At 36.2% G+C, this 288,358-nt stretch overlaps 1 long non-coding RNA gene, 1 other non-coding gene and 1 pseudogene across 2 annotated transcripts; 2 read left to right on the forward strand and 1 right to left on the reverse strand.

Moving 5' to 3' along the window:
• Window positions 1-6,535: 6,535 nt before the first annotated feature.
• Window positions 6,536-6,699, reverse strand: LOC139036387 (U1 spliceosomal RNA). The gene has a single exon (XR_011489183.1). It is a non-coding gene; the product is annotated as a U1 spliceosomal RNA (small nuclear RNA).
• Window positions 6,700-33,007: 26,308 nt separating this feature from the next.
• LOC139036247 (uncharacterized) lies at window positions 33,008-188,415 on the forward strand. The gene is made up of 3 exons (XR_011488951.1): window positions 33,008-33,061; window positions 114,546-114,645; window positions 188,311-188,415. It is a non-coding gene; the product is annotated as an uncharacterized lncRNA (long non-coding RNA).
• On the forward strand, window positions 110,689-113,283 carry LOC139036333 (antizyme inhibitor 1 pseudogene; annotated as a pseudogene).
• Window positions 188,416-288,358: the final 99,943 nt, after the last annotated feature.

Here is a 288,358-nt window from a genome sequence, read left to right on the forward strand (position 1 = left end):
AACACTGGTCTGACTGTTAGCTGTCCTCACACATCTAACACTTTATCTTAGACCTACCCATCATAACAATTAGTATAAAAACTTACTCTCCTTAGAGGAAAATTCCATTCCCTTTCAGATAGTAGTTACTGAGACTACAAACACAGAGTATGAAAGGAAGAAATGTGTGAGCATAGCAGAAACTAGGCCAAGTGTTAGATCTTCGACTGATTTACTTGAGATAAGAGTGTTAAAATATGTAATGCTTACTAGTAATGAATAGCAGTAACAGGGCTGTCTTAAGGCTTAACCTGTCCTTCAGTCTTTGATGCCAGCTTTGATCCATTTGGAGATGATAGTAGTTCTATAAATTGTTTGGGATGGGCTCTGCTTGCTACAATGGAGCTTTAGTCCTCTTGAAGTGATTTCCTTTATGTTAAGTTCACAGTAGATAACTTAGAAGAGGCATTGACTGGTTTGAGGACACTAACTGCTCTGAAAGAAATTATATTAATGAAGGTCAACCATCAGAGACTGAGTAAATAACCTAAAGAAAGCTAGCTAAGTTTTTGTAGTCAGTCACCTCTTAAAATCAGTCTGATCTCTTGTTTTTAAATATGGTGTAACATTTTTAGGAAATGTAATCTTGATAATGGAATATTGGATAACCCATATTAAAGTGTGTGCATGTGCATGCTATGTCGCCTCAATCATGTCCGACTCTTTGTGACCCTGTGGACTGTAGTCTGCCAGGCTCCTCTATCCATGGGATTCTCCAGGCAAGAATACTTGGGTGCCTTGCTGTGCCCTCCTCCAGGGAAACTTCCCGACTCAGGCATTGAACCTGCATCTCTTTTTTTCTGACCTTCATTGGCATGTGGATTCTTTACCACTAGTGCTACCTGGGAAGCCACTTAAAGTGCACTTCTCAACAAAGATTGAGCCAGTCCCACATCAGTCAGAGAGCTCAGATCTGGTCTCAGCTAGGAAGTAGTGGCTAAGAACCTGCTGAGTTAAAACAGTCCCCAAGCCTTGACTAGACTGACCTCAATTCATGATATAGAACATTAAAATCTTAGAAGACAGTCTAGTTTATCTGTGAGCTTCTGCTACACAACAAAAATTGAATATATAACCAAAACCTTTAATGGCATGGAGAAATTCTCTTCCTTCATGCCTCCTGACTCCTTCCTCCCTCTCTGCCTATATAACCTCTAGTCATTTTTGTCCTCATTTTCTGCTTCTTGAATATTCCATTGGAGAACTAGCTCTTCTTCAATTGATGCTAAATGCAGTAAATTCAGTTTCCCTGAATTTGGTTCATGAACATGGGATTCAAAATTAATCCCTCAGCCACTGCCTTTTGGTGTTTGCCTCATGAGAAATAATGCAAGAATAAGTTGTTACACTACTTATCCTGAAAGTTGTCCAAGGACATTACCTTTAATTCTTGCTAATTAGATCTCATCGTAGATTTCATGGCCTTGTTCCCATTCTGAGATTTGAATATTCAGCATTACTTTGAAATTTCTAGTTTTCTCTTGGTCTTTTCTGTGCTTCTGAAATTACCCAGAGCTAGTGTCTTTGTTTGTAATCAGAGCTAGTTGAAAAAACATCATTTTTTTTTCACTTGTTTAGTAACATAAACTAAAGTACAATGGTATGCTAATATAAAATTATCTAATTATTCATAATTACTCATTCTATATGTCGTATTCATGAAAATATCAATTTGCCAAATTATAGTCTGAATAAAATTCTGTTCATTATGCTCATTTTTGTCCTTTTCTACATGAATATATTATATCATCATGAAACTTAAATTCTTTGTAAAGATAATTCATTCAATATTTACCCTTTGAGGAAAGCATTAAAATTAACTTTGAAATAGCAGTGTTACAATTATGTCATATCACAGTGGTACAAAGGGGATACACAATGTAGTTTCTGAATTAGAAAGCTGTGAGTTTGACTAATAACTCACCCATTTGCTTACTATGTAACATTAGTCATTGAAATTAAGGTCTCAAATTCCTCAGCTACTAAAAAGGGTGATTATAAGACTTACCCTGTTAGAATTCTCATGAATTTTGTGAAAATTAAGCAAAATTATGTATTTAAAGAGTACTTGCCTTGATGCCTAGGCAATCACAAATAGACTCTATGAGTTGACTACTTTTATTAAGTAGATAGGGTATTCCCCTTTATAGCTCCATATCATATGGACAGTGTAATTGGTATCAACTTTATTATAATAAAATATATACATGGAAAATGCAAACACCATGAGGTTGAGGCTACAAAATGAAACAACAGAAAATTGCTGACCAATTTATCTTTGCTTCATGGTCTACTTAATTTATACCACTCTTAATATTGAAATTAATTATAGATCATCTTAATGTTTCTGGGATGACTTCCCTGGTAATGTTTCTCACCTTTTATTAACCCTGGGAATATGTGATATGATTAAATTCCATCCCTCACAAATGTTTCCTCTTGTTCCAAAGATAGTATGATCACTAAAAGCAGTCATTAGTTACTTTGGATATATATATGATGAAATATTGATTATGAAAATCATATGACCCGTAGTATGTCACTTGGTTTCTATATTCATATGTGGAAACACTTCTGAAAGAACAAATATTTAGGCTCTATTTAAAGCAGAAAAATTGTTTTTGTTCTTATTTTGATTTACTTTTGTTATTTTTTTGAATATTTATAACCATAAAAGAAAGTCAAATTTTTCATTAATACAATATCATACATTAATTCAGTTGATTCAGAGACTGATTGCATTGCTTGTATTATAAGATAGTCATATCAAAAGTGCTAAAATTTTAAGGACTATAGTTTTTATTTTGAAAAAAGTTGTTTTAGTATGAACATTTAAATTTGTTTACAATTAATGACTCATAATTGAACATGTATTTTATGAAACCTAGTTTATTTTGTTTACTTCTTAGAAATACTTTTAAACATATTACAAAATATTTCATGATAAATTCCATATGTTTGATATGCCAGTTTATTCTGTTTTATATGAAGCATTTATATTTAATATAATAATACCTTATTATCTTCATTCTACAGACAACAAATACTAACAGAACATTTAGTTCCACCCTGTATTCCTGCTTTACTTGTCTTGATGTTTATCACTATGTGAAATAACTGGTGTGTTTATTTCCATGTTGGTCCCTGTGCCCTCCATTCACACAGCAGGGCCAGAAATCAGAAATCACATCTGTAGTCTCTACCTGCACATGTCTCTAATATGTAGTTGAGAGTGTGAGAAGCAGAACCATCCAAAAAACATTTTGATGAAAGTATAGACATAATCTGAGAAATGCTTAGAAAATACATACTTTAATCTATGGAAAAGTGTTTTGTATTATGAGTACTAATCTTACATTTATGTCTTTTATACCATCCTTGAGGATCTACCTTTTTAAAAAATATAATGTTTTACTAGAGAAACTAAGGAGACAAAAAATAAGTTGATGTCACAAGGAAAAATACATTGGCATATACATTTACTCTCATTTTTCAAGTTAAATATCAAATCTGATAATCAAGCATATTTACTGAAAAAGATAATTTGTCTTCTACAACTCTGGTGAACACATTGATATTCTTAATCCTACTTTTAAACTGATCTCATAGAAATAGTTTCATAAATAAAGTATGAAGAAAGCTAGATGTCATATAAATTGGGGAAAGACTAATACAACACCAGGTCAGTCAGTGAGTCAGTTCAGTCCCTCAGTTGTGTCCGACTCTGCAACCCCATGAATTGCAGCATGCCAGGCCTCCCTGTCCATCACCAACTCCCGGAGTTTACTCAAATTCATGCTCATCGAGCTGGTGATGCCATCCAGCCATCTCATCTTCTGTTGTCCCTTTCTCCTCCCCTCCTAATCCCTCACAGCCTCAGGGTTTTTTCCAATGAGTCAACTCTTCGCTTGAGGTGGCCAAAGTACTGGAGTTTCAGCTTCAGCACCAGGGTATGGTCACAAAAAATGGTGGCTATAAGCTTCTTTAGAACTAAATTCTTACACAAGGCTATGTGTTGTATAAAGTCTGATTCATGTCAATGTATGACACAAAACACCACAATATTGTAATTATCCTCCAATTAAAACATAAATAAATTAATTTTAAGAAAGGGAAATACGTATTTGTAGAGCAAAATGCTTTATAATTCCCCCCAGATCTTGTGCTTTCTTTGGAAGGAAACTGATGTACTGAAAACATTGAAGATATAAATTGACATTTGGTTATTATGTGTATTTAATCAAATATTTGTTATTCTGAGACGTCTAGCTAATATTTTTATTAAGTAAAAGTAGTATACTATGATGTAATATGGGAAATATATAATGTTTTCTACCCCAAAATTCAATACCAAAATAATCACACTATTCAGCTATATAACAGCATATTAGTAATAAATTGTTTAGAACAAAGAAAATTTTCCTAGACTATAGAATCATGTTTCCATAAGGAAAAATAAAAAAAGATTCCCAACATTCTTCTTTCAATTCCACCTATATAACTGAGATATCAGTTTGTTTCTTATTCTTATTTTAGAAGAGGTTTATTTAAATTTCAATAATAAACATTTTAGAGAGTAATTTTGAAATATCACAACACAGAGAGTCTAAAATTTATTTTTGCCTCAGAAAATATAAATGTAGTATAAAGTTTCTACATAGGTCACCTCAAAATTGTCTTGATTCATCATTACCAAAAGAATATTTAAAATCCACAGGGGATTTTGAAATAAAACATTATTTTAGCAACATTACAGTTCCTTCTAAATGTTTTCTTTCACTTTGCTCATTTCTTTCAAAAATATTTTTAAGTTAAATCATCTTTCTGGACATCTAAATATCTGTTTATGTTTCCATTTACACATCAAGTAGATTCAGCATAGAGACTGTTATTAACTTGAGAAATTAAATTTCTGCAAAGTTGATATTATTTGTCTTTTCAGTCACAAAAGTAACTGATTCTTTGGGGGAAAACAAAGAACAACCAACAAAGGAAGCCTTAATTGTACACTATGTCTTCAATGTATTATTCTAATCCCTGTGAACTTGAAATTGTATTACACATTACAGGTGATAAAATTATGTTTTAGATGTCAGTGATTTGTCCCAGGCTGAAATTTAAACTCATATTATTCTAACTTCACAGCTTCTGTTTTCACTCAGAGAGCTACTGGCTGTTCCTCATTAACAAACCAAAAAGAAGACATTTATGAAATTCCCAGTAAGAGAATTGCAGGGTAATACAGTGAGCTTTTAGTAACTAGTTAAAAGAGATTACTTCCTCATTTCAGGAAAATGGGTAGCAAAATCTCTCCCATGTCCAAAAATGAGTCCTGTCTAGATCACTGCCAGTTCTGGAAAGTTTGAGATCCTATAAAAAGATTGTCAAGATTAATGTTAGAAATGCATTGACTGGGTAAATAAATTTTTAAATGATAAACTGATCTTCAAACTATTTTTATCCTTTGCTTCTTATTTAATTGTAAACTTTTTCATTTTTCCCATTTCTTCTCTAGTTTCCATTTTCATACAATTTTTAGAAGGAACTTGTCAGATTCTACCAAAAAACCTGCTAGCATATTTTTGCGCTTATTAACCTGTTGCATTTATTAACCAATTTGGGAAAGATTAAGGTCAAAATAATATTAAAACTTCCAGTTTCTGAATAAGGTGTATCTCTTCAATTATTTTAGGTGTTCTTGAATTTTTCTTACCTATTTCTATGCTTTCTAGTTTTTAATATGAAAGTCTTGGCACTTTGCACATACTCGTTTTCCTATATTTATTTTTGGCTTTTGACACTGATATAAAATGAATTTTTGAGCTTGTATTTCAATTTTTCTTTTTTATAAAAATAATTAATGTAAAAAATTATATTCTATACCCTACTACTGCAGTTTTTAATTCTAGAAGATTATTTTTTACAGGTTCCTTAGGATTCCCCATGTAAGCAATCATATCATCTGAAAATAGAGGCAGTTGTACTACTTTCTGAGGTATAAGTGGGTTCCTTATATCCTTATTTAATATTTAGGAATCCACTATAGTATTGAATAAAAAAATGACAATGCATGTCCTTGCCTTGTGCTAATATTAAGGAAAAAGTGGTCTACTTTTAACCATAAGGTATACTGCTGAAAATAGAGACAGTTGTACTACTTTCTGAGGTATAAGTGGGTTCCTTATATCCTTATTTAATATTTAGGAATCCACTATAGTATTGAATAAAAAAATGACAATGCATGTCCTTGCCTTGTGCTAATATTAAGGAAAAAGTGGTCTACTTTTAACCATAAGGTACACTGCTAAAGGAGACCACAGGCAAACACGGATTTTCCTTAGCAGAAAGCAAAAATAATTAGGTAAATAATAAAGATCTGTAGATATCAAAATAATTTATTTAAATGTAACACATAATCCTAATTGTGTAATATAAATATACACTGATACTTATTTCTTTTTTTTTTTAATTTTTATTTATTTATTTATTTTTTTTCTAGGGGAAAGTGCGAACGCAGTCCCCCACTACCACAAATTATGCAGTCGAGTTTCCCACATTTGGGGAAATTGCAGGGGTCAGCACATCCGGAGTGCAATGGATAAGCCTCGCCCTGGGAAAACCACCTTCGTGATCATGGTATCTCCCCTGCCAGGTAAGTATGATACTTATTTCAAACATAACACACACGCGCCTGCACACGCACAAGTTACAGGAATATAAAGAAATATATAAAATTTTCAGCAAGTTATCTGTAAATGATTTATCTATGTTAACTTTTGTTCACTTTTAATTGATAGTCTATATTCCTGTGTTTTACTCCAATAAGTAAGTAAAAATAGAAATGGTAAAGAATCCACCTGCAATGCAGGAGGCCTATTTTTGCCTGGACCTCCCGCATTGGCAGGTGGGTCATTCTTTGCCGTCTGAATCACCAGGGAAGCCCACTGTACTTACGTGCACTTACTGAGTACTTGTTTATGAGTTTAAGACTCATCTGCCTATCACTATGTAAGTCTGAACTGTATCTCTTCAGAGAATTATTTAAAGAAAAAATCAAATAACACATTTTCTACAATGCAAAGCCTTCTTTGAGTTCCTGTGGTAGAACTATCCTTTTCTGCATTGCTATTGAATGTTTTCGTTTATTCCTAGTCACCAGACTAAGAAAAAGGGGCTTTTTCATCAAATAAATAAAAGTCTATGCTATGAAAAGTAATAGAATTTGGTGTATTGACTCTTTAGAGCAAATTCAATGTCCTTTTTAGATCAGAGTAAATATTGTGTCAAATTTAACCCATACCACAAGATTGTGAAGCAAAGTCTCTATAGCAATATATACCTTACCTGATATTGTTTATCAAACTACTAATAAAAGTAAAAACTCATACTTTATTTTTTTAAAACCAGTATATTAAGGGAGTAAGTCTATACCCTTCTCAAATAGTTAGACGCTGGAGTAAGGAATGAATAGTTGCAGAGTGATAGAAATGAGTTATTAGCTACCACTTCTAGATAAACCTCTGAAAAATACTTGTAGTATTGTCTTTCTTTTAAAAATAGCTACATTATGATGTTAGCTCATTTATGATAAAGAATAGTGTAATTTTATAAATTTTATCATATAGTTTCAAATAAAAATATATTTACTAATTAGAAATTTTTTCTCCCTACTGTCAGAAGAAAGCAAGTATTTGTCAAAATGCAAAAGCATCCTGTTTCATAAAAACCTCAGTTAAAATTTGAAAGCATACCTCTATTGACTGTCTTCACATATTTGTAATTAAATTTTATATAGGCGAAGTCATTGCTGCTTTCCACATCATGCTAAATATTCATCCTTGTAAGGATGAATATAGATAGGGCTTCCCAGGTGGCTCAGTGGTAAAGAACTTGCCTGCCAATTCAGGAGACACAGGTTTGAATCCAAGTTGGGAAGATCCCCTGAAGGAGGAAATGGCAACCCACTCTAGTATTCTTGCCTGAAATGCCATGGATGAGGAGCCTCGCAGGCTGTAGTTCACAAAGTCACAAAAGAGTTGGATATGACTTAGTGACTGAGCATGCATGCCTCAGCTCAAGGGCTGAATATATTTCATTGACCTCTGCGACAGTGTCTCTAAAATAGTATAGAACATCCAGGAAAATACTCTGTAAGGTTAAAATGTACTACTTTAGAAATATTTGCAAATGACTGGGATAGTTCAAAAGCTTATATATATTTTTAGAGAATCCAAAGATGTGGATTATGATACAGGAGGAATAAAGAAGTTTTATCTGACTTTTTAATGTTCAATACCTTATGCTCACTGGGAGGTACTTTGTTATACATTAGAGTTTTTAAAAACTACCTATGTGCTATCAGTTCTCATTCGTCATATTTGTATTTATTGTACAAAAGCAAATAGGGATTTCAAATTATTTTTGTCTAAAAACATCTATGATATACCAGTTAGTTACATCCCAATAGTAGTGAAGGAGCTTAGAATTTTCATATAAATAGACACAGCTGGAATGATGTATTTACAAGACATTAATACCTTATAATGTAAACTAATGATTCTTGTTCAGTGAGTATCTCTCATGAGTCTCTTATATTATTAATCCATGATGAGTTATGAAGTTGTAAATTCCTAAATTTTGACATAATTCAGAATCCTAAATCTGTATCCAGGTTCAGGGACTGTGTGCCATGCTGGTATAAGAAGCTTATTTGCTGAGTGTGTCTTAAATTTTTATCATCCTTACATCTTTGATCTCCAGAGGTATTGGCCAAGTTTTATCTAAGATGATATCATAGTAAAGAATTGCCCACTGGTGAATCCTCTAGGGAAGAGATTAATAATTCCACAGCTCACATTGTAACTTTTATGTAGTTATGTTAATGTATGGATGTTGCTTGATTATTTTAATGTCTGTTTTGCCCCACTAAACTATCAGATTTTAAAGGCTTAACTTTATATCTAATCTTCTTTGTAGTACTGGCTTATAAAAATGGTTGGCAGATTATTCTTTTTCTGAATGAGGATATGTACTGAATACATATTAATCGAATAATATAATCAGCTTGGAAGAAGCCCCTCTGTTGAAAATTAAATTCAAACTCTATTTACTCCTCATACTATCTAAACACATGCATTTACTGACAATTTCCATAAAGATAATATTATTTAATATGGTAATATACGTCTAAAGCAAGATAAGGTATAGTAAAAGTAATAAAGGTTGCCTTTTCTCTTCCTATTTGAGAAACTTAATTCTTTAAATTTTTCAATCAGACAATGTATCTCGTAAGATCCTCTCTCTATATATATATTTTATTAGCTAAAAGCTCCAGTATATGACTTTCAGCTTTTTCTTTTTGTTGTAAATTGTAAGCTGACCTGAAAAAATATTGCCCTGTCTTTAGGCTAAATCTCATTTTCTCTTTCATAGGAATTTAAACTAGGAATATTGACATTAATAAAACAATTTTAAAATTACAATTTTCAGTAGTGAATAAAGTCTACAACTACCCTAATAAGGTTTTAATTATATCAAATGGAAAAATTACAAAATTTTTGGTGTTGCAAAATTGTGAAATTTTGCAAATACACTATTCATAGAAATAAAATTTTCTATGAATAGGGTTGTCAGTGATTAATATGTTAATGCATTGAAAATACGTTTAAAATTCATGCTAAAATCTTAGGAAAATTCAAGAATTAAATTGTAACTTTTTTAATTTCAAATTTTATTACAAAACCATGCAGGATATCAGTTACATGTAATACATAGTATACATAAAATTTAGAATAAATAGATAATTTAATTATTAGAAAACAAATACACACTTATGAGAGTTCTAACCAAGTACATGCATGGGTAGTATATTTGTATACAGCAGTAGTAAATTAACTAGAAATTATGATTATCAAGATATTTATGTAATAAAGATGAAAACACAAGACTATAATTCATCCTTTACCCCTCAGTAAGATATGGATTGTAGGTCTTCATAGAACTGTTCAACTTCAGCTTCTTCAGCATTACTGGTGGGGCATAGGCTTGGATTACCGTGATATTGAATGGTTTGCCTTGGAAACGAACAGAGATCATTCTGTTATTTTTGAGATTCCATCCAAGTACTGCATTTTGGACTCGTTTGTTAACCATGATGGCTACTCCATTTCTTCTAAAGGATTGCTGCCCACAGTAGTAGATATAATGGTCATCTCAGTTAAATTCACCCATTCCAGTCCATTTTAGTTCTTTGATTCATAGAATGTCGACATTCACTCTTGCCATATCTTGTTTGACCACTTCCAATTTGCCTTGATTCATGGATCAGGTTCCTATACAATATTGCTGTTTACAGCATCCGACCTTGCTTCTATCACCAGTCACATCGACAATTGGGTATTGTTTTTTCTTTGGTTCCATCCCTTCGTTCTTTCTGGAGTTATTTCTCCTCTGATCTCCAGTAGCATATTGGGCACCTATCAACCTGAGGAGTTCCTCTTTCAGTATCCTATCATTTTGCCTTTTCCTACTGCTCATGGGGTTCTCAAGGCAAGAATACTGAAGTGGTTTGCCATTCCCTTCTCCAGTGGACCACATTCTGTCAGACCTCTCCACCATGACCCACTGTCTTGGGTGGTCCCACACGGCATGGCTTAGTTTCATTGAGTTAGACAAGGCTGTGGTCCTGTGATCAGATTGGCTAGTTTTCTGTGATTATGGTTTCAGTGTGTCTGCCCTCTAATGCCCTCTCGCAACACCTACTGTCTTACTTGGGTTTCTCTTACCTTGGATGTGGGGTATCTCCTCATGTCCTCCCTTTCTGACCTTGAACATGGAGTAGCTCCTTTCGACCCTCCTGCTCCTGTGTGTCTGAAATTCCAATACTTTGGCCACCTGATGCAAAGAGTTGACTCATTGGAAAAAACCTTGATGCTGGGAGGGATTGGTGGTAGGAGGAGAAGGGGACAACAGAGGATGAGACGGTTGGATGGCATCACTGACTCAATGGACATGAGTTTGAGTAAACTCCAGGAGTTGGTGATGGACAGGGAGGCCTGGTGGGCTGCGATTCATGGGGTCGCAGAGTCGGACATGACTGAGCGACTGGAACTGAACTGAACTGAAGATATGGATTTATTGTGCTGACTTTGGAATTTATATTACTTAGAATATGTCACTTCTAGACTATTCCAAAGGCAGTGATGCTTATCTATTAATTATTTTCTTTACTATTTTCTTATCTAATTCAATTTGATATTTAAGTGTAAAATGGTATCCTGTAAGAAAAGTAAAGTGTAAAAAGTTATGCCTTTTGTATTTATTTAGTCAATTAGTCATTAAGCATGTAACACATACCAGTTGCAAGACTAAATAAGATAATGAAATTATCTTTTTTGTTTATATAAAATGGAAGAAAAAAGGAAACATTTACTTTCATTGGAATCTCTAGTATTTATCAGAATATTTACTGTAAATACAAAGTTGGATACAGATAGACAATGGAATGAGTACAGTTCTATGAGTTTCATTAATGTGACGCAGAGAAATATCACATTTTCACTGGTTAAATGCTTGGATGTAAACTAGAGCTAAAAGGTATACATTTTTTTTCAGTTATTTTGGATGAGAAATTATAGATATTGCACGATAAAATCAGGCACATCATACTTTTCTTTTTAATTTATATGGGGCTTCCCAGGTGGCTCAGTGGTAAAGAATTTGCCCACAATGTGGAAGACCCAGATCAGTTCCTGGGACAGGAAGAACCCCTGGAAAAGGGAATGGCAACCCACTCCAGTATTCTTGCCTGAAGAATCCCGTGGATAGAGGAACCTGGCAAGTTACAGTCCATGGGGTTGCAAAGAGTTGGACATGATTAAGTATACACACACACAAGAGATAAATAAGAATTGATAAAAAGGACTAATTAAAATATAATTAAGACTTATAGTGAAGGAAAAACACAATTATTAAAAGAGTACTATGCAGATTCAATGGAGAGAAATATAAAGTACTTTTAAGTAATTTAAATGCCCTCAAGAAGACAATAAACTTTGAAGTTAAGGAATGACAAATGAATTAAGTTCTTAAAAAAGGACAAAATTATGAGATATGGGTATGATTCTAAACAAGTGATTATATATGTCACTTAGAAATATTTTTCCATCTGTTCATTCATTTACCAAATATTTGTTGCGAACTAAAATGGATCTGAACTAGTGATATGTGTGGGGCTTCCCTGATGGCTCAGATGGTAAGGAATCTGCAGTGTGGGAGACGTGGTTTTGATCCCTGAGTTGAGAAGATCCCTTGGAGAAGGGAATGGAAACCACTCCAGTATTCTTGCCTGGAGAATTACATGGACAGAGGAGCTCAGTGTATAAGACTGTAAAGAAGTCAGACACGACTGAGCGACTAACACACACACAGTGATATATGTTGGGGGCATGATAAAGAAAAAAGCAAACATGGTTTCTGACTTCATATTAGTATATTCTGGTGGAGAAATTAAGTAATAACAAACAAAAATGTAAGGATCAGAGATTTTATATAGGTTAGAAAGAAAACATTGACATTATGATAGAAAATGAGGTAGATGTTGGGAGGTAACAAGTAATCCAGTGTGTTAGGGAGGCCCTATCTGAGGAGGAAGGATTTTAATTGAAATACACCTTAGGAAAAGATGCCAGCTAAATAAAGTCAGAAGAAAAACAGTTTCATCAGAGGGAGTTACAGATTCATAACTTAGACTATTAAATGATTGGTGGATTGTGGGAGCAAGCTTTCTCATGGTTGGAATGGTAATTTGCCAGTAAGTGAGACTAGAATTATCCATGTGGCAGTGAATTATGAGTTTGAGTTCACATTTAGCTTAATATGGATGCAAGAGTTACATACAGATGTATTTATACATCTGTGCAGGTCAACAAGTAACTTGATATATCTCTTTGCTGTGTGAGCTGGGTAGTCTTAAACAAAGCAATATCCCTTTAGCAATGAGCATGCCTATCATCCAGATCTTGATTTCTAATTACCTGATGAAAGCAACCAAGACTCTTTTAAAAGTGATTGATTTTGATAGTGGAGCAAGAAATACCCAAGAGAGCCTGGAGCATCTAGTGATGTTGGAAATTATCCTTAAAAAAGAAAAAGAAAAAATCTATAATGATGTTAATATGTTAAAGGAAGAGACTCAGAACCAATGAGTTCCCAAAACCAAAACCTGGAACAGTTTGAGCAGCATGATAAATTAGTATTGCTTTATAACTCAAAATGTAAAATAAATAGCTTTGGTGATTGCTAGTTATAAATGAATAAATAGTAAGTTGAAGAGAAAAAAACTAAATAATTATTATGGGAAAATTCTAAATTTGTGTAGATATTTCACCCTCAAGGATGGGGCTTTCTTCTAATGAGTACAACACGTATATGCGGGAAAAATAGAATACATGTACAGTGGAGAAAGCTGACAGACACCACCTAAATCTGGTGATCAAGGTCAATATCACCAACTATAAAATCAAACTGACAGTATATATTCATGATATGATTGATGAAGATCACACTTTATATCTTTGTCCTGAAAAATAATAGAGCCACTTTAAATGTGGGGGGGGGGGGAATAGACAAATTTCATTAGAAAGGCATTCTTCAGAATCCTTGACCTATATACTCTCCAGAATTTTCAAGGTTACTGAAAAACAAGAATTCTGAGAAATTTTCACAGCTAAGGGAAGCATAAAGAGACATGATGATCAAATTTAAAACAGTGTCCTGGAATAGAAAAAGATATTAAGCAGAACTGAATGATTTGATTTAATATTTGTTTCAGTTTCTAATAAATATTGGATTTAATAGTGATTCATTAATAGTAATAGATGGAGAAGGAAATGGCAATCCACTCCAGTATTCTTGCCTGGAGAATCCCATGGACAGAGGAGCCTGGTAGGCTACAGTCCATGGGGTCGCAAAGAGTCTGACACAACTGTGTAATTACTATTACACAATAGTAAAAGGGCTTCCCAGGTGGCACTAGTGGTAAAGAATCTGCCTGCCAATGCAGGAGATGCAATAGTTGTGGGTTCTATCCTTTAGGTTGGCATTTAGGTTAGATTCCCTGGGGTAGGAAATGGCAACCTGCTCCAGTATTCTTGCCTTGAACATTCCATAGACAGAAGAAACTAACAGGATACAGTCCATGGGGCTGCAAAGAGTCAGACACGACCGAGGGACTAGAGAGCTCCATACTAATGTAAGGTATTATATATAAGGGGAAACTAGGTGAGTGGGTATATGAAAATTCACTGTACAATTTTCTAAATTATTCTGTAAATCGAAACCTTTTCTAAAATATAAAGACAAAGTAAATTTACATGCTCTCCAGCATTCCTTCCATTCCCATTCTTCACTCTGCCAGGAATGAGGCTACAATGCCTGGAAGAGCAGTGGCTACATCACATAATGAACATAAGGTGACATGCTTGAAGACAAGATAATATGCTGAGCATGGCAATTTAGGATGAATAAAAAGAAAATATGTTTTAAACTACCATGGAATCACTGTATTCCTAGACTGCCACTGCAGACATTCTTTCGCATTGAATTCTTAGCTATATTAATAAAAAAGAATCTTGAGAAATGATTGCCTTGACTAAAAATTTCTATTTTAATGAGGGGTGTATCTCAACATATATTGATTGGTATATATTTTATTATGATTCATATATTTACATTACAAAATATGCCATAATGCTGATATTTTATAACACCACATTTTCACTAAAGCAGTTTGCTATAGATTATATTAATTAGTGTACCAACACACAGTTTGGCCAACAGATCATAGTGTTTGCAAAACACACATTTTCATACTAATGACTTCAATTATTAAAGCAGAGAATCATCAGCAAATAAACAAGATTGGTCATGTAACTACAGACTCAAATACCCTAATATGCAATTGGATTATGAAAACAAACAGCTGTACCAACAAGATAGGCAATCAAATTGACAAAGTGTGTCTCTGAATTAATGGAGTACATACCATTTGACAAATTTAAGTAAGTGCTGAAATGGTGAAACAAGTTTGTATGGATTATCACATTTGTTCAGAGTAGACCCAAGTTAAATAAGATAATTGTGCATCTGCATTAGGGAAATACATAGCTTTATAATAACAGCACATAAAAATTGATCTAGAAATGTATTAAAAGCCAAGTATATTGATATTTAAAGTAATGCAAGAGCTTCCCTGGTGTCTCAGATGGTAAAGAATCTGCCTGCAATGCATGAGACCTGGGTTCAATCCCTGGATTGGGAAGATCCCCTGGAGAAGGGAATGACTACCTACTCCAGTATTCTTCCCTGGATAATTCCAGGAGCCTGGCAGGCTACAGTCCATGGAGTAGCAAAGAGATGGACACGGCTGAGTGACTTTCACTTTCACTAGACAACAAGTTAGCTGATATTGACATTTCAGACTCAACTGTTGGAATGAATTAAAAATACATAATTCTCAGTAAAGACATAGTCCTGTTCACTTCAACTTTATAATCAAGTCTAGGTGAAAGTCAATAAACTATAAGCAATTATCAATAAGTAAAAATAGTTAAGTATGTGACCTTATTTGATTGTTTGGCTTGATATGTTACAAAATGCACGATAGTAATTTTAACATAATGATCATGAAAGAAGTAGAGTGACTCCAAATAAAATATTTGATTTTTAATAGTCAATAAGTTTCATATAGATTAGGAAGAGCAATATAAATGAGCTTTTCTTTATCATGGTATCTAGTATTGCTCAAATGGAGTATGTAGGAATGCATGTGTACTAGTTACTAGTCAATTAAGGGCCCATAACTATTCAGTGTTAACAGAATAGTCACCTATATTTGTTATGTTTCACTTCAGTTCAGTTCAGTCGCTCAGTCGTGCCTGCCTATTTGCAACCCCTTGGATTGCAGCACACCAGGCCTTCCTGTCCATCACCAACTTCTGGAGCTTGCCCAAACTCATGTCCACCAAGTGAGTGATGCCATCCAACCATTTTTCACCTACTTAAAAGAACTTGAAATAATTTTAAAATCACATATACTGAGAATGAAACATAAAAATTACATTTACCCTGAGTAGTTTGAGAAGCACTGCCATCTCTTACCTGTTCTATGAACAGATTTCAAATCCATCTTTTGGTCTCCATATTTTTCTTCTCACCTGTAAATATTACCAAAATTGTTACCTAAAATGTAACATATATTATTCTCTTGAAATACTTTTAAATGTTTCCCTACTGTGAAGTTACTCTTTTTCATCATTTTCATGGTATAATCTTTGAAAGAAAATCACTATGCACAGCTCAGGTAAGAGTGTGGAGTGAGTGAGGAAGGAGAAAGGGGCTATTGAATCACTTAAATTCTTCAGCACAGATCTGTAATCCTCCCTGATTTATTTATTTATTCAACCATTTATTTATACAAATATAGACTTACAGATATTGTGTTCATAGTAAGGGTTAAAATCCAATAGTATTTTGTTTATTTTGTTGCTTATAATTATTTTCAGGTTTGGTCACTGACCAGTATTTCTCTTTGCTCCTAACTCCGTTTGACATACCCCATTTAAGAGATGGCTTTGTTTCTTTGCTTTCTTGTTTTTGAGTACTTTACTTTTTATCAATACAAGATGCTTCATGTTTGTCTTGTATAATTCTTCTAGTCTCAGATTAAGCCATTTTTCCAAGTAGCTCTGATTCCTTTTTACTGAATAATGGTATTAGAAACCAAGATCTGAGCTCTATGTGTGCTCATTACTATTGAGGTGTCTTTGCTTCTAGGCACTCTCAGTTGACAGAGCAACACAATATATGGAGTATACAAATCTGTGCATATATACCTATTTATAAATATTTAAATATTCATCTATATGTACATTAAGGTAACATAAATCCATTCTTATAACCCAACTCTAAAATACTACTGTTTGTAATTTTAGAAGGCAGTAATTACTGCCTTCTCCACTTGCTTATCTGTCTCATACTGAGTAAGAAATCGTATTCCAATCATGAGACATCCATTTACTATTTTTTTTAGTTACTATATATATAGTGAGTTCTGAATTATTAACCTGTACATAAAAAAAGGAAATATATTCCCATTTGAATGCAGAGTTCCAAAGAATAGCAAGGAGAGATAAGAAAGCCTTCCTCAGAGATCAGTGCAAAGAAATAGAGGAAAAGACTAGAATGGGAAAGACTATAGATCTCTTCAAGAAAATTAGAGATACCAAGGGAACATTTCATGCAAGGATGGGCATGATAAAGGACAGAAGTGGTATGGACTTAACAGAAGCAGAAGATATTAAGAAGAGGTGGCAAGAATACACAGAAGAACTGTACAAAAGAGATCTTCTTGACCCAGATAATCACGAAGGTGTGATCACTCACCTAGAGCCAGACATCCTGGAATGTGAAGTCCAGTGGGCCTGAGAAAGCATCACTACGAACAAAGCTAGTGTAGGTGATGGAATTCCAGTTGAGCTATTTCAAATCCTGAAAGATGATGCTGTGAAAGTGCTGCACTCAACATGCCAGCAAATTTGGAAAACTCAGCAGTGGCCACAGGACTGGAAAAGGTCAGTTTTCATTCCAATTCCAAAGAAAGGCAATAGCAAAAAATGCTCAAACTACTGCACAATTGCACTCATCTCACACGCTAGTAAAGTAATGCTCAAAATTCTCCAAGCAAGTCTTCAGCAATACATGAACCGTGAACTTCCAGATGTTCAAGCTGGGTTTAGGAAAGGCAGAGGAACCAGAGATCAAATTGCCAACATCTGCTGGATCATTGAAAAAGCAAGAGAGTTCCAGAAAAACATTGATTTCTGCTTTATTGACTATGCCAAAGCCTTTGACTGTATGGATCACAATAAACTGTGGAACATTCTGAAAGAGATGGAAATACCAGACCACTTGACCTGCCTCTTGCAAAACCTATATCGGGTCAGGAAGCAACAGTTAGAACTGGACATGGAACAACAGACTGGTTCCAAATAGGAAAAGGAGTACATCAAGGCTATATATTGTCACCCTGCTTATTTAACTCATATGCAGAATACATCATGAGAAACGCTGGGCTGAAAGAAGCACAAGCTGGAATCAAGATTGCTGGGAGAAATATCAATAAGCTCAAATATGCAGATGGCACCACTCTTATGGCAGAAAGTGAAGAGGAACTAAAACCCTCTTGAAAGAGGAGAGTGAAAAAGTTGGCTTAAAGCTCAACATTCAGCAAACTAAGATCATGGCATCTGGTCCCATCACTTCATGGCAAATAGATAGGGAAACAGTGGAAGCAGTGTCAGACTTCATTTATTTGGGCTCCAAAATCACTGCGGATGGTGATTGCAGCCATGAAATTAAAAGACGCTTACTCCTTAGAAGGAAAGTTATGACCAACCTAGATAGCATATTAAAAAGCAGAGACATTACTTTTCCAACAAAGGTCCGTCTAGTCAAGGGTATGGTTTCTCCAGTGGTCATGCATGGATGTGAGAGTTGGACTATGAGGAAAAGCTGAGCACCGAAGAATTGATGCTTTTGAACTGTGGTGTTGGAGAAGGCTCTTGAGAGTCCCTTGGGCTGCAAGGAGATCCAACCAGTCCATCCTAAAGGAGATCAGTCCTGGGTGTTCATTGGAAGGACTGACACTGAAGCTGAAACTCCAATAGTTTGGCACCTCATGGGAAGAGTTGACTCATTGGAGTCCTGATGCTGGGAGGGATTGGGTGCAGGAGGAGAAAGGGATAACAGAGGATGAGATGGCTGGATGGCATCACCGACTCGATGGACATGAGTTTGAGTAAACTCCGGGAGTTGGTGATGGACAGGGAGGCCTGGCATGCTGTGATTCATGGCGTCTCAAGGAGTCGGACATGACTAAGCAACTGAACTGAACTGAACTATATCTTTATTTTCAAAGTCCCTTTCTTTAAGGCATTATATAGTTGAGTCTTTTTTAAAAGTCCATTTTAAAAACTTCAGTTTTCTAATCAGATGTTTATATTATTTATATATGATTGATGTAGTTATGTTTGCTTCTGTCAAGGTCCTATTCATTTTTCTATTTTTCTATCATTTTCTGCTTATCGTTTTTCTTTTGCTGACTTCTTTTACTTACTAAGTATGTTTTATTATTTCATTTGCTGGTATTTTTATTACTACAACTATTTGCTATGTGAACTCAGGTTTAAATAATACATACATTTTTGACTTAAAATATAGTGTGACATTATACAATGTTACATAATGTATAAAAACTATGATAGGGTACTTTCATTTTTCCCCCTTCTGGGCCTTTATCTTACAGTTACCTTTACATATTTTAATTGACAAAAGTATATTTTTTGCTTAAAGTTTAATATTTCACAATGAAATTTAATAAAGAGAAAGCATTATTATATGAGCATCTGTATAGCTGACAGTTCCAGCGTTCTTTGTTTATTCATATAGATCCATAATTTCTTCTACATGAAGGACTGCCACAATAATTGTATCTTAAATCTGCTAAAGATAAATTCTTTCAGTTTTATATAACTTAATAGTCTTATTTTTTTAATTTTTAAAGATATATTCTGTACATATAGAATTCTGGGTTGGCAGATTTTTTATACTTTATAAAGCAGTTCCACTGTCTTTTCACATAAATTATTACTAACAATAAATCTATAAACTGTATCTTTGTCCCACCATATATAACATGTCATTGTCCATGAATTCTGCTTTCTCTGTATCACTGGTTTTGGATAATTTGATTAGAATGTGCCTTTTTGTAGTTTTCTTTTTGAGTTGTTGCACCCTTGGATCTGTGTATTTATGTGCTCTGCTAAGTCACTTCAGTCATGTCCAACTCTGCGAACCTATGGACTGAAGCCTGCCAGTCTCCTCTGTCCATGGGATTTTCCCAGCAAGAGCACCGGAATGGGTTGCTGTGCCCTCCTCCAAGAGATCTTCCCGACCCATGGATTGAACCCATGTCTCCTGTGTCTCCTGCATTGACAGATGGTTCTTTGCCACTACCAGTACCTGGGAAGCCCCTGTGTACTTAAACCTATCTCAAATAAGTTTTCAGGTTCAATTTTTTCATTGTATTTCTGCTCTACTGTCTTCTTTAGAAACTATACATCCTTTGTTTTCCTGAAGTTTGGCCCACATCTCAATATATTCTTTTAAATTTTCTATTTTCTTGCATTGAAAAAAATAGTAATGTTACACTGTTTTCAAGTTCACTAACCTTTTCTTCCAAAATATCTCTTCTTGATCCTATATGGTATGCTTTCATGTTATTTAATTTGCTTCTCATCTTTGCTGAAATAAATTTCTAGGCGCAAGATGGAGCCACTTCTGCCTAGGGTACTATTTGAGCAAAGCAAAACTTAGATAATATTTATGTCCCTCTAAAGGTTCTACTTTACCAGAAATACATTATATGCAGTCAACACAATCCCAAACACCAAGACCACTCTGGACCTTCTCACCCCAAGCAAGGTGGCTATGTGGCCCCAGCCAGGTATTTTCTTTGTTTCTCCTTTGTTCTTTACTCTTTACTGTAAAAGCTTCTTGCCTCCTGCCTCATTTTTCAGTTATCTGAATGGAGACTATCCATTTAATGACTGTTAAATAAAGTTTGTTTGTATCACCAAAATTATCTTCTCTATTTTTTATCATTTTTCAAAATTTGGGTCCTCCTTTTATGACATACATTTATCTACTAACAAACAAATAGCATATACTTGTAAAAATTGTTTTCATATCCTTGGCTGCTCATTCTAACACCTCTGTTACCAGTATATCAATTTTGATGATTGATGTCTCTCATGCTTGTGTTGTAAAATTATGTTTTTGCATTCCTGGTACTTTTTAATAAGATGCAAGATATTGTGAATTTTACATTTTGGGGAGCTGCCTATTTTTATTTACATAAACATTTCTGAACTTTGTTCTGGTTTTAGGCTAGTTACTTGTAGACAGTAACATCACTTTGGAGTCTTGATATTAGTATTTGTTGAGGGATAGCCAAAGCTGTGTTTAGTATAGTGTCGATTATTCTCCTTCAGAGATTCTTCTGAGGACTCTATTCGATTACTTATAAAATTTTTTCAGTGTGACTGATTGAAACATGAATTATTTCCCATACTGTGTATAGGGGAGCAGTGGAAACAGTGAGAGACCTTATTTTGGGGGCTCCAAAATCACTGCAGATGGTGACTGCAGCCATGAAGTTAAAAGACACTTGCTCCTTGGAAGAAAAGTTATGACCAACCTAGGCAGCATATTAAAAAGCAGAGACATTACTTTGTTGACAAAGGTCTGTCTAGTCAAGGCTATGGGGTCAAGGTATGATGTGTCATACCACTATGCCTAAAATTCACTGGACTAGGAAAAAGGATATAATAATAATGTGGCAGCCATGAGTAAAACATAGAATAGCAGTCCATGAAGATACAAGAGTACACAGTAGCTGGATGAATGAATGTTAAAGCAGCCTATAAGGATGGAGGGGCATTAAGATTAGCTTAGCAAACAAGTCAATTTCACTCTAAAACTCTCTTTGGGTGTTTCAATTCTGAACAAGTTGTTTAACCTATGTAAGTGTTAGTTTCCTCAAGTGTAAAATTGGGATGAAATAATGTTCAACTCATAGAGTCGTTCAGAAGAATTATGTAAGTTAACATGCAAAATGCTTGGAATATTGCATTTGCTCAGACATTGAAGTTCCCATTTATCTGCCATAAAGATATTGCAGCATGTGGGAAGAAATATCATTTAAGCCATTTTTGCTGAAGGGAGAGCTTAAACTGAACATACTTTCACCCTTGAGTGTAAATTCTCAACAGAAAATTGCAAAAGTATATTTAGGGAGTGGATAAAAAATAAGGAAAAGAAAACTACATTTCAAGTTTTATCTTGTAGAAACAAGGGAACCCTGGCTCTCAACATGTAAACTTTTTATGACTGCTTAAGGGATTTGGAACTCCATAGTGACAGCTCAACAATTTATTTTGCTGCCAATTTCAGTTGAATATTTCAAAGTAATGCTATTTTCTCCCTTAAAGTGTTCCAGTATAACCAGCTAGTTACCTTCACTTTCCTTACATTTCTCATTTCCATTGTGTCACTTAGTTTGCTAACTTTTCCCCTTGAATAGACTACCATTCTACAATTAGGGTAGATAATCAATTACAGAATCTTATCTTTGAAGTTCTCTCCAGTCAGCCCATATAAAAAGTATTACATTCTTTAAGTTTTAGTGCTATTTTGCAAGGGGTGCAGTCATCCACACTGTAAATAAAGCACAATGGTGATCATTAGACTGGGATGTCTAAGTGAAGTAACACCAGAGGACATAGAATTCTTTTAGACCCCATAATCATTCAATAGAGTAGTTTGCTGTGGAAGTTGAGATAGTTGTACTATGAAGAGATTCCTACAGGAAAAAAAAAAAAGAGAGAGACCATTAATCCCAGGGAATGACCTTGAGGAGACATTGGAATTTAGGGAAAGTTTTTGATGTTATTGATATCAGCTGGAAGATTTGAAATTCTCAAGTAAGATGGTGTGGTGGGTAGGGAAACCTCATGGCCATGACTCTAAATGAAATCTTTAGCAATTGTTCATAGTCTTAGAAGCCAAATTACCCTGGGAGATAAGAGGAGAAAATTAGTCTTACTCTGCCATAGAAGACAGAGTTTGATACAGTTTATATGACTGTCAGGAAGAGCACCAAGAAAGGCAACAGGATCTTCTTTTAATTTCAGAAAGAGAGGATTCTTAAAGCCTTATCTGGAGGTTTAACTTCTCAAAGAATATATTTTGTGAGTCATATTATGCTAATAATATTTCAAGAAAATCACATTGCAATTTGACTGCAGTGACTTGTAAATAATAACATTTCAAGATAATCATGTTGCAATTTGACTGCAGAGGCTGTTCAAGAATGTCTGCCTATTCATGTAATATGACATAAGAAAAATAGAATTATTCAATGTAAACACCCTTTTCCCTAGTGGACTTCATTATTTCTTCTGTGACTAAGACCTGTCCATTCCTGGCCACCAGAATTTTACCATCCCTGCTGGGGATTAGCATACCTGTATCCTTGGAGCAACAAAGAATGTTCCTGAAAATGAATAAGGGTGACTTCATGGCACATGAACTCTACCGAAAAGGAATAAGAAATAGGGCAATAATTTCTTCTTTCAGAGTGGAAATTCAACAAAATGTAGAGATACTCCAGTTATAACTAATGTTCAACTTGTACCTACAGTACGAGAGTCTTGAAGGTACCATTCTGAAAAATGAAGAAGGTTAATTAAAGTTTGCACTCATCATATTGTAAACAATGTGAACCTCCAGGGCCATTTCTACTCATTTGGGAGTAGAAAGTAGAGATGAGTACCCAGAGATAAGATATGGAAATTTTAGGTCTCTGGGGTTGTATCTATGGAAATACATCAGCTAGAATTATTCCCATTGGTTCTCCCTACTACACTAGGAAAAAAAAAAGTGACCAACTCATAGGGATCTTTGCAGATTATATTAATGTTCAGAGTGTAAACATCAGAAGTGGAGTGGATCAACTAGTCTGTAAAGGTTATTGTTAGGAAGCTGTTAGTTGTTCCATGTTGCCATTGGGTAATGGGAGACATGAAATAACTGATTAATTCTATGCCATGGAGTCCATTCTTGGCTAGCTACAGCTGCAAAAAAAATATGATTGCCTAATTATAATATGCACTCATCTCACATGCTGGCAAAGTAATGTTCAAAATTCTCCAAGCAAGGCTTCAAAGTTACATGAATTGTGAACTCCCAGATGTTCAAGATGGATTTAGAAAAGGCAGAGGAACCAGAGACCGAATTGCCAACATCTGTTGGGTCATCTAAAAAGCAAGAGAATAACAGAAAAACATCTACTGCTTTATTGATTACACCAGAGCCTTTAACTGCATAGATCACAACAAACTGGAAAATTCTTCAAGAGACGGGAATACCAGACCACCTTACCTGCCTCCTGAGAAATATGTATGCAGGTCAAGAAGCAACAGTTGGAACTGGACATGGAACAACAGATTGGTTTCAAAATGGGAAAGGAATACATCAAGGCTATATATTGTCACACTGCTTATTTAAATTATATGCAGAGTACATCATGCAAAATGCTGGGCTGGATGAAGCACAAGCTGGAATCAAGATTTTACAGGGAGAAATATCAATAATCTCATATGCAGATGACACCATCCTTATGGCAGAACGTGAAGAGGAACTGAAGAACCTCTTGATGAAAGTGAGAGAGGAGAGTGAAAAAGTTGGCTTAAACTCAACATTCAGAAAACTAAGATTATGGCATCTGGTCCCATCACTTCATGACAGATAAATGGGGAAACAATGGAAACAGTGGCTGACTTTATTTTGGGGGGCTCCAACATTGCTGCAGATTGTGACTGCAGCCATGAAATGAAAAGACGCTTGCTCCTTGAAAGAAAAGTTGTGACCAACCTAGATAACATATTAAAAAGCAGAGACATTACTTTGCCGACAAACGTCCATCTAGTCAAAGCTACGGTTTTTCCAGTAGTCATGTATGCATGTGAGTGTTGGACTATAAAGCAAGCAGAACACTGAAGAATTGATGTTTTTGAACTGTGGTGTTGGAGAAGAATCTTGAAAGTCCCTTGGACAGCAAGGAGATCCAACCAGTCCATCCTGAAGGAAATCAGCCCTGAATATTCATTGGCAGGTCTGATGCTGAAGCTGAAACTTCAATACGTTGGCCACCTGATGTAAAGAACTGACTTGTAGGAAAAGATCCTGATGCTGGGAAAGATTGAAGACAGGAGGAGAAGGGGACAACAGAAGATGAGGTGGCTGGATGGCATCACTGGCTTGATGGACGTGAGTTTGAACAAGTTCTGTGAATTAGTGATGTACAGGGAAGCATGGCGTGCTGCAGTCCATGGGGTCACCAAGAGTCGGACACAACTGTACGACCAAACTGAATTGAACTGAATTATAAGGAATCTTAGTATTTAGGAAAAAATATATGGTCATTTATGGCTTTAATTGAGGAGGGCATGGCAACCTACTCCAGTATTCTTCTCTGGAGAATTCCATGGACAGAGGAGCCTGGTGGCTATTATCCTTGGGGTTACAAAGAGTTGGACATGACTGAAGGCACTTAGCAGGATCAGTAGCAGGGCTTTAATTGTATGTGGATTTTGCCTGCTCCTGCAAGAAGTGTAATAATTCCACCTCCTGGCAAAACACGTATGACAAAATACATCATAGATTCTTGTTGAAAGCTATGTATTTTATCAAAGCTATCTGAGAAATGCAAACTGTCCTTGTCCACAAATTATATGCTAATATATTTCAATACCTGTGTCCATGGAGAGGCTCAAAAATAGCTTCTGTTTTGTGAGCATTGATCAATTAAGCATGAATCCCTTATTTAGTACTAAATTTCTTCATTGTGTTTTTGTTTTCCTTGTGAATTCAGATGTTGACCCAGAGAGCTAATGTAAATACTAATTAGTATTAGTAAGTTAGTAAACAATTACTGATTTATCAGTAATTATTTTTCAAGTTGCTTTCTTCCATTTACTCCCTCTTCTTGAGGGCTCATAACCGTTGTGTTTCCTCCTATTGGAATTGGCTCTTCATGTGGATATACTTTGGCATTATTGGTTGGAGTATAGACTTGAATTTTACTGTGATACTGAATGATTTGCCTTGGAAATGAACAGAGATCATTCTGTCATTTTTGAAACTACACCCAAGTACTGCATTTTGGACTCTTTTGTTGTCTATGAGGGCTACTCATTTTTTCTAAGGGATTTTTGCCCTTAGTAGATATCATGGTCATCTAAGTCAAATTTGCCCATTCCAGTCCATTTTAGTTCACTGATTCCTAAAATGTCAATGTTCACTCTTGACATCTTCTGCTTGAACACTTTCAATTTATCTTGATTCATGGACCTAACATTCCAGGTTCCTATGCAATATTGTTCTTTACAGCATTGGACTTTACTTCCACCACCAGTCACATCCACAACTGGGTGTTGTTTTCACTTTGGCTAAGCCTATTCATTCTTTTTGGAGCTATTTCTCCACTCTTCTGCAGTAGCATATTGGGCACCTACCAACCTGGGGATTTCATCTGTCAGTGTCATATCTTTTTGTCTTCTCACACCATTCATGGGGTAAGAATACTGAAGTGGTTTGCATTCCCTTCTCCAGTGGACCATGTTTTGTTGGAACTCTCCACCATGACTTGTTCATCATGGGTGGCCCCACAAGGCATGGCCCATAGTTTTATTGAGTTAGACAAGGCTGTGATCCAAGACCACTGTTGACCCACACCTCTACCAGAGACTCCTGGGGAAGCCTGGCCCAGTCTCTTGTGGGGTCACTGCTTCTTTCTCCTGGATCCTGGTGCACACAAGATTTTGTTTGTGCCCGCCAAGAGTCTGTTTCCCCAGTCCTGAGGAAATTCTGTAATCCCATCCCACTGACCTTCAAAGTCAAATTCCCTGGGGGTTCTCAGCCTCTTTGCCAGATCCCCAGGTTGAGAAATCAGTGCAAGAAACTTTCACAACAGTGCAAGAAATCCTTTTGTATAATTGTTCTCCAGTTTGTGGATTGTTTGCTCAGTGGTTCTGTGGTGGGATTCACAGGTCACACCTCCCAGGTCTGCTGCAACCAGAGCCCCTGTCCCTATGGCAGATTACTGATGAACCATGCCTCTGCAGGAGACATTCAAATACAGAAAGGCAGGTCTAGCTCAGTCTCTTGTGGGATCCCTGAGTCCTGGTGCACACAAGGTTTTGTTGGAGCCCTCTGAGTGTCTCTGGCAGTCATGGGGCTTGATTCTAAACACAATTTCACCCCTCCTACCACATTCTTGGGGCTTCTCCTTTGCCCTTGGACATGGGTTATCTTTTTTTGGTGGGATCCAATATTCTACTGTTGATAGTTACTCAGTGAATAGTTGCAATTACCTCCTATCACTAACACCAAAAACAAACAAACAAAAAACCAGTATTCTTTGCATCATAGGGTACTGGAGTGCAAAAGTAGGACATCAAGAGATACTTGGAGTAACAGGCAAGTTTGGTCTTGGAGTACAAAATGAAGCAGGCAAAGGTTAACAGAGATTTGCCAAGAGAACGCACTGGTCATAGCAAGTTCAGTTCAGTTCAGTCACTCAGTCATGTCCGACTCTTTGCGACCCCATGAATTGCAGCACACCAGGCCTCCCTGTCCATCACCAGCTCCCAGAGTTTACTCAAACTCAAAGCAAACACCACTTCAAAAAACACAAGGGACGACTCTACACATGGACATCACCAAAGGTCAATATTGACATCAAATTGATTATATCCTTTGCAGCCAAAGATGGGAGAAGCTCTATATAATATGTGAAAGCAAGACCAGGAGCTGACTATGGCTCAGATCATGAGCTCCTTATTGCCAAATTCAGACTTAAATTGTAGAAAGTAGGGAAAACCATTAGACCATTCAGGTATGACCTAATCAAATTGCTTACGATTAAACAGTGCATGTGACAAATAGATTCAAGGGACTAGATCTGGTAGACAGAGTGCCTGAAGAACGATGGACAGAGGTTCATGACATTGTACAGGAGGCAGAGATCAAGATCATCCTCAAGGGAAAAAAAAAATGCAGAAAGGCAAAATGGTTGTCTGAGGAGGCCTTACAAATAACCAAGAAAAGAAGAGAAGCTAAAGGCAAAGGAGAAAAGGAAAGATATGCCTGCAATGCAGGAGACCTGGGTTCAGTCCCTGGGTTGGGAAGATCCCCTGGAGGAGGGCATGCAACCCACTCCAGTATTCTTGCTTGGAGAATGCCCATGGGCAGAGGAGCCTGGCAGGCTACAGTCCATGGGGTCGCAAAGAGTCGGACACAACTGAGTGACTAAGCACATACCCATTTGTATATAGAGTTCTAAAGAATAACAAGGAGACATAAGAAAGCCTTCCTAAAAAAGAAAGAAAGAAAGCCTTCCTAAGTGATCAATTCAAAGAAATAGAGGAAAACAATAGAATGGGTAAGACTAGAGATCCTCTACAAGAATATTAGAAATACCAAGGGAACATTGCATACAAACATGGGCACAATAAAGGACAGAAATTGTATGGACCTAACAGAAGCAGAAGATATTAAGAGGTGGGAAGAATACACAGAAGAACTATACAAAAGAGATCTTAATGACCAGATAATCACAGTGGTGTTATCACTCACCTAGAGCCAGGCATCCTGGACTGTGAAGTCAAGGGGGCATCACTATGAACAAAGCTAGTGGAGGTGATGGAATTCCAGCTGAGTTATTTCAAATCCTAAAAAACGATGCTGTTAAAATGCTGCATTCAATATGCCAGCAAGTTTGGAAAACTCAGCAGTGGAAAACCAGGACTGGAAAGGGTCAGTTTTCATTCCAGTTCCAAAGAAAGGCAACACCAAAGAATGTTCAAATGCCACATAATTGCATGCATCTCACACACTAGCAAACTCAAAATTTTCCAAACAAGGTTTCAACAGTTCATGAACTGAGAAATTCCAGATGTCCAAGCTGGATTTAGAAAAGGAAGAGGAACCAGAGATCAAATTGTTAACATCTGTTGGATCATAGAAAAGGCAAAGCAAAATTCCATAAATCATCTACTTCTGCTTCATTGACTACACTAAACCTTTTGACTGTGTGTACAACAACAAATTGTGAAAATTCTTAAGGAGATGGGAATACCAGACTACCTTATATGGCTCCTAAAAAATCTGTATGCAGGTCAAGAAACAACAGTTAGAACTGGATAAGGAACAATGGACTGATTCCAAGTTGGAAAAGGAGTAATTCAAGGCTGTATATTGTCACCCTGCTTATTTAACTTTTATACAGCATAAATCATGCAAAATACTCGACTGGATGAAGCACAGCCTGGAATCAAGATTGCAGGGAGACATATCAATAACCTCAGATATGCAAGTGACACCACTCTTACGGCAAAAAACAAAGAGAAACTAAAGAACCTCTTAAGTTCAGTCATTCAGTCATGTCCTACTCTTTGTGACCCCATGGACTATGGCACACTAGTCTTCCGTGTCCATCTCCAACTCCCGGAGCTTGCTCAAATTCATGTACATCCAGTCGGTGATGCCATCCAACCATCTCATCCTCTGTAGTCCCGTTCTCCTTCTGCCTTCAATTTTTTGTAGCATCAAGAGCTTTTCCAATGAGTCAGTTCTTCCCAACAGGTGGTCAAAGTATTGGAGCTTCAGCATCAGTTATTTCAGTGAATATTCAGAACTGATTTCCTTTAGGATTAACCTAAAGAGTCTCTTGATGAAAGCAAAAGAGAAAAGTGAAAAAACCGGCTTAAAACTCAACATTCAAAAACTAAGATCATGGTATCCAGTCCCATCACTTCATAGCAGATAGATAGGGAAATGATGGAAACAGTGTGAGTGAAAGTTGCTGAGTCATGTCTGATTCACTATCCAGTCCATGGAATTCTCCAGTTAAGAATACTGGAGTGGGTAGCCTTTCCCTTCTCCAGCCAACCCAGGGATCAAACCCTGGTCTCCTGCATTGCAAGTTACCAGCTGAGCCATAAGGGAAGTCCAAGAATACTGGAGTGTTTAGCCTATCCTTTCTCCAGGGGATCTTCTGGACCCAGGAATAGGACTGGGTCTCCTGCATCGCAGGTGGATTTTTTACCAACTGTTCTAACAGGGAAGCCTGGAAACAGTGAGAGACTCTAGTTTTAGGGGCTCCAGAATCATTGCAGCCACAAAATTAAAAGATACTTGCTCCTTGGAAGAAAAGCTATGACAAACATAGACAGCATATTAAAAAGCAGAGATGTCACTTTGCCGAGAAAAGTCTGTCTAGTCAAAGTTATGGTTTATCCAGTAGTCATGTATGGGTGTGAAAGTTGGACCATAAAGAAAGCTGAGCACTAAAGAATTGATGCTTTTTAACTCTTGTGTTGGAGAAGACTCCTGAGAGTCCTTTGGACTGCAAGGAGATTGAACCAGTCAATCCTAAAGTAAATCAGTCCTGAATATTCATTGGAAGGACTGATGCTGAAGCTGAAGCTCCAATACTTTGGCCACCTGATGGGAAGAACTGACTCACTGGATAAGTCTCTGATGTGACAGAATGAAGGCAGGAGGCAAAGGGGACAACAGAGAATTAGATGGCTGGTTGGCATCACTGACTTGATAGACATGAGTTTGAGCAAGCTGTGGGTATTAGTGATGGACAGGGAAGCCTGGCATACTGCAGTCCATGAAGTCGCAAAGAGTCGGACATGAATGAGCAATTGAACTGAACTGATGGATATCCTTTGAATAATCCAGTCCTTGAGGAGTCAAGGGACCTATCTATATAAGCTATTAACATTAGCACTCAGATCAAAAGAAAGGTATATTTCAGTGGATCTCAGAATGACATATTCTCTGGCAAAGAACCTGAGCTTTATCAGTTACATTGAATATACAATATGATGTGCTGCCAACAGTTTGCTGTAATCATAGTGAATTGCTGCTACAGGCTTTTCAATTTGCCCATCTTTTACATTCCATCACAGAATCATGCTCTTTTATGTGTAAAATCAAACTTGTAGATAACATTCCCCATTGGAACACTGTTTTTGTAAAACATCCAGTGGAATCAAATTCCATACGCAGTAGTTGAATTGCTGCTCAGGTTTTCAGCGTGTTGCTTTTTTTTCCCCTCAGAAGTTAAATTTGTCCATTGATTGGATGTGACATTTCCCTTTCATGAATAACTATTCTCATAGTTTTATTATGAACTTCTAGTCCAGAAGCAACTAATTGCAGTGTGGGAATGTCCTACTAGAAGACTACAGTTTACCCCTTCAGTGAGGTGAAATGTTTGCAAAGCCAATAGCCAGGATTATTTCCCACTCAAAGTAGAGCAGAAGAAAGTCCTTGAGTCACAAATTCTGGGACCAGAAATTACAAATAACTTTCGCCACCTAAGGGCGACTTTAAACAGTCTAACTCCATAGAGGTTACAACTTCATAACTTGAGCAGAAAGGGTACTTGAAGACAGAGAGTATTTTGCCAACATCCAGACTCCAGTTTTCCAGACTATAATTACAAGACTTCCATTAAACTTTGCCACTTACCTATTTTTTTTAAGTGCAAGCTATCTTCCAAGATATGGAATATGTTGCCTCTGTGTCAGTTCTACCTTACACATCTGTCTGGAGTGCATATCCTTGACAAAACAAATTAAATCCAAAACAGCTCCAGTGGAGTCTTGTGAGAACAAAACAAAACAGATTTTAGCCTTCAGTTCTCCGCAAGTCAAGTATTAAAAGAGATAGAAATAAAAGCTGAGCACTAAAGCACAATAGCCACAAGAATATTTAATTACAGAGTTGCTCATTTACCTTTAGTCTAAGGGAAAAACAATATGGTGTTGCAGAGATTCTGGCACTCTCCTCGGTGTCATGGAACAGTGTCTGAGGTAAAAGTCAGAGGTTGGTGAATGGCTCAACATGGATAAATACACATGATAAATACATTATTCTTTTTTGTTGTTGTTCTGAGTTTTTTAAAAAATTCTTTAAAAATAATAAATTCCTTCTTTACCTAATACTTATAAATCCCTAGCATCTCAAATTCATTTATTGTGGAAGAGCTTTGAGATTTCTTGTTTCAGATCTTCAAATGAATAAATGAGAAAAACCTCTCCTGATGGCAAGAGCAAACATGTTAAACTGTAAACTCTAACAAGTATACTCATGTTGTTCTATTCACTTGATATAAAATTCTAGCTTCCATGTCTTAACACCATCAGAATCCATTTTATTATTAATATTTATTTATTCAATTATTGTTATTTTTAACATGCAGCATTCAAAACATGTTTTGTAAATGTTTTAGAATATTTAGCATCATATATAGGATAAATATACACATATATTATTTTTAATATATATATATATTTTATATATATATATATATATATATATATATGGCTTTCCTGGTGGCTCTGATGGTAAAACATCTGCCCGCAATGCAGGAGATCCAGGTTCGAACCCTGGGTCAGTAAGATCCCCTGTAAGATACCCACTCCAGCATTCTTGAATGGAGAATTCCATGGACAGAGGAGTCTTGGCAGGTTACTGTCCATGGTGTTGCAAAGAGTCAGACACAACTGAGCAACTAACACACATACATATACTACACACACACACATGTATATATATATATTCTTTTCCATTATGGTTTATCACAGGATATTGAATATAGTTCTCTGCTATACAGTAGGACCTTGTTCTTTATCCATTCGATATATAAAAGCGACATATGCTAACCCTAACCTCTCCCTCCATCCCTAGACCAACTCCCTCCCTCTTAGCATCCGTAAGACTGCTCTCTATGTACATGATTCTGTTACTGTTTCATAGATATGTTCATCTGTGTTGTATTTTAGATTATACATATAAGTGATATCATGTAGTATTTGTCTTTCTTTCTGACTTACTTCACTTAGAAAATCTTTAGTTATATCCATGCTGTTTAATATGGTATTATTTCACTCTTTATTTGGCTAAGTATTATAATATTCCATTATGTATTTGTACTATAATCTGCTACAGAGTATACTGAGATATGAGTTTAATTATGGGCTCAGAGTGCTGCAAGACAGAAAAGTTTGAGAGTTCAGCCTAATATATGCTTTCTTTTGTGAAGTCTGCCCCATGGTCATTAAGCAAAGCTAATACTGCCTCAATCTTCTGGTGGGGAAGAAGCTGTCTCTGCAGGGGAGTGGGAATTACGGAGAACTGGGACATTCATTTGATTCCTCTAACTCCCACATTTGCTCCTTTTTCAATTCACAGGTCACTGATGTTTTCCTAAGAAATGCCTTAGCTTCATTATGAAGAGTTGACAAATCTCCACAACTTTTCTGTAAGTCTGAAATAATTTCAAAATAAAAAGTAAAGAAAAAAATTAAAATTTGACAACTCTAAGTATTCAAATGATATAATTTGACAATTGAAACTTGACAATTCGGGTGCTTAAATTTTGAATTCTGGATAAACTCAGCCCTTTGGAAGTTATGATAGAGCTTCTATATCAAGTCAGAGAAAGTTACTGGTTATCAAACTATACTTCTAATGAACTTATTTATTTAAACTCCGTAGTTTAGTTAGAAGACCTGACACATACCGTATCTTGGTATTATCTATGTCCCGCACACTGTTCTTTGGTAGAACCTACTGATTTCTCCTAAGACCTTATATTCGATAGGCAAACACAAACGGGCTTTGTTCTAAAACATGCATTTGCCCCTTTCATGCCAAAGCCTACCTGATTATCATCTTTTCCTGGCTGAATTTAAAGCCCTTCAGGCTCACAAAAACGTAAGAAATATCAGAATCTCATTCCGTAAGAATCCATTACCTACAGTAATCTATCTCAGGTGCCAAAATCTATATCCATCAGAGTTGGTAGTTAACCAACTATAGTTTCAGTCAGTTCAGTTCAGTTCAGTTCAGTCACTCAGTCATGTCCAACTCTGTGTGACCCCATGGACTGCAGGACCTCAGGCCTCCCTGTCCATCACCAACTCCAGGAGTTTATTCAAACTCATGTCAGTGATGTCATCCAACCATCTCATCCTCTGTCATCCCCTTCTCCTCCCACCTTCAATCTTTCCCAGAATCAAAGTCTTTTCAAATGGATCAGTTCTTCACATCAGGTGGCCAAAGTATTGGAGTTTCAGCTTCAGCATCAGTCCTTCCAATGAATATTCAGGACTGATTTCCTTTAGGATGGACTGGTTGCATCTTCTTGCAATCCAAGGACTCTTAAGTCTTCTCCAACACCACTGTTCAAAGCGTCAATTCTTTAGCACTCATCTTTCTTTATAGTCCAACTCTCACATCCATACAAGACTACTGGAAATACCATAGCTTTGACTAGACCTTTGTTGGCAAAGTAATTCCTCTGCTTTTTAATATGCTGTCCAGGTTGGTCATAACTTTTTTCCCAAGGAGCAAGTGTCTTTTAATTTCATGGCCCAGTCACCATCTATAGGGATTTTGGAGCCCCCCAAAATAAAGTCTGACACTGTTTCCACTGTCTCCCCATCTATTTCCCATGAGGTGATGGGACCAGATGCCATGATCTTAGTTTTCTGAATGTTGAGCTTTAAGCCAACTTTTTCACTCTCCTCTTTCACTTTAATCAAGAGGCTCTTTAGTTCTTCGCTTTCTGCCATAAGGGTGGTGTCATCTGCATATCTGAGCTTATTGATATCTCTCCCAGCAATCTTGATCCTAGCCTGTGCTTCATCCAACCCAGCATTTCTCATGATGTACTCTGCATAAAAGTTAAATAAGCACAGTGACAACATACAGCCTTGACATACTCCTTTCCCTATTTGGAACCAGTCTGTTGTTCCATGTCCAGTTCTAACTTTTGCTTCCTGACTTGCATACAGATTTTTCAAAAACCAGGTAAGGTGGTCTGGTATTTCCATCTCTTGAAGAATTTTCCACAGTTTATTGTGATACACACAGTCAAAGGCTTTGGCATAGTCAATAAAGCAGAAATAGATGTTTTTCTGGAGCTCTCTTGCTTTTTTGATAATCAACAGATGTTGGCAATTTGATCTCTGGTTCCTCTGCCTTTTCTAATCTGAATCAACATTAGTTACATGATATAATTTAGTAGAATTGTTCAAAGGATAAAAGTTTGGAGTTCTAATAACACTAATGTTACTATCAACCATGACCCACAGATGCTGTCCCAGGACACACAGTTCTTCTAACTGATGCTATCCATTATACACTGCCATGTTCATTAGACTGGGCCCTTTCCTTAAAATAGATTATGAGGAGTATCTGCTTCTTCAGGTTTTTTTTTTAAGCTTGATTATGTCATGTGACTATACTCTCATTGTCACAGAGCTTGGGGATGTAAATATTTATCTTCTGTTTAAAAGATTCAGTGATAAAAATGTGGGAAACCTTTTCCCAACTCTAAATTAAAGTTACATTCTAGAACAGGTATTTTGTTGAGAGAATTGTTTAGTATTCAAAAAAAATGGCCAGATCCAAGTGGTCTTAGAAATTAAAGAAAATAATTGAAATTTGTAATAAATAAAATGTTTCTGCAAATAAAGAGTAAAATGGTCAACAACACTATAACTAGAGACGAGGAAAGAATGTCAATAGAAAAAGAAAATTCACTTCAAATTTCTCTTTCATGTATGAAAAACTGTCAGTTTGATCAAAGTAAGAGAAATGAAAGCTAAAACTACACTAACAATATGACTTATTTAGCAAATTATCAAAATTTTTCTACTTTGGGTGCAGCTGCATGAAAACAAACACTCATATGTTGTAGGTGTGGACTGCAAAAATAATGCAACATCTCCATAAGATTTATAACTCTGGAACTAAAAGCCTATCCTAAAGATACAATAGTAAAATTATGAAAAGTGATACTTTTCATGACTGTTATTTTCAGCATTATTTCTAACATCATGATTCTGTGACCAGTACAGTTGTTCATCTTTAGGGTATGGGTTGAATGCATTATACTGAATTTTTAATAGGTTACTCTTTGAAATCATAATAATTTCATAATTGTAAAAATTGACCATCATAGGTCAACTTTAAAAAAAAGAGAAATATACAAATAGGAAATGACCTCTGGAATTTCGTATCAAGTAAAAAGTAGAGTGTTTGAATTTTTTGTTCCTCATAGCTCAGTTGGTAAAGAATCTGCCTGCAATGCAGGAGACCAGGGTTTAATTCCTGGATCAGGAAGATCCTCTAGAGAAGGAAATGGCAATCCACTCCAGTATTCTCGCCTGGAGAATCCCATGGGCAGAGGAACCTGGCAGGCTACAGTCCATGGGATTGCAAGAGTCAGACACAACTTCACAACTAAACCAACGCCATGCTTCCATTAAATAAAATCTTCAGTCTTTATTGCAAGACTGTAGCACAAAACAAAGATTGGAAAGGAACTGCTTTATTCCATTTTGGGATGCTAGGAATTATATATGATATTAATATATATGGTTATGATTGATCAAAGCATAGTTGTATGAAGTTTCACATGTTTAGGAGGTCAGTGAATTTGTGTCATTATTTAATGTTAATTGTTAATATCCAAATATGGGCAACAACAAAAAAGATAATTCTGATATTAGATAGAAGCAGGATATAGGGCTACAGAGAATAAGCTTTCAGTTGAGTGAATGGAAAATCACTGGGGAAGAAGATTAGGACCTTGACAATTAATATATATGTATGTGTTACAGTTTTAATATATAATATATAAATATATGTGTGCATACTAAGTCACTGCAGTCATGTCCAACTCTTTGCAAACCTGTGGATTGTAGCCCACCAGGCTCTTCTGTCCAAAGGGCTCTCCAGATAAGAATACTAGAGTGAGTTGCCATGCCCTCCTCATATAAATATATACTGATAAATATGTATAAACTCACACTTCTAGCCATATTCAAATATCTACACACATTAAAGAAAAAATGGAAGAAAAAAGTGTAAATTAGAAAAACTAATTATAAAAGTAAATAAATAAATTTGAGAGGATAAGAATAAAGTAGAATACAGATTTCTGGGAACATACTGTTGTTGAATTTATAACATGAATCATATTGCATAATTGTAATAAAATTTTAATTTTAAAAAGAATCATGAAAATTAAATAAAAATAAAGTAGAAAATATCTGCCTTTAGAATGCTGTAAAACAATTTTTTGACTGTGCTGTTATAGAACTTAAGTATTGAGCAACTAAAACATTTCTCAGCAGATTTTTCTCTGTAGCAATATCTTTTGTGTTAGCTCTTGATTTTTCTTGGAGTGTTATCAATTTGTCAATGTACTATAAGATAAAACAGGACTTCCCAGGTGGTACTAGTAGTAAAGAACCCACCTGCCAATGCAGGTAGACGTAAGAGATGTAGGTTTGATCCCTGAGTCAGAGGAATCCCCATGAGAAGGGCACAGAAACACACACTAGTACTTTTTCCCGGAGGATCCAATGGACAGAGGAGCCTGGTGAGCTATGGTACATAGGATCGCAAAGAGTCAGACACAACTGAAGGAACTTAGCATGCACATACATTAGATAAAACAGATGAATAATTGTGAGAGTTCATCAAGATCAAAGACCTTTTTTTTTTTTTCCTGGTGTAGCACAAATATGTAGAAGATTTTTGAAGTTATATAAAAACTCTGGCCTTGAATTGAAAAAGTTTCAAGGTTTCAGGTATCTTATCCTTAAAATACATATTTCCTAGTTCCACCCATTGAAAATTGCTTGAAACCTGAAACAAACCAGGACACCAAGCATCCCTAGTACACAAATGGGGATCAGTATTTACTATTTCTCACTATAAGTAGCTAGCGCATCTTAGAGAAATTGCTGATCCTGAATATAGGGTACATGGTGATTCCAGAATATCTTGACATTAAAGAAAATAAATTGATTTTCAAAGACTACTGATCATGGATACTTGTCATGGATATGGGTCATGACTACATGTCAAGAAACCTCTCAGAGCTTAAGAAACCACTCACTGGCCAAACTGGAACATTTTAAACATCAACAAGAATAATCACTGCTATAGATTAAATATATATTAAATGTTTTTAAATCCACAAGTTCTGGGCTTCCCTGGTGGCTAATAGAGTCCTCCTGCCAGTGCAGGAGATACAGTTTTGATCCCTGATCTGGGAGGATCTCAAGTGACTTTGAGCAACTGGGCCCATGCAGCACAACAATTGAGCTTGTGGTTTAGAGCCTGGGAGCCATGACTACTGAGCCTGCGTGCCCTCAAGGCCGTTCTGCACAACAAGAGAAGCCACAGCAATGAGAAGACTGGGGACAGCAACTAGAGAGGAGCCCCCACTTGCCTGCAGCAGTGAAGACCCAGCACAGCCAGAAATAAATAAATAAATTTTTTTAAAAAAAAATCCACAAGTTCTTAATGCATGTGAAAGGATCCTATTTTGCTTTCATCATCTTTGGAAAATTATAACAAAAAAAATTCAGAACATGCTACAAGATAAAAAAAAAATAATAAAGCAATCATTTACCTTGCCTTTTATTAAATATCTTAATATCTTAATTGTCTTTATTAAATACCTTAATCCTTTAGCCAAATAGTTAATAAGTGTTGTGTTAGTCGCTCAGTTGTGTCTGACTCTTTGTGACCCATGAACTGTGGCTCGCCAGATTCCTCTGTCCATGGGATTCTCCAGGCAAGAATACTGGAGTGGGCTGCCATTCCCTTCTCCAGGGGATCTTCCTGACCCAGGGATGCCACCCTGGTCTCCCTCATTGCAGGCATATTCTTTATTGTCTGAGTCACCAGGGATGAACCGAAATAGTTAATAAATTGAAGTTAATTTAGAGACATATTATTGATAATGTAAGAAAATAAAGGAAATAATTAGAATATACATATTTTTTCAACTCTTCATGAGTTAATGGATCCAGACAATGATCCTCACTGGTTGGTACACCAAAAAGAGTGATATTCAAACTTGCACTCCTAATGGAAATATACAATCTCATCCCTCTTATATGACATTGAAATGGAATCTGATTAAGCCTCTTGATCAAACTTCTAATTTATTTTCAGGTACAAAAAGGGACAGAAAAATATGTGAAAAAGTATCAAAAGATTATGATCAGCAAAATTCAGACCATGGCAAACTAAACATGATAAAAAAATCTAATTTCTTCAACAGCAACAATAACAAACATTACAAAAAAAAGAAAAAGAAAAAACAGAGAAAGATAGAACCCAAAGGTTGAAAGACTTAAGATGCTTATTAAAAGATTGTATATCTGGGCCTTATTTGGATTCTAGTTCAAGCAAATGGCAAAATCAACCAACCAAATTAAAAAATATTTATGAGACAACTGGATAAATGCAAATATTGGCTGGGTATTTTATAAGATAAAGGGTTAATTCACTTTGATATGATAATGGTATTCATGCTTTTGAAAAGCCCTTATCTTTTAGAAATGCATAATAAAATATTTACAAAAGGAATATGTTGTCTTGGGTTGATTTTAAATAATGCAATAGTAAGGGAGTATACTGAAACACCATTAGCCATGTGATGAAGATCGTTAAAGCTGAGTGATAGGTCACTCTTCCTTCTAGTTTTGTACACAGATCTTCTTTGACTTACAGTGGGATTATGTCCTGATAAACCCACTGAAAGTTGAAAATAGTATATGTCGAAAATGCACTTAATTCATGTAACTTCTAGAACATCATAGCTTAGCCTCGCCTACCTTAAACATGCTCAGAATACTTACATGTTTACATTAGCCTATACTTTGGCAAAAGCATCTAACACAAAACCTATTTTCTAACAAAGTGCTGAATATCTCATGTAATTTATTGAATACAGTATGAAAGTGAAAAACAGAATGGCTGCCTGGGTACAGTATGGTTGTAAGTGTATTGTTTGTTTACCCTTGTGATCACGTGGTTACTGGAGTTGCAGCTCCTTGCTGCTGCTCAACGTGATGAGAGTGTATCTTACCACATATCATTAGTCCAGGAAAAAAGTCAAAACTCAAAATCTGAAGTATAGTTTCTAATGAAGGTGGATCACTCCTGCACCATCATATAGTTGAATCATCATAAGTTGGGACCATCTGTACATTGAAATACTTCTGTAATATTAATTTTCAATACACAAAATGTTATACAATTAAATGTGTTTTTTTTTTTTAATGAAGCACCTGAATTTGAAGACTTGATGTTGGAGTGGGAGAAAAGAAATAAGAAACTTCTGACACTTGTGCACATCTTTGGTGACTGAATATTTATGATTATTTATTCAGTGGCCACAGGATAAAGTGAGATGAGTTTCTTCTTCTCTTTTCTTTCCTTATCCCATACCAACAACGTGGAGTTGCCTAGTACAGTTGAAGTGTTTTCCTTTTCTTCCTTTCCTCTTCTCTCATGTCTTCTCCTTTCCTTTCCTCTTTCTTTCTTTCCCCTTCCCTCCCTCCCTTCCTTCTTCCCTCCCCCTCCCCCCTTCCTTCTTCTATCCCCTCCCTCCCTTCCATCCTCTCTCCTTCTTTCTTTCTTATTTTACAGTAAGTCAGTAGCTACACATCTTTGTCATGCACACAGTGCTAGCTCTAGAATATTCTTTATAAAGGGAAGTTACAAATGGTTATCTGCTTAGAAGTGTGATTAAGTGTCTTGAGGTTGTTTGGAGACTTATGGTGAAACTATGTTTTGCAAGCTTACTGTTTGAAAGGATTTGCAAAAGTGGTGATAAAGCTTATAATTGTCCAAGGCCTGTCCACCAACTGCATTTGCCATCCCTTGCCCCAACTATTGCACTTGTATTTGTTATATAAATACCAAATTTAAGAGTATCTTTGCCAAAGGGAAACAGACTCTGCTTTATTTTCCTCCACATTATTTACTCATATAAATATGTTTTTCCTTAAGCACTGGGGTTCTATGACTGGTTTGGCTTACCTACATTATATAGGTTATAAAATGTCAGAAAATCATTAATACTTCATTCTAGTGCTTCTGGCTTATAAAAGGAAAGAAGTAGAGGTGAACTAGATCCCAGTGGCCTACCTTCATAAAACTAGTTCCCCTCACTAGCTCTGTGACTATAAAAAATTTAGTTAACTTTCTTTATGTTCTTCAATTGCATCATTGCAAAAATGAATATAGTAGTATTTTCCATTTTGGAGTTTGTGGCAAGAATAAAATGAGTTAATTAGCAAAATAGTAGTCATTGTTATTGTAAGTTGGATCTCAAAGCTGTGAGCACAAGAGACTTTGAGGTGGGATGGGGTGGGGGGCGGGGGCGGGGGGTGAGGACTAAAGAGAAACCTGAGATCTTGCAGAGAAGCCAGAGAAGGGCATAAGCCTTGGTGACCTGAGAAGGGTCTTGGAAAGGGCAGCCTGCACAGAAAAAGTTGTCTTTCTCTGGTCTCTCCCCAGGTGACTCATGCAGTTCAGACTTTGCCTAGATCTTGCATCTTTAAATCAGAAAATTTCTTTCTTTTCCCTTCTATTATTTCAAATCCACCAGGGGCCTATCAAGAACAATAAAAAAAAATTGAACAGTTTTATCTTTTAAGAAAGAACATTTAGGAAATGTAGGTTTTAATATAGAAAAGTAGTTATTTTGTATTATAAAATGCAATATCACCTAGACATAAATTTATAGGTTTCTTATAAAATGGAAATATTTCCATATACTTATATAGTAATCATTTATTCATGATAGAAAACTTCAAATGTTTATCTAATTCTAAATGTGTCTTAACTGGCATATGCTTGTATCTAAAATGTGTCCATGTCTCTGAATCATGTGATTGAAAACAGAATATTTTACAATATTCCCCTATACTAAATGTTATAAAAAGAATGGTTGGAGGCAATTGCAGTTATTTGAATTAACATCTACAAATCACTTTGCTTAATGTTAGTCTCTCAGTCATGTTTGACTCTTTGCAACCCCAAGGACTATAACCTCCCAGGCTCCTCTGTCCATGGGATTCTCCAGCAAGAATGAGTAGCCATTCCATTCTCCAGGGTATCTCCCCAGTCCAGGGATCAAACCCTGTGTCTCCTGCACTGTACATTGCAGGTGGATTCTTTACTATCTGAGTCACCAGGGAAGTCCCCTAAATAACTTTGCAATATAATAAATCCTACAAAGTTCAGCTTATAGCACCATAAGATATGTATGTATTTTTTTATTATTTGAATCCTAAGTTACCTCATTTTCCTGCTACTTATATCTTGACCAAAGCTAATTAACCTCTTAATGATTAGCAAAGAAAGACACTTTCTGATGTCAAATAAATGAAAATAATAACTTCCATGAATTTTGTGAAAACCAATTTATTAGATTGGTCCTTAACATCTTGGATAATTTCCAGCAGTATAAATGAATGGAATACAGCAATGAAGGTTTTCCTTTGAAGGCAGGATTTATACATGAGAATGTTCTAGAAAGAAACCTATCATTTTCACAGCAGGAATGATTAGAAAATTAAATGTATGGCATGGTTTAAAATGGAATTTTGAAGAATGAGGTTAAAATAAGACTTAAAAAAGGTGAAGGGCATATTTGATAACTTGAGATCACTTTCAAACAGGGTTTAACTCCCAGAAACCATTTTAAGAGTAACAGTTAACAGTCCTTAAAATACACTTTTACATACACTTTTACAATACACAGAAGAGCTATACAAAAAAGATCTTAATGACCCAGATACTACAATGGTGTGATTGCTTACCCAGAGCCAGACTTCCTAGAATGCAAAGTCAAATGGACTTTAGGAAGCATCACTACGAACAAAGCTAGTGGAGGTGATGGAATTCCAGCTGAGCTGTTTCAAGCCCTGTAAGATAATGCTGTGAAAGTGCTGTACTCAATATTCCAGCTAATCTAGAAAACTCAGCAGTGGTCACCAAACAGAAAAAAAATCAGTTTTCATTCCAATCCCACAGAAAGGCAAAGCCAAAGAATGTTCAAACTACAACACAGTTGCTCTCATCTCACATGCTAGCAAAGTAATGCTCAAAATTCTCCAGCAAGGCTTCAACAGTACATAAACAGAGAACTTCCAGATGTTCAAGCTGGATTTAGAAAAGGCAGAGGGACCAGAGATTGAGTTGCCAACATCCATTAGATCACAGAAAGCAAGAGAGTTCCAGAAAAACACCTACTTCTGCTTTACTGGCTATGACAAAACCTTTGACTGTGTGGATCACAACAAACTGTGGAATACCTGCCTCCTAAGAAATCTGTATGCAGCTCAAGAAACAGGAGTTAGAACTGGACATAGAAAAACAGGCTGGTTCCAAATTGGGAAAGGAGTATGTCAAGACTATATACTGTCACTCTACTTATTTAACTTATATGCAGAGTACATCATGTGAAATGCTGGGCTGGATAAAGCATAAGCTGGAATCAAGATTGGCAGGAGAAATATCAATAACCTCAGATATGCAGATGACACCACCCTTATGGCAGAAAGTGAAGAGGAACTGAAGACCTTCTTGATGAAATTGAAAGAGGAGAGTGAAAAAGCTGGCTTAAAACTCAACATTCAGAAAACTAAAATCATGGCATGTGGTCCTATCACTTCATGGCAAATAGATGGGGAAAAAATGGAAACAGCGAGAGACTATTTTGGGGGGGCTCCAAAATCACTACAGATGGTGACTGCAGCCATGAAATTAAAAGATGCTTGCTCCTTGAAAGAAAAGCTATGACCAACCTAGACAACATATTAAAAATCAGAGATATTACTTTGCTGACAAAGGTCCATCTAGTCAAAGCTATGGGTTTTTCAGTAGTCATGTATGGATGTGAGAGTTGGACCATAAAGAAAGCTGACTGCCAAAGAAGTACTGCTTTTAAACTATGGTGTTGGAGAAGACTCTTGAGAGTCCCTTGGGCAGCAAGGAGATCAAATCAGTCTTGAATATTCATTGGAAGGACTGATGCTGAAGCTGAAGTTCCAATACTTTGACCACCTGATGCAAAAAACTGTCTCATTGGAAAAGACCATGATGCTGGGATAGATTGAAGGCAGGGAGAGAAGTTGACAGCAAAGGATGAAATGTTTGGATGGAGTCACTGAATGGATGTACATGAGTTTGAGCAAGATCCGGGAGATGGGAATCCTGGCATGTTGCAGTCCATGGGGTTGCAAAGAGTAGGACATGACTGAAAGACTGAACTGACTGATATTACACATTTTATTAATATCTTTTTTCTCTCTTAATATATAACAGATGATAGAAATGTTATATGGTGCTTTTACACAAAGTAGTTAAAGAAATATACAGAGTAACATCAAAAGATAGAATTTTATTGTATAAACTACTATTCACTATAATATCATGCATGTTCCTGCAAGAGTAACTGTGGTGTTTTCAGTGATTATTTATTAATAACTAACATGGGCCATAGAGATATCCAAAGCTCTCCATGGATACATTTTTGTCTCATTCTCCAGCTTCCGCTTGCTCATGCATGGCACACACACTTTGAATTGCCATACTCAAATATTTCCAATTTTCCATGCTTGTCATTCTTTATGTACCCTTGGACTTTGTTTATGTTTCTTCCTTATCCCTGAATGCACTTCTTCTCTCCTTCCCTGTTGCACAAAACAGAAGTAGCAAATAGCTGCTCCATTTTTCAGACTCTACTCAAGACAACATTATATGTCATCTTCTCCCCACCAGGAAAGTATTAATCATATCCTCCTTTGGGCTATGACATTTGTAATGCATTATCAAGCTGATACTTAACAAATCTGTCTCTTCATTCCAAATATGATCATTTTTTCCTATGCTGCCAGTATTGAGGATTTTAACTGGTTGTTTTAATGCATCCTGTGGTTTGTCTAAAATTGCCCATTCGCCTATTCCATGATGATTAATGGGTTATTTCTTTATTTTTTAAGATTCAAATGCCAAGACCCCTGAATTCGATCAGTCTTAGGGTAGTTTACAGATAATTTAAGATGGCTCTAACGGTAAAGAACCTGCCTGACAATGCAGGAGACATGAGAAATGCAGGTTCAATCTCTGGGTTGGGAAGGTCCACTGGAGGAATGCGTGTCAACCCGCTCCAGTATTCTTGCCTAGAAAATCGCATGGACAGAGGGGCCTGACAGGCTACAGTCCATAGAGTCTCACAAGTCAGACATGACTGATAGAGTTAACATGTACACAATACACTGTGAAAATTATGGATTTCAGCTCTGTCAATCTATTCTTGAGAACACATATACAGATATATAACCAAGAAAGCTGAGCACTGAAGAACTGATGCTTTTGAACTGAAATGTTGAGAATACTCTTTAGAATCCTTCGGAGAGCAAGGAGATCAAACCAGTCAATCCTAAAGAAAATCAACCCTGAATGTTTATTGAAAGAACTGATGCTGAAGCTCCAATACTTTGGCCAACTGATGGGAAAAGCCGATTCATTGGAAAAGACCCTGATGCTGGGAAAGATTGAGGGCAGGAGGACAAAGGGGCGACTGAGGATGAGATAGTTGGTTGGCATCATTGACTCAATGGACATGAGTTTAAGCAAACTCCAGGAAACAGTGAAGGAAAGAGAAGCCAGGTGTGCTGCAGTCCATGAGGTCACAAAGAGTCAGACACTACTGAGTGACTGCACAACAATATAACAGATAATGTTGAAATATCATCCTCTTGAGAAGCAGTAACCAGTAAGACATTGTGCAGTGATGGAAATACTCTGTATCTGAAGTATCTGATAATATGATAACCACTAGTTATATGTTGCTATTGAGCATTTGAAATGACCAACATAACTGAGAAAATAAATATATGGTTTCATTACACTTCAGTTCAGTTCAGTCGCTCAGTTGTATCCAACTCTGTGACCCCACGAACCTCAGTACGCCAGGCCTCCCTGTCCATCACCAACTCCCAGAGTCCACCCAAACCCATTTCCATTGTGTTGGTGATGCCATCCATCCATTTTATCCTCTGTCATCCCCTTCTTCTCCTGCCCTCAATCTTTCCCAGCATTAGGGTCTTTTCAGATGAATCAGCTTTCCACATCAGGTGGCCAAAGTATTGGAGTTTCAGTTTCAACATCAATCCTCCAATGAATAGCCAGGGCTGATCTCCTCGCAGTCCAAGGGACTCTCAAGAGTCTTCTCCAACACCACAGTTCATTACACTTAATTGATCAATATTTAAATTTCAGTAGCCACATATAACCAGTTTCTATCTTTTATACAGCACCACTTTTGAGTTAGAAGGTAGTTAAAATTCAAACACATTCTGTGCCATGGTGTATACCAAGCAAGCATCCTATAGACTGCCATTTAGTTAAATAACTAATAACTTCATTAATGGATGAAGCTCCATTGCTGTGCACTGGGAATTCAAATATAGTAGAGAGTCTCAGAAGTAAAGACATTTTGACTTTTGCAAAAAGAAGTTCTGATAAATTCTATGGCAAACTTCACACATATTTGCATAACAAATGTTTGCCCTCACCTATATTCCCTCACCAAAACACTATAGTTTACAGAAAAGGATAGAAGAATGAGAAAAACAGAGTAGGCTTAATAGAGCAGGGAGACAACTATGAAAGAGAGAGTAAGGATATAGATTATAGAGTAAAAGATTCAAAATGAATTTGATCAGCGATCCAGAAGAAAAAAAATCCTGGATAATACTAGAATAATGAACATTCATTCAGAGAAATAATCTTTTAAAGTTTTCTAAATTTAATAGAGATACTTAAGATTTCAGATTTTATGTCTTTTGATATACTGGTTTATTCAATATTATCTCTCTAGACTATGTTCATGGTGAGAATCTAGGATAGTTTGCTTGTTTAGAAAGCTTTTTCTCCTAGAATAGCACTTGGCCAATAGGAAGTCCTCAGTAAATATTAAATGAAAAAATGAATTACTTACTGTGTCCTGAAACATATCACACAAAAAAGATAAATCCACATCAGAATATGGATGAATCTAAACATAAAAGACAATAAATATTGGAAGCAACTTGGACATTTCAAATTATTTGAAGGGAAAGACAGAGGATGAGATGGTTAAATCACTTCACTGACTCAATGGACATGAGTTTGAGCAAACTCCAGAAGAATAGTGAAGGACAGGGAAGCCAGGAGTATTGCAGTACATAGGGTCACAAAGAGTTGGACATGACTTAGTGACTGAACAGCACAACAACAATAGTAACATAATTCTCATTAGCAACAGGATGTAAGAGTAGAAAAACAAATCTTTCAAGTGACATGATACACTAATGATGACAAATTACAATTATAATGGAGTAATAAGAGTTTTGTGCACAACAATGGAGTCTGACGGCTGTTGAGGATCTAGTCTCAGACAAGTCACTGCACCACTGAGAATTTGTAGTAGCCTCAAGGACACCACCAATTGTATTCAGAATAATACCTGCCAGCTGTAACCTTATGTCCCCAAGGTTTCCCCTTATAACTATGTGACCATTTTTTACCCCAGCTAATACTTACTTAACAAACACCCTACTGTCCCGCTCAGTTACTGAGTCCTGTCTGATTCTTTGTGACCCCATGGTCACAAAAACCATAACTCCTCAGTCCATGGGATTTCACAGGCAAGAGTATTGAAGTGGATTGATATTCCCTCCTCCAGGGGATCTTCCCAACCCAGGGATCTATCCCATGTCTCCTACATTGGCAGGTGGATTCTTCACCACTGAGCCACTGGGAATGCCAACAAATACCCTTATTTCTTGCCAGTTTGTTATGTTTCTTGATAAGCAACATGTATAATTGACTGTAACCTTGAGACTTTTGCCTTTATGTAGTAAGACTTTTGCCTTATTTTGTAGTAAGGCAGAAAACAGTTTAAGTGCTTCTTAGATCTGTGTCACCCAGACTGCAGTTTTTAAAAAATCCTCAAATAAATAACTTTTCATTTCAATCATGTCTAAAATTTTTGTTAAGCTAAAAGTGGCCATAGGTTGTTTTGTTGATGTCAGAAAGTTAGCATTCAGCTATCTCATTTCCTTTTCCTTTCTCAAAGGCTATTTTCCCTTTTGAGATGCATGTGTTGTGTGGTTTTTTTGTTTGTTTTCCATTTATTTTTCCATTTATTTTTATTCATTGGAAGCTAATTACTTTACAATATTTTAGTGGTTTTTGCCATACATTGACATGAATCAGCCATGGATTTACATGTGTTCCCCATCCCGATCCCCCCTCCCACCTCCCTCTCCATCCCATCCCTCTGGGTCTTCCCAGTGCACCAGCCCTGAGCACTCATCTCATGCTTCCAACCTGGGCTGGTGATGTTTCACCCTTGATAGGATAGTTGTTTCAATGCTGTTCTCTATGAACATCCCACCCTTGCCTCTCCCACAGAGTCTAAAAGTCTGTTCTGTACATCTGTGTCTCTTTTTCTGTTTTGCATATAGGGTTATCGTTACCATCTTTCTAAATTCCATATATATGCGTTAGTATACTGTATTGGTCTTTATCTTTCTGGCTTACTTCACTCTGTATAATGGGCTCCAGTTTCATCCATCTCATTTGAACAGATTCAAATGAATTCTTTTTAATGGCTGAGTAATATTCCATAGTATATATGTACCACAGCTTCCTTATCCATTCATCTGCTAATGGGCATCTAGGTTGCTTCCATGTCCTGGCTATTATACAGTGCTGTGATGAACATTGGGGTACACATGTCTCTTTCAGATTTGGTTTCCTTGGTGTGTATGCCCAGAAGTGGGATTGCTGGATCATATGGCAGTTCTATTTCCAATTTTTTAAGGAATCTCCACACTGTTCTGCATAGCAGCTGTACTAGTTTGCATTCCCACCAACAGTGTAAGAGGGTTCCGTTTTCTACATACCCTCTCCAGCATTTATTGCTTGTAGACTTTTGGATATCAGCCATTCTGTCTGGCATGTAATGGTACCTCATTGTGGTTTTGATTTGCATTTCTCTGACGATTGATGTTGAGCATCTTTTCATGTGTTTGTTAGCCATCTGTATGAATAAAAGAGAAATTAAGGAAACAATACCATTCACCATTGCAACAAAAAGAATAAAATACTTAGGAGTATATCTACCTAAAGAAACAAAAGACCTATACATTGAAAACTATAAAACATTGATGAAAGAAATCAAGAGGACACAAATAGATGGAGAAATATACAGCGTTCACGGTTTGGAAGAATCAATATTTTGAAAATGAGTATACTACCCAAAGCAATCTGTAGATTCAATGCAATCAGTATCAAGCTACCAGTCGTATTCTTCACAGAACTAGAACAAATAATTTCACAATTTTTATGGAAATACAAAAAACCTTGAATAGCCAAAGCAATCTTGAGAAAGAATAATGGAACAGGAAGAATCAACCTGCCTGACTTCAGGCTCTACTACAAAGCCACAGTCATCAAGACAGTATGGTACTGGCACAAAGACAGAAATATAGATCAATGGAACAGAATAGAAAGCCCAGAGATAAATCCACATACCTACAGACACCTTATCTTCAACAAAGGAGGCAAGAGTATACAATGGAAAAAAGACAACCTCTTTAACAAGTGGTGCTGGGAAAACTGGTCAACCACCTGTAAAAGAATGAAACTAGAACACTTTCTAACACCACACACAAAAATAAACTCAAAATGGATTAAAGATCTAAACGTAAGACCAGAAACTATAAAACTCCTAGAGGAGAACATAGGCAAAACACTCTCCAACATAAATCACAGCAGGATCCTCTATGACCCACCTCCCAGAATATTGGAAATAAAAGCAAAAATAAACAAATGGGACCTAATGAAACTTAAAAGCTTTTGCACAACAAAGGAAACTATAAGCAAGGTGAAAAGACAGCCTTCAGAATGGGAGAAATAATAGCAAATGAAGAAACAGACAAAGGATTAATCTCAAAAATATACAAGCAACTCCTGCAGCTCAACTCCAGAAAAATAAATGACCCAATCAAAAAATGGGCCAAAGATGCATGTGTTTTATTTTTTCCAGTGTTTTAATATATACAATATTGCTTGCATATGTGTGTGTACATACACACATACATATGGGTGCTTTCCCAAATTTTATTTTGGACAAAAACTCAGAGCAAATCCAGAAACACAGTGTTCTCAGTGGAAAGAAAGAAGGGCAAGCTGCTTAAAACTGTCTTAATATTTTATTTCATTAAAAACATCTTAAGTAAATTATGGCAATACATAACTGAGATCATGAGCCTCCCTATTTGCTCAAATGGTAAAGCATCCACCTGCAATGGAGGAGACTTGGATTTGATCCCTGGGTCAGGATGATCCCCTGGAGAAGAAAATGGCAACCCACTCCAGTATTCTTGCCTGGAGAATTCCAGGAACAGAGGAGCCTGGCAGGCCACAGTCCATGAGGTTGCAGAGTTGGACACAACTGAATGACTAACACACATACAATTGAAATCTGAATGGAAGGACTTGCTTCTTTGTATGTCATTAGTCTTCACATTAATTTTTTAGAATATGTCATAATTAAAAATTCAAACAAAATATATGTATGATGTAAATCTGAACTTGTGGCACTGTTATCTATTCCTAAAACATGAAAAAAGTATTGCATAAATCAATTATGTACAGATTAACATGAATCCACAACTTTTATTTCATGCCAACCATGATTAATCCTTGAAAGTATGCAAGTTATTTAAAATTATTCCTTATTATTAGCTCCATTGTCACATACTTATTGTGACACTATTCTTATTTAAGTAAATAATAGTTTACAGTTTAAAAACTAACCTTAGAAGTATCTAAAGTGGTATTTTTAATAACTTTCATTAGCAACTGCATTTTAGATAAATGAATCTACATTTCTTTGAGTTTAGGGACATATTAACTTACATCTTAATTTATATTAGAGCAAAACATAGAAAATGATTAATTATAATTTTACTCCATGTTCATAAAATGTATACACTTTTATTCCTGATGGTTGTTTTCACCTACTTCACAGATTTAATTTTTTTTTTACGCTTTCAAGAGAGATCTTGATAATATTTTCCATAAAAGATTTTATTCTAGTTTTGAGTCATATTAAAATATGAAAAAGTTAAAGTTGGCTGGAAACACATGAAATCAGCAAAGTTAAGAAGAACAAAGTAATACTGGGGGATTTGAGAAAACACTGCATATCCAGCATCACCGTGCTGGCTGCCTAGAGGCTAGTTTAATTAGGCTACAATTCATATGGCAGAAAGCAGTTTTGTAATTACCTTCAAATGACCAAACGATATAAAACTCTAAGGAGAGTTTCTTATTCCCAGTAATGAACCAATTTGCTATTGGCTGGACTTTTTATCTAAGGCATTTATTGGAAAAATAATACTTAAATATATGTCACTTAAATTTCATATCCTTGTAAATATTTGAATTTTAAGACCTTATTTCAGAATGTATAACATGATGTTAAAATCAATCCTATCAATTTTTAAAGACCTGCTTTGCTTAAAGTAAAAATACTGAATCAAATCCAGAAATACTTACATCAATTAACTAAACTTCAGCTTATACCAAAAAATGTTCAATCAGTTAATTATGAAAAGTAGTTAATTAAGAATTTAATTAAAATCAGTATTCCCTAATGGTGGGTGATGTAAATATCTCATTTTCTGTGCCAATTTCTAGTCAGTTCTTCTTTGCTATCATATTGACTCAAATATCTTAGCTTCTTCATAACATTTTTTATCTGTATTTATGTCTTTTCCAAGGGATAAATCACTAGCATGCAGGTATACCTCAGAATGCTAAAAGTTCAGTTCCAGACCACAGCAATAAAGCAAATAGCACAATAAAGAGTGTTACACAATATTTTTGGTCTCCCAATGTATATTAAAGTCATGTTTACACTAAAAAGTGGTCTATTAAGTTTGCAAAAACAGTACATCTAAAATAAAACAGTGTTCATGTCTTAATTAAAAATACTTCATTGCTAAAATAAACTAATCATTATCTATGGCTTCAGTGAGTCACTGTCTTTGGCTGGTGGAGGGTCTTGCATTGATATTGATGGCTGCTGACTGATCTAGTGGTTGTTGAAGATTGTGGTGCCTTCAGCACTCTCTTAAATTAATAACAATGAAGTTTGCCATGTCAACTGACCCTTTTATGAAAAATTTCTTTGTAGCATGTGATGCTATTGATAGCAATTTACCCACAGTCGAATTCCTTTCAAAAATGAAGTGAGTCCTATCAGATCTGGCCGTAGCTTTAACAACTATGTTAATGTAATATTCTAAATCCTTAGTTGTCAATTCTATAATCTTCACAACATCTCCAGCAGAAATAGATTCTGTTTCAAGAAATCACTCTATGTGTCCATCCATAAGAAGCAGTTCCTCATCTGTAACAGTTGTGCCATGAGATTGGGGCAATTCAGTCACATCTTCAGGCTTTACTTCTAAGTCTAGGTCTTTTGCTATTTTTACCATACTTGCAGTCACTTCCTCCACTGAAGTCTTAAATCTCCCAAGTCATCCAAAAGGACTGGAATTAACTCCTTCCAAACTCCTGTTAATGTTGATATTTTGACTTCTTTCCATGAATCAGAATGCTCTTAATGGCATCTAGAATGACAAATCCTTTCCAGAGGTTTTCAATTTATTTTGCCCAGATCCATCAGAAGACTTACTATGCATGGCAGGTATAACCTTGTGAATTATATTTCTTAAATATACAAAGATTTGAAAATTGAAGTAATTCTTTATTCAGGTGCTGAAGACCAGATAGTGTGCTAATAAGCATGAAAACAACATATAATTTCATTGTACATCTCCATCAGAACTCTTGAGTGACTGGGCACAAGTAATTTGAAAAAATTCTTTTCTTCTGAGCGGCGGTCTCAACAATGAGCTAAATATAGTTAGGAAACCATGTTTTAAACAGATGTGCTGTCATCCAGACCTTGTTTTGTTCACTGATAGGACACAGGCAGAGTAGACTGAACAAAATTTTTAAAGGTCCTAGGAATTTTTAGAGTTGTAAAAGAGCATTAGCTTCAACTTATATGTCCCCAACTGCATTAACCCCTAACAAGAGAGTCAACCTGTCCTTTGAAGCTTGAAGCCAGGCACTGACTTCCCTCCTCCAGCTATACTGGTTTTAGATGACATTTTCTTCCAAGATAAATCTATTTAGTCTACATTGAAAATCTGTTTCTTAGGATCACCACCTTCATTAGTAGTCTTAGCAAAATCCTTTGAATATCTTGCTGTAGCTTCTATATCAGCACTGGCTGCTTTATCTTGCTCTTGATTGTATGGAGATGGCTTCTGTCCCTAAACTTCATGAACCAGCCTCTGATAGCTTCAAGCCTTTCTTCTGCCACTTCCTCACCTCTGTCAGCCTTCATAGAATTGAAGGGAGTTAGGGCTTTGCTCTGTATTAGATTTTAACTTAATTAGGAAGAACTGATGCTGAAGCTGAAATACCAGTATTTTGGTCATCTGATGTAAACAGTTGACTCTTTGAAAAAGTTCCTGATGCTGGGAAAGATTGAATGCAGAAGAAGAAGAGGGCATCAGAGGATGAGACGGCTGGATGGCATCACTGATTGAATGGACTTGAACTCAGGCAGACTCCAGAAATGGTGAGGGACAGGGAAACCTGGCATGCTACAGTCCATGAAGTCACAAAGCGTCAGACATGACTGGATGACTAAATAACATCAACAAGGCTTTGACTTAAGGGAATGTTGTGTCTGGCTTGATCTATCTGAACTACTAAAACTTTCTTCATCAGCAGTAAGGCTATTTCACTTTATTTTCATACATGGTTTCACTGCAGTAGTAGTTAAAAAAAAATCTATTTATTTGGCTGACTGGGTCTTAGCTGTGTCATTCAGGATCTTTAGTTGTCACATGTGAGATCTAGTTCTCTGACCAGGGCCCAAGCCTGGGGCCCCTTCATTGGGAGCTCAAAGTCCAAACCACTGGACCACCAGGACATCCCTGGAAGAGCACTTTTAGTTTCCTTCAATAATTTTTCCTTTGTATCCACAACTTGGCTAACTTTGTTGCCAGAGGCCTAGCTTTTGCCCTCCCTTGACTTTCTACATACCTTCCTCACTAAGCTCAATCTTTTCTAGTTTTGATTTAAAGTGAGAGATGTGCAACATGTTCTTTCACTTGAATGCTTTGAAGCCATTGTACAATTATTAGCTAGCCTAATTTCAATACTGTTATGTCTCAGGGGGTGGGTAGGCATGCGGTGCAGGACAGAGATGGTAGAACAGTAGGTCAGTTGAGCACTCAGAACACACATCAGTGTTTATTAAGTTTGCCATCTTGTATGGGCTCAGTTCATGGCACCTCTAAACACTTAAAATAGTAACTACAAAGATCACTGTTCACAGGTCACCATAGCAAACACAAAGAAAGCATTAGTCGCTAAGTCATGTCCAACTCATTGTGACCCCATAGACTGTGGCCCACCAGGCTCCTCTGTCCATGGGATTCTCCAGACAAGAATACTGGAGTGGGTTGCCATTTCCTTCTCCAGGGAATCTTCCCCACCCAAGTATCGAACCTGGGTCTCCTGTATTACAGGCAAATTCCTTACCGTCTGAGCCACCAGGGAAACCCAAAAACAGGAATAATGAAAAAATGTGACATTCTGAAGAATTACTAAAATGTGGCACAAAACCATGAAGTAAGGAAGTGCTGTTGAAAAAATGATGTCAATAGGCTTGTTCCATTCAGGGTTGCCACAAACCCACAATTTGTAAATATTACTACCTGCCAATTACAATAAAGTGACATGCATTAGAACAAGGTATGCCTGAAATAAAATATAATCCCATCCTTGGATATATTCTCTTTCTCTACTGCATAGTAATGAAATATATATATATATATATATATATATATATATATATATATATATATTTAACATTATATATACTTCTCAGATTATTTTATATTATAGTTTATTGTGGGATTATTTTCATGAATACAAAATACTTGCTTTTCTAGAGATTATCAAGAGAAAACGTGGCTCTAAATACAGAAAATTTTTGAAGCATTATAAGGAATTGTGAAGTGAAAGTCACTCAGTTGTATCTTACTCTTTGCTACCCCATGTACTGTAGGCTGTCAGGCTCCTCTGTCAGGCTTCTCTGTCCATGCAATTCTCCAGGCAAGAATAGTAGAGTGGGTAGTTATTCCCTTCTGCAGTGGATCTTCTCAACCCGGGGATCGAACCCAGGTCTCCCACATTGCAGGCAGATCCTTTACCATCTGAGTCACCAGGGAAGCCCTATAAGGAGTTAAGGATATATAAATTAGTATGTTTTCATACTTTGAGGACAGAATTATGAGGAAAAATCAGCAATTTATTATAAATGCACAATATTACAAAAATAAAAGTTAGGGATGAAAACATGTAGATATGTTTCATTAGACTGAAAAATTGTAGATAAGTAATTTTTACAGCTCCTGTAAAATTTTATTTTAATTAAAGCACAAAATGCCTAAACAATAACAGTTTTTATTATATTTTCTATTAAGTACTTTTAATATTTGTTTATAGACTTTATAAGTATTAATTAATTTAATTCTCATAGCTGAGTTAACTCTTATTATGTACTTCATTTAACAGACCAAAATAGTTGAGATAAAGATGTTTCTTGACTTGCCAAGGCACATATTGTTAGAGACAAAATTTAACTCTAAGCAAACAATTAACTTGAAATCCATTTTAAAATATGACAAACCCAGTCATTATACAAGATTAATAAAATTAAATTAGGAAAAGTGTATGAGTGAAGAAAAATTATATTCTCATATATTACTTTATCCTGAATAGTTTTGGGTATGAACTTACCATGTGTGTATTAGTGACAGAAAATGTATAAATTTCAGAGAAAGAAATAATGGTAACAAAACTATATAAACACTAAACTTTAAAAGTTAAAACTTCAAGCCCAAGTATGAAAAGGATTGTTAGCTAGAACTATCACCCCAGAAGGTGGAATAATGTATTGAATGGTGAATTAATCTATTGAAGGGCTCCATGAAAAAGGTCAATTTAAACAAGTTTTCTGTCTAAGGTGTTTGTTATAGTCTATAGCTATCCATACACAATAAAAAGCATTATATGGGGGACCTTAACGTGAGCCTAAGGGTGAGAAGAACTGAAATGGCTATTTTAATAATGTTTAACCTATCAATTGAAACTGCATAAATAGAAAATAAATCTGGATAGAGTGAAAAGGAGGAAGAAAAAACAGATAGGGAAGAACAGAAGGGGAGAAAAAAAGAGAAGAGGAAATACAGGAAGAGAAGGGAGAGGAGGAAGGGAAGTGGGAAGAAAAGGGAAAAAATGAGGGGAAAGAGGAGGATGAGGAGGCTCAAAAGCAGGAAGGGGACAAGAAAAGAAATAGATTTTTAAGTAACTATGCAAGAAACCCTTCTTTTCTTTGAAACACTTTCTCAATCCTTCAAATAAAGGAAGTCTTCAGCTTCCTTGTGTATTTGTAGCACCAATATAAAGAAAAACATGACTAGCAGAAAGAATATCTTTCTCACTCACCTACTTCTCTTTTAATTCAGTCTCAATACTCACAAAAGGAAATCATCTAGTGAAACTTTGTGGCATTTGTATGTACCGCATAATTGCACTCATCTCCCATGCTAGCAAAGTAATGCTCAAAATTCTCCGAGTCAGGCTTCTACAGTACATGAACTGTGAACTTCCAGGTACTCAAGCTGGATTTAGAAAAGGCAGAGGAACCAGAGATCACACTGCCAACATCTGTTGAATCATCGAAAAAGCAAGATTTCCAGAAAAATATCTACTTCTGCATTATTGACTATGCCAAAGCCTTTGACTGTATGGATCACAACAAACTGTGGAAAATTCTTCAAGAGATGGGACTACCATACCACCGGTTTGCCTTCTGAGAAATCTGTATTCAGGTCAAGAAGCAACAGTTGGAACCAGACATGGAACGACAGACTGGTTCCAAACTGGGAAAGGAGTACGTCAAAGCTGTATATTGTCACCCTCCTTATTTAACTTATATGCAGAGTACATCATGTGAAATGTCTAGCTGGTTGAAGCACAAGCTGAAATCAGGATTGCCATAAGAAATATTTATAACCTCAAATATGCAGATGACACCACCCGTATGGCAGAAAGAACTAAAGAGCCTCTTGATGAAAGTGAAAGAGGAGAGTGAAAAAAATGGCTTACAATTCAGCATTCAGAAAACTAAGATCATGGCATGTGGTCCATTCACTTCATGGCAAATAGATGGAGAAACAGTGGAAGCAGTGACAGGCTTTATTTTGGGGGGCTCCAAAATCACTTCAGATGGTGACTGCAGCCATGAAATTAAAAGACACTTACTCCTTGGAAGGAAAGTTACGACCAACCTGGACAGCATATTAAAAAGCAGTGGCATTACTTTGCCAACAAAGGTCTAGTCAAAGCTATGGTCTTTCCAGTAGTCATGTATGGATGTGAGATTTGGACCATAAAGAAAGCTGAGCACCAAAGAAGTGCTGCTATTGTGATGTGGTGTTGGAGAAGACTCTTGAGAGTCTCTTGGATTGCAAGGAGATCAAAATAGTCAATCCAAAAGGAAATCAGTCCTGAATATTCATTGAAAGGACTGATGCTAAAGCTGAAACTCCAATACTTTGGCCACCTAATGTGAAAAACTGACTCATTGGAAAAGACCCTGATGCTAGAAAAGATTGAGGCAGAAGGAGAAATGAACAACAAAGGATGAGATGGCTGGATGGCATCATGGACTCAATGGACATGAGTTTGAGCAAGTTCCGGGAGTTGGTGATGGACAGGGAGTCCCGGTGTGCTGCAGTCCATGGGGTCGGAAAGTGTCGGACAAAAATGAGCAATTGAACTGAACAATCATCAGTCTAGTCCATATTGATTGTTGATACTAGCATTGATACTAGATCTGAATCTACCAACCAACCAACAAACAAAAACTTGAAAAATATATTTTAACAATTGAAGTAGAAAAATAAATAGGATTGTATATATTTTTTTGATTTGTCTCAGAAAGGAGTTAAAACTATAATTAGAAGGTATTAAAAAATGATGGCATTGACCTTTATATAGTAAAAATTATGTAGATAGGACAGGTTTGGAAATGTAGATATACATATAAAAATGAATAAAAATAATAAAAGTAACTATTAACCCAAGGGCTGAAGAAAGGTGGCTAACAAGATGCAGAGACAGACCTAAGGAATTATAACTGATGAACTAGAAATTTTTTTTGAAGGCAAAAATTTAAGTAACTATTGGAAAATCTGATAAAAAAAATCAATGTCAGGAAAAAGTCACATTTATAATATCAGAAGTTGATAGTTGAATATAAGACTGAAAAATAAACAATCTCAATAATGATAAAAGAAATATTCCTATATTATTCTCTCGTAAATGTGAAAATCTGGAGGAAATAGGTACTCTGTCAAGGAAATACGAACTTGTGTAGGAAAGAGAACACCTACGTTAAAAACACATAGTGTGAAGGGTATTAAAAAGTTTAATAGCAAGTATAAATTTAAAGCATTCATGGAAAGATAAACAATTGATAGGTTAACCTAAATTTGGCATTGTGATTAATTATCAGATAGTATACAAAAGAATTAGAAAAAAAATATGTGTGTAATTCCCTCCTGAAATCAATTCCAGTAATTGTCTCATTAACTTTTCTACCTCACTGGTTTGTTGTTGTTGTTTTGTTTTTCTGTTTGTTTGCTGTTCATTTGTTTATGGGTTGTAGGTGGTGATGTGAATATTTTTAAACCCAGGCAAATATACTTGATCCCACTTACTCAAATGTGAATTATCAGTGCTTGATTTACATTGTCTTAATTCTTTTAGAATAAAGCCATGAGAAAATTACCTTCAAAATAATAGAGCGGATAGTTTAACTTATTTAGTCTTCAAAAAGTAACCTAAAGATGGAAATAAAATTCATTTTCTCTTAGATTCATGTCTTTTATTTTTCAGGTCCAGTTTTATAATCAATCTCAAGGCCAGCAATATTGAGTTCAGATTAAGTTCAGTGAGAATGAAACTCATTTCTGGGTTGTTTAAGATATCAATATTAAAATAAAGTTAACTTAAAAAAAAAATTATCCTTAGCAATTATTACATGAGTGTTCTCTGATATTATATCATTAACAATATTCACAGAGAAAAAAAAATTCTAGTCGATGTTTTTGTGAATGAAAGTTAGTCAATTATTACATAGCCTAACATAATGCATCTGCTTCCTAGACATAATATTTAAAATATGTACTTATTTTAATGAGTCACAAAATAAAGCATTAAAACACATCAAATATTCATCTTGGAGGGTGTGATCTGATCTGTTTGAAGAAATAAACTTGAGGAGTTCTCTAAAGAAATAAATTGAAATAGGAAAAGTTTATATATGTGTGTGTATATATATATATAAAATACACACATGCACACACACACATATATACATACATCAGTTCAGTTCAGTTGCTCAGTTGTGTCCGACTCTTTGTGACCCCATGGATCACAGTCCACCAGACTTCCCTGTCCATCACCAACTCTCAAAGATTACTCAAACTCATGTCCATTGAGTCAGTGATGCCAGCCAACCATCTCATCCTCTGTCGTCCCCTTCTCCTCCCACCTTCAATCTTTATCAGCATCAGGTTCTTTTCCAATGAATGAGTTCATCAGGTGGCCAGAATATTGAATCTTCAGCTTCAGCATCAGTCCTTCCAATATTCAGGACTGATTTCCTTTAGGATTGACTGATTTGATATCCTTGCTGTTCAAGGGAATCTCATGAGTGTTCTCCAACAAAACAGTTCAAAAGCATCAATTCTTCAGTGATCAGCTTTTTTTTATGGTTCAACTTTAACATCCGTATAGTTCAGTTCATTTCAGTTCAGTCACTCAGTCATGTCCAACTCTTTGCAACGGCATGGACTGCAGCACCCAGGCCTCCCTGTCCATCAGCAACTCACAGAGTTTACCCAAAATCATGCCCATTGAGTCGGTGATGCTATCCAATCATCTCATCTTTTGTCGTCCCTTTCTCCTCCTGCCTTCAATCTTTCCCAACATCGGGGTCTTTTCAAATGAGTCAGTACTTCGCATCAGGTGGCCGATGTATAGGAGTTTCAGCTACAACATCAGTCCTTCCAATGAACACCCAGGACTGATCTCCTTTAGGGTGGACTGGTTGGATCTCCTTGCAGTCGAAGGACTCTCAAGAGTCTTATCCAACACCACAGTTCAAAAGCATCAATTCTTCAGTGCTCAGCATTCTTTATAGTCCAAATCTCACATCCATACATGACCACTGGAAAAACCGTAGCCTTGACTAGATGGACCTTTGTTGGAAAAGAATTGTCTCTTCTTTTTAACATGCTATCTAGGTTGGTCATAGTTTTTCTTCCAAGGAACAAATGTCTTTTAATTTCATAGCTGCATTCACCATCTGCAGTGATTTGGTAGCCCCAAAATTAAAGTCAGCCACTGTTTCCCCATCTATTTGCCATGAAGTGATGGGACGGGATGCCATGATCTTAGCTTTCTGAATGTTGAGTTTAAAGCCAACATTTTCACTCTCATCTTTCACTTTCATCAAGAGACTTTTTAGTTCTTTGCTTTCTGCCAAAAGGGTGGTGTCATCTGCATATCTGAGGTTATTGACATTTCTCCCAGCAATCTTGGTTCCAGCTTGTGCTTCATCCAGCCCGGCATTTCACATGGTGTACTCTCCATATAAGTTCAATAAGCAGAGTGACAATATATAGCCTTGAAGTACTCCTTTCCCAATTTGGAACCAGTCTGTTGTTCCATGTCCAGTTCTAACTGTTGCTTCTTGACCTGCATACAAATGGAATTCTCCAGGCCAGAATACTGGAGTGTGTAGCCTTTCCTTTTCCAGGGGATCTTCCCAACTCTGGGATTGAACTCAGGTCTTCCACATTACAGGCAGATTCTTTACTAGCTGAGCTACAATGGAAGCCCAAGAATACTGGAATAGGTAGCCTATCTCTTCTCCAGTGGCTCTTCCAGACCCAGGAATCGAACCAGGGTCTCCTGCATTGCTGGCAGATAGGCAACTAGGTGAACTATAAGGGAAGCCCATATATATGTTTATATATTTAATGTACTTTATGTCTCTGTATATTTCTGAACTTCTTAAATGACTATTAGTTAGCATATATCAAGTCAGGATATTGTATATTAGGATAACAAGTATAAGAATGCTACTCCCTGTACCTGAGAAATTGTTTTCTGATCTAAATCATCTGATTAAAATAAATGGTGACAAGTCAAGAAATAAAAAATGTGAATGATAATATATGACCAGTAGAAAATAAGAATAGAGATGAATTTGTGACAAGCTCAAAGTAGTGTCTCAGTATATATTTCCATGTTTCAAATAATAGTTTTCTGAGGAAAGATGTACAAATGTTCAAAAAATATTTCATCTTCTATATCAAATTTATAAACTTACCTAAATCCATTCCAGACCTTTTGAGGGAAAAGAAAAAGAATCACTGTACTTATCAAAAGTCAATCTGCCTAAGGAAGTTGAATGTCAAAATTTTCTGTGTACTTAATGTAGTATTCCAGAAACCTACTGTTTTTTCCCCCAATAAGCATAGATTCATCATTTACTAACTCCCATGTATTAAGAGTAAAAAAGAAGGAGAGAGAGAGAAAATGAAAGAGAAAGGAGGATGAAGGAAAAAGGAAAATAAGTCTAATCTTGAGATTATCTTTGTTTCTTAAACTTTATCTTTCTCCCTGCAATTTATCAGTTAATTCTGTTTGCTATATTATTAAAATATATACCAAATCTCATAAATATAAAAATTAACTCAGCCATCATCCATAACCAGCCACCATTTCCTTTTGACTGGGCAATTGCAGTAGTATCCTAACCTTTCTCTCACTCTATATGTCTGTTTTATAATCCATTCTTCAGACAGAAACGACAGGGAGCATTATTTTATCTTTCAAATATTCCAAGCATTTATTTTCTCTGTTTTAAAAATGTGCATTTCCTGTTCTCTCTGATGATTGGATATTTTTCTTCCTATTGTTTTAGTCTAGTTCAAATGCTCTCTAATTCAAACATTTTTATTTTATTTTATTTTTCCTGGCTACTCAAAATTATGATTTCTTCATTTGCTTTTGGAAACAATGCTTTAGGCTCTTGAGAGCACTTCTAACTACTGGAAAATATTTTATTCTACTTCATTTCTCAAAATATAAGCTTATTTTGAGTGAGTACTTTTATGTCTTTTTCAATGGATTACTTATACACCCCATAATGAATATTGTTTAATATCTGAGTAAATGGATAAATGCATTTATTTTCCCAATAATATTTATAAAATATAAGCAAATAAAAAATTAATCACATTAAAACATTGAAGATTAATTTTGTAAACTATTTGGCTTTATTCTTAAACATATAATAAGGAATTCTTTATAAATTTATAAAGTTATACAACAGATTCAGAAATCTTAAGATGCATGTGTCATACATGAATGCTTGAATTGTTCCAGATTAGACTATATCAATAAGAAAATGAACACTTCAAAGGTAATTTGCTTTTTATTTCTACAGTAATATTGATAGACCAATAAAATAATGCATTTAGCCTTCAAGCATTACATTTACATTTATTCATCCATCCATTTATTTAATAAACATTTACCAAGTGTTGTCATGTTCTAAGGCGTGTATTATAAAGAAGGAACCACTTTGAGAAGCAGCAATGTAACACAGAGCTTCCCTTGTGGCTTCACTGGTAAAGAATCCACCTGCAGGTCTGATCCCTGGGTTGGGAAGATCCCTTGGAGAAGGGAAAGGCTAGCCACATGGGTTGTATAGTCCATAGGGTCACAAAGAGTCAGACATGACTGAGCAACTTTCACTTTTCAATATAATACATCTCTTGAAATTTAGCAATAATTCTAATGGATGTATAATTCAATAGTAATTTTCTTACAAGAATAATGTGATAATCATAAAAATACTAAAATCATAGCCTACTGTGAACTAAGCTTTAATGTTTTGTTGTTAATACTTTATCACAACATCAATAGCATCAGTACTCGAAGATAGCATCATTATGAGAATGACTGCACAAGGAATATTCATAGGGACTGCCTGATTAAACAGTGTTTAAAAGGCAACTCAAATGTCAAAGACATAACCTAAATGCATTCTAGGTGCTTTAAAAATAGAATAAATATTATAGAAAAGTAAACAATGATTGAAAAGTAACTCAGAAACTCTCCTACACTGTGGATAAGAACTACATAGGAGAATCTTGTTTAGATGATAGTCTTCTTATCTAAGCAAAGTCATGTTTCACAAAAGTGATATTTAAATGCATATTCTAAAGTTGTCTGTGTTATTATATGTTATATGTTAATGATCTTCCTGAAATAACATCAAAATTTGAAGATTTTTAAAATGCCTCATCACATTCATCTCCCATAGTTATTATTGTAGTCCTACTCATAAATGGTAAAAGTTAACAGATATTTTTTAAAAGTCAGCAATTCAGAATAAACTTTTTAATGAAGTGAATATGCAATGTTCATTAAAATCTGTTTCCTTTATTTGAGGTCATTGCTGCTGAAAGTGCTTATTACAAAAGAAAAGTGTTATGAATCAATGGAAAAACACAGTTGCTGAATAAAAAGTGTTTAATTTATATCATACACTTATAGGTGAAGTTGATACTAGCACAATAATAGCAGGGGACTTTAACACCCCACTTATATCAATGGACAGAATATCCAGGCAGAAAATCAATAAGGAAACACCAGCCTTAAAGGACATATTTTACCATATGAAATTAGTAGTTTTCTATAGAACATTCCATCCAAAAGCAGCAGAATACACAGGAATAAATGAGTAATCATAGAAGTACTAAAATACAGCACAGGATATAGCACATACTGGGATACAAAAGAAGTCTCAATAAACAGAAGAAGATTAAAATTGCATCAAGCATCTTTTCTAGCTACAGTGGTATGAGGCAAGAAATCAACTACAAGAAGAAACTGGGAAAAACACAAGCACGGGAAGTTAAATGACATGTTACCAAATTACGAGTAGGTCACTGAGGAAATCAAATAATTTTTTTTAATCTAGAGACAAATGAAATTGGACCCAAAATCTATGGGATGCAGCAAAAGCAGGTCTAAGAGGGACATTTACAAGCCTATTTTTGGAATAAGAAAAATCTCAAATAAACAATTTAACCTTACCCCTAAATAAACCAGAACAGGCAAAACCCAAAGTTAATAGAAGAAATTAAACAATAAAGATCAGAGCAGAAATGAATGAAATAGAGGCTAAAAAGACATAGGGAAAAAAATGAAACTAAGAACTGATTCTTTCAGAAGATAAATAAAATTGATAGACCTTTAGTCAGACTCATCAATAAAACAGAGAAAGCCCAAATAAATCAGAAATGAAAGAGAAAAAATTCAAAGAGTACACCACAGAAATACAAAGGATCATAAGAGATTACTAAGAGTAATTATGTGCTAAAGCCTGGAAGAAATTAATAAAATTCTAGAAAGGTACAGTCTCTGATGACTGAATCAGGAAGAAATAGAAAATATGAACAGACCAATTACCAGTAATGAAACTGGATTGTAATTGAAACAACAACAACAAAAGTCTAGCACCAGGGAGTTTCACAGGTTAATTCTACCTAAGATCGAAAGATATGTTAATATCTGTTTAAAGAAGTTTCAGCACCCATCCTTCTTAAATTTCAATCAATTGAAAAGATAAGGATCCTTCTGAACTCACTCTGTGAGGCCTGCATCAACCTCATATCAAAACCTGATAAAAACACCACATCAAGAGAATAAAACAAACAGAAAAAACACCCTCAAAAGACCCTGAATAGCAAAATAAATTTTCAGAAGGAGCAAAGTTGGAGATAGCACACTCCCTGAACTGAGACTCAAAATATCGGGACTGGCACACAAAAACAAGACCAGAGATTAAAGGAATAAAATAGACAGCCCATAAATGAACCCCTATATATGGGAAATAAATTGATGACAAAAGAGGCAAGAATATACAATGGAGAAACACAGTCTCTTCAATAAATAATGCTGGGAAAACTGGACTACCTTCTCATACTATGCCAAAATAAATTCAAAATTGATGAAAGACTTAAATGTAAGATCTAAAATTGCAAAACTCATTAAAAAAATAGTATGCTCTTTGACATTGGTCTGACAATATGATTTTGGATCTGTCTCCTCAAGCAAGGGAAACAAGAACAAATAAACAAATGGGACTGCATTAAACTACATCAAACTAAAAAGCTTTTGTACAGTAAAGAAGTCTTTCAGCAAAATGAAAAAGCCAGCTACTGAATAGAAGACTTTTTCACAAATGATATATTCAATAAAGGTTTAATAAAATATACAAAGAACTGATGTAACTCACTATCAGAAACAACCAGTTGTGCTAAAAATGGACAGATGACCTGAGCAGACATTTATACACAGAAAGAGATGGCTAAGCAACACATGAAAAAATGCTCAACATCACTAATCATCAAGGAAATACATGTCAAAATGACAATGAGATACTCCCTTACACCTGGCTATCAGAATGGTTATCATCAAAACAAAACAACAAAAACAACAAAACCCACAAATAATAAATTTTGGCAAGAATGTGGACATCAAGGAAACCCCCCTTTGTACTATTAATGGGATTAAAAATTGTAGCCAGCATTAAAAACAGCATGGCATTTCCTCAAAAAACTAAAAGTAGAGCTTGCATATGATCCAGCAATTTCACTTCTGGATATATACCTAAAGAAAGCAAAACTCCAGTGTTTACTGCAGCTTTATTTACAATGGCCAAGTTATGGAAGCATTCAAAGTGTCCATCGATATTTGAATGTATAAAGACGATAAGGCATAGACACACACACACATGTGCAATTATTATTCAGCTATTAAAAAGGAAAGAAAAATAAGTTTGCCATTTGTGATAACACGGATGAATCAAGAGGGTGTTAAAAAATGTCACAGGATCTCACTTATATGAAGAATATAAAAATTAAAACAAACAAAACAAAAGAAAAACAGAAATACACAGAAAAAACAACTGGTTTCTGAAAGGAAGTGGTGAGAGAGTGGGTGAAACAGTTGAAGAGATTAAGAGATACCAACTTCTAGTTACAAAATAAGTCATAGGGATGTAATATTCAGCATAGGGAATGTGGTCAGTAATATAGTAATAACTGTATGAGGACAGATGGTTACTAGATTTTTTTGTGTTAATCATTTCACAATGTATAGAAATATCAAATCATTATATAATCCACCTGAAACTAATTATGTGTGTCAACCATATTTCAATTAAAAAAAATGCAGTTGGTGAAGGGATGAGTTCTGTTTCTTCTCTTTCCAAGTGACTTTACCACATCACAGATAGATTCTTCACCATTAGAGCCATGAGCGAAGCCCAATTTACTTTTATCAGAGAACAATCTAATACACAGTTTTTGAAAGTGAGATTCTAGTTTCTTTACATCATAAAGTGGTATGAAAAAGATAAGCTAGCTAGTGGTACGGTTCTTTCATATTTAAATTATTAACTATGAGTGAAATGTATTCACTACTTACTATCACAAGATACCAAATTAGACATTGATAGAACCTAGAAAAACAAATTGGAGGTCTAATATATTAAAATGCTTTGTTTTTAAATTATTGTTCATAATACAGCTTATCAAAAAAAGAAAGCACTAACAGAAATGCTGGATTAGAAGTGATATTAGGGAAATATGAAAGCTAAGAAATACAGGCACACCAGGAATAAGTAATGTTGAAGAAGTAATGGCTAAGGATGTTTCTACCATATCCAAGAGGGCAAATATTACTAAATCCACATATTATTGTTGGTTTCTTCAGTTGTTAAGTCATGTCCAACTTTTGCGACATCATGGACTATAACACACAAGGCTCCACTGTCCTCCACTATCTCCCAGTTGTTGTTGGTGTTTAGTCACTAAATCATGTCCAATCATTTTGCTACTCCATGGACTGTAGCCCACCAGGCTCCTCTGTCCATAGGATTTCCCAGGCAAGAATACTGGAGTGGGTTGCCATTTCCTTTTCCAGGGGATCTACTATGGCCAGGAAATGAACCTGTGTACCCTGCATTGGCAGGCAGATTCATTACCACCAAGTCAACAGGGAAGCCCACAAAAGAAGGGGGTGGTAGAGGATGAGATAGTTAGATTGCATCACCAACTCAGTGGACATGAATTTGAGCAACCCCTGGGGGATAGTTTGCTCAAATTCATGTTCATTGAGTTGGTGATGTCATCCAACCATATCATATTCTGTCCGCCTCCTTCTGTTGTCCTCAAACTTTCCCAGCTTCTGGGTCTTTTCCAATGACTCAACTCTTCACATCAGGTGGCGAAAGAACCGGAAATTTAGCATCAGTCTTTCCAATGAATATTCAGGATTGATTTCCTGTTGAATACTTACCTTGTTCTTCTATTTTTTCCATCCTTCTTACAATTTCTAGCTTCCATTGTCAAGGCAGATATTCCCCAAGACAAAGTTAAATCGGCAAGGCTTTAGTCAAGTCTCTTGCAATAGACAGAGAATCCTAAAGTCAGTCTTAGCTCACCTCTACTGAAAAGGGGGCTGGAGAGATTTTAAAGGCTAGGGCAAAGGGATTTTAGGCCAACTGTGTTTGCTAATTAGCTTGATTCAAAGAAAGGTAAACATCCTCTTACTGTACCAAGAGGCAATTTTATAAGTTGGAGCAAGTCTGTTTCCTAAGTCGTCTTTTGCTTCTTTGCTGTTCCCTTTTCCCAGCCCTCAGGTAGACTGAGAGGTTGAAACGGAATCCCAGTTATTGTTTGCAGAGTCAAAGAATGAACTTAACAAACCCGCAAACACTTATGGTAGCAAACAAATAGGATTTATTAAAGAGAAAGAAACTGCAAAGCCCTCAGCATTGGCACTGAGAGGGGCTAAAGTGTACCCCCAAATTCTTACAGCAGTTTATATCCTTATCAGTATTAATTTGTACATTTTTGGTTGGCTCCTGCCTCTAAAATATGCCCTTTTTAACCGATCAGTTTAAAGGTCAAAATGTTTAATATAACATCTTTAGGGCTTCTCTTGATCCTCGGATTAAGTCGCTGCCTTTTTCATGCCCCCTGGCCATTTCACAATGGACCAGCTGTATGGGCTAAAGATTATTGATCACCAGTTGTTTTTCCCTCAGGTATATGGAACAGAAGTTAATTACAGCTCTTGCCTGGATCTAAGTGCTGATAAATTTATCAGACCAAGGGCATGCATGAGTGCCAAATCACTTCAGTCCTGTCTGACTCTCTGTGATCCTATCCATAGGATTCTCCAGGCAAGACCTCTGGAGTGGGTTGCCATGTCCTTCTCCAGAGGATCTTCCCAACCAAGGGATCAAACCCAGATCTCCTGCATTGTAGGCAGATTCTTTACCATCTGAGCCACGAGGGAAGCCCAAGGACACATGCCAGGAATTTGGAACAAAGGGTATAGCTCTAGGTTAATAGAGCAGGATGCTGATTGAAAGCAAATATAGGTCTTCAAGTCCTTCACTGACTACCTAGCAATTTCTACCTCAAGGTAGGGTCAGTATTGTCTTTGAGGATCAGATTTCAAAGGAATGGCTCCCAGCTCCTGGAGAAAGACAGTCCTGGGTTAGATGTGCCTTTAAAAAGCTTTACATTTCAAAAAGGCAGAGTGAAAGTTTACAACTATAAGTATTCTGAAATAAATGCTTTCTTTTGGAGAGGTCCAGGACTTAGAACCAGGCTTCCCTGGTGGCTCAGATTGTAAAGAGTCCGTGTGCATTGCAGGAGCTCTCGTTTCAGTCCCTGTCTTTGGAAGATCCCCTGGAGGAGGGCATGGCAACCCACTCCAGTATTCTTGCCTGGAGAATCCCCATAGACAGAGGAGCCTGACAGTCCATGGGGTTGCAAAGAGTCAGACATGACTGAGTGACTAATCACAGCACACAGCACAGTGCTTACAGGAAGGAAGAAACCAGTCTAAATTTTTGTCTGAGGAGAATGGTAAGGTTGTCTTTGACACTATCTAGCAAGTAGTGACCAATAAAGCTAGGAAAAGTCATTTTATGACATTCTGGGTCTCTCTTCAACACTTTCCTAGTCACTTTTAGAAGTGACATGGTGATATTACAACTTGGAACCTCATACAACATTGTACTTTGAGTAACTGGCTAGAACACAGCTCAACCACTGACCTGAGTTGGACATGGAGACTAAGCAAACTGTGTGTTTTTTAAACCACTAGTGCTTTGGATTTCTTTGATATTGCATCGTGATCTGACACTGCCTGACTAATGCAGGTAATAGTTTGGGGAGTAGAGTGCCATTTCAACAAATCTAAATGTGTGACAGGCTTATAAGTTGGAAGTGGAGGAAACAACTAGCAGAGGCTGGATAGATGTCACCTTTAAATAGTAGAAGGATATTTGATGACATCACATCTCTGAAAAAGCTTGCAAGGCTGATTGCATGTCCAATTATTTTACAGTTCTAGGGGAAGTGGTTTAAAAAAAAACAAAAGGTATTAGTGTTTTTGGTTGTTACTGACTGAATTTTTTCAAGTATTACCAGAAAGAGATAAGATAAGGAAAGAATTTGCTGAAAAGCAGAAATGAAAGGAAGTAAAAATATTCTGGAACTTTGGACCTTGATGCTATGAGGCTCAAACCATAGGAGATAATTGATAAAGATTTTGAGAGGCAACACCGTATCAAAACTCAGCACTTTGGCAAAGATAAAAGAGTGTAGCCTTCCCATTTATTTTTAAAAAATTCTCAGGATTCAAGTGCCTCAGGGGCAAAGATCAGATTAAGGATATGGAAGACAGTTAAACCTCAGAATCAAATTAACAGATTTTGAGAAAATTGGACTATAACTTTTGCACAGAAGCCCAAGGTTTCAACATGAGAATATATACACAGCACATTTATATACATACATATATGTGTGTATGTTTGTATGTATATATATATATTCATTCAGATATAAAATATGTGAAATAATATTTATCAATATGAAATTATACTTTGAGAACTGTAAGTTTGAATATTTGCTAACATATACATTGGGCTAACAGCAAATAGATAAAAATTTTACTCTGTTTTGAGAGTAATATTGCTAAAGCAAGTACAAATCTGAGATAATAGTAGTCAAAACAAAACTGCTGTTACTATTTGAAACTTTTGCTCCTTCCCTCAAATTCTTTAATTGGTCATGAGTTTAAACATTTGACCAAGTCCAGGATAGGCTCACACCCTCATCAGAAGCCAAAAAGAAAAAGAAGTATCTTCACGATTGCAGGGTGGCGTCATAGAAAACAATTCACCATGATATAGATCCTATATAGCAGAATCAAGATATAATCAATAAATATTCACCAACATTGTTTATTTTAGAACCTGTTCATAATGTCTGTTCAGCAGGATTTCACAAGTACTACAATCCTATAACTGATCAGAGTCTTTTACTCCTTCCTTTCTGATAAGGAGAAGCTAGTGCAGATAGATGACCAGAGCTTATTTCACCACTGACTATTAGGAGTGTGTATGTCCTTTAGTTCGTTGTTGTTGTTGTTGTTTTTCACATTAAGAGCCACTGCAACTAGACCTATTGTTGAAATTACCTCACAGCACGCAGACGTTTTGGAGTTTGAGCTGGATACTGTGACTGAATGGATTGTTGGGGTGCTCCCTGTGGGGATGGTTGATGTCTTAAAAACTAAAATGTGCAAAAGCAGAAACAAAGTGGTATTTGGTAACACAAACATTAATAAAAATTAATGTTTGACAAAAAATCTGTTTGACACCTTACATTAACCAGTTCTTTTGCATTTGAGCTCAGAATTGACATGTGATAAGTCTGACCAATGAAATACAAGGCAGAGTGATTGTATGCTACTCTAAAGTTTTATTTTCCCCCTGACACAGTGTATTCTGAGGTCACTTATTGAGATGCTGTTACCATAATGAATCTGAGTCTCTAGATGACTTGATATAATAAAGAACCCTCTCAACTATGGCCCACATTTCCTACATGGGACTTGCAGTGTGGAATAGAGATGAATACTCAATCCACTGAGAGTTTATGAAGAGTTTTTCCTTAGCATAACCTAGATTATCTGTAATAAAACACACTTGATTGATGGAAAAGAAACATACTAAAAAGATCAGTGATCCTTGCTCATGTTCTATTATGTTCTGAAATCAATGCCTTCTTATGAAACATGTACATGGATAGTCACTCTGTGGGTACTAGTATTGAAATATGAAAAAATAATACAGAATTTCACAGAAATTGTAAACTAATTAGAAGTAGAGATTAATTTAAAAATATGAGCTGTCAGGTTGAGGTACAAATCTGATAAATGATAGTTGCTATCTGTTAGCTTTAAAAACCATCAATTCTATGTAATATTTATGTTTTACTGGAAATAATAGAAATATAAAATACTGCTCTAAAAATTTTGAGAAATATTAAAAAGTCATCTGAAAAATGTTACCCTAACACAAGTAAAAATATTCTACATTTCCCTGTAATATGTTCATATTTGTTCTATATGTTTTTCATACTAACAGGTTAATAAAAAATATTTATATTGGTAATTCTGATAGGTATTTAATAATCCATAAACAAGAGGTATGATAATTTACATAAATAATATAATTTTACAGAGATAAAGAGTTGACATAAATTGTTCAGCTACATATATATATATAAATATATATATATATCAATATATATATAAATGTATATATATAAATATATATATATCAATCTGCTAAAAATTGAGTCTGTGTGTGTGTCTGTGTGTAAAGAGAGACAATACAGACAAAAAGAGCCAGAAAAGTGGTGACAAATGACATTCAATTTCAGATTATGAGTTGTTGAAATGTGTGGTCAACAAGCATACCAATATACTGTCAAAATAAGAATATAACTGAAAAAAGTGTACCTCATAAATAGCTATATCATAGTTTCTTCAGAAACCAGTTTATCAGTTAATTGTTTTATTATATAATGACTTTACACACAGACACAGACTCATTTTTTGGAGTCAGAATATATTCTTTTCATTAAAGGTAGCATTGGAAGATACATCACACAAACAAGATATGACTTGACTTACTCTAGTTACGGGCAAGAATAAAAGGTTGATGCCTATTATTACTGATATGATTTAATTATTTCCTGGAAGTTTCACTAATTTGTATTGAAAGAGATGAAAATTTCCATTATCAGTAGTTGACATAATAGTCTACCTTTAAACCTTAGAGGAATCAATTGAAAAGCTATTACACCTACAAATAAGATTCATTAAAGCGCCCACTTACAAAGTGAAAATACAAAAATCAATATTCATGTGTTAATCATCCTTTAAGTATCAGTTTAAATATTATCCTTCAGATTAAATTTTAAATAAGCTCTTACATCACTGTCATACCTTCTAATTTTCCTTCATAGTTTTACCACCTTGGTAATATTGTAATTATTTATGTTATAAAATTATAAATTTAATATTGCAAACAAAAAACAAAATACTAAAGAAATGTTTAAAATGTGACCATTTCTAAAGTTCACTTGGAAGAATAAATCAGTGCAAATAATTAAAATGTTTCTATGAAGGAAAATGATAAGTGAATAACTATACAACAATCAATAACTATACAACAAATGCATTACCACTTTACAAGCTTAAAATTGTGTGATTTGGTACAGGAACAGAAAAATATTTCACATAGCAAAACAATTGCATATGTGATCAAGTAAGTAAGAAGAGAACACTGGCTTTGAATTTTAATGTCTTAATTTGATTTTTTTCCTTAATAACATGACATGTATGATTTTTTCCAAGATTATTAATGAAAACAAATAATTTAAAAGGTGTTGAATTTAAAACATGACATATTTACCCACTGATTTGAAAATCCAGATTGTTATTAAACCCATCCTGGTCAGTCTTTACCTGTTTTTCTCACCTGCTCACCATTTTATGTCTTCTGTCTAATATCAGTGAAATACCTGCAACAGTGGTGTATCATCAGTGGTATGTGAGCAAATAGTGATTAAACAAATACAGTGGCAGGTGAAAAGTCAGGGCAGAGAGCCAGTATTTCTCTCCATATTTTATTTTATTTTATTTTTTCAAATTATGATTCTTTTTTTATTGGAGTATAGTTGATTAACAATTGTGAGTTTCAAGGGTACAACATAGTTGATTCAGTTATACACACAAGTATCTGTTCTTTTTCAAATTCTTTTCCCACTTAGAATTATTATGGAATATTTTTTCCCATTTATTTTTATTGGTTGGAGGCTAATTACTTTACAATATTGTAGTGGTTTTTGCCATACATTGACATAAATCAGCCATGGATTTACATGTGTTCCCCATCCTGAACTCCCCTCCCACCTCCCTCCCCACCCCATCCCTCTGGGTCATCCCAGTGCACCAGCCCCGAGCACTCGTCTCATGCATCCAACCTGGACTGGTGATCTGTTTCACACTTGATAATATACATGTTTTGATGCTGTTCTCTCAGAACATCCCACCCTGCCTTCTCCCTTAGAGTCCAAAAGTCTGTTCTATACATCTGTGTCTCTTTTTCTGTCTTGCATGTAGGGTTATTGTTACCATCTTTCTAAATTCCATAAATATGCGTTAGTATACTGTATTGGTCTTTATCTTTCTGGCTTACTTCACTCTGTATAATGGGCTGTTTCATCCATCTCATTAGAACTGATTCAAATGAATTCTTTTTAATAGCTGAGTAATATTCTATTGTGTATATGTACCACAGCTTTCTTATCTATTCGTCTGCTGATGGGCATCTAGGTTGCTTCCATGTCCTGGCTATTATAAACAGTGCTGCAATGAACATTGGGGTGCACGTGTCTCTTTCAGATCTGGTTTCCTCAGTGTGTATGCCCAGGAGTGGGATTTCTGGGACATACAGCAGTTCTATTTCCAGTTTTTTAAGGAATCTCCACACTGTTCTCCATAGTGGCTGTACTAGTTTGCATTACCACCAACAGTGTAAGAGGGTTCCCTTTCCTCCACACCCTCTCCAACATTTATTGCTTGTAGACTTTTGGATACCAGCCATTCTGACTGGCGTGTAATGGTACCTCACTGAGGTTTTGATTTGCATTTCTCTGATAATGAGTGATGTTGAGCATCTTTTCATGTATTTGTTAGCCATCTGTATGTCTTCTTTGGAGAAATGTCTGTTTAGATCTTTGGCCCATTTTTTGATTGGGTCATTTATTTTTCTGGAATTGACCTCAGGAGTTTCTTGTATATTTTTGAGATTAATCCTTTGTCTGTTTTCTTCATTTGCTATTATTTTCTCCCATTCTGAAGGCTGACTTTTCACCTTACTTATAGTTTCCTTTGTTGTGCAAGAACTTTTAAGTTTCATTAGATCCCATTTGTTTATTTTTGCTTTTATTTCCAATATTCTGGGAGGTGGGTCATAGAGGATCTTGCTGTGATTTATGTCAGAGAGTGTTTTGCCTGTGTTTTCCTCTAGGAGTTTTATAGTTTCTGGTCTTACATTTAGATCTTTAATCCTCTACATAGAAAATCCTAAAGACTCTACTGGAAAATTACTAGACCTAATCAATGAACATAGTAAAGTTGCAAGATAAAAAATTAACATACAGTAATCCCTTGCATTCCTATACACTAACAATGAGAAAACAGAAGGAGAAATTAAGGAAACAATACCATTCACCATTGCAACAAAAAGAATAAAATACTTAGGAGTATATCTACCTAAAGAAACAAAAGACCTATACATAGAAAACTATAAAACACTGATGAAAGAAATCAAAGAGGACACAAATAGATGGAGAAATATACCGTGTTCATGGATTGGAAGAATTAATATTGTGAAAATGAGTATACTACCCTGTTGGGGTCCTTTAATGGACCGGAACCTGGTGGTATAGAGTAGACGATAAGAAAGTAAAAGAGAGAAAGAGAGAGAGAGACAAAAAAAGACCCGGGAACCTAAGCTCTAATGGAGCAAAGTGCTTTAATGATTTTCTATGAGTATATACAGGCTGCAGTACAAGAAACTCCTATCGAGAATGATAGAGTTCAGCAAACCAAACGTACTGCAACGGTTACCAAGGGAACAAGGAGTAATGTTAGTCACAAGGTCAGGAGACAATCCATATCTCAAGAAAGAGGAAGGAGAATAAGCAGTTTTATCCTAAAGAGAATGTTTACTAAAGGAGACCCAAGCCTGCCTCACACAATGACCTCAGTCCCTGGGAGCAGCGTGCTCTTCCACTTGAAGAGGGACAAAGGACTCATGAGAGACGGCACGTAGGAATCCTCCTGTCAAGCATTCCCTGACACTACCCAAAGCAATCTATAGATTCAGTGCAATCCATATCAAGCTACCAATCGTATTCTTCACAGAACTAGAATAAATAATTTCACAATTTTTATGGAAATACAAAAAACCTCGAATAGCCAAAGCAATCTTGAGAAAGAAGAATGGAACTGGAGGAATCAACCTGCCTGACTTCAAGCTCTGCTACAAAGCCACAGTCATCAAGACAGTATGGTACTGGCACAAAGACAGAAATATAGATCAATGGAACAAAATAGAAAGCCCAGAGATAAATCCACGAACCTATGGACACCTTATCTTCAACAAAGGAGGTAAGAATTTACAATGGAAAAAAGACAACCTCTTTAACAAGTGGTGCTGGGAAAACTGGTCATCCACCTGTGAAAGAATGAAACTAGAACACTTTCTCTCCATATTTTAAACACTCACACACCCCAATTAAAAAATTCTTCCCCCTCAGGATTTCTGATCATTTTCTCCACATTTTTGTTTCTTTCCCTTCAATATTCAAAATATCCATATGTTAATCTTGGGAGTGAAAAAAGCATACTTGGTACATATTCAGAATTTTGGCAAGGCAAGTTTTTTGGTCATATCTGAAGTGGGTGGTACTGGACAATATGCTTTCCTTGAGGAGCATGTAGTTTTTCAACTTATTTCTTTCTAATTATTAAGTGTGGCCCCAAAGGTCATTTTAAGTCTCAGTTACAGAATTTTTTTTACAGCTGTGAAGCTGTCTTTAAAAAAAACCAGTACTCTGTGACAACCTAGAGGAGTGGGATGGGGTGGAGTGTGAGAAAGAGGTTCAAGAGAGAGAGAGCATATGTATACTAATGGCTGATTCACACTGTTGTATGGCAGAAACCAACATGATATCATAAACCAATTATCCCTCCAATTAAAAATAAAAGATTCTGTAAAACAATTATCCTTCATAAAAAATAAATTAATAAATAAAATAAAAAACTCTTAAAAATTAATATGCTCCCATAGAAGCCCTTGATTGAACTCAACCATCATATGTCATTGATAGGACATTCTGTCTACCTTTTAATCTTATTTCCTAATATTCAAGTTTTATATAATTTTTCTGACACATATTTGTACAATCTCTGTGTAGTAAGAAAAAATATGGTGAATCACATAATGGCTCTCAAAATCTTTGCCTAAAATTGACAAATACTGTTTCTACCCACATTTAATTGATTTAAAAAAAAAAGAAAAAGTAACATGGCCATACCTAACAACAAACATTGTAGGACATTGCATTTCCATCATGTGCCTGGAAACTAGATAGACAGAACCAGTAATGATAACAACACAGAGTTGGGGAGAGTATAAAATGGAGTTTTCAAAGACAAAATAATTGGAATTGGTTCCATCATTTAGCAAACTCAGTGTAAGTTTTATTTTTTGCAGTATTCTGTATTTCCTGGATTTCATCTACCTTATTAGTCTTTTTAAAAGTGTTAGTTGCTCAGCTATATCCAACTCTTTGCCACCCCCATGGACTGTAGCCTGCCAGGCTCCTCTGTCCATGGAATTCTCCAGTCAAGAATACTGGAGTGGGTTGCCATTCCCTTCTCCATGGGATCTTCCCAACTGAGGGATCAAACCTAGGTTTCCTGCACTGCAGGAAGAGTCTTTACCAGTCTTTTTAAGGAACCATCTTTTCTTGGTCTTAATCTTTTATATTTTAGCTTTCTTACTCTTCCCACCCCAGCTTTATTGAAGCATAATTAATGAATAAAACTTGTACAGATTTAAGATGTACAGTACATTGTGGAATAACCCATATTCAAACTAATTAATAATAGCCTTCATTTAACATAGAACCTGTGTGTGTGTGTGCGTGTGTGTGTGTGATGAGAACACTTACAATGGATATTTAGCCAGGAGTGGGTTTTCTGGACCACAATATAGGTCTATTTTTGATTTTTTGAGAAACTGCATAGTTTTCCATTATAATTACATCAATTTAGAGTCTCACCAACAGTGTATTAGCATTTCTGTTTCTCCACGTCCTTGCCAGTGCTTATCATTTGTCTTTTTTATATTAGCCATTCCAACAGATGTGAAGTAGTATCTCATTGTGGTTTTGATTTGCATTCCCTGATGACCAGTGAAATTGAGCATTTTTTCAAGTCAGTTGTTTCTTTGTTGATGTTATGTCTGGGTGAGCTATTTAGTAATATTTGCTTAATAATTTAGGTGCTTTTATGTTAGAAGCATATATATTTATAGCTGTTACAACTTTCTATTGAATTGACCCATTTATCATATAATTACCTTCTTTGGCTTTAGAGACAGTGTTAAAGTCTATTTTCCTTCATGTGATTAAAGTGATAGTTTTTTATTGATTAACAGAATTGATAAAGGAATTTTCATGCTAATGTCAATGATTTATGCTCAGGGAACTCTAAGAAGTGGGAGTTATTTGGAGTAGTTTGAAATATTACCTATTATATAAAACTATAAAGATAGATGGAACCCAGTTGGTGGTTCCTTGTATCAACATCAAATTACATACTACATAAATTTGATGGGAATTAGTTTGATAGTCTCCTAATCTTTACCAGTTCTGATTCTTCTAAGCTTTCTATAAGAAGATTAAGTGAAGAATAGAGTGCTTTTAAAACTTACTATTATTAATTGGGTCCATAAATGGATAAATGGCTTTGCTTTCACTTTAAAGTTATATGTGAGTTGAGAATGCTCAGAGAGCTTGAGTTTGTGTTTGAAGATAATTTCAGACAATGACTATAAGATCTCTTTGCCACCAAGTTGTTCTGAATTGATGGTATCAACTTCAGAGGTGTTTTGCAATATAACTAATTGTGTAGACTAGTAGATACTGGTTCTGTTTCACAGGTGATAACATCAAACATCTGGAGTCAATATTTCTTAGTGAGAAAATTTTAAAATGGCATCATTAGTATTATTTACACTAATAGAAACTAATAGAAGTTTAAGGTATAATATAGATATAAATTGGGATTCCCTGGTGACTCAGATGGTAAACCATCTGCCTGCAATGTGGGAAACCTGGGTTCAACCCCCAAGTTGGGAAGATTCCCTGGAGAAGGAAATGGCAACCCACTCCAGTACTCTTGCCTAGAAAATTCCATGGGTGGAGGAGCCTGGTGGGCTATAGTTCATGGGGTCGCAAAGAGTTGGACATGACTGAGCAACTTCACTTCACTTTAGATATAAATTGAAAATATGTGTTCTTTTTCCTCTTCATTTATCAACTTTTATGTATTTTTGTCTCAAAACATATATTAATTAATATTCTTATCTTTCTGTTTTACCATTATAATTTTAAAATTGCCATAGTGCTTTCTTTCACAAACCTCAAATAGTACCTGAATAAATAAACCTTATCTTTTCAAATGCTTTTGGCTTCTACTGAGGCTTTTAAATTAGAGACTTGCAAAATCATGCTGTCTAACATTTTATTTGCAAGTGCTGAAATAGCTAGATAGATAGATAGACAGACAGAGATATAGAGAGATAACCCCCCTGAACAACTAATAGCTAAAAATGCATGGATTTTATGCATTTTTTAAAATAAAGTATATTTAGGGCTTATAAATTTTGTTTTTTTATATATTATTTTTAACTTGAGTACTTTCCTAAATATTAGCATTTTTTTCTTTATCATATATAATTTATGAGAGATAATTTATTATATCTTTAATAATGCTGATTTTCAGATTTTACATATTATTCACAAATGGTATGCCCATCTTACTGTTGTCCAGTCATTACAAAATGCAGGTAAAGTGGGCCAAATCAAAGATGAGTGTTTTTGTTGTTTTTTTTCCTGTGGACCAAAAGTGGATTTCAAACCCTAAATCTACTGTAAAAATGATCATTCAATACATATCATTGGGGTATTTGCTTAATGATCTGGAAAATATAAAAACTCATAGCTTCCACTCTATACCATGTCATGTACCTGTAGCATATTAAGCATGTATTAAACTATAAATTTTAAAAAATTAGATAAAATACAATCTGAACCTAAATTCAATTAAATCAATAATAAAAATGCTTTTAGTAATACATTTTGTATTTAGTTTTACATTTATATAGCATTATTATATCTATCCATGTCATTTATGATAAATAGAAAAAAATAATTAGCAAACTAGATTGATCTCAACAAACTATTGTTTTCAGACCAGTCCCAATCTATCTCACATTTATGTACTATATATGAAATAAAAATGAATTTTAAATCTTTAAATATTATTTGAAAACAAAAGAAGGGATCATAACTTCCTATTTCTAAATGTGAGCTGTGTATACTGACTTACCTCTAAAGAGTATAGAGAAATGAGGGAAACAAGCAACTTTGCAATGGAGAAATTTTACAAAACTACCTCATCTAGGTGTTCAAGGCCAATATTAGCAACCATAAATCATATTGATAGTGTGTACCCTTGAAACAATATGAGAAAATGACATTTTACCTCTGTGATCTTCCATCTCCAAACCCATATCTCTAGTCTAATAATGAGAAAAATATTGGACAAATTCCATTAGAGAGGCATATTTCCTAACACCTGAAGACTTTCAAAATCATGGAAAACAAGGAAAGTCTGAGAAACTGCCACAGTCAAGAGGAGCTAAATAAGATGTGACAAGTAAATATGATGTCAAATCTTGGATAGGATCATGGGACATAAAAAGGATGATAGTAAAAGACTAAGAATATGTGAACAAATTATGAACTTATGTTTATAATAGTGATAATATCTGTTCATTATAACAAATGCACATGTTAATATAAATTGTTAATAATTGGTACAGTTGTACAAAGAGCATTGGAACTCTATATTATATGCTCAGTTTTTCTGAAAATCTAGAACAATTCTAAAAAAGCCTATTAATAAAAATAATAAAAAGAACATGTGACAGGAAACATATTTGCTCCGCAAAGCCTAAAATGTTGGCCATTTGGCAATTTACAGAAATGTTTTCTGATATCTGAATTGCATTTTAAAATATATTTAATCTCACCAGGCTAATTCAGTTGATAGAGGATGAGACTTTTAAAAATTTATATTCTATTAATATTAGGTTATGGTGAAATAATAACCCCAAATCTCAGCAGTTTATTTCAGTTTAGGTAGCAAAAACATCCTAGTTTTTCCTTTTAATAATCCTAATTTCAATAACATTTCTTTTCTTATTGATTTTACTATATTGAAGTTATATTTTGAGTGTATGTCTTGCCTACCAGTCAAATATTAGGAGAAAGGAAGTATGCCTGCTTATATTTCCACTATACAGTATATGACTTGGAACATAGAATGAGTGAAAACAATATATATTCAACAGAACTAAAGTCTTTAAATATAACTCCAGGTAAATATGACTTCTCATAGAGATGGGATGGGGAGGGAGGTGGGAGGGAGGTTCAGGATGGGAAACACATAGACACCCATGGTTGATTCATGTCAATGCATGGCAAAAACCACTATAATATTGTAAAGTAATTAGCCTCCCACTAAAATAAAGAAATTAAAAATAAAAATTAAAAAGATATATATGACTTCTCAGTAGCAGGATGTAATATATTATCAAGAATTATCATACTGAAGGGATTCCATGGTGGCTCAGATGATAAAGAATCCAACTGCAATTAAGGAGGCCTGAGTTCCACCCCTAGGGTTGAGAAGATTCCTAGGAGAAGAGAATGGCTACCCACTCCAATATTCTTGCCTAGAGAATTCCATGAACAGAGGAGCCTGGTGGGCTACAGTCCATGGAGTTGCAAAGAGTAAGACATGACTGAGCAACTAGCACTATCATACTAAAATCTGTCTCACTTATAGTGGAAAAGAGGCTTCAGAAAATGAAACAGAAATAAGTACTGTAGAGGAGAAATTAATAGGGTCAGTTTTGCAGAGTTCAGGTTTTAATGTGTAGTAAATTAGGTTTCAAACTGCTGAAAGGATAGCTTACTAACTCTGTGAGTTTTAAGATGTACTCTTTTTTTTTTTTTTTTTTATTGGCTGCAGTATCTAACCTGTGCCCCTTGCAGTGGAAGCATAGAGTCTTAACCACAGTACTACCAGGGAAGTCTCAATGTACTCTTTTCATATACTTCATTTTCATTATATTTTTGAGCATAGTAAAAATATTTACTGCTTAAAACACCAATACAGTATACTAACGCATATATGTGGAATTTAGAAGGATGGTAACGATAACCCTATATGCGAGACAGCAAAAGAGGCACAGATATATAGAACAGTTTTTTGAATTCTGTGGGAGAGGGCAAGGGTGGGATGATTTGGGAGAATGGCATTGAAACATATGTATTATCACATGTGAAATGAATCGCCAGTCCAGGTTCAATGCATGAGACAGGGTGTTTGGGGCTGGTGCATTGGGATGACCCAGAGGGATGGGATGGGGAGGGAGGTGGGAGGGGGGTTCAGGATGGGGAACACATGTACATCCATGGCAGATGTACATTTATGTCAATGTATGGCAAAACCACTACAATATTGTAAAGTAATTAGCCTCTGATTAAAATAAATAAATTTGTATTAAAAAATGTTGTGAAGAATAAATGAATCTGTGCATGCAGCTTCCTCAGGCAACTCTGAGACAAGAAGTCATATGTTAATTTTACTACATTGTAAGGCTAAGATAATTACTCATATTTTTATAAAACCTTGGAGTGCTATACTATATTAATTCTATATTAAGGTATATGTTCAAGCAAATGTAAATTGTAGATATATTTTTAAACATAGAATAATTTATTCACATGTCACTTGATTTACTGACATTTATTTTCAAAAGAGTAATTGTATTTGTCTTTCTCATTCTTAGGTTTTATGAAATAGCTTTGGAACTGTAGAAAGAAAGCTTTGTAATTGTCATTCAAACCATCATAATTAATTTAGGAATCATGGTGTGCCTGAGAAATTATTTTCTATAATGCATTTGCCTATATATTTCAAATAAAAGTATTTTGACATACCATCAAATCACATTGTTACAGATATGCTTCTTAACTGTAACAATAGTAGTAGATAACATTTTTGTGAAAAAGTCACTGTTGTTTTAGGTTGTGTTTAAGTTACATCTTTTAATTATTTTGCAGCATCACAATTTAGTAATTAGTTTCCTTTATTAAGCTGAAGTTATAAGACCTAAATTAGAAGTAGTTTCAAAAACTAACTAAATAAAATTATATATTACCACTATTTAACTAGCATTAATAATCATTACATTTATATCTCTGAAGTTACTTTCTGAATATGCTAAATTAAAACATTAAAAAAAATTTTTTTTATTTAATCATGTTTGGAAACTGATATTCCTGAAGTGATTCATTTTAAAATGGAGTACTGGAAGCTTTCTCTAGCACATCATTTTCTATTCCCCATGAGCATTTTACAGTGATAAAAACTTTTTTCATTTACAGTAATGGATGATTCTGTGCAAATAAAATAAACTCCAACCAGTGTAATATTTCTAAAATACATGAAATATCACTTTACTGAGTCATGTTTGGGCCTTTATTGAGAAGTAAAATCACTATATCTTATCAAGAAGAGTGGAAACATAAGGAAACATATCAAGGAAACATAAGGAAATATTAAACATTTAAAATATTTTCTTCTAAATATACAGACAGGATCTGTAGTGTGTATGTGTGTGTATTTGTGCATGCACATGCATGCATGACTAATTTTTATTTATAAATTAAAGAAAAAATTAGATATGATTATCATGAAATATTGATTTTTAAAATGTTTTATGTGGACCATTTTTAATTCAATTCAAAATATTGAATTAAAATATTGAATTTGAATTTGAATTGAAAATACTGAATTTGTTACAGTATTGCTTCTGTTTTATGTTTTGATTTTTTGACCACGAGGCATGTAGGACTTTAGCTCCCTGACCAGGGATTGAACCCATGCTCCATGTGCTGGAAGGTGAAGTCCAAACTACTAGACCATTAGGGAAATTGCAAGAGATACTATTGTTTTTTTTTTTTTTTTTACTTTTATTTTTACATTTTAATTGGAGGCTAATTACTTTACAATATTTTGATGGCTTTTGCCATACACTGGCATGAATCAGCCATGGGTGTACATGTGTCCCCTGTCCCAAGCCCCCCTCCCACCTCCCTCTGCATCCTAGCCTTATGGGTTGACCCAGTGCACCAGCTTTGAGTGCCCTGTTTCATGAATCAAACTTAAACTGGTTATCTATTTCACATATGGTAATATATGGTAATATGGTAATATGCAGGTTTCAATGCTATTCTCTCAAATCATTCAATTCTCAGCTTCTCCCACAGAGTCCAAAAGTCTGTTCTTTATATCTGTGTCTCTTTTGCTGTCTTGTGCATAGGCTCATCATTACCATGTTTCTAAATTCCATACATATGGGTTAATATCCTGTGTTAGTGTTTTCTCTCTGACTTACTTCACTCTGTATCTGTACAGTTCAGTCACTCAGTCATGTCTGACTCCTTGAGACCCCATGAATCACAGCACGTCAGGCCTCCCTGTCCATCACCAACTCCCAGCACTTACTCAAACTCATGTCCATCGAGTCAGTGATGGCATCGAGACATCTCATCCTCTGTCGCCCCCTACTCCTCCTGCCCCAATCCCTCCCAGCATCAGGGTCTTTTCCAATGAGTCAACTCTTCGCATGAGGTGGCCAAAGTACTGGAGCTAGAGCTTCAGCATCAGTCCTTCCAATGAATACCCAGGACTGATCTCCTTTAGGATGGACTGGTTGGATCTCCTTGCAGTCCAAGGGACTCTCAAGAGTCTTCTCCAACACCACAGTTCAAAAGCGTCAATTTTTTCGGCACTCAGCTTTCTTCACAATCCAACTCTCACATCCATACATGACCACTGGAAAAACCATAGCCTTGACTAGACGGACCTTTGTTGGCAAAGTAATGTCTTTGCTTTTTAATATGCTATCTAGGTTGGTCATAACTTCCCTTCCAAGGAGTAAGCGTCCTTTAATTTCAAGGCTGCAATCACCATCTGCAGTGATTTTGGAGCCCCCCCCCAAAATAAAGTCTGACACTGTTTCCACTGTTTTCCTATTTCCCATGAAGTGATGGGACCAGATGCCATGATCTTAGTTTTCTGAATGTTGAGCTTTAAGCCAACTTTTTCACTCTCCTCTTTCACTTTTATCAAGAGGCTTTTTAGTTCTTCACTTTCTGCCATTAAGGGTGGTGTCACTCTGTATAATAGGCTCCAGTTTCATCCACCTCATTAGAATTGGTTCACATGTGTTCTTTTTAAAAGCTGTGTAATATTCCATTGTGTAGATGTACCACAGCTTTCTTATCCATCATCTGTTGATGGACATCTAGGTGGCTTCCATGTCATAGCTATTGTAAACAATGTTGTGGTGAACATTGGGGTACCCATGTCTCTTTCAATTCTATTTTCCTCAGTGTATGTGTCTAACAGTGGTATTGCTGGGTCATATGGCAGTTCTACTTCCAGTTTTTTAAGGAATCTTCACACTGTTCTCCATAATGGCTGTACTAGTTTGCATTCTCTCCAACCATGTAAGAGGGTTCCCTTTACTCCACACCCACTCCAACATTTATTATTTGTAGACTTTTTGATGGCAGCCATTCTGAATAGCATGAGATGGTACCTCATTGTGGTTTTGGTTTGCATTTCTCTGATAATAAGTGATGTTGAGCATCTTTCCATGTGTTTGTTAGCCATCTGCATGTCTTTGGAGAAATGTCTGTTTAGTTCTTTGATCCATTTTGTGATTGGGCTGTTTATTTTTCTAGTATTGAGCTTCATGAGCTGCTTGTATATTTTGGAAATTAAGTCTTTGTCAGCTTTTTCATTTGCTATTATTTTCTCCCATTCTGAAGACTATCTTTTCACCTTGCTTATAGTTTCCTTCATTGTGCAAATGCTTTTAAGTTTAGTCAGGTCCCATTTGCTCACTTTTGCTTTTATTTCTGTTACTCTGGGAGGTGGGTCATAGAGAATCTTGCAAGACTTATGTTGGTGAGTGTTCTCCCTGTGTTTTCCTGTAGGTATTTTATAGTTTCTGGTCTTACGTTTAGATCTTTAATCCATTTTGAGTTTATTTTTGTGTATGGTGTTATTAAGTGTTCTAGTTTCCTTCTTTTTCAGGTGGTTGACCAGTCTTCCCCACACCACTTGTTAAAGAGATTGTCTTTTCTCCATAGTGTATTTTTTCCTTTGTCAAAGATAGTGTCCATAGGTATGTGGATTCATCTCTGGGCTTTCTATTTTGTTCCATTGATCTATATTTCTGTCTTTGTGCCAGTACCATACTGTCTTGATGACTGTAGCTTTGTAGTGTAGTTGTAGTCAGGTAGGTTGATTCCTCCAGTTCCATTCTTCTTTCTCAAGATGGCTTTGGCTATTTGAGGTTTTTGTATTTCCATACAAATTGTGGAATTACTTGTTCTAGTTCTGTGAAAAAAATACCATTGATAGCTTGATAGGGGGTTGCATTGAATCTATAAATTGCTTTGGGTAGTATACTCATTTTCACAATATTGATTCTTCTGCTCCATGACCATTGTATATTTCTCCATCTATATGTGTCATCTTTGATTTCTTTAATCAGTGTTTGCTAGGTTTCTATATGTAGATCTTTTGTTTCTTCAGGTAAATTTATTCCTAAGTATTTTACTCTTCATTGAAATGGTGAATGGGATTGTTTCCTTAATTTCTCTTTCTGTTTTCTCATTGATAGTGTATAGGAATACAAGGGGTTTCTGTGTGTTAATTTTATATCCTGCAACTTTACTATATTCGTTGATTAGCTCTAGTAATTTTCTGTTGGTGTCTTTAAGATTTTCTATGTAGAGGATCATGTCATCTGCAAATAGTGAGAGTTTTACTTCTTTTCCAATCTCTATTCCTCTTATTTCTTTTTTTTCTCTGATTGCTGTGGCTAAAACTTCCAAAGCTATGTTGAATAGTACTGGTGAGAATGGGCACCTTTATCTTGTTCCTGACGTTAGAGGAAATGCTTTCAATTTTTCAGCAGTGTGGATAATGTTTGCTATGAATTTACTGTAAATGGCCCTTTTTTTTTTTTTTTTGTCGAGGTATGTTCCTTCTATGCCTGCTTTCTGGAGAATTTTTATCACAAATAGGTGTTCAATTTTATCAAAGTCTTTCTCTGCATCTACTGAGGTAATCATATGGTATTTCTTTCTCAATTTGTTAATGTGGTGTATCACATTGATTGATTTGTGAATACTGAAGAATCCTTGCATCCCTGGGATAAAACCCACTTGGTCACAATGAATGATCTTTCTAATATGTTGTTGGATTCTCTTTGCTAGAATTTTGTTGAGGATTTTTGCTTATTCACAAGTGATATTGGCCTGTTGATTTCTTTTTTTGTGGCATCTTTGTCTGGTTTTGGTATTAGGGTGATGGTGACCTCATAGAATGAGTTAGGGAGTTTACCTTCCTCTGCAATTTCCTCAAAGATTCTGAGTATGATTGTTGTTAGCTCTTCTCTAAATTTTTGGTAGAATTCACCTGTGAAGTCATCTGGTCCTGAGCTTTTGTTTGTTGGAAGATTTTTGATTACAGTTTCAATTTTTTGTACTTGTGATGGGCCTGTTAAGATTTTCTATTTCTACCTGGCTTGGTTTTAAAAGGTTATGCTTTTCTAAGAATTTGTCCATTTCTTCCAAGTTGCCCATTTTATTTCCATAGAGTTACTGATAATAGTCTCTTATGATACTTTGTATTTCTGTGTTGTCTTAGTGATTTCTTTTTTCTTTTTTTTTTTCAGTTTTTTTTTCCCCATTTATTTTTATTAGTTGGAGGCTAATTACTTTACATCATTGCAGTGGTTTTTGTCATACATTGAAATGAATTAGCCTTGGATTTACATGTATTCCCCATCCCGGCCCCCCCTCCCACCTCCCTCTCCACCTGATCCCTCTGGGTCTTCCCAGTGCACCAGGCCCGAGCACTTGTCTCATGCACCCAACCTGGGCTGGTGATCTGTTTCACCCTAGATAATGTACATGTTTTGATGCTGTTCTCTTGGAACATCCCACCCTCGCCTTCTCCAAGAGTCCACAAATCTGTTCTATACATCTGAGTCTCTTTTCCTGTTTTGCATATAGGGTTATCGTTACCATCTTTCTAAATTCCATATATATGTGTTAGTATACTGTAATGGTCTTTATCTTTCTTGCTTACTTCGCTCTGTATAATGGGCTCCAGTTTCATCCATCTCATTAGAACTGATTCAAATGAATTCTTTTTAATGGCTGAGTAATATTCCATGGTGTATATGTACCACAGCTTCCTCATCCATTCGTCTGCTGATGGGCATCTGGGTTGCTTCCATGTCCTGGCTATTATAAACAGTGCTGCGATGAACATTGGGGTGCACGTGTCTCTTTCAGATCTGGTTTCCTCGGTGTGTATGCCCAGAAGTGGGATTGCTGGGTCATATGGCAGTTCTATTTCCAGCTTTTTAAGAAATCTCCACACTGTTTTCCATAGTGGCTGTACTAATTTGCATTCTCACCAGCAGTGTAAGAGGGTTCCCTTTTCTCCACACCCTCTCCAGCATTTATTGCTTGTAGACTTTTGGATAGCAGCCATCCTGACTGGCGTGTAATGCTACCTCATTGTGGTTTTGATTTGCATTTCTCTGATAATGAGTGATGTTGAGCATCTTTTCATGTATTTGTTAGCCATCTGTATGTCTTCTTTGGAGAAATGTCTGTTTAGTTCTTTGGCCCACTTTTTGATTGGGTCATTTATTTTTCTGGAGCTGAGCTGGAGGAGTTGCTTGTATATTTTTGAGATTAATCCTTTGTCTGTTGCTTCATTTGCTATTAGTTTCTCCCAATCTGAGGGCTGTCTTTTCACCTTGCTTATAGTTGCTTCCTTTGTTGTGCAGAAGCTTTTAAGTTTCATTAGGTCCCATTTGTTTATTTTTGCTTTTGTTTCTAAAATTCTGGGATGTGGGTCATAGAGGATCCTGCTGTGATTTATGTCGGAGAGTGTTTTGCCTATGTTCTCCTCTAGGAGTTTTATAGTTTCTGGTCTTACGTTTAGATCTTTAATCCATTTTGAGTTTATTTTTGTGTATGGTGTTAGAAAGTGTTCTAGTTTCATTCTTTTACAGGTGGTTGACCAGTTTTCCCAGCACCACTTGTTAAAGAGGTTGTCTTTTTTCCATTGTATATCCTTGCCTCCTTTGTCGAAGATAAGGTGACCATAGGTTCGTGGATTTATCTCTGGGCTTTCTATTCTGTTCCATTGATCTATATTTCTGTCTTTGTACCAGTACCATACTGTCTTGATGACTGTGGCTTTGTAGTATAGTCTGAAGTCAGGCAGGTTGATTCATCCAGTTCCATTCTTCTTTTTCAAGCTTACATTGGCTATTCGAGGTTTTTTGTATTTCCATACAAATTGTGAAATGATTTGTTCTGTGAAAAATACCGTTGGTAGCTTGATAGGGATTGCATTGAATCTATAGATTGCTTTGGGTAGTATAGCCATTTTGACAATATTGATTCTTCCAATCCATGAACACAGTATATTTCTCCATCTGTTTGTGTCCTCTTTGATTTCTTTCATCAGTGTTTTATAGTTTTCTATGTATAGGTCTTTTGTTTCTTTAGGTAGATATCCTCCTAAGTATTTTATTCTTTTTGTTGCAATGGTGAATAGTACTGTTTCCTTAATTTCTCTTTCTGTTTTCTGATTGTTAATGTATAGGAATGCAAGAGATTTCTGTGTGTTAATTTTATATCCTACAACTTTACTGTACTCGTTGATTAGCTCTAGTAATTTTCTGGTAGAGTCTTTAGGGTTTTCTATGTAGAGGATCATGTCATCTGCAAACAGAGAGAGTTTCACTTCTTCCTTTCCTATCTGGATTCCTTTTACTTCTTTTTCTGCCCTGATTGTTGTGGCCAACACTTCCAAAACTATGTTGAATAGTAGTGGTGAGAGTGGACACCCTTGTCTTTTTCTTGATTTCAGGGGAAATGCTTTCAATTTTTCACCATTTAGGATGATGCTTGCTGTGGGTTTGTCATATATAGCTTTTATTATGTTGAGGTATGTTCCTTCTATTCCTGCTTTCTGGAGAGTTTTAATCATAAATGGATGTTGAATTTTGTCAAAGGCTTTTTCTGCATCTATTGAGATAATCATATGGTTTTTATCTTTCAATTTGTTAATGTGGTGTATCACATTGATTGATTTTTGGATATTAAAGAATCCTTGCATTCCTGGGATAAAGCCCACTTGGTCATGGTGTGTGATTTTTTTAATATGTTGTTGGATTCTGTTTGCTAGAATTTTGTTAAGGAATTTTGCATCTATGTTCATCAGTGATATTGGGCTGTAGTTTTCTTTTTTTGTGGCATCTTTGTCTGGTTTTGGAATTAGGGTGATGGTGGCCTCATAGAATGAGTTTGGAAGTTTACCTTCTTCTGCAATTTTCTGGAAGAGTTTGAGTAAGATAGGTGTTAGCTCTTCTCTAAATTTTTGGTAGAATTCAGCTGTGAAGCCATCTGGTCCTGGGCTTTTGTTTGCTGGAAGATTTCTGATTACCGTTTCGATTTCCTTGCTTGTGATGGGTTTGTTAAGATCTTCTATTTCTCCCTGGTTCAGTTTTGGAAAGTTATACTTCTCCAAGAACTTGTCCATTTCTTCCAAGTTGTCCATTTTATTGGCATAGAGCTGCTGGTAGTAGTCTCTTATGATCCTTTGTATTTCAGTGTTGTCTGTTGTGATCTCTCCATTTTCATTTCTAATTTTGTTAATTTGGTTCTTCTCCCTTTGTTTCTTAATGAGTCTTGCTAATGGTTTGTCAATTTTGTTTATTTTTTCAAAAAAACCAGCTTTTTAGCTTTGCTGATTTTTGCTATGGTCTCTTTAGTTTTTTTGCATTTATTTCTGCCCTAATTTTTAAGATTTCTTTCCTTCTACTAACCCTGGGGTTCTTCATTTCTTCCTTCTCTAGTTGCTTTAGGTGTAGAGTTAGGTTATTTATTTGACCTTTTTCTTGTTTCTTGAGGTAGACCTGTAATGCTATGAATCTTCCCCTTAGCACTGCTTTTACAGTGTCCCATAGGTTTTGGGTTGTTGTGTTTTCATTTTCATTCATTTCTATGCATATTTTTATTTCTTTTTTTATTTCTTCTATGATTTGTTGGTTATTCAGAAGAGTGTTGTTTAGCCTCCATATGTTTGAATTTTTAATGATTTTTTTCCTATAATTGAGAGCTAATCTTACTGCACTGTGGTCAGAAAAGATGACTGGAATGATTTCAGTTTTTTTTTAAATTTACCAAGACTATATTTATGGCCCAGGATGTGATCTATTCTGGAGAAGGTTCCGTGTGCACTTGAGAAAAAGGTGAAGTTGATTGTTTTGGGGTGAAACATCCTATAGATGTCAATTAGGTCTAGCTGGTCCATTGTGTCCTTTAAAGTTTGTGTTTCCTTGTTAATTTTCTGTTTAGTTGATCTGTCCATAGTTGTGAGTGGGGTATTAAAGTCTCCTACTATTATTGTGTTACTATTAATTTCCTCTTTCATACTCGTTAGCGTTTGCCTTATATATTGCGGTGCTCCTATGTTGGGTGCATATATATTTATAATTGTTATATCTTCTTCTTGGATTGATCCTTTGATCATTATGTAGTGTCCATCTTTGTCTCTTTTCACAGCCTTTATTTGAAAGTCTATTTTATCTGATATGAGTATTGCGACTCCTGCTTTCTTTTGGTCTCTGTTTTCATGGAATATTTTTTTCCAGCCCTTCACTTTTAGTCTGTATGTGTCCCTTGTTTTGAGGTGGGTCTCTTGTAGACAGCATATATAGGGGTCTTGCTTTTGTATCCATTCAGCCAGACTTTGTCTTTTGGTTGGGGCATTCAACCCATTTACATTTAAGGTAATTATTGATAGGTATGGTCCCGGTGCCATTTATTTTGTTTTTTTGGGTTCACATTTATACCACCTTTCTGTGTTTCCTGTCTAGAGAAGATCCTTTAGTATTTGTTGAAGAGCTGGTTTGGTGGTGCTGAATTCTCTCAGCTTTTGCTTGTCTGTAAAACTTTTGAGTTCTCCTTCATATCTGAATGAGATCCTTGCTGGGTAGAGTAATCTAGGTTGTATGTTTTTCTTTTTCATCACTTTAAGTATGTCCTGCCATTCCCTTCTGGCCTGAAGAGTTTCTATTGGAAAATCAGCTGTTATCCTTATGGGAATACCCTTGTGTATTACCTGCTGCTTTTACCTTGCTGCTTTAATATTTGCTCTTTGTGTTTGATCTTTGTTAGTTTGATTAATATGTGTCTTGAGGTGTTTTGCCTTGGGTTTATCCTGTTTGGAACTCTCTGTATTTCTTGAACTTGGGTGGTTATTTCCTTCCCAATTTTAGAGAAGTTTTCAACTATTATCTCATCAAGTATTTTCTCATACCCTTTCCTTTTGTCTTCTTCTGGACACCTATGATTCAAATCTTTGGGAGTTTACCATTGTCCCAGAATTCTCTGAGGTTGTCCTCATTTCTTTTAATTCTTTTTTCTTTTTTCCTCCATGCTTCAATTATTTCCACCATTCTGTCTTTCCCGTCACTTATCCTATCTTCTGTCTCAGTTATTCTACTGTTGGTTCCCTCCAGAGTGCTTTTGATCTCAGTTATTGCATTATTCATTATTGATTTACTCTTTTTTAGTTTCTTCTTGGTCCTTGTTAAACATTTCTTGCATCTTCTCAATCCTTGTCTCTAGTCTATTTATCTGTAACTCCATTTTGATTTCAAGATTTTGGATCATCTTGACTATCATTATTCTGAATACTTTTTCAGCTTGACTCCCTATCTCCTCTCTCTCTCTCTCTCTTTTTTTTTTTTTTTTTTTTGGTTTGGTGAATATTTATGCTCCTTTATATGCTGAATATTTCCCTGCCTTTTCATTTTGTTTAGATTGCTGTGTTTGGGGTGCCCTTTCTCTAGGCTGGATGTTCATGGTTCCTCTTTATCATGAAGTCTTCTCCCTGTGAGTGGGTTTGGACTCGTGGTTTGTCAAGGTTTCCTGATTGTGGGAGCTTGCATCTGTGTTCTGGTGGGTGGAGCTGGATCTCTTTTCTCTGGGGTGCAATGAAGTGTCCAGTGGTGGGTTTTGGGGTATCCATGGGTTTGGCATGGATTTGGGGAGGCTGGGCTTTCCAACTGGGCACACAATATTCCAGGCTGTATTCCTGCTTTGCTGGAGAATTAGTGTGGTATGCCTTTCACTGGGACTTGCTGGCTCTTGGGTGGAGCTTGGTTTCAGTGTTGGTATGGAGATTTTTTGGTGAACCCTTGTCTATTAATGTTCCCTGGCATCAGGAGTTCTCTGATATTCTCAAGTTTTGGAGGTGAGCCTCCTGTTTCTGGCTTTCAGTCCTTCTCTTACAGTAGCTTCAAGACTTCTCCATCCATACAGCACAGATGATAAAACATCTAGGTTGATGGTGAAACAATTCTCCACAGTGAAGGACACCCAGATAGATTCACAGAGTTACATAGAGAAGAGAAGAGGGAGGAGGGAGATGGAGGAGACCACAAGGAGAAAAGGGAGAGTCTAAAGCGGAGAGAGCAATCTAGCCAGTAATCAGTTTCCTCAGTGTTCTCTACAGCCTGGAACACCCAGAGAGATTCACAGAGTTAAGTAGAGAAGAAAAGGTGGAGAAAGGATATAGAGGTGACCTTAGGGAGACAAGGGAGAGACAAAAGGGGAGAGAGCAATCAAGCCAGTAATCAAATCCCTAAGTGAAAATGGATACTGAATATTAGATTCTTAAAGGAATGAAATTGATAACAAATACCTAAAAGCAAAGATTAAAAATCTAGAACAGAGGTTAGACTCTCAAAAATATAATATAAAAAATAAAAAACAAAACCAGTCACAAAAATTACAAAACACATATCTATGAAATTTACTGTAAAAATAGGGTCTTTTTTTTTTTTTTTTTTTGGCAAGGTAATAGTAGGTTATAAAAGTGAAAATTCAGTTCAGTTCAGTTCAGTCAGTCACTCAGGACTAATAAAGAGCTTAATTAAAAAAAAAATTAAAAAGTGATAATAGTAAAAATATGTTTAGGAATTTCTCTGGAGCTGTTGTGAGCAGTGTGGGGTCAGTTCAGTTTCAGATAGTTCCTTGTTCCAGCTTATACTTGTTCTCAATGTCTATAGGCCTCCTCCAATGCATAGTCAATATCAACTGCAGGGTTTTAGTCTGTTGCACCTATTGCTTCCAGAGTGGTTTCCTCTTCTTTGCTTATTTTGGCTTCCTCTGTTTGCAAGTCTCTTCAGTATCTAATTTCCACCCTGACACAATGGGGCAAAGGTGGTCACTTATTTAGGTTAACTTCTTCAGTTGTGTTGTGGAGACGGAGGGACACTGAAAATAAATGTTGCTGGCGCGTGTGGGGAGTGCTTACAGTGTATGGACCACACTAGGTTTGCCACAGCTCAAGGCGTTGTGTGCTTCCTGGGTCTACAATGCTCAGGCTCCAAGGTGCTCTGCAAGGGTACTGTCCCATGTGGGCCCTATGTTTCATACCCTTCCCAGGTCTAAGCTGCTCAGGTTCTCAGGTACTCCACAATAGCTCAGACCCAATTGGGGTGTGTGTTTTCTGCCCTTCCCAGGTCCAAGCAGCTCAGGCAACTGGTTGCTTGGGGAGCACTCTGTCCCAAGTGGGCTGTAAGTCTTAATTACCTCCTGGTCCTGGCTGCTTGGTTTCTTGGGTGTGCCATGAGAGCACCGTCTCAGATGTGCCATGTGTCTCCTCTAGGGAGCTGATCTCAGGCTATGACACTCCTGGCTCATGTCGACCGTCTAGGATCCCAGGAAGACGTGGTTGGGAACTAGGAGCCTGCTCACAGTTTGGTGGAAGATGCTGTCTCTGGGGCCAAGATTGCAGCAGCCATGTGCCTTCTGGCTCTGGCTGTTGCTTGCCTGTCTCTCTGCCTCTGGACAGGGGAGAGGCCTATATGCAGCCTGCTAGCTCTCCTCTGGTATTTGCTCAATCCTTTGTTCTGTGAGTGTGCCAGGCTGCACATTAGAGCCTTCTGTGGGAAAGAGTTTTTTATTCTCTCTGGTGATCCCATGGTTTTGGATGCTATGTCACCTTAGCTCCCTCAGATTGTCTTCAGGGCATTCAGGCCCAGTCCTTACCCTAAGGACCAATGATGTAGCATGCGCCTCCCACCCAGCCCTGCTTGCTGGTGGTGAATGCGAGAGTCTGGGCTACTTCTCTGCTGGCAATTGTGGTTATGCATGTATTCTGTGGATTTTTTTTTTCTCCTCATTATGTTGCCCTCTGAGATTCCAAAACTCCCCACAGACCTACCTGTGGGAGGGTTTCCTACTGGGTGGAAACTTCTCCTCCTTCACGACTTGCTCCCCAGGACAGGTCTCAGTCCCTAAGTCTTCTGTCTCGCTCTCTCTCTCTTTTTTTTTTTTTTTGTCTTTTATATTTTGTCCTACCTCCTTTCCAAGAGAATCAGCTGCCTTTCTGGGTGCCTGATATCCTACACCAGCAGTTTAACATTGTCTTGTGGAAGTTGTTTAACATTCAAATGAACTTTTGGTGAATTTCTGGGGAAGAAAGTGGTCTCCCAGTCCTATTCCTCTACCATCTTGGGACTGCCTCCAAGATGCTACTTTTTAAAAATTAGTGAACAAGAAACTTAAGACTGGAAATATATATGTACATGACCACAATAGTTATTTGTTTTTGTTGTAAAATATATAATAAATAAATGTATTTTAAAAATAAACTTTATCATAAAATTTATTTTATTTTATTTTATCTTTTTTACTTTTTTATTTTATCTTTTTATCTTTAATCATGTGATTTTATCTACTAATCATATTTTGAGTATTTACCAAAAACAGGTCAATGAAAGATGGCAAAGCAGTAAAAATGTTGCATTGTCAAAAGAATTGAGACCTGAGAGAGAGAGAAAAACATTTATCCCTTATTATTTTATATTCAACCCATAAGGTTTAAAGTTGTATGAAATGTCAGTCGGCATTCAAAACCATTTTAAAGCCTTTTTTTCTTATCAGTTACACAAGTTATGCCACTAATTCATAACAGAAAGCAAGTAGAAATCCAGAAATTGCAACCAGGATGCCCTTCAGTAGGTGAATGTATAAATAAACTATGTATGACCCAGTAACGGAATTCACACTAAAACAACAACAAAAAAAAATGAGTTATCAAGGCATGTAAAGGCATGGAGGAAACTTAGATGCATATTACTAATGAAAGATTCCAATATATTCTGTATGATGTCATTTGATGGACACATGTCACTATACATTTGTCCAAACTCAGAATGGAAACACAAAGAGTGAACTGTAATGTAAACTATGGACTTTGGATGAAAATGATGTGTCAATGTAGGATTCATTAATTATAATGAATGTACCACTCTTGTGGCAGTGTGAATAATAGATAGGGAGGCTATGAACCTGTAGGAGGAGAGGTATATGGGAAATATCTATACCTTCCCCTCAATTTTACTGTGAATTCAAACCTTCTACAAAAAATAGTTATTTCATATTTCAGAATTATGGGTATATGAATTATGTTAATCATCACCTAAAACTGTAAAATTAAATATATATATTTACAAAGGACATTGGCCAATTACTTTTTAGAAAATATTTTATGAAATTGATACAGAATACTCTAATAATATAAAGTGTTTTCTGATATTCAATTTATAACCATAAGGTTTATGATTATTACCTGATTAAGTTTGCTTTCTTTTTATAACTGGCAGCTCCATTTCTAAGCTTCAATTTGCTCCTCAAGTCACACTAATAAAGCATCTACCTCTATATGCTTCTAGAGTAATTGTTCTTAAGCAGAATCCAATATTCATCACTTTGAGAATTCCAATAGACCACATCTGTGTTCTCATTTTTTAGTCTCTTACCAGTTTTTGTCCAACTGGCAAATAGTTTTATTTTCAAGTTTCTTTTATTTGATGGAGCTGTAGGGGTGTTGATGTAAATTGTTCTCACAGAGTTTTTAGACAATGTCCTCAAGATCGTTTAACTCACTATAGGCTTAGGTAATGTTTAAGAAGTAAAGGAACTTGGAACATAAAATGGGCACAAAGTTTCAGAATTGAGAGAAACTGAGGATGCTAAGCAGCACACTTTAAGAATAGCCAACAGAGCTGGATTCAAAGTCAATAGAATCCTCAGAACATACACATATAGATTAAAAATCCACTCTATAAAATCATTCATAAGAAAATTTTTCAAGATATATGCCACATAAAAGAAAATAATGACAAGTAAATTAGATTCTTTTGCCTAGTAATCATCCATTCCAAATTAATTGAGATCCTATAGTATAACTGATAATATTTTAGATGCTAGGTAAACAATAGAAAATAAGGCAGAGTTTTAACCTCAGTTATTTCAAAATATGCAGAGAAATACACATTCAAAAGTCAAGATGTATAGGAAATCTAATGAAAGAAGGTAGATAGGTTATGAAAGTGAAAGTGATAAAGTCTCTCAGTCGTGTCCGACTCTTTGTGACCCATGGGCTATACAGTCCATGGAATTTTCCAGGCCAGAATACTGGAGTGGATAGCCTTTCCCTTCTCCAGGGGATCTTCCCAACTCAGGGATTGAACCGAGGTCTCCCACATTGTGGGAGTATTCTTTACCAGCTGAGCCACAAGGGATGATAGGTTATAAAGTTGAAAAATAATAGAGATGATTCTTTGAATGTTTTAATGAAGCAGTAAGAATTTTCTAGTTTATAATGGGGGAGGAGAATTCCAATGACAGTGATGACTTTTGCAGATGGCTGATTGAGTGTCTGGAGATTTAGAAAAAATCCTGGATAGTCTCTGACATTTTCACTTAAGTCCCCTTGCCTAGAGAATAGCTACCCACTCCAGTATTCTTCCCTGGAGAATTCCATGGACAGAGGAACCTGGCTGGCTACAGTCCATGGGGCTGCAAAGAGTTGGGCATGACTGAGTGACTAACATTTTTCTTTTGCCTAAAGAGTATTCATAAATCTTTGCCAAAGTGAATGTTTTTGTAGTCTGTTACAAGGCATGCAGATTTTAGAATGGTGGCTGAAAATAAGTATTTTTGATACATTAAAAAAAAAACAAAACTGGATGTAATAAGTTACATGACAAAAAAGTCTTTGAATACTTAAAAACTGAATAAGTGGTTGAATTATTAAAATATAAAACATTTTAGAAAAGCTTTCCTATGAGTCTGTCAGTCCTTTTCTCATGGTGTTTTCAATTCAAGGCAGTGCCATTCTCCAACATCACATCTTTCTGTCAGCTTCATTGTCTAGTCATTTTCTGCCCTGATCATGGGTTGTATGTGCATGCATGCTGTCACTCAGTCATGTCTGACTCTTTGCAACCCATAGGCCGTAGCCTGCAGACTTCTTTGTCCATGGAATTTTTTAGGCAAGAATACAGGAGTGGGTTGGCATTTCCTATTCCAGGGGATCTTCCCGACCCAGGGATCAAACACATGTGTCTTGCATTTCCTACATTGGCAGGAGGGTTCTTTACCATTGTGCCACCTGGGAAGCTCAATCATGGGCTGTTTGTATGCAATTTGTTTTCATTGGTCAAATTGTTAAACAGATTGTTGCCAGATAGCCATGTCAAGTACTCTGCTAGAAGCCAGTAGCAGTGATTATCCCAGATGTCACTTTCTAGTGCCAAGTATTATATTTTTTTTGCATGTTTTTGTTTTTGCATTGCAATTATCATTGTATAAAGCCTGCTAAAATATATCTATATTTTGTACTAGAGATAGAAATTGGTGAGATCTGTTAATGTCCCATATGGCTATGTCTGCAATACAAGTAAGGCATTATTCACATAATGAAATAATAGAATAAATGTTCTTATCACTTATGGATCTCCTATTTTCTCTTTGTTTCTTGATTATCTGTGAACTTTCTTCCATTATGTAAAGTAAAATACTTGCATTTGAGAATTTTCACTCTTCATTATTCCCTTTTCCAAAAGGAGAGGATGATCTTACTTTGCATTCCTACTTTTATCTCTTCAAGTTCAAAACAGGAGACTGTCTCTAAATAAGGAGGCTTATTATATTAATTATCATGTATGTCAAAATGGAAACATTGTCAAATGTGTCAGGCCAAGCCTTATCTACTCTATATTCCATTCTCTCAGGTCACTAAACAATGAATACAAATTATTAGATTTAATTGCAACATTTTAATTGATATAGTTCAGTTACTTAGTAATCATGAAGTATCTATTTGTATGGTGCTATTTCAAATTTATATAAATTTGCAGATTACAGAAAATATTTTATAGAAGTTTATCAGTTTTAAATGTAAGGCAGTAGCTTATTATATATGGGAGTTATCATGCTCTTTAGTTTGTTACTAACAAATACTAGATAAAAAATATGATGTTTTCAAATAGATAGAGCCATTTTCCAAAGTGATAAAGCCTCATTGGCACAAACATATCTTTCACATTTAAAATAAAAGTATTATAATTGAGTTAATTTGACTATGTGAAAAGATATACTTTATTAGTGTATTGCATCTTTACATGTAATTAAAACAAATCCAAAAGCTGGGGTTTTGACTGACAGTTATTTTCTTTCCACAATGATTATAAAACTTTAGCATAGTACAGCTCCTGAACATCTTCTTTAAATCTGGAAGGAAGATGTTCAAATCTCCTGATCAAAACACTGCATCATACTACAGATTGATAAAGTTTGAAGGTCAAAAGCATAGATTATTCATAGAGATGGCCTAGGTTCAAGTCTTTCTTTGTTCAATTTCTCCTTTTCGACAAATGGCAAGTCACGTAAAAAGTCTAACCCACAAGGCTACTTATTTTACAGTTATCTCTGTGTAATTTAAGAGTTCATCAAGGTAAAGAATAGTGTTCTGCAAACGGTAGGAATACAAAAAAATGTTGATGTTTACTTAAAATATATAAAATACACAACCAAAATAAATGCAAACACTAAGTTCCTTAATATTGTTTCTCTTTTTTATTTTTATTTTTTAATTTTTATTATTTTTTTTATTTTTATTTGTTGGAGGCTAATTACTTTACATCATTGCAGTGGTTTTTGTCATACATTGAAATGAATTATCCATGGATTTACATGTATTCCCCATCCCGGTCCCCCCTCCCACCCCCCTCTCCACCCCATCCCTCTGGGTCTTCCCAGTGCACCAGGCCTGAGCACTTGTCTCATGCATCCAACCTGGGCTGGTGATCTGTTTCACCCTAGATATACATGTTTCGGTGCTGTTCTCTTGAAACATCCCGCCCTCGCCTTCTCCCACAGAGTCTACACGTCTGTTCTATACATCTGAGTCTCTTTTTTCTTTTTTTGCATATAAGGTTATCGTTACCATCTTTCTAAATTCCATATATATGTGTTAGTATACTGTAATGGTCTTTATCTTTCTGGCTTACTTTGCTCTGTATAATGGGTTCCAGTTTCACCCATCTCATTAGAACTGATTCAAATGAATTCTTTTTAATGGCTGAGTAATATTCCATGGTGTATATGTACCACAGCTTCCTCATCCATTCGTCTGCTGATGGGCATCTAGGTTGCTTCCATGACCTGGCTATTATAAACAGTGCTGCGATGAACATTGGGGTGCACATGTCTCTTTCGGATCTGGTTTCCTCAGTGTGTATGCCTAGAAGTGGTATTGCTGGGTCATATGGCAGATCTATTTCCAGCTTTTTAAGGAATCTCCACACTGTTTTCCATAGTGGCTGTACTAATTTGCATTCCCACCAACAGTGTAAGAGGGTTCCCTTTTCTCCACACCCTCTCCAGCATTTATTGCTTGTAGACTTTTGGATAGCAGCCATCCTGACTGGTGTATAATGGTACCTCATTGTGGTTTTGATTTGCATTTCTCTGATAATGAGAGATGTTGAGCATCTTTTCATGTGTTTTTTTGCCATCCGTATGTCTTCCTTGGAGAAATGTCTGTTTAGTTCTTTGGCCCATTTTTTGATTGGGTCATTTATTTTTCTGGAGTTGAGCTGGAGGAGTTGCTTGTATATATTTGAGATTAATCCTTTGTCTGTTGCTTCATTTGCTATTATTTTCTCCCAATCTGAGGGCTGTCTTTTCACCTTACTTATAGTATCCTTTGTTGTGCAAAAGCTTTTAAGTTTCATTAGGTCCCATTTGTTTATTTTTGCTTTTGTTTCTAAAATTCTGGGGTGTGGGTCATAGAGGATCCTGCTGTGATTTATGTCGGAGAGTGTTTTGCCTATGTTCTCCTCTAGGAGTTTTATAGTTTCTGGTCTTACATTTAGATCTTTAATCCATTTTGAGTTTATTTTTGTGTATGGTGTTAGAAAGTGTTCTAGTTTCAGTCTTTTACAGGTGGTTGACCAGTTTTCCCAGCACCACTTGTTAAAGAGGTTGTCTTTTTTCCATTGTATATCCTTGCCTCCTTTGCCGAAGATAAGGTGACCATAGGTTCGTGGATTTATCTCTGGGCTTTCTATTCTGTTCCACTGATCTATATTTCTGTCTTTGTGCCAGTACCATACTGTCTTGATGACTGTGGCTTTGTAGTAGAGTCTGAAGTCAGGCAGGTTGATTCCTCCAGTTCCATTCTTCTTTCTCAAGCTTACATTGGCAATTCGAGGTTTTTTGTATTTCCATACAAACTGTGAAATTATTTGTTCTAGTTCTGTGAAAAATACCGTTGGTAGTTTGATAGGGATTGCATTAAATCTATAGATTGCTTTGGGTAGAATAGCCATTTTGACAATATTGATTCTTCCAATCCATGAACACGGTATATTTCTCCATCTGTTTGTGTCCTCTTTGATTTCTTTCATCAGTGTTTTATAGTTTTCTATGTATAGGTCTTTTGTTTCTTTAGGTAGATATACTCCTAAGTATTTTATTCTTTTTGTTGCAATGGTGAATGGTATCGATTCCTTAATTTCTCTTTCTGTTTTCTCATTGTTAGTGTATAGGAATGCAAGAGATTTCTGTGTGTTAATTTTATATCCTGCAACTTTACTGTATTCATTGATTAGCTCTAGTAATTTTCTGGTGGAGTCTTTAGGGTTTTCTATGTAGAGGATCATGTCATCTGCAAACAGCGAGAGTTTCACTTCTTCTTTTCCTATCTGGATTCCTTTTACTTCTTCTTCTGCCCTGATTGCTGTGGCCAGCACTTCCAAAACTATGTTGAATAGTAGTGGTGAGAGTGGGCACCCTTGTCTTGTTCCTGATTTCAGGGGAAATGGTTTCAATTTTTCACCATTGAGGGTGATGCTTGCTGTGGGTTTGTCATATATAGCTTTTATTATGTTGAGGTATGTTCCTTCTATTCCTGCTTTCTGGAGAGTTTTAATCATAAATGGATGTTGAATTTTGTCAAAGGCTTTTTCTGCATCTATTAAGATAATCATATGGTTTTTGTCTTTCAATTTGTTAATGTGGTGTATTACATTGATTGATTTGCGGATATTAAAGAATCCATGCATTCCTGGGATAAAGCCCACTTGGTCATGATGTATGATTTTTTTAATATGTTGTTGGATTCTGTTTGCTAGAATTTTGTTAAGGATTTTTGCATCTATGTTCATCAGTGATATTGGCCTGTAGTTCTCTTTTTTGGTGGCATCTTTGTCTGGTTTTGGAATTAGGGTGATGGTGGCCTCATAGAATGAGTTTGGAAGTTTACCTTCTTCTGCAATTTTCTGGAAGAGTTTGAGTAAGATAGGTGTTAGCTCTTACCTGAATTTTTGGTAGAATTCAGCTGTGAAGCCATCTGGTCCTGGGCTTTTGTTTGCTGGAAGATTTCTGATTACAGTTTCGATTTCCTTGCTTGTGATGGGTTTGTTAAGGTCTTCTAATTCTTCCTGATTCAGTTTTGGAGAGTTATACTTCTCTAAGAACTTGTCCATTTCTTCCAAGTTGTCCATTTTATTGGCATAGAGCTGCTGGTAGTAGTCTCTTATGATCCTTTGTATTTCAGTGTTGTCTGTTGTGATCTCTCCATTTTCGTTTCTAATTTTGTTAATTTGGTTCTTCTCCCTTTGTTTCTTAATGAGTCTTGCTAATGGTTTGTCAATTTTCTTTATTTTTTCAAAAAACCAGCTTTTAGCTTTGTTGATTTTTGCTATGGTCTCTTTAGTTTCTTTTGCATTTATTTCTGCCCTAATTTTTAAGATTTCTTTCCTTCTACTAACCCTGGGGTTCTTCATTTCTTCCTTCTCTAGTTGCTTTAGGTGTAGAGTTAGGTTATTTATTTGACTTTTTTCTTGTTTCTTGAGGTAGGCCTGTAATGCTATGAGTCTTCCCCTTAGCACTGCTTTTACAGTGTCCCATAGGTTTTGGGTTGTTGTGTTTTCATTTTCATTCACTTCTATGCATATTTTGATTTCTTTTTTGATTTCTTCTATGATTTGTTGGTTATTCAGAAGCGTGTTGTTTAGCCTCCATATGTTTGAATTTTTAATAATTTTTTTCCTGTAATTGAGATCTAATCTTACTGCACTGTGGTCAGAAAAGATGACTGGAATGATTTCAATTTTTTTGAATTTACCAAGACTAGATTTATGGCCCAGTATATGATCTATTCTGGAGAAGGTTCCGTGTGCACTTGAGAAAAAGTTGAAGTTGATTGTTTTGGGGTGAAACGTCCTATAGATGTCAATAAGGTCTAGCTGGTCCATTGTGTCCTTTAAAGTTTGTGTTTCCTTGTTCATTTTCTGTTTAGTTGATCTATCCATAGTTGTGAGTGGGGTATTAAAGTCTCCCACTATTATTGTGTTGCTATTAATTTCCTCTTTCATACTTGTTAGCGTTTGCCTTACATATTGCGGTGCTCCTGTGTTGGGTGCATATATATTTATAATTGTTATATCTTCTTCTTGGATTGATCCTTTGATCATTATGTAGTGTCCATCTTTGTCTCTTTTCACAGCCTTTATTTGAAAGTCTATTTTATCTGATATGAGTATTGCGACTCCTGCTTTCTTTTGGTCTCCGTTTGCGTGGAATATTTTTTTCCAGCCCTTCACTTTTAGTCTGTATGTGTCCCTTGTTTTGAGGTGGGTCTCTTGTAGACAGCATATATAGGGGTCTTGCTTTTGTATCCATTCAGCCAGCCTTTGTCTTTTGGTTGGGGCGTTCAACCCATTTACATTTAAGGTAATTATTGATAGGTATGGTCCCGTTGCCATTTATTTTGTTGTTTTGGGTTCACGTTTACACCACCTTTCTGTGTTTCCTGTCTAGAGAAGATCCTTTAGTATTTGTTGAAGAGCTGGTTTGGTGGTGCTGAATTCTCTCAGCTTTTGCTTGTCTGTAAAGCTTTATATTGTTTCTCTAGTTCTATTTATTTTGTTCCTTCATTCATGTATCTGTGAAATTATTCATTTTTTCAAGTCATTCTAAAGTTATGAATGTATGAATATCAATTAATCAATTTGAAATGGGCTTGTTCTCACTAATTGACTGTTATTCAGAGTGTTTACTATTCTAGTCATCTTTTTGATAGTCTAACTATGGGATTGTCAATTAAAAAATAATAAAATATTTTAAGCCAGAGTTATAAGAACATCAGAGAATTCCAAGTGGGATAATTAAATACATATTATCATTATTTATTGTTAATTTCAATTATTAGTAATAATAATACCAGACACTCCACTAGAAAACACATCATATCCAAACTTCAGAAAATGCAATTGTAATAGACAGAGATTAAAAAAAAAACAACACTGATGGCAGAAAACAAAACAAAGATAAAAACAGAAGCAGATTTTCTAACAGAAAACAGCAAACTAAAAGTTGTACAGAAAGGAAAAAATAATCCTACCTACCAAGTATTCCATCATAAACAAAAATATATTGCAAAAAAATAAGTTAAAAAAAAAAAACATTGTCAGAAAAGTAAAATGTGAAAGAATACAATGCCAGCATATTAGTGACATAGGAAATTTTTCAGACAGGCATTTGACATCACATAGTTGTATCTGTCAAATATGAGGAATGCTGGAGAGAATTAATAAAGGAGGTAAGTGAAATAATTTTCACTTTAATTGCTAAAAGATAATTGACTGTATAAAGTGAAAGTAATAAACCTGCACTGTGGTATTTATGTGCTGTCCATGTGCTGCTGGCTATAAAGATTCTGCCTGCCAATGCAGGAGATATGATATACGGGTTTGATCCCCGGATTGGGAAGACCCCTTGGAGGAGGACAAGGCAGCCCACTCCAGTACTCTTGCCTGGAGAATCCCATGGATAAAGGAGCCTGGTGGGCTACTGCAAAGAGTCAGACATGACTGAATTGACTTAGAACACACACACATGGTGTTTATAATGCATAAAAAATAAAATGACTGACTATCTTCCTTCAGAAACTGAACATAGTGGGGCACCAGCCTTCATGATTATATTTCAAAGGCTTGTTTCCCAGAGCTCTTGAGAAAGACAGTCTTGGGAAAGACTAGCAAGAAGCTTTAAAATATTTACATCCCAAAGGGTCAGAGAAAGGTTTTACAATGAGAACTTTTCTAAAATAAATGCTTCAATGAAAGAGAAATCAGATATAAAGAGTCAGGAAAAGCCTGTTAAAGTTTGTCAGACTGCAAGGAACATTAGAGATGTCTTGGTCATATTATTTTTTTTTCAGCTTTGAAAATAAAAACAAATATATTGCCTGAGTACTTCATATTTATCTGGAAATGTGTGCATCATATACTTGATTCAAAATTTATAATCTCTTGATCACATTGTTTAATGAAAATATTAAATTTAACATATATGCATGTTTTAAATTTTAAATTTGACATATATACATGTGTGTCTATGCACATTAAGTCCCTTCAGTCATGTCCGACTGTTTGAGACCCTAGGGACTGTAGCCCACCAGGCTCCTCTGTTCATAGGATTCTCCAGGTGAGAATAACCCCGCACGGGTTGCCTTGCCCTCCTCCAGGTGATCTTCAGACCCAGGGATTGAACCCGCATCTTTTATGTCTCCTGCATTGTCAGGTGGGTTCTTTACCGCTAGCGCCACCTGGGAAGCCATATATAAATATTCACACACACATATAACTCCCTATATTAAGCTAAACTAACTTTATACTGATGTTTCCAACTCAGCTTACCATTTGGGTGTTTTAGCCTTCTCTCCTTTCTTTCCTGTAAGCTCCCCTTCTAATAATGAGAAACATGGTTCCCACTAGAGGCCTTCAGTTTACTTAACTGTTCAGTTTCAGCACTCATGAACAATGTTATCATAGTTTTTCACCTATAATCTTGTGGGAAATAAATATTTATCAACCAGAATCGAGTGTTAATGTGTAATTATTTTCTCTCTAATCTAACAAACACCAATCATTTCCAAAGTCAGCAACTTTTCCTCTCCATCCATTTATAGACTTTGCTTTCGTGCATTTTAATTATCATTAGACTGTTAGGTCAGAGTCTGCATTCCATTTTAGGATCCTTTGATGGTTTTAAAGTTTTATTTATTTATTTTTAATATTTGTGCACATAAAACTTCCTTTTGTGCTATGAATATCTACGGGTTTGACAAGACACAATACCATGTACTCACCATTGCAGTGTCATACAAAATAGCTTCACCACTCTAAAATATTCTTTCACCTCAAAAATTCAATGTTTTTCTACTTCCCCTGAACTAGTTTGCTAAGGCTGTGAGAAACACACACACACTAACACACACACAAACACACACACACACATGATAGCTATAAAAATGGAAATTTATATTCTCATAGCTCTGGAGGTTGAAACTCTAAGATCAAGGTGAAGGCATAAAAAGATACTATACACTGGTTGGCTTAAAAAATGGAAATTTATTTTCTTAGAACTGTGGAGGTTGAAAGTCTAAGATCAAGGTTGCTTCCACTGAGGCCTCGCTCCCTGGCTTGCAGTTGGTGATCTTCTTGCTACGTCTTTACATGGTTGTCTTTCTGAGCTTGCACACTTCTGGTCTCTCAGCATGTCCTCATTTCTTCTGCTCATGAGGACACCAAGTGTAGGGTTTAGGACCCACTCTGAATGCCTGGTTTTAACTTTCTTACCATTTTAAGACCCTATCTCCAAATGCTGTTATAATCTGAGGGACTGTCGATTTAGGGTTTCAGTATATGAATTTTGAGGGGTAAACTTTAGCCTGTAACAATCCCCAAATCCATGATAATCAGTGACCTTTTAATCTTTGCCACAGCTTTGCTTTTTATAGAATGTCCTATAATTGGAATCATACACATTTAGCTTTCACAGACTGGATCCTTTCACTTGCAGTATGAGTTTAAGATTCATGCACATCTTTTAATGGCTTTAGAAGTAATTTGTATTTCTTGTTTAATGATATTTAATTGCATCAATATGCCTTAGCTTGTTTATCTGTTCACCTATTCAAGGACACCTTGATTGCTTCTAGATTTTTATAAGTATGAATGAAACTGATCTAAACAGTTGTGTGAAGTTTTTTTCATGCACTTGTTTTAAATCAGTTCAGTAAATACCTCGAAGTGTGATTACTTGGTGTTACCTTCCTTTCCAATCTGTATACCTTAATGAAATTTTTCATGCTCAATGCACAGGAAGAACAACTGATTAATTTTGTAGGCATGGTATTTGTATAGAGTCCATGATGTTGTAACATACACTTTGAAAGTGATAATTACTTGGGTAACTAGTAAATGATATTTTATTTTTCTCTTAATACTGAAGAGAACCATCTATTCACAGTGATTCATTTTGTTAAGCATTATTTTATGATTCAAAACTATTTTGAAGTAAATTTATGATTTCTTTCTGTATATTTATATTGAATGCAGTTTCTTTAATATTTTTTTTCTTTTGGTATTGCAAAAACAATGCTTTTAGAAAATTCTAATATAATGTTCCTAGAAGTACATTACTATACTCCTCTATCCTGGGTTCTTTGGTTTCATTCTGGAGCTCTATTGTTATACCAGGGCTACCCTTCGTTACTTTACTAGATTAATTCTTTATTTCCTACATTCCATGCATTAACCTTTCAAGGGTAACTCCCACATTCTAATCAAGCATCTCTTCACGTGACATTCCCAAAGGGAACAACAGTTCAGCTCAATTCAGTCGCTCAGTTATGTCCTATTCTTTGTGACCCCATGACAACAGCACGCCAGGCCTCCCTGTCCATCACCAACTCCCGGAGTCCACCCAAATCCATGTCCATTGAGTCGGTGATACCATGCAACCATCTCATCCTCTGTTTAACCTTTCTTCTCCTACCCACAATTTTTCCCAGGATCAGGGTCTTTTCAAATGAGTGAGCTCTTTGCATCAGGTGGCCAAAGTATTGGAGTTTCATCTTCAGCATCAGTCCTTCCAATGAACACCCAGGACTGATCTTTAGGATGGACTGGTTGGATCTCCTTGCAGTCCAAGGAACTCTCAAGAGTCTTCTCCAAAACCACAGTTCAAAAGCATCAATTCTTTGGCGCTCAGCTTTCTTCACAGTCCAACTCTCACATCCATACATGACCACTGGAAAAACCATAGCCTTGATTAGATGAAACTTTGTTGGCAAAATAACATCTCTGCTTTCTAATATGCTGTCTAGGTTGGTCATAACTTTCCTTCCAAGGAGTAAGCATCTTTTCATTTCATGGCTGCAGTCACCATCTGCAGTGATTTTGGAGCCCCCCAAAATAAAGTCTGACACTGTTTCCACTGTTTCCCCATCTATTTGCCATGAAGTGACGGGACCGGATACCATGATCTTAGTTTTCTGAATGTTGAGCTTTAAGCCAACTTTTTCACTCCTCTCTCACTTTCATCAAGAGGCTTTTTAGTTCCTCTTCACTTTCTGCCATAAGGGTGGTGTCATCTGCATATCTGAGGTTATTGATATTGCTCCTGGAAATCTTGATTCCAGCTTGTGCTTCTTCCAGACCAGCGTTTCTCATGATGTACCTGCATATAAGTCAAATAAGCAGGGTGGCAATATACAGCCTTGACGTATTCCTTTCCCAGTTTGGAACCAGTCTGTTGTTCCATGTCCATTTCTAATTGTTGCTTCCTGATCTGCATATAGGTTTCTCAAGAGGCAAGTCAGGTGGTCTGGTATTTCCATCTCTTTAAGAATTTTCCATAGTTTATTATGATCCATAGAGTCAAAGGTTTTGGCATAGTCAATAAAGCAGAAGTAGATGTTTTTCTGGAATTATCTTGTTTTTTTGATGATGCAGCAATTGTTGGCATTTTGATCTCTGGTTCCTCTGCCTTTTCTAAAACCAGCTTGAACATCTGGAAGTTCACGGTTGACGTATTGTTGAGGCCTGGCTTGGAGAGTTTTGAGCATTACTTTACTAGTGTGTGAGATGAGTGCAATTGTGCAGTAGTTTGAGCATTTTTTTGGGATTGCCTTTCTTTGAGATTGGAATGAAAACTGGCCTTTTCCAGTCTTGTGGCCACTGCTGAGTTTTCCAAATTTGCTGGTATATTGAGTGCAGCACTTTCACAACATCATCTTGTAGGATTTTAAATAGCTCAACTGGAATTCCATCTCTCCACTAGCTTTGTTCAGTGTGATGCTTCCTAAGGAACATTTGACTGCATTCCAGGATGTCTGGTTCTAGGTGACTGATCACACCATCATGATTATCTGGGTCATGAATATCTTTTTTGTATATTTCTGTGTATTCCTGCCATGTTTCCTTAATATGTTCTGCTTCTGTTAGGTCCCTACCATTTCTGTCCTTTATTGAGCCCATCTTTGCATAAAATGTTCCCTTGGTATCTCTAATTTTCTTGAAGACATCTCTAGTCTTTCCCATTCTATTGTTTTCCTCTATTTCTTTGCATTGATCACTGAGGAAGGCTTTCTTATCTCTCCTTGCTGTTCTTTGGAACTCTGCATTCAAATGGGTATATCTTTCCTTTTCTCCTTTGCTTTTCACTTCTCTGCTTTTCACAGCTATTTGTAAGGCCTCCTCAGACAGCCATTTTCCTTTTTTGCATTTCTTTTTTCTTGGGGATGGTCTTGATTCCTGTCTCATGTACAATGTCATGAACCTCCGTCCATAGTGCATCAGGCACTTTGTCTATCAGATCTAGTCCCTTAAATCCATTTCTCACTTCAACTGTATAATCATAAGGGATTTGATTTAGGTCATACCTGGATGGTCTATTGGTTTTCCCCACTTTCCTTAAGTCTGAATTTGATAATAAAGAGAAAAAATTTGGCAATAAGGAGAACAAAAAGGGATCATAAGTACTGTCAAAAAATGTCTTTGTTTAGATTTCACATATGATTGATAGTTTGACTGAACACAGGACTCTGAATTTAAAACAATTGTCTATCTTAATTTTAAAGTATTACTTTATTGCTCTCTAGGGCTCTTCTTTTATTACAAAAATCCCAAGACTACTATCATGTTTAGTATTGCTTAATATACTTCTTTTTCTCCCTTGAGCACCTTTTTATTTTTAATTATATGAAATTTCATAAAGATTTGTAGTGGTTTGAATGTGTGACCTTGCTTCTTCTAAACTGTTGAATTTAACAAAATTATTTTGTGGAGAATTTGAGCTATTTAAACTGAGAAAGACATCATCTCAAAACAATATAGAAGTAGGAATTGTTTTTTGCTTTATTATTATTATTATTTTTTTAAGATTTTCCAGGTAGATTTGATTCTCTTACTCAACCATGCTTGTTGTATAAACAGATCTTTGTTCCTTATAGCAAAGGATATATATTCTATTTCTGTTAGGTCTTTCATAAATTCCTAAAGGCCATGAGTGACACACTTCTTTCAAATATTCACATTTAAAATCAGCCTTTGCAACAAAATATCCCAAAGAAATTTCCATCTGTAATCATCCATTGCTTTCATTAAACATAATAATGTTTAAAACTGTGTTTGAGCAAAACTTACTGCTCAATTTTTTATCTTTTTTTTTTCATTTTTGGATGTTAGCATAGATATATTATTCATGAATGATTAAATATGTTAAGAACTGTAAAATATGTGCTATTTTCTATCTAAGTATCCAGATATACTATTTACATTATCATTTATGTCCCACTTTATGGCTAGCACTGGCTTTGTATTTTTACAAAATTATTATCATTATTTAATACAGTCTTCCTAGGGTACAACATTTAGTATAATATCTTTGTACAGTTTTATTTGTGAATGGATATTAAGACTTGAGGTGATGCGAATGTAAACTATTCGTGAAATTGCACTCATTTATGATTAAATTGCAAGAATCACATATATCATGACAATGTATAAATGTATGTCTATTAATAATATAGGGCTTCCCGACACTCGCTGGCTCTTCGCTGGGTTGTCGTGTGTTTCGTTCTTTTCTTTTTTTTTCTTCGCCTTCTCTGCCTCTTCTCATCCTTTCTCGCTCTCTAGCTCTGCGGTGTGACGAGGCCGAACCCTCTCCGCACCCAGCCCTCTCGTCTTTCTTCTTCCTCTGCCCGCGCCGTTGTTCCATTTCTCTCCCTCGGCCGCCGCCGCCGCTGTTGCACAGCTGGTGTCGGTGCCGCGCTTTCCCCCCCACGTCGTCCCTGCAGCCTATGGCCCAGGCCGCCTTGGGTATTTCTGCTCAAGGTAACCACATCCCTCTTTAAAAATTCCGCCGAAAAAGAGAAGACGCTTTACCCGACTCTTTGGGCCGTTATCTCACGGCGAACTTTCTGACCAAGTATACAACTACCCAGAGGGCCTAGGAGAAGTGCTGTATAGAGAACAGTTCGACTTCAACGCTGAGCCACCTTGGGAACCTAGCTGATGATAGGGGGGTTCCATCTCCTAACTTGTCCATGGAGGTCTTCACTTCAGAAATCCGAGACTCATATTCATCCAGCTTGGTGTCAAGTGGGCTGTTGCTGCCAGAATTATCTTGTGATTATTTGAGAGATGTATCAGTTTCTTCTGAAGTACAATCAACTGTAGAAGCCTTTGTAGCAGTTTGTTGCATATTCTAAGGACCCAGACGTAAGGCTTGGTGGCCCGTCTCTTGTTTTTCCTGGTTTATGACTTTCGGCTTTGTGGAATACGGCTGAGATGAAAGGATTTATTGACGATGCAAACTACTCCGTTGGCCTGTTGGGTGAAGGAACAAACCTTGGAAATGTTATTGATAACTATGTTTATGAACATACCCTGACAGGGAAAAATGCCTTTTTTGTGGGAGATCTTGGAAAGATTGTGAAGAAGCACAGTCAGTGGCAGAACATAGTGGCTCAGATAAAGCCATTCTACACGGTGAAGTGCAACTCCACTCCCGCTGTGCTTGAGATTTTGGCAGCTCTTGGAACTGGATTTGCTTGTTCTAGTAAAACTGAAATGGCTTTAGTGCAAGAATTGGGTGTATCTCCAGAAAACATTATTTACATAAGTCCTTGCAAGCAAGTGTCTCAGATAAAGTATGCAGCAAAAGTTGGAGTTAATATCATGACATGTGACAATGAAGTTGAATTGAAGAAAATTGCACGTAACCACCCAAATGCCAAGGTCTTACTACATATTGCAACAGAAGATAGTATTGGAGGTGGAGAGGGTAACATGAAGTTTGGCACTACCTTGAAGAACTGTAGGCATCTTTTGGAATGTGCTAAGGAACTTGATGTCCAAATTATTGGAGTTAAATTTCATGTTTCAAGTGCTTGCAAAGAATCTCAAGTATATGTACATGCTCTATCTGATGCGCGATGTGTGTTTGACATGGCTGGAGAATTTGGCTTCACAATGAACATGTTAGACATTGGTGGAGGCTTCACAGGAACTGAATTTCAATTGGAAGAGGTTAATCATGTTATCAGCCCTTTGTTGGATGTCTACTATCCTGAAGGATCTGGCATCAAGATAATTTCTGAACCTGGAAGCTACTTTGTGTCTTCTGCATTTACACTTGCAGTTAATATCGTTGCAAAGAAAGTTGTTGAAAATGATAAGTTTTCCTCTGGAGTAGGAAAGACCGGAAGTGATGAACCAGCCTTCATGTATTATATGAATGATGGTGTTTATGGTTCTTTTGCAAGTAAACTGTCTGAGGACTTGAATACCATTCCAGAGGTTCACAAGAAATACAAGGCAGATGAGCCTCTGTTTACAAGCAGCCTTTGGGGTCCATCCTGTGATGAGCTTGATCAAATTGTGGAAAACTGTCTTCTTCCTGAGCTGAATGTGGGAGATTGGCTTATCTTTGATAACATGGGAGCAGATTCTGTCCATGAACCATCTGCTTTCAATGATTTTCAGAGGCCAGCTATTTATTACATGATGTCATACAGTGATTGGTATGAGATGCAAGATGCTGGAATTACTTCAGACACAATGATGAAGAACTTCTTCTTTGTGCCTTCTTGCATTCAGCTGAGCCAAGAAGACAACTTTTCCACTGAAGCTTAAGCAGGCATTAACGCTTCTGTAGATCTGAAGTTGCAGGTTAATAAGCTTGTCTGGTCTACATTCCAGTGTGGAAAAAATTTGAACAATCTTACTCTGTTAATTCTCTTGGAAACAAAAACTACTAGTAATAGCTATTTGGGACCAGACAAAATCAGCTCTATAATTCACTGGGGGTAATTGGGAGATTAGGATAATGTATCCAGATTTAAACCTATCAGTTTGCCCTACCCCTTAAGCGTTTAAAATAAAATATGCAACAAAATGGATGACTTAGTGGAGATGGAAGCCCATTAATTGGGTTCCCCATTAAACCGTTTACATACAAGTACACAGTTTTTATACTAAGGATTCGTGTTTAAGTCTTGTAAAGTTAATGTCTTTCACCCAGATATATCAAATGTCAGTGGAAGACCAGTGTGACTTCATTAGATACGTTTAGTGTATTTAGAATGTGTAAATTTGTGCTTTGAACTGTAGTTTAATAAATGTAAAATTGCATCATAGTATTTGTTGTATTTGACCTAATGTAACCCTTGTATGATTGCAATAAAATTTTGTGTAGATTTAAAAAAAAAAAAATAATAATATAGGGCTTCCCTGGTGGCTTAGTGGTAAGCCAGTGCAAAAGATGCAGCCTCAGTCCCTGGGTCAGGATAATTCCTGGAGAAGGAAATGGCAACCCACTCCAGTATTCTTGCCTGAGAAACCCTTCAAGAACAGAAGGAGCCTGGCACACTACAGTCCATGGGGTCACTAAAGAGTCAGATACAACTTAGCAACTAAACAACAATATTAATAATATAAATATGTTGGCATATATCATATATAATTTAGAATCAGACAGGTATAATATACAAATTACAAAGACCTGAGGATGTTTGCAACATATTTTGTAATAATTATTAAATATTGTTAAGTGCATTTAGTAGAATTTTTACTGTATGTATTAAAACATACTGATTCTGTTGTTTCATTTTGAGATAGTGTATTTATTTTCTTTTCTTCTTCCATTTGACCATTTCCCTACCCAGCCCCCGTCATCATTTTCCATTCACCCAGCACTATTGGTCTTTGTTTTCCCTTGTGTCAGGGAGGGTATGTGGTGGAAAGGTGAGAAGCAGAAATTGTCTCTATGAATCCTAACTAATATTTCAAGATTCCACCTGAGATAGAAGAGAGATGTAAGAATGCAGAAATCGTAAATTAGCTTTCAAAAATTGGAAAAGAAAGGGTTAACTTAAAAGAGAGTTGTGTTGGTTGAGAAAAAGACCCAGAGCAGTGGCTACTACTTGCATTGCAGGGCAGCAACCAAGTGGAGATGACACAGCTCTAAGAAGACAAAGGTAATATGATTCAGCTAGGCAGTTATTAATAGCATCCTAGATTTCAGTCTTTTCAAGACTGAGAAGAAATTTCAGTGTTTCAAATTTGTCATAATAACAGTTGGAAATTTGCCAATCCTGAAGGGGACGGATGTAATGACTGCAGATAAAGGAACAATTTTGGTCCACCAACCCCACCCATTCCTTAACACTTTGTAAGCCTTAGAGCCTCACTGTTGTGATGAGGAAAAAAGCTATTTTGAGTTGCTGCCTAGGCATGACAATGCTGCTGACACACAGAGTCTGGACATTTAGATAAGGACCTGAATTTAGGATTTCAGCATCAAGTTCCCGCTTTTATATTCCTGGGGCATCTTTTAAAATAACTAGTTAATCCTCAAAAGTTAGTGATGTTGGTCTTAACCATTTTATTATTGTTATAGGTGCTTCTACCCTGCTTTCTAATCTCTTGTTTGCTGGTGACCTGGGATAGAGGACAGCCCTTCTTCCATCTCATTGTGACAGTGCCCCATTCTGGGATCTGTAAGTAATGAATCTTGTTACTTTACTTCTTTTGTTGAGTGTATTGAAACAGCTTTCAATCAAAATGACCCCAGCGTTTGCATTTCCCAAAAATGGGAACTTGGATGCTGAGGGAGCTGCTTGTCAACCGACCCTGTGTGGGTAGCTTGTATTTCCTCATTCAGAAGACCATAATTTGCATATTTTTATCTTAATACACCAGGTATTGCCCTCCCCCAACATAACTGCTTTCTCAAAAGTTATGTCTTTGAATATTAATTGCAAAGCATGAGAGATAGATTGCATGTTTCACGTTTTCCATGCAGTTCCTTTATGTATAATTTATTTTATATAGGCTAACTCTAGCAGCATTTTATGACAGAAATGCACACTCAGCTACTTCTGATCATGTAAATTTAGTGAAAAGAGCATACATAGGATTTGGAGTTAGAAAACATCTCAAACCTTGATTCTGTTGCTATTAACATCAGTGCCTTACACAAATCATTGATCAACTCAGACCAATTTCTCTATTCATAAAAATTATGATAATGTTTCCAAAGTTTCTTACTTGTTTTAAGAATCAAATGATTTAGTGAATAATTTATAAATTTCAATAGATTATCATAGTGAGGAAGCTATATAAAATCATTGAAATTTTGACTAATTAAAAACCTGTGGTTTTTAGTGAAAATTTCCCTTAAAGTCATTAGGGAAAAGAACTCTCACATATATAAATGATATGTGATATATAAGTGATGTAATTATATAAAAAAGTACTTAATTGCTAACATAGTACATGCTATGTAAGTTAAATTATTTGTAAATATATTTAAATACATTATAATTCCAAAATTAATTTATCATTTTGAGTTTTATTGATAGGAATCACATAGTACTTTAAAGTGAAAGCCTGATAGAGTGAAACTGCAAAAAATTCTGTTCTCTTTTCATGAAAAATTTAAGCCCAGCTAACTGAACCACAATGATACAATGTAATACAAAAAGCATTTTACACCAGCTGGTAAATTTGCTAGAATTATGATATTATGTATACAGTTGACCCTTGAACAATGAGATTTTGAATTGTGTAGATCCATTTATATGTGGATATTTTTTGATAGTACATATGATGGTTCTAGACTTCCCTGGTGGCTCAGATGGTAAAGCATCTGCTTACAATGCAGGAGACCTGGGTTCGATCCCTGGGTTTGGAAGATCCTCTGGAGAAGGAAATGGCACCCCACTCCAGTACTCTGGCCTGGAAAATCCCATGGATGGAGGAGCCTGGTAGGCTATAGTCCATGGGGTTGCAAAGAGTCGGACACGACTGAATGACTTCAATTCAATTCAAATTCAAATTATGGTTCTATACAATCCCTGGTTGGTTGAATCCATGGATGCAGAGAAAACAAATGGTTGTCTATATGTTATACTAAATTAATCCAAACTTTGTTTAAGGGTCAACTGTATTAACTTTGAAACCTCAACATTTTTAACAAATCATAAAATCTTAAGGAATGTTGTTAAGAAATTGCATCCTGACATATATTTGGCAGATGATTGTAACTTAAGATATTGCATGAAATTACACTGATTGTAATTATGAATGAATTTGGTGTAATAATTTAATCTGATAAAATTTTATAAATGACTAGTTATTTGAGCAGTAATTTTAAAAGTTAATATATGGTTTATGCTACCCTGTTTAGTAAAATATCAGAAGTAGATCTAGAATAAAACAGTTTTTTGAGTCATTAATGCTATTTGTCTCTGAAACAGAACTTTTTCCTCTTCATTCAGCACTCAGCAGTGCTGTGAACATATTGATCTGTAATCAACTGCTGACACAGTTGTTTGGTTTAAGCCATATATTTACTAAACTGCAAACACAGCATCATGACAGGCATATATAAAACAGTTTTCTAGTACACACAAAAACTCGTTGCAAACACTTTATCTAAATGACAATTTTATCTACAGTTTTCTTTCTTTAATTTGTTCATTAAAGAGGGTGTATGTTAGTCCCCATAAAACTAGAATATTGCTATAAATCTTCTCCTAAAACAAAATTAATTTTGAATTTTCCCATTTATAATAAAGATCTTAATATATTTTAAAAGTCTATGAATAGCACATATTCAATATAGCTTGATTGCAGAGTATTAGCATTTTGACTATTAATTTATCAGTAGTATTTAAAAATGGTGGGTCAACTTTTCACTTAGAGATTTATTAATTTAATTAATATTACAAAAATGGTTCTAGTCTTTCTACTTTATAACACATTTTATATATGAGGCCAACTATGTTTCAATATTTATCACTAAGCAAATATAATGAAAAATCATTGATATGTATGACTGTGATAATTTTAAGGATTTATACTTTTCTTATTTAATACCTATTTCATAATGTATTTTCTGAGGTTTACAACTAGAAAGCATATGCATGCCATGTGTCAAGCACTGCGCTTGGTGCTTAAGAGTTTAAAAATGGGAAAAAAAAGAATTTTTATATATCAAGTTTATGAAAACTTCTATGTGTGTAAGACTCATATATATGTGTGTGTGTGTGTGTGTAAAGAAGACACAATTGGTTTCAATTTTCTCTTGATGGTCTTGGAAGGCCTTTCAAAAGAAAAATTGTAAATTTTGGGTTTCACTTTGACTTTCATATGTAGGATGCCGAGAAGTATATGCCATAAAGCAGGAAATGAATCTGAAATTACTAAATAAATGACATATTGTTTTCAGAGTTTTCTGGTCATATCTGACCACGTTTTTGACTATCTGAGTGTGTTTGTAACTCAAGCAAGTATATTATTATAAAATGCCCCACAATTTAATTGTGGATAAGGTGGTTGTATGGCATCGCTGACTCAATGAATGTGAGTTTGTGTAAACTCCAGGACATAGTGAATGACAGGCAAGCCTGGTGTGCTGAACTCCGTGGGGTCGGAAAGTGTCAGACACAACTTAGTAAATGAACAACAACAATTTAATCGCACATAACTTTAAATGACATTTGCTAAACAGTGTTCTGAAGAGTGCTCCTTTCAGGAATGATATTAAGTGCCACAATCTTTACTTTGTGATGCATGAAAAGTATCATGAAAATATTCCTAAAGAAAATACCAGATAATTGCATATTTTAAAAATCCCAGTTCAATGGCAGAAAAATATGGGAATTTCTTGAAATCAGAAACAAAATGAATTGCAAGTTCAGGTATGTCAGTGGTCACCGGATCTGGGGTATCTGCAAATTTCTACTGCCCTTGAAACTGCACTTAAAGGATTGCACAAACCAGTGTCAGAGCTGTCACACAGGACACCAGACAAAGCCTAGCACTCAAACACTTCCATGTTTTAATCTGGAGTCTAGAAGAAGGAGAATTTTAATGTCTAATCAGATTGACAGAAAATTAAACAGAGAAGTGGGATTAGGTTGTATTTTTGTTTTTTTAAACAATAGGATTCATATGTTCCAGAGCTGTTCAAAAAGCACAAATCAGGAAGCCCAAAGAATTCCAAACAGGTTTAAACTAAAAACTACACCTAAACCTGCTTTGTTGTGTTGTGCTTAGTCTCTCAGTCATGTCCGACTCTTTGCGACACCATGGACTGTAGCCCGCCAGGCTCCTCTGTCCATGGAGGTTCTGCAGGCAAGAATACTCGAGTGGGTTGCCATGCCTTCCTTCAGGTGATCTTCTCAACCTAGGAATTGAACCTAGGTCTCTCCTGCATTGCAGGTGGATTCTTTACCATCTGAGCCATCCTATCTGCTACCCCACCCTACAAAACCTGCTAATGATATTAAAAGGCAGCATAATTAAAGTAGGTTAAATTAAGTCAAGTTAAATTAAATAGGAGATTGATTTAAATAGGAAGATGAAGTAGTACAACTATAGATAATTTAAAGGTGAAACTATATCTCAAAGGGGGAATTTTTTTTAGGGAAAGTCATACAATTGTTACCTGACCCTCATTAAAATGCATCATTGAAATACATGGCATGTCTGAATGAGAACATCTTCCTTTAACCAAACAGTTGGCAAAGGGAAATAGTGCAGATCTGCTCTTCATCCTGTTTAATATAGCACGCAAAATGGTGAAATTTTAGAATTACCTAAACCCAGTCAAGTAGCTAATTTAAAACATTTGGCCTGAGGCCAGGGGTGAGGAGGGCAATTAGAAAATTTCAACTAACTAATTAGCCACTACTAATTAGAAGAAATGTCTGTAATGTCCATCTCACTGACTGGATCCTCTATAAAGGCCTGTGGCAGCCAGTCACCATCTACTGTTGAAATTTGATGCAGTTTCAAGGTAAATGCCATTTGAAAGAGATTGGTTGACTTGTCACTGAGTTTTCACTGAAAAATTCCTAATGCCAGGAAAATGTAACACATGTGTGCTATGTGCTAAGTTGCTTCAGTTGTATCTGATTCTTTGTGACCCTGTGGACCATGGCCTGCCAGACTCCTCTGTCCATGGGAATCTTCAGGCAAGAATACTGAAGCAGGTTGCCATGCCCTCCTCCAGGGGATTTTCCTGACCTGAAATTGAAGCCCTGTCTCTTATTTCTCCTGCATTGTCAGGCAGGTTCTTTATCAGTAGCACCACTTGGGAAGCCCAAACATAACATAGTGTAAGCTAAAATAACCCTCTTTCTTGGGTATGACAAATTCTATCCCCAAAGAGATGAGAATGCCCAGATTTTCCACATTAAATGGAAATGCATTAAAGCATACATGACATTGGTACCCATTGGAGTTTCAGGGACTATATTAGCTGGTGGCTGCCATGCTTTTTGGCTGGGCCAACATAGATCCACCCCCAGGAGTTACCTAATCCCATAGCCAAATAGTTTTCATCTCATGATCAGTTATTGGAAGATGTCAAACTGTATGGTTTACAGAAGGTAAATCAGAGGTAGATAAGTGGTACTTGGTCTAAAAAGCAGCTGCATTGCAAATAATTGATGGCTGTACTTTGAAAAGAAAGGGAAAACAGGGAGTCACACAATTGGCATAATTAAGATTGATGTTTCCTGAGAGATAGGAGGAAATGCATAATAACAACTACATAGTGATATGGTCATTCTTGAACAGTAGGCACTAGATTTGTGAAAATGCAAGTTGCTTTGTTATAGTAAGCTTTATGGAATTGGAAAGAGAAAATCAAATGAGCATGTTGATAGCCATTAAAACTTAGAAAGAGATAAAGGTCAACAAATTGTTGCCTTCATTGGAAGTTGTACCATGGGGACATAGATAAGTGACCATACAAACATTTAAGAAATGCATCAATGGATAGAAAAATATATCTCACAGTTTTAAGTTAGAATCTCACAATGTAATGAACAATCATTCAGTTTACCAACAATATCCCTGAAAACAGCTATAGACTGTCTAGTAGAGGATCTTGGTCAGACCATATCTAGCAGGAGGCCCTTAGAGAAATCTATTGCAGTACAACCACAATATAAACAGTACATGTGGCTACACCCACAAGAGACTTGATATTCCAATTTAATTCAGTTAAACCCTCTGCTCTGTTCCCCAATTCAGGAAAATATCTGAATGGATAAATGTTACTCTTGTTTGGAAGACCAAGAAAATGCTAATATGAATCAAACTAATGTACTTTGCAATGATTTTACTCTAGTTCATTAATGTAACTGCTATTTGGTATATATTTCTGTATAATTGATATGATTCATTTGATTGATTTAACCTAGTATATAATACGGTGGTGAACAAATGTATTGAGGCTTCTCAGGTGGTGCTAATAGTAAAGAACCCACCTGCCAATGCAGGAGATGTAAGAAATGTCAGTTTGATCCCTGGGTCGGGAAGACCCTCCTGGAGGAGAGCATGGCAACCCACTCCAGTATTCTTGCCTGGAGAATCCCATGGATAGAAGGGCCTGATGAGGTATGGTCCACAGGGTGCCCCAAAGAGTCAGACATGACTGAAGGAACTTAACACGCACAAATGTATTGGGAGTTTGAATTAAAATACCTACAGAATACTCTTCTAATGAAAGGTGACTGGCAAAACCATGAAGTAAAGCTAGTTAACAATCACCTAATTATTTTTAAAGAATATTTATTCATTTTCACTGCGCTGGTCTCCGTTGCCACATGGCTTTCTCTAGTTGTTCAGGGAGGCTGCTCTTTGTTGCCGTTTGTGGGCTTCTCACTGCACTGGGTTCTCCTGTTAGCTTCTCTGGTGGCTCAGATGGTCGAGAATTTGCCTGTAATGGGGGAGACCTGAGTTTGATCCCTGGGTCAGGAAGATCCCCTGGAGGAGACCACGGCAACCCACTCCGTTATTCTTGTCTGGAGAATTCCCTGGACAGCAGAACCTGGAAGGCTAGAGTCCATAGGGCCGCAAGGAGCTGGACACGACTGAGCGACTAACACTTTCATTTTCACCCCTATTGTGGCACACGGGTTTAGTTGATTTGCAGCTTGTGTGATCCTCCTGGACCAGGGATCAAGCCCTTTTCCTATGCTTTAGCAGTCAGACTCTCAACTACTGGACCACTGTCAAAGTCCCAATTACTTAATTCTTACATAGAATCAACTTTTCATTAAGTTCAATTTTCTATAGTTGAAGGAAGTAAAAGTGTGATTTGGGGTGTAATTAGCAGAACACTTGAGTTTGGATATTTATATGGTAAATGTAAATGTATCTTTAATAAATAGCTGCACCTTATTGGAATATAAAAAGAGTGTGTTCTTTGTTTTGTTCTATAATGAATACAAAGTATGCAGAAAAAAATAACTAACAATTTAGAAACAAAATTTGCAGGATGAATTATGTAAAGCCCAAGTAATTTGCAGGTGGACTGGGACAATGTCCTGCTTATCTCCAATGGTTCTTCAAATATTAGTACTGAGTCTTGATGGAGATGAGGACCAGCTGGCTAAATAATGGTATGTAGTGAGCCATTTAAATTAAAAACTCTGCCAGCAACACCCATGGTAAGCTTGTTTATCATCTGTTACATTTGGTATCACTGAGTAGTGAAATTATGCTATAAAATAAGAAGAGCTTCCCTGGTGGCTCACGTGGTAAAGAATCTGCCTGTAATTCAGGAGACCTGGGTTCAATCCCTGGGTCAGGAAGATCCCCAAAAGAAGTCATTGGTTAATAGGTAAATAAAAATGCATGGCCACTATATTTCTGGTTTTCTATAACTTGTAAGCCCAAGATACTATTCTGTATATTTTTTTCCAATAATCATGTCATGTTCCACCTGCCCATCTCAGCCTGCTAGTAGAGTAACACTCCTTCCTTATTGTTGGCTCAGCATCCATTAGGATTTGACTAAGTGTTGGTATGTTTTCATTAATCTTGAAAATAATGTGTAAACCAGTTTCCTTTAACACAAACTGCTTTTGTTTTATTCTTTGCTTACTGTTTCTAGTAATTTTTTTTTATTTGTATTATTCATCAATTACTGGTATATGAGGCCACCATTCTCTTCTGTGGGGATACATTCTTTCATTTCATCAATTTAACCATTTTTCCTTTTACCCTGTATTCCTTACTATTATTTCTTTATAGATTGCCTATGAAACTGCCTTATGTTTTGTGTATGTTCAGATCTTCTCTGTAGGTTAAGAGGCTTTGATTTTATTTACATTTTTCACTCAATTATTTTTTTCAGACTGCCTCCTAATCATCCTTTATTTTATTTCAGGCCATTATGTTATATAATTCCAAATATTTAATCATATCACTACTTTAAACATTATTTTCCCAAATATTATAATAAATGTTTCTATATTTCACATTTCTTACAAAAATTATTTTTCTAAAAATACTATAGATATAATTTAGATTAAATAACTTATATATTATCCATTGGAGAGGGAAATGACAACTCCTCCAGTATTCATGATGTGAAAAATGTAGAATGTCAGAAGTAAATGCTTTATGTATATAACACAAAGCACATATTTTCCCTTTGATGTATTGTTCTGTGGGAGTTAATCTAAATATTTAAATTTATATTGAAGAGTCTCTAATTGGCGTCAGATATAAACCTTTTACCAGCATAGATAGATCGAAGAAATACAAATCTATCGTTTGGAGATGCTATTGGGAAATTCAACATCTGCCATTTGTCACCAAATGTTACCAAAACAAGAGATGAATTTGGAAAGAGATTTTCAGTCAAACCTTCTCTCTTTCCCTTTCTTCTTCCTTTTCTCCTTCTTTCCTTCTTAAAACTCAATGCACAAAGATTATATAATAATTTAATCCTTAGATAAGCACTGAATATCCTTTTTTTCCCCTTCTTCCTGAGTATACAAGATCTCTGTATGAAAACACCATAAGCAGCTGCCTACCCTGTTCCAAGCAATATTTCATTTCTGGACATACTATCTCCTGAATATATGGAATAAAGAGAGATATGAACAAAAAAAAAAATGCACTGAAAAAATATTGAGATGTGACGTGTATGGGAGGTAGAAGCACAGTGCTTCCCAGTGGCTCAGCAGTAAAGAATCCTCCTGCAATGCAGGAGACACCGGTTCAATCCCTGCGTCAAGAAGATGCTCTGGAGGAGGGCATGGCAACCCACTCCAGTATTCTTGCCTGGAGAATTCCATGGACAGAAGGGCCCGGCAGGCTACAGTCCATGGAGTCATAAAGAGTCAGACAGGACTGAAGTGACTGAGTGCCCAGGCACAGAAGCACAGTAAGCCCTGCTGGTTATTGAAATCACCAGCTGGCTCGTATCTACTTGGGCATATTTTTTCCTCAGAGGTTCAAGGAAAACTTTGGTGTTACTTTTATTTCGTTTTTAAAGTTAGCTTTCAATAAGTTAAAAACAATTCCAAAACCTGGCTGCTGCTGCTAAGTAACTTCAGTCATGTCCGGCTCTGTGCGACCCCGTAGACGGCAGCCCACCAGGCTCCTCTGTCCCTGGGATTCTCCAGGCAAGAATACTGGAGTGGGTTGCCATTTCCCTCTCCAATGCATGCGTGCATGCTAAGTTGCTTCAGTCATGTCCGACTCTGTGCGACCCCATAGACTGCAGCCCACCAGGCTCCTCTCTCCACAGGATTCTCTAGGCAAGAACACTGGAGTGGGTTGCCATTTCCTTCTCTGTCCAAAACCTGGAACAACAACCAATTATTTAATTCATGCTTTTAAGGCTGGATGATAGGCCAGAATGAGCTAAATAGTTCTGCAGGATGGCTCACCTTGGCAGGGTCCACTGCTGGGTCATTTGGAGGCTGGCTGATCTGTGATGGTTCTGCAAAGATTTTTCATCTCTGCTTACTGTGGTAGCTCATCCTCCAGGTTATCTTTCATTGCTGTTGCTCAGATGGTCTACCAGCAGATTCCAAGAGGAAAGTAGAGACATGAAAGCTCTTTATAGAACAAAACTCATCAGATAAAATATTGCTTCCACTATATTTTAATGTCCAAATCAAGTCACAGTGCTAGACCAGACCTTAGGAATGAAGGACTAAATTTCTCCCCATTAGAGGGAGAATTACATGGGAGTCATTACATGAAGAGAAGAATTTATGGTTATTTTCATAGTATACTGTATCATACCTTATCCTGTTTTCTTCAACAATTACTTTCTCAAAGCATGTCAACTAGATTAGATTGAATTTAAAAAGAATTAGAATTTAAATCAAATTTAAAAGTTTGAAAAAAAATCTTTCTCATGGCATTGTCTTCATTCCAATTGCCATGTTAAAATTGTTAATTTGGGGTATTTCCTGATAGTCTGATTGCTAAGACTCCCTATTCCCGATGCAGGGGCGCAGGTTCAATCCCAAACCCCACATGTCACAAGTAAGAGTTTGTGTGTCACAACTGAAAGATCCTGCATGCCACAACGAAGACCCAGTGCAGTCAAATAAATATTTTAAAATATTAATTTGTCCCTAATGAAAATATATCCTAATTATAGGGAAAGTTGATCAATATCTTTTTAATGTGTGTAGTAGTAAATCTTATTATGCACCTGTTTTTAGTGTAGTGTTCATTGCTGGCTTCTGAATCTTTGTGAAATTCTTGAGGAATAAGGTAAAATTTTTGAATGCATATGCATTTTCTGAGTTGATGGTCTACAGTCAATCAGACTTTTGTATCCTATACACAGTACATAAATGTTATAAGGAATATTATTACTTCTTGAAAAAATACATATTTTATTTGATTATCAGTTGATTCATTATTTATGTGTAAGTTTTATTTTTTACCAAAATTTGGGTGACTTATGCTTTTATTTGATAATTTGTTTGCAGTTATCAATACTCCACTTATTGAATAAACAAATTATTTTAAAAGTTGAAAAAAGTATTTTGATAGTAGCAGACTAATATATTATGACTAATGTCTACTTAAAAGGCATTGTATTATTGGCTTCCTATCTGATGACAAATATAGGGTTTCTCCTAAAATGAGAAATTAATCAAGATCTACATTGCATTAGAGCCTTTCAATTGTAAAGAATAAAGGTCTGATGGCAGATGGCATGCCTGCTGAGGAATTCAAGGGCACTGATGAGATAATACTGAAGTGACAAGCGTCTTTTTGCTCTACAGAGGTAATACTTGATATAAAGAGATTTCAAAACTGCTATTGGCATTATTATCTTTGTGATAAAAAGTGAATATTCTAGCTGCCTCTATGATTATCTGCCAATTATTATGAAATTGAGAAAGGGAAAAATAAGTGTAAATGAATACCATGCATAATCCCTAAATTTAGATCTTAACTACATTTGAATATCACAATTTAGTCAAGCCTCAGTTTTCACAGACTGTCAAACATGAAAATTTTAATAATAGAATCACATAAATTAAAAAAAAAAAACCCAGGAGGTACATGACACAGTAATGAATGCCTCATGATGAATCATCTTTTTAAAGTAACAATGAACATTAATTACACTGTATGTTTGTGCTACATTCCTTTTTAAATATCATCAAAATTTTTATTGAATATTGAGAACATACAGAAACACAAAGAGGATTCCCTGATCTTGGAGGAACTTGAGTGCACTAACTTTATTATATTTTATATATGTACTGAGATTACAGTGCTGAATTAAGTATGTATACTTAATATAATTTTATTTAAAAATACATGTGGACTCTAAAAGTTATATTAGAGCTCTGTTATACAAGTACATATCAATGACCATTGTTAAATATTTGAAAATTCTGTGAGCCAGCTAATTTTGTGTTGATTGCTTGAAATTCAGTTTGTTAGGGATATTTTTAATCATGGGAGTCGCAAATGCCATGGATCAATGTTGTTCTTTTCCTCTAGAGAAGATTATTAAACAGTTTCCAGCACATTGTTGCTTGTAAATAAACTTTTGAAAAATGCTACATGCCTTTTAAACACTTTCCTTCAGTCTCTATTATTCTTTTCTCTCCTGGCTTTTGTGAACTGTTTTTAATTTAAAAGCCATAATCATATTAAAGACATATGTTTAAAAAGTTGAGAAAATATAGAAAATACACAAATCACAATGTATAATTTTATATCAGATTAAAATATATGGAAATATATAATGTAATTCTAATTTTAATTCTTTTTAAGTGATTTTTTCTCTGATGCTTCTGTAACAGAAATGATAGAAATCCAAGTGACTAGTCACTAGCTTTTTAACCAGAAGCAAGTTATTGAAAAAAAATTCAGGTTAAAATAAGAAAGACACTATTTCTCATACTTAGAAAAATATCACATATCTGAAATACCCTTGGTGAGAAATATCTCACCTCCATAAATATTCATGTGCTCTATAGTCACTGACTTGTATAGTTTCATTATTGCTGGTCACACTAATACAAGAATTTCTTTCAGGTACACTTACCATTTACTCTGCAAGCTTGGACAGTGTCATGACAGAAAAGTACAGGGCATATATTTATATAATCAAAACTACAGCTTCTGGTAGTATTGTACAGTAAGGAAAACAAAATTCTCTAGCAAAACAAATTGATCCATATATGCTAAATTTTTATAACTTATTGATTTTTTTTCTAAGATTTTGTCTGCTTCATTGTGTCATTGACAATTTATACCTTTTTCCTGAAAAATCTTTTCCCCTACATGTATAACAATTCATGACTCTTTGAGATAATCTGCTTTTACATTATATGTTTTTGCCTTTAAAGACATCTGTGTCTTGTCCTTTCCCAACTAAAATTTTTAAAAGTTCCATTCCATTTCTTCTTGATTATGGAAATTTTCATTTCATTCATTTTTGAGACAAACATGTTAAATAATAATGTTTTTCAAGTTATTATATTCATCTAAATTTTAAATTTTAGTAGTAGTTTTTACACAATCACTCTTTTTTCAACTGCATGAACAGTTAGGTATATCTTTTCTTAATACCTTCAAAAAAAAACCTATAGCATCTTGCTAAATTCAGTTTAATAAAACATGAGGAATGTCAGGAAAACTTAAAAGGCAGAATAAGAATTATAATTTGAAGAATACTTTACTAGGAATATACACTAGAAGTATATTCTTGGAATTGTTTTAGCTCTATATGGAAATTCAGAGGTGAAATATTTTAATATTATGTGCAGTAAGAACTAAAACAGAGAAAATGCATATCCTTTCCCACACCCCCCCAGAATTCAGTAGCAATCATCTGAGCATCAGAAGGACTTGTATGATAGTAATTTAAGGCAGGCCAATTTAACTTTCCAACATGATATATTTTTCTGCCAATATACTTATATTTTTGTTGTATCCAATAATACCATTCCTATTTTATTTGCCCTTGGCCTTGAAATTTATTTTCTTATGTGATTTTTTTCAGTTGAATATATCTCTCTTTATATTTTTATGATGTATAGATATTCTTCCAATATCACTTTATTTTACCTAAACCTCCAACCATTTGATATTACTTGTTCTTCCCATCATACTCTGCTATACAAAATAGATTATTTTGCCCTTATAGCTCCCCAGTTGATTGTACTCATACTTAGGTATCGTCAAATTATAATATTTTTATTGCTAAGGATGTAGTATACTGTTGTGTGTAATGCCACTTCAAGGTCAACTTATTTAAGGACTTTGCAAATAATAGGTGACCAAAGTACGTTTTTATATTTAATTTTTTTTTCCTTTCATTACTTATCCATTCAGTACTTAATGTTAAAATGGTAATTTTTTTCCTTTGATGAGTTTATTTACAAAAGTACCTTAAAAGGAAACTAATCATTAAAGAAAGACAACTAATCATTAAAGAAATTTTAGAATTTCAGGATACGATGTGAGTCTTTGACAATAATTATTTAAACAGAAACAAAAATATATGATTCAAAAACAGCAACAAAAACTTCTGATCTTTGTGAACTAATTCATATTTTTGTCATACATTTGTTCTTGAATGTGAAATAGTTTTTATTGTGACTGGGTTTATCTGACCTCTGATTCACCATAGCTATTTAGGTAACCATTGTTACGTAAAGTAAGGGATGTTATAGTGGCAAAATGCAATGATTCATACATCTTTTACAGGAGAATTCCAAGATGTTTGTCTTTCTCATAGAAAGCTTTTTCCCCCCCTGCAATAAAATAATACTATTCCCTGTCAGAAAAGAAAAATGTACTTTTCAGAATTATTCAAAGAACAAAACCCTTTGAGAAAAACACAGTTAAGTCATGTCCTGATTTATGTTCTGTGTGTGATAGTATGATGTAATATAATTTTTTAAAAGCATGTTCAGTTAATCAATAAATCATTTTAAAATACTCTAATAAATATATGATCCAGTTTAAATCAGTACAAAATATGATGTTATCATTGCTGCAACATGAAAATAAAGTCAGTGCAATTGAAATATTGGAAGTATCACTACATATATTTCTTGAGGTGAATTAGACTCTCTGGGTGTTTTATTTTATGCCTTGTATTTTTCTGTTGTCATGGAAATAAATTATTAGAGAAACTTATATCTACTACCTAAGAACAGAATATTTATATGTGTGTATATGTGTATATATGTTTTATACATTTATATTTATATATAGTCTGAACTTGCTCTGTTTGTTCTGTATTTTCCATTTGAAAGTGAAAGTGAAAGTTGCTCAGTCATGTCCGACTCTTTCCAACCCCATGGACTATGTAGTCCATGGAATTCTTTAGGCCAGAATACTAGAGTGGGTAGCCTATCCCTTCTCCAGGGGAGCTTCCCAACCCAGGAATTGAACCGGGGTCTCCTAAATTGCAGGTGGATTCTTTACCAACTGAACTATCAGGGAAGCCCATTTTCTATTTATTGGTTGATAATAAATCCCTATATGAATGACAAATTAATGCTCCTTGATTACTGATAGATAACTGTTTATGGATATCAGTGAATAAACTTGTAGCATACTTAGAAGGATTGATTCTATAATTGTCCTAATCATAATGACTTCTATCTGTTAAATGTTAGGTAAGAATGTTTTCATTTTTCCTATAAATTGAAAATTTTAATTAACAAAGTGAATACATAGCAGCAACTATGTTTACAGGCAAAATTGTATTCCATAAACTTACATATATTCTAATATGTATATACAATTCTATCAACCTCAAGCTACTCTCTACAGTCTTCAGCGTTGTCTATATTCTCAATTTTTGTAACCACTTTTTTTCTTATTCCTGAGTCCATTAATAGTCAGTCTTTTGATTCTAAAACATAAACAGACCATGTTTTCTAAGGTCATCAATGAATTCCATTGTTTCAAATTCAATGGCTATTTCTCAGTCCTTTTTATTTTTCTCTTCATCTTGAAAAATGTTCTTCACTTGACTTTTGGGCAGCATATACTCCTGCTCCCTGTGCTAACTCAGTGGCTGTTTTGCCTCGGTTTTCTTTGCTGATCTTCTTGCCCTTTAAAATCTTTAAGTACTAGAGGAAGTCAGGATTCAATCCATGTGCTTCTTTTATTCTCTGTCTAGCTTCCTAGGTGAACTTATTTATATGCTTTAATAAGGCTCTGGATGTGCCTGGAATCCAAACTTGGACAACAATTGCATGCTGAATGTTTAATAGACATCTCAAATATAATATGTTTAAGCTCACATATCTGCTACACCTACCAATCAGTATCTGCAAAAGGGAATTAAAATATATTACATTTATTTAATGATTCCCACTTAAAAACCTAAAAATGTATATGGGAAGATGTGTTAATTAACTTAAATATAGTAATTGTTCGACTAAGTATATGAATAACATTATTTGTATAACTTAAATATACACAAATTTTGCTTTTGAAAGTTGTATATTAAAAATAAAATTTAAAGGTGGATCTCATGGTGAGTGTTCTGACAACAAAACAAAACCAAAAGCTGCAAATAGGCAAAAAATAAACAGAAATATCAAAGGGACATGAGAAAATTTTCAGAGGAGATGCATGCATGCTAAGTCGCTTCAGTCGTGTCTGACTCTTTGGACCCCGTGAACTGTATCCCCCTCAGGCTCCTCTGTCCATGGGATTCTCCAGGCAAGACTATTGGAGTGGGTTGCCATGCCCTCCTCCAGGGGATCTTACTGACCCAGGGATCAAAGCCACATCTCTTACATCTCCTGCATTGGCACTCTTTACCACTAGTGTCGTGTGGGAAACCTCTCAGAGGTGTTGAATATGTTTATTACCTAGTTTGTGGTGTTGGCATCATGAATCTCTCTCTCTCTCTCCCCCCCTCCCCCGTATATATGTGTGTGTGTGTGTGTGTATCCAAACTCACCAAATTTTATATCTTAATATGTGAAATTTTAAAAATGTCAATTATAGCCTCAATGAATCTGTTAAAAAACCCACAAAACAAATAAAAAATACCTTTCAGATTACATGATACATACTTTTCTCCTCTAAAAGAAGAAAGCAATAGTTTTCTAAGGATACTTTTCATTTTCCATTATTATTCTGAGTAAACTAATTATATTAATCATTTGATAAAGTTCCCATAAATAAAGTTTATGGAAAAGTCTAGTTAATACAATTTCTGAAAATTATGAAAGAATATACTCTCCTGAAATCTTGGCAGTGAGAAGGTCACAAGGGATATTATGAAAACATATAAAGAGTACATCTGTTGGTTTGAATTTTACAGAATGGCTTCTTCATGGATTATGCCCAGACTCTTCTCTTAGATACAAAATAGCAACCTCTCTACGTACTGTGTCTTTGAAAATAAATATTGATATTTCATGTCTATGAAACACTTAAGTGTTCAAGCCAAATTAATATATTAACTGGCTAGTACATGCTCCATTCTTTACAGTGCATAGTATTATAAGTAATTTATAGCATGCATAAGCAGCTTGTAAGTGCTCTGGCTCACTAATTCCAGCAGTATAATATGTATTATTACACATCAGTGTTCATGGTACTCTACAATAGACATTGCATTACCATGTTAGGAATACAGTATTTTTACTCAGGAAACAGTCTGCATATAATCCATAACTTATGGGAATAGACAACAGACACAGACACTAGGGAGAGCGCTGGAAAGAGGGATGGGTCAAGTCAGGAAAAGCTTCAAAGCAAAATAAAACAATTCATCATTGTAATTTGAACTAGTAAGAAAATGTCAGTATTTTTAGAATATATGTATGGACACTCTCCCTATAGAAAGGGATATAGTAAATTATTATAAATAATCTGCTCCAGGGAAATTGCCCATAGTCATTCAGAGAAATTAGAAAGAAGAGCTCTAAAGTAGAAAAGGGACAACATCTACAGACTTGCTAAACAAAAATATGATTTTAGAAAAAAGATAGCTGAACCTGGGAAAATAGGAAATAGGAGTAGGAAAAAATATTTTTGTTATTGTTTTACTGAAAATGAACTATGGAAGACAGAGGAGCCTGGCCGGCTACATTCCATGGTCTTGCAAAGAGTCGAACACAACTGAACAACTAAGCATACCCAGTAGAAACAAAGATATGAAAATGGGAAAGCAAACTCCAATCAATACCATTTCCAGGACTGCAGATGGATATCACAGCATTGTAAATTATATGTTTCCTATTTGAGTAGCCATTTGGAAAAATGGTTGTGCTTTTTTTCTAGGATATAAATCAGTTTTCATTACTGATATTCTGTACCAGTTCACAGTTCAGTTCAGTTGCTCAGTCATGTCCGACTCTTTGCGACCCCATGAATCGCAGCACGCCAGGGCTCCCTGTTCATCACCAACTCCCAGAGTTGACTCAAACTCATGTCCATTGAGTCAGTGATACCATCCAGCCATCTCATCCTCTGTCGTCCCCTTCTCCTCCTGCCCCCAATCCCTCCCAGCATCAGGGTCTTTTCCAATGAGTCAACTCTTCACATGAGGTGGACAAAGTATTGGAGTTTCAGCTTCAGCATCAGTCCTTCCAATGAACACCAAGGATTGATCTCCTTTAGGATGGACTGGTTGGATCTCCTTGCAGTCCAAGGGACTCTCAAGAGTCTTCTCCAACACTACAGATCAATAGCACCAATTCTTCGCTGCTCAGCTTTCTTCACAGTCCACTCTCACATCCATACATGACTACTCGAAAAAGCATAGCCTTGAATAGATGGACCCATGTTGGCAAAGTAATGTCTCTGCTTTCTAATATGCTATCTAGGTTGGTCATAACTTTCCTTCCAAGGAGTAAGCATCTTTTCATTTCATGGCTGCAGTCACCATCTGCAGTGATTTTGGAGCCCCCCAAAAATAAAGTCTGACACTGTTTCCATTGTTTCCCCATCTATTTGCCATGAAGTGATGGGACCAGATGCCATGATCTTAGTTTTCTGAATGTTGAGCTTTAAGCCAACTTTTTCATTCTCCTCTCTCCCTTTCATCAAGAGGCTTTTTAGTTCCTCTTCACTTTCTGCCATAAGGGTGGTGTCATCTGCATATCTGGGGTTATTGATATTGCTCCTGGAAATCTTGATTCCAGCTTGTGCTTCTTCCAGCTCAGCGTTTCTCCTGATGTACTCTGCATATAAGTTAAATAAACAGGGTGACAATAGACAGCCTTGACATACTCCTTTTTCTATTTGAAACCAGTCTGTTGTTCCATGTCCAGTTCTAATTGTTGCTTCCTGACCTGCATATAGGTTTCTCAAGAGGCAGGTCAGGTGGTCTGGTATTCCCATCTCTATCAGAATTTTCCACAGTTTATTGTGATTCACACAGTCAAAGGCTTTGGCATAGTCAATAAAGCAGAAATAGGTGTTTTTCTGGAACTCTCTTGCTTTTTCAATGATCCAGCAGATATTGGCAGTTTGCTCTCTGGTTCCTCTTCCTTTTCTAAAACTAGCTTAAACATCTGGAAGTTCGCAGTTCATGTATTGCTGAAGCCTGGCTTACAGAATTTTGAGCATTACTTTACTAGCATGTGAGATAAGTGCAATTGTGTAGTAGTTTGAGCATTCTTTGGGACTGCCTTTCTTAGGGATTGGGATGAAAACTGACCTTTTCCAATCCTGTGGCCACTGCTGAGTTTTCCAAATTTGCTGGCATATTGAGTGCAGCACTTTCACGGCATCATCTTTCAGGATTTGAAATAGCTCAACTGTAATTCCATCACATCCACTAGCTCTGTTCGTAGTGATGCTTTCTAAGGCCCACTTGACTTCACATTTCAGGATGTCTGGCTCCAGGTGAGTGATCACACCATCGTGATTATCTGTGTCATGAAGATCTCTTTTGTACAGTTCTTCTGTGTATACTTGCCACCTCTTCTTAATATCTTCTGCTTTTGTTAGGTCCATACCATCTGTCCTTTATCGAGCCCATCTTTGCATGAAATGTTCCCTTGGTATCTCTAATTTTCTTGAAGAGATCTCTAGTCTTTCCCATACTATTGTTTTCCTCTATTTCTTTGCATTGAATGCTGAGGAAGGCTTTCTTATCTTTCCTTGCTATTCTTTGGGACTCTGCATTCAAATGGGAATATCTTTCCTTTTCTCCTTTGCTTTTTACTTCTCTTCTTTTCACAGCTATTTTGTATAGAGATAAATAATGAAAGTTTGTTGTTGAACATGCAAAGACGCTGGGATTCTTGGTCTTAGGAGGAGAAGAATTCAATCTGGGGCCAGAGACGAGGCTTGATCGCTCAGAGCTTGTGTAATAAAATTTGATTAAAGTATAAAGGAGATAGAGAAAGCTTCTGACATAGGTATCAGAAGGGGGCAGAAAGAGTACCCCCTTGCTAGTGTTAGCAATGGAATTATATACTCCCTAATTAGTTATTACAGTGAATCGAAAGAATGTCTGGATGTTTTAAAGACCTCACTAGACCTACTCCCATAATTTACACTTTAAGATAACAGGATTAGCCAGAAGGTTTTTTCCAGAGATTGTCCTCAAGCAGGATCCATTATTGTTATATAATTCTAAGGAATGTAGAGGGCCAAAAAAGTTTGTCCTTTCTTCCTCCTTGAGAATTCCAGACCCCTCTCTCCTTGGGGACCCCTGAACTTATCAATTTGCCTGGGAATTGACTCTCTCAATAATAGATAAGATCGATAGAAATAGACATGGATTGAGTTCATTCCTTTTGTATTGTCTATTAATATTTCATGTAATTGTGGTAGGACTCAAAAGTAAGACTACTGATTATATTTTGATTTCACCAGTGTTCAAGCCAATACTTTTTCTCTGAATCTGGATCCTATCTTGGATCATATATTGTATTCATTGGTAAAGATTTTTATACTCCAGTAAATGGTAGTTCTTTAGCTGTCCTTAGTTTTCATGACCTTGATACTTTTGAGTATCACCAGGTACCCTGTAAAATGTCACTCAGTTTGGTTTTATTTTATATTTACTCTAATAGAGGCTAGGATTTGTTTGGAGGGAAATACCTCACTGTTATTGTGCCCTTCTTAGGACATGTGTCAGGGAACACTGATATTCATATCTATGATATTGATATGTCTCATCACCACTGGTACTAACCCTGATGCTGTGTTTAACGTGGTGTCTACCCAGTTCTTCAATACAAAGTCACCATTTTCCTCTTTTGTATTCAAAAAATATTTTGGTGAAGGCACATTGAAGCTATAAATAATATGTCACATATAAAACCTAAAATTTTAAATTTCATATGTTTGCCTTGCCAGCAGGAATTATTGTTCTTCTGTTCTAATGGTTATATTTTCCTAATTCCATCCATTTTTATTAGTTGAATTATTTTGTAAACAATAATTATCTTTTCTGTTTACTTATATTAATATAAATTCCGTGGTATTTATTTTATCCTTTGGGTTATAATCAAAGCTATCATTATCATTATTTACTTGCTGCTCAGTTTTTTTCAGTGTTAGACACTAAAATATATGTTTGCATGTGTGTGTATGTATCTGGTATTTCTCCAGACCTTGACAACTTGCATTCTACCCTTTGATCCTATGAATTTAACTATTTTAGATACCTCATATATATAGAATCATACAGTATTTGAATTTCTTTGACTGGCTTATTTCACCTTGTATGATGTTCTCAAGGTTCATCTATACTGTCACATATTGAAGAATCTCTCTTTTTTTTTAAAGGCTGCATACTTTCCATTGTATGTATATACCCTATTTCTTTGTTAAGTGAGCTCCCATGATCATTGCAGCACAATTCACAATAGTCAAAATGTGAAAATAACTTAAATGTCCATGAACAAAAGAATTAACAAGGAGCCCATTTACCTGTATCTTTTAGCTAAAGTCCTAAGTAGGTTATTCTGCCAGAGTTTAGTGAAATTACCATGTTCTTTTTAGAACAATGATGAATTTTGAAAGTCAAATAATAAATTACATTCTCAGAAAGGTTCCAAAGAAAAAACTTTGCACAAATAATCAGCAACATTTAGGTTCCAAAGAATAATGTGAGAGTCTAAAAAAAGAATAAACGTCAAAATGATGGGTAAGCTCCCTAGACTCCTACATAATTTCTATTTTTAGCCATTCTAAAAGAGATAAAAGCTTGCTAAGATTAGATTTCTTTTCAGGAAGCCTTCTTTGCCTAAATTAGCTGGATATTCCAGACCCTCTAAAATAAATTTTGGAATCTTTTTGTTAGTTTAGTTTTCTTTGTAATGCAAATAAGGATGGTCTCATAATGGAAGTTTTCATTAATTAATCAGTGACTGGGAAGACTTTTTTTTTTTTTTTTAGATTTTTTTTTTTCCAGAAGATATTTGGTTATCATGTATGTATATGCCATTTGATTTAAGTTTGCTCTTTTTTTTTAACATGTCTTTTAGACCTTGTGATATATTTTCATTTTCATTGCCATGAATGTAATTGAAAAAAGAATTAAACAGAAGTCAATAAAAAACCACACTCTTTAGTAAATAACTTAGATACCCATTTCAATATTCTTTGTTTCCCTTAAACAATACATTCACTTAGCAAATGAAAATTCTGCCAATATTAGAATTTCTCATCTAACATTCCAAAACCTTGCAGCCACATTTAGGGAAGTAAAGGAGATAAACACATTAGCATTAAAAAATGCCTAACAGTGGCAGTTGTATTCAATTGTTAATCCCAGAAATGTAGGGAGCACAAACCTGTATATGAAGATACATAGGAACATTTAGCCCTTGAAGATGGGCACTTTATTACATTTTTCTACAGTATTCATTGAAGAAAACCCCTTCATCTTTTCTAATGTTTCTAAACCACAATTTCCCACACTTAATGGGAAAGGTCTTTCTTCATTGACCGTATACTCCTTTTACATTCTTTTCTTATCCCACCGCTCTGCTTCTCTGGCCTCTTGTACTGCAATTTTCCTTCCATGTGCTTTCTCCTTACTTTTGAAGAAAGCCATGTAAGTAACCTGAGAGCAAAACAATAATAGTTGGAAAATTAACAAAGGCAGTGTTTAACTTGAGGAAGCACTGTTTTTATTGCTTAAGTAAATGTATTAAAATAACAGATGTCATTTTATCTTTTGTATCAGATGATCCTGCTTGTTGGCCTGCAGAATTATTCCATGTGTTAGTCTCTGTATGAGGTCTTTAGTCACTATATGCAGTTCACACACAAAGAGCCTATGGAGGTTATGAGGCCAGTATGTGTGGTCTGATGGTAATTATTTTAATTGGCATGATTATCACTGTGTGTTTAGTCTCTCAGTCGTGTCCAACTCTTTGTGACCCCATGGACTCCTCCAGCCATGGAATTATCCTGGCAAGAATACTGGAGTGGGTTGCCATTTCCTCTTCTATGGGATCTTCTCAACCCAGGGACTGAACCTGCATCTCTTGAAGCTTTTTCATTGGCAAGAGATTCTTTACCTCTGAGCTACCAGTGATGATTACAATTAGAATTACCTGAAATTCCATGGACAGAGGAGCATGTGAGCTATAGTTCATGGGGCCCCAAAGAGTTGGACACAACTGAGCACACACACAACATAATATTGAGACCAATGATATGAAAGCCAGGAAAATGAAATTTCCTGTTGCACTCTGGAGCAGGTAAACTAAGCAAAAAATGAGAGATTAAAAAAAAAAAAAAAGAAACAGGCTGTGAGTCAAACAGGGGCATTACTAAAATCTGAGAAAATAATCAACTAACCAGCCATTTAAATAATGAAAAAAGAAAGAGTACTTTTATTTTATGTTGTTTTATACTAATATATGTAATTGGTTTGAGGTAAAAGATGGGTTAGAAATCTAAATGAGCAAAGCATTTAAAAAACATAAATATTTATGGAAAAATTTTCTAAGTATGAAAGTTACTATGTAGAAGAAAAGCTTATCAAATATTACCAGTATGTTCTTGGAATACAGTTTAAAGTGCTTGACAGGCTCTACATGCTCATTAATACAGATTTCAATTATGAATGGAGAAAACGTAGTAAGAAAACATGATACTTCTGACATAAAAACAAAATAAACTCAATCTATTTTAAGGAAAATGCATGATGAAACATTAGGAAATAAAAGTCTTGATGTTAAATATTTCTTTATAGTAATTTTAAAATACTCTGTCATCAGAAACATAAAGTTACTCAATTCTAAAATGGGAAAACATAACAGAAGAAAATGGTATTTCATCTGGCTTATATATTAATAACTATATTGAAATGCCAAAAAATAGTGTATGGGGCTTTTATAAACAGTTTAACTTTAAACATGCTCTCTGTGAGGAGATAACGATGTACAGTTTTTGTTTATAAACTTTTTAAAATCAGTAATAAAAAATAAAATAAAATATGAGACATATTAAAAATATGTTAAAATATAAGACAAAATAATCAAAAGGGTATTACAGTAAAAAAAATTTAAACATCTAAGTATTCACTATGTTTAAAGTAAAATGATAAGTTGATATGATTGGTTGTATATATGATCACAGCATTGTGAACACATTTATGTGGTTTTGCATTCAGAGGAGAGTGAAAAAGTTGGCTTAAAATTCAACATTCAGAAAACTAAGATCATAGCATCCAGTCCCATCACTTCATGGCAAATAGATGGGGAAAAAATGGAAACAGAGAGAGACTCTATGTTGGGGGGCTCGAAAATCACTGCATATGGTGACTGCAGCCATGAAATTAAAGATGCTTGCTCCTTGGAAGAAAAGCTATGACCAACCTAGACTGCATATTAGAAAGCAGAGACATTACTTTGCCAACAAAGGCTGTCTAATCAAAGCTATGGTTTTTCCAGTAGTCATGTATGGGTGTGAGTTGGACTATAAAGAAAACTGAGTGCCAAAGAATTGATAGCTTTGAACTGTGGTGTTGGAGAAGACTCTTGAGAGTCCTTTGGACAGCAAGAAGATCCAACCAGTCCATCTTAAAGGAAATCAGTTCTGAATATTCATTGGAAGGACTTATGCTGAAGCTGAAATTCCAATACTTTGGCCACCTGATGTGAAGAACTGACTCGCTGGAAAAGACCCTGATGCTGGGAAAGATTGAAGGCAGGAGGAGAAGCGGATGACAGGATGAGATGGTTGGATGGCATCACCAACATGATGGACATGAGTTTGAGTAGACTCCAGGAGTGGTGATGGACAGGGAAGCCTGATGTGCTGCAATTCATGGGGTGACAAATTCAGATACAACTGAGTGACAGAACTGAACTGAACTGATCCAATACAAAAGAACAAACCTTGACATCTGAAGCAATTTTAATAATCTTCTGTGAATATATTAAATACTAACAATAGAAACATGCCAAAAATCATTTATACTGACAAGTATGCCAAAAAACACTGTTGACATAGAAAATAATAATTGTGTTAATAATCATACTAATTTTATAAAAAATATATTATTAAATTAATTATATAATAAAATTATGCTATTTCTGAAACAGTTATAAAATTGTACTCATATAAGTATATGGCATAATATTTTATCATCTGCTTGTGTACTAAGTTGTTTCAGTCATGTCCAACTCTTTGCGACATTATGGACTGTAGTCCACCGGGCTCCTCTGTCCATGTGATTTTTCAGGCAAGAATACTGGAGTGAGATGCCATGCCTTCCACCAGGGGATCTTCCTGATGCAAGGATCAAACCCGTGTCTCCTATGTCAACTGCATTGCCACCTGGGTACTTTACCACTGGTGCCACCTGGCAAGCCCATTTTGCTGTCTAATTACTGTCATTTTTCACCAAAGTGGACACTAGTTATTAATATTTTGTGTTAAACCATTGTCTGAATTTCTCATAATTAATTTTTAGCTGATAGATAACTAAACATATACAGAATATACAGCTACACATACATATAACTAATAATATACAGAAAATTGGAAGCAAAGTAATTTTGACTATTCTGTGACTATTCTGATTCTAAAAGTGACAAAATTCCCATTTAATCATATTCTATATAAAGTAGAAAAATGAATATAGTATGTTCAGCAGTATAAGGAAAAGATGATGCTTATTTGAATATTTAAAATACAATTCTGTCCTCAGACTCATTAGAAACTAGCTGGGAAAAAAAATATAACTAAGTGAATTGGATAGTTGCCTATTTAAGGTCTGATATGAGTAACACTTTCATAAGCCAGAGCATCTAAGGAAAGTGCCTTTAGTGGCAAAACTCCTTTTTGATTACTGCTATCTGGAGGGCTCTAGTGGGTATTTGTTGGTGGCTTCCTAGACATTCCAAATTCTAATTCCCTTTATAATTCTCTACTGCTATACTAGACTTGAGACTTTGGTGTGATTACTAGGTCAGTAGTGTTTGACTTCACACACCCATCTACCAGTGCATGGGATTAGATTAATCTATGGTTATCTAATTCTAAATCAAAAGGGGCAGATAGATGACCATCAATTTGGAACTTTTGAGCTATTGAGAGAATAAAAACTACATTTCATTTTAAATAAGAATAAGGATGCTTGCAACCCCAATAGTTTCTGGCACAATCTAGTGAGCAAGAAAGAAGATCATGACAAGGATAGAATAAAAACTTTATGAGAGACATATAAATTGATTTGGATGTTGAAGAATTAGTTGCAATTAAGTAAAAAAAAAATCATCCTATAAAATGAATTAATAAGCCAACGTTACTCTCTTAGAATAATGATACAGCTAAGAAGTTGTATTGATTACCCATAAACTCACTGTCTCCATAACTGATCATTATATTAATGATTAAAAATAATACAATGAATGATAAAAATTTAAATAGTAACAATTATCTTTAAGCAGAATGTTCTCAACAAAATAAAATCTTCATTAAAATATACAAACAATGGAGACAGTTCGCCAATAGTCTTAAGAGGTAATTAAAAGCCCCAAGAACTAGAAATACACAGTAATTCAAAAGTATAGTTTCACTATTACGTGATGAGATTTATGAGAGAAATGAAAAGAAAATATGAAGAACAGTAAAAAGGAAAAGCAAATTGGAAAGGAAGCAAGGTTGTATAAGTGAATTACAAATAATAACAACTCAATGATTAGATTAAATAACAGATTAGACCATCTGGAGGAAAGAACTAATGAGGTTAATGTTAATCTTTAGGTATCAGCCAAAAGGAGTTTAGGATGTGGGAAAGAATGAGAAGATCTAACACATAAAATAATAGTTCAAAAAGTTATGAATTGATGGGATGGGAGAGTAATGATTTTAAAAGATAATAGACCTGGGAATATATAAATTATCAGATTGAAGAAGCATACCTAGATTAAGCCAGGCCATGAAAATATATCATAACCAAAATTGTATATAATGTTTTTAGAAATGTCCTCTGAACTATTCTGAACTCTGATCAAAACATATCAGTAGAGAAAATGGAGACAGGTAAAGTACACCTGTTCCTCTTTCTCTAGATGTCAATCATTTTAGTAGGTGAGTCACCTCATTTTTTAAAATTATATGTCAAAATATATAATATTCTAGCACTTTCTTTTTATCCAATTTTTCAACATTTCTTAAGGAAATAGTACAACTATGTTAAAAAGAAAATAAGGTCTACTGAATGATTGTAAGCACTGTATGATAAGAATTGGCAAACTGATAAGAATTGGCAAACTGCAGACCACTACCACTGTGAAACTGGTTCAGACTATACCTTCACTGACTTTGTAAAAATTGCATAACATCTGGTAAAACAGCCATAATTGGGCTGTACAAAACATCTAGTAAAGCTCTCAGGCCCATCATTATCAAGCCCCCAAAATATTGATAACAGCCATTCAGATGTTGAACTGAGCATACATGCACCACCCTGCTGTCCAGTGGTTAAGACTCCACCTTTCCAGTGCAGGGCTTCAGGTTCCATTCCTGCTCGAGGAACTAAGATCCCACGTGCCATGTAACATGGCCAAAAAAAACAAAGAAATACATCCATGAATGTTCTAAAATGCAGTTGTTTTAAAAAACAAAGGAAAAGAAATTACACTCAGTTCAGTTCAGTCGCACAGTCATGTCTGATTCTTGGTGACACCATGAACCACAGCATTCCAGGCCCCCCTATCCATCATCAACTGCTGGAGTCTTCCCAAACCCATGTCATTCAGTCAGTGATGACATCCAACCATCTCATCTTCTGTCATCCCCTTCTCCTCCTGCCTTCAATCTTTCCCAGCTTCAGGGTCTTTTCCAGTGAGTCAGCTCTTCACGTCAGGTGGCCAAAGTATAAAAGTTTCAGCATCAGTCCTTCCAATGAACACCCAGGATTGATCTCCTTTAAGATGGACTGGTTGGATATCCTTGCAGTCCAAGGGACTCTAAAGAGTTTTCTCCAACACCACAGTTCAAAAGAATCAATTCTTCAGCACTCAGCTTTCTTATAGTCCAACTCTCACATCCATACATGACCACTGGAAAAACCATAGCCTTGACTAGATGGGCCTATGTTGGCAAAGTAATGTCTCTGCTTTCTAATATGCTATCTAGGTTGGTCATAACTTTCCTTCCAAGAAGCAAGCGTCTTTTCATTTCATGGCTGCAATCACTATCTGCAGTGATTTTGGAGCCCCCAAAAATAAAGTCTGACACTGTTTCCACTGTTTCCCCATCTATTTGCCATGAAGTGATGGGACCAGATGCCATGATCTTAGTTTTCTGAATGTTGAGCTTTAAGCCAACTTTTTCACTCTCCTCTTTCACTTTCATCAAGAGGCTTTTTAGTTCCTCTTCACTTTCTGCCATAAGGGTGGTGTCATCTGCATATCTGAGGTTATCAATATTTCTCCTGGCAATCTTGATTCCAGCTTGTGCTTCTTCCAGCTCAGCGTTTCTCATTATGTACTCTGCATATAAGTTAAATAAGCAGGGTGACAATATACAGCCATGACATATTCCTTTTCCTACGTGGAGCAAGTCTGTTGTTCCATGCCCAGTTCTAACTGTTACTTCCTGACCTGCATATAGGTTTCTCAAGAGGCAGGTCAGGTGGTCTGGTGTTCCCATCTTCTTCAGAATTTTCCACAGTTTATTGTAATTCACACAGTCAAAAGCTTTGGCGTAATCAGTAAAGCAGAAATATATATTTTGATACCCCACATCTAACGTAAGAGAAACCCAAGTAAAATGGTAGGCACTGAGAGAGGACATCAGAGGGCTGACAGACTGAAACCACAATTACAGACAACTCACTAGTCAATCTGATCACATGGACCACAGCCTTGTCTAACTCAATAAAATTAAGCCATGCCGTGCGGGGCCACCCAAGACAGATGAGCCATGGTGGAAAGGTCTGCATATGGTCCACTGGAAAAGAGAATGGCAAACCACTTCAGTATTCTTGCCTTGAGAACCCCATGAACAGTATGAAATGGCGAAAAATAGGACACTGAAAGATGAACTCCCGAGGTCGGTAGGTGCCCAATATGCTACTGGAGATCAGTGGAGAAATAACTCCAGAAAGAATGAAGGGATGAAATTTCATGATAGAACATAAAAAATCCAAGAAATTATTAATTTGAATAAAGCATATGCCTTCAATCTAAAGATATAAAGAATTATAAAAATAAACTTTAATCAGTAGGATTATATTTCACACTAACATTAGCTTGCGATTACTGAAAAAGCTTTCAACAGATTGCAGGATGTTAGGGGATAATTTTCTCAATGTGAGACAAGTCACATGAATATGGAACATGGGAATGCTCAAAAGCAGCTGAGGTGCTGTTTCAAAAATGGAAATTTCAAAATAAATTCATGATTTCAATACATGCATGTAAACATACATGTATGTTTTTATATAATAGGTGCATATATTTATATATATATACATTTGTGCATGTTTATTTCGTCACTCTGCTGAACAGACCTAGAAACAATGACTTTCAGTAGTATCAACAGCAATAAACAAACTTTGACATGCTTTTGGTTTCAAAATACTATTCCTTAATAAAAATATCCAACATACCTTTGAGAGATGGCTGAATTTAGATCTCAGGCAGAGAAAGTGCCAGCACAAATGCCACATCCTGTTGTGCCAAAAATTAAGGTAATTGTCAAAAAATTATGGAGCATTGTCAAAATGACACCTGAGCTAGATGTAAGGACTTTCACATTAAAATCTCTGGCAAACTGAACTTCAGCAGAGATATTAGTAGTTTAGGATTATAACCCACTGATTAAAAAATAAACCCATGAGTCCATTCAGATAATAAATAAGGACAAATAAATAGCAAATGGATGATAGATAGACATATACATACAAACTTGGACACGACCGAGTGACTAAGCAGCAGCTTACATACATATGAGTGAAAAAACAGCTCTCTGCTACAGTAGAATATCCATTATTAAAGTACTAAGAAATAATTATGTTAAAAACAACTTTTTTGAAACATTGGTAGTGATAATGTACTTACACATTAATTATCTATGGATGTTCAAACTATAAGTTAAAGATTAATGGGAAGAAGAGCATTTGCATAGTTCTGAAGTGTATGACTTTATAGTGCACACACACACACACACACACACACACACACACACATATAAAGAAAGAGAGTGATTAAGAAAACATCACAGTTTAACAGTTGGATAATCTGGTGAGGAGTATAAATTCAGAGATAAACTTGCCTATTTTCTTTAGGTTGAAGTAATCTTCAAACAAAAATTTATAAAATCATTTTGTAAGCTTCACTTTCTTCAGTTTTATTTTGGTTTAGAATCCAGAGTCTAAATAGTGAAAGAAAGTAACAATAGAAAACAAAACCACATTTCTATCAAAAACAAATGAGTTAGATGCAATTCAAATTAAAATACTAAATCAGTTACTGTGATTTGAAATATGCAAGAATATGAGATGAATTTTCATTTATGCTCATGGACGTATGATGGGACAGTTATCTAATAGGTGTAAGTTATATTGATGAATTTCTCTATGAGAGCAGCAGTGATTTTCACACATTCAAATGATTAATATTTGCATTAAAACTACAGGTTCAATAACACACTCAGTTAATTTTGTGCTCCACAGGATTTTAGATTTACTTTACACCATAGTTTCTTTGATTTATTTTCTATTAATAGTAGTTTGTGTCATCAAATTTAATAAAATACCTTAACCAAGATAAGCTCCTCCTCCAGAACATGTGCTTTAGGAGAGATTTATTAAAATCTGTCTTCAAATATATATTCAAAATTCAGAATGTCATGTAACAAGTAATTTGACTCAAATTCTGAGTTTTTCAAAGGCTTATATGATTGTGTATTTCTTTTTTTTAAAAAAATTATCTCCAGAACTGTCACCTTATCATTTATCTTTACTGATTCACCATTTTCATACACAGATTGTATTCTATGCTACTTTCTCTTATAATTTTCCAAATCATTGTGTTCCCTCATCATAATAAGTTACTAAAAATATTCCTATTGGATTTAAGTAAAGTAGTATCAACACATTTATATATAGCAAATTTGAGATATTTGAGAATTTAATATTCTTTCCCTTACTTTATGACCATTTTGCATAGTCTCAAGATAGGTGAGATATCCTTTATGCAATTTATAGTAATGTTGAATTGTATAGACCATGATGTTGGTAGGTATCTGCTAGATAATTAACTAAAATTATTTTGTGTATTTTTCTCCCATTGTTTTGAGTCTGTTGCTAACTGCTGCTCACATGTTTTGTCATTTATTCCCCCACAAATAACTCATAGATTATTAGCAATTTCATGCAATAATATAGGCTTCCCTGATGGCTCAGCAGGTAAATAATCCACCTGCCATGCAGAAGACACAGGAGAAAACTTAAAAACAACAACAACAACTAGAATGTACCTTTTAAGATAACAAATGGCAGATGTGAACTTGGATTCAAGTTTTGCAGGTGGTAGAATGTAGTTCGTTAAGATCAGGACCCTGGATCTAAATTTCTTCAGGGACTTAATACTATACCAAATAGCATCAAATAGACAAATTCCTGTTAGCATCTATTCCCTCCTATATTTCCTTCCCACATTGCTCTAAGCTTTCTTTCCTCTAAGAAAAGGTTTACCTTTTTACTCCCTGAATCTGCTTGCTATATATAATTCTTGCTATGTAGGATTAAAGCATTTTATGTACTTTCACTGAATATGCCCTATTTTATCTTATTTTGAAGGCTGAGCCTTTATAAAGAAAGACTTTTCCAGACAATTCCTTTCATAACTCTGAGACATTCATTTGCCTCTAAAACCCAGAAACTTGTTGCATGTTATCAAGACTGTACTACTTATTTCATCAAAGATTGGATCTTCTCCTCATAGGCCTCCTTAATATCCTGATTTGGAAACAACCCTGGAAGATTTGAAGATAAAGTATGTGACCCATCTGTTTTGACTTGATGAAGATCATCTTTAAAGTAGTGATTTAAAATAAGTTGATTTCCTGATTCTTGGCTGGGTATCACGCAGTCAGGAAATGTACATCCTGCATCTGGTTAAGTTCTGTAATGGATATTCAGAATAAAACATAAAATGCTCAAGAGAAGTCCTATTATTTAACATTTCTCAAACTTCATGGACTCATCCTTGGATCCATCTCCCTTCAGCACTGTAACAACTTTCCATTTTGAAAAATATGTATTATCTGGAAGAATAACAAATTCTAAGGATATCTTAAACTATTATCCACTATAAGTAAGTAAGTAAGCAAGTGTTAGTCGCTCAGTCTTGCCCAACTCTGCGACCCCATGGACTGCAGCCTACCAGGCTCCTCTGTCCATGAGATTTTCCAGGCAACGATGCTGGAGTGGGTTGCCATTTGCCTCTCCAGGGGATCTTCCCAACCCAGGGATCGAACCCAGGTCTCCTACACTGCAGGGAGATTCTTTACTGACTGAGCTACAAGGGAAGCCCATTATCCACTATAAACATCATCTAATTGTTAGCTATTGTTGTTTAACAAACTATTCTGAGACATATAAATTGAAAGCAGAAGGAATCTAAAAATAGATGAACATATTAAAACAGAACCAGAGTCGCAGATAGGAAAAACAAGCTAGTGTTTACCAGTGGGGAGATAGAAGAGGGGAGGGGCAAAATAGGGATAGGGGATTAAAAGACACAAACTACTGTGTATAAAATACATAAACTACAAGGATATATTGTACAGCACAAGGAATATAGTCAATACTTTATAACAACTTTAGTTGAAGTATAATCTATAAATATATTGAATCACTGTGCTGTACACCTGAAACTAACATAAGCTTAAAAAATAAAAACATTTATTATTTATTCTAAATTCATCATCAGCTAAGTAAAGTTGCTGATCTTGTCTGGGCTCATTGGTGGATATTCAATCAGCCATTGTGTATGCTGGGGAACCAGGACTAGGATGGCCCTGGATGTAGCAACTAGGCTTCATTCCACATGATCTCTCTTACATCAGCTGACTCACCCAGGCTTTTCCTTAGGCATTGGCAGCGTTCCAAGGAAGGATGTAAAACCATAAAACTGGTTGTCAAGCTTCTGCTTACAGCAAATTTGCTACTCTCTACTGACCAAAGAAGATCGAAAGGTTAAACCAATTATTAGTATGGAAGGACTCTAGAAAAAAAAGATTTGAATGCAGAGAATGAATGAAAAAATGAGGCCATTCTTGAAATTAAAATCCATCACTAGACATCTTAGATTCTTATCACTAATGAACTGAGATCTGATCAATGAACTTTGATGATGAGGTCCCTTAACTTAGCTAGATTTCAGTTGACTTAATTGCATCTGTGAAAACAGAATTCTACTAAAGATCATATGTGCTAAGTCATAACTGACTCTATGTGACCCCAGACTCTTCTGTCTGTGGGATTTTCTAGGCAAGAATACTAAAATGGGCTGCCATTCCCTTCTCCAGAGGATCTTCCTGACCCAGAGATTGAACTTGTGTCTCTTGTGTACCCTGCATTGGCAAGCAGTTCTTCACCACTAGTGCCATCTGGGAAGAAAAATCATATAAGGTCTAGTAAATACTGTACTACTAAACATACAATAAGTTGTTCCAACATTTTCTACTGGGCCGTGTAGAGGTAAATAAATCCAGTTCAGGTTAGGAGATTGGGCAGCTGGAGGATTCTGTAATCAGTTTTTGTCTATGTAGCATTGTTTGGGATCCCAAGGAAACAGTCAGAACAATTGAGAACCAAAACTGCTAAAACTTAAAAAATACACTTTCAATCCAAGGAAAAATTAACTTTCCTCCATAATACTTTGTAGTAAGAACAGGGTGAATTCCCTAGTTTAAATGACCAATTTACACATAAAAAGAAAGATGACATGACATCCCAGCATTCAGAAAAACAAATGGCAGCCTCTCTTGTTTGTATATGTATCAAAATGCTAAGTATTGGAAATGGGCCTTAAGAAGATGAACTAATAATGGGTGTTATTGGTTATGACTACTATCACCTTCTTTAATGTAAATGTTCCTTTTTATTGCTTTCTTGGACTCTTAAGCATATTGTGGCAGTCAACTACTTATTTTGTTACTTAGGGCTGTCCTGAAGTTTCACTAAGAATACAAAGATATTATATGACAACAAATGTAAAGACAGATTATCAGATGAAATGAGTAAAGTTTGCATAAGATATCTGTAAATAATATTATGTCTGTGGAGAATAAAATTTTGTAAAGTTAATTCTAAGTCAACTTTAATTCTAAACTTTTTGCTAGCAATTGAATGGGGATCTTAATGAGCAATTCTGATTTTACCCACATTCAATATCATGCAAAATCTTAGCTCTTTGTCTTCAATATTCTTAAACTTCCAGAGTGTATCAGTAATTCCAAACTTTAATGATAGCCTAGACCTTAACATGAGAAGAAACTGAAATATTTGCAAAATATTATAACTGTATGGTTATTTAAAAATTGTTCCAAATTGTAAATTGAGTTACCTATACTGAATCTGTTAATTGACCTTATCAAGCCATTCAGTGATGTTTACAGCCTTCTCTGTTTTATCCCAGGGCTTCCTTGGTGGCTCAGCAGTAAAGAATCTGCCTGCTAATACAGAAGACTCAGATTCTATCCCTGGGTAGGGAAGATCCCCTAGAGAAGGAAATGGTAACCCACTCCAGTATTCTAACCTGGAAAATCCCATGGACAGAGGAGCTTGGTGGGCTATAATCCATGGGGTCACAAAAGAGCTGGACATGAATTAGTTACTAAACAGACACATCAACAAGAGCAGCCTTCTTTATGGTCCAACTTTCATATTTGTACACGACTATGGAAAAACCATAGCTTTGACTCTTTGGACCTTTGTTGGCAAAATGATGTCTCTGCTTTATAATACTCTATCTAGGTTTGTCATAGGTTTTCTTTCAAGGAGCAAGCATCTTTTGATTTCTAGGTTGCCATCACCTTCTGCAGTGGTTTTGGAGCCCAAGATATAAAATCTGTCACTTTTTCCACTTTTTCCCAATCTGTTTGCCAGGAAATGATGGGACAGGATGTCATGATGTTAGCTTTTTGAAGGTTGAGTTTTAAACCAGCTTTTTCAATTTCTTCTTTCACCCTCATCCAGCTCTTTAGTTCATCTTCACTTTCTGGCATTAGAGAGGTGTAATCTGCATATCTGAGGTTGATATTCCCACTTGAATGCAGAGTTCCAAAGAATAGCCAGGAGAGATAAGAAAGCCTTGCTCAGCAATCAATGCAAAGAAATAGAGGAAAACAACAGAATGGAAAAGACTAGAGATCTTTTCAAGAAAATTAGAGATACCAAGGGAACATTTCATGCAAAGATGGGTTTGATAAAGGACAGAAATGGTAGGGACCTAACAGAAGCAGAAGATTTTAAGAAGAGGTGGCAAGAATACACAGAAACTACAAAAAAAGATCTTCATTAGCCAGATAATCACAATGGTGTGATCACTCACCTAGAGCCAGACATCCTGGAATGTGAAATCAAGTGGGCCTTAGGGAGCATCACTACAAACAAAGCTAGTGGATGTGATGCAATTCCAGTTGAGCTATTTCAAATCCTGAAAGATGATGCTGTGAAAGTGCTGCACTCAATATGCCAGCAAATTTGGAAAACTCAGCAGTGGCCACAAGACGGGAAAGGGTCACTTTTCATTCCAATACCAAAGAAAGGCAAACCCAAAGAATGCTCAAACTACCGCACAATTACACTCACCTCACATGCTAGTAAAGTAATACTCAAAATTCTCCAAGCCAGGCTTCAGCAATATGTGAATAAAGAACTTCCAGATGTTCAAGCTGGTTTTAGAAAAGGCAGAGGGACCAGAGATCAAACTGCCAGTATCTGCTGGATCATTGAGAAAGCAAGAGAATTCCAGAAAAAACATTTATTTCTGCTTTATTGACTACGCCAAAGCCTTCAACTGTGTGTATCTCAATAAACTGTGGAAAATTCGTCAAGAGATGTGAATACCAGACCACCTGGCCTGCCTCTTGAGAAACCTGTATGCAGGTCAGGAAGCAATAGCTAGAACTGGACATGGAACAACAGACTGGTTCCACATAGGAAAGGAGCATGTCAAGGCTGTATATTGTCACCCTGCTTATTTAACTTCTATGCAGAACACATCATGAGAAATGCTGGGTTGGAAGAAGTACAAGCTGGAATCAAGATTGCTGGGAGAAATATCAATAACCTCAGATATGCAGATGACACCACCTTTATGGCAGAGAGTGAAGATGAACTAAAAAGCCTCTTGATGAAAGTGAGAGAGGATAGTGAAAAAGTTGGCTAAAAGCTCAACATTCAGAAAACTAAGATCATGGCATCTGGTCCCATAACCTCATGGGAAATAGATGGGGAGACAGTGGAAACAGTGGCAGACTTAATTTTTCTGGGCTCCAAAATCACTGCGGATGGTGACTGCAGCCATGAAATTAAAAGACGATTACTCCTTGGAAGGAAAGTTATGACCAAATTAGACAGCATATTAGAAAGCAGAGACATTACTTTGCCAACAAAGGTCCGTCTAGTCAAGGCTATGGTTATGTATGGATGTGAGAGTTGGACTGTGAAGAAAGCTGAGCACCAAAAAATTGATGCTTTTGAATTGTGGTGTTGGAGAAGACTCTTGGGAGTCCCTTGGACTGCAAGGAGATCCAAATAGTCCATCCTAAAGGAGATCAGTCCTGGGTGTTCATTGGAAGGACTGATGCTGAAGCTGAAACTCCAAACTTTGTCCACCTCATGTGAAGAGTTGACTCATTGGAAAAGACCCTGATGCTGGGAGGGTTTGGGGGCAGGAGGAGAAGGGGACGACAGAGGATAAGATGGCTGGATGGCATCACCGACTCAATGGACATGAGTTTGACTCAACTCCGGGAGTTGGTGATGGACAGGGAGGCCTGGCGTGCTGCTATTCATGGGGTCGCAAAAAGTGGGACATGACTGAGCGACTGAACTGAACTGAACTGAACCTGCATATCTGAGGTTGTTAATGTTTCTTTCAGTGCACTTGATTCCAGCTTATGAGTCATCCAGCCTGGCATTTCCCTTGATGTACTCTGCATATAAGTTAAATGAACAGGTGACAATATACAGCCTTGATATACTCCTTTCTCAATTTTGAACCAGCTAAGTAAGGTTTTAACCGCTGTCTCTTGACTTGCATACAGGTTTCTCAGGAGATAGGTAAGGTGGTCTGTTATTCCCGTGTCTTTAAGAATTTTTCCATACTTTTCGTGATCACAGTCAAAGGCTTTGGCATAGTCATAAGCAGCAGCAGATTTTTTTTTCTGGAATTCCCTTGCTTTTTCACTATGATCCAACAGATGTTGTCAATTTGATCTGGTTCCTCTGCCTTTTGTAAATACAGCTTATGCATCTGGAAGTACTTGGTTCATGTATTATTTCGTAGTCTAATTTGAAGGATTTTGAGCATTACCTTGTTAGTATGTGAAATGAGAGCAGTTGTACTATAGATGAACATCTGTAGCATTGCCCTTCTCTGGGACTGGAATGAAAACTGAACTTGTCCAGTTGTGTGGCCACTACTGAGTTTTCAAGGAAACTTACTTCATGTACTATGGTGACTTGAATAGGAAGGGAGTCCAAAAGGGAGAGGAGATATATATATATATATATATATATATATATATATCTTATTCATTTTGCTCTATAGTAGAAATGAACATAGAATTGTAAAGCATCTATACTCCAATAAAATTAATTTATAAAATAATAAACATGTAAATAGATAGATAATAACAAAATTCATTGTTCTTCCTTTCATGCAAGTTATTTCCTTTTTTTTTTTTTTTCTTTTTTCAGTCTGACAAACAAATGCAAACTAATTGTGCTATGAAGTCAACTGACAATTTCAATGATCTTTCTTGGTGTTTTGACTCTTTTTGGCTTTAGGAGAAACTGATGCAGTGTTACTTAAAAATTATTACAAATTCTTAATTTGCTTAGAGGTAATCACTTTTGTATATATAATGGTCATCTGAATTAAATTTGCCCATTCCTATCCATTTTAGTTCACTGATTCCTAAAGTGTTGGTGTTCACTTTTGTCATCTCCTGTTTCAGTTCAGTTCAGTTCAGTAGCTCAGTCATGTCCAACTCTTTGCGACCCCATGAATCGCAGCACACCAGGGGTCCCTCTTCATCACCAACTCCCAGAGTTTACCCAAACTCATGTCCATCGAGTCACTTTTGTATTTGGAACCAGTCTGTTGTTCCATGTCCATTTCTAACTGTTATTTTCTGACCTGCATACAGGTTTCTCAAGAGGCAGGTCAGGTGGTCTGGTATTCCCATCTCTTTCAGAATTTTCCACAGTTTATTGTGTTCCATACAGTCAATTAACCACTTCCAATTTACCTTGATTCATGGACCTAACATTCCAGGTTCCTATCCAATATTGTTCTTTACAATATCAGACTTTACATTCATCACCACACATATCCACAACTAGGCATTGTTTCTGCTTTGGCTCAGCCTCTTTATTCCTTCTGGAGCTATTTATCTGGTCTTTTCATTAGCATACTGTACACGTTCCAACATGGGTGGGGGTTCATCTTTCAGTGTCATATCTTTTTGCCTTTTCATACTGCTCATGGAGTTCTCAAGGCAAGAATAGTGAAGTGGTTTGCCATATCCTTCTCAAATGGACCATGTTTTGTCAGAACTCTCCACCCATGAACCATCTGTCTTGGGTGGCCCTACACTGTACAGCTCATAGTTTCATTGAATTAGGCAACGTTATAATCTATGCAATAAATTTGGCTAGTTTTCTGTGATTGTGGTTTTCATTCTAATCTGCCATCTAATGGATGAGGATAGTTTGCTTGTGCAAACTTCCTGATGGGAGGAACTTGTTCTAGGTCTTGTTCTGGTGGGCAAGTCTATGCTATAAATCTTTAATCCAATTTTCTGCTGATGAGGGTGCTGTTCCCTCCCTGAAGTTTGGCTGAAGGCCAAACTGTGGTAGGGTTAATGGCAGTAAAGACTACCTCCTTCAAAATGACTTAGGCCAGCACACTGTGCCTCCCAGGACTGTTATAGACAATGGTCTCTGGCAGGCCATTTTTGACCCACATCTCCTCCAGAGACTCCCAGACACACACAGGCAAGTCTGACTCAGTCTCCTGTAGGGTCACTGCTCCTTTTCCCTGGGTCCTGGTGCATACAAGGTTTTGTTTGTGCCCTCCAAGAATCTGTTTCCCCAGTCCTGTGGAAGTTCTGTAATCAGATCCTGCAGACCTTCAAACTCAGATTCCTTGGAGATACTCAGTCCCTTTGCCAGATCCTCAGGTTGGGAAGTCTGTTGTGAGGCTTAGAACTTTTGCAGCAGTGTGAGAACTTCTTTGGTATAATTGTTCTCCTCTTTGTGAGTTGTCTGACCAGTGGCTCTATGATGGGGCTAATGGTGACTTCCTTCAAGAGGAATTATGCCACATGTTCCACCTCCCAGGACTGCTGCTGCCAGAGCCCCTGTCCTCATGGCAGGGCACTGCTGACTCAAACAGACAGGAGAGCCTCAGACATGCAACGGCAGGTCTGGCTCAGTCTCTCATGGGGGTTACTGCTCCTTTCCCTCAATCCTGGTGCACACAAGGTTTTGTTTGTTCCTTCTAAGAGTCTCTGGCAGGTATGAGGTTTGATTTTAAATGCAGTTGTGCCCCTCCTACTGTCCTGTTGCAGCTTTTCCTTTGCCCTTGGAGATTCATATCTTTTTTTTGGTGGGTTCTAACATTCTCCTGTCGATGGCTATTCAGCATATAGTTGTGATTTTGGAATTCTTGCAGGAGAAGATGAATGCATGTCCTTCTTCTCTGAATAGACAACTAACGGAAACCTGCTGATTGAAGGGTTTTCCCCAAGGAGTGAGGAGTCCAAGACCCACATCCAGCTCCCCAGCTCCAAGTCCTGCAATGGCAAGGCAGGCTGCAGAACAACCTTAGAAAGAATGGAGTAGCCCTCATAGTCAACAGAAGAGTCTGAGATGCAGTAATTTTGTGCAGTCTCAAAAACAACAGAATGATCTCTGTTCATTTCCAAGGCAAACCATTCAATATCACAATACTCCAAGTCTAGGCCCCAACCACTAATGCTGAAGAGGCTGAAGTTGAACGGTTCTATGAAGATTTACAAGACCACCTATAACTAACACACAAAAAAAGATGGCTTTTTCATCATAGGGGATAGGAATGCAAAAGTAGGAAGTCAAGAGATACCTTTAATACCAGGCAAGTTTCACATTGGAGTACAAAATGAAGCAGGAAAAAGGTTAACAGAGTTTTGCCAAGAGAACACACTGGTCATAGCAAGCCCACTCTTCCAACAAGACAAAAGATGACACTACACATGGACATCACCAGATGGTCATTACTGAAATCAGATTGAGTATGTTCTTTGTAGCTGAAGAAGGAGTTCTACACAGTCAGCAAAAATAAGACTGGGAGCTGGCTGTGGCTCAGATCATGAACTTCTTATTGCAAAATTAATACTTAAATTGAAGAAAGTAGGGAAAATCCCTACACCATTCAGGTATGATCTAAATCAAATCCCTGATGATTATACAATAGAAGTAACCAAGAGATTCAAGGGATTATATCTGATAGACAGAGTGCCTAAATAACTAGGAACAGAGTTTAGCAACATTGTATAGGAAGCAGTGGTCAAAACCACTCCAAACAAAAAGAAAGGCAAAATGGTTGTCTGAGGAAGCCTTTCAAATAGCTGAGAAAAGAAGAGAGGTTAAAGGCAAAGGAGAAAAGGAAAGATATACCCATCTGAATGCAGACTTCCAAAGAATATCAAGGAGAGATAAGAAAGTCTTCCTAAGTGAACAATGCAAAGAAATATATGAAAAGAACAAAATGAGAAAGACTAGAGATCTCTTCAAGAAAATTAGAGAAACCAAGGGAACATCTCATATAAAGATTTGCACAATAAAGAAATAGTATGTAACTAACAGGGGCAGAAGATATTAAAAATAGGTGGCAAGAATACACAGAAGAACTATACAAAAAATATCTTACTGACCTGGATAACCACAATGGTGTAATCACTCACCTAGAATGTAAGGTAAACTGGCACTCGGAAGCATCACTACAAACAATGCTAGTGGAGGTGATGGAATTCCAGCTGAGGTATTTTAAATCCTAAAAGATGATACTGTGAAAGTGCTGCATTCAGTATGCCAGCAAATTTGGAAAACTCAGCAGTAGCTACAGGACTGGAAAATGTCAGTTTTCATTCCAGTCGCAAAGAAAGGCAATGCCAACAGATGTTCAAACTATCACAAAATTGCACTCATTTCACATGCTAGCAAGGTAATGTTCAAAACATTCAAGTTAGGATTCAACAGTATGTGAACTTAGGACTTCCAGATGTGCAAACTGGATTTAGAAAAGGCAGAGGAACCGGAGATCAAATTGCCAACATCCACTGGATCATAGGTAAAGCAAGAAAATTCCAGACAAAACATCTACTTCTGTTTTATTGACTACGCTAAAGCCTTTGACCATGTGGATCACAACAAACTATGGAAAATTCTTAAAGAGATGGGAATACCAGACCACCTTACTTGCCTCCTGAGATAACTGTATGCAGGTCAAGAAGCAACAGTAAGAACTGGCCATGGGAGAACAGACTGGTTCCAAATTGGTAAAGGAGTACATCAAGGATGTATATTGTCACCCTGGTTATTTAGCTTCTATGCAGAGTACATCGTGTGAAATGCCAGACTGGATGAAGTATAAGCTGGAATCAAGATTGCTGGGAAAAATATCAATAACCTCAGATATGCAGATAACACCACCCTTATGGCAGTAAGGAAAGAGGAATTAAAGAGCCTTTTGATGAAGGTAAAATTGGAGAGTGAAAAGGCCGACTTAAAACTCAGCATTCAATATATGAAGATCATGGCATCCAGTCCCATCACTTCATTGCAAATAGATGGGGAAACAATGGAAACAGTGACAGACTTTTTTTACTTGGGCTTCAGAGTCACTGTGGATGGTGACTGTAGCCATGAAATTAAAACATGGTTGCTCCCTGAAAGAAAAATTATGACATTCTAGACATGTATTTAAAAGCAGAGACGTTACTTTGCCAACAAAAGTCCATATAGTCAAAGCTATAGTTTTTCCAGTAGTCATGTATGGATATGAGTGCAGGATAGTAAAAAGTGCTGAGTGCCAAAGAATTGGTTTGAGCTGTGGTGTTGGAGAAGACTTCTGGGAGTCCCTTGGTTGGCAAGGGGATCAAACCTGTCAATCCTAAAGGAAATCAACCCCTGAATATTCATTGGGAGAACTTATACTGAAGCTGGAGCTCCAATCCTTTGGCCACCTGATGTGAAGAGCCAACTCACTGGGGAAAAAAAAAAAACCTGAGGCTGGGAAAGATTAAAGGCAGGAGGAAAAGGGAATGACTGAGAACAACATGGTTGGATGGCATCACCAACTTGACGGACATGAGTTCGAGCAAACTTCGGGAAATAGTGAAGGACATGGAAGCCTGGAATGCTATAGTTCATTGGGTTACAAAGAGCTGAACATGACTGAGTGACTGAACATCATCAACAACAATCACCTTCATAATTTTTAACAGATAGAATGCCATAAATAACCCTAGTGGTCTTAATCTTCATGAAAAATTTGAAAATTGTTAAAAGAATAATTTAGAGTTACAGACATTTGAGAAAAGAAATAGTTATAAAGTAGACAACTGACTTAGGTTATGATCCCAAGTGACTTGTTTTCAAAAGTCACAACATTAACTATGGTTTTACATTGCAAGTAATTTCTTTGCATCAGTCTTTCAGAAACTTTTATCAGGCCTAGTTTTCCTAACAAAAATAACTGCCTTTATGCTTGAAACAAATAGAATATTTTTTTCAATGTGTTCTTTTTTTCTTTCCCTCTTTCTTCACCCCACTTTCTCTCCAGTTATACCAGTAATTTATTTAATCTGTTTCATACACACTGCCAATCAAAAATCTATTACCATGGCTGTGGTAGAGAAGTAAATAGCTGATTAGTCATACCTTGTCTGTAGCATACTTTAGTGTAATATGCTTACTTTAAGTATGTTAGATGGTTCATCCTTTCTTGTGTTGGTAGACATTTGAATACTTATTTTATACTGAAAATTGTCAGTAAGTCTGAAGGGAGTCCTTATGACAGTGTTTTGAAAAGCACATATACCATTGTTTTTTATTCTTCTTTGGTTATGAAATCATGGCTATTTTTAAGTCTACTTTATTATCATGAAAGAAATCACTTCAAGAGACATATCACTTATTGGACATTTACTTTATTTCAACACTGGTGTTGTTCATTATTGTTGAGTTTTTTTTTTGAAAACTCTTCACTATTAGAGCAATTAGTAATTTAAAAAATACTATGATATTTGATTTCAGAAGTTCTAGTCAGATTTTGGGTGCACCTTTTGGGTGGGTTGACTACTTTGAATCAATTTTACTGACAGCTCCATTTCATCAACCTCACAACTCAAAAGCTGGCAGTCATCTTCTTAAAATTAAAGCATTACGGTTTTATGTTTATAATTACTATAATAAGGTATTGAAAAAGTATAATTTGACATGCCAAAGTACTTTGTGGATTTGCTTTGAACATAAGAAAAGAATGATCATTTACTTCCATTGAACTGAGCACTTAAATATACCCTGGAAATTTTACTTCTTTCATACTTAAATCTTCTTAAAATGAAGATTTTATGTTGGAATAACCCTTCTATTTTATGTCAACATTACTGAACAATGCCAGTAAGCTGTTTTCTTTTTTTCTGTTTGTTTGTTTCTTGTTCAGTAAATGACAACCTAGAAATGTATAAATTTCATCATCTTTACATTATATTTATGTATCAAGGAAATGCAAATAATACTTCAGCAATTGAAATTTTAAATGTTCAAATTAATGAGATAATGAACAATGTCCATTCTTGGAATAATCTAGTGAACAATGAAATAAACAGAAACTTAGCCATTACTTGAACCTTTCATCATCTATACAATTTAAGGAAATAAATTTTTGTTCATTAATATTATCATGTATCCTGGTAGGTTATATCATTCAACAGCTAAATATTTTAAAATAAATGTACCATTTTCCAGTTGCTGAGAAGCTTCTAAGAGGAGTGTTTTCAGGATGATATATATATATAATATATATATAGTAAATGTTATATATATATAATGTTATATATATATAACATTTAGCCCATTTTCAATATCTGATTAGGTTAATTATGGCTTAGGACTGTATTATAGGTAACCAACACTGGTCACATTACCCGTGTATTTCCATGTGCATACACTCAGTGAAGGCAGACTTACTGTAAAAACATCAAACTGGAAGGCTCACTCCACCACCAGAAAATATTTTTATTAATTTATACCATGTATAAAAGCATAAAGAATTGTTTATATCTTCTTATCATTTGCTGTACTATGTACTGTTAATATTTTAAATTAATAGAAAAACTAGTGAGTAATTACCTGAATATCTGGATGTTAACCATCTTCTTAAGTATAATAATCATGGTTATAGCTTCCATAAAATTGGTATTTTATGCATTTTGGTCATTCTTATATTCATTTTGCCTTCTAACTCAATTTTGGGAAATTCTGAAGGATATAGGTTTTATTATAATTCATTTGACAGTCGAAATATGACAAGTTGTGAACTATCCTAATGCTGTTTGCTGTATTTTAAAATTCTAATTTTGTAAGTGTTCATAGATTTCAATGTAGAAATATAAATGTGTTTCTTTAATACATGATATTGTGAACCTTGCTAGGGACTGTATACATAATTTTTCTAAAGCCTACATTTTGAAACAATTTTTGAATTCCAAAACACATTTGGCAAACATGAGTTCAGATAAAAGGAATTAAGAAATCAGAAGTAAATATTAACTTTATAAAGTATTTTCCTGACATTGAGAGATTTTTACTTTTTGATCTAATATTGATGTTAGTAAAACTTAGTAAAATATTTTATAATACAAACTATTTTATTCTTTACTAGAGAAAATTAAACTTGTTTAGGATTTTAAAACCTTTTAATTGAAGTCTTCATACACAAATACATATATAGGCATTTATATTTTAAGCTCTCAATTGAAGTATAGATGAAAGAGGATAGCATTAATTTTCACAAGCTAAAAATACATAATTTGTACCTAGTTTATAAGACAGAATATTACCATAGTACTATTGCCCCAGAAGTCTGCCTTTGTCCACTTCTAGACAATAGCCATTCCCCTAAACCTGCATTCTAATAGCAAATAAAACTTTTGGTAATGCTTATGTCATTAAATATGATAATATAACTTCTACTGTCTCTTGTATGTATGTTCAGTATACATTTCATGCTTTTGTGATTCATCTGTTCTCACATGTATAATTAGAATTTGTTCATTTCCATCTCTATGGAGTAATTACTATGGATCCCAATCTGTGAAAATACAATGAACTTTTTTGGAAAATATATTGGGAGAATCTATGAAAACTGAAGATATACATAGTCTACAACTGTGAAACTCCACTACTAATTATATACCCAGCAGAAATGTTCCACAAAATGTATATTTTGAAATTGGACATTGTAAAATAGCTGTAATTTTGAGTACCACATAAAAATTAATCATTAAGATCTGTTTGTAGTATCTCCTTTAGCCTAGATTTAATTGCAAAACTTTGTTGATTTTGTTAAGCAAATTAGGGAAGTCTTTTTTTTTTCTTCTTCTTCTTTTAAATCCTCTCTCTGTTTCTTCCCATTTTTCTTTTTCTTAAACCAGACCAAATGCAATTCTGATTTTGTGTTGCTTACAAGTTTGAAGAGTTCATGTGTAAAAATAACTGGAACTGGTACTTATAGAACTTTCTCAATTCCTTTCATAGAACTTTTCCTCTTTCAGCTTCTGCTTCTCTGATGTTAGTTTTTGTTACTTTTTCCTAGAAAATAATCAAATTCTTCCACGTTTTGAAGCACATAAATATATTCTAATATTTTTTAAAAATTCCTGGATACTTCAGAATTTTTTTCCCATTTTCACTTAGAAATTTATCAATTTTGTCCATTATTTTCTGACTTGGTAAGTAAAAGGGTTATCTATTTTAGTTATGGTTTGTTTTTTAACCTAGTTCTTTGATTTGTTTGTAATGCTAAATTATTTTGCTTTTGCAGTAATTCTTTCCTTGGATTTGATACATACTTATCTCTAACATTTTCCCAGTTTGGAGATTTCATTATTTCTCTGATTATTACTTTGTATTATCCAGCTTCTGTGCCACCATGAACCATGTATCATTATGGAAATTCAATGAAAATGTTACATACAGAATTTTAGGCTAGCATATGAAGGACATGGTACTAGACAGTGAGCTAGACTCAAAGTCAGTGTTCATTAAATAGTGTGTAATCACCTGAATATTTATTGATCTAATTTTTAATACAATATGAAATATGAAAATGTGTGTGTGTAAATGTATATAGTATAATTGTTGGAGTGTAACCTACCAAAGTTCATGTGTAGACATATGATATAAGCATTAATATCAATCTATCCATTTTACAAAAAGAAAATTAATGATAGAGATGTTTAGCTAATGTTATTAAGTATCAGAACCAGGATCTAGAACTACTTAGCAATGTGATTTCCTCTACTAAAATTCATAGTTTAATTCAGAATTAATTAAAGAGAATCAAACTATTTAACAAATTATGCTTTGATCATAAAGCATGATATATTCAGTTTAGTCGCTCAGTCATGTCTCACTCTCTACAACCCCATGCCAGCAGCACGCCAGGCTTCCCTGTCGATCACCAACTCCCGAAACTTGCTCAAACTTATGTCCACTGAGTCAGTGATGCCATCCAGCCATCTCATCCTCTGTCGTTTCCTTCTCCTCCCACCTCAATCTTTCCCAGCATCAGGGACTTTTCCAGTGAGTCAGTTCTTCACATCAAGTGGCCAAAGTATTGGAGTTTCAGCTTCAGCATAAGTCCTTCCAGTGAATATTCAGAACTGATTTCCTTTAAGATGGACTGGTTGGATCTCTGTGCAGTCCAAAGGACTCTTAAGAGTCTTCTCCAACACCAGAGTTCAAAAGCATCAATTCTTCAGCACTCAGCTTTCTTTAGAGTCCAACGCTCACATTCATACATGATTACTGGTAAAACCATAGCTTTGACTAGATGGACCTTTGTTGGCAAAGTAATGTCTTCTTTTTAATACACTGTCTATGTTTGTCAGGGCTATTTTTTCAAGGAGCAAGGGTCTTTTAATTTCGTGGCTGCAGTCACCATCTGCTGTGGTTTTGGACCCCAAGGAAATAAAGTATCCTATTGTTTCCATTGTTTCTCCATCTATTTGCCATGAAGTGATGGGACTGGATGCCATGATCTTGGTTTACTGAATGTTAAGCTTTAAGCCAACTTTTTCGCTTTCTTCTTTCATTTTCATCAAGAGGCTCTTTAGTTATTCTTCATTTTCTGCCATAAGGGTGGTGTCATCTGCGTATATGAGGTTATTGATATTTTTTCCAAAAATCTTGATTCCAGCTTGTGCTTCATCTAGCCTGACATTTCGATGATATACTCTGCATATAAATTAAATAACCAGGGTGACAATATACAGCCTTGACATACTCCTTTCCTGATTTGGAACCAGTCTGTTGTTTTATGCCCAGTTCTTACTGTTGCTTCTTGACCCTGCATAAAGATTTCTCAGGAGGCATGTAAGGTGGTCTGGCATTCCCATTTCTTTAAAAATTTCCACAGGTTGTTTGATCCACATGGTCAAAGGTTTTGGCATAGTCAATAAAGCATAAGTAGATGTTTTTCTGGAACTCTTGTGCTTTTCCAATGATCCAACAGATGATGGCAATTTGGTCTCTGGTTCCTCTGCCTTTTCTAAATCCAGCTTGAACATCTGGAAGTTCACAGTTCGTGTACTGTTGAAGCGTGGCTTGGAGAATTTTGAGCATTACTTTATTAGTGTGTGAGATGAGTGCAATTGTTCGGTAGTTTGAACATTCTTTGGTATTGCCTTTCTTTGAGATTGGAATGAAAACTGGCCTTTTCCAGTCTTGTGGCCACTGCTGAGTTTTCCAAATTTGCTGGCATATTGGGTGCAGCACTTTCACAGCATCATCTTGTAGGATTTGAAATAGCTCAACTGGAATTCCATCTCTCCACTAGCTTTGTTCAGAGTGATGCTTCCTAAGGCACATTTGACTGCATTCCAGGATGTCTGGCTCTAGGTGACTGATCACACCATCATGGTTATCTGGGTCATGAAAATCTTTTTTGTATAGTTCTGTGTATTCCTGCCACATTTTCTTAATATTTTCTGCTTCTGTTAGGTCCCTACAATTCCTGTCCTTTAATGAGTCCATCTTTGCATAAAATGTTCCTTTGGTATCTCTAATTTCTTGAAGGGATCTCTAGTCTTTCCCATTCTATTGTTCTCCTCTATTTCTTTGCATTGATCACTGAGGAAGGTTTTCTTATCTCTCCTTGCTGTTCTTTGGAACTCTGCATTCAAATGGGTATATCTTTCCTTTTCTCCTTTGCCTTTAGCTTCTCTTCTTTTCTCAGCTATTTGCAAGGCCTCCTCAGACAACCATTTTTCCTTTTTGCATTTCTTTTTCGTGGGGATAGTCTTGATCGCTGCCTCCTGCATAATATCATGATTCTCTGTCCATAGTTCTTCAGACACTCTATCAGAAGTAGTCCTTTGAATCAATTTGTCATGCCCACTGCATAATTGAAAGGGATTTGATTTAAGTCATACCTGAATGGGCTAGTGGTTTTCCCTTTCTTCAACTGATGTCTGAATTTTGTGATAAGGAGTTCATGACCTAAGCCACAGTCAGCTCTTGGTCCTGTTTTTGCTGACTGTGTAGAGCTTCTCCTTCTTTGGCTGCAAAGAATATAATCAATCTGATTTCAGTTGACCATATGGTGATGCCCATGTGTAGAGTCTTCTCTCTCTTTTTTTTTTTTTTTAAATTAGCCATTTATTTATTTATTTTTCATTTATTTTTATTAATTGGAGGCTAATTACTTCACAACATTTCAGTGGGTTTTGTCATACATTGACATGAATCAGCCATGGAGTTACATGTATTCCACATCCTGATACCCCCTCCCACCTCCCTCTCCACCCGATTCCTCTGGGTCTTCCCAATGCACCAGGCCCGAGCACTTGTCTCATGCATCCAACCTGGGCTGGTGATCTGTTTCACTATAGATAATATACATGCTGTTCTTTTGAAACATCCCACCCTCGCCTTCTCCCACAGAGTCCAAAAGTCTGTTCTGTACATCTGTGTCTCTTTTTCTATTTTGCATATAGAGTTATCATTACCATCTTTCTAAATTCCATATATATGTGTTAGTATACTGTAATGTTCTTTATCTTTCTGGCTTACTTCACTCTGTAAAATGGGCTCCAGTTTCATCCATCTCATTAGAACTGATTCAAATGAATTCTTTTTAACAGCTGAGTAATACTCCATGGTGTATATGTACCACAGCTTCCTTATCCATTCGTCTGCTGATGGGCATCTAGGTTGCTTCCATGTCCTGGCTATTATAAACAGTGCTGCGATGAACATTGGGGTGCACGTGTCTCTTTCAGATCTGATTTCCTCAGTGTGTATGCCCAGAAGTGGGATTGCTGGGTCATATGGCAGTTCTATTTCCAGTTTTTTAAGAAATCTCCACACTGTTCTCCATAGCGGCTTTACTAGTTTGCATTCCCACCAACAGTGTAAAAGGGTTCCCGTTTCTCCACACTCTCTCCAGAATTTATTGCTTGTAGACTTTTGGATAGCAGCCATCCAGACTGGTGTGTAATGGTATCTCACTGTGGTTTTGATTTGCATTTCTCTGATAATGAGTGATGTTGAGCATCTTTTCATGTGTTTGTTAGCCATCTGTGTGTCTTCTTTGGAGAAATGTCTGTTTAGTTCTTTGGCCCATTTTTTGATTGGGTCATTTATTTTTCTGGAATTGAGGTTCAGGAGTTGCTTGTATATTTTTGAGATTAATTCTTTGTTGCTTCATTTGCTATTATTTTCTCCCAATCTGAGGGCTGTCTTTTCACCTTATTTATAGTTTCCTTTGTTGTGCAAAAGCTTTTAAGTTTCATTAGGTCCCATTTGTTTATTTTTGCTTTTATTTCCAATATTCTGGGAGGTGGGTCATAGAGGATCCTGCTGTGATTTATTTCGGAGAGTGTTTTGCCTATGTTCTCCTCTAGGAGTTTTATAGTTTCTGGTCTTACATTTAGATCTTTAATCCATTTTGAGTTTATTTTTGTGTATGGTGTTAGAAAGTGTTCTAGTTTCATTCTTTTACAAGTGGTTGACCAGTTTTCCCAGCACCACTTGTTAAAGAGGTTGTATTTTTTCCACTGTATATTCTTGCCTCCTTTGTCAAAGATAAGGTGTCCATAGGTTCGTGGATTTATCTCTGGGCTTTCTATTCTGTTCCATTGATCTATATTTCTGTCTTTGTACCAGTACCATACTGTCTTGATGACTGAGGCTTTGTAGTAGAGTCTGAAGTCAGGCAGGTTGATTCCTCCAGTTCCATTCTTCTTTCTCAAGATTACTTTGGCTATTCAAGGTTTTTTTGTATTTCCATAAAAATTGTGAAATTATTTTTTCTAGTTCTGTGAAAAATACCATTGGTAGCTTGATAGGGATTGCATTGAATCTATAGATTGCTTTGGGTAGAATAGCCATTTTGACAATATTGATTCTTCCAATCCATGGACACGGTATATTTCTCCATCTATTTGTGTCCTCTTTGATTTCTTTCATCAGTGTTTTATAGTTTTCTATGTATAGGTCTTTTGTTTCTTTATGTAGATATACTCCTAAGTATTTTATTCTTTTTGTTGCAATGGTGAATGGTATTGTGTCCTTAATTTCTCTTTCTGTTTTTTCATTGTTAGTGTATAGGAATGCAAGGGATTTCTGTGTGTTAATTTTATATCCTGCAACTTTACTATATTCATTGATTAGCTCTAGTAATTTTCTGGTAGAGTCTTTAGGGTTTTCTATGTAGAGGATCATGTCATCTGCAAACAGCGAGAGTTTCACTTCTTGTTTTCCTATCTGGATTCCTTTTACTTCTTTTTCTGCTCTGATTGCTGTGGCCAAAATTTCCAACACTATGTTGAATAATAGTGGTGAGAGTGGGCACCTTTGTCTTGTTCCTGATTTCAGGGGAAATGCTTTCAATTTTTCACCATTGAGGGTAATGCTTGCTGTGGGTTTGTCATATATAGCTTTTATTATGTTGAGGTATGTTCCTTCTATTCCTGCTTTCTGGAGAGTTTTAATCATAAATGAGTGTTGAATTTTGTCAAAGGCTTTCTCTGCATCTATTGAGATAATCATATGGTTCTTATCTTTCAATTTGTTAATGTGGTGTATTACATTGATTGATTTTTGGATATTAAAGAATCCTTGCATTCCTGGGATAAAGCCCACTTGGTCATGGTGTATGATTTTTTTAATATGTTGTTGGATTCTGTTTGCTAGAATTTTGTTAAGGATTTTTGCATCTATGTTCATCAGTGATATCGGCCTGTAGTTTTCTTTTTTTGTGGCATCTTTGTCTGGTTTTGGAATTAGGGTGATGGTGGCCTCATAGAATGAGTTTGGAAGTTTACCTTCTTCTGCAATTTTCTGGAAGAGTTTGAGTAAGATAGGTGTTAGCTCTTCTCTAAATTTTTGGTAGAATTCAGCTGTGAAGCCATCTGGTCCTGGGCTTTTGTTTGCTGGAAGATTTCTGATTACAGTTTCGATTTCCTTGCTTGTGATGGGTCTGTTAAGTTCTTCTATTTCTTCCTGATTCAGTTTTGGAAGGTTATACTTTTCTAAGAATTTGTCCATTTCATCCAAGTTGTCCATTTTATTGGCATAGAGCTGCTGGTAGTAGTCTCTTATGATCCTTTGTATTTCAGTGTTGTCTGTTGTGATCTCTCCATTTTCCTTTCTAATTTTGTTAATTTGGTTCTTCTCTCTTTTTTTCTTAATTAGTCTTGCTAATGGTTTGTCAATTTTGTTTATTTTTTCAAAAAACCAGCTTTTAGCTTTGTTGATTTTTGCTATGGTCTCTTTAGTTTCTTTTGCATTTAGTTCTGCCCTAATTTTTAAGATTTCTTTCCTTCTGCTAACCCTGGGGTTCTTCATTTCTTCCTTCTCTAATTGCTGTAGATGTAGAGTTAGGTTATTTATTTGGCTTTTTTCTTGTTTCTTGATGTAAGCCTGTAATGCTATGGACCTTCCCCTTAGCACTGCTTTTACAGTGTCCCATAGGTTTTGGGTTGTTGTGTTTTCATTTTCATTCATTTCTATGCATATTTTGATTTCTTTTTTGATTTCTTCTTTGATTTGTTGGTTATTCAGAAGCGTATTATTTAGCCTCCATATGTTTGAATTTTTAACAATTTTTTTCCTGTAATTGAGATCTAATCTTACTGCACTGTGGTCAGAAAAGATGACTGGAATGATTTCAATTTTTTTGAATTTACCAAGACCAGATTTATGGCCCAGGATGTGATCTATTCTGGAGAAGGTTCCATGTGCACTTGAGAAAAAGGTGAAGTTGATTGTTTTGGGGTGAAATTTCCTATAGATATCAATTAGGTCTAGCTGGTCCATTGTGTCATTTAAGGTTTGTGTTTCCTTGTTAATTTTCTGTTTAGTTGATCTATCCATAGTTGTGAGTGGGGTATTAAAGTCTCCCACTATTATTGTGTTACTATTAATTTCCTCTTTCATACTGGTTAGCATTTGCCGTACATATTGCGGTGCTCCTATGTTGGGTGCATATATATTTATAATTGTTATATCTTCTTCTTGGATTGATCCATTGATCATTATGTAGTGTCCTTCTTTGTCTCTTTTCACAGCCTTTATTTGAAAGTCTATTTTATCTGATATGAGTATTGCTACTCCTGCTTTCTTTTGGTCTCCGTTTGCATGAAATATTTTTTTCCACCCCTTCACTTTTAGTCTGTATGTGTCTCTTGTTTTGAGGTGGGTCTCTTGTAGACAGCATATATAGGGGTCTTGTTTTTGTATCCATTCAGCCAATCTTTGTCTTTTGGTTGGGGCATTCAACCCATTTACATTTAAGGTAATTACTGATAGGTATGGTCCCGTTGCCTTTTACTTTGTTGTTTTGGTTCATGTTTATACAACCTTTCTGCATTTCCTGTCTAGGGAAGATCCTTTAGCATTTGTTGAAGAGCTAGTTTGGTGGTGCTGAATTCTCTCAGCTTTTGCTTGTCTTGAAAGCTTTTGAATTCTCCTTCATATCTGAATGAGATCCTTGCTGGGTACAGTAATCTAGGTTGTTGGTTATTCTCTTTCATTACTTTAAGTATGTCCTGCCATTCCCTTCTGGCCTGGAGGGTTTCTATTGATAGATCAGCTGTTATCCTTATGGGAATCCCTTTGTGTGTTATTTGTTTTTTCTCCCTTGCTGCTTTTAATATTTGTTCTTTGTGTTTGATCTTTGTTAACTTGATTAATACGTGTCTTGGGGTGTTTCACCTTGGGTTTATCCTGTTTGTGACTCTCTGGGTTTCTTGGACTTGGGTGGCTATTTCGTTCCCCATCTTAGGGAAGTTTTCAACTATTATCTCTTTGAGTATTTTCTCATGGCCTTTCTTTTTGTCTTCTTCTTCTGGGACTCCTATGATTCGAATGTTGGGGCGTTTCACATTGTCCCAGAGGTCCCTGAAGTTGTCCTCATTTCTTTTGATTCTTTTTTCTTTTTTCCTCTCATTTATTTCCACCATTTTATCTTCTACCTCACTTATCCTATCTTCTGTCTCCATTATTCTACTCTTGGTTCCCTCCAGAGTGTTTTTGATCTCATTTATTGCATTATTCATTTTTAATTGACTCTTTTTTATTTCTTCTAGGTCTTTATTAAACAGTTCTTGCATCTTTTCAATCTTTGTCTCCAGGCTATTTATCTGTAATTCCATTTTGTTTTCAAGATTTGGGATCATTTTTATTATCATTATTCTAAATTCTTTTTCAGGTAGATTCCCTATCTCCTCCTCTTTTGTTTGACTTGGTGGGCATTTTTCATGTTCCTTTACCTTTTGGGTATTTCTCTGCCTTTTCATCTTGTTTAGATTGCTGTGTCTGGAGTGGGCTTTCTGTATTCTTGTGGTCTGTGGTTCCTTTTTATTGTGGAGGTTTTACCCATTGGGTGGGGTTGCACGATTGGCTTGTCAAGGTTTCCTGGTTAGGGAAGCTTGCGTCGGTGTTCTGGTGCATGGAACTTGATTTCTTTTCTCTGGAGTGCAATGGAGTGCCCAGTAATGAGTTTTGAGATGGGTCTATATGTTAGATGTGACCTTGGGCAACCTGTATGTTGACGTTCAGGGCTATGTTCCTGCGTTGCTGGAGAATTTGCATGGTATGTCTTGCTCTAAAACTTATTGGCTCTTGGGTGGTGGTTGGTTTCAGTGTAGGTATGGAGGCTTTTAGATGGTCTCTTATTACTTAAAGTTCCATGTAGTCAGGAGTTTTCTGATGTTCTTAGGTTTTGGGCTTAAGTCTTCTGCCTCTGGATTTCAGTTTTATTTTCCAGTAGTCTCAGGACTTCTCCAACTATACAGCACTGATAATAAAACTTCTAGGTTAATGGCGAAAAGATTCTCCCCCATTAGAGACACCCAGAGAGGTTCACAGAGTTACATGAAGAAGAGGAGAGGGAGGAGGGAGATAGAGATGAGCAGGAGGAGAAAAAGCGGGACTCAAGAGGAGAGAGACAGATCTATGCAGTTGTCTGTTCCCAGAGTGTTCTCCGTGGCCCAGACACCCACAAAGATTCACAGAATTGGATTGGGAAGAGAAGGGGAAAGGAGGAAATAGAGGTGTTCTGAGGTAGAAAACAGAGAGTCAAGATTGGGAGAGAGTAATCAACACACTCCTGATTAAAAATGGGAACTGAATATTGGATTCTTAAATGTCCACAATTTATGTCATATACTGCAAAACAAAGATTAGAAGTCTAGAGGTTAGACTCTTAAAAATACGATATTAAAAACAAAAACCAAAACACACAAAAAAATTTTAGAAATATATATGAAGTTTGATTTAAAAATAGGGCTTCTCTCTCTTTTTTTTTTGTAAGGTTATAGTGTAATGAAGATGAAAATTAAGGAGTAGTAGAGGAGTAATAGAGGACTTTAAAAGGAAATAAGAGAAAAAGAAAAAGAAAATAGAAGAGAAAAAGGGAAAAACAAAAGCAAAAAAAAAAAAAGAAAAATTTTCCTAATTAAAAAAATCATAAAAATCTATGAAAATGAAAGTAATAAAAGAAAAAATAAAAAAGAAAAAATGAAAAAAAATTTTTTTCTTACTTAGAAAAAATTAAAGTAAAGATATTTCTAGGAATTTCTCTGGAGCTTTGCGGTCAGTGTGGGTTCGGTTCAGTTTTAGATAGCTCCTCGTTCCAGCTTACACTTCTCGATATCTACAGGCCCCTTCCGGTGTAGTCGGTGTTATCTACAAGGATTTTAATCTGTTGCACCAGTCCCTTCTGAAGCGGTTCCCTTTGTTTATTTGGCTTCTGTTTGCTGGTCTCTTCAGTGCCTAATTTCCGCCCTGACACAAGCGGGCGGAGGTGGTCTCTTATTCAGGTTGCTAGTTCCGTCGCGCTGCGGGGAGGGGCTGGTGCTGCTTTCCCCTCTGCTGCTCAGGCTCCCAGCTGCTCTATATGGAGCGTGCCCTGTGCTGCACACGGTTCCAGCCCTCGGGTGTTCCACAAAAGCGCGGAACAAAAAGCTGTGCTTGCTTTTTGTGCCTTTCCCGTCTGAGCGGCTCAGGCAGCCAGGAGCTTGACGGGCGCACTCTCCCCTGGTGCGGCGCGCCTTCTGCCCTCCGCATCCCCAGCCCCAGTCCCCACCCACGCCGGTCGGGTGCCTGCACCCTGTGTCTCGCCGTGACCCTCCCGGCGGATGTCGACCATCCAGAATCTCAGGAAGTCTTTGGTTAGAAACTGAAGGCCCATTTGCAGTGCGGTAGGGGATGCCATCTTTGGGGCCGAGTTTGCCCCTTTCCCCTCCCCCCCTGCCTCCAGCCTCCAGCGGGGCTGGGCCGGTCCAAAGCCTGCGAGCTCTACTCTGGACTTGCTCAGACCCTTTGTTCTGCGAACGGCCGGCAGTGTGTTCGGGCCGGTTAATTTTCTCTCTTTTGCTGTCCCACAGTTTAAGTTGGTAACTCACAAAAGCTCCCTCCGATTGTCCTCAGGGCACTCAGGCCCGGTTCTTACCCTAAACAATGCCACCCGCTCCTCTCCGTTCCGCCCCCACTTGCTGGTGGCGAATGCAAGTGTCTGGGGTACTTTTCTGCTTGGAGTTGCTTTTAGGCACGTAATCTGTGGGTTTTATTTATTGTTCCCCTCCCAGTCACGTTGCTCCCCGAGATTCAAAAACTTCCCCCAGACCCGCCAGTGCAAGGGTTTCCTGGGTTTGGAAACTTCCTCTATTAAGACTCCCTTCCCGGGACGGATCTCTGTCCTTGGTTCTTTTGTCTCTCTTTATTTGTCCTACCTCCTTTCAAAGATAATGGGTTGCTTTTCTGGGCGCCTGATGACCTCTGCTAGCGATCAGAAGTTGTTTTGTGAAGTTTGCTCTGTGTTCAGTTATTCTTTTGATGAATTTGTAGGAGAGAAAGTGGTCTCCCGTCCTATTCCTCCGCCATCTTGGCTCCTCCTCCAAGTCTTCTCTTGTGTTGTTGGAAGAGTGTGTTTGTTATGACCAGTGCGTTCTCTTGGCAAAACACTTTTAGCCTTTGCCCTGCTTTGTTCTGTACTCCAAGGCAAAATTTCCCTGTTACTTCAGGTATCTCTTGACTTACTACTTTTGTATTCCTATCCCCTATGGTGAAAATGACATCTTTTTTGGGTGTTAGTTATAAAAGGTCTTCTAAGTCTTCATAGAACCATTCAACTTCAGCTTCTTCAGAATTACTTGTTGGGCATAGACTTGGATTACTGTGATACTGAATGGTTTGCCTTGGAAATGAACAGAGGTCATTGTCATTTTTGAGATTGCACTCAAGTACTGCATTTCAGACTCGTTTGTTGACTATGAGAGCTACTCCATTTCTTCCAAGGGATTCTTGCCCACAGTAGTAGATATAATGGTCATCTGAGTTAAATTCATCCGTTTCAGTCCATTTTAGTTCACTGATGCCTAAAATGTCGATGTTTACTCTTGCCATCTCCTGTTTGACCACTACCAATTTATCTTGATTTATGGACCTAACAGTCCAGGTTCCTATGCAATATTGTTCTTTACAGCATTGGACTTTACTTCCATCACCAGTCACATGCATAACTGGGCATTGTTTTTGCTTGGTTCTGTCTCTTCATTCTTTCTGGAGCTATTTCTCCACTGTTCTCCAGTAGCATATTGGGCAAGTATTGACCTGGGGTGTTTATCTTTCAGTGTCATATCTTTTTGCCTTTTCATATGGTTTATGGAGTTCTCAAGGCAAGAATACTGAAGTAGTTTGCCGTTCCCTTCTCCAGTGAGCCACGTTTTTTCAGAACTGTCCACCATGACCCGTCCGTCTAGGGTGGCCCTCCGTGGCATTGCTCATAGTTTCATTGAGTTAGACAAGGCTGTGGGCCATGCAATCAGTTTGATTAGTTTCCTGTGATTGTGCTTTTCATTCTGTCTCCCTTCTGAGGGTTAAGGGTAAGAAGCTTATGGATGCTTCATGATAGGAGAGATTGACTGGGAAACTAGGTCTTTTTCTGATGGGCGGGGCCATGCTCAGTAAATCTTTATTCCAAATCTGTTGACAGGCTGGGCTGTGTTCCCTCCCTCTTGTTTGACCTGATACCAAATTATGGTAGAGTTAATGAAGATAATAGTGAGCTCCTTCAAAAGGTCCCATGCACTGCCACACTCAGTGCCCCCAACTCTGCAGCAGGCCACTGCCAACCCACGCCTCTGCCAGAGACTCCTGGACACTCACAGGCAAGTCTGGGTCACTCTCTTGTGGGTTCATTGCTCCTTTTCCCTGGTCCTGGTGAACACAAGGTTTTGTTTGTGCCCTCCAACAGTCTGTTTCCCCAGTCCTGTGTAAGATCTGACAGCTCTGTGCTGGGGCTAATGGTGATCTCTTCCACAAGGGCTTATGCCCCAGCCAGGTCTGCTGCACCCAGAGCCCCTGCCTCTGCGGCAGGCCACTACTGACCCCTACCTCAGCAGGAGATACTTAAACTCTCAAAGGCAGATCTGGTTCAGTCTCTGTGGGGTCTCCTGGTGTGCACAAGGTTTTGTTTGAGCCCTCTGAGCATCTCTGGTGGGTATGGGGTTTGATTCTAAATGCAATTTTACCCCTCCTATGACCTTCTGGGGCTTCTCCTTTACCCCTGGATGTGGGATATCTTTTTCTGGTGGGATCCAACATTCTCCTGTCAATGATTGTTCAGCAGCATGTTGTAATTTTGGAGGTCTTGCAGGAGAAGATGAGCACACATCCTTCTACTCCACTGTCTTGTGGGATACAAGCATGATGTATGGGTATAGAAAAAAATAAATTAAATTCTATACTCAAAGATCTTAAAATCTGTGTGCATCACGAAAAGTAAATGTGCATACCTGAAAATGTAAATGTAAATTAATATTTGAATAATAGTTTGCAGTAGTGATAGAAGATAAATAACGGAACAGAGATGGTCAAACTTGATTCAGACTGCAAAGGGGATTCTAATCCTGACTCTTCTATTCTTTTTTTTTTTTTTTTCATTTGACCACTGTGTTTCAGTTATTTGTCAGGCACTTTTCTTGGCGCTGGAAATCAGCAGTGACTTCTGCCTTTTACTTTATAGTGGGAGGAGAGATGAACAATGAACAAATAAATATACTATGTAGTAGATAACAGTTGGTGCCATGAAGAATGACTTCCCAGGTTGTGCAATTGGTAAAGACCCTGCCTGCATATGCAGGAGACATAAGAGACATGAGTTTGATCCCTGGGTTGGGAAGATCCCCTGGAGTAAGAAATAGCAGCCTGCTCCAGTATCTTGCCTGGAGAATTGCATGGACAGAGGAGACTGGTGGTCTACAGTCCATCGGGTTGCAAGGAGTCAGACACAACTGAAGTGACAACATGCACGCATGCTGTGAAGAAAGGTAATGCAGGACATGTGTACATAGATGGCGAGGTTCTATTTTATATAAAGTTAGGAAAGAGACCACTCTGATAAGAAGTCATCTGAGCAAAACCTGAAGAAGGTTGAGAAACTAGCTATGTATATATCTGGCAGAAGAGTGTTTTAGGCAGTGGCACTATGATACTTAGCGTTGATAGTCTTAACCAGACAGATGCATTCAAAATTTGGTTCTTTCATTTGCTGTATTATCTTAGCAAGGTTCATAATTTTCTCTGCCATCTCTTTCTCCAGATGGGCAGCACATTTTATAGATTTCTTAGAGTATTAATTGATTAAGAACTTAAAAGTCAGTGCCTAGCACCTACTAGGAACTCAGAGATTTCATTAGTTACTGTTTTTGGTAGAAGAAACTGCAAGAGCCATTAGTCCTAAAGCACAAATACATTACTATTCCAGTACTGATAGAAAATTAGTGGGAGAAAATGGAGATAAGAATAGGGGTACATTAGAGGAGAGACTAGGAATGAAAGCAGAGAGCTTGCAGAGAAGCAGATCATTCGGAACCTTGCAAGTCAAGGTAAGGATTTGGATTTAACTTTGAGTAATAAGCAAAGTTACTAGAAAATTTTAAGCAGAATATATGATCTCTTCTGCTTTATGCATATATGAATGACTTTCACTGTGTTTTGAAAATACAGTATATGTTCAACACGTCTAATGCATGTGTGCTAATTGTGCATGCTAAGTCGCTTCAGTCATGCCCAACTCTATGCAACCCTATGGAGTGTAGCCCACCAGACTCCTCTGTCCATGGGATTCTCCAAGCAAGAATACTGGAGTTGGCTGCTATGCCCTCTCCAAGGGACCTTCCTGACCCAGGGATCAAACCCATGTCTCATATCTCCTGCATTGGCAGGTAGGTTCTTTACCACTAGCACCACCTGAAAAGCCCAACATGTCTAATACCTGTTACCTGCAACTGATAAATACCTGATAAAGTAGTTGCTCAGCCATGTCCGACTCTTTGTGACCCCCATGGATTGTAGCCTGCCAGGCTCTTCTGTCCATGGAATTCTCCAGGCAAGAATACTGGAGTAGATTGCCATTACCTTCTCCAGGGATCTTCCCAACCCATGGATTGAAGCCAGGTCTCCTGCATTGCAGGTAGATTCTTTACCATCTGAGCCACAGGAAAATTAACATAATATTATTAGTGGCTCTGTGTTAGGGCTGTTTAAAAGACAAAATAATATTAGCCATGTAAATGAGCCAAAAGTCAATGTTACCTGGCTTCCTTTGCTATGGCAATGCTCATGGATTACAGCTTTGATGATTGGTTTCCGAGTTCACCACAAATTTAGTGTTCATTAGTACAGTAAGGAACTGTTGTGTGTATGTGATCAGTCTCTCAGTATGTTCAGTTCTCTGTGACTCCATGGACTGCAACCAGCAAGGCTCTTCTGTTGCCATTTCCTTCTCAAGGGGATCTTCTTCTCAGGGAAGATATACATTTCAGGGCCTCTTCCTCTCCATTTGGCTTTTCCACACACTCTATCCTTATGCATCTGCAACTGAGAAGCTGTACTTCTTATTGGACAGCTCAAGGTTCCCAAAAGACCATGCCTTCTTGAACTTTAGTCCCAAACCTGGCTCTATGTTACGCCTGCTCTCTCCGTGGTTAAAGTGAATCTTAGGGCCAGATCACTTTCGCTGTTGCGAGAGACCACAAAACAAGGTAAATACCAGAAATTGTAGTTCATTAAGGGACATTTTAGTTCAAGGGCTACCACAGTCACCATGCACCCTAGGTTTTCTTTTTTTCATCCAGGCATGTCTAGAACTTCAGTGTTTCACTAACTCTAGGATTGTAAAACACTGTGGATGAGATTAAATACCTCTGAGTATTTTCTATTACTTTATTTTTGCATGAAAAAAATGTAGAAGACACATTCTTTGTTTTATAATTAAATTCAGAAAAATAGAAGATATTTCAAAAACTGTTTGATAAATGTGAGCAAAATTATTTAAGAGAATCAGAGAAATGACAATAAAATCAAAATAATTTAAAAATAAGAATACTTTTATTTCCCCCATTCCACTGTTTTCAAAATGCATGTAGATCAGGCACCTGTCAGCCTCAGTCTGCATGTTAAAGACCTCCTGTTAAAAATTGTCTTTTACTACAACTAAAATGCATCTGAGATTGAAAAGAGCAACACAGTTATTCTTTTTTTTTTTTTTTTGCTGTATATTAGTTGCAGAAAAAATTAAAATAAGTATGTATTTTTTAATGTCAAAATTATTCACTAATGCACAGAAGTATAATCTAATTTTATTTTTTAAGATGTTTTTATTTTTAAGTATGAAATGGTGTCCTGGTTTCCTTAAAGAACATTTTCATCTTTTATAGATGTCAAAATGGCCTTGCAAGAAAGTGCATGAGCCCAATTTGCCAAATTATTATACCAAATGGTAATAATGAACATTTGTATGATCACCCACAGTGAGCTTCCTGTGCCTAAAAACAGCTGCACAAATGCATTCTCTTCCCGGTGGGCTCAAATAAAAGAAAACTGTTATCTGTAGTTCTTCATCAGGAGACCACTGCTGACTAATCTGATGAAGGAAGTCTGTAGAAGAATGCTGATTGAAAAAGGAAAGCACTCAGTAGGATGCACTATTTCTTTAAATGTCAGGAGAGAGACATTTATTTTTCTTGTGGACCAATATGAGAGAATGGGAGCAAATGGTGACTAATCTAGATATTCTATTTTTATTACAAAAATTAAAGATTTGCTTGTGACCTATTTCAGTAAAGTCCTTTTGTTCTGAACACTAAAATGCTGATATCTTGAACAAAATAAGGTTTAAGGTTACTATATATTAGTAAGAACTTACTTTATCCATGGCATAATTTATAAAGAAAAAATAAGTTTTAGCTCATGTGACACTCATAACCCATCTCCTGGCTTCTGGGAACCCCTATTGCAATAACCAATTATTGCTAATGTTAATCTATTTCGTTATTACTGCTTTATAGTCATCCCATCGTGTCATGTTTCTGAGTTTCATACTGCTTTTGGGTTTGAAATCTCCCTGTTTGTGCGTTGTTTCTTATTCACCTTCTCTGAATTTTCTTTTAAGTACATAAGGGGAAATAGGATTTTCCCTATTATTAAATAATAAGCAAACATTAATGTTGCTTAACAGAGCCTTACATACAAAAAGCCAGTTGAAATATCTGAGTAGATGTAGAGGTCTGGGAGCATCAGAGGTAAAAACTGAGTCTTTGGCATCTTTATTGAAGTTGGTGTCCAGATCTCTGAGGAGCCTCAGCCCTTACCAGTGTGACACTACTGTTCTTACTATGTCCTGAGCCAAATGTACAGAGATATACAGTTGCCTTATCTAAGGTGCTCTGATACATTAAAGGTGCCTGAAACTGTATGTATCTCTATCTGTTTCAAGACGTTTATTTCAAGGAATCTGCAGAGAATTCCTCTGTGTGTGTGTGTGTGTGTGTGTGTTATTTTATTTTTTATTCAGCTGGAAGGATTTCTTAAATGGTGGCTGGAGCCACGGACAACCTCTTAACTCTAAAAGGGGCACTCTTGCTCAGAATTTCTCTGGACCTAAATGATGCATACCCCTAACTGCAGCTCTGATCCTAACTGTTAAGCCAGAGAGAATTTTTCCTGAGGTGGAGAAGGGAGATCTGTATGAGTGCAAAGATTCAAAGATGGAATTAAATCTAGTTAAGCTTGTAGAGTCTGTGATACAATTGTTATACTCAGGGGTTTCTCTCACACATACCCACACAGAGGCATGCCCTTCAAAAGGTGTATTAGCCCACCTATGTCCTAGGTGGGTGAAGTTATCTCAAAGACCTTCTCCATTTGATGTACAGACTAAGTGCTGGTCCCCCCCCCATAACAGTTTCCACTAGAAATAAGATCCATGAGGAAAATCACTTTAGTTACTTTTTTTTTTCTTTTTCATTTCTATCACTCCAGAATTTAGAGCAGTGCTTGAGGCATTATCATTTCTCAATATTTATTAATTGAGTGGATAGATAAACACATGTGTCAAAACTGAGCTTAATGTAATGCATTATTCGGGTATAGAAGGAATGTAGAGGGAACAAACTGTATAAGTTCAGAATCAGAAAATATATTTATAAAGCAGTTACTAGAGCTTGGTTGGCCCCTTAACATATATTTAAAACTCATTTTTACTGTTTTCCAATTACTTGCATGCCTTTATTCCACCCTTAACTGTTTAAAAATTTCTTGTGTTTGAATTTGTCAAGCATCTGATGTCTCTTACATATTGACTCTTCAAGTATATTCTGCACTAGAGAATGTCATCAGTATTGGCCTTTATTCAAAATGCAAGGTGCTTGAAATTTATATTTTGTTCTTCACTTTTCCAATTCTACTCCATATAAACTGCCCACTCATGTTTTCTCTAGCTGGATTCTTGTTAAATAATCCAAGAGCCCCAGTCCTTAAATTGAGAGCCTCTAATCCCTTAATTGAATCTGGTCTAAATTCAGAAAGAACTTCATTGACCATTGATGGCACTGCTCTGTGAGTAGAGATTGGGGGTGGATATTGGCTTGTTAAACCCTATAAAATTCTAATTGGTGTAATTTTGTGTCATATTTGAGAAGTATTTTAGAGAAGGGTAATAGTCCCAGAATCTATATTCAGCACTGAAATTTTATCTATAAATTCAGCCCTCAAAGAAGTATTCTTATCAGCTACCTCCCTGTGAGGCCTAATCATCCTGCAATACAAATATATACAATTTACCAGTAAAGACTTTAGAGTGTATACTCATTCTAAATTCTGTTCTATTCATAGACCCAAAAGTTTGAAAAATATAGATATTTTCTTAAAAAAAAGAAAAATATAGATATTTTCTATTATATGCCTACTAACTTAATTGCTGAGAAGTTTATATGAATATATCTAAAATGGTTCATACCTTTGGATTTTTACTGCATGCTTTTATGCCATGTCCTTCTACTCAAAAGGAAGGCAGATGGAAAATGCAGTATGTATCCAAAATGATTGCATATATATAAATACACATGTTTCCTTTAGTCAATTTGTCTGTCATTGTAGAAGTTAGTTCCTAATTCTTTACTCAATAATCACTTTCTTTTAACTTTTTAAAGTTTTTGTTCAGGAAACTCAAGGCCATGAAGAAATCAAAATCCATTATATACTTTCCAAATTTCAGGTAATAATCTACTCTAATATGCATTGGACTGTCAGTTTTAATCTGAACCTCATCAGATGTGGAGAAATAAAAATTATTAAAAGCAAAATATTGCAAAATGTTATTTCAGTAGATATTCAGTTCTTTCCTTTTGAATGGATTTTGAAATTAGTCTGAGTTATAAGCAATATTACATAGCAAATAAGTGATTAACAGGTGTTAGGAATAAAGCAAGCATAAAGATTTTAAAGAAATAAAAAGTGATCAATTTGACATAAAGTATTATTTCTTTATTTCCAATATTTCTATTTGCATTTTTACTAAATGCTAGACATTTATGATGGAAATTGTCTGTTGCCTATTTATTGGGAACATAAAATTTTAAACCCTTTAAAAACAGATCATTGAGATATAATTGACATATAATAAACTGTACATATATTTACAGTGTAAACTTTTATAAGTTTTGACATATGTAGATACTTGTGAAACCATCACTGCAATCAAGAAAAAGAGCATATCCTGTGCAATTTCTGGAAAGAATCTGTATAGAATTAGCATTATTGTTCTCTTAAATGTTTGGTAGAATTTGGCAATAAGCTATTCAGCTCTGGAGATTTCCTTGTGGAAAAATATTTAATTACAGATGTACTGTTTAATTGAAGTGCAGCTGATTTGCAGTGTCTCAGGTGTGTGGCATGTGTGTTTGGATATACGTGTATGTGCTGTGTGCTGTGCTTAGATGCTCAGTCATGCTTGGCTCTTTGTGACCCCGAGGACTATAGCCCACCAGGCTCCTCTGTGGAATTCTCCAGTCCAGAATACTGGAGTGGGTAGCCATTCCCTTCTCCAGGGATGGACCCTGGGTCTTCTGCGTAGCAGGCAGATTCTTTACCATATGACCCACCAGGGAAGCCTCGTGGAAAAATTAGAATTACTTTTAACAGGTAAATCAGTTGTTGTCTACATAGCCCAGAATTTACATGTAAAATAGTCCTGAAATATTTTGCCAAAGGGAAAAATATAATGGAGACTTGACTTTATTACCCTTGCCTTCATTGTAGAAAAGAGGATACTCTGCCTGTTGAGATTCAAATGGTTTGGACTAACTTCTTCCTCAATCCAGTGCCACATTTCAACTTTACTGCTCCTACCAAGCACTAAATTCCAGTCCTATATCTTTAATATATCAGAAAACAATGCGTGTATAGTCAACATTTAATGAACATTAAACTCTGAGCTTTATTATTGTTTCCTTGTTTACTTAAATTTGCATGTGTTCCATTGTTCCATGGATATACCAGCAAGTTAAGAGTATATGAAAATGATTGGAATCTAGTGACATGCAAAATTATTTCATGGTTTTTTTCTCAAAATCTGAGCTCTCCAAATTATCTATGGATATGGATAGTAGTAATATAAAGATATTTAATGAAAATAAGTGGGAGACAGTAAGAGAGAGACAAAACACTTATTTAAACAGAAACCAGTTCAGTTCAGTCACTCATTCGTGTCAGACTCTTTGCAACCTCATGGACTGCAGCACGCCATGCTTCCCTGTCCACCACCATCTCCCAAAGTTTGCTCAAACTCATGTCCATCAGGTCGGTGATGACATCCAACCATCTCATTCTCTGTTATCCCCGTCTCCTCCTGCCTCAATCTTTTCCAGCATCAGGGTCTTTTCCACTGAGTCAGTTCTTCGCATCAGGTGGCCAAAGTAATGATGCTTCAGCTACAGCATCAGTCCTTCCAATGAATATTCAGGACTGATTTCCTTTCGGATGGACTGGTTGGATCTCCTCACAGTCAAAGGGACTCTCAAGAGTCTTCTCCAATACCACAGTTCAAAAGCATCAATTCTTTGGTGCTCAGCTTTCCCTAGAGTTAAAATCTCACATCTATACACAACTACTGGAAAAAACATAGCTTTGATAGATGAACCTTTGTCAGGAAACTAATGTCTCTGCTTTTTAAAATGCTGTCTAGGTTGGTCATAGTTTTTCTTCCAAGGAGCAAGTGTCTTTTAATTTCCTGGCTGCAGTCACCATCTGCAGTGATTATGGAGCCCCCCAAAATAAAGTCTCTCACTGTTTCCATTGTTTCCCCATCATTTGCCATGAAGTGATGGGACTGGATGCCATGATCTTCGTTTTTTGAATGTTGAGTTTTAAGCCAGATTTTTCACTCTCTTCTTTCACTTTCATCAAGAGGCTGTTTAATTCCTCTTCGCTTTCTGCCATAAGGGTGGTGTCATCTGCCTTACAAATGTCCACCTTATAAACATTCATTCTTAAAACAGTAATAGAGATATAAAAATATTGTGAAGGAGATTATTTTTAGCTTGTTTAAACACATAGTTTCTCTTTTCAAAACAGTGTTACATATTTAATGAACTGTAGTAGGATATATTTCAAATGTAATAGAATTCTATATTAGTACTTTTAATAGTATTTTGTGTTAACCTATGATCCCACTGATGATACTATTTTCTTCCAAATTATTAGGCTCATTTGCTAAAGGAATCTTAACTATTACTTTGGGTTAATTAATTAAATTATAGCAAAAAAGTTTAAAGACCCTTGTGAGTAACCAATCATATTTTCAAATTAAAACCTTAATTAAAATGTTATGGTTGAGTAATTACAAACTCATTAGTTAAATCCTCCATAGTGTTCTATAATTGTTTTGACGTAATCATATTTATTTATGTACTTCATATTTTCCCCTCTTGTCTTCCATTTAATGCAGAAAAAAATTAAGTGCATCATTTCCATCAAATGACCACTATCTGACATCCATATCATATAGTCAGTGTTTTTCTCTATTATAAGCAACAACACTTTCGGCAACAGAAACACTCTGAGTAATTTTGAAATATCCACTGATCATTTGGATAAGGTCCTTCCAAACATTTAGTAGCAAGATAGATGTCATTGATGGGGTAGGAGATCTAGATTGGGAATCATAAATGGGCTTTTCTTGTTTTACTGCCAGCTGATTTGCTCTTTTTCTTTCCTTCTCTCTGTCTCTCCATCTCTGTCTCTCTTTAGCTAACAGCCTCCGTCTATCTCAGCTTGCTGGTTTGTTGTTGTTGTTCAGTCACTAAGTTGCATCTGACTCTTTGCAACCCTATGGAATGAAGCACACCAGACTTATAATAAATACTGGTGCTTACCTCCAAATAAGTTCAACAGGGAAAAAGTTAATTTATTCAATAAAATATTTGGACACTAGATAAAGCTTCAAATTTACCACTCATCCTATGTAATCAGTGAACTATATCTGCTGGAGTTGGTTGATTGTTTAACTGGCAAAACAAATGAGTACTTATACCACAGTCTAAGGATCTCAATAGATAAATATTTAATAAAGGCATAATCTTTCAATCACTGCACAGATTATCTTGGATTTGGGAAGGAAAGCCTAGTCTGAAGTTTGTATACTTTGAAAGTGAGTTTTAACCATTTGACCATGTGTGGGCACTGCTTAAGATACTTAAACTCTTTGAGAATTTTTTCTTATCTTTTTTTTTTTTTTTTTTTTTTGCCTTTTAATGGAAACTGGTTAACCAATAAACTTCTAGTTCAGTACAAATAGTTTAGGTTTGAGGTGTATATGTGTTTGTTTGCATGTCTATATGGGAAGGAATTTATATATTTGGCATTGTTTTATTGGACGTGTTCCTAAGACATCCAATTGTCTGTTGGGATTCAACAAAAACAAATGGATTATAGATTTAGAATGTATAGACAAAGATACCATTTAAACTCTAAGAGAGTACCATTTTCTATACTAGGAGTTCTAAATCAGTGTTATACATATCTGTCTAACTTTAATGAAAACTCAGGGCGATAGTGAAGGGCAGAGAAACCTGGTGTGCTGCAGTCCATGGGGCTGCAAAGCTACAGACAGGACTGAGAAAGTAAACAACAACAAAGGCTATTAGATTTTTTTTTAAATGAGGCACTGACATTTTGTGAATTAAGTTATAGACTTTTTTGACTAAGAATCAGGACAATATCCCAACCATGCTAGAATCAGCAAGGATGAATCACTGCATGAATACAATAAACAAGAAAGTCTGAATATCTATTCTGTTGCAAAATATTAAATATGTCAGAAAATGGCTCTTTATATCACTGAACAGGACATAAGAGAAATACTGATACCAAATATGCAAAACTTGAAATCCAGAAAAGCAAATGTTTAAGAAGCTGCTAGCTGTCCTGTGGATAACTAAAAATCTAAGCAATTTAGATTTTTAGGGCCCTTCCCATGTAGAGATAATGAAAGGAGTTGGTAACATAAAGCTACAAAATTCAAATCTGAAATCCTTATTTAAAAGGTAAACTAGAATAAAACTGTATCCACAGGGAAATGCCACAAGAAATCACCTGTATCAAACAGTGAATAGTTGGAAAGTAGGAGAAAACAAAGCAAAACTTAGAAAATTTACAACTGCAAACCACATGTGAGTTTCTATCCAAATACAAAGTATCCTCAGATCCAGCAATCCTGGAGGCAAGGAGTTACTTTAAAATATTTCTTGGTTGTCTGTAAGCCTGGTACATAGTAAAGCAAACAAAGTCTTCTCTAGAGGACTTCTTTATTCCAAGAATATCCACAGATATCCACACAATAAAGATATCTCAAAATATGTGGGGAAATAACGGTCCATAATGGTGTCCCAGGGGTTTCCCTGGTAGCTCAACTGGTGAAGAATTCACCTACAATGCAGGGGACCTCAGTTCGACTCCTGAGTCAGAAAGATGCCCTGGAGAAGGGAAAGGCTACGCACTCCAGTATTCATGGGCTTCTCAGGGACTCAGCTGGTAAAGCGTCTTCCTGCAATGTGGGAGACCAGGGTTTGATCCCTGGGTTAGGAAGATCCCCTGGAGAAGGGCATGACGACCCACTCCAGTATTCTTGCCTGGAGAATCCCCATGTACAGCGGAGCCTGGCGGAGCTGCAAAGGGTCGGATACAACTGAGCAATTAGCATAGCACAGCCCAGCACAGCCATGGAGTCCTGAAAGAAAAAATAGTTGTGGAATCATCAGGTACATTATAAAATACATATACACATGCACGCACACACACACACACACACACAGTTGAGGAACTATTTCACGTACGTGCAGAACTAAGCAACCTGGAAAAAAGTGTTAATAGCAAAAATGTAATTGGAAATATGGCTCCAGAATATAGTAGCAATTTGTGATAGGACTATTTTCTTTTGGGCTTCTCTAGTGGCTTAGTGGTAAAGAATACACCTGCCAATGAAGGAGACTCAGGAGTTGGGGGTTTGATTCCTAGGTTGGGAAGACCTCCTGGAGGAAGAAATGGCAACCCAGCTCTAGTATTCTTGCCTAAAAAATCCCACAGACAGAGGAACATGGTAGATTCAAAGAATCACACAGGTAATAACTGAGCAGCATGCATTTCCTCTTGCTAACTGCAATATGTATCTTTTCTCATTCTATTGTTTTCCTCTATGTCTTTGCAACGATCACTTAGGAAGGCTTTTTTACTCCCCTTGTTTTTCTTTGGAACTCTAGCAAGGAGAAATAAGGAAGCCTTCCTAAGTGATCAATAGAATAGGAAACAATAGGATGGGAAAGACTCGAGGTCTTTTAAAGCAAATTAGAAAAAGAGACACTGATGTACAGAACAGAATTTTGGACTCTGTGGGAGAAGGCAAGGGTGGGATGTTTCAAAAGAACAGCATCAAAACATGTATATTATCTATAGTGAAACAGATCACCAGCCCAGGTTGGATGCATGAGACAAGTGCTCAGGCCTGGTGCACTGGGAAGACCCAGAGGGATGGGATGGGGAGGGAGGTGGGAGGGGGGATCGGGATGGGGAACACATGTAACTCCATGGCTGACTCATGTCAATGTATGACAAAACCCACTACAATATTGTAAAGTAATTAGCCTCTAACTAATAAAAATAAATGAAAAAAAAAAGCAAATTAGACATCCAAGGGAACATTTCATGCAAAGATGGGCACAATAAAGGACAGAAACGGTACGGACGTAACAGAAGCAGAAGATATTAAGAAGAGGTGGCAAGAATACACTGAAGAACTATACAAAAAAGATCTTAATGACCCAGATAATGATGATGGTGTGATCACTCATCTAGAGACAGACATCCTGGAGTCTGAAGTCAAGTGGGCTTTAGGAAGCATCACTACGAACAAAGCTAGTGGAGGTGATGGAATTCCAGTGGAGCTGTTTCAAATCCTAAAAGATGATGCTGTGAAAGTGCTGCACTCAATATGCCAGCAAATTTGGAAAACTTAGCAGAGACCACAGGACTAGAAAAGGTCAATTTTCTTTCCAAACCAAAAAAAGGCAATACCCTGGAATGTTCAAACTATTGCACAATTGCACTCATAGCACACACTAGCAACTTAATGTTCAAAATTCTACAAGTGAGTCTTCAACAGTATGTGAATTGAGAATTTCCAGATGTTCAAGCTGAATTTAGAAAAGGCAGAGGAACCTGAGATCAAATTGCCAATATCTGTTGGATCATAGGAAAAGCAAGAGAATTCCATAAAAATATTTACTTCTGCTTTATTGACTACACCAGAGCCTTTGACTTTGTGGATCACAGCAAACTATGGAAAATTCTTAAAGAGATGGGAATACCAGACCACTTTACCTGCCCATTGAGTAATCTTTACACAGATCAAGTAGCAGTTAGAACCATACATGAAACACCAGACTGGTTCCAAATTGGGAAAGGATTACATCAAGGTTGTATATTGTCCCTCTGGTTATTTAACTTATATGCAGGGTACATGATGCAAAATGCCAGGCAGGATGAAGCACAAGATGAAATCAAGATTGCTGGGAGAAATATCAATAACCTCAGATATGCAGATAACACCACCCTTATGGCAGAAAGCAAAGATGAACTAAAGAGCCTCTTGATGAAAATGAAAGAGGAGAGTGAAAAATCTGACTTAAAATTCAACATTCAGAAAACTATGATCATGGTATCTGGTCCCAACATTTCACGGCAAGTAGATGGGGAAACAGTAGGAACAGTAGCAGACTTTATTTTCTTGGGTTCCAAAATCACTGCAGATGTTGACTGCAGCTACAAAATTAAAAGACTTTTGCTCCTCTGAAGAAAAGCTATGACCAACCTAGGCAGCATATCAAGATGCAGAGACATTATTTGCCAACAAAGGTCCATCTAATCAAAGCAATGGTTTTTCCAATAGTCATATATGGATGTGAGAGTTGGACCATAATGAAAGCTGAACGCTGAAGAATTGATGCTTTTGAACTATGATGTTGGAGAAGACTCTTGAGAATCCTTTGGACTGCAAGGAGATCCAAACAGTCACTCCTAAAGGAAATCAATCCTGAATATTCAATCCTCATGCTGAAGTTGAAACGCCAATATTTTGGCAACCTGATGTGAAGAACTGACTCATTGGAAAAGACCCTGATGCTGGGAAAGATTGAAGGTGGGAGGAGAAGGGGATGACAGAGGAGGAGATGGTTGGATGGCATCATCAACTCAATGGACATAAGTTTGAGCAAGCTCTGGGAGTTGGTGATGGACAGGGAAGCCTGGCATACTGCAGTCCATGGAGTTGCAAAGAGTTGGACACGACTGAGTGACTGAACTGAAGTGGTTTTTCCTCCCCAGCTTTCAATTCATACCTGTTAAACCCTTTCCTCAGCATAATTTCAGGAGAGGATTGTCATAGGAAAACTTTGAGAATTCTGCATACTGTGTCAAAAATTTTACTTTGAGGTACTATGTACCTCAAATACCGTAAGAAAAAACATTAGTGTTCTTACAGATTAATGGCTGAGCATTTAGTTAAGGAAAACAAATGGTTCAGAATACTAGAACCAAAACATATTAGTTTAAATATAATAACAGTTAAGGGGTTTTCCTTCATGCAGTATTGTCTTAAGTATTTCTGCAAGTGATCTGTATTATGTCATTATTGCCTGGCTTTTCAGAAAGAGGAGACTAAACCAAGCTGTAGTCATAATGTGTTTTTAGGAAAATCATCTGTTGTATGGCCTAGTGGGTTATCCCTAGGAGCAAATTCTAGAAATACTCTTCAGTAAAATGACTTTAGATCTCAAATGATATGGTTTCCACAATAAAATATATTTGACCAAAGTAAATGATTACTACTCAATGAAATCTCTAATTTTTAAAATTATCAAACCATAAATATACATTTGACATTCTTTTTCTCCTAAATGTTAGTGAGAAAATTTTAGGTTATTGTCAAATGGTTATTTTTTTAAAAATCTAGTTCTGTTTTTATGTTTCCATTTTAAATTTCATGTATTTTGATTGGAGATAATTATCACAGAATGTTAAATTAACCTTGGGATTTTTTTTTTAATTTTTATAGTATTCAGTTAAGTTCAGTTCAGTTGCTCAGTCGTGTCTGACTCTTTGCGATCCCATGAATTGCAGCATGCCAGACCTCCCTGTCTATCACCAACTCCTATAATTTACCCAAACTCATGTCCATCTAGTCGGTGATGCCATCCAGCCATCTCATCCTCTGTCGTCCCCTTCTCCTCCTGCCCCCAATCCCTCCCAGAATAAGGGTCTTTTCCAATGAGTCAACTCTTCACATGAGGTGGCCAAAATATTGGAGTTTCAGCTTCAGCATTATCCTTCCAATGAACACCCAGGACTGATCTCCTTCAGGATGGACTGGTTGGATCTTCTTGCAGTCCAAGGGACTCTCAAGAGTCTTCTCCAACACCACAGTTCAAAAGCATCACTTCTTCAGCACTCAGCTTTCTTCACAGTCGAACTCTCACATCCATACATGACCACTGGAAAAACCATAGCCTTGACTAGATGGACGTTTGTTGGCAAAGTAATGTCTCTACTTTTTAATATGGTATCTCAGTTGGTCATAACTTTCCTTCCAAGGAGTGTCTTTTAATTTCATGGCTGCAATCACCATCTGCAGTGATTTCGGAGCCCCCCAAAATAAAGTCTGACACTGTTTCCGCTGTTTCCCCATCAATTTCCCATGAAGTGATGGGACCAGGTGCCATGATCTTAGTTTTCTGAATGAGCTTTAAGCCAACTTTTCCATGGTCTTCTTCATAACTTAATTTTGTGTAAGTATGTGTACAATGGAATATTACCCAACCATAAAGTAGGAAGAAGGTTTGTCATTTGTAACAACATGGAGAGACCTAGAGGGTATTATACTAAGTGAAATAAGTCATACAGAGAAAGACAAAAGCTCTTTGATTTCACTTGTATCTGGAATCTAAGAAACAAATGAAGAAACCTACAGAAACTGAAACAAAGCCATAGATACAGTGAACAAGGAGGTGGTTGCCAGAGTGAAAGTAGGTGGAGAGAGAACGGAAGTAGTAAGGGAGGTTAATCAATACAACCTTCCAGTTACAAAATGAATAAACCAACAGCATGAAATTTATGATGTGATTTAATATCCCTGTAATAAACTATTAACTTTGCATGATAATGGATGGTAACTAGACTTATCTTGGTGATCATTTTGTAATGCATAGAAATATATCACTCTGTTGTGCATTGGGGACACACATAGTGTTATAGGTCAATTATACTTCAGAAATGAAGAAATAAATAAACTCATGGAAAAAGATCAGCTTTGTGGTTCCTCAGAGTTAAGAGGTGGAGGGAGGAGGAACTGGATAAAGATGGTCAAAAAAACTGACTTTTGGTTATAAAGTAAGTAAGTACCTGGGATGAACATAACATACAACATGATAAATATAATTAACACTGTTGTTTAGTAGCTAATTTGTGTCCTAATTTAGTAGCTAATTTGTGTAGCTAATTTAGTAACTAATTTGTGACCCTGTGGATTGTGTCCCACCAGGCTCCTCTGTCCACGGGATTTCTCAGGCAAGAACACTGTAGTGGGTTGCCATTTCCTTCTGCAGTGGATCTTCCCAACCCAGGGATTGGACCCGCCTCTCTTGCATTGTAGGTGAGTTCTTTACCACTGAATCACTAGGGAAATCCACTTCAGGCACTTCCATTATGAGCCTCAATCTTACTGACCCTCTGACGCAGAGAAAGCTGCCGTTAAAGTGCCAGCCAATCCCTGGGCTGAATACTGCATTCTAGGAATGGCTTGATTTGCTGTAAGGAGGTTCTGTTACTATTTGTTCTACCTCTTTGGGCTTTCAGATAGCCCCTCTGTCTGCTCTTACTCATTCTAGTTCTTGCACTGTGATGAACTCAAGGAAGCATCATTTTTAACCTTTGCTGAATCTCAGATCAGGGAATCTTCCTGATCCAGGGATCAGACTCATATCTCCTGAAATGTAGATGGATTCTTTACTGCTGAGCCACCAGGGAAGCCCCATAATTAACACTAATGTATGTTAAACGTGAAATTCAGTAAGAGTGTATATCCTGAGAGTGCTTACCAGGAGGATTTTTTTTTTCCTTTTCTTTTGTATCTATATGAGATACAGATGTTCACTAAATGTATTGTAATAATCATTTCAATGAGTCAATTATTACACTGCACACCTTAAACTCATATAATAGTGTATGTTAACTGTATCTCAATAAAACTGAAAGGAAAAAGTCTGTTTTCTTTAATTCAGTGCTTTTTGTTCCTTAAAGACTGGTAAAAAGCAGAGACTCTACTTTGCCAACAAAGGTCCATCTAGTCAAGGCTGTGGTTTTTCCAGTAGTCATGTGTGGATGTGAGAGTGGGACTATAAAGAAAGCTGCACCTGGAAGCATTGATGCTTTTGAACTGTGGTGTTGGAGAAGACTTGAGAGTCCCTTGGACTGCAAGGAGATCCAACCAGTCCATCCTAAAGGAAATCAGTCCTGAGTATTCATTGGAAGGACTGATGCTGAAGCTGAAGCATCAGTACTTTGGCCACCTGATGCAAAGAACTGACTCATTGGAAAAGACCCTGATCCTGGGAAAGATTGAAGGTGGGAGGAGAAGGGGATGACAGAGAATGAGATGGTTGAAAGGCATCACCAGCTCGATGGTTATGAGTTTGAGAGTAAGCTCTGGAAGTTGGTGATGGATAGGGAAGCCTGGTGTGCTGCAGTCCCTGGGGTCACAAAGAGTCGGACATAACTGAGTGACTGAACTGAACTGAAGGACTGGTAGAAATATTTATGTTATCTCAATTTATATGTTTTTCTATGTGTCATGTGATCATGTGCTGTGTGTTTGGTCATGTAGGTGTGCTTGTGTGGTTTGTATGTATATATCTGTGTATGCAATGTGATATGTGTGAAAGTTGTGTGTGCATATGTATACACATGAGCATCTAATGTATGACTATGCAACTAGTATGTTCATATAGCATGTGCATTTTTGTTTATGTGAGTTTGTAGGTGTGCGGGGTATCTGCATATCTGTGTTCCTTTGTATATAGTGTGTGTGTTTATGAATAGGTGGCATGTGTGTCATTGCACATTTGTTTGTGGTCGTATATGGGCTTCCTTTCAGTTTTATGTTCCTTTTTGATTTGATCCATGACATTCTTTTGTAATGAACACGTTTCAACATTTAAATTGGCAACTTTACTTCTAAATAGCATTTAGTAGTTTTTATTGCAGATGTGTCCTTCCCTGTGAAGGCCAGCTGCTTTCTCAGAACAAACTATTCTCTAATCTTTTGAAGATACAAGTTGCACACTTTCTATGTTACTGCCTGCTCTGAACAATAAATCTAGTTCAAAGAAAGTTATTACCTCAATCATTTAGAGTACTCCTCTTATATATCTTTCAGTAGACCATTTTTTTTTTCCCCGCTAGTTTTACTGCTTTGACTTTCTGCTTGTTATGTGTTTCTCTGCTATGGAAAAGCATCAAAAAGTTTTATTTTTTCCCTCCTTGTAGTTCTTTTTGTAACCCTCTCATTTCACTGGCTTAGCAGTTTCTATTTTATTCTACAGAAATATTCCTTCCAGCAATGTTGCTATGTCACTAAAAACAGTTTTATCATCCAGGTGTTATTTTCTGTTTTTATTTATTTATTTGTTTAAGTTCCATCTCATTATAGGTAAACCTTTTTAATAAGGATTTTGTCTTTTTATTTTTTTACCAGAATTGTGAAAAAGAAAGAATTAGAAACCACACTATTATGAGCTTACAAATGACAAATATTATACTAAAAAAGATTAAAGAATTTAGCTTTTAAATAATTTATAGGAACAAGATCTAGCCTCTATTTAACATAATTATGACTGAACATATTATCGTGCTATATTTGGGTAAAATAATCCTTCTTGAGTCCTGGTACACATAATGTTCTTTAGTTAACATATGAATGACATTTCTTATCACTACTACCCACTGCCTCAGTTCTACCTCCTGAAAATCTCCATTTTCTTCCTGTGATAAATATATTCTTAGCTGGTATCTGTCTATACTCATCTTCTGAATAATTCTTATGTGAACAGTAGTATCTTTTGTTTTGTTTGTGTTCCAGAAAACTGAGGAATGCAATAATCAAGCCACTAACATAGATTATAAAGACCAAGGAGATTGAGCACAAGAATATTACAAAAACCCCTAAAAAGAAACAAAGAATTTTATACTAATATGATTCAGCCACCAAAAGAGAGATATCAATTTAAGAAATAATTATAATATTAAAGGAGTTTAAAATCATGTCAATTACATAACTGACACAATAAGAAAAAATTAAGGATGTGAAAGAAAAGAGGGCTATTTGTAATCTTAATATATTAAGGAGTTTGCAACTAATTTTAATTTAATTCAGATATGCAACTAAAATTGTTCAAGGGGCAGCTGCACAAAGGCTACAGTGCTATTCAGTAGTTATTATTGGATTTAATATACTTTTCAAACTCTGTATTTCTTAAACCATACTTATATCTTCTCTACACCTGTTGCTTCAGTTCAGTTCAGTTCAGTCATTTAGTCATGTTTGATTATTTGTGACCCCATAGACAGCAGCAGGCCAGGCTTCCCTGTCCATCACCAACTCCCAGAGCTTGCTCAAACTCATGTCCACTGAGTTGGTGATGCCATCCAACCGTCTCATCCTCTGTCGTCTCCTTCTCCTCCTGCCTTCAATCTTTCACAGCATCAGGACCTTTTCCAAGAAGTCAGTTCTTCACATTAGATGGACAAAGTATTAGAGTTTCAGCTTCAGTATCAATCCTTCCAATGAATATTCAGGACTGATTTCCTTTAGGATGGACTGGTTCGATCTCCTTGCACTCCAAGGGACTCTCAAGTCTTCTCCAACACCACAGGTCAAAAGGTTCAATTCTTTGGCACTCAACTTTCTTTACAGGTCAACCTCACACCCATACTTAACTACCGGAAAAACCATAGCTTTGACTAGATGGATCATTTTTGGCAAAGTAATGTCTCTGCTTTTTGATATGCTCTCTAGGTTGGTCATAGCTTTTCTTCTGAGGGGCAAGTGTCTTTTAATTTCATGGCTGCAGTCACCATCTGCATTGATTTTGGAGCCCCCAAAAGTAAAGTTTTGATATTCCCTAACAATTTTAAAGCAAGATGATCATCCAAGGAACAGTTTGTAACACAAAGAATCTAGCATGTGGCCTTGCATTTAGCAGTTAGTTAATATCTTAGAAATAATACATTCATATAGAACTGTAAAATAGTCTACCAAAATCTTTCAATAAAGCCAGCACTAATTAAACATCTGTGTCAATGGCAGTTGTGAAGATATTTTTGATTATCATAACAGGAGATTTGCTTATGGTTTCTAGTGAGTAGAAATCAGAAATGTTGCTAGAAATTTTACAATGTGTGGGACAGCTCTCACAACAAAGAAGTATACTGTCCAAAATTTTGCTAGTGTTAGAGTTTATAAACTTAGATATATACTGATTTAGAAAAGATATTGTGGAAGAAAAGGAAGAAGGAGGCAGAAAAGAAGGAAGTGGTGGAAGTGAGGTGAAAATCACTCAGCTGTGTCTGACCCTTTGCAATCTCATGGACTGCAGCCCTCCAGGCTGCTCTGCCCATGGAGATTTTCCAGGCAAGAATACTGAAGTGGGTAACCATGCCCTTCTCCAGGGGAATCTACCCAACCCAGGGATCAAACGTGGGTCTCTGCATTACAGATGGATTCTTTATTGCTGAACAACCAGGGAAGCTTGGGAGGTTGTGGGGAAGTAGGAAAATGAAGAGGAAGATGAGGTGGTGGGGGAAAAAGGAGGTGGAGAGAGAGAGAAGGAAGACCAGAAGAAAGAAGAGAATGAAGAAAAAGGAGGAATAGAAGGAAGAGGGAGAAGTAAGTTACTTTATTGAAATAGTAAGGAAGTAATCAAAGGCATCCTCCATTTGATTTCCAGGTTTCTTTCTTATCAATCTCTGTGTCTGAAAATATTCCAATCCAATCATGATCTAGCAGAGGTACATTATGTGATTATGTTTAAGTTGTTGCAAATTAAGAAGAAAGGATGCATGTTTTCTTAGGCTATCAAAATCTCCGAGCATGAGCTAAATACACCAGAAAGCCAGCTATAATTATAATTACAGGTGGGTAAGGAAAAAAATTCCAATCCCAAAAAAGGCAATGCCAAAGAATGTTCAAACTACTGCAGAATTTCACTCATCTGACATGCTGGCAAAGTAATGCTCAAAATTCTCCAAGCCCAGGCTTCAACAGTATGTGAACCAAGAACTTCCAGATGTTCAAGCTGGATTTAGAAAAGGCAGATGAACCAGAGATCAAATTGCCAACATCTGTTGGGTCATCGAAAAAGCAAGAGAGTTCCAGAGAAACATATATTTCTGCTTTATTGACTACGCCAGAGCCTTTGTATGGATCCCAACAAACTGTGGAAAATTCTTCATGAGATGGGAATACCAGAACACCTGACCTGCCTCCTGAGAAATGTGTATGCAGATCCAGAAGCAACAGCTAGAACTGGACATGGAACAAGAGACTGGTTCCAAGTAGGGAAAGGAGTATGTCAAGGCTGCATATTGTCATCCTACTTATTTAACTTATATCCAGAGTACATCATGCTAAATGTCGGGCTGTATGAAGTACAAGCTGAAATCAAGATTGCCAGGAGAAATATCAATAACCTCAGATATGCAGATGATACCAGCATTGTGGCAGAAAGTGAAGAGGACCTAAAGAGCCTCTTGATGAAAGTGAAAGAGGAGAGTGAACAAGCTGGTTTAAAACTCAGTATTCAAAAATTGAAAATCATGGCATTTGGTCCCATCACTTACATGACAAATAGATGGGGAAACAGTGGAAACAGTGACAGACTTTATTTTGGGGGGCTCCAAAATCATTGCAGATGGTGAGTGCAGCCATGAAATTAAAAGATTCTTGCTCCTTGGAGGGAAAGCTATGATAAAACTAGACTGCATATTAAAAAGCAAAGACATTACTTTGCCAACAAAGGTCTGTCTAGTCAAGTCTGTGGTTTTTCCAGTAGTCATGTATGGATGTGAGTTAGACTATAAAGAAAGCTAAGCACCAAAGAATTGATGCTTTTGAATTGTGGTGTTGGAGAAGACTTTGAGAGTTCCTTGGACTGCAAGGAGATCCAACCAGTCAATCCTAAAGGAAATCAGTCCTGAATGTTCATTGGAAGGACTGATGTTGAAGCTGAACCTCCAATACTTTGGCTACCTAATTTTGAAGAACTGACTCACTAGAAAAGACCCTGATGCTGTGAAAGATTGAAGGCAGAAGGAGAAGGGGATGATGGAGGATGAGATTGTTGGATGGCATCACTGACTCGATGGACATGAGTTTGAGTAAGCTCTGGAAGTTGGTGATGGACAGAGAGGACTGGCATGTTGTAGTCTATGGGGTCATAAAGAGTCAGACATGAATGAGTGACTGAACTGAACTGAAGGAAAAAATTTCTCAGTGATTATAAGGCAGTGTTGGATTTATGGATAAATAATAAGAAAGTGCTCAGATTTGGGCATATTTGGAATTTCTTGAGTTCTGAATATTCTTTCCCATGTAATTAATGTGAGTGATAATCTTACTGAATGAATTAAACTTTGGTGATAAATCAGTAATGTATGTCACACAGCATTAATTGTTTATATTGTGACAGTTTCCTGTAAAAGAAAAATGAAAATAGAAGTTCTGTTTTTGTCTGAGAACAACTGCTAGTAGCACCAGTCCCTGGTGGCTCAGTGTCAAAGAATCTGCCTGCCAATGCAGGAGATGTGGGTTCAACCCCTGAGTCAGGAAGATTCCCCTGGAGAAGGAAATGGCAACCCTCTCCAGTATTCTTGCCTGAGAAATTCCATGCAGAGAGGAGCCCGGTGGGGGGATCGAGAAGTACAGGGTGGGTACCAGGTGGATACCTTCCCAGGTGCAGAGAGGATGGAGGAATACAGGTGGTAACAAAGAGCTGGACACGGCTTAAAGATTAACCACCACCAACAACAAAAACAGCTGCTACTTGGTTAACGTATTATTTTAAAACAACAGAAACAATTGTATGAGAGTTTGTCTGAGATAATATAGGGTTTTCATGGAAAAACGATCATTTTCATATTAATTCTATTTTATAGCAATAAAACTGTTCCAAGCAATTTGAATAAATTTAAAATCTAAATTCAAGATATCCTATGATCATTATGATAATGTTATGGAGAATAAATTGAGCACTTCAAATTATTGGATACAATGAATTTTATTAAGTTACTGAGGTTTATATAAGGCCAAATTGAGTTTTTGTTTATTATCTTAATTTTATTCTATGTACCTTTTTATAAAATATATTTAAAGATATTTAAGTTAATTTCATCTTTAGAAAGAAGCTTTTAACAAGAGTGGCTTCAAAATAAAAATGATTATATATTTTCAGGATTAGAATTTTTTTAAGCTACTGTGACTTTTTTTTTTTTCCATTTATTTTTATTGGTTGGAGTCTAACTTTACAATATTATAGTGATTTTTGCCATACATTGACATGAATCAGCCATGGATTTACATGTGTTCCCCATCCCGATCCCCCCTCCTACCTCCCTCTCCATCCCATCCTTCTGGGTCTTCCCAGTGCACCAGCCCTGAGCACTTGTCTCATGCATCCAACCTGGGCTGGTGATCTGTTTCACCCTTGATAGTATACTTGTTTCAGTGCTGTTCTCTCAGAACATCCCACCCTCACCTTCTCCCACAGAGTCTAAAAGTCTGTTCTGTACATCTGTATCTCTTTTTCTGTTTTGCATATAGGGTTATCTATCGTTAGAATTTTTTTAAAAAAAATTATAGTATAATTCTTTTTCATATAATTATAATTTAAGATCTCTATAATTATAAATTATGGGTGTATCATCATATTCAAAGTACATATGAAGATTACCCAATATTCTCTTCTTCAATTCATATACCATCACCTATCTTCACAAATACAGTGAAGTAGCATACAGAAGCATATTTTTTTTCTTTTATTTAGACAGGCAAAACTCCTGTTTGCCTGATAACATTAATTTGTTCTGTTAAACACACTCTTATCTAATTATTATGCAGAAAATTGATAAATAAAAACAGAATTTCTGATAATTAGAGGCAAATAAATATTATATTTTAAAACTATAAGCTTAAAATTGTTGTTGAATTGCTAAGTCGTGTCTGACTTTTCTGTGACCCCATGGACTGTAACCCAACAGGCTTCTCTGTGCATGGGATTTCCCAGGCAAGAATACTGGAATGGGTAGCCATTTCCTTTTCCAGGGGATCTTCCCAACCCAGGGATCAAACCCATATCTCCTGCTTGGCAGGTGTCTCCTTTACCACTGAACCACCTGGGAAGCACCAAACTTAACATAGAAAAAAATGCTATTACCTTTTTAGCTATAAAAAGACATAAATATATCATTTTTTTAAAATCTTGGAAGAGAATGACCAGGGCTAGTGAACTCAGTAAAACTAAAAAGTTACTGGTGCCAACATTTACAATCCAAAAAAAGAAGCCATGAATCAATGTCTAGATAATCCTTTACTGTTTTTTTGTTTTGTTTTCTCTTTCTATCCTTTTTACAGAAATTAAAACACTGTGTCTGCCTTCAGTGATTAAGTCTAGCATTAGTTAGTGTCATGACTTAAGGTCATAGAATGATTTGGTATTTACCCCCTGTATAATATGCATCTTAATTGCTGGGGAAAAGGAATAATCCAAACTATCTATTTTGTGCCAATCTGCCTGCCAAATAGCATTATTTTTTGAAACTGGTTGATATCAATGGGCAACAAGAATTAACAATGAAAAGTTAGAAAAGGAAAGTAAAAAATAACTATCCTTAAATTGGTAGGGAAGCACAGTGAATCCTTTCAACCTCTCTGGTATTTTTTCTATCTTTCTCTATCCAACTGCCATATGATGGGAGTGTGATTATGACATATTACTGGAGCTAAAACGTACAGGATTATGTAGTACCACACCAGGGTAGAATTTTTTGTGGCCTATGTGGGTTTCACAGCTATTTAGATTTTGAAGTTGTATTTAATTACTATACAATGTCCAACTTCAATGTAATCTTTGGATTCTCAGAAATATGAGTTCTCAATTTGCTTTTAGACACATTAGTTGTTTTTTGTTTTTTTTTTTTTTTTGTCCTGTAAAATTAATCACTATGTGAGCCTGTGCCAATCCTAATAACCCTTTCTGTCTTTGTGTGGGTGTATTTGTGTCTGTGTATGAGATTTATTTTAATGCTTTTTAGTGAAAGAAATTTGAAATAATTTTACCTATTTAACATTAACATTTTTTCCAGTTTTAATGAGATATAATTGTTATCCAGCACTGTATAAGTTTAAGGTGCATAGCATAATGATTTGACATACATTCATGAAGTGATTATCACAATAATTTTAGTGAACATCCATCATATCATATAGATACAAAATTAAGGAAATAGAAATTTTTGTGTGTGATGAAAACTCTCTGGATTTACTCTCAACAACTTTTGTATATAACATATAGCAGTGTTAACTATGCTTATCATGTTGTTCATCCCATCTCTAATATCTAGTAATTATATCTCTAGTAATTATTTATCTTTTAACTGAAAGTTGGTAGTCCTTTTTTGATTGTCTTCATCCAATTCCTCTTCCCATTACCACCAATTTAGTCTTTTTTGATGTGGTAATTTTAGTACCTTTACATAATAAGAAAATCTATACTGATAGTGTTCAGTGCAGTTCAGTCTGACTCTTTGCGACCCCATGAACTGCATCATGCCAGGCTTCCCTGTCCATCGCCAAATGCTGGAGTCTACCCAAACCCATGTCCATCGAGTCAGTGATGCCCATCCAACCATCTCATCCTCTGTCATCCCCTTCTCCTCCTGCCTTCAATCTTTCCCAGCATCAGGGTCTTTTCAAATGATTCAGCCACTGTTTCTCCACCTATTTGCCATGAAGTGACGGGACTGGTTGCCATGATCTTAGTTTTCTGAATGTTGAGCTTTAAGCCAACATTTTCACTCTCCTCTTTCACTTTCATCAAGAGGCTTTTAGTTCCTATTCACTTCCTGCCATAAGGCTGGTGTCATCTGCATATCTGAGGTTATTGATATTTCTTGCAATCTTGATTCCAGCTTGTGCTTCCTCCAGCCCAGTGTTTCTCATGATGTACTCTGCATATAAGTTAAATAAGCAGGGTGACAATATACAGCCTGGACATACTCCTTTTCGTATTTGGAACCAGTCTGTTGTTCCATGCCCAGTTCTAACTGTTGCTTCCTGACCTACATACAGGTTTCTCAAGAGGCAGGTCAGGTTGTCTGGTATTCCCATCTCTTTCAGAATTGTCCACAGTTTGTGTTAGGTTGGTTTATTTCTCTCCTTCAATTCTTGTCTTGTCATACAAAGATTTGGAATGACAGAAAAATTACAGCTCAAGTAGGCAGGATTTCTTGGCTCTTATCTGTCCTTCTACCAAGGATTCAAAACAAGAGACCAGTTACAGCTTAGTTACAGCTCAAGCCGACTGAACTTTTATTAAAAAGACAGTGGATGGAAAGTACACTCCTGAGTTGTTGGAGCAGGCAGACCTCAAAGGAACGTCCCAAGTTTCCTCTTGGCTTCCCTTTTTATACTTTCTGTCTCCTCCTCCTGGTTCTGCAAAATAAGGCTTGTACTTGCCACCAATCCAGAAATGGAATGCAAATGGATGTATACTTGAGGCCAATCAGAGAAGGGGGCATTTCTGGGCACATGCAGCATAGGACTTTTACATATTCACTGGACACTTCTGATTGACAGTTACAAGTTATGTAACAACAGGCTCTATTGTTCATGTCTTTCCCATAATTCCATCTGTTATAATTGAATGTATGTATATATAGAATATTTATGAACCATTAATGAGCTCCTGGGTGCCTAAGTTTAGGTGAGGACACAGCTGTGCTGGTCCCTGTGGTTAGTTTGTATCCACTGTGTACCTAGAGTGCATGGGCAAGAGTTAAAAGAGTCTCTGTGGTTATTTTTGAAGTATATCTGTGAGCTCTCCTGGACATGTCTGGGGAGGGGTTTAAGATCAGCTTGCATCCTCTTTGGTCAGACCACCGAAAAGAGTTTGTTGCTCATTCCGACCTTCCAACCTAACAATAGAAAAAAAATTTTTTTCTTTAGAAAGGTAAAAAGAGACATCAATCTAATACAATAAATTTAAGTACAGACATACCATGTTTTCAGGTGCTTTAATTTGTTGATTGCACTTCACAAATGCTTTGTGGTTTATTAACTGAATGTTTGTTGTAATCCTGAAGCAAGTCTATGGACACTATTTTACAGGAAAGGTGTTTGCTCACTTCATGTCTCTGTGTCATGTCTTGGTAGTTCTTTCAGTATTTTACACATTTTCTTATTATTTGTTACGATCTTTGAACTTCTGTTATGATCAGACTTCCCTGGTGGCTCAGATGGTAAAGCGTCTTCCTACAATGCTGGAAACTGGGTTCAGTTCCTGGGTCGGGAAGATCAGGAGAAGGAAATGACAACCCACTCCAGTATTCTTGCCTGAAAACTCCAATGGAAGGAGGAGCCTGGTAGGCTACAGTCCATGGGGTCCCAGAGTCAGATACAACTGAGCAACTTCACTTTCACTTTCATGAACAGTGATCTCCCAAGCCTCTGAAGGGTGTGCTGCACAGCCAAATGATACCACTTCCACTTCTGGCCTCTAAAAGTTTCTCCTAGAAAATGACTTTCTTTTTCTGTTTTGCATATAGGGTTATCGTTACCATCTTTCTATATTCCATATATATGTGTTAGTATACTATAATGGTCTTTATCTTTCTGGCTTACTTCGCTCTGTATAATGGGCTCCAGTTTCATCCTTCTCATTAGAACTGATTCAAATGAATTCTTTTTAATGGCTGAGTAATATTCCATGGTGTATATGTACCACAGCTTCCTCATCCATTCATCTGCTGATGGGCATCTGGGTTGCTTCCATGTCCTGGCTATTATAAACAGTGCTGCGATGAACATTGGGGTGCACGTGTCTCTTTCAGATCTGGTTTCCTTGGTGTGTATGCCCAGAAGTGGGAGATGTATAGAACAGACTTGTGGACGCTGGGAGAAGGCGAGGGTGGGATGTTTCAAGAGAACAGCATTGAAACATGTATATTATCTAGGGTGAAACAGATCACCAGCCCAGGTTGGGTGCATGAGACAAGTGCTCGGGCCTGGTGCACTGGGAAGACCCAGAGGAATCGGGTTGAGAGGGAGGTAGGAGGGGGGATTGGGATGGGGAATACATGTAAATCCATGGCTAATTCATTTCAATGTATGACAAAAACTACTGTAATGATGTAAAGTAATTAGCCTCCAACTAATAAAAATAAATGGAAAAAAAAAAAAAAGAAAATGACTTTCTGTTGTTTTAAGCACCCGTTTATGCTGGGTTTTTTATAGCACCCATAGGAAACTGATCAGTATTTCTTCTTCACCAATTTTCTTTCTGCTTTCATTTTTGTAAATGTTGTTGCTCTCTTGAAAGTTTAGCTGAAACTTCATTATATAAACTTTCCAGTTTCTAATTTCCATACATAGACTTCTCAGTTTAAGCTTTTCTTTAGTGTGTAGCAGCAATTTGGACCATTCTAGCTCACTTTTTTTCATTCTAGCTCAGGAATTACTGAGGATTTTAAACTTTAAATAATTGAACTTTGGTTAGCATGTTATTAGTAACTGAGAATACTTAAGTAATTTCTGTTTTGGAAATGTTTTTAACTTAAATTTTTGCCTTCATGTACAATGGATTTTAATATGTTTTTTTCTCACATGTAATAAGCATTTGTTTTTCAAGAAGAAAATATTTTTGGCACTTCCATTGATTTTCCAAATAGTGTATATCTTCTGCCAACATCTGGACACATCAAATCCTGCTCTTGCTGTTTTAATTTTTTTCAATAAATCTGTCACTTCTTTAACTGTGCTAGTGCCTGTTCACTATGAATTTATTGTCTTCTTTCTAGGTCCCCTGAAAAGTTTAATTCCATCAGATACCTTTATCTACTTTTTCAAAATATTCTTCACCTTGCAAAAATATCCACTATTTATTAGGTCATAATAAATACATTTGGGAATATAAATAAATAAATACATTTGGGTTTGAATTCACTTGCCTTCATAAAAGATCTTGGCTTGGCTTAAAAACTCACAAATAATTTTCTCTTTAAACGTATGAATGTTTCATATATTTCAACAATGCCTTTTGGAAATTGTTTTGTGAAATTTTATGATTGTTCCTGATAGAGAAAGCTAATTTTCCTCACCCTGATTTGGATAATTATAGTCCATTTTACTTACTAATGTAATTCAAAAATATGTAAACCAAGGATTCTCTTAGATTTCAAAATTAATTCAGTTCAGTTCAGTTCAGTCTTTCAGTCATGTCTGACTCTTTGCAAGCCCATGAATCGCAGCATGTCAGGCCTCCCTGTCCATCACCAACCCTTGGAGTCCACCCAAATGCATGTCCATTGAGTGGGTGATGCCATCTAGCCATCTCCTCCTCTGTCGTCCCCTTCTCCTCCTGCCTTCAATCTTTCCCAGCATCAGGGTCTTTTCAAATGATTCAGTTCTTCACATAAGGTGACCAAAGTATTGGAGTTTCAGCTTCAACATCAGTCCTTCCAATCAACACCCAGGACTGATCTCCTTTAGGATGGACTGGTTGGATCTCCTTGCAGTCCAAGGGACTCTCAAGAGTCTTTTCCAACACCACAGTTCAAAAGCATCAATTCTTCAGTTCTCAGCTTTCTTTATAGTCCAACTCTCACATCCATGCATGACTACTGGAAAAACCATAGCCTTGACTAGACGGACCTTTGTTGGCAAAGTAATATCTCTGCTTTCTAATATGATGTCTAGGTTGGTAGTAACTTTCCTTCCAAGGAGTAAGCGTCTTTTAATTTCATGGCTGCAATCACCATCTGCAGTGATTTTGGAGCCCAAAAAATAAAGTCAGCTACTGTTTCCACTGTTTCCACATCTATTTCCCATGAAGTGATGGGACCAGATGCCATGATCTGTTTTCTGAATGTTGAGCCTTAAGCCAACTTTTTCACTCTCCTCTTTCACTTTCATCAAGAGGCTCTTTAGTTCCTCTTCACTTTCTGCCATAAGGGTGGTGTCATCTGCATATCTGAGGTTATTGATATTTATACCAGCAATCTTGATTCCAGCTTTTGCTTCTTCCAGCCCAGCGTTTCTCATGATGTACTCTGCATATAAGTTAAATAAGCAGGGTGACAATATACAGCCTGGATGTACTCCTTTTCCTTTGTGGAACCAGTCTGTTGTTTCATGTCCAGTTCTAACTGTTGCTTCCTGACCTGCACACAGATTTCTCTGGAGGCAGGTCAGGTGGTCTGGTATTCCCATCTCTTTCAGAATTTTCCACAGTTTATTGTGATCCGCACAGTCAAAGGCTTTGGCATAGTCAACAAAGCAGAAATAGATGTTTTTCTGGAACTCTCTTGCTTTTTCAATGATCCAGCAGATGTTGGCAAATTGATCTCTGGTTCTTTTGCCTTTTCTAAAAGCATCTCAAACATCTAGAAGCTCACAGTTCATGTATTGCTGAAGCCTGGTTTGGAGAATTTTAAGGATTGCCTTACTAGCCTGTGAGATGGATGCAATTGTGCTGTAATTTGGCATTCTTTGGCATTGCCTTTCTTTGGGATTGGAATGAAAACTGACCTTTTCCCATCCTGTGGCCACTGCTGAATTTTCCAAATTTGCTGGCATATTGAGTACAGCACTTTCACAGCATCATTTTTCAGGACTTGAAATAGCTCAACTGGATTCCATCACCGCCACTAGCTTTGTTTGTAGTAATGTTTCATAAGGCCCACTTGACTTCACATTCCATGATGTCTGGTTCTACGTGAATTATCACACCATTGGGCTTTAATAAATTTTCAATCTATGGTTATATCAAATCACATCAACAAAAGTATGTATTTTTTAATTAAAGTTCACTTTTTCAAAATTAATGTTTATTATAGTGATATTGATATTATGGTATTTTTATTTCAGATAGGTGTGTAACATTTTAACTTTTGAAGGTATATCTACTATGGAATGAGAGGGAAAGTGGGCCTTAGGAAGCATCAATACAAACAAAACCAGTGGAGGTGATGGAATTCCATTGAGCTATTTCAAATCCTAAAAGATGATGCTGTGAAAGTGCTGCAATCAAAATGCCAGCAAATTTGGAAGATTCAGCAGTGGCCGCAGGACTGGAAGAAGTCAGTTTTCATTCCAGTTGCAAAAAGGCAATGCCTAAGAATGTTCAAACTGCTGCACAATTTTACTCATCTCACACGCTAGCAAAGTAATACTCAAAATCCTTCAAGCGAGGCTTCAGTAGTACGTGAACCATAAACTTCCAGATGTTCAAGCTGGATTTAGAAAAGGCAGAAGAACCAGAGATTAATTTGCCAACATCCACTGAATCTTAGAAAAAGCACAAGCGTTCCAGAAAAACATCTACTTCTGCTTTGTTGACTACGCCAAAGCCTTTGACTGTATGGACCACAACAAACTGTGGAAAATTCTTAAAGACATGGGAATACCAGACCACCTGACCTACCTCTTGAGAAATTTGTATGCAGGTCAAGAAACAACAGTTACAGCTGGACATGGAACAACAGAATGTTTCCAAATCGGGAAAGGAGTATGTCAAGGCTGTATATTGTCACTCCTACTTATTTAACTTATATGCAGAGTACATCATGCGAAATGTTGGACTGGATGAAGCACAATCTGGAATCAAGGTTGCTGGGAGAAATATAAAAAATCTCAGATATGCCGATGACACCACCTTTATGGCAGAAAACAAAGAACTAAAGAACCTCTTGATGAAAGTGAAAGAGGAGACTGAACAAGCTGGTTTAAAACTCAGCATTCAAAAAATGAAGACCATGGCATCCAGTCCCATCACTTCACAGCAAATGGATGGGAAAACAATGGAAACAGTAAGAGACTTTATTTTCTTGGGCTCCAAAATCACTGCAGATGGTGATTGCAGCCATGAAATTAAGTGATGCTTGCTCCTTGTGAGGACAGCTATAACAAACCTAGATGGCTTATTAAAAGCAGACAGATTACTTTGCTGACAAAGGTCCATCTAGTCAAAGCTATGGTTTTTCCAGATGCTTTTGAACTGTGGTGTTGGAGAAGACTCTTGAGAGTCCCTTGGACTGCAAGGAGATCCAACCCGTCTGTCCTCAAGGAAACCAGTCCTGAATGTTCCTTGGAAGTCAGTCCTGAATGTACTTTGGCCATCTGATGCAAATAACTGACTCATTGGAGAAGACCCTGATGCTGGGAATGATTGAAGTGGGGAGGAGAAGGGGACGACAGAGGATGAGATGTTTGAATGGTATCACCGACTTGATGGACATGAGTTTGAGTAAGCTCAGGTGGTTGGTGATGGACAGGGAAGCCTAGCGTGCTGCACTCTATGGGGTCACAAAGAGTTGGATAGGTCTGAGTGACTGAATTGAACTGAACTACTATGTTTTACATATGATCACTTTTTTTTAAATTTGTTTCTTTAATCAGGACACATTTATAAATATACCTCTCAAAAATTAATTTTTTTTTTTTTTTTGCTTAATGAGGATTTTTTTTCCATTTATTTTTGTTTGTTGGAGGCACATTACTTTACAATAATGTAGTAGTTTTTGCCATACATTGACATGAATCAGCCATGGATTTACATGTGTTCCCCATCCCGATCCCCCCTCCCACCTCCCCAAAATTGATATTTTTAAATTTCATTGCATTACAGGGCTCTTTGCAACCTTTTATTTTATTAATCTTCATATCATTTTGATTTTAGTTTTTTCTTTCTACCCTGTTTTTTCTTTATGTCTAACCATATATTTCATAAACAACTTATTTTCTTGCATTCTATTGAAATTGATTTTTATTTTTCCTAAAATTTTATGTTCAATCATGAATTGAAAAGTAATTTTCAAACTAGGTAATCTTAACACTTTGGCCTTTTACTTAACACCTTTCCTTTTACTTGTCATTTTCTGAAACTTTAGATTGGCACTAACATTAGATATTATTTCCTGACAATTATATGTTGTTGTCATAAAAGTGAAATTCTTTCAAAATTATATTTGTCAACCATAGCATGTTTGGATTGTCTTTTTCTCATCAAGTTCAGCCCTCACAATAAGAAGGCTTGTCTTTCTAGAACCACTGCACTAAGATGAGTTGTTCCTCAAACTAGTCCCCAGTTCCAGCAAAAGTTCTCCCAGGACACCTTTCATTCAGTACAACTTTGTTGCATGATAATGGTGACTCACTTATTTTAACCATTTTGCTGCATTTCTGATAGTGAAATAGAGTGAATGCAGATATTTATTGAAAGCTTAAGGAGACTTTAGGCAGGGTGTCCCTTATATAGTAAAATACATTGAAGGCATATTTATTTAAGTGTGTGCAATATTTATGAATTAGATTCAAAATAATGTAATGACCTGTTTTACTAAGTGAAAAACATGACTTTGATTCAATTTGTTAAATATTAAAAGTAGTAGCATGTTCCTCCAGTTGACAGGGATAAAAAGCCCATCCTGCAGTGAGTTTTGAAGTTTAGATTGCATAATTTGCCTTTAGAACCTAATATAGTAGCATTAATACCTCCCACTTTTTCCAAGCTAAGACCATTGTCTCTCATTAGCTATTAGTTTCTCTCTCTTTGTGTCTGTTATTTACTTGCTAAGTTGTGTCTGACTCTTTTGTCTGAACTGTAACCTGTCAGGCTTCTCTGTACATGGAATTTCTCAGACAAGAATACTGGAGTGGGTTGCCATTTCCTCCTCTGGAGGATATTCCTGGCCCAGAAGGCAAACCAATGTCTTCTGCATTGCAGGGAGATTCTTTATCACTGAGGCACTGGGGAAGGTCTGTGTCTGTATCTAGATATCCATAATCTGTATCTGTTGGGAAGAGAGAGTCAGCTTAATGAGAAAAATATGTGTGTGTGTATGATTGATTAATCAATAAACATTTATTGATAACAAACCAAGCTATTAGAAAAATTTATCTTTATCTAGGGTATATGTAATTCATATATGTAATTCATGTTCAGTGGGGCATTTTCAAGTGGAATATGCCCAGGCATTAAATAATGAGTTACAGTTCACATACTTTCTCAAGGTTTTTTTGAGGTTGATGTTATTCAAAGCACCACTAGGGATGAATAGACTTTGTTCACAGAAACAGTGCGAAAGTAGTTTTCTGATATTTTTCATCATTTAACATTCCATTTATTATGTTATAATTAATAGTCAGTAACTTCAACTCTTGGAAGCATAAGAAATTCAAGTTAGAAGAGTGCTTTGAGGTCAGCTGATCCAATCCATTCATTTTACCACTAAGGAAAATAAAATACTTTCTTTCATTTAATTGCAGAACAGCTGAGAATTAAGGTCAAAGACTTTATAAGATTTCTTTAACAGCACTCCTACATAATTTGCTGTGCTTTTATTATTCTATAATTCTTTAACTTCTCAACTTTCTTCCTCATTAGTTTTTCTTTTATTTCCTCCTCCCACACTATTTTCAGGACTTCCCACAGTGCTGTTTTATGAGTCTAGAGTAGCCTTATGCTTCAAATTTATTCCCCAAGATCCTGTTTTTTTCTTTTTTTTCTTACCAATGCCATATTAACAGAGATGCAACAGAAAAAAAAAAAATTGAAATGCATTTATTCTATAGTATTTTAACAATGGTTTGATTAAATATAAGTCACATTTCCAAATAATGTTCATGTAAAATATAGAATAACTTGATATAAACTCATCATGAAAGGAATACTCAGGTATTTTTTGGCAACTCTATATATCTTGGCTATACTGGTCAATTGGTGTTTAAATAATTTTGTATATATTAAAAAATGACAAATATTATTTAGAGTTAATAAAGGTTTATTTTTTAAATAAGAATTATATATTTTGGTGTGACATTATAATAAACCTGATTTATCAATAAAATACATATTGAAATAAATATCATTTAAATTTCTTTGCCTATGTCATTATTAATAGGATATGTTAATTTTATGGTTATAATTTCTAAGTCTTTGTACTAATACACATAAAGAATCTTGGACAGAAGTTTACATATTCTGCCTGTCAGGGATTTAGATAAATTTATCACAATACTCTAGCCTGACCTATGAGAATATAGTGACAACCACAAGATGTTAGTGGATTAAGAGTTTCTCCCTATGATTATGAATGTTCCCTTACCTGTGTGTAAGCAGACCATTTCAATTCCATCCTAACCATCTAAAGGCCCAAATCAATCCTTTTACTAATTTCTCTAAAAATCTACTAATCAAAATATAATGAAAAGATATTATTGAGCTTGTAGTTTCTTTAACACATTACTGGTAAAGGATATTATCATGAGCTAGTCTGTGGTATCCAGCTTGTAAATGCCACTAGATTGTGCCTCCTTTATTCTGCCTTCTCTCTGTCATTCCTCTAATGTCACTGACTAGGATTCAGGCCTTTTTATTATTAACTTTTTCCTAGTAAGTCTATAAAATAGTTTTAGCAAAAAAGCTGAATCACGGTTAACCGAATTCTGGTACCTACCAAGACTAAAATATTTCCACCATCACCTTACAGAAAAGTCTGACAGGAATCCTTAAATGAATTTCAAGTGGATAGTCAGAGCAGAGTATTCTTCTGGGTCCTACTGGAACTTCATTTTTTCTTAGGTTTCTACTGCCTATCATTTAGTCAGTGACTTTCTTAGTGGAGAACATTTCTCTGGACTTCTATATGAGGCTTTGTACAATCTTCCTTTTAAAATAGCTCAGTAGATTTTTCAACAAATTATTTCTTAGCATTTTAACTTTATCATATACTTATTACAGATACCAATTACGAGTGGATCTGACTTCAGCTGTTTCTATTTCCTTAAGGTCTTCCTGATGATGTATCAGCTTTAATGTCTGCTTTTATCCTCTACATAACCAGCATTCTCCAAGTACTATATCAGTGAGGGGTTATTTCAGAAATCCTTTTAGCAAAATGAGTCACTTTCTGGTTGAGAAATCATCTAAAAAAATCATTCTGTCATTATGCAATATTATATATCTTTCTTTTTTATAATATTAAACACAATATTATACTTTACTAGAGAATAGTCACATCTTACTGCTATATAATGCATGTCAAATTGTTATGCTAGTTAGAATCTAAAACATTTATATTTTCAGTGCAGTCCACTATGTTGTAAAGTTTATCAAATATTTTTTCATAACTCTAATATTGGTTAACACTTTGAAAGTACATCAGTTCAGTTCAGTTGCTTAGTTGTGTCTGACTCTTGCGACCCCATGGACTGTAGTATGCCAGGCTTCCCTGTCCATCACCAACTCCCGGAGTTTGCTCAAACTCATGTCCATCGAGTCGGTGATGCCATCCAACCATCTCATCCCCTCTAATCCCCTTCTCTTCCTGCCTCCAATCTTTTCCAGCATCAGGGTCTTTTCAAAAGAGTCATTTCTTCTCATCAGGTGGTCAAAGTATTGGAGCTTCAGCATCAGTCCTTCCAATGAATATTCAGGACTGATTTCACTTTGGGTTGACTGGTTTGATCTTGCAGTCCAAGGGACTCTCAAGAGTCTTCTCCAACGCCACGGTTCAAAAGTATCAATTCTTCGGTGATCAGCTTTCTTATAGTCCAACTCTCATATCCACACATGACTACTGGAAAAACTATAGCTTTGACTAGACGGACCTTTGTTGCCAATGCCTCTGATTTTTAATATGCTGTCTAGGTTGGTCATAGCTTTCCTCCCAAGGAGCTAGCATGATTTAATTTCATGGCTGCAGTCACCATCTGCAGTGATTTTTGGAGCCCCCAAAAATAAAGTCTGCTGCTGTTTCCACTGTTTCCCCATCTATTTGCCAAGAAGAACGGGACTGTTTGCAATTATCTTAGTTTTTTGAATGCTGAGTTTTTAGCCAACTTTTTCACTCTTCTTGAAAGTACGTAGTACTTTAAAACAATCATTTGAAATTACATAGTATTACATTTTTGAAACATATTTTCATATTTAACTTGTATTTTGTCTAACCTGTTGAAGCTATCTAAACAGGTCATGAGTAACCTAAGTGTTCTTAAATCCAAAAAGCAAAATTCAATTTCTATTTTGCTTGTTTTATTTTGCTTTAATTTTTGCTTGAGCATCAATAAAATGTTCTGATCATTCTTTCATCTATGGAATGTCATTTGTCCTTGTATTCCGTGGTATCTCATCTTTGTTATGTTTTCTTCCTACTATCTCGCCTACTTTTGGTAATTCTTTGAGGTCTACATTTCCCTTGTACTGTGCCTGGTTACTCAGTCATGTCTGATTGTGACCCCATGGACTGTAGCCCATTCCCCCAGGATCCTCTGTCCATGGGGATTCTCCAGGCAAGAATACTGGAGGGGGTTGCCATGCCCTCCCCCAGGGGATCTTCCCTACCAGGGATCGAGCCTAGGTCTCCTACATTGCAGGCAGATTTTTTATCATGTGAGCCAGCAGGAAAGCACAAAGAGAGGGCAGGATTTGACCCTGTGCAAGGACAGCCCAGTGGATTTCTAGTCTATCACCTTAACCCCTTGGCCACCATTACACCCATTTCCCTGAGACAAGCCTTTATCATGGAAAGCAAACAAGTTTAACTTGTCATCTTCATTTCTAACTCTAATGACTTCCCAGGCATATCACCCGCTTTCTTTTTCTCAATTACCATCCATATTCTTGAGTCTTCTGTTGGTCTGTCTCAAAGACATTAAAGCCCAACGTACTCCAAATAAAATAACTACCTCCCTGGGAATATCTGTGTCTTTTTTACTACAACATACTCTGTCCAAAATGCTTTCATCCATGTATGAGCCCCAAATATCCATGAACATGGGGCTTCCTTAGTGGCTCAGACAGTATAAAATCAGCCTGCAGTGCAGGAGACCTGGGTTTGATCCCTGGGTGAGGACGATCTCCTGGAGAAAGGAATGGCTACCCACTCCAATATTCTTGCCTGGATAATTCCATGAATAGAGGAGCCTGGCAGGCTGCAGAGGCCACGGGGTTGCAAATAGTCAGACAGGACTGAGCGACTAACACAAACACATTCATAAACATAGAAGTTATTCGAATTTTTCTTTCTTTCTACACAATTAATTTACCAATTCAAGATTATTTACCTCATAATTGTATTTCACATATATTAATTGTTTATGTTATAGCCAAAATATATTTAGTAGAGTCAACTATAAATGGACACTTCTATAAATGCTTCTATTACTGTCCGCACTTTGATTCTTACTTTCTCTGATTTCATTATTTTCTATTTTGCTTAACAACTTCTGACTGGTATAATATCACTATGTAGTTACATTTTGACCTTCAGTCAGAAACCCTTTATGTTAAAACCCATTGTTTTCTCTGTATGGTGAGAAGTTGCCTTTTTAGCTTATCTAAATATTGACTTAAATATTTATTTATGGAGATATAAATGTTCTTCTCTTATAGCAATCAATCAAAAAGTAAATGTTGTTATTGAGAGATCCTATTCAATATATCATATCCATCATGTATTATTAAATATCTTCTTTATGTTTCTTGAGGTTTAATACACTTATTTATGTTCAGATACTGAGATATTAGGAGGAGATTTTTATTGGCTCAGTAGCTTTTGTGTGTTTGTGTATGGATGAAGAAATGAAGAAGCCATCTTCTATAAATTACTATTGCTCTTAAAGAGGTCTAACATATCCATCTAAACCTACAGGTATTTATTGTGTATATCAGTCACTATAAAAGCCTCTGGAATATAGTATTAAGAAACACACACATGTACACACAATAAAATTCTCTTTTCCTAGAGCTTACTGTCAAGTAAGAATGATGAGGAGATATTGAAAATAGTTAATAACAGAAAGAGAAGAGTCTCATATAGTATGTAGAATGTAATGCATGATACAATGAAAAATAAAAGCTGAAATGGAGAGTATAGAGGACATATTTTTAAAAAGATTGCCAGGAAAAACTAACCAGTTTTAACAAAAGCCTGATGGCAAAGATGCCTATCATAGGACTTTCTAGGCAAAAACACTGATGCCAGGAAAAAAAGAAACAACAACAACAAAACAGATACACTGGAAGTTCAAGAAAAATCAGGAATACCTGAGACTATAACAGACTGAATGAGATAGTATGAAAAAGAGAGCATATGGGATCCTGGGGTTGTTATGTAGTTTCTTGTTGCCTTTACTCTGAATGAGCTGAGTTGGGAAGCAGAACAAGCATGGCCTGACAAATTTTATAATTATATGCCTTGAAAATAAGAACCAAGAATATTATTACAAAGATTAAAATGAAGGTCATTAGGTAATATATCAGGAGGCAAACAATGGAGATCATAGTGGTGTTGGTGAAAGAGAGAGAACCAGACCAGAAAAGGATTGGAATTAGGGCATTAGAACTGAGCAGAAAGTCTTGGCATCATGTTGGTGATGGCCATAAGTCGATGTCATGGGCATTTTATGATTTGTGCCACAAACCAAGCGTGGGCTTTAGGAGGGAGTGGGAAAGGAAACCAGATGCTTTCAAATGAAATTTAAAATTAATTTCTGTGCTAGTGTGCAAGCTGTTTACGATGACTCATACATGTAGTTGCCTAAAACACAACTTTGCTTATTGACAAATATCTTAGAACCTAATTTACTTCTACTTTATTTGCAGTGAAGGGAAGGAAATTGTTAAATAAAACTAAAGGAACAGTGTTGTAGTTACACAAAGGGTTAATTTGAATCCCACCTTGCCCAAGGACAGTGTGATCTGACTGGATTTCAAGATGAGAAAAACAAGATGAGAGATTCTATGAGCAAGACCTTGATGATGGGAAAGATTGAAGCCAAAAGGAGAAGGAGGCCTCAGAGGGTAAGATGGTTATTGAGTCAGCAACTCAATGGACATGAAGTAAAGCGTTGGTCGCTCAGTCGTACTCAACTCTTTGTGATCCCATGAACTGTAAATCGGAGCAAACTCTGGGAGATACTAGAGGATAGAGGAGCCTGGCCTACTACAGTCCACAAGGTTGCAAAGAGTCCAAGATGACTTCACAATTGAATCACAGCAACAATGTGCCCCTTACAGGGTTAAGAGGCATGTCTCAGAAGAATTCCAATGACTTCAGATTCTTGCATCTTTGCATAACAGACGAGCACTCAAATCATCAACATCAACGTGAGGTACTTTTTTTTGATGTATGATTAGCAGTAATCATTTACCAGATGTGTACTTGACTATATATGTATATTACCTTGCCAAACAAATTCGTATATATACTGGCTACTCTCCTACCTCTTCAGAGCAGCTTGGCTGACTACAAGGCTTTCATCCTAGTAGATCCTGAATAAACTTTAAATTTGCAACTCTCATGTTGTGTGTTTTTTTCTGTAGGCTCATGGTTTCTGTGGCCAGTTAGAGACCCAGAGCCGACTTTTCCCCTTCTTAGCTCCACGAAGATCTAGAGCCTTGGTACCACTGCTGTTTAAAAGATCAAGTTTCAATCTCCTTCTGAAATGGCTTACCTCAGATTGGGATTTGAACACATATGCTGGGACTCAAATTTAGCCAAAACCCTGTCTAGGACTTGAACCCACGTGGATGGGACTAAAACCGAGCAGAAACCCACGGTACCTGGTTTCAGGACCTAATGAAGCTCTAGTTCTTGATATCTCATTGCAGAAAGAATTCAGAGACAAAGTAATAAGTAAGAAATGCGTTTATTAAGATTTAGAGAAAAGCACACTCCGCAGACAGAGACTAGGCCATTGCAGAGAGCAAGTGCAGCTGCAAAATGATTTTATACACAGGGTCTATAAAAAGCATATTTCATATGCTAATGGTAAGAGGATTATTCCATCTATTTGGGGGAGTTCAGTTCAGTTGTTAAACATGTCTGACTCTTCACAACTCCATGGACAGCAGGATGCCAGGCCTCCCTGTCCATCATCAAGCTCTGGGGCTTGCTCAAACTCATGTCCATCAAGTCTGTGACGCCATCCAAACAACTCATCCTCTGTCATCCCCTTTTCCTCCTGTCTTCAATCTTTCCCAGCATCAGGGTCTTTTCCAGTGAGTCAGTTCTTTGCATCAGGTGACCAAAGTATGGATACGTCAACTTCAGCATCAGTCCTTCTGATGAATATTCAGAACTGATTTCCGTTTGGATTGACTGATTGGATCTACTTGCAGTCCAAGGGACTCTTAAGAGTCTTCTCCAACACCACAGTTTAAAAGCATCAATTCTTCAGTGCTCAGCTTTCTTTATGGTTCAACTCTAACATCCATCTGTGACGACTGGAAAAACTATGGCTTTGATTAGATGGACCTTTGTCAGCAAAATAGTCTGTCTGCTTTTAAGATGCTGTCTAGGTTGGTCATAACTTTCCTCCCAAGGAACAAGTGTTATTTAATTTCATGTCTGCAATCACCATATGCAGTGATTTTGGAGCTCAAGAAAAAAAAGTCTCTCACTGGTTCCATTGTTTCCCCATCTATTTGCAATGAGGTGATGGGACCGGATGCCATGATTTTCGTTTTTTGAATGTAGAGTTTTAAACCAGCTTGTTCTCTCTCTCCTCCTCTTTCATTTTCATCAAGAGCCTCTTCAGTTCTTCACTTTCTGCCGTAAGAGTGGTGTCATCTGCATATCTGAGGTTATTGATATTTCTCCTGGCAACTTTGATTCCTGGTTGTGCTTCATCCAGCCCAACATTTCGCATGATGTACTCTGGTCAGATTAGAGAAATATTTAAGGCATAGCTTTAGACAGAGTGCAGGGTCCTTCTTCATGGTAATATTTATCCTTCAAATGTTGGGATCTGGGACTGTGAATGCATTCCGATATGTGAAGTAAGCATTGGATTGAATTCTCATTGTGATATTTAATACCAGATTTCTGCTTCTTAGCTTTCAAATTTTTACAGTTGAATGAATTCAGTAGCACCTTGGTTGGCTTTTATTTGTCATACCTCTGGAAGATTAATGTCTTTTAACAATGACTCCAGTCTGTATCTCCTTTGAGGTAATTATGGTAATTCCCTGAGTTAACTGAGGTAATTCCTTGCCTATGGCTGTTGTATTTCTCCTTGGCTTTACAAATCATATAAATATATTAGAAGATAATATAGACATTTACAGCTATCAATATATATATGTTTATTTAGGGAGAGAGAAGAAAAAAGGATATCTATAATTCTAGAATATGGATTTGTGACTGTACAGGATAACCAGACTAAGCCTCATGGAAAAAGTGGTATCTGAGCACAGATTGATGAAGGGGAGGGAATTTAAAAATTTGTTAAGTGGGTAAGTAGATATCTGGAAACAAAATCTTTCCAATAAAGGGACAGTTAAACTAAAAATCCAGGGCAGGAATGTTTTTCACATTTGAAGTCTAGCATGTTCAGAATGGAGTGAGTATGTTCAGTAAGACCAGTATGTTCAGAATGGAGTAAGCAAGAGAAGAGTAGTAAAAAGAGATATCAGTTTCTGTAGCACCTTGTAGATCATTCTAAGTAATTAGGATTTTATTTTCAATAAAATGCAAAGTCATCAGAAGGTATTAGGTAGAGGAGACTAGATTGTTTTTTTTTTCTTGTTTTAATTTTCACTTGGGAGACTGTTGCTTCTTTTTGTAAATCTTAAGCATTTTCCCATATTAGATATAATTTCTAATGTTTTGGTTCCTTTGTAAATAATTTTTTCCTTATATGAATTCTGATTAATACTAAGAAGTTGAAAATAACCTAAATAATAAATGATTGATTAAATTATGGTTGGTTGTGAAACAATATCTGGAGTGTAATGGCTCAGAGGTTAAAGCGTCTGCCTGCAATATGGGAGACCGGGGTTCGAGCCCTGGGTCGGGAAGATCCCCTGGAGAAGGAAATGGCAACCCACTCCAGTATTCTTGCCTGGAGAATCCAATAGACAGAGGAGCCTGATGGGCTACAGTCCATGGGGTTGCAAAGAGTCGGACACGACTGAGCGACTTCATTTCATTTCATTTCATTTCATTTCAATGTTGTTTAAAAAATAATAACAATAACATGTCTGAATTATAGAATGGGTTGTGCTTAATAGCAAGAAATTTGTAGGCATTATATATACTTTTAAACACTAATGTCCGCCTTTAAACACTGCTCTTTTCTCACTAACCAACTTCTAAAACCTCCTGTTCCACAGTATCTATTTATAAAATGTGTGTAATGATGCATATTAATATATGCATAAATTCATTAACACAGTACTTGTAATAAGAATTTAGCACTAAGAGTTTGCCCTTTCATAGAGTACTACACATACACACACACATTTATGCATGAATAACACATTGGAGCATATTTTTAAAGATTAATAGTGGACTTGTAATGCCATTTGTTCTAAAGGAGGATAATGCTGTTTTTAGTTTCTTGTTATGCATAAAATTAATATCAGATAGGTTATATAACTTTGTTTTTATTTTGTTATTATTTTAGAAATTTTACTAAAACTATTTTATATCTTTCTATCATATAGGAACAATACCAACATCTATGAGAGAAGCAAGAAAAAACTATTAAAAGGAAATTTTTATGTCCAGAATTTTTACAATTTAGCTATAGTATTATAAGAAATAATAGTATGTAGTCACAGCAAAGAAAAGAAAAAGGATGATATAGTTATGATAAATTAATTTTTATTGTATTCATAATTGATAATCAGTTTTATTTGTAGTTAAATTGTTAGAATTGCACTAACAAAGGGGCTGAAGTTACATGGGATATAAAAGGAATTTATTTGATTTTTATAGCTACAAGTTCATAGAAAGCAATCGAATTTTTTCTACATCATCATTTTCTCTTTATATTCCTGACTTTTGAAGTTTGTAGGATTGTAAAAATTAACTTGCACTCAATTGCTTACAACTATTGTGCTCCAAAAGAGTTGTCCATAAATTTTATGGCTTCTCCCTTAAAAGAAAATAAGAAATAGAATTTTTATACTTTGAATCACATAACTACATCTATGTCAAGAAGAATGCTTGTCTGCTTTTAATTCATTCCTTCATAAAACACTTGGTGGCAGATTATTCACTTACTTTCAGACCCAGTATTTTTCTTGAAAATCACAAAAGAATAAAACAATATCTATATTTCAGATAGCTCAGCAATAGTTACCTAATTACAGTAATGTTAGCAGGAGAAGGATAGGGAGAGAAAACTCAAACTTTTTCAACACCTAATATATAACAGGCATTCTGTTCAGCTATTTGCAAACATTCTTTAATGTATTCTTCATAAGTAAGTGGTACATTACTGTTGGAAATGTGTAGATGAAGAAGTCAAAGGATAAAGGGTAAGAACCTCCCTCAGATCACAGCACCAGTAAGTTATGACCCTGAATTTGATAAGCATATCCACTTAACAGTAAAATAGTCACTGAAAAGCAAAGAGGCCATGTTTACAATACTTTGTATTGCAAAAGTCAATTCCTAGGCAGGCTGATAAGAAGTCTGGGGTCCCGGAGGAGGAGAAAGGAGTCTGGGGCTCTCAAGGAGGAGATAGCGGTCTGGAATTCCCAAGGAGGAGGAAAGGACAAACATCTTTTTATTTTGCTACATTCCTTAGTCTTAGTCACATGAATTTTTTTTTTACTTCAAGCCTGAAACTGATGATTACACAAAAAACAACTCAGTTTAAACTCTGTACTAAGGATTATATATCATCAAAAAAGCAAGAGAGTTCCAGAAAAACATCTATTTCTGCTTTATTGACTACGCCAAAGCCTTCGACTGTGTGGATCACAATAAACTGTGGAAAATTCTGAAGAAGATGGGAATACCAGACCACCACACCTGCCTCTTGAGAAACCTGTATGCAGGTCAGGAAGCAACAGTTAGAACTGCGCAAGGAACGGCAGACTGGTTCCACATAGGAAAAGGAGTACGTCCAGGTTGTATATTGTCACCCTGCTTATTTAACTTATATGCAGAGTACATCATAAGAAAACTGGGCTGGAAGAAGCACAAGCCGGAATCAGGATTGCTGGGATAAATATCAATAACCTCAGATATGCAGATGACACCATCCTTATGGCAGAGAGTGAAGAGGAACTGAAAAGCCTCTTGATGAAAGTGAAAGAGGAGAGTGAAAAAGTTGGCTTAAAGCTCAACATTCAGAAAACTAAGATCATGGCATCTGGTCCCATCACCTCATGGGAAATAGATGGGGAGACAGTGGAAACAGTGCCAGACTTTATTTTCGGGGGCTCCAAAATCACTGCAGATGGTGACTGCAGCCATGAAATTAAAAGACGCTTACTCCTTGGAAGGAAAGTTATGACCAATTTAGACAGCATATTAAAAAGCAGAGACATTACTTTGCCAACAAAGTCTGTCTAGCCAAGGCTATGGTTTTTCCAGTGGTGATGTATGGATCTGAGAGTTGGACTGCGAAGAAAGCTGAGTGCCAAAAAATTGATGCTTTTGAACTGTGGTGTCAGAGAAGTCTCTTGAGAGTCCCTTGGACTGCAAGGAGATCCAACCAGTCCATCCTAAAGGAGATCAGTCCTGGGTGTTCATTGGTTGGACTGACGCTGAAGCTGAAACTCCAGTACTTTGGCCACCTCATGTGAAGTGTTAACTCATTGGAAAAGACCCTGATGCTGGGAGGGATTGGGAGCAGGAGGAGGAGGGGACGACAGAGGATGAGATGGCTGGATGGCATCACCGACTCGATGGGCATGAGTTTGAGTCAACTCCGGGAGTTGGTGATGGACAGGGAGGCCTGGCGTGCTGCGGTTCATGGGTCGCAAAGAGTCGGACAGGACTGAGCGACTGAACTGAACTGAACTGAACTGAAGGATTATATAACGATAGTGTATCCTGCTTGAGGACAGTTTCTCCTTTCTCACTGGCTAATCCTGTTATCTTAAAATGCATATTATGGGATTGGGCCTGGTAAAATTTTTACAACCTTGAGACATTCTTTTGAATTATTGTAATAACTAATTTAAAAAGTATATAACTTCCTTGCTTAGACTAGCGAGGGAGCACTCTCCATCCTCCTTCTGATGTCTATGTCAGGAGATTCTTTCTCTGTCCCTTTTCTTACTTTAATAAGATTCTGCTACACAAAAACTCTTGAGTGATCAAGCCTGGTCCCTTGTCCTGAAGCTAAATCTTCTTCAGAGATCAAGAATCTGATACTGTTCACCATAAGCTATCAACATACTCCGTTTTCTTTCTCTTTTTATCTATTTGAAATGGTGAAGTAGTTCAGGCATGTCCGATTCTTTGCGACCCCATGGACTGTAGCCTACCAGGCTTCTCCGTCCATGGGATTCTTCAGGCAAGAATACTGGGGTGGGTTGCCATTTCCTTCTCCAGGGGAGCTTCCCGACCCGGGGATTGATCAATCGAAGCCGGGTCTCCTGCATTGCAGGCAGACGCTTTAACCTCTGAGCCACCAGAGAAGCCCATTTATTTGAACTCTTGTTAAATAAAGCATGAGCATTCTTTTAGTCCATACATGATCTCTAACATTCTTTTTAAGGGTCTTTAACATTCTTTTGAATCAGCGAACTAAAATGGACTGGAATGGGTGAATTTAACTCAGATGACCATTGTATATACTACTGTGGGCAGGAATCCCTTAGAAGAAATGGAGTAGCCATCATAGTCAACAGAAGAGTCCGAAATGCAGTATTGGATGCAATCTCAAAAACGGCAGAATGATCTCTGTTTGTTTCCAAGGCAAACCATTCAATATCACGGTAATCCAAGCCTATGCCCCAACCAGTAATGCTGAAGAAACTGAAGTTGAACGGTTCAATGAAGACTTACAAGACCTTTTTGAACTAACACCCAAAAAGATGTCTTTTTCATTATAGGGGACTGGAATGCAAAAATAGAAGTCAAGAAACACCTGGCATAACAGGCAAATTTTGCCTTGGAGTACAGAATGAAGCAGGGCAAAGGCTAATTGAGTTCTGCCAAGAGAATACACTGGTCATAGTGAACACCCTCTTCCAACAGCAGAAGAGAAGACTCTACACATGGACATCACCAGATGGTCAACACTGAAATCAGATTGATTATATTCTTTGCAGCCAAAGATGAAGCTCTGTACAGTCAGCAAAAACAAGACCAGGTGCTGACTGTGTCTCAGATCATGAACCCCTTATTGCCAAATTCAGACTTAAACTGAAGAAAGTAGGGAAAACCACTAGACCATTCAGGTATGACCTAAGTCAAATGCCTTATGACTATACAGTGGAAGTGAGAAATAGATTTAAGGGACTAGATCTGATAGAGAGCCTGATGTACTATGGACATTGTTCATGACATTGTACAGGAGACAGGGGTCAAGACCATCCCCATGGAAAAGATATGCAAAAAGGCAAAATGGTTGTCTGAGGAGGCCTTAAAAATAGCTGTGAAAAGAAGAGAAGTGAAAAGCAAAGAAGAAAATGAAAACTATTCCCATTTGAATGCAGAGTTCCAAAGAATAGCAAGAAGAGATAAGAAACCCTTTCTCAGGGATCAATGCAAAGAAATAGAGGAAAAAAACAGAAAGGAAAAGACTAGAGATCTCTTCAAAAAAATTAGAGATACCAAGGGAAAATTTCAGGCAAAGATGGGTTCAATTAAGGACAGAAATGGTATGGACCTAACAGAAGCAGAAGATATTAAGAAGAGGTGACAAGAATACACGGAAGACTGTACAAAAAAGATCTTCACCAACCAGATAATCACAATGGTGTGATCACTCACCTAGACCCAGACATCCTGGAACGTGAAGTCAAGTGGACCTTAGGAAGCATCACTATGAACAAAGCTAGTGGATATGATGGAATTCCAGTTGAGCTATTTCAAATCCTAAAAGATGATGCTGTGAAAGTGCTGCACTCAATATGCCAGCAAATTTGGAAAACTCAGCAGTGGCCACAAGACTGGAAAAGGTCAGTTTTCATTACAATCCCAAAGAAAGGCAAACCCAAAGAATGCTCAAACTACCGCACAATTGCATTCACCTCACGTGCTAGTAAAGTAATGCTCAAAATTCTCCAAGCCAGGCTTCAGCAATACGTGAACCGAGAACTTCCAGATGTTCAAGCTGGCTTTAGAAAAGGCAGAGGAACCAGGGATCAAATTGCCAACATCCGCTGGGTCATTGAAAAAGCAAGAGAGTTCCAGAAAAACATCTATTTCTGCTTTGTTGACTATGCCAAAGCCTTTCACTGTGTGGATCACAATAAACTGTGGAAAATTCTGAAGAAGATGGGAATACCAGACCACCACACCTGCCTCTTGAGAAACCTATATGCAGGTCAGGAATTAATATTTAGAAGTGGACATGAAACAACAGATGGGTTCCATGTAGGAAAAGGAGTACATCATGGCTGTATATTGTCATCCTGCTTATTTAACTTATATGCAGAGTACATCATGAGAAACGCTGGGTTGGAAGAAGCACAAGCTGGAATCAAGATTGCCGGGAGAAATATCAATAACCTCAGATATGCAGATGACACCACCCTTATGGCAGAGAGTGAAGCGGAACTGAAAAGCCTCTTGATGAAAGTGAAAGAGGAGAGTGAAAAAGTTGGCTTAAAGCTCAACATTCAGAAAACTAAGATCATGGCATCTGGTCCCATCACCTCATGGGAAATAGATGGGGAGACAGTGGAAACAGTGCCAGACTTTATTTTTTGGGAGCTCCAAAATCACTGCAGATGGTGACTGCAGCCATGAAATTAAAAGATGCTTACTCCTTGGAAGGAAAGTTATGACCAACCTAGACAACATATTAAAAAGCAGAGACATTACTTTGCCAACAAAGTCTGTCTGGTCAAGGTTATGCTTTTTCCAGTGGTGATGTATGGATCTGAGAGTTGAACTATGAAGAAAGCTGAGCGCCGAAAAATTGATGCTTTTGAGCTGTGGTGTTGGAGAAGACTCTTGAGAGTCCCTTGGACTGCAAGGAGATCCAACCAGTCCATCCTAATGGAGATCAGTCCTGGGTGTTCACTGGAGGGACTGATGCTGAAGCTGAAACTCCAGTACTTTGGCCACCTCATGTGAAGAATTGACTCATTTGAAAAGACCCTGATGCTGGGAGGTTTTGGGGGCAGAAGGAGAAAGGGACGGCAGAGGATGAGATGGCTGGATGGCATCACCGACTCGATGGACTTGAATTTGAGTAAACTCTGAAGGTTGGTGATGGACATCTCTATCTTGTGGTGTATTAGTTTGGATTCTTCATTGACAAGCAACAGATATGCACTCTATTATCATAAAAAGGTGATAATTACTGAAAAGATATAATATCTCAAGGAATTTAAATATACTTTAAAGAACATTATATCAGAAATGGCAAGAACCAGGGTATCATTGGGGTCTAATTAACACACATAATTATAATTTTGAAGGATTTCTTTGCAGCATTTACAACCATCTTCTTCCTACCTTTGTGACATTACTCAAAACTCAAATTGCAGTGAAAAAATCATATGAATAACATATCTTGGGTCAAATACAAGCAGGGAAGCAGTTAATTGTTGCACTAGCAAGATTAGGTCCCTGAAGGAAGTCTCATTTTCCGAAGTAATTTTATTAATGTTATTTCTAGAAAGGCAAATTTGGATGTTGGGAAAACAACTGTACCTGGGATTCATTTCTTGAAACCAGGTCTTCAGCACACAGTTTGAATAGGTCTTTGGCTTTAGTTGTATGCTGTATGTAATGATTATCACCCAAAATCTTAACTTCTTGGGTTAACAAGAATGGGTTTTCCTTCCTAGATATTGGTTTTTTTTTTATATAAAAAAACAATTGGCATTGACTTTTTAATATTTTTGTATCCCCTACAATCTCTATTTTATTATTGGTTAGTAATTATGCATAGAAAAAATAAAAACATTTACTAAATACATTTTTTTCACTTACTAGTTTATTTAATAATATTTCAGTATTTTCTATTAGTCAGATACCTTGCATTAGACTCTGTAGTGAAATAAATTCTAAAAAGGCACAGAGAAGATGTTGTTCTCTAAGTTAGCTGAGAGCTTTTAAAATGCTTTTAATAATTTATAGTTATAAGCAGTATGAGGTTCATGACCTGGTATTATAAAACAGAAACAACTGATAGTTTGAGACACACTCATTTCTCTAAAAGCAAAAAGTTAATTGTTTACTAATAATTTTTAAAAATAACATCATTTTGTATATATGCTACAAACTTCTTTAAGATCCTTTTATCTGTTGATGGACATCTAGGTTGCTTCCAAGTTCTAGCTATTGTAAATAGTGCTGTAATAAACAATGGGATACATGTGTCACTTTCAATTTTGGTTTCCTCAGAGTATATGCTGGGTCATATGGTGTTTTTATTCCTAGTTTTTTAAGAAATCTACAGAATCTAGAAAAATGGTACTGAAGAATTTATTTACAGGGCAATGATGGGGACACAGACATAGAAAATAGATTTATGGACATGGGGAGAGGGGAAGAGAGGGTGAGATGTATGGAAAAAGTAACTCACATTACCATATGTAAAATAAATAGCCAATGGGAATTTGCTGTATTGCAAATCAATCAAGGGCTCTGTATCAACCTAGATGGGTGGGATGGGGAAGGAGATGGGAGGGAGGTTCAGAAGGGACGGGATACATGTATACCTATGGCTGATTCATGTTGAGGTTTGACAGAAGACAGCAAAATTCTGTAAAACAATTTTCCTTCAATAAATAAATTTTTAAAAATCACATCATTTTACTGTACTCAATAATAATGAAATCACAAGAATTTAAAATGTATACAAATTCCCATGAGGCAAATTTTACTGCAAATTCAATATTATTTCATTGTCATTATGTAATTTATCTTTCCAAGCAGAAATATTTGAGTGGGAAAAGGAGTGCAATCACTGATTGCTCTTGGATAACAGTGAAACCAGTACTAATGCAGGAAAATAAGAAAAAAATATTTCTCCTCATCTTATACTATGTTTCTTTGCTCAGTAAAGACATAAAAGAAAATTATACTTTACTGGCTTTAAAAGAGGATAAGTTTTTTACGTCATAAGATGAGAGTTGAAATACAAGGAGCTGTGAAAAGCAAAATATCTGAAATTTAAAAGAATATTGGAATATTCAGAGAATAGAGAACATTCTGAAAGTGAAAGTGAAAGTCACTCAGTCTTGCCCAACTTTTTGCCACCCCATGGACTTCTCCAGGCCAGAATGGAGTGGGTAGCCTTTCCCTTCTCCAGGGGATCTTCCCAATAGCAAGTTTAAAAATAATGATGGTAATAGCATTAGTGTGGAGAAGAGAGGAAACTTAATGTAAAAAGCCGGTATCTGAATTTGGCTGCCTTAAACAGTTCTTATTATTATCTATTAAAAACTGTCATAGTTGGTAATATTCTTCATTTTCTCCTGTGAATATTCTTCATTTTCTCAGTCCACCAGGAAAAATTTTAAAATTCTTTTGCCATAAGCCAACTACGTGTTCTATTTGTTCTGTTTACACATTTGATGTTTACAGGTTAGTATCTGTGTGTTTTTTTTTTTTTAAATGTTATAAAATGGTCAGGAATCTGAGAGACTGAGTGGACTTGAGTGTATTTTTGGTAACAAGATTTTAAGCAAACTTGGTGAAAAAATTTGGAGAGTATCCATCCTTAAGTGTTAAGCAAAGGTACTATTTGCATATGTGTCCTCCCCTGTTTCTCTTCTCACAGTTTGCAATGGCAAGTTACTTGTGAAGTCAGTGGAGGAAGGGAATCAGAAAAGTGATTGAAAGGTATTTCATGGGAGGAGATAGTGTCAACCCAAATTCACTTTTTAAAAACTGTTCTGTAAATTGGTCCCTGAGATCAATTAAAGTTTCCTGAGAATCTAGCAGGATTCCTAGAAAAGGAAAAAGCAAACAGGTGTCTGAGAATCAGTAACAGAGCACTTCCCAGAGCAAAAGGAACATGAATTATAGTAGCAATAGTTTGGAATACATTGAACATTTAAATTTAGCATAAGCTGTAGGAAATCTTATTCCACATTTGAAGAATTTTGAAAATGTCAGTGGATACCTGGACATCTCTGAAATCCCTCTGATAGAATATGACAGGATGAAAATTACACTTAAGACATAACAATTTGATGGCAGTGCAATTGTAGATTGAACAGAGAAGCAGGGGGTTGAAGGCTGAGTGAAGAATTAGAGGGTCACTCATGATTGAATCATTTTATACTAGTGTTTCAGAGAATGAAAAATGTTCAAATACTGGCACTTTCATAAGGTTAGACCTAATGGCATTCCAGACATGATGCAATAAGGTACTAAAGTGATGTTAGTGAGAGAGACTAAAATAAGACAGATGCAAAAATGCTGCCAATTTCAAGAATATAATTTCAGTGAAGTAACAGTATATGACTTAAACTTCTTTTTGGAACTCCCTAGGTATGAATAGAGCATCTATGCAAATAGTTAATATTTATTAAGTGTTCAAAATAAGCCCCACACTACTCTGTGTCCTATATGGATGAGCTCTTGGAGTTATCACAACAAATATAAGAGATAGATATTTTATTACTTGTTTAGTAAATTAGGAAACATAAGGAAAGGGAGTATTTCTAACTTGCCCAAGCTAACACAGCTAGTAAGACATGAGGTTAGTATTTGAATCCCAGGTGAATCTATAGTTCATACTTTGAATTGCTAAACTACACTATTTAGAATAATAAGTTAGTCTCCAAATTATCTATTCTACATGCAGTACTAATTGCATGGGTTTGTTTGTTTTGGCAATTAAAAGAAACATTTAAGACCTAAAATGGATGAAATTTTTATACATAGAAACCCTCAGGTCTGACCTACAATTCTAGGACCCTAAGGCCTTAGTGGATTTTTGGTTCTTCCATTGATTTAATAGTATTAATAATTATTCTTCAAAATCATTACATTCTATTAATGTTTTGCTGTTCCATTGTCTCTTATATTTCTAATTCTACCTCTTGACCAAATATATAAGTGAATTAAAGTTATATTTTAATATTCATAATGGTTCCTTTGTTTACTAATGGAGAATATTTGCTTTGTAACCTAGCTTTGTTGGCCTTAACCTAAAGAAGTATCCAGTTTATAAACTTCAGAAAACATATCAGCAAGTCATTCTAGGATAAAATTCAGAAATCTTATTGTAAAGATGACTGACATCACCTTCATATTGGACTTTCCCAGTTGTAAAGTGAATCTTTGTAAAGTATGTTTATGTTAGAATGATTACATCCCTTTAGTGGAAATTTTACTTATGCTCATTGAATTCAGTCCAGTTCAGTCACTCAGTCATGTCCGACTCTTTGTGATCTCAGGGACTGCAGGACGCCAGGTCTCCCTGTCCATCATCAACTCCCGGAGTTTACTCAAACTCATGTCCATCGAGTCAGTGATGCCATCCAACTATCTCATCCTCTCTTGTCCCCTTTTCCTCCTGCCCTAAATATTTCCCAGCATCAGGGTCTTTTCAAAAGAGTCAGCTCTTCACATCAGGTGGCCAAAGTATTGGAGTTTCAGCTTCAACATCAGTCCTTCCAGTGAACACCCAGGACTGATCTCCCTTAAGATGGACTGGTTGGATCTCCTTGCAGTCCAAGGGACTCTCAAGAGTCTTCTCCAACACCACAGTTCAAAAGCATCAATTCTTAGGTGCTCAGCTTTCTTCACAGTCCAACTCTCACATCCATACATGACTACTGGAAAAACCACAGCCTTGACTAGATGAACCTTTGTTGGCACAGTAATGTCTCTGCTTTTTAATATGCTGTCTAGGTTGGTCATAACTTTCCTTCCAAAGAGTAAGCGTCTTTTAATTTCATGGCTGCAGTCACAATCTGCAGTGATTTTGGAGCCCCAAAAAATAGTCTGCACTGTTTCCACTGTTTCCCCATCTATTTGCCATGAAGTGATGGGACTAGATGCCATGATCTTAGTTTTCTGAATGTTGAGCTCATACTTATGCTTATATCCACCTTATATGCTAAATTAATAACTATTTGAGAAGCATTGACCATGTAGATGAGGTTAGTTCTATCACACCTAAGGAATCTTTGCCTGTCTTCACAATAAGCATCTCATCAAGTAAGAAAAGGAATCAGGAAACCTAACATATGTGAATGAGTGTCTCTCAGTAAGTGTTCATCGCTCAGTCGTGCCCAACTGTATGTGACCACATAAACTGCAGCCCACCGGGCTTCTCTGTCCATTCTACTTTCCAGACAAGGATATTAGAGTGGCTCACCATTTCCTTCTCCAGGGGATCTTCCTGACCCAGGGATTGAACCCAGGTATCCTGCATTTCAGGAAGATTCTTTCCCACCTTAGCAACCAGGGAAGCCTGCATCTCAGTAAACTATTTCTTAATTGTTTTGTGACAGTAGATTTACCTTTAAAATCTAAACTTTACCAACAAAAATGGCACCATATATGACAACTCACACATTTTAACTCATAAATATGATATCTTAATTGAATATTAATGATTATATTCTTGCAGTTCCAAAGATGGTTATCTTTTGTATTTTTCTTCCAATTTTGTTTCACTGAAGATCAGTATCATCATTTGTCTAAACAATTATAATGGCATCAGATCATACATATTCTCATTTGAGTTACATAGAACCTGATCACACAGGGTCTTTAAAATTAATTTGGTTAATAGCTAACTGAAGGTTTCAATAATTTAACCCATGTAAGTTTATCTCTGAATTGTTGAGAGTAACAGAATGACTTTTTGTGTTAATAACTGTATGTGCAAAAGCACTCCAGTTGTATGTTTGAATGAGATTGGAGAAAATAAGTGATTTCTTTTTGAATCTCCTTGCTAAAAGACTTCGATATGTCCAGCAAAATAAAGGGTTATGTTACTAAAAAGGAAGGAGGGAAACAGGTAATGGGGAAAACTCTTAGTCCCAACCAGAATTGTAGTACAACACAGAGAGAATTAATAGAGCCACAAACATATGCTTTGAACAAGATAACACCTCACCAACTCGCCTCTAGTTCTCCGCCTATTATTTTCTGTCTCTGTCTTTCTCTTTCTCTCTCTGACTATCTCTCTCTCTGTGTGTATTCACGCATGCTAAGTTGCTTCAGTCATGACCAACTCTGTGTGACCCTATGGACTGTAGCCTCTCAGGCTCCTCTATCTATCAAATTCTCCAGGCAAGAATACTGGAGTGGATTGTCACGCCCTGCTCCAGGGGATCTTCCTGACCCAGCGATCAAACCTGCTTCTCTTATGTCTCCTACATTGGCAGATAGGTTCTTTACCACTAGTGTCACCTGGGAAGCCCCTATATGTGTGTATATGTGCTGTGTGTAGTCTCTCAGTTGCGTCCAACTCTTTGTGACCCCATGGACTGTAGCCCCTTCTGCAAGCTCCTCTCTCCATGGGGATTCTTCAAGCAAGAATATTGGAGTGGGTTGCCATGCCCTCCTCTAAAGTATCTTCCCAACCCAGGGATTAAACTCAGGTCCTGCATTATAGGTGGATTCTTTACCATTTGAGCCACCAGGGAAGTCCATATATATACATGTGTATATATTCAATGTATTGTGTATATATGTGTGTGTGTGTGTGTGTGTATGTACAATCTAACTGAGCATATTAAATGTGCAAAGAAAATGTGATAAAAATATGTTTGGTTTTACTGAAAACTTTTGGTTGTTTTCTAGTTAGAAACCATTTTGTTCATTTCTTTTTTGCTTAGAGAAAGGAAAAGAAAAATGTGGCATCAGTGTTCAGCCTGAAAGGATAAATCACAGCTTATCTGAACTTGTCACAGCAAATGAGGTTCCTTTTGCTAGACACTCAATATCTTTATTTCTCTTCCAGTTAGAAGTGATCTAATAAGCTTATTCTCATCTTGAAAACAGAACAGAAAGTGTGCCATGGGTTTCTATTGAAAATTTTCTTGGTTTAACACAAGAAGTGATAGCTTACTGTGAATGATGTTGGATTTGTGATCTCCAAAGAAGATTTAGCTTCAGGACCAGGGATCAGCATTGATCATTCAAGAGCATTTGTGTAGCAGAGTTTTATTAAGGTATAAAAAGGGGACAGAGATAGCTTCTGACATAGACATCAGAAAGGGGATGGAAAGTGGCCCCCTCACTAGTCTTAGCAAAGGAGCTATATACTTTCTTTTTATTGGTTATTACAATAAATCAAAAGAATGTCTCAAGGTTGTAAAAGTCTTACAATACCCACTCCCACAATTTACATTTTAAGATGATAGGATTGGAACTAACAATAGAAAGATCTTATCAGACTCATTCCCATAATATACATTTTAAGATAACAGGATTTGTCAGAAGGTTCTCAAGAAGGCGAAACCTCAAGGAGGATACATTGTTGTTATTAAGACAAAGCAATGTAGAAAAAAAAAAAATTGTTCTTTTCTCCTACTTGAGAGCCTCAGACCCCTTTCTCCTCCTCAGGAACCCCAGGTTCCTCTCTCCTCCATGGGGGCCCCAGACTTCTTATCAGCCTTCTTAGGAATTGACTCTCTCAGGAGTAAATTTCTTTCCTCATTTGGAGCATAATATTAAATATTTTAGTGATTTGGTATAGCATTTTGAAATAAAAATTAAACTACAGTATTTTTTTTTTTTTACTTTTTAAATGCAGTTGTAAGTTCTAGACTCTTTACAAATAGATCTGTACTCTAAATTAGATGCAAAAAATATACAATGCTGGATTATTGCAGTTGATTTAAAAGCTTAAGGGGACAACATATATAGTGATAGCTTTGGGGGGAAAAGAGAAAGGATACAAATAAAAATAGAAAAATATGTAAATGGAAGTGTTTTAGTATAGAATTTAATTACTCTAATGTCTTATGAAACAAGTATGTATATCAGGTACAATTTATATATGAAGTAAACTTCTAGCTCTGGAAATTCACAAGTATTTCTCAACTTGAAAACAGTTTTCCAAAATTAATTGAGCTTTAATTAAATATGGAAACATTAGAGTCCGTAAGGGTATCAACATATAATTAAAAACAAGCCATCCTCTCAGTAAGGAAAATACTTATTCTTTTCTGTTTATAGATGAACAATTCTGGTTTACACAAACAATACGAACATTAAAGGAGTATATACACACACGGCAAACGACCTGCCGAGCCTCCCCAACACCATTTTACTCTATCTTTTCCTTGTGTAACGTGTTTATCTGCCCTTTAGATCTGTTTAGTTATGGCACTTTCTCTTGTTCATTTATTCATGCATCTATGTACAGCTGATTATGAGTTTTCTCATTTTCTTAACTGAAATTTCTATTCAATCTTCTATCCCTCCATAATTCACTTCAAATTCTAAAAATTAGCCTACAAGTGGTTATATGACCTATGTCTTTAGTTGAAGAGATAATATTTTGCAAGTATGAATGTTACGGAAAAAAAAAAAGAGAGAGAAAATGAGCTACTTTTTATTCATTCAGCTCCTAGCTACAATTAAACTAAATGAGCTGGGGAAAAAGTCCCTACACATTTATTAATTAAAATCTATCTTTAAAGTATGGAATATATAATGTAATTATAAATCTACACTGTAAAAGTCAATGTTTCTTACTGTTATAGAATTTGTAAGAAGATTTTCACATATAATCTTTTCTTATAATTTATCTTAGCAAACAAAAAATTTGGTCCAAGCCCTTTCACTTCATGTGCCCTTTATAATTTTATGGTTTATTCTCAAAATAAGTATCATTATCTAATGGATAGATTCTAATCTATTAACTTACTTTTTAAAATCGTTAGTTAGGTCTCTCTACCCCTACTTTACCAAATTATTTAAGATTTTGAAAACAAGTATTTGGTTTTGCTCAATGCTATGTCTCTAGCACCCAGAATACTTACTGGAACATAGCTGGAGCTCAATAAGTATTGCCTGGATAAATGTAAAATGAACCACTCTAAACTTGATTTTACAAATGAGGAGAAAAAAGTAAGGATATAGACATTTCCCAAAGAACTATTTAAACAGTCAGCACTTGAACTTGTAAAATAATGATATCCACAATCTTGCTCTATAAGAATTAAGTCAGTAGCTTCTGCATAACTAACCTACATTACATCCTAAAGGGAATTTGGGGATCAGGATGAGGTACTCTGTGCTCTGGGAAAAATGGCAAAACAGGCCCTTAGACATTTAGATAATTCAGGAGAAATTTTCTATGAACCTGAATTCTTGCATCTCCCCATACTTAGTTGTCAGGAAGCATTTAACAGGAGGCTTCCTGTGTGCTGTTTTGGCTCTATCAGGAATCCTTTGGTCCTTATTAATTCCTGAATATTCAGGAATTAAAGGAGAGGCACACCTTTCCCAGGGCTGAGGAATCCAGGCATTTCCTTTGTTATTTTCTCATAATGGTGATAAGTACCCTCTTCTCTCTTTAAAGGAATGGCCTTGTGTTTTGTAAGTCTGGAATTTTAATCTTTATCTTTGCTGAGAATAACTACCTTGTAAGACAGTATATATGTCCACACCATGTTGATTAAAACACCTTTGCTCCATCAGAGCTTGGATTCCCATGTCTTTCTTTCTTTCTTTATCTTCCTCTCTTTCTCTTTATCTCTATATTTCTGGCTGATTCCATGGAATATGAAAGCTGGCTGCATAACCCAGGGAATATTAGCCTCTTTCCTTCTTTCACTTTCTCATCCTCAACTCTGGACCACCAGGTTCCAGTCCAGTAAAGGACCAATACTTAGTAAAGGGCTATCAACTGAGTGAGTAGCAACAGCCTTCTACTGAGATGTATGCTTGGGTGCATTTACCCCTTTGCCAAAATCACATCTGCCTCTTCAGAACAGTTCCTCAAAACTACTTGAGAGGCTGTTTTCAGGGTTATGGTCCTCAGCAAGTTCCCAGAAAAAACTGAAGCTCACAGCTCTCAGGTTGCACATTTTTATTTCAGTAGATAAAATTGCATCTTGTGCTTCTAAATCAAAGTTCTTTCAACAATTTTATGCCCATCTGTTGATTTTTCCCTTTAAATGATTAAAATGCATTTTCCAAAAACATAAAAAGGAATCTCTAGTTAATGAAAGCATTTGAAAGAAAAAGGAAAATGATCTTGAGTTGTTTTACTTCTACAGCAGCTTCCATAGTTTCCAAAAACTCAAGAGTCATCTAAAGAAATCATCCTAAATTAAATTATATAGCGTTAAAATATTGAAAAAGAGAAACACTTGAAATTTGTTGAAGTGACAGATGGAGCATAATTTCCAGCAATGGGTTGTCAGTTCCCTATAAATGCAAAGTCTTTCTGTTTTATAAGTGCTAAAGTGCTATAGAGGCTCTTGTAATATGAAACCCAACTAAAGAAGGATTTGAGGCAATAAGCAGTGGTTCCAGGAGTGAACTTAAAGTGAATTGGATGTATTTTAAACATTTTATAAACAGTGAAGAGGGAGAATTATATACATAATGCAATTAGCTATGCAAAGCTTAAACAGTGCGACCAGATTATATGTAAAATGAGTGTATTTTGAAAGAAAACAATTCCATTCAAATACTTTTCAATATGTAACTGCAAAGGGAGTACCTACTTCATATTTTCAGAAAAATATCTATACTTTTTGAAAAAGTAGATCTTTTAAAACCTGCTGCGTTGAACATTATGGTCTCATTTACTATTTTAGACACTGATGGGAAATTTTTAAAAAAGCAAAACTAGTATTCAGCAATCATTTTCTTTGTTGAATTTTCTACATATAATTGAAATATATTTGTGCTTATAACCATTTAGGGATATATTTTAGAAATTACCTTTAAGTTTATATCATAAGTTTCCTAAAAGAATATTTGTTTTATATTGCTTTCAGTCTTATGAATGGATAGAAATTTAAGTCAGCATTCCAAATCTTGAATAATGGAGAATATCAAAATATCACAATCAAATATATTTTTTAAAACCAAGGTTTTATGACTCTTTGGAACAATATTATGATATTTTCAAGTGAATTAATTATGACTTCATTAAAAATAATGGCTTTAATTTTAATAAGAATTTTTACTATTCTCAAGTTTAGCTGGTTTTCTTTCAGATAAAACTTTAAAATAACAACTATCATGCTATATTCAAATGAATTTGCTTTTGAGTGTACTTCAAGGCATAACTACTTTGTTGTTCAATGTTACTTTTTTTTAAAGAGAATAATAATAATAGGTAACAGTGTATTGAATTGCTACTCTGCCTCAGGTATTTTTTTAAACTTTTCACATAGTTGAAAGCATTTAAACAACATGATAGCCATATTAAATGGAAGTGATTTATTTCCCTGGTTTACTCATAGAGATAGTTAATACCTTTCTCTAGATCACACTGATAGCATGGCAGAGTGAAATAAGGAATTAATATCAGAAATTTCAAAGTCAAAGAGTTAAACAACCATACATGAAAATACCCCAATAACATGAAGGTAAATATTCCTATACATATTGCCTTTTAGGATAGTTCTTTAATAATTTATATAAGTATGATTTTTTAAATGCATTTTTCTGAGAACCTTCAACTGTTCTAATAACTCTACTGTGAAATCAGCAATTTTGCCACAGCATTACATTTTGAACCATTATTATTATTTCTGGCTTTTTTTTTTTTTAAATTCTGTTCAGTTATCTCACTTCCCAAACAATGCCAAACTATGTTCCCCATATACAAATTTAAACTTTGAAAATAAGACTAAAGTCCTCCTTAAACAAGTTCCCAGGCTCAAATGATCAGTTTTATGCATTTGATTTCAAATTATGTCTCTCTACCTATTTCTCAACTTTTATAGGCTCCATGAAAATATTTAATGGTCTTTTGTCCTTAGATATGTGTCTGATATTTAATTTGTCCTATTTATTGTTTTGCAGCATTATAATAAATCCCTTCTTTCTAGCCCATATATTCCAGTATATTGTATGATTGCTATGTTGTATTTCATTATTCGGCTTACTTCTCAATACACCTTTTATGTTTCACTTTCATCACAAACAGTGCTGCAATGTTTTTTTACAGCATGGATGCTTAGCTTGCTTCAGTCATTTGAGTTACATATTAAAAAGTGTCACTGTTGTATCATGGTGTTTTTACCTGTGTGAGGCTTAATTGTACTCACAATGTTGCTATGATCATTTTTGTTCACATAAGATATCATAGTAATTTTAAATTTTTTTAAGCTTTTCAATGCAATGCTAAGAAAGTAATGCTCAAAATTCTCCAAACTAGGCTTCAACAGTACGTGAACAGAGAACTTCCAGATGTTTAAGTTGGATTTAGAAAAGGCAGAGGAACCAGAGATCAATCCATTGGATCATAGAAAAAGCATGAGAGTTCCAGAAAACATCTACTTCTGCTACATTGACTATGCTAAAGCCTTTGACTCAGTGGATCATAACAAATTGTGGAAAATTCATCAAGAGGTGGGAATACCAGACCATCTAACCTACCTCCTGAGAAACCTGTATGCAGGTCAGGAAGCAACAGTTAGAATTGGACATGGAACAAAGGACTATTCCAAACTAGGAAAGGAGTACGTCAAGGCTGTATGTTGTCACCCTGCTTATTTAACTTATATGCAGAGTACATCATGCGAAATGCCAGGCTGGAAGAAGCACAGGCTGGAATTAAATTTCTGAGAGAAATATCAATAACCTCAGATATGCAGATGACACCACCCTTATGGCAGAAAGCAAAGAGGAACTAAAGAGCCTCTAGATGAAGGTGAAAGGAGAGTGAACAAGTTGGCTTAAAATCAACATTCAAGAAATGAAATCATGGCATTCTGTCCCATCACTTCATGGCAAAAAGATAGGGAAACAATGGGAACAGTGATGGACTTTATTTTCTTGGGCTCCAAAATCACTGCAGATGGTGACTGCAGCCATGAAATTAAAAGACACTTGCTCCTTGGAAGAAAAGCTATGACCAACCTAGACAGCATGTTAAAACGCAGAGACATCACTTTCCTGACAAATGTCCATATAGTCAAAGCTATGGTTTTTCCAGTAGTCATGTATATATGTGAGAGTGGGACCATAAAGAAGGCTGGGTGCTGAAGAATTGATGCTTCTGAACTGTAGAGTTGCAGAAGACTCTGTAGATTTCTTTGGACTGCAAAGAGATCAAAACAGTCAATACTAAAGGAAATCAACCCTAAATATTCATTGAAAGACTGATGCTGAAGCTGAAGCTCCAACACTGTGGCCACATAATGCAAAGGGACTCATTAGGGAAAAACCCTGATTCTGGGAAAGATTGAAGGCAAGAGGAGAAGAAGATGACAGAGGATGAAATGGTTGGATGGCATCACAGACTCAATCAATGGACATGAGATTGAGCAAGCTCCGGGTGATGACGAATTACAAGGAAGCCTGGCATGCTGCATTCCATTGGTTCGTGAAGAGTTGGACATGGCTGAGCAACTGAACAACACAGGCAAGGGAGACTTTATCATGTCAATTAGAATAGGGGTCAAGGCCATTGCAAAAGAAAGAAACTGAATGAAACTCTACTGAAACAAAAGAGACTTAAGCACTGGGGTGAGTTAGTGGAAAAGAAGTGGAGGACTTCAGAGGAACATTTGTCAATGTTATTAGGCCAACATGTTTTCATGTTTTCTAATTGCTGCTAATTGAACTTCGGCCCCTCTCCTCCCTCAGAAACTGGGAGATATGGCTTTTTGTTGACTATTACATTTCGAAGGGATAGCTCCTAGATCCTTGAGAGAAACATGACTGAGTTATAACATTTTCAAAAGGCTAGGAGAAGATTTTCCCTTCAAAGAAACAGAGAAAAGATTTGATTCTAAGTTTTCCAATGTAAATGCTCTGAGAAAAGGGAGGTCAGGCACCTAGAGTTTAGAAGAAACCTGTCTTAAATTTAGTCAAGCTGAGGAGAATGTTACAGCTATCGTGGTTACACCATAGGTTTAACTTATTTCTGTACTCTATCTGTCACATTAATAAAAGGATCTATTTCTGAGCAATTTCTCATTTAATCGCTTGCTAGTACTTTGCTATCTCCTGGAGAAGGAAATGGAAACCTACTCCAGTATTCTTTCCTGGAAAATTCCATGGACAGAGGAGCCCGGTGGGCTGCAGTCACAAAGAGTCGGACACTACTGAGCGACTGAGCACTTTACTATATGGACATTTAAAACTCCTTTCTGTTGCCTTCTTTTTATTAAACTTTTCCTGGTTTTATTTTGTTTTGTTATGGAGCAATTTTCTTGTCAATATGAGTTTAATTTCAGCTTGTTAGCTTCAATGAAAAATTATGCTGAAACACACATTGAGTGTAAAAGATACTGATACTTGCCTATACAAGTTCCATTCTTCTGTTATTCCTTACCAATAAAATACACAACTTTGTTCAGTGCAATAATATATTCAGCTAAAAAAGAGACAGAAAAACATTAAGCCAGTATCAGATAAATGATGACCAATGATTATTAGTAAATGAAATCCCACTGAAGATATCTGAAGTTACTTCATTTCCTGACACAGGTCCTCATCATTACTTTTTTTTTTTTTTTTCCTTTTTGGAGAGGTAGGAGTAAAGTTGAAGTTGAAATAAACATCAGCAACAAGAGCAGAACCATCCAAAGATTCACACAACTACATTTATTCACATGTTGTTCCCAGCTGTTAACCTACAAATTATTTATGATTAAACCTTCCCTTATGTACCCTAGATTCTAACCCTTTTCATTTACATAAGGACATCCATCAAACAGCATTCTTGTCCTCTGTAACATGAGTTTAGTTTTTACTGAAGACTATATTTATATACGTGCATGCTAAGTCACTTCATTCTTGTCCAATTCTTTGCCACCCTATGGACTGTAGCCTGCCAGGTTCCTCTATCCGTGGAATTTTCCAGGCAAGAATACATAAGTGGGTTACCATGCCCTCTTCCAAGGGATCGTGTCAACTCAGGGATTGAACCCATGTCTCTTAACATCTCCTGCATTGGCAGGCGGGTTCTTTACTACTAGCGCCATCTGGGAAGGTCCCTACCCCGCATTCCGCATACAGTGGTAAAGAATTCATTCTTTAACACACTTGTTTTCTCCTCTTCTGCATAAACTTATGTTATTGGACTGTCTCAAGACCCTCTTTCTGTCTGCATTTATTCTCTTGGAGAATTCTTGTGCCATGTCTTTAAATGATGTCTACATAATCACAACCTCCAAATTTCATCTCTAGTATAGGCTTTGCCAGACTTCTATAGGGTGTCCTTACTCAAGTGTTTCCTGAGGGATGTTCCAAAATGAACCCCTGAACTACCCTACCACTACCCAGCATCCTATCTTTCTCAGTTGATGGCAAAACTGTTCTTTAAGAGGATTATGCAAAAATGTGTAGTTACTGAGATTTCTAACTTTTATTTACAGCCAAACAACCTGCATTTAACTGGATTCTATTTTTCATCAAAATATGGTTATGCTAAGGTTAAGACAAGAGAAAGACAGAGGAACCTGAGATATTGATGTCTTCATGGAGCTGTTTTATCAATCCATATAGGCTGTCCAAAAAGTTGAATGAGTGAAATAAACACTGATTTTGCTATTTATTTTGATATATATATATATATATATATATATATATCTTATGTTATCAAATCCAATCATAACTGAAACAAAATTATTTTCTGTACAATATTCAGTGCATAATTCCATGAGCTTCTTATGTCTCATTGTGACCTTCAATGATATATTCCTGGTTTTCTCTAGTTTTTTCTACTGCAAGTCTAAAAAAAACTATTCCTGAAAACTTTATACCTGCTGCTATGATTATGATTATGTATATTTTTCTTCTATAATATATTTCCTGTTTAGATTTTTAAAGAAACTGACAGTATTACTAATAGTGTACTTAGGGTTGGTTAGCTTTGGCTTAATGCTTTGGACAAATATTTGGTACTAAACAGAGCTCATGCTAACAGTGTTTACTTCGTTGACTTTAAATATATTGTCTGTTCTGATACCTTCCATATTAAAACTTTAACAGATTAAAGTCTCTTTTACTTGTTGATTGTATAATAGTTTATTTTCTTTAATTAATCTGAAATATTTTATCTATTTTAAGAGAATTATAGTTTCTCTTCTTTAATCTGTTGATATGATGAATACACATTCTTTCCATTCTCTCCAAGAATCATTTGCTCCCAATTAGACCTTGAACAAAACTAACTCAGAGAGAATCTATGTATGCCTATACTATCTAGGGTTGAAGCTCTTCTTTACCCAACCATATTATCATATAAGCCTAGTACATAAATATCCTCTATTCTTACTCATGTAAATTCTTCCCTTGCCTTAAGAGTAGAATCCTGCAAAAGCACTTTAAAAATATGGTGGAAGGTGGCTTGGAAATTGAACCTTGTCTTACTCTAATTTGTAAGTGGAAATACTATTGTCCATGAAGAGATCTCCTAATTGAAAATTGCTTAAGAATTTAGAAAATTAACAGATTGAGGAATTCTCAACTCTGAATTCCTTCCTGTTAAAAAAATAGTCATATGACTATAACCACATTTGGGGGTTTGCTGATTCTCTAAAGGACTAAATTGCAACTTTAGACTGTACTTATTTTTCAGACCACATTTATGGAATTAGCCCGTTATATGCTTCATCCTTGCTATGTCATGCTGGATCTATTCTTCCAACATTTTTCACACTAGTTACCAGACTTATCAGTCTATCTTATACAAGTCTCAATATAGAAGTAATCTGTGTTTGAAAGTTTGTCAGAATACTAGAAGAAACATGCTTCGGTTTTCACAGAAGATCTTAGTAGAGTTTTAATGATTTACTTTTAATACATTGAAAAATTAAGAGTGCTCTCAAGACGTTAAATAAGTTAGTCTCTAACATTTATATCAGACATTGTTTTGAAAACCTTATACTTTATTCCTCTTTGACTGTAATGAACATATGTTTTTGACTTTTACTTTAGTGAAAAATTCAAGCAATTCCAGCATAATCTTGCTAAATTGGTCTCTCTTTGGTGCATAAAACCTTTTAAAAATTGTATTGACGTAATAGTTAATTTACAATGTTGTGTTAGTTTCAAGTGTACAGTAAAATGCCTTTTATAAGGTTAGTGGTTTTAAATATTTGAAAGGCATGGGGATCTTAATGAGAATAGGTCACTTAGTAATTTGCAATTCTTTCTCAATATCTTTTGCTTAAACTAGCACTTCCTTTATTGATGTCTACTTTAATACAACAGACTATTTGTTAGGAATTCAAAACACTGTGAAAAGAGAGTGAATGTTAGGGTATCTAAATTCCAATTAAGTTTCTGCTGCACTTTATTCCTGCATTTGAGAAACTAAGAACAAAAAACAGAGACTGAAACAGCAACTTGAAAGATACTTGACTGAAATGTTACCGAGTCCAAGCTCACTCTGCTGGCCACACCATAGGCCAATGAATCTGAGATGCAGTGTAGAGGCAAGGAAGAGATTTTAAATAGGGAGCCGGCAGACTAGATGGCAGGCTAGCTCCTCAAAATATCCATCTTATTGGGATCTGGATGCCAGCTTTTATAGATTAGAGATGAGGGGAGGTGAGTAAGCAAAGTAAAAAGGCCATTAATCTTGCAGACATCTTCTAGAATGGCAAGGCTCAGGCAGGGGATATGTTAATTTCTTTCTCCCCTACATCCACAGGTGGACAGGGTTCTGAACAAAGGCATTTTAGTTTAACAGTCAGGCAGAGGGCCGAGATTCTCTGAGGGAAACCATTCTTTATGATTTTAATAGCAAAAGAAACAAAAAGCAAGTCAAAGGAACAGTTCCAACATGGAGCCAGAACTGGCTTCTTCCCTGCAACAGTTTGAGAATTAGTTTTATTTTATTCTAAAACAGTTTCTATAAAAGTAAAGCATTATGGAATGAGCTAATGGGAGGAACATTGTGGACAGCCATATAATATAGTAAAGAATGGCTGACTACAAGTGTCCAGTTAGTTGTTGCCAAAAATATAATAATTTTGGCCAGATCATTTTAATGTTCTCAAAGTTCTGTTATTTTTTATGGATTGTTATTTTAAAGTTTTCATATTTACAATGCATCATTTTCAAGGTTTATGTATGTTCTCTCATTTTTAATATCCATTCAAATACTGTGATGGTTGAGTATATGCAAATCGTTGCTTCTCTGTGTAAAGAAAGAATGTGTGCCAGCAAATGTTTCAACTGAAAAGTAATAGGCTAAATTATTTTCAAAGATAGTCACATCGCAAATTAATAAAATAATGTAGGAATGTGAAAAACAATTTGAATTTTCCAAAATAGAATTTCCAAGTGTTTTTTTTAAGAAATATTTTGGACTAAAGACAAGAATTTGAATAATCAAATGTGATTAGAATGTAGATGTTTCCAAAATTTTCAGCAGTCACTTTCACTGAAACTTTGTCATAAAAATAAACTATGTCAAATAAGCAGCTCTTTATTTTAGCTATCTATTTGTCAGAGAATTTTTTCTTTTTTTTTTTTTTTTTGGTTTTGAATCTTTCTTAATGTGTAAAAATTGATAATTTGTCAATTGGAGAGAGAGTATGGCTCTATTTGACATTATTATATTAAATATTCTATTCTATATAAAATTAAATGTCTCATAGCATTCTATATCAACATAAAATGTCTTCCTTGCAAGTCCTAATAATTTTTAAAGTGAAAATTTTTTTCTGACAAAACCTGAATTTGAATCTAACTCCAGCATGAGTTAATATCCATATGTAATATCCTTAGGTCACTAAACCCAATAAGCCTGTTTCTTGACATGATAAAAGTGTTTTTTCTTTTTTAATTTCACTCAACTTCTGTGAAGATTAAATAAAGTAAATACAAATGATACTTTTTTCCTTCCTTGAAATCCATCATGATAAATATAAACATTCCTTTGTGTCCTATTGAAATGGGAATCTGAGTTCTTGTTCATGGAGTTGAGGAATGAACTTCACAAACACACACTCACAGTAGTAAGCAAATAGGATTTATTTAAAAGAAAAGAAAGGCACAAAGCTCTCAGCATAGACAGTGAGGGAGTAAGTGTCCCCCCAAAAGTTGGGATTTACAGTAGTTCATATACTTAATAGAATTGATATTGATCTTTACATTTTTGGTTGGCTCCTGTCCTTAAAATATATCATTTCTAACCAATCAGTTTAAAGGTCACAATATTTAACTTACCATTTTTATGGCTTTTCTTCATCCTCTGATTTAGTTGCCACTCTTTTTCATCCCCTGGCCATTTTACAATGGACCAGATGTATGCAGTAAAGATTAATAATCACCAGTAGTTTTTCCCTCAGGCATATGGGATAGAAGTTAATTACTGTCTTTTCCTGGATCTGAGTATTGATAATTTATCAGACCACAGGCACGTTCCAGGAATTCGGGACAAAGGGTATAGTTTTAGGTTAATGGAGTGAGGTGTTTATTGAAAACAGGACTGAGGTCTCAGTGTCATATACTGACTGCCTAGCAATTTCTACCTAAATTTTATTTCAACTGGGAGCTGAGATATACACATATATGCATTTCTTTGAATTATGATTACTTCCAAAGGACCATTTGTAAGCATCAAATAGTAAGATAACTGGATGTTGCTAAATGCAGCTAAATAGGGTTCCCTTCAAAAAGTGATAGTAGCTCTTTTTTTCCCAACTCATAGTAATGGTTCCTTGATGTCTCTTTCTATGTTTGAGGGTAGTGGCATGAGGGGAAAGCAGGGGAAGATTCATCTTACACACAGATGTGCTTAGCATATATAATTTTATGTTTGATCACTAATTACTTTGCATATATATTTTGACCCCCCCCCCCACAATATATATGTGAACACACACACACACACACACACAAATGTTTATATATTTTACACTCACACCTAAGTCTTTAACTTCAATGAATATTACTAGTTCTAGAGTTGCTGATTCTGGAGACCATTTTTATAGTATTCACATGATATGAACATAACCCTTACACTACCATGGTAAAAGCCCCAGCATTGAATTTAGTCCTCCATTTCAAATTCCTCCTCAAATATCAAAGATATTTTAGATAACTTCAAACTTTATTAAAAATAGAAGTTAGCTAAAATTCTTCTCTTTCAGATATTTGCTTTTACAGAATGCACATCTATCAGCCCATCTCATGCAACCTGGAAACCTATGTGACAAATGATGAAGGGAATGTCTAGGTAAAATTTACAGTGCAAGACATCCCTGATTTATGTGTTTTTGAAGAAAAATAAATTGTCACCTTCCTATTTTTTTCTTTGCTTTATTTAGAACTTCTAAACAAAATTATAGATTTTGCTTATATCCTAATTTTTCCCCAAAGACAGATAAGTTAGAAAATAACCAGTAAGATTTAAAAGATAGATTAGATATACAGTGCAATGAAAGAAAAATAAGAAAAGCCAGAGGTACTGTTAATATGCAAACACAACAGTCATAAAACATTCTACACATTTGCTCAAATTGACCACAAATTTGATTGTAAAATTCCTTACTGCCAAAGGCAAGATCCATATAAAGAGTTAGATTGTCCCTATGGGCTAACAACAAACAATTCCTCAAGAGAAGCACAGCTCTCCCGATACTAAGACTGAAATAAATGTCTCCTGTGGGCCTCATAATAGAAGAAGCTCAGAAGTGGTAGAGATATTAGTGTTCAACCAGTCCAAGAGCCTATTCCTTCTAGCCTAGCTTTTCTAAAAGACCATATGTCTATTTGAATGAGTTCATTGGCAAAAAACTCGGCACTAATAAGGCATTTCATTATTTAGCAGACAATTTCTGGCTTTTAAAAATGTATTGCTTTTGTTTAGCCTCCTTCTATGCATAACTCTTTAGTCATAATTTTAATTCTCTCCAGCAAAGTAGAACAAGATTACTCAATATTCTGTTTTTAAATAATTAAAGAATACCTGCCACTGCTCCCTTATTCTTGCATACATTCATTAAAAATTTGCATTATGCTTCTAAAATTTACTGTACAGAAAGTTTTGTGACTATAATTGTTAACAGTGAAAAGCACAGCTCTTACTTCCACTGGGTTTACTTAAGAATTTTTTTTAATCTATTTTTTTTTCCAATTATTTCCTTTTATCAGGCGAGTGTATGCTCCTCGGTTTTTGTCTCATCACAACAAAGATTTGGGAGTGACGGTCATTAAAGCCCCCCTCGGCGTGTCACAGCTCTCGGGTCTTGGACAGACTGTGTTATAGCTCTCAGGTCTCGAACGGACCGTGTTATAGCTCTTAGATAAATCAGTGTTACAGCTCTATTTATTTAGATAATAGCAGGAAAATCCACCTTCAAGGCGTGAGGGCATGTCGACCCAAAGACGCAAAGAGAAGAGCGCTCCAGCACATGGGAGAGAGAGAGAGAGCTAACTTTGGCTCCTCTTTTTGTATGTTTCTCTGTCCCTGGGCCTGTCCTATGTAAATTGAGCCGGCCAGGAGCGCCCTTTATTTTACCTGAGGTTCTCACTCTGGTCCTCGGACCTTCCTTTGTTCAATTTTCGCAGGCTTTTCCCTTCCAGGTCTTTTAGCCACCGCCATTCTGGACTCCTTTTCCCTATTCTAACTACCTAACACTTTGATTGCATATCCTGGGTTTTTCTTTTCAGAATCACTCTTTATCCTTCACTGCCAAGCCCTGTGCCCTGAGAGCCTGACTTGAATGAAATAGATCAGTGTGTCCTTTGCCTTGGGGAATTCTCAGGCAGGTGGAGTTCAGACAGGAGTGAAGAGGAAGAGAGGATTGTAGCCAGTTATTAATTCTTTTGGTCAAGTCTCTGTGAGGACGCCATTAACTGACTTCCTCTGTCAAGCAAAGGTCACAGCTTCTGAAAATCAGCTTTGTTTCCAGTATTTTGTAATCCCTTTGCCTGCTTCTCTATTTGCCTAGGGTCCTCAGCTTTCCCTTGTGGTTTTCCTATGCCCTGAACCTTTTCTTTAAATCTATTTAAACTCTCCCCAAATCACTCATTTATTTTGTTTGTTTCTTGCTAAGAAAGTGACTGGGCAATTTACAATGTCAGATAATGCCAAGAATATAGTAAAGACATCTAGTAAATGCTGAATAAAAAATTGGAAAAAAAAAAAAATACAAACAAACCCAAACCTGAAATTACAGATTTCACCATATTCTAGGTCTTTTCTTTCTCCTCATTTCCTTCCTCCTCCCTGTCACTCTCTCTCTCTCCACACACATGCACATATGCACATGTGGGCATGTGTATTACATAATGCAAATATGTAATCATAACATTTGTGATTCTTATTTAGAATCTAGGTATCTGTGATTTATGAATTAATAGAAATTTCAGTAGGCAATTATCTATGTACTTTATTCAGCAGATCTCATTTCTTATCAAATTTAATATAGAGAAAACTTAAATAGTTCAATTAAATTAACAGAAACATTCATGGCAATGTAATCATAAATACAATCATCTGTATATCCTAGTGCCAGTTTTTCTGGAAATACTTCAATTTGCCAAGGATATGCTTAAAATGTAATGTGTAAAGCTGTATAATTATATGTACTGAAAACACAGCAGTTGTTTCACTCTCTTAGATGACTATATTTTGTAATTAGTTGTCTAATGTGCTTATTTTTATTTACTAGCATAAATAGAGCTAAGCGTGGTAACAAAAGAACATTAGAATAGAGACCAATGATAGTATATTTTGCTTGACTTCAACTTTCCTTTCACTTACTGGGAATAGGAGACATTTCTGATGAAGATATTTTAGTTTTTCTTTCCAAATACTCAAGCTATATATATTTGCCTAATATGCACAAATAAAGTAATAATTATAGTAAATATCCAACATGTCACTTTCTTGAGAGGATACCATTCTGTGTTTGATAAAGAGACATTTGATTTCTTTTGGTGAATGAAATCATATTATAGAATACATCTAAGGAAAGACTTCCATGTTTTGTATGAGTAGAAACCTGCCCAGTCACACTGCACACTATAGGCTTAGTGCAAAGACTAGACTTTGGAGCATACTAAATATTCAACAAATATTTTATAACTAATTGATTAATGTCACACACTTTGTTAAATGATTGCCATGCAGTACAGAGGTTGGGCTTCCCTAGTGGCTCAGGCCATAAACATTCTGCCTCAGGGAGACCTGGGTTCCATCCCTGGGTGGGGAAGAGTCCCTGGAGGAGGGCGTGGCAACCCACTGGAGTACTCTTGCCTGGAGAGTCCCCATGGACAGAGGAGCCTGGCAGGCTACATCCCATGGGGTCGCAAAGAGTCGGACATGACTGAGTAACTAAGCAAAGCACAGCACATAGAGATTCTTAAAAACATGGAGTGCTCCTTATTTAAAAATATCTCCTCTGTTCTTTATGGTCATATTCACATAGTAATTTGGGGTTGTCTGTTAAAAGCCAAATCCATGTTGACAGTAAGTCATATGTTTTAATAAATAATACTTTATTAAGATGCTCTTACCAGGACGGCCAGAATCTGACAGCAGAATCTTTAGGTTAGAAACAGGCATGATTGTATCCCTTTGCATTTGGAATTGGTCTTGGTGCTTTAGTCATTCCTTATCACTAAGATAAATAGCTTCATATTTTGTTCAAGTTTAATGTGTCTTAGATTGTGCAGATAGAGTTATTATATAATGTATTATTTTTATTAAAATGTGTAAGTATGCTTTTAGGTGGAGAATTTTTAGTCTGAGTTGAAAACCTTGGTATGACAGGATTTTCCTGAGTCTAACCTGCTAAAATTCTCACCTTCGTGTATCAGTTAACACCAGCTTCACATTTCATAATGCTTTCCTTCATCTGGATGAGCCTCATATGGCCTAGCTCCACATACCAGTTAAAAAAGGTGTTAGATTCCAATAATACATGAGTGTTTGACTTTATTTAGATAGTTCTTGAAAATCATTCATGCTCTAAAACTCACCCACATAAATCAATATGTAATATAAGTTCCAAGAAATGTTTGAAAGAAGGAGGAGTTATTTTGGAAGCAGAAGGGCCTTTCCACAGTGTCTTGAAATCATACTAGTAAAAAAAAAGCTTATTATGTCATCTCATAAGCTCAACCCTGTTATATGGAAAACTACTCTTAAAGTGGGTGAAAATATGTTTTCCAACTTTGAGTAGGGCTAAAAGTTTAAGAAACTAAAGATAGCTACTTTATAAACAGCTATTTTATGATGTAGGTTTGGCTTTGAAATGAGAAGTGCATGAATATAGAGATAATTTCACAAGGAAGAGTCTTTTCTGTAGGTATTTGGATACAGGTGAGCTGTTCCTTCACTGGAGAGGATACTTTACTAAAAGACTGAAGCTAGAGGGAACTGGGCATTTTATAATGCAAGCCAATGCGCTGAGACTACTATCACCCTGTAGTATACTTATAACATATAAAAATATAAGTATACTTATATAATTTAACTTTATATAATAACTAGATAATTTAACTTATTAAAACAGTAAATAAATATTAAAAGTCACAATCATAGTAGACAGTTATTCTCATTTTTACTGTCAAGTTTACCTGTTGCATCCCTTTTCACTCTGGGTCTTACCCAACACTTTAATGCTCTTAGCCTTCCTCCTTGTATCACCCTAACCCTAAGTCCATAAAATTGCCAAAGTCTTTTGTTCTGGGATCTCTCAATAGACAGAGGATCAATATGTCTGTGCTGATTCATCTGACCCTCAATCTGTGTGCCATCCCATGGGGAAGAGGGGAACAGAAGGAGTCAGTACTTTTTTCAGTTTTAGACTCTTGCTTGTATTATCTCCGTAAGTGATTAGAGGCTTTACTATCATTTCTGGCTTGTGGCTTCAATCAGCAGCTCTTGACACCTGATGATAACTCAGCTCACTCTTTTCCAGCTCAGCTGAGCTCCTGATAATATGAAATGACCTAAAAGGAAGCTGTTAGTGCAGAACTGTGTATCACTAGCTATGATCTAAAATCAGCACATTGGTTGGCCCATATCTTATCCCTTGACTCAGGGATACTGAGACATCCACTAATGGGCTTCCCTGGTGGCTCAGACAGTGAAAGCGTCTGCCCGCAATGCTGGAGACCCAGTTTTGATCCCTGGGTCAGGAAGATCCCCTGGAGAAGGAAATGGCAACCCACTCCGGTAATCATGCCTGGAAAATTCATGGGGCCTCAGAGTTGGACATGACTGAGGGACTTCACTTTCACTTTTCACTAATGTTGTTTCTGAAACTTCCAAAAACAAGAACACTGCAGGGAAGTTTAAACAAAAGTGTGCCTCGTGTTTGCTTTCCAGATCTTGTAAATGATTCTCATTGTCTGAGCCTCAAGCACACCAGAATCCTAACTCCAAAGTAGTCTTGAAAATATAGTCTTTAACCAGTCCAGGCTTTAAATTATAGGGAGAAATATTAGTAAGAGAATGGAACAAATGCTACAAAAATTGTCCACCAAGTCTACTATAGTCCAAGTGTTCTGCTTACAACATCCACACATAAACATTTTTTTTCACATTTAAATTTCAAAATAATAGCATCTAACTAAAAATGGAACTTTCCAAAGTAATGAAATTGCGCTTAACATTTCAACCCCGGATAATAATTATTACTCACTTCATTCGGTCAAAATACCATCCAGACATAAAATATACTATAAATGATTTATGAAGTGAAAACATACAACAACATACATCAAATGACATAATAAGGGAAAATGAAGGGAAAATTAAAGAAAAATATAGATAAATAATTCATTTCTTACTGCTGCATCTGAACATATAGCCAAATTAGGCAATATTGGTTTTAATAGCTTCTTTTTCTTTTTACACTAGTTTGATGTTCTGCTTTCACTCAGACAGTAATTCAGCAGCTGGTAAGTCATATGATATGATGGCTAAGATAATTTTTACTTCTAAAATTAAATTTTGGTATTGTTCATTTCTTGACTATGGAAAAAATAGCATCTTATATTTTTCCTTAATTTAAGATGTATACTTCATCTTGTGGAACAAAACTTCAGATTCTAGGATGTGATCTTTCTTTTTCTTTTTTGAAGTGCTCTTATATGATTCATTGGTTCTTTTTTTAAAATTTGTTTTTAACTGGAGGATAATTGCTTTACAGTATTGTTTTGGCTTCTGCTGTACAACAACATGAGTCATCCATAAGCTCAAGCCCATTGTTGAATTTCTTTGAACATAAATACGTATTTTAGTAAGAGAGGATGTAATATAATGTGTAGTTGTCTCTGTGTGTGTAATAAGCAAATTCAAACAAGTTCTCTGCCACTGTATAACAAGGATTACCTTTCCTCCAGATTCCGCTGACATGTTCTTCATTTCCCTCTGAGACCTCATCAAAAGCTTGTTTAACAGTCGTACTTACAGCAACATTCTGTTCATGATGATGTATGCATGCTTCAGAAGCTTTCTTTACAGTTCTCTTCTTTCTTAGTTCTCACCAAAATCTCTTTTAGCATCCATATTTCTACCAACAGTTCTTGAAGGCAAGCTAGACTTTTTATATCAAGCACCTCAAAATTCTTCAAGTCTCTACCTGTTACCCAATTCCAAAACCACATCCACATGTCTAGTTATTTGTTGCAATGGTGCCCACTTGCTTTTGGTACCAAAATCTGTATTATTGGTGGGTACAGAGGGCAGACTATAATTATTTGTAGGCTTAATATACATTTAGGCTTCACAGAGAGGGTCTGCATATTTTGTATAAGTCTTTTTCCCCATTATGTGGGATTCTGTTGATTCACATGTCTTCAGATTGGCTATCATTAATTATCTATTTTCAAGATCAAGGAATTCTTTTTATTGCTATGAAGTAGCTAATAAATTTTAATTTCAAAATATATATATATCTGAATATATATATATTTATCAGTTTTGTTTCCATTTAGTTCTTTTGCAGTTTCCATATCTCATGAAATTCCCCAAAACTTTACCCATTATTTTCATCTTCATCTGAAACATCTAAAACATATTTTTAACAATTATTTTTTATACCATAAGTTATGTTTATTGGAATATAATCACTTTACAATGTTGTGTTGTTTTCTGCGTTACAACACTGTGAATTAGCAATATGTATATTTTATCCCCTTCCTCCTGAGGCTCCCTCCCCACTCCTCATTCTTCTAGTCTGGGTCATCACAGAGCACCAGGCTCAGTGCCCTCTGCTATGCAGCAGCTTCCTACTAGCTATCTATTTTATACATGGTAATGTATATATGTCAGTGCTACTGTCTCAGTTTTCCCCATTCTCTCCTTCCCCTACTGTGTCCACAAGTCCATTCTCTACATCTGTGCCTTTATTCCTGCTCTGCAAATAGGTTCATCAGTACCATTTTTCTACCATTTTCTAGATTCCATCTATATGCGTTAATATATGATATTTGTTTTTCTCTTTCTGACTTACTTCATTCTGTATGATAGTCTCTAGGTTTATCCACATCACTTCTAATGACTCAGTTCCATTCCTTTCTTATGGTTGTGTAATATTCCATTGTATATATATGTACTACATCTCCTTTATCCTTTCATCTGTCAGTGGACATGTCCTGACTTATTCCATGCCCTGGTTATTGTAAGTAGTGCTGCAATAAACACTGGGGTACATGTGTCTTTTTGAGTTATGGTTTTCTTAGGGTAGGATTCCCTGGTGGCTCAGACGGTAAAGCATCTACTTGCAATGTGGGAGACCCGGATTCGATCCTTGGGTCGGGAAGACCCCCTGGAGAAGGAAATGGTAACCCACTCCAGTACTCTTGCCTAGAAAATTCCATGGATGGAGGAGCCTAGAGGCCTATAGTCCATGGGGTCGCAAAGAGTCAGACACGACTGAGCGACATCACCTTCTTTTCTTTTCTATGGTATATGCCCACTGCTGGGATTCCTGGATCACATATTAGTTTAATTAAAAATTTAAAAAATAGATAAATAAAACAAAACAAATATAACTTGCTTAAAGGAAAACATAAGAAAAACACCTTTTACATAAATCACAGCAAAATCTCTTTTGACCCACCTCATAAAATAATGGAAATAAAAATAAACAATTGGGACCTATATTAACATAAATGATTTTGGACAGCAAAGAAAACTATAAGCAAGATGAAAATACAGCTCTCAGGATGGGAGAAAGTATTTGCAAATGAAGCAACAAAGGAGTAATCTTCAAAGTATACAAACAGCTTATGGAGTTCAATATCAAAGCAACAATCCAATCAAAAACTTAATGGAAGACTTAAATAGAAAGAAAAAATACAGATGGCCAAGAGAAATGTAAAAAGACTCTCAAAACCACTAATTATTCAGTTCAGTTCAGTCGCTCAGTCATGTCCAACTCCTTGCGACCCCATGAACTACAGCACGTCAGGCCTCCCTGTCCATCACCAACTCCCGGAGTCCACCCAAACTCACAGCCATCGAGTCGGTGATGCCATCCAACCATCTCCTCCTCTGTCATTCCCTTCTCCTCCTCAATCTTTCCCAGCATCAGGGTGTATCCAAATGAGTTAGCTCTTCGCATCAGGTGGCCAAAGAATTGGAGTTTCAGCTTCAACATCAGTCCTTCCAATGAACACCCAGGAACTGATATCCTTTAGGATGGGCTGGTTGGATCTCCTTGCAGTCCAAGGGACTCTCAAGAGTCTTCTCCAACACCACAGTTCAAAAGCATCAATTCTTCTGTGCTCAGCTTTCTTTATAATCCAACTCTCACATCCATACATGACTACTGGAAAAACCATAGCCTTGACTAGACAGACCTTTGTTGGCAAAGTAATGTCTCTTCTTTGTAATATGCTGTCTAGGTTAGTCATAATTTTGCTTCCAAGGAGTAAGTGTCTTTTAATTTCATAGCTGCAATCACCATCTGCAGTGATTTTGGAGCCCAGAAAAATAAAGTCAGCCACTGTTTCCACTGTTTCCCCATCTATTTCCCATGAGGTGATGGGGCCGGATGCCATGATCTTAGTTTTCTGAATGTTGAGATTTAAGCCAACATTTTTACTATCCTCTTTCACTTTCATCAAGAGGCTCTTTAGTTCTTCTTCACTTTCTGCAATAAGGGTGGTGTCATCTGTATATCTGAGGTTATTGATATTTTTCCTGGCAATCTCGATTCCAGCTTGTGCTTCCTCCAGCCCAGCGTTTCTCATGATGTACTCTGCATGTAAGTTAAATCAGCAGGGTGACAATATACAGCCTTGATGTACTCCTTTTCCTCTTTGGAACCAGACTGTTGTTCCATGTACAGTTCTAACTGTTGCTTCCTGACGTGCATACAGATTTCTCAAGAGTCAGGTCAGGTAATGCAAATCAAAACTACAATTAGATATCACCTCATATTGTTCAGAATGTCAATCAGTGAAAAAAATCTGCAAACAATAAATGCTGGAGAACGTGTGGCGAAAAGGAAACCCTCTTACACTGTTGGTAGAAATGCAAAATTGTAAAAAAAAAAAAAAAAGAAGAAGAAATGCAAAATTGTAAAGCCACTGGAGAAAACATTATGGAGGTTCCTTAAAAATCCAAACTTAGAACTACCATCAGTTCAGTTCAGTCACTAAGTGTCCAACTCTGTGATTCCATGGACTGCAGCATGCCAGGCTTCCCTGTCCATCATGAACTCCCATAGCTTGCTCAAACTCATGTCCATTGAGTTGGTGATGCCATTCAACCAACTCATGCTCTGTTGTCCCCATCTTCTCCTGCTTCCAACCTTTCCTAGCATCATGGTCTTTTCCAATGAGTCAGTCCTTCGCATCAGTTGGCCAAAGTATTGGAGCTTCAGCTTCAGCATCAATCCTTCCACTATTCAGGACTGATTTTTCTTTTTTCTTTTAGGATTGACTGGTTTGATCTCCTTGTGGTCCAAGGGGCTCTCAAGAGTCTTCTCCAACACAATTCAAAAGAATCAATTCTTTGGCCCTCAGTTTTACCCTATGGTCCAACTCTCATATCCATACATGACTACGGGAAAAACCATAACTTTGACTAAATGGACCTTTGTTGGTAAAGTGATTCTCTGCTTTTTAATATGCTGTCTATGTTTGCCATATCTTTTCTTCCAAAGAGACAGCATCTTTTAATTTCATGGCTGCAGTCACCTTCTGCAGTGATTTTGGAGCCCAAGAAAATAACGTCTGTCACTGTTTTCATTGTTTCCCCATCTATTTGTGACAAAGTGATGGCAAACAACAGTATGACCCAGCAATCCCAATATTGGGCTTGTGAAAGTTGCTCAGTCGTGTCTGACTCCCTGCAACCCCGTGGACTATACAGTCCATGGAATTCTCCAGGCCAGAATACTGGAGTGGGTTCCCTTCTCCAGGAAATCTTCCCTACCCTGGGATTGAACCTAGGTCTCCTGCATTGCAGGCAGATTCTTTACCAACTGAGCTACCAGGAAAACCCAAGAATACAGAAGTGGGTAGCCTATCCCTTCTCCAGAGGATCTTACCAACCCAGGAATCAAACGGGGGCCTCCTGCATTGCAGATGGATTCTTTACCAACTGAGTTATCAGGGAAGTCCCCGATATTGGGCATATACCCTAAGAAAACTATAACTCAAATATTATTTTAAAGTATAATTTTGTTTTTAATTTTAATATATTTCATTATTTGATCTACCTTTATTGACTATTTATCTGTTTATCATAGGTCATATTTTCTATTGTTTGGAAATACTTTAAATATGTGTATATTCCTATGTGTAGTTAAAAATTTGGATTGTGTTACTTGGATGGAAAAGTGCTTGATTTGTTCAGATGGCTATTAAGTTTCTTGTACGTCATTTTGCTATCGTGGCGCTGCTGTGTCAAACAATGTCTAATAGTAGATACTTGAGAAATTGTCCTTAGCCCTAGGGTGTATCTTTTAGCTCTGCAATGTATTTCTAATTTTTAAAGGTGTTTGATTTGGAGTTTTAATAATAAGCCCAAGCATTCATTAAAGTCCTCTCAATTGGCAGTAATTGAAGTCCCAACTCTTTCTCAACAGCACTAGGAAAATACTGCACTTACGCATGTCCTTTTGAGCCATCAGTGTGTGATTTCTGCTATAATGCTTGGAGTCTTACTGTGTAAATGTATAGTTATAAGTTAGCCATCCATTTGAATGGAGTTTGACCCATTTTCAGGTTTGAGTGCCTTCTTCCTTTCAGAAATCTCCCGCTTCAATTCCCAGCAGCTTTTTCTGCTCTGATTCCAACTTCTGAATCCTCAGTCCAATGACACTGTATTTTTTCACTGTACTCTATGTCCTGCATCCCACATGAGTTGGGGAGTAGTAACTTGAGGTAAAGTGACAGTTAAATGCGGAGTCCACCTAGTTTTCTCTCATTTAAGTGATATCAACCCTCTAGTTTCTACTTGTTTTGTTTGCTTTCTTATACTTTCAAACATTTGTTTATATTTAACTTAGTGTTTATAAGTGTTCTCAACAGAAGAGATGATTTGTTATAAATTTTTCTCTATTTCCAAAAAGAGAACAAATCTATCTTTTAATAACACTGGAAATATCTAATTGATGGTATCTGTCAGTGTTTTAGGTATTATATTAAATTCATGTAAAAAGATGATAGAATGTGAATGTAGATGAAATATATGAAAATTTAGGTTAATACTTTCAATGATGAATCTTCTGATTTCTGAATGCTACATATTAGCATCATTTATCTTCTACCTTTAAAAGTAATAAATTATATTCTGATTTGTACAAAAATAGACGTTTATTTTGCTCACCTAATACATATATGTATGTGTGAATAATTTTCTTTTACTATGATAAATGTTTTCTTTTCAAAAGGAAGCATTTTAGTATGAATAAAGTACTATTATATAAAATCTAACATGACAAAAGATAAATTTAAATTTTATCAGAGGCAACAGAATAGAAAGGCAAATAGATTTGTAGTTACCACTCATTAGATATTAAAGTGAAAGTGAAGTCGCTCAGTCGTGTCCGACTCTGCGACCCCATGGACTAGAGTCCACCAGGCTCCAGTCCATGGGATTTTCCAGGCAAGAGTACTGGAGTGGGTTGCTATTTCCTTCTCCAGGGGATCTTCCTGACCCAGGGATCAAAACTGGGTCTCCAGCATTGCAGGCAGATGCTTTTAATGTCTGAGCCACCAGGGAAGCCCTTAGATATTAAAACCTTGGCTAATTGTCATATCTAATAAATTTCATGTTTTTCTTCTGTAAAATGGAAGTTTTCTTAGGATTATCATGAGTCTGTACCAAGATATTAAGTGTTTTTTATTTTACCTGTCACAGAGTATGTCCTTTATGTTTTTTGACCCTTCCTCAGTCAAGTCAGAATTAGTTTCAGGAATATACAGAATTCCATTACATGACTAAAAATGCATATGTTTATGTGTGCTTAAAAATCACTCTGTAATCTTGCTTGAAATTTTGAAAAGTGTATTTTCCATTAATTAACATGGCACTGTTCAATCCTTAATAATTATTTGAATTTTTATTTTGTTTTCAGGTAATTGCTTGTATGTGATTAATACAGTAAACAAAATGATATCAGCCACATTTTTAACAATTTATCACTTTAGAATTTTTACCATCATAATATTCCTTATGAAAAATATATCAGTCATTAAATAATTGACAGTTAAGAAATAAATGGGCTTTCCATTGCTTTCATTTACCACAATGCTTTTGATCCATTTTATTATCTATAAATATTTGCATTTCTAGTGATAGCTTTCTTCCAATGATTCATTATTTATACCTTTTAGAGTTGTCTATTATCTATCATTCTTAAACAAATATGCATACTTTTTGAGTTAGCTGAGAGTCAGCATTATACCAATCAATAATCATCATATTAGTCACTGTCAAGGAAGAGCAATATTGAATTCAAGAACAGAGTGATTTATCTGCAAAAGCCTAGAAATATAAATTAACTAGCACTGATACTGCTTCTGTTTTTTTCTGTCAATTCAATTGAAGAAAAAATATTGAATTTATCAAAATTTCCGCTTTAAAGATTAAAAAAATTATATTTAGTGAAATTAAGTGATTTGCTATTTAAATGGAAGTTATGAAATCAGGATTTAAATCCAAACCTATTTGACTACAAAATCTATCTTCAAAAAAAAAGGTTGATTAAAAGGTATATAATAAAACCAACAAATAAAAATAACTTCCTTCAATCTCATGCACCATTTAGCTATTGTCCATATTTCTGAAGCAAATAATACTGAACAAGTCTAAACCTCATTCTCTCATTATATCCTCAAATTCATTTTTCAGTCCCGTACAGAAAGCTTGTAGTCTCACTTTTCCAGAATTACTGATCTCTTAAATTCTAGTTATTAATACGTGTTATATTTAATTTGCTTTTATCTTTAAAAAAATAATTTACTATAGTTTGCACTAATTATTATTTATTTTATTCTTTTAATTTTTTTCTTTTTATTTTCTACTCCTTTTCCACACCCTTTACCCCCACTTAATAAGGAGTCTGGAGGCAGGTAACTCCTGTTATAAGTGAAGTAACAACAATTATTAAAGCTGGGCTCTGTCAGTATCTTGGCTTATTCCTCTAGACCAAATGCTGGTTGCTACAGTTCTGAGTATTGTATCAATGTTCAAATCCATAAAGTATTAGAGTCTATATATTATTCCTTTGGGGTTTCCCAGGTGACTCAGTGGTAAAGAATCCACCCGCCAATGCAGGAGATTGCAGGTTCAATTTCTGGATCAGGAAGATCCCCTGGATAACAAAATGACAACCCACTCCAGTATTCTTGCCTGGGAAATCCCATGGACAGAGGAGCCTGTCAGGCTGCAGTCCATGCGGTCACAAAACAGTAGGATGACTTAGTGACTAAACAACAGCAAATATTATTCCTTTATGATGCAAAACCTCTTCTGTGAAAACACCCCAAACAATTTTTCTCTTAGGTTTCACTAATAGAAGCAGGGTTATATGGTCATCTATTGCTTCAGTGGAAAAGAACAAGATTCAAATTTTCCCTATATTCTCAAACTGAGATTCTCTTGGCAAAGAAAAAAGTGGGCAAATGCTTTCAGGTAGACAAATAGCAGAACATTCATCATCATAAAATTATTTCAAGACTTATTTGACCTTTCTGCAGCATTTATTTTTCCTGCTCATTCAAATTCTCCTGTTCTATATTCTCTGATCCCAGATACTACTCTTTCCTTCCAATTCGCTGGTTCTATGTGTGTATACACACACACACACACACACACACACACACACACACACACATATATATGCAAATTTGTTTTGGATTCTTATTTCCTACCGAAATCTAGTATGTTTTCGCTTTCAAAACTCAGTCTTAGCCTCTCTTCTCACTTTTCATGTGTAATGACAATGGTTTGAGTTGCATAGGCTAAATTTCTGATATTTTAATTTCTAGTTCACTGTCTTCCACTTATTACTGAGAGACTGGCAAAAGCATCTGCTGACATGGATCCCAAACTAACTGAGGCCCACCTACCACACACACACACACACATGCCACAGAGTCAGGAGTAAAGACCACAAAATATTTCTGTGTAATGCTTGTCCTAAGTCCTAGAAACAAATACTGACTGCTTAAGAATATGATGAAGAGAATTAGGGTGTGGTGCTGCCAGTATGGAAGATACTGCCTCAGAGTTCACGAATTTAACTGGCAGAAGTAAAAAACAATTTCACTGACTTTTTCAAATCTCCCCTCCTGTACTGTCTGAATTGTATGATTCTTACATAACAAGGTATTGTTCTCCAATAGTGCCAAGCATCAATTCCGTTGCTTCATTATATGTTCCACATTTTGGTTCCAGGGACATTTAATCAGCATGACACATAGCCCTTGAAATTATGGCTGAAACACACTTTGGAATATTAAATAATTAATATCAGTATAACTAGTGGTTCCCTGGTGGCACAGTGGTAAAGAATCCTCCTGCCTATGCAGGAGACACAAGAGATTCAGGTTTGATCCCTGGGATGGGAAGATCCCCTGGAGAAGGGAATGGCAACCCACTCTAGTATACTTGCCTGGAGAATTCATGGGCTGAGGAGGCTGTCGAGCTACACAGTCCATGGGGTTGCAGAGTTGGACATGAGTAAGCACACACACAACACAATACAGCATCTGCATAACTAGCTAGTTAACTAGATAGAGTATATGTGAAGAGTGATACAAATTATATTCTTTAACAATTGGATGATATTAAATAGTAGAATTGCAAATAATTTGTATTTAACAAATGTATAGTACAATATAGTCACACATTTTCAAATAAATTGCTAGATATTCAGTGGTATTTAGTTAAGTTATAAAGATTGTCTTTGGGCAGATAGACAAATGGCCCTGAAAAAATTAGATTTTTAAAAGCAGCCAAATTTTGCAAAATGTCCAGAATAACTTTTTTTTTTACCTTGGCAGCAATACTTTAAATTTGTCACTATGAAACATGGAGTCAAAAGAATCATTACAGTTTTCACATCAATTCAAAGATTACATAAGATATTTCCTGGAGTTATCCATACTTATGATATTTTTATGATCACATTATATCTTAACCTATTGTTGCTATTCAGTCACCTAGTCATGTCTGACTCTTTGCAACCCCATGGTCTGCAGGACGCCAGGCTTTCCCGTCCCCACCATCTCCTGAAATTTGCCCAAGTTCATAACTACTGCATCAGTGATGCTATTCAGCCATCTCATCTTCTGATGTCCTCTTTTCCTTTTGCCCTCAGTCTTTCCCAGCATCAGGGACTTTTCCAATGAGTTGGCTGTTCACATCAGTTGACCAAAAAACTGAAGCTTCAGCTTCAGCATCAGTGCTTCCAATGAATATTCAGGGTTGATCTCCTTTAAGATTGACTAATTTGGTCTTCTTGCTCTCCAAGGGATTCTCAGGAGTCTTTTCTAGCACCACAGTTCAAAGGCCTCAAAAATTCTCACTCAGTGAGAATATAGATTAAGTATTATTGATGCTAGATAAATTTTAAAAATTTAGAAAAATAAAGATTTTATTTTTCTTCATATGAAGAGGTAATCTTAAGATTTCAAATAAGCTTGTTTTCAATATTCAATACCCACAATTGAGTAACTGTATATAGACTTAGAACATATATTTGAAATATTTATGCATAATAAATATACATATAACTAAATATATATCCTAAATGTTGCAGTAGCTTAAAATAAGTGATCTAATTTGGCTATTTTCATTTCATCGAATTTTAAAACTTTTTAAAACATTTAAAATTGTGTTTCTTGAATCTTAGAGCTGCAATACAAAATATGGCCCAACATGTTATCTCAATAAAACTTAAAAAATTAGAACAAGAAAAGAAATAATAATGAAGGAGAAAATAATTTTAAAAAAAATTTGGCCATGCCATGGTGCATGTGGGATGAGCCCTAATCATTGGACCTTCAGGGAATTCCCAAAAATAAATTTTAAATAATGTACAATCTAATGTCTATATTTTTATCATTATACATCATAGTAACATCTCTAAAATTGGCAAAATATTTGAATAAATTGAAAGGGAAATGTTTAAATAAATTGAGCATCACACTGCTTTTTGGGGGTCATAATAGAATCAGTTCAGTTCAGTTCAGTTCAGTTGCCCAGTCATGTCCGACTCTTTGCGACTCCATGAATCGCAGCATGCCAGGCCTCCCTGTCCATCACCAATTCCCGGAGTTTACTCAAACTCATGCCCATCGAGTCAGTGATGCCATCCAACCATCTTATCCTCTGTCATCCCCTTCTCCTCCTGTCCCCAAGCCCTCCCAGCATCAGGGTCTTTTCCAATGAGTCAACTCTTCACATAAGGTGACCGAAGTACTGGAGATTCAGCTTCAGCATCAGTCCTTCCAATGAACACCCAAGACTGATCTCCCTTAGGATGGACTGGTTAGATCTCCTTGCAGTCCAAGGGACTCTCAAGAGTCTTCTCCAACACCACAGTTCAAAAGCATCAATTTTTCGGTGTTCAGCTTTCCTCACAGTCCAAATCTCACATCCATACATGACCACTGGAAAAACCATAGCCTTGACTAGACGGACCTTGTTGCCAAAGTAATGTCTCTGTTTTTCATATGCTATCTGGGTTGGTCATAACTTTCCTTCCAAGGAGTAAGCATCTTAATTTCATGGCCGCAATCACCATCTGCAGTGATTTTCAAACCCAAAAAATTAAAGTCTCACACTGTTTCCACTATCTCCCCATCTATTTCCCATGAAGTGATGGGACCAGATGCCATGATATTAGTTTTCTAAATGTTGAGCTTTAAGCCAACTTTTTCACTCTCTTTCACTTTCATCAAGAGGCTTTTTAGTTCTTCTTCACTTTCTGCCATAAGGCTGGTGTCATCTGCATATCTGAGGTTATTGATATCTCCCAACAATGTTGATTCCAGCTCGTGTTTCTTCCAGCCCAGTGTTTTTCATGATGTACTCTGCATATAAATTAAATAAGCAGGGTGACAATATACAGCCTTGATCTACTCCTTTTCCTATTTGGAACCAGTCTGTTATTCCATGTCCAGTTCTAACTGTTACTTCCTGACCTTCATAGAGGTTTCTCAAGATGCAGGTCAGGTGGTCTGGTATTCCCATCTCTATCAGAACTTTCCACAGTTTATTGTGATCCTACAGTTGAAAGCTTTGGCGTAGCCAATAAAGCAGAAATAGGTGTTTTTCTGGAGCTCTCTTGTTTTTTCCATGATCCAGTTGGCAATTTGATGTCTGGTTCCTCTGCCTTTTCTAAAACCAGCTTGAACATCTGGAAGTTCTCGGTTCACATATTGCTGAAGCCTGGCTTGGAGAATTTTGAGCATTACTTTACTAGCATGTGAGATGAGTGCAATTGTGCAGTAGTTTGAGCATTCTTTGTGATTGCCTCTCTTAGAGATTGGAATGAAAACTGACCTTTTCCAGTCCTGTGGCCACTGCTGAATTTTCCAAATTTGCTGGCATATTGAGTGCAGCACTTTTACAGCATCATCTTTCAGGATTTGAAGTAGCTCAACTGGAATTCCATCACATCCACTGGCTTTGTTTGTAGTGATGCTTTCTAAGGCCCACCTGACTTCACATTCCAGGATGTCTGGCTCTAGGTGAGAGGTCACATCATTGTGATTATCTGGGTCGTGAAGATCTTTTTTGTACAGTTCTTCTGTGTATTCTTGCCACCTCTTCTTAATATCTTCTGCTTCTTTTAGGTCCACACCATTTCTGTCCTTTATTGAACCCATCTTTGCATGAAATGTTCCCTTGGTATCTCTAATTTTCTTGAAGAGATCTCTAGTCTTTCCCATTCTGTTGTTTTCCTCTTATTTCTTTGCAATGATTGCTGAGCAAGCTTTTCTTATCTATCCCGGCTATTCTTTGGAACTCTGCATTCAAATGGGAATATCTTTACTTTTCTCCTTTGCTTTTCGCTTCTCTTCTTTTCACAGCTATTTGTAAGGTCTTCTCAGACACCCATTTTGCCTTTTTGCATTTCTTTTCTATGGGGATGGTCTTGACCCCTGTCTCCTGTACAATGTCACAAACAATGTCCATAGTTCATCTGGCTCTCTATCAGATCTTGTCCCTTAAATCTATTTCTCACTTCCACTGTATAGTCATACATAGGTTTACTTTCTTTAGTTTAAGTCTTAATTGCGCAATGAGGAATTCATGATCTGAGCCACAATCGGCTCCTGGTCTTGTTTTTCCTGACTTCATAGAGCTTCTCCATCTTTGGCTGAAAAGAATATAATCAATCTGATTTCGGTGTTGACCATCTGGTGATGTCCATGTGTAGAGTCTTCTCCTGTGTTGTTGGAAGAGGGTGTTTGCTATGACCAGTGTGTTCTCTTGGCAAAACTCTGTTAGTCTTTGCCCTGCTTCATTCTGTACTCCAAGGCCAAATTTGTCTGTTACTCCAGGTGTTTTTTGACTTCCTACTTTTGCATTCCAGTCCCCTATAATGAGAAGGACATCTTTTTTGAGTGTTAGTTCTAAAAAGTCTTGTAAGTCTTCATAGAACCGTTCAACTTCAGCTTCTTCAGCATTACTGTTTGGGGCATAGGCTTGGATGACCGTGATATTGAATGGTTTGCCTTGGAAATGAACAAAGATCATTCTGCTGTTTTTGAGATTGCATCCAAGTACTGCATTTTGGAATCTTCTGTTGACCATGATGGCTACTCCATTTCTTCTAAGGGATTCCTGCCCACAGTAGTAGATATAATGGTCATCTGAGTTAAATTCACCCATTCCAGTACATTTTAGTTCACTGATTCCTAGAATGTCAACATTCAGTCTTGCCATCTCCTGTTTCACCACTTCCCATTTGCCTTGATTCATGGACCTAAGATTCCAGGTTCCTATGCAATATTGCTCTTTATAGCATGGGACCTTGCTTCTATCACCAGTCACATCCACAACTGGGTATTGTTTTTGTTTTGGCTCCATCCCTTCATTCATTCTAGAGTTGTTTCTCTACTGATCTCCATTAGCATATTGGGTACCTACCGACCTGGGGAGTTCCTCTTTCAGTATCCTATCAATTTGCATTTTCCTACTATTCATGGGGTTCTCAAGGCAAGAATACTGCAGTGGTTTGCCATTCCACAGAATGTCAGACCTCTCCACCATGACCCGCCCATCTTGGGTGGCCCCACACGGCATGGCTTAGTTTCACTGAGTTAGACAAGGCTGTGGTCCTGTGATCAGATTGGCTAGTTTCTGTGATTATGGTTTCAGTCTGTCTGCCCTCTGATGCCCTCTTGTAACACGTACCATCTTATTTGGGTTTCTCTTACCCTGGACGTGGGGTATCTATTCACAGCTGCTCCAGCAAAGCGCAGCCACTGCTCCTTACCTTGGGCGAGGGGCATCTTCTCACGGCCACCCCTCCTGACCTTGAACAGAAGCGCCGGCTGCAACGGACCGCGCAGAAGCGTGGCCGTGAGGAGCTACCCCTCCCCCAAGGTCAGGGGTGGCCAGGAGAGCGCCAGGCTGCCACAGTGCAGGAGCAGCGCAGAGAAGCTTCCCCATGTCCGAGGTCAGCGATGGCGCCGAGCATTTAAAATTTGTAGAAGATAAATGTAAGGGATACTATGTAGATCTAAATATTGCTTTAAGATTGTAAAATTGCAGTTTATATAATAGAAAATCATAAAATGAAATTGAACCTAAATTTCTATAATAAGTGTATTTAATGTGACTCATCACAATGTTAAATCTTATGTATAAACTAAATGATTTATTTCTGATTATAAATATTAAATTATAAGTAAATTAATTATCAAAATTCTCCAAGCTACACTTCAACAGTACATGAACCAAGAACTTCCAGATGTTCAAGGCAGATTTAGAAAAGACAGAGGAACCAGAGATCAAATTGCCAACATCCACTGGATCATAGAAAAAGCAAGTAAGAAAGTATGTAAAAAAGCAAGTATGAAAGCCAGTAAGACATCTACATCTGCTTCACTGACTATGCTAAAGCCTTTGCCTCTGTGGATCAAAATAAACTGTGGAAAATTCTTCAAGAGATGGGAATACCAGACCATCTCACTTGCATCCTGTGAAACCTGTATGCAGGTCAAGAAGCAACAGTTAGAATGGGACATGGAATAACGGACTGGTTCCAAGTTGGAAAAGGAATAGGTCAGCACTGTATATTGTTACCCTACTTATTTAACTTATATGCAGAGTGAGTGAGTGAGCCAGTGAAGTCTCTCAGTCATGTCCAACTCTTTGCGATTCCGTGGGCAGTGGCTACCAGGCTCCTCCATCCATGGGATTTTCCAGGAAAGAGGACTAGAGTGGGTTGCCATTTCCTTCTCCAGGGAATCTTCTCGACCCAGGGATTGAACCCAGGTCTCCCACATTGCAGGCAGACGCTTTACTGTCTGAGACACCAGGGAAAACCAGAGTACATCATGTGAAATGCCAGGCTGGAAGAAGCACAGGCTGGATCAAGATTTCTGGGAGAAATATAAGTAACCTCAGATATGCAGATGACACCACCCTTATGGCAAAAAGCAAAGAGGAACTAAAGAGCCTCTGGATGGAAGTGAAAGAGGAAAGTGAAAATGTTGGCTTAAAGCTCAACATTTTAAAAACTAAGGTCAGGGCATCTGGTCCCATCACTTCATGGCAAATAGATGGAGAAACAATGGAAACAGTGACAGACTTTATTTTCTTGGGCTCCAAAATCACTGCAGATGGTGACTGCAGTCATGAAATTAAAAGACACTTGCTCCTTGGAAGAAAAGCTATGACAAACCTAGACAGGATATTAAAAAGCAGAGACACTTTGCCAACAAAGGTCCATCTAGTCAAAGCTATGGTTTTTCTTGTAGTCATGTATGAATGTGAAAGTTGGATCATAAAGAAAACTGATTGCTGAAGAATTGATGCTTTTGAATTGTGGTGTGGGAGAAGACTCTTGAGAGTTTCTTGACGGCAAGGAGATCTAACCAGTCCATCAAAAGGAAATCAGTCCTGAATATTCATTGAAAGGACTGATGCTGAAGCTGAAACTATAATACTTTGGCTACCTGATGTGAAAAATTGACTCTTTCCAGAAGACCCTGATGCTGGGAAAGATTGAAAGCAGGATAAGAAGGGGACAACAGAGGACGAGATGGTTAGATGGCATCACTGACTCAATGGACATAAGTTTGTGCAACCTCTGGGAGATGGTGAAGGACAGGGAAGTCTGGTGTGCTGCAGTCCATGGGATCACAAAGACCTGACTGAGCAACTGAACAACAACATAAATCTTGATTATAACTGACTCAACAAATGTTTTCAAATGCAATATATTACAAAGTTATAGTAACTAAAACAGTAGGTTGCTGTTTTAAACAGTAGTGTGCATTAAAACACATATAAGTTCATGGAATATAATTGAGAGCCCAGAAATAAACCCATGCATGCATAGTAAGCTAATATTTGATAAGAGAACCAAGAATACTCAATGAGGAATGGATTAATAAATGGTGCTGAGAACACTAAATATTCACACACATAAAAATGACAACTTTGTGAAGTGATGGAATATGTTACCTTATTCTGGTAATAACTTTTTAATATGTACATGTGTCAAATCATCACACTGTACACCTTTACTTTATGGTGTACACTGTACAGCTTAAATTTACACAAGGTTATAGGTCATTTATACCTCAACAACTTCGGAAAGTTTTATTTTGCCTTCACAGTTTTGACAGCTTTTGTTTCTATAACAAAAACTTACAACGTAGTCTTTTTATTTTTTCTATTGTGGCAATATGATTGTTAAGGGAGGTTGATAAAATATATGTTATTTAATTATTTGCAGTTGAAATTATAAATTTTAGAAAGAAAGAAAGTGAAGTCGCTCAGTCTTGTCTGACTCTTTGAGACTCCATGGACTGTAGCCTGCCAGGCCCCTCCATTCATGTGATTTTCCAGGCAAGAATACTGGAGTAGGTTGCCATTTCCTTCTCCAGGGGATCTCCCAATCCAGGGAACATTCTAGTCTCCTACACTGCAGGCAGACTCTTTACTGTCTGAGCCACCTTTAAGTAGTTAGTATATTTGGATCTCTGTTAGGAAATTTGACCCAGAGAAAAGTATGGAGATATGTAACCTTTTCTAAAGAATATGCTTATTACACATATAAAAGTGAGTGTATGTTCTTCCCGTCCAGATTTGCTTTTCCTCCCATGTATCTCAGGTCATGATTCACCTAGTTGATTGAATCTGAAACACTTGATTCATGTGACTAATATATTACATAATATGTGCTGTGATTCAAAAACACTGTTCTGACAGATTTCCCTACTTACTCTCCTATATCTTACTTTTTTTTAATTTATCACTCCTATCAGTAGAAAAGCATGATGCTATTTTCCATACTTTCTGAAAAGAAGTCTTTGCTTGACTGCATGTCATTTTAAAATATCTTTTTAATCTTTCATTACTTTGCTCCTCATAGCAATAACTCCTCTTGAAAGAGTCATTTATCTTCCCTGACACAAATTCTTCTCCTTCTGACTCTCTTTAACCTTATCACCACTTGCTTTTACTTGGTTTTTGTTTCTGTACTTCTTATTACTTTAAAATATAATCTTGATTTCTATTATGTTGATTATGTTTGCCTTTATTTCCCTGAAAAAATATAATTTCCATGATGTCTGCAATATTTTCTATCTCTTGTTCACTGATAGTCAACAAGAATCTATATGGTTGGCCATAAGGTAAGAGCTCAAAAATATTTGTTGAATGAATTGATGAAGGAATGCTTAACTATTGTCTTTCCCTCAGCATCCTCATGTACTTAGTACTATATGTTTCCTATTTATTGATATAGTCCACTGTATTATCTTGACTATGTTTAAGCCAATCTACTATTGTGGCTAACTGACGTCTCCTGCTTTGGCAGGTGGATTCTTTAACACTGAGCCACTTGGAAAGCTCTGTGTCTATATAGAGAAATTATGAAATATAGATTTAAAATCCTTGTATGGTGTAGTTAGCAAAATAAAAGACTAAAATATAAAAGAACAAATAGTATGAAAAATGATTAAAATAAAACAAAATAATTTTTTTATAAAATAAAATAAAATTTTGAAATTACAAATCCACTGAACAAGTTGAATAGAATATTAAACAAAGATTAATATAAGTCTAATTATATTATATTCTAAACTAATTTATAAACTATATAAACTATATAAATTATATGAACTATAATATAAACTAATATTATAAACTAATATTAGTTTTCACTAATATAAGTGAAAACTTACATAAAATTCAATATACTTTTCATGAAGAGCAAAAATTTGAAATAGATTCTAAGAAGAATTTAAGATAGAATAAAATATTTTAGAGAATTTTCTTCACATTTCTAGAGAATGAAATAAATGAAATGGAGAAACAGTATAGATATATAAATACATAGAAAGATAAGTATAAATACACACTTGCAAAGGAGATATTGACCATCACTTAAATATTTTCTGATAACGATCATTGTTTCATACCAATATAACCAACCAAAGGGAAGGCAGGAATACCTGGTACCCATGATTAAATTAGGCATAAACTTGAATGGACCACATCCAGAACAAGGAAAGAGAAGGGAGATCTGTTTTATTACCCTACCATGTTACTTAAGGAACATAGAAATGCACAGAAGGATAACAGTACATCCCAGTTCTCATATGGAGGTAGAGACCTAGTGGAATTAGTTGTTTTTAAAGGCAGAAGAAATAGTAGATAACATATATATTATTTGGCTTTATGACCTTGAGTATGTGTGTGTGTGTGTGTGTTTATTCTGCATCTATAAATTGCTAAAAGCACGAAACTTTAAAAAACTGAAAAATTTACCCCCCAAATACTTATACTTTGATGGCTCAGAGATACTCAGTTTCCCTTACTTGAAGATTTTAACCATTTGCAATATTCACATAAAGTCTTTTTCTCTTTTCTTTTTGTAATTATCAAAGGAATACTGTAAAACTGAGTTGACTCGAAGGGCAAATTGTCTTATTTCCTACCTTCCTTTATCCCAAATCTAAATCATGGAAGCTGCCTCTCAGCCAGGATTTTTTACTCAAGGGTACACATATTAGGCATATTGTGTGTTTAAAATGATGAAGAAACAGAAATCATCACAAAAGCTGTCATCATTAGATTAGAGAGATAGTGCTTAAAGAATTTCTCCAAGCATACATTTTAAAAGCACATGTTTGGATTTTTATGTTGTTATATGATTTTTATTGCTGTGGTTTTATTACATACAAACTTGGAGCTAAGAAAACAGAGAAACCTGATTTGATTTTGCTGTACTTACTAATAAAATGTCCTAATTAGTTTAATCCTCAAAGTTAGTGCAGTTGTGAAGAAAATGACACTTCCTTTGACAAAAATACTTAACAAAAAAGACATCTGCTTGAGGAACTCTATCCAATGTTTTAGAATATTCAGAGTAGAAAGATTTCCCATTAGTTACAAGTTTCCTGAAGGACTTACTTCCCTTCCTTTCTATGCCAAATATTGTGTTTCTGAATAATGAAAGATATTCTATCCTTAGAAAAAGTTAAACTCAAACTCCCAAACTAATTATCTTTCATTTGAACATTCTCTTCAATAAACCCGGTGTCTCAGTGACTTAGGTTAACAGTAACTTCTAAATTATGCAAAGAAATGAGAGGACAAAAGTGCTTCACAGCATTCAAGGTCATAATGCTGTGCACAGTAGTTGGGGTTAGAAAGTCTAGACTATTGGTTTCCGCATTAGCAAGTTTCCCAATTTTGCTTTTCTTTCCCTTTGGGCACAGGATTTACAGGTTTGAATCCATAAACTATATTTTTAAAAGATCTTTTTCTTTCTTTAAGGCATAAGTAAAGGATAAATATATTGCCTCTTATAAAACTAATAATGAAAATTTCATTGAGCTTTTCTTCTATCTTCAGTAACTCAAAGAAGGTTTTGTCAAAGTTATTGATGTGCAAGTAAAATTTTGTTTTTTAACTGCACAATAAATAAAATAATAATAGAAATAAATGCCACAAAATTTTCTTACTTGGTATTTTTATACAAACATATTTTTAGGTATAGATTGTTTTAATCTGTACATTGTATTTTTAACTTTTATTTTATATTAATGACAGTTGACTAGCAATGTTGTGTTAGTTTCAGATTGCACATTGAAATTTCATTAGTATTATTTTCAAATAATCTGAAAAGTGTCAGGAGTATAACATTTTGAAGTTGAACTCTACATTTTCAAACATGTCATTACTATATCTCATTTTACACACAGCTCACTGCTGTGTAGCTATTGAGTGATCCAAATATTTATGTACATACTAAAGTATAGGCTTTTAAAGTAAGTTTTGCATCTCAATAGAGTCATTTTTTTAAAACAAAGCAAAAACAACCCCAAACAACTTGAACACATTTCAATTATAGTTAAGATTAGTTTTTTATTATTAGTGACATATGATATGATAAAATTTTTTCTGTAATATTGATTTTAAAACATTATAAAAAGTTTAAGAGGACTGCTTGGAACAAAAATGGCAAAATAGTAATAGCTGTTACATGTGGGTAGTATTTATAAAAGAAGTTTTTCTCTCCTTATGTGTATATATTAAAATGTCCATAATAAAAATTTAAAACACAAGATAACAAGTTTATTACTATTATTCAGAGTAGTTTATAGGAAAATAGAAATTTTACCACCAAAATATTATTAAATGGTTTAATGGTTAGAGATTTTCTATATAATATGCATTGTGTTGTTCATTGCTAAGTCACTCAGTTGTGTCCAACTCTTTACAGCCCCATGGACTGCAGCACTCCAGGCTTCCCTGTTCTTCACTATCTCCCAGAGCTTGCTCAAACTCATGTACATTGATCAGTGATGCCATTCAACCATCTCATCCTCTGTCATCCACTTCTCCTCCTGCTTTCAATCTTTCCCAGCATCAGGATCTTTTCCAATGAGTCAGTTCTTCCCCATAAGTTGGCCAATGTATTAGAACTTCAGCATCAGTACTTCCAATGAACATTCAGGGTAGATTTCCTTTAGGATTGACTGGTTTAATCTTCTTGCTGTCCAAGGATTTTCCAGGAACCTTCTCTAACACCACAGTTCAAAAGCATCAATTCTTCAGTGCTCAGCCTTCCTTATGATCCAACTCACATATCCGTACGTGACTACTGGAAAGACCATAGCTAGTGAATTCTACCAAATATTAAAGCAAGATATACTTCCATTTATCTATGATGTCATCAAGAAAATAGAAGCACAGGGAGTACATCCTAGAAACACCATAACACTAAAATCAAGAAAAAGAAAAAAGTTTAAAAGGGAAAACTACAATGAAACATTACTCTTGAACATGCATGCAAAAGCCCTCAAAATTTTTTAGTAAACTTAATTGAACAATGTATTAAAAATATATACAATTGATAAATGTACTTTGTTCCATGTATGCAAGGCTGATTTAACTTTAAAATATCAAGGTGATATAGTCTGCCAATACAATAATACAAATGATTTTAAAAATCGGATACCTACTCATGATAGAATATATTAAGAAGAGGAGGCAAGAATACACAGAAGAACTGTACAAAAAAGATCTTCACGACCCAGATAATCACAATGGTGTGACCTCTCACCTAGAGCCAGACATCCTGGAATGTGAACTAAAATGGGCCTTAGGAAGCATTACTACGAACAAAGAGAGTGGAGGTAATGGAACTCCAGTTGACCTATTTCAAATCTTGAAAGATGATGCCATAAAAGTGCTGCACTTAATATGACAGCAAATTTGGAAGATTCAGCAGTGACCACAGGACTGGAGAAGGTCTGTTTTCATTCCAATCCCAAAGAAAGGCAATGCCAAAGAATGCTCAAACTACTGCACAGTTGCACTCATCTCACATGCTAGTAAAGTAATGCTCAAAATTCTCCAAGTCAGGCTTCAGCAATATGTGAACCAAGAACTTCCAGATGTTCAAGCTGTTTTTAGAAAAGGTAGAGGAACCAGAGATCAAATTGCCAACATCCGCTGGATCATCGAAAAAGCAAGAGAGTTCCAGAAAAACATCTACTTCTGCTTTATTGACTATGCCAAAGCCTTTCACTGTGTAGATCACAATAAACTGTGGAAAATTCTGATAGAGATGGGAATACCAGACCACCTGACCCACGTCTTGAGAAACCTCTATGCAGGTCAGGAAGCAACAGTTAGAACTGGACATGGAACAAGAGACTGGTTCCAAATAGGAAAAGGAGTATGTCAAGGTTGTATACTGTGACCCTGCTCATTTAACTTATATGCAGAGTACATCATGAGAAACGCTGGGCTGGAAGAAGCACAAGCTGGAATCAAGATTGCCGGGAGAAATATCAATAACCTCAGATATGCAGATATGCAGATGACACCACCCTTATGGCAGAAAGTGAAGAGGAACTAAAAAGCTTCTTGATGAAAGTGAAAGACGAGAGTGAAAAAGTTGGCTTAAAGCTCAGCATTCAGAAAATTAAGATCATGGCATCTGGTCCCATCACTTCATGGGAAATAGATGGGGAAACAGTGGAAACAGTGGCAGACTTTATTTTTGGGGGCTCCAAAATCCCTACAGATGGTGATTGCAGCCATGAAATTAAAAGATTCTTACTCCTTGGAAGGAAAGTTATGACCAACCTGGATAGCATATTAAAAGCAGAGACATTACTTTGCCAACAAAGATCCGTCTAGTCAAGATTATGGTTTTTCCAGTAGTCATGTATGGATGTGAGAGTTGGACTGTGAAGAAAGCTGAGTGCCAAAGAATTGATGCTTTTGAACTGTGGTGTTGGAGAAGACTCTTGAGAGTCCCTTGGACTGCAAGGAGATCCAACCATTCTATCCTAAAGGAGGTCAGTCTTGGGTGTTCATTGGAAGGACTGATGCTGAAGCTGAAACTCCAATACTTTGGCCACCTCATGTGAAGAGTTGACTCATTGGAAAAGACCCTGATGTTGGGAGGGATTGGGGGCAGGAGGAGAAGGGGACGACAAGGATGAGATGGCTGGATGGCTGGATGGCATCACAGACTCGATGAACATGAGTTTGAGTCAACTCTGGGAGTTGGTGATGCACAGGGAGGCCTGACGTGCTGGGAATCATGGGGTTACAAAGAGTCGGACATGACTGAGCGACTAAACTGAACTGAATTCATGATATAAAACACACAAAAAGACTGAAACAGCCAAAATTGTTAGAAGAGATAAAGATTTCCTGAACTTGATAAAACAATTTACAAAAACATAAAAATCATATAAATTGTTATCTTATTTATCAATAAAATCTGTTTTTCTACTACAAGGTCTGGAGCAAGATAAAGATATCCTCTCACTACTCCTATAAATGTAGTGCTGGGAGCACTAGCTAGTGCACTGAGACAAGAAAGAGAAATACAAATTATCCATACTGAAAAGGAGGAAATAAGCTTTATTCACAGACAACAAAATTGTCTGTCTATGATTTGGCAATCATAATATAATTTTGAATTATTTTAACCCCAGCTTCTCACTCCCAGCTTCTTCCCACTTCTTCATCCCACCAATTCATCTTGACTTGATAAGGAATAATCTCTATGTAATTTCTGTGTTCATATAAGTAATTGCAAATATATATGTATAGATATTTCTGTGCATACTCAAGAGACTGGTTTTAAGTAATCATTATATATGCATGTTTCTGACTTTGCTTATCTCAGTAAACAATGACTTCAGAAAATTCTCCTAATACATTTCAAATTTATCATTTTGATTGTTGTTTACTAATCAGTATATAAAATAATTTTGTAAATCTTTCAACTGATATTAATTTTGTTTGGAACTTTTGCCATGTAGATAGTGAGGCAGTAAACACCTTTACATTTATTTATTTATTTATTTTCATTCCTGTAGTAGTATTTATAAGACATAAATTTCCAGGAATGGGTAGTTTGATTAATGATTATAAATTTACCCTTAAAATGTTGGCTTATATTTTATAATTCAAATATACATGTGTTTAAATTTACACATATACTACTGTTATAGCTTACTCATAAATATGTGTTGTTATAATTGCCAAATTGTGGCAATCAGAGTTGTTTTTGAAATATACCAGTTAATTTCATAATAACTTCAATATTAACTTTGACTTACTCAACCTCCTTCTAAGCTGCTTGCTTCTCATTTTCCTTAACCCTCCATATTATTTTCAAAAGTAGACTTGGGTATCACCTGTCCCCAATTAGTATTATACTAACTCTAAAATGAAAAAGCCTTCCAATGGCTCATTTTTCATAGTAATTATTCAAAATGCTAGAATGGCTTCAGTCAGTGAAACCCACATCTATCTTTTACTCTAATTAAATACAGCTGCTTTGGCTCTCACTTCAGTAAGTATTCATTTTTTTTAAATATAATGACCCTTTTTATATGGAATAGAAGTTATTAGGTCACCTGCCAGCCGTCTTCTCTCAAGCTACTTAATTATTCCTTTAAGCTTTATTCATATCTTGTATTTCCAAGATTTAGATCATTAATTTTTCTCCCTTATGCAAGCATCGCATTTTTTTTTCTACATCTTTTTTGGCCTTAAGACTTTCTGTAAAAGTTAGAATCTAGCCAAGTATGGAATGAGGCATGTTTTATGTTTCTAAATTTTGTAGTTCTAATACTCAAAATTTTAAAACAATCTCTACGAACTTGGAGAAAAGTAATCATTTTAGTAAATATATATCTTAGTTCAATGCATTATTTCTATATTCAGTGAAATAAATGAAAAGTCTCTTTCAACAAACCATTGCTATTTTTTTCCTAGAAATGTCCATGAAAGTAATTAAAGGAGGATATATTATTAGAAAAAGAGAGTAGCAACTTTCTTCTACCCCTTTCTTGGCTGTGTATTTCTGTACCTCAGAGATAGCACATGACTCTGTCCTTCTTTGTGCACACTCTTTTTGGAAGTGTATAGTTTTCATTGTCATGATTACCACTATGCTCATGTCTTCTTAACAGTTACCATATTTACAAATATGTCTTCACCTTCACTCATTTAACTCCACAAAAATACCTGAATGAAAAGAATCACATATCTATAGAATGCTGAAATGCAGTCATTAATAGTAAAACATCTATCAGGTATCCAGTCATCCAAGTCTCCCGCTTTAGAGTTACCAAGACAGTTCATGTTCCCTCAACAACTTTTTACCATGACAACTACTCTTGACCTTCTAAATAAGTTTCAACTTATTTTATGGCTTTAACTTGTTGTTGTTGTTGTTGTTTATATGCTAAGTCGTGTCCAACTCTTTTGTGATACCATGAACTGTAGCCGGCCAGTCTAATCTGTTCTTGGAATTTCCCAGGCTAGAATATTGGAGTGGGTTGCAGTTTCCTTCTTCTGGGGATCTTCCCAACCCAGGGAAGGAATCAACATCTCCTGCATTGGCAGTCAGATTCTTTGCCATGGAGTCACCTGGGAAGCCCCACGGCCTTAATATTTCTTGACTTTTTTTTTTTCCTTTTCCTACCTTTGCATACTAATGGCTAATATCTCTTCTATTAACCAAAATCTCTTCTCTACTAAACCAAAATCTTCTCTACTAATCAGAACCTATTCTCTACCAAACCAAAAAGGATCTTCATGACCCAGATAACTGTGATGGTGTGATAACTCACCTAGAGCCAGACATACTGGAATGCAAAGTCAAATGGGCCCTAGGAAACAACACCAGAAACAAAGTTAGTGGAGGTGATGGAATTCCAGTTGAGCTATTTCATATCCTAAAAGATGATGCTGTTAAGGTGTTGCACTCAATATGCCAGCAAATTTGGAAAACTCAGCAGTAGCCACAGGAATAGAAACAGATCTATTTTCATTCCAACCCCAAAGAAGGTCAATGCCAAAGAATGTTCAAACTACCACCAATTGCACTCTTCTCACACACTAGCAAAGTAATGCTCAAAATTCTCCAAGCCAGGTTTCAACAGTACATGAACTGTGAACATCAAAACATACAAACTGATTTTAGAAAAGGCAGAGAAACCAGAGATCAAATTGCCGTCATCTGTTGGATCATCAAGGAAGCAAGAGAGTTCCAGAAAAACATCTATTTCTGCTTCATTGACTATGCCAAAGCCTTTAACTCTGTGGATCATAGCAAACTGGAAAATTCCTAAAGAGATGGGAATACCAGACTACCTTACCTGTCTCCTGAGAAATCTGTATGCAGGTCAAGAAGCAACAGCTAGAACTGGACATGAAACAACAGACTGGTTACAAATCGGGAACGTATACATCAAGGCTATATATTGTCACCTTGCTTATTTAACTTATATGCAGAGTACATCATTAGAAACACTGGGCTGGAAGAAGCTCAAGCTGGAATCAAGATTGCCGGGAGAAATACCAATAATCTCAGATTTGCTGATGACACCAATCTTATTGCAGAAAGCAAAGAAGAACTAAAGAGCCTCTTAATAAAAGTGAAAGAAGACAGTGAAAAAGCTTGCTTAAAACTCAACATTCAGGAAACTATGATCATGGCATCTGGTCCTATCACTTCATGGCAAATAGATGGGGAAACAATGGAAACAGTGGCTGACTTTATTTTTGGGGGCTCCAAAATCACTGCAGATGAAATTAAAATTTCATCAAAATCACTGCAGCCATGAAATTAAAAGATGCTTGCTCCTTGGAAGAAAAGCTATGACCAACCTAGCCAGGATACTAAAAAGCCGAGACATTACTTTGCCAACAAAGCTCCATCAAGTCAAAGCTAATTTTTTTCCAGTGGTCATGTATGGATGTGAGAGTTGGACTATAAAGAAAGTTGAGCACTGAAGTATTGATGCTTTTGAACTGTGGTGTGGGAAAAGACTCTTGAGAGTCCCTTGGACTGCAAGGAGATCCAACCAGTCAATCCTAAAGGAAACCAGTCATGAATATTCATTGGAAAGACTGATGCTGAAGCTCTAATACTTTGACCTCCTGGTGTGAAGAACTGACTCATTGAGAAAGACCCTAATCCTGGGAAAGATTGAAGGCAGGAGGAAAAGAGGATGAGATGGTTGGGTGGCATTACCGACTCAATGGACATGGGTTTGAGTAAGCTCCAGGAGTTGGTGATGGACAGGGAGGCCTGGCGTGCTGCAGTCATGGTATATGACTGAGCCACTGAACTGAACTCAACTAACCAAAATATACATTATCTATTGCAGTGAAATAATCTCTTATTCTTCTTGAAATTACTTTTAACCATTAAAAATTCATCACCTTTCACATTTCAGGCAGCTTTGGAAAGTCAAATGTTATGATATTATTAGTTGGTAAATCCCGTATAAGTATCTCCATATTTCACCAAAGTGCATCCTGCTTGCAGTGGTACATGAGAACTTCAAAAACTGACATCATCTTCCATCAATAACTGCTTATTAATTTTCAGCTCAGTGATACTAAACTGCTTATGGCCTTATATAAATTTCACTCTTATTATCCCATTTTCTAGTTCATTCTAGGTTTCCCTACTAATCAGTATTTACTGGTCTATAATATCCATCTTGAAATTACCTCAAGATGACATCTCTGAACTCTCTCTAATTATGATTCTTCTTGTGCTTTTCTAGCATTTGGAATGTGACTTTTTCATACCATCTATTATAATAAATCACATTTTTAAAATTGATGCTCTTTCTTTAAAATCCTTGAAGACTGGTAACTTGTTTAATTTTCTTCTTAACCTCAACAGTTGATGTTGATTGACAGAATAAATTATCTACAAATGTTCTTCAAAATGAAATATTTAAAAATAGTTGCTGAACCCATGTAGTGTATGGCCAAATTTGAGTTTGTCCAGGTAAGCTCCTACCACAGACTTATATAACAATATAAGTTCACATATACCTTGGAAAATTACAAAAGTAAAAGTACTTGAAGATACTAGAGAATGAACAAAAGCAGGCAGGTTATGAAGTCAAAATTTGAAAGAAGAGTAAGGCATCAGGTAACTGTCACATTTTTTGGATTTATCTTTAGAGAAAGCTACAGCTGGATGTACAAATGGTGTCTAATAAAACTTCCAGTTAATACTCACAAACTTTCTAGTGTGAAGAACCATATAACAGAAATTGGTGTAATCTAAATTGTAGAAAGCTAATAGGGAGCATTCTCAGATAAAGTTTCTGCCCCACTCTCTCTTTCCTCCCCTTCTGGAAATGTTCAGATATACTTAAGGTAGAACTTTTAACGATGTTATATAATGTATGTAGTATACTCTTTTCTGATGTTTCATCGTTATTTCCATTTATTTTTTAGTTTGTATATTTTTCAGTTGTCCTCTTACTTTTCCATTTCCCAGTGTACTCTTCAGCTGTGTCCAATCTACTGTAAAATTTATTGTGTTTTTATTGTTAGTGATTATATATTTCACTCCAAAAATTCCCTGGTATTCTTTAAAGGGCTTCTTTTTCCCTGATGAAATTTTATATTTCACTGTCTCTTTTCACAAATATACTAATCTCATTAATTTTTTAAAATCCATGTTTGATAAATTGAGAATCTAGATGATTTGAGTCAATTTTAATCATTGCTATTTTTCACTTGGCTTACTTAATTGGTCTGCCTATTACTTATTTGACAGAATATCTGAAATAGAGTATAAAAAATTGGAGAGTCTATGGATACTATTGTCTTTACTCAAAGAAGCTATATTTAGTCATCAGAAAGAGTTAAGTTAGGGTCAATTCACCTCAGTTGAATTGCTGGTTTTCAGAATTTGTCAGGTCTCTTTCCTGTTTGCTTTTAACTCTATGAATTAGCCTATCAAAGATTTAATTGAGAGTATGGAATGCTAACCTATGTATACTATTCTTTCTTGATAGTTCCTAGTTCTAATCTTTATCTCCTCAGAAACAAAAATTCTGAGTCTCATTGAATTAGTCACCGTTTTAACGGCAGATGCTTTCTGCTTGAACAGCTTTGGAATCTGGAATCACATCAATAGGGAAAAGTGTGCAAAAAGTGCAAAATGTCAGATTAATTCCTCACTGAGAATTTACTGCTTCAAGTATGGCTGCCTTGGCTGTTCTGAATCCAATATTTCTGTCTCCAGCCCTGTAAACTGCTAAAATCTCTGATTGGCTCAGCTCTTCCTGAGGTTTCTGCTTGTATTTTTAGTCTTCCTCCCTATGCTGCATATCAGCAAATGTCTTGCTGGAAAAGCAAAGTGCCAGATTCGCCACAGTGATGTTCTCTTCTCTCTAGGAATGTGGTCCCTTCAATCTCAGCCAATTTTGTGGTTTTCTGATGTCTTTTTTAACCCATTATACTACTCTTTGGTGGGAGTTTTGATCTGCTGAAAATTAGACTATTTTATCTAGAGGTAACACTATCTATTATAAATAAGAAATACATTATTGTTGTTGCTGTCCTTCATGTCCGACTCTGCGACTCCATGGACTGCAGCATGCCAGGCTTCCCTGTCCTTCATCATCTCCCAGAGCTTGCTCAGAATCATATCTACTGAGTTGGTGATGCCATCCAACCATCTCATCCTCTGCTGTCCCCTTCTCCTCTTGCCTTCAATCTTTCCCAGCATCAGGACCTTTTCCAAAGAGTCTTTGCATCAGGTGGCCAAAATATTGGAGCTTCAACTGAACAGAAAAATTTCATTGCTAACTGAAATTCTAATTATTTACATTTATAATTTCCTATTTACTAAAATTATTACTTAATTTTCTATCACTTTTTATCATGAAAAAGTGAGCTCCACAATCTTAGTATAGCTATAATCTAATTGTATATACTGTTTAATTACCTAATTTAAAACAGATACATAACATTTTGCTTCTACAGAAGCATGTGCTATTTTCATTTCATTTAATCCATAAATGGATTAAAAGTGAATTGTGTATTAGAAAATAAGCTAATTTTCTTTTCATTATTTCAAAATTCTGTCCATTTAATTTCATATGAATAGAATAAACACAAATTATTTCATGCTTGCATGTATGTCTTTCCATTGACATTTAATTATTATTATATATGGGGTTTCCTAGGTAACTCTAGTGATAAAGAACTTGCCTGCCAATGCAGGAGACATTAGAGATGCAGGTTCAAATCCTGGGTGGGGAAGATCCCTTGGAGGAGGGCATGGCAACCCACTCCAGTATTCTTGCTCGGAGAATCCCATGGACAGAGGAGCCTGGCAGGCTACAGTCCATAGTGTTGCAAAGAGTTGGACATGACTGAAGCAACTTAGCATGCAGGCACACATTATTATATATATCAATATTTATAATACTGATACTACATTTTGCTTTTTGTAAAAGCCTTTTCAGAGAGGGAGAAAGTGGAATATAAAGAACATTTTTTTTTTAATTTCCTAGGAATAGTTAGGAGTCATGTAGATATATTATTTATTTCACATAATCTTTGAAATACATTATGTTGGATAGTATTATCAGTGCCATCTTATAGAGAAGAAAATTAAGATCTAGAAATGATAAGTATTTGTTAAGTGACAAAAATTAAATTTATTGTATCCACTATATAACTGCACATTTTAAAATCACTAACTATAATATATATGGGGTGTGTTTGGGGCATTTCTTCCCTGGGTTGGGAAGATCCCCTGGAGAAGAGCATGGCAACCCACTACAGTATTCTTGCCTGGAGAATCCCATGAATATGTCATTGGTATTTCAGGATTAATCTTTGACCCATTTTCTAACAAAGTTGTTTCAAGTTTATTACTTATTCTTGAAAGATATTACATATTCAAAGATAATTTTAAAATCCATCAAACTTCAAATTATCTTTCCTATGGCCAAAATAATAAGATATTTAATATATATTTATTATATATCTTGGATATTTTTAGAAAGAACAATTTTAAAATTTTCTAACATAAAACTTTAATTACAAAAATTCTTCAGAAATATCAATATTTATCTTTGTCCAGACTGTTTCCAAATTGCCTCTTAATCATACATGGTTATGATAGAAAGATATTTGTAAAAGGATAATTCTATATTTCTTCTTTAATAGTTTTCAAGAGAGGGCTGAGCTGCCAACAGAGTAGCCAACTGTTTCTTTAACAGTGAAAAGTGAAAGAGTTAAGTCTTTAATCTCTTCGTCTATAAGCAAGAGTCTAAAACTGGAGAAAGCATTGACTCTGCCAGTTTCATTTTCCCTATGAAGCGGTGCACCAGTGGAGGGGTGTCTCATTATTGAAGGTGCCTCAACAAAGGCTCTGTCAGCTTTCTGATCTGGCCATCGGGGAGAGGGTGAGAAAAGAGAGCTAAGTGTGAAAAATTTCTATATGCTGGGTCAGAGCCTGGCAAAGTGTCTTCAAGGTCCCTTCCTACCTCCGCTCCCCTTCTCACACACACAGAAGTAGGCGTAGGCAGAGGAAGCTGAAGTCATCTGCGCAGGGACTCAGATCGAGATCTAGAAGGGAAAGTGCCAGGTGGAGTGCCAATGCAGAGAGCCCAGCCGGCCAGGGAGCCTGCCTCCTTGTCTGGAACTCCCTTTCAGAGACTGCAGCGCACTGGCTTTGCACCAAATGTGGCAGGGCCCCTTTCTTGTGAGGACTGTCAGGAGAGCCTTCTTCGTAAGTGCATGTGGTCAGGCCCGAAAAGCAGGCTTTACAACACAAAGGATTTTAACCAGGAGCCAGACTCCTCAAAAAGAGTTAGGTAAATATCAAGTTTTAAAGCATCATTTCCTTTGCTGATTAAAAGGGAAACAGAATACCATTTCCCCTCACTTTTTATACTTGGCCTTCCCTGGGTCAGTGAAGGAGGATCTTTCCCTGCTCTCAATAGTGTGACATGTCCAAAGACAGGGACTCTGGAAGAATAAGAGTCCCAGCAGCAGATCAGTCACACCTGGTGACTGTGCAGGGGAGGAGAATCAGAGGTCAGGAGCTCTGCACGTGGCGGCCAGGACCCTGGAAGGCAGTCAAGACCTATAAATGATGGGTTTTTTATTAGTTTTGTGGGCTCTCAGGGAAGCAAAATTCATTCATTAGATTGAGAACCAAATGGAAGGCAGCTGCTTCTACTCAGACAGGAACTAGCTGAGTGAGGAGGAGTCTTTCCCATTAGGACAGAGTACATGTGTGCAAACTAAGTCACTTCCGTCAGTGTCTGACTCTCTATGACCCTATGGGCTGTAGCCTGCCAGGCTTCTCTGTATATTTCCAAGGCAAGAGTACTGGAGTGGGTTGCTGTTTCCTCCTTCAGGAGATCTTCCCAACCGAGGGATCAAACCCATGACTCCTGTGGTTCCTGGACTGCAGGCAGAATCTTAATCGCTGAGCCACCAAGGAAGCCCAGGTCAGAGTACAGACCAGGGAAACTCTTGAGCAGTCTTTTGGACTTGTGAGGTTCCAGGTATCAAAGCAGGACTTTAAATTTTAGGTCCACTTGCATTTCTCAGAATTTAATGCAATAAATTTCCTTTCAGTTCAGTTCAGTCCTTCAATTGTGTCCAACTCTTTGCAACCCCATGGACTGCAGCATGCCAGGCCTTTATCTGAGTTCTGCATATATCAATACATTGTGGTTATTTAATTCATTACAAAATATTTCCTTGTGATTTCTTTTCTTTGAACTTTGAGGCATTTAGAAGTATGTTCTTTAATTTTCAAATATAAATATACAGTACAGATATATTTTTGTTATTAATTTGTTTGTGTTCCAGGAAGAAAACATACTTTGTATGAAGTTAATTTTTAAAAATTTTGTCATGACTTATTTTATACACCAGAATATACTTTTTCTTGATGGATACTCTTATAAAACTGAAAAAAATGTACAATTGTTTTGGTGAGTGGATATAATAACATTTTCTGATAGAGTTGTTAAGGTCTTCTATATAATTACAGGTTTCCTCTTTATTGTTTTATCACTTATGAGAGAGTGATGTTGAAGTTTGAACAACAATTGTGAATTTGACAACTATTCCTTCCAATTCTATTAGTTTTGTCATCATGTGTTATGCAGCACTATTAATAAGTTCATGCACACATAGGATTGTTGTATTTTCTTGAAAAGTTGACTCATAGGTCTTTATGTATTATTCCTCTTTATTCCTGTCATGCAGAGAAGGAAATGGCAACCCACTACAGTACTCTTGCCTGGAGAATCCTATGGACTGCAGTCCATGGGGTCTCTAAGAGTCGGACACAACTGAGCGATTTCACTTTCACTCTTCACTTTCATGCATTAGAGAAGGAAATGGCAATCCACTCCAGTGTTCTTGCCTGGAGAATCCCAGGAATGGGGGAGCCTGGTGGGCTGCCGTCTATGGGGTAACACAAAGTTGGACACGACTGAAGTGGCTTAGCAACAGCAGAAGCATTCCTGTCATGAAGCATGATTTGTATGAAGTTAAGATAGTCACTGAAGTTATTTTTCTTTAGCATTTGAATAGTATATTATATTCAATTAAAGTTTTTCTTTTCTTGTAAGTTGTATATATTTGGATCTAACTTTCATATCTAATTGACAGTATTATAATTTACACCTCTGCCCAGATTCTTCATCTCTTTATACCTGTTGCCTGGCTTTTATATTAGATATTCATACCTACTTTAATGCAATCAAGTCTTAGAATTGCAGCATTGGGGTTCCGGGTCTCTTAATAGCTTTTCCTAACAAAAGATTCCTTTCCCTTGCCATTTTGTGTACCATAAACTTTAACTGGATGACAGACTGTGTGTGTGGAAGAAGAAAAGAAACTGGAGTGAATATCATTTATACCTAGAAATGAGCTTGCATTTTCCTAAATTCAAGTCAGTATAGTCCATGTGGGGTTTCCCAAGTGACTCAGTGGTAAAGAATCTGCCAGCCAATGCAAGAGATGAGGGTTTGATCTCTGGGTGGGGAAGATCGCCTGGAGAAGAAAATTCAACCCACTCTACTATTCTTGCCTGGGAAATTCCAAGGACAGAGGAGGCTGGTGGGCTATAGTCCTTGGGGTCACAAAGAATTGGATACAGCTGAGCACACATGTGGGCAATAGTTCATGTAGTCTGTAGTTGTATTTGTTTTATCATTGCTATAGATAGTTTCTGTGCTTCACGGGCTTCCAATTTTATCAGCAATCAGCTGATTCTATCATAAGTTTACTGTGGGACCTACGTATCAGAGGATTTTTCTGTTCCACAGTCAGCACCCTCTGAGTCCTGTATACAGCTTTCCCTGATATAGAGGTAGAACATTCCTCTGAAACTTTGCAGAAGCAGAAGCAGAAGGTAAAGAAGCAATTACATTAGGACACATCTTGCAAATGAATGCACAAAATAAATTGAGATAAATCACAGATGCTCACAGACACAGTTCAAAGCTATGGCAGTTTGACGCTGAGATGCTGAGTGTGGGTCCCAAGGAAGGACTTGGCTGTTGCACTCTCACTGCTGCTTAGGGTGCAAGCTGCAAAACAAACATGGAAAGCTATTTTCACTTTTGCCTTTTTTCACAAAAGCACAGCTTCTCTTCAGATTCTTTCAGTTAGTGAAAACAGGTACTGATGTAAATCCTTACAAAAGCAAAGTGAGGTAAAGTGAATTTTCAAAAAGAGGGGGATACCTATACAGGTACTGCAGCAAAGGGCTAGTCCCGGGAAGTGGACTGTAGGTACAGCTTGTTATGTGCAAGACTCACAGCAGGGGCCACAGGGTTCTCTGATTCACTGGGGTGGCCTTGGTCTCAAGAATACTCCATGTTTCTGGGACTCATGGTAGAATTTTCTCCCGTTGGTTTTCCTCCTCTCCCATGAGTGTGCCTTTTGTCACTCTGGGTGGTTTTGGGCAGGAGGGTTTCACTAACCCTTTCACACAGGTAGCAGCTCTCTACTTTGTATCAGTATAAGATTCCAAGCCCAGATGTGTTTTCTGCCTCTCCCTAAAAGTACATGGCTTTTACTCCTCTTCCTCCAGGGTGATAGCACAACTTTGTCTGGAATTAATGGCAGAGACTGTGCTCCCCCTGCCACAGTGGAAGATTGCAGATTCTTGTTAATGAGCAAAATGATATTTTGCCACATGCTAAACATGAAATCCTTAATTTATGTGTTTTAAATAAACTTCTGTATATTATACTTTCTTCATTGTTTTCGTAATCCTTATTTATTTTAGTTTGACAACAACTATGTTTACATGATAGAATGATACAAGACGTGATCCTTTTTTGGCATTTAATAATATGTCCTTGAGTGATTCCCTTGTCTGGGAAAATAGCTAGTAATAAATATGCACACTATTTGGTTATGATACTCCACTCTAGTCCGTAGCAAATGTACAATACAACACTTAATTTCTATCATATTGATAGAAATGCATTTTTCCATTTATTTTTATGTTATCATAATACTAAAGGAAGCATATTTGCACATACATCTTTGGACTTATGGGAAAATTGTTCTATAGAACACACACTTAGAAATGTAGTACTGGGTCAAAGGGACAGTGAGCTTTTCTCATGTTGTCCTTTCCACTTCATTTGTAAGTTATGTGAATGCAGTATGTTAAATGATTTCACTTCAGGAATTACAAAAAAATGTTTTTATCATAAAAAATATTTATAAATGTATAAATCTTTCTGGGCTTTCCAGATGACTCAGTGGTAAAGAATCCAGCTGCCAAACAAAGCAGGTGATGCAGCTTCAAGCTTTGGGCCAGAAAGATCCCCTGGAGAAGGAAATGGCAACCCACTCCAGTATTCTGGCCTGGGAAATCCCATGGACAGAGGAGCCTGGAGGGCTATAATCCATGAGATCGCAGAATCAGACATGACTGAGTGACTAAACAATAACAAATAAATCCTTTCTAGTATTTACTTTGATAAGGTAAATAAAATCTAAGAAAGTCTACTTTGTCCAAAAGGAAATAATTTAAATTAATAATTAAAATAATTTTTGGATTTTTATAGGCCTATAAGTTTACTGAATGTGACTAAAAATAAAATAAATCACTCATTAGTAATTTCAAAACAACTACAAGCAAAAATGCTTTCCATGATTTTATAGTCCAGAATTGAGTGATTTAATATTGAAAATGGAAACTAATTTTGTATGTTTTACATTTAAATGTTATAAATATGAATAAATCAATGTGATCTTTTTTATTTCTTCCATAAAATGTAAAGCTTGAATAATATTTCATCATTTTCAGCAATTATTGTCTCTTCCTTATTTATATAGAGGTTTCCTCTGCATAACAAATTGTTGCATTCAGGCAAGATATGTTAGATAGTAAAACCAGTCTGTATGTCAAGGTTCTCCAGATAAACAGAGCCAATAGGATATATAGAGATTATAAGAAAAAACATTGTAGAAATTGGCTCCCATGGTTATAGAGTCCAAAAAGTACTACAATCTGCTGTCTAAAGCTAAAGAACCAGGGAATCCAGGGTGTAGTTCGGTAGTGTCCTAAGAGCTGAGAATCCCAAGGCCTATGGTACAAGTCTGCGTACCATAGTAAGGAAAGAATGGTACACTGACTGTTGTTTTGACCCCACAGAGCTAAATGGATAATAGAGTTGATATGCTACAGGCTTGCATTTTCTCATCTTGCATATACCAAAGAAGATTCTCCCAGCCAGTGATCACTGCATGCAGAGATTCTAAAACATGTAAAATTTTCTAGAAACTTATTTTCCAGCCTTTCCCAGGTAGTCCAGAAGAAGGAAGAGATAATCACAGGAGGGAGAAAGACAATACTTCAGTTAAAGAATTAATCACAGCCTTAGTACAGTGAAGCCATTTTCCAGAAAAAAAATGTTATTTACCCAGTGTTAACCACCAAGTATTCTTCTTTTGAACCAGCTGAATGCATGCTGCACACAGACTTTGTAAGTCTCCTGATATCTACATTTTTGTAGTGGGTCACTTTAGGTTCTACAAATAACAAAGTGGGCCATCCAAGCTTTGCTTGTCAAGTAGAAATTATATTTTCAAGAGAACAGATAGCTTGGCAGCATTTTAGATTTACATAACAAAGTGAAAGCTACCCCTTTGGGAAATTCTTTATCACTTCACTGCCTTAAGCAAAACTGCTGGCTCAGGGAAGCTTTCCATTCACAGGAATTTCCCTAAATGCCTGGACCAAGTTCACTGATTGCTCGTCTATGTAGAAATATGATGCTGTGCATTGTACTGCTGTGGAAAACCATCTGTGCACAATCAGCGCCCGCTATGTATAACCAAAAGCCAATATGGTATATCCACTCAGTTGCCAGAATTTAAAAATGCTCAAAGCCAGGCCAGTACTTTCCTTGATGAACTCTGGGATACTTTTGTTATCTCCTGGGCTGTTGCCTAAAGCCTAGCTGCCTGGTCTGCCGTTTGGGAAACTAAAGGCTGGCAGATTAAAGACATTTCTCTTTGAAGCTGTACTCCAGGGGAAAAAAATCCCTTTTGCCAACCAGAAAGTCTGAGTCACAAATGTAGATGCCCGTGGTAAGGACATGTTCTCTGATAGGACCATGGAATCAAGCCTCTCTCCAACGAAAGAAATTCCTGTTAAAGAAAACTCAATAGCAATAAATGACACTTTCATTTTGGGGACACCACTTGTACCACCAGGACTATACTTCTTGTGTAGAAGCCTGGCTACAAATTTTCCTGCTCCCAAGACCGTAGTAGGTTGAACATTATTGTGGTCATAAGAGACCTTCACAGTTTTAAGGAATTGCTATCAGCAGACCTAAGACACCTCCACTAATTTCTCCAATGTGAAGTGACCCTTCGCTACTTGGGGAAACTCCCTGGAGTGATAATTGTCTCATTATTTATGCATATTCTGTGGGAGTTTATTGCTATGATAGGATCATCTAATTAGAAAAAAAGTAGTAAGGATTTTTCCCTGACGTTAGCCTACATTATCAATGACACCACCTTGGCCTTGGAAGGCTTTCCGCTCAGTTTAATTTGCTAGTCAGAGTGGTTACGGATCATAGACTTATCCCACACTTCCTCCTTGCAGGTCAAGGCAGAGTCAGTGCAATCAATAATAAATTCTGATGTACCTGGATTACTGCCTAGGGGCAAATGGAAGGTCAAAACATAGATATAAGGAGAAAGTGTTCTAGTTTTCTAAGATAGACTCAGTGATTCACATTATTTTATTCCCCCATCTGGTTGAGCATGGAATCCTGGAGGGTACTGATAGGCTAAGAGGCAGGAAGGCCAGGGTTCTCCAAACAGAGGAAATAAGCTGCAAGTGTCAGGCGTTTTTCTTCTCTCCCTTAAGCGGCAGGAGGCAGGAGGAAACAAGCTACAAGTGTCACATTTTTGTTTCCTTCTCCATGTAAAATTAAAAGGAGGCTTCCCTATGGAAATGTTTTTCTTAAGCTATGTTAATGAAACAATGTATTTGCCTTCCTTCAAAATGGTTCCACCTAAGACTAATTTTTCTTCTTTTCTCAAATCTTGGACTAATAATAGCTCAAAATCAGTATTCATATCAAATAAAACCAATATTCATATCAATTGCTTTGTGGCTGGGGGATGACACACCTTGTGCCATCCTATTTCAAAAATTCATATTTTGGAAGGGGCCTGGTGAAACTCCTTCAGCCTTGAGGTGTCTGTCTTATCTGATTAATAGCTTTCTAAGAGACAAAAACCAGTTTGCTAAAACTAGCAAGGTGGGGCACTCTCCATCCTCCTTCTGTCAGAAGTTTCCTCTGTCCCTTTTTCACTTTAATAAAACTCTGCTACACAAAAACTCTTGAGTGATCAAGTCTGGTCCCTGGTCCTGAAGCTAAATCTTCTTCAGAGATCTCTAACCTGACATCGTTCACTGTAAGCTATCAGCATGGTTGAGGAAAATATTATTTGTTAGTGCTACTGAATGAATGTGTCCCCTCCCAACCCCCCCCACCCCCGATTTCATTCATACATTGAAATCCTGTGCTCAGTAAAATGGTATTTGGAGGTGAGCTATCATGAATGAGATTAATGCCCTTATATAAAAGGTCTTAGAGAGAGCTCTCTAAATTTTCCTCGATGTGAGGATACAATAAGTATGGAACCTAAGAGGGCCCTCGCTTGACCATACTAGTACTTTGGTCTCAGACTTTCAGCCTTCAGAACTATAAGAAATACATTTCTGTGGCTTATAAGGCACATAGGCTATAGTATTTTGTTATAGCAGCAAAGACAGAATAGGATTCTCTGATGGCTCAGTGGGTAAGGAATCTGCCCGCAATCCAGGAGATGCAGGTTCAATACCTGGATGGGGATGATACCCTCTAGGAGGGCATGACAACCCACCAGAGTATTCTTGTCTGGAGAATTCTATGGACCGAGGACTCTGGTGGGCTCCAGGCCATGGGGTGGCAAAGAGTCAGACTCGGCTGAGCATGCACACATACATACAGTCTAAGATAGGTTGTTATTGGGGTCCTGTCGATAGGAGCCCTGGAGTCTCTAGGTAAATGCTATATGAGGCATATAGAAAGGATTTGATTCTAGCTTATGTCAGTCAGATTAATTAGACTGGTCAGCAAGTAGCTTACTGATGTGAATATTTTCCAGAGGTTAAGACAGAAGCCTCTGTGAGTTGCTGGGAGGAAGTCAGCCATGAGCTTCCTTTGCTCATGTAGGTTTTGCTGTGTATATTGGGATCAGAAGGACCTGACTGCTTTGTAACTTGGGCAGTTTTTCAAGATTATTTATGCAAATTGGGTTTCAGGGAGATAATATAATGTCTCTTTCTACATGGGAAGAAGAAAAGCACTAGTAGTTAGGAAATCTTATGACAGGTTCTGTCTCAACAGTTCACCTTCCAGCATGTTAAATTCTGACATGATTCTTTTTTTACAAAGTGGACTGACTTTCTCATTGTTCTTTTGCTTCACTAAATGTTTTAATTTGTGAGAAAAGGAAAAGATATGAGGACAAAATGACTTTAAATACCATTGCCCAGATAATATTTGTAGATAAAAATCCACAAGCATACGTAAATGAATCTCTTTTCTTCAAAGCAGAGTTAAATTATTTTACTCTTTCAAAACAGGATAACTAAAGATGAAGTTTTATAATGCGTACCATGTTCTATGTTTATACTAAAACACATCCCTCATTTATGTGTTGTATATATCACTTTATTTATTCATTTTATCCATTCTATTATGTATCTATTATTTTAAAATAAATTTCTAACAATGTCAGGCTCTATCAAATTACATCTGACTCAAACCATATGCTAATTAACTTTAATTTGTATCAACATATTGCTTCTCAAGGTACAAAATAAAAATACAAAACTATATAGATAGCAATAAACAAACCTAAACTGAAGTTAAGAAAATGATTTCATTTGCAATAAATTAAAAAGAATAAAATACTTAGATCAAAACAAGTATAAGTTTACACTTAAACTCTGAAAAGTTTATTATATGAGTGAAAGAAATTAATGAAGATCTAAATTAATGGGAAGACATCATGGATCTGAATACTTAATATTAAGATACTAATATTCCCCAAATTAATTTATGAATTCAGTGCTATCAGAATTCCAGTTAGTTTCATTGTAGAAATCAGCAAACTGACTATACAATTAATATTGAAACTCAGTGGATACAAAATACCAAAACAATCTTGACAAGGAGGAAGAGAATTCTTCAATCATACTCCTGCTTTCAAAACTTACTACAATAGTATTTTCCAGAAATGATGCTGAGACAATTAGATATACACAAGCAAAGGAATGAAGTTGTATGTAGGTTAGAGTGTATATATGTGAATGTATTATTTTTGGTCAATTCTTCTGTAAACCTAAATCAGCACTAAGATTAGTCTATGAAAATTACAAAATGGGCAAAAGATCTGAATGGACATTTCTCAGTAGAAGATATACAGATGTCCATTAGACACATATAAAGATGCTCAACATCATTAGTCAACAAGGAAATGAAAAATCAAAAGCACAGTGATACCACTAGGCACTCACTAGTATGGCTAGAATTGAAAAGTCAGATAATGTTAAGTGTTAGGAGTGGACAAGTTGAAGCTTTCATGCACTCCTGGTGTATGTAACATAAAATGTTATGATCACTTTGTTAAACAGTCCAATAGTTCTTCAAACAATTAAACAGAATTATATTTCCAAGAAATTCCCATTCTAGATATCTACATAAAAATGTGCAAATGAATGATAGTCAAAGGTGGAAACAATGTAAATCCACATGAACTAACAAATGGATCAACAAAATGTGGTATATCTATATAATGGAATATCATTTAGCCATACAAAATAAAGGAAGTACTTGTACATGATACAATATGAATTAACCTTGAGAACATTATGCTATGAAAGAAGCTAGCTTCAAAAGGCCACATATATGATTCCATTAATAGAAAAGGGGTATTGAGGAAGAAATAGTAAGGAACAGTATCCTTTTAAGGTGATAAAATGTTCCAAAACTGATTGTGATATGACTATGCAACTCTAATTTTTAAAACTAAATTGTAAACTTTAAATGGATATATTGTATAGTATGCCAATCACAGTTCAGTAAAAGTGCTACAAATATACAGGGTAAAAAATAGGAGGTAATAAAGTAACTTCTGCTACCATGATGGTTAATATTATAGATTCTAAAGCACAGTGATCTCTGTTCATAAGTTAGCTCTGCTACTCAGTGACTGTAATATGTCTGTGTCTGAGTTGGGAAAAATCAAGATAGTA

The sequence above is a fragment of the Odocoileus virginianus genome, chromosome 8, assembly GCF_023699985.2.
Source record: "Odocoileus virginianus isolate 20LAN1187 ecotype Illinois chromosome 8, Ovbor_1.2, whole genome shotgun sequence".
NCBI lineage: Eukaryota > Metazoa > Chordata > Mammalia > Artiodactyla > Cervidae > Odocoileus > Odocoileus virginianus.